General features: G+C 34.2%; 6 protein-coding genes, 1 long non-coding RNA gene and 2 other non-coding genes across 21 annotated transcripts; 3 read left to right on the forward strand and 6 right to left on the reverse strand.

Moving 5' to 3' along the window:
- Positions 1-4,336: 4,336 nt before the first annotated feature.
- LOC115267819 (uncharacterized) lies at positions 4,337-16,086 on the reverse strand. The gene is made up of 3 exons (XM_029875211.2): positions 15,698-16,086; positions 5,023-5,203; positions 4,337-4,960 (listed from the first exon to the last, which is right to left on the reverse strand). The coding sequence occupies exons 1-3, from the start codon at positions 15,837-15,839 to the stop codon at positions 4,360-4,362; spliced, it is 924 nt and encodes a 307-aa protein (XP_029731071.1). The 5' UTR covers positions 15,840-16,086; the 3' UTR covers positions 4,337-4,359.
- A 283-nt stretch (positions 16,087-16,369) lies between these two features.
- Trnae-uuc (transfer RNA glutamic acid (anticodon UUC)) lies at positions 16,370-16,441 on the reverse strand. The gene has a single exon. It is a non-coding gene; the product is annotated as a tRNA-Glu (tRNA).
- Positions 16,442-17,420: 979 nt separating this feature from the next.
- LOC134290951 (uncharacterized) lies at positions 17,421-18,898 on the forward strand. Its single transcript, XM_062858184.1, has 4 exons — positions 17,421-17,425; positions 18,014-18,132; positions 18,189-18,781; positions 18,839-18,898. The coding sequence occupies exons 1-4, from the start codon at positions 17,421-17,423 to the stop codon at positions 18,896-18,898; spliced, it is 777 nt and encodes a 258-aa protein (XP_062714168.1).
- A 13,961-nt stretch (positions 18,899-32,859) lies between these two features.
- LOC109409918 (sodium-dependent neutral amino acid transporter B(0)AT3) lies at positions 32,860-192,219 on the reverse strand. 13 transcript variants are annotated; one of them, XR_009998588.1, is made up of 13 exons: positions 191,951-192,219; positions 145,683-145,911; positions 130,813-131,291; positions 74,089-74,321; positions 72,814-73,388; positions 72,577-72,724; positions 60,152-60,353; positions 59,823-59,982; positions 59,587-59,749; positions 58,616-58,816; positions 49,934-50,005; positions 48,331-49,034; positions 33,481-33,621 (listed from the first exon to the last, which is right to left on the reverse strand). XR_009998588.1 is itself a non-coding variant. In XM_029875199.2 (12 exons), the coding sequence occupies exons 4-12, from the start codon at positions 131,096-131,098 to the stop codon at positions 33,361-33,363; spliced, it is 2,229 nt and encodes a 742-aa protein (XP_029731059.1). In that variant the 5' UTR covers positions 131,099-131,291; positions 145,683-145,911; positions 162,150-162,393; positions 173,267-173,692; the 3' UTR covers positions 32,860-33,360. The 13 variants fall into 13 exon arrangements, 12 of the variants coding, with proteins under 12 accessions (XP_029731059.1, XP_029731060.1, XP_029731058.1 ...); XM_029875199.2 differs by lacking the exons at positions 48,331-49,034; positions 49,934-50,005; positions 191,951-192,219 and adding exons at positions 162,150-162,393; positions 173,267-173,692 and having other exon boundaries at positions 32,860-33,621; XM_029875200.2 differs by lacking the exons at positions 48,331-49,034; positions 49,934-50,005; positions 191,951-192,219 and adding exons at positions 162,150-162,393; positions 173,029-173,144 and having other exon boundaries at positions 32,860-33,621.
- Trnav-uac (transfer RNA valine (anticodon UAC)) lies at positions 73,829-73,901 on the reverse strand. Its single transcript has one exon. It is a non-coding gene; the product is annotated as a tRNA-Val (tRNA).
- On the reverse strand, positions 94,740-96,447 carry LOC115267818 (uncharacterized). The gene is made up of 2 exons (XM_062860076.1): positions 95,871-96,447; positions 94,740-95,721 (listed from the first exon to the last, which is right to left on the reverse strand). Exons 1-2 carry the CDS (start codon positions 96,285-96,287, stop codon positions 94,852-94,854), a joined length of 1,287 nt encoding a protein of 428 aa, XP_062716060.1. The 5' UTR covers positions 96,288-96,447; the 3' UTR covers positions 94,740-94,851.
- A 66,999-nt stretch (positions 192,220-259,218) lies between the features above and the next one.
- LOC109409956 (galectin-8) lies at positions 259,219-278,722 on the reverse strand. Its single transcript, XM_019683472.3, has 4 exons — positions 278,597-278,722; positions 268,222-268,873; positions 268,079-268,158; positions 259,219-259,545 (listed from the first exon to the last, which is right to left on the reverse strand). The coding sequence occupies exons 1-4, from the start codon at positions 278,618-278,620 to the stop codon at positions 259,447-259,449; spliced, it is 855 nt and encodes a 284-aa protein (XP_019539017.3). The 5' UTR covers positions 278,621-278,722; the 3' UTR covers positions 259,219-259,446.
- Positions 269,489-271,383, forward strand: LOC109410778 (uncharacterized). Its single transcript, XR_009999300.1, has 2 exons — positions 269,489-269,863; positions 270,848-271,383. It is a non-coding gene; the product is annotated as an uncharacterized LOC109410778 (long non-coding RNA).
- Positions 278,723-282,068: 3,346 nt separating the features above from the next.
- LOC134290952 (uncharacterized protein K02A2.6-like) lies at positions 282,069-287,575 on the forward strand. The gene is made up of 4 exons (XM_062858185.1): positions 282,069-282,140; positions 283,402-285,354; positions 285,449-285,614; positions 285,669-287,575. The coding sequence occupies exons 1-4, from the start codon at positions 282,069-282,071 to the stop codon at positions 287,573-287,575; spliced, it is 4,098 nt and encodes a 1,365-aa protein (XP_062714169.1).
- Positions 287,576-288,358: the final 783 nt, after the last annotated feature.

Genomic DNA, 288,358 nt, shown 5'->3' on the forward strand with positions numbered 1-288,358 from the left:
AATTGTTTTCTTACATCTTACCATACCTAAGTTACAGTAAATAAAAAAAATGTATGAATCCTTGTGAAATGTTATTCGAGATTTTTTTACTGTTTTACAGTATGTATTTAAAAAAGATCAATCATTTGTGAATTTCCAGAGCGTCACATTTAACAAGGTTCACTTTTTTCGTTATGTTTTTATATTTTTGAATTTGCTATAACTTAAGTATGGTTGAATGTAGTAAAAAATACGCATATTTTTTCCATTGGACTTCTACGTAGAATCTTTTTTGATATGAAAAACAATCCCAAAAATTGTGTCTAGTTGAAAATTGATGAAAAATAAAAATTCGAGAAAAAACAGTTAGAAGTATTTGACCATCCATGACTTCATGGCAAATTTTGAGGCTGAAAGTCAGCTCTCTACAGAAAAATAATAAAAATCGAAGGGTAAGGATTTTGAATACTAGTCTCAATTTTTGTTATTTCTTAAGAAAATTTGTTTTTATTCATACGTTCTTTCAAAAGTTGTGCAGATGCGGAGGTATACACGGTCTCTTGTATCAACGGATGCCACACTAACATTTCTTCCCATCCCGATGACCGTAGGACGTGGGCGGCCCCGATACTGACAATATAAAGTTTTAAACCTTCTACATTGTTTCTAGAATGGAGGGGGGGATATTCAAAGAAGGTCCTTGGGAGTTGAAAAAGAGTTTCACGTGGGCTTCAAGGGGTTTCAAGGGCTATCAGAGGGATTCAGGGGTGTTTGAGTGAATTTCTGAGGTTTCAGGGGTGCTCCAGGGATGTTTAATAGGGTTTCAGGGCAAATCCAGGGGCGTTTCAGGGAGGTGTCTAGGGATTCAGAGGTCTCAGGATAGTTTAGGTGGATTCAGGAGGATTTTAGTGGATCTCAGGGAGCTTCGAGAGGATTTCGGAAGATTTGGGGAGGGGGTTTCATGGACGCTTCAGGGGTATTTCAGGAAGCTTAGGAAATTTCAGATACAACTCAAGGTGATTCAGAGAGTTTCAAGGCGTTCCGGGACGTTTATAGAGCTCTCAGTGTTGCTTCAAGGGGTCCCCGGAGCATTTGAGTGGGTCTAAATAATATACAGGAGGGTTACATGGGCATTTTAGGGTGTCTGGCGGAATTCAAAGGTCCCAGTCAACAAATTGGTTCACATTACTCAACTACAACTCTGCTAAGTGAACTCTTACTCGATTAATGCACAGATTTGCTCTATTCGCACAAATCTGGAGGCCATATACGTACATTTCTCTGAAATCATTCTGTCATATACAACTGCAGATAAATTGATCTGTCGCAATATATAACTTCGATTACAACTGTGTTTGGATATCAATATAATTTCCTTTTTACAAACAATAAAAAATAAAAAAAACGAAACCAAAGCGATTTGCGACTCTTGATATTTTGACCAATAGCTTCATATCGAGATACTCTACCACTGAGCCGTTCATTTGATGTTGTAGGGTGCAGAATTTTAGCAAATATAAGTATTTTATGGACTGGCCAGTAGACACTTAGTGCGGGCGATCTTAAAACATAAACACATGACCGAACCGAAATTGACTGGACGATGTCAATTGCGCTGCCGGTGAGAGGTGATGGAAATGTTGATGTTTACGACCGTCCGGGAGAAGAAAACCTTACCTTATATCAGCACTAATGGAATTCCACGATACGGACAGCACCGGTTCAGTGTCGAAGTAAAATGGAAACCCAGGTAGGAAAATGGAATAACACCTGAGTTCTCTTCGTTTTCAGGTTCAAATTTTTCAAACATCAAAACATTCACTTTCTACTGCCACCGCCTTTATGATTTCAGATTTACAAATATGAACTTATAAACAATCAAACTCTATAGATTGCACTATAATCACAACAACTGCAGAAGAGATTGTATAAGAATGCTAATTTGAAATTACGTTGATTTGAAGTTGAAATTTTACAAGACTTAGAACATAATCGGATGAAATTGCTGACTTCGTCAACGATTGCAGTTGATTAGTTATTGCATCTTTTATAATTTCAACTTGATCTGTACATAAAAACGATTTGAAGTAGACATTCTTATGTGATCTCTGGTTTGCTGGGGTTTTCCAGGAGGTCAAACGAAGATTCAAGGGGGTTTCAAGGAGTTATAGGAGATCTTAAGATTGTATCAAGAGATCTCAGCAGGTTTCAGGAGAGTTTCTCAGAGAGTTTAGGTCTCAGAAGAGTTCATGTGTACAGGGGTCTCAAGGGTATTTTAGGAGGACTGACGAGAATTCAGGGGACTTCCGAAGGTCTAAAGAGCGTTCAGGGGGTTCAGGAGGTCTCAGGTTCATACAAGAGATCTCAGAGGGTTTTAGAGGCCTAAGGAGGGTTCAGGTGGGTTTCAGGGATGTTTTAAATGGTCTCAAAAACGTTTCAAAGAGTCTCAGAATGATTATTCAAACGAATTTGAGGGTGTTTTAGCGGAGGGGAGTTCAGAGGAATTACATAGGAGTCTCAGGAAGGATCAAGAGGGTCTCAAGGGCATTTTACGGGGATGAAGAGCATACGAAAGGGTTTCAGGGGAATTTTAGGGGCATTTCAGGGAGTTTCAAGATTGTCTTTGAGAATCTGACGAGAATTAAGGGGGATTCAGGAGGTCTTACGAGGATTCATGGAGTTTTCAGGGAGTTTCAGGAGATCTCAGGGTCGTATCAGCGGATATTAAGGGGGTTTCAGGTCAGTTCTTCAGAAGATTGTATGGGTCTCAGAAAGATTCAGGTGGATTTCACGGATGATTAAAAAGGTCTCAGGTGCGTTTTTGTGAGGGTCTCAGCATGATGAATTTAAGGGGGTTTTAGCTGAATTTCGGGGAGTTTTAGAGGAGGATTTAGAGGCATTCGAGGGGGCTTCAAAGGGTCTCAGAAGATCTCAGAGGCGTTCCAGGTGTTTGGACGTGAAATGTAGGTATTTTTAATTCACGGAGGTCATTGGGAAACCAATCCAGATTACTCTGCAGGAATTATTCAGAATCTGTGGATGCAAGAGCTGATTGTGTAAATGTGTAACTGTTGCATATTTTTTGTGTGGTCGGGAATCTATGCATTTGTGAGTATGTCTTACACATTTTAAAACTGAGCGGTTTTAGCGTGCGGGAAACCCCCTTGGCTCCATCTCAAACATCCAGGAGAAAAGCCTGTTTTTGCGAAGTAAGTTCCCTCACTTAAATCAGTAACTTAATTTATGCACATTTTAAATGTATGCATCCCCAGTCCGTGGCATAAAAAAGGCTCCAGTCTATTGGCTACGCATATTAGTGGTAAAAATCCATGAGCAAAAGTTATAATTTAATGAGTATTCTGCTTAGAGGGTTCGAAAAGTACAAGAACAAAAGTTATACCTTATTACCTGTGTCCATTTTTTTCAACTATAGACTTTATTAGATATAGGTACCTTGTTTTCATCAGTGCTATAACTCAGGACATTGCGATCCCATGCGGATCACAGTTACCATATCCTCCAAACTACGCCACTGCCAGTATCGTCAACCTTCCATCTGACATTCTTATTTTGAACTAACAAATTAATTGGTTAAATTAAACACACTTGCAATCATAATATTACCTTGATTATCGCTCAGTCGATGAAGCAGAACAAGAATAAAAAATGGGGACAGTACCGTAATCCGGCGTGAAATTGATCACTTTAAACCAGCTTTTGCGGATAACATTAGTGGCAATTCAAATATTGCCAAAATAACTTTTGTAAACTCAGTACTTAGTGGATCTCCATGAAACCATGTAAAAGAATTTTGTTCAACAAATTCAAACTTTAAGTTAAATAACTCCAAAAGTCAAAAAATTGGAAATGCCACTTTGGGGCAAAATTGATCAACATACAATTAAGCATCGGTTAGAAAGGAAAATTTCCTTGTCCGCTTAATTTTGCTCTTTTAAAACTGAATAACGCGTATAAACTCTTACAACTAGTGATTTTGATACTTAAAATGCAAAATTAAATTTAGAAATTCCAAACCAACCCCCACCCCCCCCCCCCCCCCTAAACGCCAAAAGGTAGGCAATTTCATCTCTAGACATCTATGAACAAGGTTACGTAAAAAGTATAAGATCATTACGACGCTTAAGAGTTTCTTGTATGGAATCACAATGTAGTACTCGAATGATCAATTTCACCCCGCTGATCAATTTTACCCCGGTTTACGGTATCGATCAAAGACCTATATTTAATTTTGACTAGCATTGGAAGTCAGGCGATTTTGTGTGCTAATTCTTTCATTAATAATACAGCAAAATTATTTTTTAGGTACACATACAACAATTTCGTATATTTTTCCACCACCCATCCTAACAGAAAACAGATTCATTTTTTGGATTTCTTCTTATCCTTCACCTCATCGTCACTATCGCTACCGCTTTCGGACGACGAGGAATGTGCACGCTTCTTCGCCCCACTCTTTTCCAACTTGGCGCAGTACGTCTTAAGCTTATCAACGTTGGGACTGTACGCCCAGTAAATCATTTCCAGATGCACTTTAGTAGGCTTTCCTTCCGAATCAAACATTTTTTCACCACTCTCCTTAACCTTTTCTTTCAATTTTAGCAGCTTCTTATTGCGAACAATATCCCAACTGGTGCTGTCGTCATCTTCCGGGAACTTCGTACGCAGATGCTTGTAGTTTCCCTTGGCAACCTTATCGTAGCACTCGACAAACTCTGCAGCCAGTGCGCTGGGCGGCTTGTCTGGGAGGTTCTTGATCAGGTCCAACGGTAAGTAGGCCATGTTTTGTTTGGCCCGCTCTTCGCTATCGAAGGTTTCCAAAAAGTCTTCAAAGATCCCCATTGCCTCCTTGATGGATTTGATCTTGTCTTCGTTCTTCGTCGATGGAAGAACACGTTTGGCGCTGCCCAGCAGGCCCTTGATGGCAAGCTTTTGATAGTCAGGATCGCGACCCTCTAGGATTCTACGAAAAGGAAAGCGATTAGTGTTTGGTTCGCTAAACATAAAGTAACAATCAATTCATACTTCAGAGTCTTCTCGGCTGCGTCCTTGTCCTTGAACCCTAGACCGGGAACCGTTTCAACCTTTTCCTCCGACTCTTTCGGTTTGGCATTTTTCGTACTGGTGTTGGAGTTGCCCTCGATCCAGTTTTCGAACACCTCAATCGCTTCTTTGATGTTCTTGACCTTCTCCTCCGCTTTCGTTACTGAAATAGTATAGCAGAATGTTTGAGTTTAGTTTGACGGGAAAACCAGTTTCCGGTGCCTTGAACTTGAAAAGTGTGTACGTGCAGTTGGGATGAGCGCAGCAGCGGTTGCAAAGCAACGACTAACAAATTTTGTTCTGAAGATTCAAGCCCATGACCCACCACGTGCTTCCCAGCGATGCGACGGGCGCGAATGCTCTTTCTCAGCGCAGAGAAGAGCGTACCTCGAGAGAGACGCCTGTTTTGATTGGACGGAGATTGTAAACACAGCAAGCGGTGGACAAACCGCTAGTAGCCAGCCTGCTAATCGTTTGCATGCATGTAGTCGGTCGCGCGGCCTTCGCTGCGACACACGTAGGAGTTAATGAACCACATGCTTGGCCGAAATAAAGCCTAATATTTCACCCTGAAAACTTTGCAAGCGCTTTATTTTTATGAGATGTTGAACATAGCAATATGCTTCATAATCTAATCATATAATAAGTCAATATCAAACCGATTAATTTGAAATTTTGTAGAGAGTTAGGCACGTACACGTACACGTGAACAGTTGAAAAACGAGAAGAATGCAGCATGGGCGAGAATGCTGCAACACCGTACGAGAGCGAATGAGGCACGTTACAAACAGGCGCGGAACAGGCAGAACTCAGTCTTCCGGATGAAGAAGCGCCAGCAGGAAGAACGAGATCGCGAAGCGATGGAAGAGCTGTACCGCGCTAAGGACACACGAAAGTTCTACGAGAAGCTGAACCGCTCGCGCAGAGGCTTTGTGCCACAAGCCGACATGTGCCGAGATAATCACGGGAATATTCTCACGAGCGAGCGTGAGGTGGTCGAGAGGTGGCGGCAGCATTACGATGAGCACCTCAATGGCGACGTTGCAAGTACCGAAGGTGGCGTGGTAACAGATCTAGGAGTATGTGCACAGGACGAAAGACTTCCGGCCCCTGACCTTCAAGAGATTGAGGAGGAGGTTGACCGGTTGAAAAACAACAAAGCCGCTGGAGCAGATCAACTACCAAGCGAGCTTCTAAAATACGGTGGAGAAGCACTGGTGAGAGCACTACACTGGGTCATTACCAAGATTTGGGAGGAGGAAGTATTACCGGAGGAATGGATGGAAGGTATCGTTTGTCCCATCTACAAAAAGGGCGACAAGTTGGATTGCGGGAACTACCGCGCGATCACACTACTGAGCGCTGCCTACAAGATACTCTCTCAAATTTTATGCCGCCGTCTATCACCGATTGCAAGAGAGTTCGTGGGGCAATATCAGGCTGGATTCATGGGTGAACGCGCTACAACGGACCATATGTTCGCCATCCGCCAGGTGTTGCAGAAATGCCGCGAATACAACGTGCCCACACATCACTTGTTCATCGATTTCAAATCGGCGTATGATACAATCGATCGAGAACAGCTATGGCAGATTATGCACGAATACGGATTCCCGGATAAACTGATACGGTTGATCAAGGCGACGATGGATCGAGTGATGTGCGTAGTTCGAGTATCAGGGACACTCTCGAGTCCCTTCGAATCTCGCAGAGGGTTACGGCAAGGTGATGGTCTTTCGTGCTTGCTGTTCAACATTGCTTTGGAGGGTGTAATACGAAGAGCGGGGATAAACACGAGTGGGACGATTTTCACGAAATCCGTTCAGCTGCTTGGTTTCGCCGATGATGTTGATATTATTGCTCGTAAATTTGAGACGATGGCGGAAACGTACATCCGACTAAAGAGTGAAGCCAGGCGAATCGGATTAGTCATTAATGTGTCGAAGACAAAGTACATGATGGCAAAGGGCTCCAGGGAGGAATCACCGCGCCCGCCACCCCGAATTCATATCGACGGTGATGAAATCGAGGCGGTTGAAGAATTCGTGTACTTGGGCTCACTGGTGACCGACGACAACGACACCAGCAGAGAAATTCAGAGGCGCATTGTGGCAGGAAATCGTGCCTACTTTGGACTCCGCAGAACTCTACGATCGAATAAAGTTCGCCGTAACACGAAGTTAACCATCTACAAAACGTTGATTAGACCGGTCGTCCTCTATGGGCACGAAACATGGACCCTACGTGCAGAGGACCAACGCGCCCTTGGAGTTTTCGAACGGAAGGTGTTGCGTACCATCTACGGCGGAGTGCAGATGGAAGACGGAACTTGGAGAAGGCGAATGAACCACGAGCTGCATCAGCTGCTGGGAGAACCAACCATCGTCCATACCGCGAAAATCGGGAGGCTACGGTGGGCGGGTCACGTCATCAGGATGTCGGATAGCAACCCGACTAAAATGGTTCTCGAGAGTCATCCGACCGGTACAAGAAGACGTGGAGCGCAGCGAGCTAGGTGGGTCGACCAAGTAGAGGACGATCTGCGGACCCTACGCAGAGTGCGGAACTGGAGACAAACAGCCATGGACCGAGTGGAATGGAGGCGGCTACTATGTACAGCAGAGGCCACCCCGGCCTTAGCCTGACCGGTAAGGTAAGTAGGCACGTACAGTATCTAACTTTGTACAAAAATTCAAATCAATCGGTATGAAATTGACTTAGTTATAGCGGCAAGTGCCCAAAATAGGTACACCTGCCCAAATGGTACAATACCCTATTTCACACAACATTGTGCATAACAAGTCCAGCCCGGGTTCGCTGGTTCGGTCACGCAGTGCACCCCGATTAGCGAATCGTGTTTGTTCGTTGGGGCAACAGGACGCAATCAGTGAAGTACTAGATTGAAAGTGGTGAGCTGGATTTTTGTATGGTGAGATGATCAAATCTCCATTTCTGCAATGAAATGGTGCAAACAGCGTGGGTTATATGATTTCTTGGCTAATTTGATGCTGTTTGAGCAAAAGTTTGGTGTCTGTGTTGTTGAAGTTGCAAGAAATAAATAATACAACAACACAGTAACCCAAACTTTTGCTCAAACAGCATCAAATTAGTCAAGAAATCATATAACCCACGCTGTTTGCACCATTTCATTGCAGAAATGGAGATTTGATCATCTCACCATACAAAAATCCAGCTCACTACTTTCAATCTAGTACTTCACTGATTGCCTCCTACTGACAACTGACAATGATTTCACGTTTGCCTATCAGGAGGCTCCCATCCTTATCCCTGCACATTTGGACTTGCGACATGAATTCTTTGCGGGATGCGTTGAGATTCTGGTAGAACTTCCGTGTTTCTTGTGAAGAGACGGGTCTGATGCTTCCGCTTCTGTCTGTATCGCTCCATATTCTGTCGGGTTTCATGCTGCAGCATTACCGCCCGCGCTGTGTTCTTCTTCGAAATCACTCCGCACTCCTCGTCTGCACCAATCGTTCCCTCGGCTTCGTTCAACGTATTGTGGTGCACTCGGCTGCGTTGTTGAAGACTGCTTTTATTATGTTTCCGCTGCTTTTGCCTTGCGTTAAACACAATATCGGAAGTGGGGCGCTGTATTGTACACCTGGTGCTCTATACAGCGCCCCACTTCCGACATTGTGTTTAACGCAAGGCAAAAGCAGCGCAAGTCAAAGAAAAAATGTCGCTAATTCGGTTTTGAACTGGAAACATAATACTGTACTCCAGCAGTACTCCATAGGGATCACTGCCTGAGCAGATCCTCGTTCGGCAATGCTGCCTTGAGATTTTGCGCGAATGCGGCGGTAGCTACTTTGTAGATTAGTATCCTAACTACACAAATTATCCATAGCCTTTTTGGTATAATTTTCTGAATATTGTCCAAAATTTCCGTGGAAATGCTCAAAAATAACAACTTCAATTGGGTACCCAACTTACATTTCAAGCCTAACTTTTCAATCCGACGTAACTTGCTAATGTAAACAAATCCGGGTTTTCAGCTGCAAGTATGATTTTTAAAGCAAATTAAAGAATCCACATCAACGTTTGATCATTTATTGCTTTATTTGTTTAACTAAGCATATTTTTCGAAACGACGTATCTAACTTTTTTAATGTTTACAACTCTGCTGATAGATACACCGTTTTGATATATGAGAAAACCAAACGACGTAGATACCAAATCCAAAATCCAAAGTAACAGATACACCAAACTGGCACCATACAAAAGCGACGTATCTGGCATGGCGTATCTGTAACCAACCCGGTGTATGTGTATTAGACTGGGCCAACAAAGTCGATTTTTTGGAACAAAGCTTTTTCGATTCCTTTTAGCGTCCAAAACAACTGTGCAAAATTTGGGAGTGATTGGTTGCTTCCCCGTATTCCGCATTGCGATTGAAATTTGTATGGAATTTAGTATGGGAAAACGTGATTTTTTGCATTTTCTTCATAAATTGAAATTTTTCGTCTAAAACGATCTAACTAATGAAGTTGAAGTATAGCTTAGGATATGCCAAAAAACTTTGCCGACGACCGCAAAGTGATCCTACTCTTGTGAAAAAAGTTATAACGTACAGATTGCCCGGTGGTGCTTAACATTTAACATGTAAAGGAATAACATCAATAATAAAATCTCAATTTTTGACCTAAGTTACCAAGCGAATAACTTTTTTCACAAGCGTCGGATCACTTTGCGGTCTTCGGCAAAGTTTTTCGGCATACCCTAAGCTATACTTCAACTTCATTAGTTGGATCGTTTTAGACGAAAAATTTCAATTTATGAAGAAAATGCAAAAAATCACGTTTTCCCATACCAAATTCCATACAAATTTCAATCGCAATGCGGAATATGGGGACGCAACCAATCGCTCCCAAATTTTGCACAGTTGTTTTGGATGCAAATATAGATTAAAAAATCTTTGTTCCGGCTTGATACGATCAAATTTAAAGTTTCTCCATACAACGTTGACCCACTCTAATGTGTATTTTTGTCAAAATTAATTCTGAAAATGATATGGAGTGAGTAGATTTTGTTGCTTACCTAGTGCATGCTATATCCCTGGTGATGTAAAACACGAAAAAAACTTATGAAAAGTCTTGAATCTGGCGAACTTAATCAACATGTACACTCCCGTTCAAAAGTTTGGGGTCACCCCCTCAAAAACATGTCATTTTTTTAGGCCCATATCTCCGCCAATTTGCGTCCGATTTCAAAACCCTAGGTTTCATTCAAAAGATAATATGTCAAAGAAACTTTGAACATGATTTAAAAGAAACTTTTTCAAAAAAAATTGTATGTAAACTTAACCTAAAGTTGCCAAATTTTCTAAAAAATGAATATAAACTTACGGCAGTGTCGCTGGAAGTTGAGTCGACCAAATTTTAAGATGAGAGCGGTAATATGACCCATTTTCTATTAGCTTTCAACTGCTTTTTACAGATCTTAGCTAAAAAATCTAGAAAAAAAAGTTATTAAGTAAATTAATCCTTGATGTCATCGACCAAAAGTTTGGGGTCACCCCTCAATATGATGTATCGGCCAAAAGTTTGGGGTCACTTTCGTAAAACATGGAAAAGTGATTTGGTGATATCTTCGTCATCTATAGTTCAATTTTAATTATTTTTGGCTCATTTCAAAGATAATTAACTAAATTTACGTTTGATGTCTTCAACTTAACGTATTTAACGATTTTTGTATATAAAAATGTTATGTAAAGTTAGCACATTTTACCACGCTTCAAAAAATGAGGCAACTTTACGTTAAGTTTCAGTATGTGAATTTTAACAAATATGTGTGGTTCAATGTCTATGCAGTAAGTATCATTCATTTTGTTTCAAATAAGCCAAGAAGAATTAAAATTGAATGAAAGATGACAAAGATATCAACAAATCACTTTTTATTTATTTATTTATTAACTCATCTGACGCTACAGTGGTCTTAATGAATATAGAAACTACTACATATATAACTAACTATACCACGATATACACAACACAATTTAAAATTAACAATTAACAATTGTATCATTTTAACGTCTCTGCGACAACAGAAATTTAAAACTACTTGAAGACAAATTAAAATCAAAGAGATCAAACACTGCATTAAAAGAAGAACACATATATCGAATTGGGTCATGTTCACCGTATTGTACATTCCGTGTATCAAGCTGGAGGAATTCACGCTGTCGAAGTACTCTCTCAGGAGCGTACAGATTAATTTGTTCAAGAATCGCTGGAGAATCTATTTCGCCTTTCAATATCTTCGCAACAAAAACAGCTTGGGCATTGAAGCGCCTCTGTTCTAATGTATTTAGACCAAGAAGGCGACAGCGGTCTTCATAAGGAGGGAGATTCGAAGGATCGCGCCACGGAAGATTCCGGAGTGCATGTTTCACGAATTTCTTTTGAACTGCCTCAATACGTGCTATCCAATTAGCGTGATACGGGCACCATACGACAAGGCCAAACTCCAGAATAGAGCGAACAAGTGAACAAAACAGTGAACGTAAGCATGTTGGGTCATGAAAATCATCGGAAATTTTGAGCGTAAACCCAAGCTGTTTGTTGGCTTTGGTGATAATTTCGGTATAGTGGGCTTTGAACGTGAGTGCACTGTCTAAAGTAACGCCTAGGTCTCGAACTTGTTCAACTCGTTGCAGCAGTCCATGTTTTACGATAGTGACCCCAAACTTTTGGCCGATACAGCATTTTGAGGGGTGACCCCAAACTTTTGGTCGATGACATCAAGGATTAATTTACTTAATAACTTTTTTTTTAGATTTTTTAGCTAAGTTCTGTAAAAAGCAGTTGAAAGCTAATAGAAAATGGGTCATATTACCACTCTCATCTTAAAATTTGGTCGACCCAACTTCCAGCGACACTGCCGTAAGTTTATATTCATTTTTTAGAAAATGTGGCCACTTTGGGTTAAGTTTACATACATTTTTTTTTGAAAAAGTTTCTTTTAAATCATGTTCAAAGTTTCTTTGACTTATTATCTTTTGAATGAAACCTAGAGTTTTGAAATCGGACGCAAATTGGCGGAGATATGGGCCTAAAAAAATGACATGTTTTTGAGGGGGTGACCCCAAACTTTTGAACGGGAGTGTATATGCTGTGCGAGCAGTTTCTATGCCACCAAATTATAACTCTTTTCCCGGCTCCTATGTAACCACAAGTGTAACCACTAACTGAATAACATCTTCAGAAGGCGCTTTTCAGCCTTCTCACAGTTGTTAAATAATAGTTATACGGCCTCCCCGAATAAATCGATTAAAGATAATTAGGTTATGGATATCGTGACGCAATACATGTGGAACTATAATTATTGCTTTTAAAATTTAATAATTAAAGTAATTGCCACTACGGCGCTACTTGTAATCGAACTCCCGATCTTCGTATTCACTGGTCCCGATGATATCCTCGCTGCCACACTGCTATATAAAAATGGCATAGAAAAAAGGCTTTACTTTGTTTTACTCGATACAAGGTTTCATAATTGTACCACAAGAAACCTTACCCAACTTCATCTTGCTGCAAAAGCTTGTGAAACGCCAAACGCAATAATGTTTACATTGAACAAACTGTGTGGTTGCGCCAACAGGCTCATCGTTACAACTTTTAGCTGAAAAAGTGTTCTTTAAACAGCTACGAAGCGCTGCTGTTTTGTGTATTTGGCAAAACGTACTGCATAAAAGCAGCTACTTTATTGGCTGGGATTCTTATTCGAATTGCACATCTTCCGGCAAACCTTCCGGAGTTGGGTTAAAGTGTAAAGCAACCCATATAATTTCTCAACACAAAGATGGATAGCTGTAAAGTAGTTGTGTAGTAGCTATATATCCCGCTTAAAGTTTGTTTTGACAATAATGTTTATATCCGACAAGCAGTGTTGGTAAACCAATAGTTTTTTTTATTCCAGCTTCTAGCTGTTATAACAATGCATAACTGCCTTTAAAGCGCTGCTGGTTTGTGGATTTGTCAGTATATTGCGAAATATAGGGGAGACTGGGGAGACTTGATCCCTTTTTCTTAATTTGCCTGTAACATTAAGAAAAAACACAAAACTAGATCCATTCTTCGTACAGAATGGCAGGTAAACATCTATTGCAAGTTTATACACAACAGAAGGACTAAAAAATAATTCTTAAGGTTTTCAAAACTGTGTTTTTATGGAGGCATGTCTTATGATGTATTTTTCAAAAATGGGTCACAATTGATCCCCTTTTGAGCACATGTTTAATTTAAAGGGAAAATAACTCCAGAAGCTTCCTGTTCATTTTCTTTTCAAGTTTTCTTACATTTTTGATGAATATAGTGTAATTGAAATTATAACCTTTCCTTAAATTGTTAAGGATATGCCGTATTTTGAAAATGGGGAGACTTGATCCCCCTTTTAATGGTGTGTAATAAAAATAATTATCTGACACGTTTTATCATTGAATATACTAGAATTCCGAGTAAATAGAGGCTTCCAAATAGAATTATATTTTTTACATGTATAATGTGTGTGTAATCCTCGAGGGATCAAGTCACCCCATGTCACTGTTGTATACACTAAGCTACATTAATTGAAATATTTATATAACAACCTTATTTGGATAAATACGTTTGATAGTATTTTATTTATACTATGTGCTGTGAAATTTTGACACGATTTGGTTCAATTTTCCCAGAGTTATTGAGATTTTTCGGAATCGCCTAAAAGATTTCTGAAGGACTGAAAACAAACCATCAGCCATTAAAAAATAATGCAATACACAATTAAAATCAATTGTAGCCAAAACATTGTCGTGTGTCCAGATGTTGTTTTGGAAAAAATATGCTAGAAGAAAACTGTTTTTGATTCCGAGAAAATATGGGGGGAACAAGTCTCCCCAGGGATCAAGTCTCCTCAGTCTCCCCTACTGTATAGTGGCAGCTGTTTTGACAGAGGGGACTCCTATTCGATTTGTTCAAGTTTTCACATCTTCCGGGAGATCTCCCGGAGTTGGAATAGAGTGCAGTAAAGGCTGCCCCAGTGACAAGTGATTGATTTCCGAAGAACAAGTTTGATATCTGTATGGTGCTTGTTTTGCAGCCGTGTATTAGCTTATGGTTTATATTTGACTAGCTTCCCTTTTATTCAGCATTGACTGCTTCAATTCGATGGTTACACAACATAAAGCCAATGACTGAAGTTTATAGCGTTGAAAATGTTAGCTGGGTACGCTGCCCTTACTCGCATAACAAGTTTAAAAACTTGTTTCCATATAAAATTTTGAAAAATCGCAAAAATTTGAAAAATATTTCGATCATCTCGAAATTTTCACAGATATCTTTGCACATGAATATAAACTGTCAAAAATATTACAATCACTACAACGTTGTTCAGTTTTGTGTTACGTGACACAAAAATCCATGATGGGACTGTTATGCGGGTACTTTTGATATGGGACGCTCATGACTTGGTATTTTTTTCATATATTGACATAAAAATTTGTAATTTTTATTATTGGTTTTGGAAGTACATCGAAAATGATGACTATTCCTAACGTGACTCAAGAGTGATGAAAAGTTATGGAACTGTTATGCGAGTGAGGGCAGTACGATTCTAATCATTTATAAATATGATTCATTTTTGGACCGAAGACTTGTTTTTTGCATTTGGATTGAGAATTTCAGAAAAAGTTAACAGGTCTAGCATACACGGTTCATTTAAGATGGTACGGATTGTTCTTTGAATAGACGATAAAACCTATTTATTGGTGCAAGCATGAGTTGTAACATGTAATCAGAAATTACTGAAGCTAAGATATTTGTAATCAATCAAACAGCTACTGTTCATTATGCTATGTATTTAAATCTTATAGAATAAGCTTGTTAGTTTTTTTGCGTTAAAAATGTCGTCTAGAATACTGTAGGTAGTAGGTATTAATTTTTCCATTGCAAAGAAAAAAGCTTCGATAATCTTTAATGTAGATAAAAATTACACTTTAAATTAAAATATGCTTAGAGTAATACAATATATTAGAGGCATGCCGCAGCGGTTGAACATTTCGACTAATAATTTGAACCGGATACCCCTGTGTGGCAAGAGGACGGACGCGTCATCGAGTCTCGTTTGCAGCAGCTAATCGTCACAAACATCACCCCGCATCAAATAGGCGTTGTGGATGCGTGAGTTTAAAAATAGAAATTACTTCACTATACAACATAATATATTAATTATGCACAAAACCGGTTAGATTGTGACACAATTCAGTTGTGAGAATTTATTACACCTTTGGGCTATTTATGTGAACCATAATCAAATGATATGGAGATGGGTACACACAATCCCTTTTCGTAACCTTGTAACATACAGTTTAGGAAAAGGCTTTAGGTCACCTATTTTAGTTTATAATTGAAAAAAATCAGTTGTCGAACAGGGTCTAAGAAATTCTGTTGTCACGAGTGAGTAAGAACAACATTCTCAATGTTTTACTTCTGTATTGAAATTCACTATTCCTATCTGCACTGAAATATTCACAAATTTACCACAATTTACTAAACTCTCTATTCACATCTGATGATCTCTTCACACCCGCTTAGATCCGTCACAAAACGCAAACAGAAAAAGAAACCGAAAAAATATCAATCAAAAAAGCATAGGTACTTACGAGTCAGTACACGTTTGGCCCGTCCCAGAAGGCCCCGCACCGTCAGGACCTGGTACTTGTGGTCTTCGCTTTTCAGTAGCTCCAGCGACTCCTCGGCCTTGGCCTTGTCTTTGAAGCCGTATTTGGATTCTTCCTTGGACATTTTTTTTCTTAGGTGACAGTTACAATACAACCCAGTTGGTGGTAGCGATCCTTCGCCCAGTGCAGTTCACGATCAACTGAAACGGATTTTCGGTGAACTACCGGCGGTGGATGGCTGTTCCTCCAAGCAACGGTTGTTTTGGTTAGAGTTAGAGAGTACGCTATATCAACAGATTGCTGTGCGAGTTGAGTAGATGCAAATTTTTGTTTTTGTCGATTTCACTGAGCTCTGACTGAGTCGGAACCGGCTCGCCAAACGTTGAGTGGAGCAAGAGAGTAAAAGACAAGTTAAAAGAGAACATAGCGCGAAAGCTTTCTAGTGGAAACGTGATTTCTAGCCATGCTGAGAGCGATAGGCATTCCGACGAGTGATGTCACGGCTGGTTTTAGACAGATGTGACAACAATGTATTGGCGAAGAGGAATAAAAAATGTGTTGATTTCCAATCTGATAGTGGACAGGGCACCCTGATATAATTTATTCATCAATTCATCATCACGTACTTCGCTGAAAAGATCAGGCATAAAAAATTTCCCATACCGGGAATCGAACCCGGGCCTTCTGGGTGAAAGCCAGATATCCTAGCCACTAGACCATATGGGAGGTATGGTTATGAGGTAATACTTCGATTTTTGCTAATTTGAAAATTATTATATAAAAAAACAGTGATCGGTGTTACTTTGTCCCAGTGAACCAAAACTACTACATACCAAATATTTGTCCATCACAATATGAAAATGAAAAAAGTTCTCAATGTAGTTTCCTGAAACTGATTGTAGAAAATCTTCTATTTTTCTAAATATCGCATGGTAGCGAAATGTAATTGATAGTTTTTTTTTGGTAGAACACTTAGGAAACACTTACAAAAATACTTAAGTTCCATAAAATGCACAAACTGATAGAGTCCAAAACAGTGATATAGAGTACTTTTTCTAGAAATTTTAGTAGAATTTCGGAAGAAGTTCCTAAAAAAAACTAAATGAAAATGTATAATTGATGCAAGTTGAATTTCCTAATCCAGTGGTGCTCAGCGCTTTCCGCTTTTTTTGCACAAAATTTGGTTAGAAATCAATGAAAACTGAAAAGATACGTTACAAATTTATAATCCAAACCGACACGAATGCACCCTTCTGGTGTGAAGTGTCGTTAATAAATAATAATAATAATAATAATAATAATAATAATAATAATAATAATAATAATAATAATAATAATAATAATAATAATAATAATAATAATAATAATAATAATAATAATAATAATAATAATATAATCCAAAGCTTGGTGTTGTAGCTATGAAGAAAAACATCGATCATATTCGATAGAGTGCACACATTTTTGCCGAAATTTGTCTAATTACGGAAAGTTACGAAACTAATTTCAGTATGGTAACCTTGTACTACTAGCCTCAATAATAGCTTCAGTTTGAATACAAATTTGCTTGTCATTAAAGTGGTTCTCGATAAGAACTAAGCAATTTTGTTGATGATGCGTAAAGTGCTGAGCACCACTGTCCTGATCTATATTGATCAAAAACAAATATGGAAAACTTTTCCTCAGAGCTTTCGTTTGTAAAGTAGTTATGACGTATGTAATTTAGTTTTAAGAATTTTCCATGAGTTGGAGAATGCAATTCATGGAAAATTCTTCGATTGTTGCATGGAGTGTGTTACGTTTGCATTTAGTCGTATTTTATCGTATGCTATACTCTGGCTTGTGAAACTGTCCCTCTTTGTATACCATTACACTTTCTCAGACCCCCCTCCCCCCTGTTACCGAATGGCAACATTTGTTTTTTTATTTATTTGGTGTGGGAATTCAGGGAAGATATTTGTTAAGGTCGAAAGTAGGAAACCGTCAATTTAAATAAAGTGGGCGATGATGGAGTATTTGCGCACGAAATATTTCCATCGTTGCGTTGCGGGTGGTGATTGGAAAACTCCACCTGAAGTGAGCTGTGATGGATTGGCGGAAGGATTCGATCGCAAACACACACATCGGGTGATCGAAGGTGGTGAATGGAACCGAGCGAGCAACCGGGGTCATTCGATAGCCAACCTCGTTACGATCGACAAGGCCAAGAAAAAAAGCTAAATATAGTGTTCTTCGGGAAGTTCGCGCCGATTTCGACAATTCGCGAGTTTCCCAAGTGTTCCCTCTACTGCGTCACGGTAGTTTGTTTTCTAGAGGATATAAGTTGTGCGGAGCCGCGCAAGTGATCTGGGATCCACCGCCTACGGTCAGTGACCATCGTCTAGAACACGCGGTCACCGATCGCCATTGCGAAACCTCGAGTGAGTTGAGACTGCCAACAGCGTCACCGTTCCGAATACGGAACTTATTCCGGCAGCTGAAGTCCGCGGACCATACCATCGACGTTACTCCGATCCCGGAGGTGTTCCACCGCTACTGACCACGAGCAGCAATTTCTCCACGCCGGCCTCCCACTACCTGAGGCCGGCAATCACGGTTTTGAACGGCACGGCACGACACGTGCGTCGCCTAAGGACTCTCGCGGAGAGCCAACCTCCTTCACCGACCACCCACCGGCCGCCCATAGGCTGTCCGCCGGTATCTCCACGGCCACCCGTCGACCACTTTCCGGCTGCCCATCGGCTGCCTGCTAGTATCTCTAAGGCTGCCCGCGGCCACCCACCGGCTGCCCATAGGCTGTCCGCCGGTATCTCAACGGCCGCACGCCGGCCACCCACCGGCCTCCCATCGGCTGCCCGCCGGCCACCCACCGGCCGCCCGCCGGCCACCCACCGGCCGCCCGTCGGCCACCCACCAGCTGCCAATCGGCTGCCCGCCGGCCCCTCACCGGCCGCCCGTCGGCCAACCACTGGACGTCCGGCAATCGAGCCTGCTGCCACACCGCCATCACCACCTGCCCGGAATCCATCGCCCATCTTCTCAGGATCTGCCAATAAACAATATATCCAGGTAAATTTTCACTAATTTTCGTAGGATCCCCACCATCCGAAAACCTCCCCGACGCAGTTACGCCCTGGGACCCGGGACAAAAGAGGCCTTCTGTGCCCACCCCGGAAGCTGCCGTAGGTTGGACCAGCAGCTTGGGGTCTAGGCGAGTTCCCTTCAGGGCCTCAGCATACTCCCGGGGTCAACGAGTTTCACCCCTAAATGATGGACGTCATATTTGAACGACTTGTGTTGTTCACAACACAAACTATGAAAGCAACTATTACTGTGAACTAAAGGCAGCCAGCCACAAAAAATACGATTACAGGATTGACTGATGGACCAAGAACAATAATGAAACCTCGTCATCCTGGGATTGGACTTTGTTATCTATTTAGATAACTGGGCACAATTTATGTTATGTGTTGCATGGTTGTGTTTTGTGCATTTGTAATGTTCCATTTTATTTTTCGTATCCCACTACTTTCAAAATGTGGGAATCGATGCGAAAAATAAAATGCGCATTTGTAGGGTTCTGTCAGCAGTTGTCTACATTGTGGTACCGATCGGGAGCATAATGCATTTGTAGTGTTTTGCTAAACTTTTTTCCGTTACATTGGTGCCCAACGTGGGGCGCCAATGTAACAAATAGAAACCCCACAAATGCTTATTTTATTTTCCATATAAGGCCCCACGTTTGGGAACTAGAACGAAACACAAAATGGAGCATTACAAATGCACAAAACACAACCATGCAACACATAACGATGCGGAAAATAAAATGTGCATTTATAAGGTTCCAATGTACTATTTGTTACATTGGCGCCCAACAAAAACAACCCACGTTCATGTTATAGTTTATTGTTTCTTTGTTGATTCATCTGGTTTAGGTTAGGTAAACTTAGAGTAGATCAGATATGAGTGTCCGCAACAGTAAAGATAGATAAAGGCTAAGTGCCTGATTGATGGCAGTTCTTTGGCCATTGGTTAATGGCATTAGATCATACCCTTTGTCAGGATTCGCTGGCGTTATTGGTTTTAAGTTAGTCTGGTGGCAATTAGTTTAAGGTTAGCCTGGTGGCAATTTAACTCGCGGAATTATCTGGTAAGCGTTTGGCTTACGTAATTTAGTTAGTCTGGTGACACCAAATAAAATGACCATCGCTGCCATCAACCGACCACTTGAAAGGATGGTAAATGGGAGTGTTTTAGAATTTTTCAAGAATCGCGATTTCGATTCTAAAAAAAATTCTTCCGCTGTTGCTGGTGTTGTGTTACGTTTGTAATATAGTTGATACGTTGTAAAATAGATATAAGAATTCTCGATGAATTGCATTCTCCAATTCATGGAAAATTTTTCGATTGTTGCATGGAGTGTGTTACGTTTGTAAATTGTTGTGAACATTTTGTCAGTTTATTTTGTTTGTTATACTAAGGTTTTTACATCTGTCCCTGAAATTTAATGTGCATTTGTAGAGTTTCAAACATTTCAGGAGCGATCCAGTACAAAACATGCAAGCCGTCCCCTAACACAGACATCAAATTGTAGACGGTATTGTGTTGTTGCCCAAATCAAGATGCCCCCTTAGGATTAGACATTCCTAGACCAAAACAAGCTACACTGAGGATACTGTTCGTATGATTTTCATAATTTGCATCTTATGAATCAGGAATTTTTATTTTTTTCATCATTTCATAGTTCTCGTAGCTTTTCATACATTGAAAAGCGAAATCCATAAGACTTGTCGTATGAAAAATCTCATAAGAAGCATCGTATGAAAATCATAAGATGTGTTATGAAACACCATTGCTAAAAAACAACAAAACCTTTTATTGGCTTCTAACCACTTCTACTTCCGAAGCGTCGATGGGCGAATGAGTAAAGCACGCACTCGCTAACCTTGATGTTCCTGGTTCGATTCCAGGTTGCGTTTTTTTTTAATTTGTGCAAAATATTTCATAAAAGTATGTATGATAGTCATACGAAATAATTTCAGATTTTATACGTTATCGGTATGGTTTTCATACGTGAATGTTATGAAATTTATACAGTAACAGTATGACAATAATAGTTGGCGCTTTGAATCCAAAATCATAGTTCGTAACTATGATTTTCGCAAGAAATTCTTGTGGCAAAAAATCATAGTTGATTCGTATGATTTTCGGAGTTGCAGTATCCTCAGTGGCAGCAACAAATGCTGCGACTGATGGACCAAGAACAATTATGAAACCTCGTCATCCTGGGTTCGGACTTCGTTATCCATATGGATAACTGGGCACAAATTATTGTTATGTGTTGCATGTTTGTGTTTTGTGCATTTATAATGTTCTATTTTATTTTTCGTTCGCCCGATACGGAAAATAAAATGAGCATTCGTAAGGTTCCTACGCATTCTTTCTAGATTTTTTATGACTTCCTCACCGATAATCAGTGCTGAAAAATTCATTTCGTCATATCTGAATTCAATCACCTACAACTCATTTTAGAAGCTGAACCTGAGAATATGGTGTATGAATAACTTGTGCGGCTAGACCAGTTCTGCAAGAAAGTCACGAAAAAATCGGTATTTTTCGAATATTTAAGTTAAATGTCACGGACTACCTTCGAAAAATGCCAATGATATTCACGGTGAATATCATTTGGCATTTTTCGAAGGTAGTCCGTGACATTTACCTTAAATATTCGAAAAATAGCAGTTTTTCCGTGACTTTCTTGTAGAACTGGTCTAGCCGCACAAGTTTTTCATATACCATATTCTCAGGTTCAGCTTCTAAAATGAGCTGTAGGTGGTTGAATTTAGATTAGCATTAGCATTAGCATTAGCATTAAGCGAGTCGCACAAATTCGTAGGTGGTACAGTCCTAGACCGCTGTTATGAGGGTTACCTCCTTCCCGTCCGAACCAAAGCACAAAGATTTGGGACTAATCTCTGACTCTTAGACAAGACTGACGCAATCCTCCAATGGTCGAGCACTGTCCTGGCCACGTCCTTGCGACTGCTGAGGAATGGGAAAGGATGGTTAGTTTTGGACACCTATGAAAAATGTAGACAACTCTACGATCTCTCAGGCCTAGGTGTCACGGGAATTTGGGTGTTGTTAGAGGAAGGGTAAACTCCAAAGGATACGCTTGGTTAACGCTCAGGCACACCATCGTTAGACTGCTTCGAATTAGTTGTCTGCCCAATTCATCCTGGTTTCCTTGCATTTGGTTTGTTGGCATTTGGTTGAATAATTCTTCGGTTGATAATCTGAAATATAAAATAATATTAACATCGTACGTCAAATAAGCTCATAGTGATACGCTCGCCACAGTTACATATTTTTAAAATATGATTTATATCGTACGATACATTTACCTGAATCCTGCTGAAATAAAATGTTAATTAGCAGTACATTGAAACACAAATACTACAAAACACAAGGAAAAGAGCATCAAACTTTGATCTTGGAATATTTAAAAATACGCTAAATATCAAGATCAAAATTTGATTTGGTAGATCTTACACCGCAACGCACCATTCTAAGGTGATCTACCCACGTTACGGGGTAGGATAATCGAGTGCAATAATGTCCAGGAAAACATACCACAGCCGTTTCTAGCAGACATGACGAGGTGCATCATGTCGTAATAAAGGCCTGGTAAGCATCAACTGCTGTTCATAAAATTATATTTGCTAAGGAAACCCTTTTTCTTTGACAGAATCTTCCTCCGCTATCTATTGAATGTTCCGCCGCTGAATCTGCATCTGTAACTACGCCGCCTCCACCTCTGCCGGCTGTTGCTAATGTAACAAGAGGCAACTGTTGGGCAACTGCACCTCAGCAAAGAATAATCAAAAAATATAAAACTGAAAAATTCTAAAAACTTTTGTTGAGATTGCCTAGTTATGCAAAAATAGCAAATATTGTTTCCTAAAAGTCTTTCATTGGATTATCTGCTTTGATTGAATGCGATCTCATAACTAATGAGAGCATTCCGATCTTATGCTCTCAATATTTATTAGATCGCAATCAATCAAAGAAGATAATCACGGTGTGCCAAAATCCGTTATTATCAAATAAAAATGTCCACCAATTTGGCACCCGTCATTCGAAAGATATACTATCCTAGTTTCTACTCTAAAAATTTGAAAATCTTTCATCGAGGGAAATTGAAGTTTTTGCCATTTGAGCATATTGCGTTATTTCTATAGAATTTACATATATGAGTAAATATGCACATATCGTGGTTCTCCGGTCATTATGATTTCAACAAATATATGTACATTAGTTTTTCAAAAACTTATCTACATGTATGATATCGAAGCATAGTTTCTGAAAATTTGACAACATTTTGTTAGAGGAATCACAAGTTACAGTAATTTGAATAGTTTACTGTGATATTTCCCTAATATGTTACCTATAATTCAGTTACATACATACAAGTTTCAAACCCGTATACGACATCAAAACATTGTTTTAGCAATTTGTATTGAATATACGTGATTGTTGGGCATAATGTGATAAATTTTAAATTATTATATTGCTGGGTTTGATAGTCACGCTGGCTTAAGAGTTTAAGACATTTATAAAATAATTTGAAAAAGTGTTAGGAAGAAAATCTAACACATGTTTCAAATATTTTCTAGTCTATTATAAAAAAGTAAAAATGTGTCTTTAACATGGATAACCGATCTTTTTTAGAAATAAAGAAAAATATTTCATCAGATAATTGAAGTTATAGCTTATAGTATTGAGTATCAACTCCAATTTATCAAAAATTAAGTGAGATTATGAGATTATCATATTTACACCCTTAAACAACTGCCATGAGGTGTTTGAAATCGTTACAACAACAATATATATTAGCATGGGTAGAAATAGACATTTCACTCCTGCACACTTTTTGAGTTCCATTTTGGCCCCATATAAACTGTGAAAAATTTCAGCACAATCGGAGAAACTATATTTTAGCGCCAGCCGTTTTAAGTTTTCATACAATTTACTATGGGAAAAATCGACTTTTCAAAGAAAAATCGCCACAAATGGCTCCTTAATCCCTAAAAATGAGATTGATAAGTGATTTCTGTTGGAAATTTGACGAGAAATCAACCCTCCGAACACCGCAATTCGATCTAAGGCATGGGGGAAAAGATTTTGACTGAAAACCGAATAGCATGGCAACGCCGTTCAACATGTACACACTCAGTTGAGCTCGGCTAATTTTCATTCTTTTGCCGAGATCCGCACAGCCGACCGCTCGGCAATCGCATTTTAACTGAAATATCAGCAAAAATTAAAGTTTATTCATAGCAGCACTCATTGGTGCCGCTAAGCTGTAGGTGGTTGAATTTAGATGTGACGAAATGAAATTTTCAGCACTGCCGATAATTGTAAAATATTCCATATAATTTTGGAAGATGCCTTACACTATCTTGGCGTGTACTCCGCTTGTTTGAATTCCAAAATTTGTAGCAAATTTCATAAAAAAGGTCATTGTAACGCTTCGACAGATTACTGACAAGATGTGTAATAAACTAGGGGCAGGACAGATCTAACGAGAGCAAATCTGTGTTCGAGGTGTTGTTCAGATTTCCTCACAGTTCCTCAGAATTTCTCCCATTTATGCCAAAGTGTGATCTGGCACCAATGTCAAACCGCAAAGTGTTGCGTGTGCTGAATGAAAATTGCAGTTTTAGGGATGTCTTTCGACAAATTTCGTCGATCACAGATGAAAAGAGTAACTAAGAATCCCTCAGAGTAGCTCTCGTTTGCACAGTGTCTTGCCCCTAGGTGATAAATTATTCCTAGTTGTAAAATCAGAGCTAGTTAGTCAAGGATCTCAGCGCTCTTTCACTGGCAGATTCCCAAGGATAAATCCTAGGGGAATCTCTGAAGGTTTCGCTTGAGCAGTTCCTGGAGAAACTGCTGGAACAACTTCTGAATGAATCCCTGCTGCAATACTTGATATAATTCTAGGAATATTGAAGGTGTCTCTAAAGATATTTCCGAAAGTATCGCTGAAGAAATTTCGGAAGGAATAAAAAAATGTGAATAAAAATTTAAATGAATTTTTGAAAGCATCGTCATGAAAGGGATATAGTTGTGCGGAGTTGGGAGGGTGCATCAGGGCATAATTTAAGCTGTAACTGTACGACGGAGTGGTTGCCAGAGAGAAGTAACTGTGTATATATCACAATAGTAGCAATGAATTTGACGCGCCCTTCTTGCAACTAACGATCCCGTAGAAAACTAGACAAGTAATGTGAATTTAATTATTCAATTTGTTGGATCAAACGATTTGATACTTCACCACAAGACGGCGCTAGTGAGCATATAAATATTATATCTCATATATCTCAGGATACTGATTTCTTAGATAGCTGGTGTCTTTGAAGTTGTTCGGTATGGTAAACATTCACAATTGACTCTGCCATAAGGTGGCGCTGATGAGCATGTACAGTCTATATCTGTTATACATCGGGATGCTTATAATTTATAGAGATTTTTTTTATAGTAAATTTATAAGTGCACCAATAGATTATGACGACGCACAATCCAGACATAGCGATGCTAGTTAGCATTTAAATTTTATATGTTAGAGGAACCCCGGAAGCAATACCTGGAGGATTACCAGGGGAAATTTTTGCACCATGGGAGGAATTCCAGGAGGAATACCGGGAGAAATTCTGAGGGATTCTTCTGTGAATTTTTAGTTGACTCGCTGGTGGAGTTCCTGATAAAATCAGGAGGATATGTGGATCTCCTAGACCTAGACCTGGAGGAACCTTGGCAAGAATCACTGAAAGAATCACTGTGTTTATCTGCGAAAAAAAATCCCAGGAGGAGTTCCTTCAGAAATTCCGGAAGAAATTTTTGAAGGTATCCGTATGAGAATCGATGGAATTACTTGTGACAATTTCACCCGTTGTTGGTCCGGCTCTGCCTCGTTCGAAAAAATCACTCCCACTTGCAATTTACCGATCAATAATGCTATAAAATTGGAATACGAGATGGAAAACGCTCTGGAAACCCCCGCTAGTAATTAACTGACAGTTTATCTTTCATTTGGAGATGAACCAGCCTCGGGCTGAAAATCTCCCTAATAAAGCTAATAATAATTGTGACAATTTTGTAGAACCCCTGCCCTGATGCAATAACTAGAACATCATGAAGGCATCCATAAAGAATTCTTGAGAAATACTCGGATCCCTAAAGGAATTTGTAGAAAAATACCTGAAGAAACCTTGGAAGGCATCAAAATTATCAGTAACATATACCTCATTGCCACCCAGTCTACTTTCGTGCCAATACAGTCAACTTTCGTTCGTTGGGCTACGTTAGGTGGGCTAGAGCCCAGTTAGAACGAAGTCAAACGTCACTTTTTCTAACTGGGCTAAGAGCTTAGTGCAACGAGCGAAATTTGACTGTACTAACAATCACTAATAATTGCATCGCTCAGTATCGCTTAGTTAGACGAACATCTTTACAGAAAATACCAAAATTATACTTTTCGTTGGACTGAAATATCGGCAAAATTGATTTTACGGGAGCGCCATCTAGTGAGATGATTTCAAATCAAAGATTATTTAAATTGAAAAAAATACATTCATATAAATGAATATGCCGCAGTCATCAACTTAGAATATTTTCTCTAGATCGAGATATCAAGTACCTAACAAATGTATATTACATTTTTGAAATGTGATTCAAAAGTCTTATTCATATGCAATCTTTGAAGCTATACTTTCGCCACCTGGTAAGATAATTCTGAAGTATATCCAATCCATCCATCAAATAAGAAGTATTGGTATTGTTTGTCAATATATTGCATCAAGACATACACCTCAAAAGAAGTTGACTTTTTTGAGGACGTTTGTCGTTCAGGGTGTCTAGGAAGCTGAGCGAATATGTATGTATTAGCACCAGCTTGCAGAAAAACATTAGGATAATTTTTATTATCAAATAGATTTTGATGTATTAAAAACTTTTGCCGAAGACGCAAACATTCTATGCATTTAGAATATCAAGATATTCAAGCTTTCAATCCGTAATTTGAATACGCACTAGCGACATCTACTGGGCCAATTTCGATTCAATAAATTTATCATAAGATTGCTTTTTTTCTGCAGAACAATTTTGTCGAAGACAGCATGATAAAAAAAAAACAATCATTTGTGCCGTGGGGTCCAATGGACCCCAGGGGTACAAAATCGCCCGGTTCAACTTTGACATCGAGAATAATCCATTGTACACCATGGAACTTTTGGTATTTTTGCACAAATAACTCATCGCGGTGTAGTTTGATGGTACTATAAAAATGGGGCCGATATGTCAATCCAAACTTGTTTGCGACAACTTCAAAGTGGCTGTGGGGTCCAATGGATCCCAGGTATCCATTTGAGGGTTAAAGAGCCCTATTTTTTACTTTTAGAAGAAACATCAACAAAATTGATATTATTTGCTTCGTTAGAATGTTTACTATTAGAGCATGAAGAAACTATTTTTGATGTGCAGGGGATGGCCAAAATGTTTGGGATAGGCAACTTTTTTTCTCCCACAAAAAAATTCAACATGCTGTAACTTTTCATAGAGTGCATCAAAAAATCTCAAATTTTGACTGTTTGTCAACCTATTATATGAGTATCATTGGTAAGAACCATTCGGGTAAAACACTATTATTTAGACAACTAATTTTTTAATTGTCATGTCTCGGAAACCAGTGAACCGAATTGAATGAATTTTTTAACGTTTATCAACAATATATTGATACTTAATAAGACGTTATAAAATGTTGTTGGATACTTACCGCAGTGGATTGTATTGGGTTTGGGGATGGGGCTGGCTATTGGCCGGTTTGGCCTCACCGGATGTGCTGACGTCCCCGCAGAGACGGAGCCAGGTGGGAGCAGGAGTGTAGGGAACTCCTTCCCGGAATGCCCTCAGGCTGTGAAGTCCCTGTGACTTCACCTCGAAGAAACTGGTGGACTGGAACAGCCTCGGCTGTCAGCACCTCAACTCCTTAGGTGGATATGCTCGCGTCCCCGCAGAGACGGAGCCAGTTGGGAGCAGGAGCGGTAGGGAGCTCCTTCCCAGGGATGCCCGCAGGCTGTAAAGTCCCCGTGACCTTACTTGGATGGTGGTGGACTGGAACAGCCTCGACTGCCAGCACCTCTACTCCAACGGCGGACAGAACTCTGATCAGAGTCCTACTACCTCAATCCCAAGGGCAGGGAAAGGGAGAAATAAAGCCACGGAGAATTATTTCTGAATAACTAAATATATTTATTACTTGTCGAACGTTAGCCGGTTCGAATAAAAACTGTTCTTTTGCTGCGCTTGACGCTCATATTTATATTCGCCCCGGTGCGCTCTAGAATCACGTGGAACATTCTATGCGTACCGAACGGTGATGATGATGATGACGGTACTCGGTTGATGATAGCGCGGGCCAGGCACGCCGCATACGGTAGCTCTCCTGCTCTCGGTTGGTCGGGTCACTCACGCTCTCCGTGGGATCTCTCTCTCGACGTTCGTTGCAAGTGCTTCGTCATCGTCGCGGTCGTTGTTGTCGTCGTACGCTCTCTCTCGCTTGCCAGCCGGGTTGGAGGTAGCCATCTCGAACATTCCAAGGCGTGCACTCACAGTCGTTCGGGGGAAAGTGGGGCACAACGGACATACGACAGGGAAGTGGGGGTACAATGGACATATGTGTCGTAAATTCATCATTCAGTGCGCCTTGCGGACTGAACAATGTAATAGTTTCTCACGGCGAATTAAGTTCTACCGGGTTGAAATTTTTACCCATATAGAGGAAAATAAGTAAAAATTGCAATACCACACAAAATTAAATGTGTTCTTCCTTCAATCTTAATAGGCTCTAATATATCTGATTAGAGATAATTTGAGAACGGAAGTGGAAAATCTTTGGATATCATCACTAAAATTTATTGACATTGATGTAAAAAAAAATACATTTTTTCGAGAAAAATCCAAAAAGTGTCAATCCATGATAACTTTTATCAACGTTTAAAAAGTACTTATGTTTTTATAATTTGTGAAGCATTCACATATTGTTAGTGTACGTTCAAAATTTCATTCAATTCGGTTAACTGGTTTCAGAGATATGACAGCTCAAAAATGAGTAGTCTAAAAAATAGTGTTTTACTCGAACGGTTCTAACTTTGCGAAATATTAATCAATCGAGTCCAAATTTGTACCAATGATGCACATATAATAGGTTGACAAACAGTCAAAATTTGAGATTTTTTGATGTACTCAATAACAAGTTATAGCATGCTGAACTTTTTTTGAGAAAAAAAAAGTTGCTAATCCCAAACATTTTGGCCATCCCCTGTACTACTCAAATTGAAATGGCAGTCAATCTTTAGTATATTTATAATTTATAAAACATTCTTTAGCTTTGGTTGGTACGAGATGTCCCCGTTCTGTGGCTTCTAAGTATAATAAATGCATAAATTGATATCTACAGGGTTAATAGTCACACTGCTCAGGAGGCCTGGCGGTTCTAATGAATGTAATACATGTCCGATGTACTACAAGCATTAATAACAAGGGAAAAAAAGAGCATCTTTTGACTGCTATCCCATCGTTAACCGCGGCTAGCCGCTGGTTGCTTGATTAGCAACGCTATGAAATCGACGGAAAGCGAAACAGTGACATCCCCCTTGATTAATAGCAAGAAAAGTGAGAGACGTAAACGATTCCGTCATTTTCCAAGATTCTTTCACAGAATGGCTGTATTCCTATGTGCAGACTAGACTAGAGAGAAATTGGGGTGCCGATTGGACGGAATTAGAATAATTCCAATTCCCAGAGTAAATTGGTGGAAAGGAATTTCGGAGAAATAAAATCTCGTAACACCATCATCATGTTTCACCTTAACGATCTATGTTTTTCTTTGTCTCTGTTTATTCTGTGTGTTTGTCAATTTGAAGTAGTTTCCTTACATAATTACTTTTCAGTTTGTTTTTTTCTCTTCTTCTCTTTTATATGGATTTGCTCTTCAGTTTTCAGTTTATAATTTTCGTTTTCTTTTTCTTTTGTAATTTACACTATTTGCAACATATGTTTCAGAGTAGATACCAGGCGGTAGGACCAGGTTCTTATGTCATTTACGATGATTTTTTTTTCGCGGGGGAAATTAGCCTGATTGTGTTTGATCTCTTTTTGTTTTTGGTAAACAAAAATAAAGATATGAATCCAAAGTTGAGGAATACGTTTTTCTTCCACTGAGTGTGTATGTAGCGTTTGAGTGTTCGAAGCGCAATACAGGAGGCAGGGTGGGAACACGGATATTTTCGAGTTTACGTAGATTTGTTCTGACTGTCAGTTTCCAAAAGTACCGGTCATAGGTATATGTGTATGTAGATGTTCGGTTGCTACAATTAACTTCCAATAGTTTCACTTGTTTTTGAGTTTCCATTAGAAACGACGACACCGCTCTATAAAGCTGGGAGGTCTTTTACAAAGACCGTCAACACGTTAAATGTATCTTCATTTTATGTTTACCCTCTACACGGAAACGGTTACTTTTGATGGTATAATTTTCCTAATCTCAGTAGTGCTCTAAGGGGGGTGGTACAGTAGAACGGGGTTAGGAGAGATGGGAGGGGGACTAATAGCGTCTCAGAGTAGTATGGTACATGCTTCACAACGCGAAATATTTTCCAACCAAAGCTTCTCGCCCGACTAGATGGGGGAGAGATTAATGCTCGAACGTCTCAGTTAAACTTGGTTTCAACTCTCATTCTCTAAGATGAGTGCTATTATATAATAACATTTTTTTCGGTAGTATGTTTTTCACCCGGAGGTAAAATCTCTTTAGGTTTCCATCTTGAAAGATATTTTTTTTTCGTTAAGCCACAATTAGTTATGTTTACTCAATTTTGTGTTAAACTAAGGTTTCTAATGATAATTCTTCTAGGCGAAACCAATCGATTCGTAAACTTAGATAAAAATGCTCGTTTTACCTCAAACGTAAAAGGGTTGAACCTAACTGAATCACCCTGATGGGATGTAAGTGTTTTTGAATTTCAATCGTCATGGGTTTTAGAAAAGAACTGATTTGATGGTGATGAGAGCTGTTTTTTCTTCCTACTGAAGTCAATTGAAAGCATGAATGCCAAACAGGAGGAGGATTTATCTTATAACCAGAGTCGTCTATCGTAGTCTTGTGTACTGTTTTGCTGAAGCAATTGACGTAAAGAATTGGTTGTCTGCTATCTATTTCTAACGATTTTGTTGGTTGGTTGTGTAATTTAGTCCTGATTGGCAACGGGTGGTTGAATTTTGGATCGAATGATGCTCGCTTACTATTGTGTGAGTATTGGGTTCAAATTGCTTATTTTACATATTTTATATAGAATTCTACTTCTTTGAACATGTGTACTTCATTCTCAAGTGTTGAAACTAATGATAACATCGACGGGAACTAATTTGGCCTTAATGCTAGGTTCGCTCACAGTCATTTTGTTGATTTAAAACGTGTTTGATTTTGTGTGTTTTGGGGTAAAATTTGTTCTGGTAACCAATTACTGAATGCCAATGCACTGAAGATTTTCTCTGGTATTTTTATTACCAGAGAAAATCAACGGTTCATTGCTTATTTCACAAAGCTCATTTTGTAGCAGTGTACTGGAAGATTCACACATTTTGATCTCATAAGTATTGCTCTTAGTATAAATCAATTCTTGTTATAGAAATCAATGTAAATAGAGGAAAAATGAAAGTTATCGAAATTATGTGTGGATTTTTCTACGGAAAATAAAGTCTCTTCTAAACTGTTGTGAAAAAGCCTTTTAAAGTAAAAGTCTTGATATTACTAGACAATATTTTTTGAGAGCAGCGATAAATTTGCATCCATGATAACAAACCCAAAAGAAAAAACTACATGAAAACATTCAACAATTGCAAAGTTTAAACTTTGGATGAGCAAGAACTTTATTCACCTTACTTAATCATTCCCAGGTTAGGTTTTGTGTCAGTGTACAGGTCTGTTTGATGGCGGCCCCAAAATTGGAATTGCAACTTCTCGTCGTCGGTTCCGATGAGTGCTAATTTTGGGTGTGTTTCACATTCCCGATGCAATCAATGCTAGGTTGTTGTTGTTGTAGTAATTATGAACTAAGTTTTTCTTACTTTTTTCTGTTTTTAATTTTTTTACTTTGCTTAACTCTTACAACATTAAACTTACAAGCTACACGTTGTATTCTCATTAAATATAATGTTGATCACAATTTTTATTGTTTTTCATCTTTTCTCATATCATGTCAGCTGCTTGTTTTTTTTTCTTAATAAAACTAAATAGTCAGGTCGAACAACTTAGGAAGGAACATCATTCTATGTACAAATTGTTTTGGTTTTTGAATATTAGTTTTAAACTGTAATTGTGCATTAAGTGCAATTTTGGTAAACTTATTTCGAGTAGATGCGATAATCCTCCAAAGAGTACACAGTAGTGGCAACCAAACCAGACTGAATAGTTTCCTAAAGATTTATACCATCGAATAAGTCTCTCAAATGAACCAGTCTACTACGGTCTAGTGATATTTTTTTCGTTCAATCTTTTCTCCACTTAATATTAAATTTAACGTCTGTCATAAGTTGTTTGCTGGCAAAGTTCGATTTTGGTGAAACGACTTCCTTATCATCCAAATCATTCGGGGCAGAGCGTTGCTCTCTAAACATTCTAAAATCGTCAAATTGGCTGCTTATTGTTGTCCTGTTGTTTCTGCTACGTGTGGTTTCGCTACTTACAAATTATATCACTTACTAAAATACTCAGAAAAATTGAATACATCCGAATCGAGTGTCGAAAACTGCTCTTTTCCAAACTTATCCTTTTAAACCGTCTTTCGTTAAAACAAACTACATGCTTTCTGTTTCGAAATCCTACTGTTTTTTCACCATTCTGTATTTTGTATAAACTACCGTTGTTTTTTTGTTGTTGTATGCATTGAGTAATATCAAGTGTTTGCTTATTGTTTCCGTTCGTATTTGTTTATCGTGAAACGTAAGTGTAGGGGTTCATTTTGACGATTTATAACGATGATAACCGGAGCTTGCTTGAATTATTGGGTGATTCGTAATACTTCATCTCTCGAATTACAAAAACTTAAACTGAAAATAAAACGAAACATTTTTGGCTTCTCGTAAGTAGCTCACTAAATATTTTCTGGCACACTGTTTTGTATCCGATCATATTCCTCACACGGTTTATACTCTAGCATCTAGAGTAACTTGACTAACTTAGCGTAACAGTACGGTCAAATAGGGGCTGCTTTCTTTGGTTGTAACCTCAATACTAGGGACCTCTCACTATCGTACATATAGATAGATATATACAAACAACTTAGAAAGAAAAACGATGATGAAAAAAACAGAAAAAAATCTACACAAGATAAAATACCGACGAATATGCGAGTAATCTCTCAAACAAGTGTGTTTGTGTCTGGAACTCTGGAACATGTTTACAATCTAGCATTTAAAACACCTTTATATAAAAATACACGATAGCTGAGCTTGGTTGTTTTGTTCACAGCAGCGAGCACCGAACGCCGCCGCCCTCTGATCTAGATTCAGGAAAACCGGGAAAACCCTTAGAAATCCATCACCTCCATGCTGAAAGGTTTTTTCCGGCCGGGACTCGCAGCCAGCGGGTTCGGTGTCAGGTGGTGCTGGTTTTTTAACTGAAACGTCTGATGGGTGGCTGAGCCGGAGGAGGTGGTCGTCAACGGGGAGGACTTGTTCGACAGCATCTTGCCCATGGTGGGCGGTTCGTCCTCCTCGTCGTCGCTGTCGCTGCGGACGTTCACCGGGCCACCCAGGGCCGGCCCACTGAAATCATCGTCGTCATCGTCCTGAAGGAAATTTGGGGGAGAGATGCGGAAATGACAGGTTAGAGCGGGAATATTACATGTATGTATTTTGAGAAATGAGTTTCACTACAATCGTGCATATAACGGATTCTGGAATAAATTCGAACGGAAATCGTTGAAAAAATAACGATAACTGAGAGCAATCAAAAGTATATCTGGAAATATGCGTTGGAAATAATGAATCTAATCAGATCAACGATTGAATTGTTTACAAACATGCTGATAAAGGCAATGAATAAGTTTTATCAAGGACATGACCAAATTTTTAGGTTGGTACTAAACAGCTTTTCAGACATATTCAAGAGAAGAATTTGATGTTTAGAGTGATATTCCAAGTGAAGTGAAGATATAGAAGTTTAATATCAGCATAAACAATTATTTAAAGTAAAATACGTTTTGAGGAGGTTATTACTACCATAATAAAGTCATTTTTTTTTTAATTTTGTTTGATGGTGGCTCTAAAACATCCTTGAATCCATTTAACTTGAAAATGTCGCTTGAGAGAAATTCAATAGCAGAAGCTTTGTTTTGAATTCTAGAAAATAATGTTATTGCACGACTTTTTATAAAATTGTCTTTTTTCTTAAATGTGGCAATTCGAAACAATTGCAACAACAATAGACATACCACAGACAAACAGACGTTTCACTCACATGGGGTCCGAGGAGGTTTTAGAGGAATTTCGAAGGCATTTCAGGAAGCTTCAGAGGATTTTTGACGGGTTTGAGAGGCGCTACGCAAGAGTTTTCGGGGTTTTCGGATGGTCTCAAGAGGGTTACAGGGGGTTTTGAGGGGGTTTAAGGAAGCCTACAGTTTCTGAAAATACATTTTGGACGCCGACTGCTCTCAAGTGAGCTTCAGCGGCTTGTAGATCCGATGACCTGTATTCAAGGCCGAACTCTTAGAGATCCTTAAACAAACATTAAACTTCCCAGGTAACCAATAAGCAGTTAAAATGGCATTAATTCGGCACTATATGCGCCTTTACAGCAGGTCATTAAATGCTAATTTGCCGTATATGCGCCATAAGTGCTAATTAAATGCAGGTTTTGGCCCAATATACGACTGATTAAATGCTTATTTTTCCTATCCCCTAGATTGTCAAAAACAAAAACAAAAATATTTTCCCCTGCCCATTTTACGACATCTTTCTGTTCTGTTTTTGTCCTCACTCTCTTGTGCAACTTTTGCGGCTTGGGGGCACGTTTTGAATTACTGTTGTTGATTTTTTGCTGATTTCGACGAAATTGCGATTTGATCCCTCGATCCTTGGGTTGACGATGGTGATGAGCCGCGTTACAGGGTAAGCTATAGATGATTAGATAATGTGCGTTGGATTTTTGACCTATTTAAGTGTTGAAAAATACACCGGCAGTCGCTGCGTTATGCTATGGGCTCGGCATCTGCTGATAATGAAATCGAGCATAGAAGACTAACCATGGGATTTATTTGCCAAAGCGTGTTTTTTCATTGATTTTTTGTTGCTACCTATAAAAGACATGGCATGCAAATGATAATGGCTTCTACAGCCGAACAATTATTGGCGATTTAATTAATTAAACAATTCTGGAACATTACTTAGGAAGTGGAAATGTGTTGTGTCATCACTCATCTCAGTTAGCAGTTTTATAGCAACAAAGTAGCAGTTATGCTGCTTGTTAACCAAAATATACCGTGCATTTGAAATGCTACACAACTGCTGTCTGATTTTAAATAGCATTTCAATTGCTAATATAGGGCAGTTTAGCAGTCGAACTGCTATGACACGACAGTAAGCAGGTCGAATGCAGATATAAAACAGAAATACGGCTTATTCAAATGCTTATTGGTTACCTGGGTTATTACTTGTCTGTTCAGCACATGGTTGCATAAAGCTGTGCAAGTATGATTTTCATTCATTCATTCAAGCACACAAATTTTGCATGTAGATTGGATGACTTATATGTACTCAAGAAAAATGTTTAGGAACCTTAAACAGTCCCAACCTCTCCCCTCATCTCTCACCTTTGAACACTCCCTAAACTCCCCTTATCTCCACTCGCTACTTTTTCCTCGTAAACCAACCTTATCCCTAATACTACAATTGCTCTGAACACACTCAGATTCTATTTAGGTAACGTTATGGAGGTACCTGAAAAGATTTGACCTAAATGGATGATTTGGTGTACATGCTAGTCTAGCAGATCAATAATAGGTCGACCTCGATTATCCGGGATTTACGTAAAAAAATCTTGGTGTTCCTCTTCTTCCTTTTGGAGTATCCTGCAGATTTATCCGGGATTTCTATTCCATAATTTCATCTTTCGATTACCCCAAAAATTGCAAAATGATTCCTCCAGATTCCTTAAGGCGCTGTCAAAAACTACGTAGACTCAATTTTGGCCATCTCAGAACCCCCTCCCCCCTCGTAGACTTTTGTCCATACAACATTTCCAAAATTGGTATGAACCGTAGACTTTGCCCCCCCATCGTTCTCCCTCAGAGCCTACGTAGTTTATGGACAGGCCCTAGTGGATTTCTTCCTTTAGGCAGTTTAAGAGTTTAGTTTGTTAGGAATTGGTTCCTGTAGGGAACAAAAATTTAGTCCTGGAACTCCTGAAAGATTCCCAAAACAAAATCCCACAAGAAAGTCTTGGAGTATTTCTTGAAAAAACTCCTGCAAGAATTCTAGAAGGAACTTCTGCAGGGTTCTCACAAGGAATTCTTGAATTATTTTCAAAAGGCTCTTCCTGTGGACTCCCAGATATAACTCCTAGAAGATTACTGTGGGGAACGCCAGAAGGACTCTCAGAAGAAACTTTTGGAGATGTAACTCCTGGAGGATTGCCAAGCGCAACTCCTAGAAGCAACTCCTTCAGGATTCCTAGAATGAACTCCAGGAGGATTAACAGATGGAAGTGTTACGGGAAAAAATCCAGGAAAAAAATACGATGGTAGGAAGTATTCAAAATCAAAGTTCCAGAAGAAACTCCTGCTACACAAATATCAAAAAGAACTTCTGAAGAAATTTTCAGATGAGTCCCAGATGAATTTCCGAGAAAATACCAGAATAAACTCTTTGAATGATTCCAGAAATAACTCCTGATGAAATTTCAAAAAAACGTTTGAAAAAATCCCAGAAATGACTTCTGGGGGAACCTCAGAAGGAACTCCTGAATGAATATCAGAAAAAAATCTGGAGAGATTCCAGAAAATAATTTTACGTATACGTTCTAAAGAATCGGAAGAACTCCTGTAGAAAAGCAACTCTTGGGTGAATTTCAAGAGGATATCTTGGTTAAAACCCAGAGCGATTTTCCTAATGAGATTGCTGGTTGAAATCCTGAAGGAATTCTCGAAATACTCTAGAAAGAATTCAAAAAGGGGGCATCTGCGTTAATTTCATAGTTCCAGAGTTCAGAAACTCTTTCATTGTTGAAAATGCTTTGACATGACTCTTTCATCAAAAAAGAACACTCATCGAATTTGAAATGGAACGAGATAACCTATGTAATCAGAAAGTTAGGTAGAACTGATACTGCATCCGAAGCCCAACATTTTGGCAGTGAAGCTGCTGCTTTGGAACGGTTGTCTTCGTCGTACTCAAAACGAGAAAACATTCCAACGCGCAAGTGGAGTGAAATTTAAATGGGAAATTTCGCCTAATTATTCGATTTCCAGTGCTATAAGGGCTAGTCATTCCATCTGATGAGCCAAAGATAGTTGGAATATCTGTAATTATTGGGTATTTCCCGTTGAATAAAAAAAAAACCCTGCTGAGATTTCTGATTATTTTTTTTAGAAATCCCTTCAAAAATATTAGGACATTTTTAAAAGCTTCTCTGTGGGAATCTCTGAAAAAGTTCCCGGAAGAGCATCTAGATTTGGAGAAATTACAAAATAATGTCTTTAGTAATCACTGGAGGGAATAATTCTGAAAGAATTCCTGCAGGAAAGTCTAAGGGTGTTTCAGAAGGAATTTCTACAGAAATTTAAAAAGAAATTGAATAACATAACCTCTGGAGGATTTGTTGAAGCTAATTGGTGAAAGGTTCTGAAAGAAACCACAGATTTCCCTTCTAATAAAAAATAGCAGAAACAAAGCTCTGTAAAACACACAGCAAAAATGTTAATTGAGAATTTTCAAACAATTTGAAATTTTGGATTGGATTTTTTGGAAGATTGGAAGATTTTTTTAGAAATCTCTGAAAAATGGTGGAAGCTATGAAAGCTATTCTAAAGGATTCCCTGAAAGTATACCGGGTAGAACCTCTGGATCTGTAGAAATTATAAAAAGAATGTCTTTAGAAGTTTCTGGGGGGAAGAATTCCTAAAAGATTTCTGCAAGGAAGTCAAACATATTCCTGAATAATTTCTGCAGCAATTGCTACAGAAATTGCAGAGCAAAATTCCTGGTGGATTTATTGAAGGTATCCCTGAAGGAATGTCTAGAAGAACTACTGGAGCGGAGCTGGTGTGATCGTTTAAGCACGTGGCCTCACTCCGAGGTTCTGGCATCGAATCCCACTCTCAACTAAAGGTGAGTTATTCCTTCGTAAGGCAAGTGAAGTCATGCCTCCCGAGAAGAACGAGCCTCGATTTATTAAAAATAAACAACTCTACCTCTGGGGAATTCCGAGAGGGTTTTTGCCTTTCTCGTACACTAAGTGTACTGGAAAGGCTATATGTTCACTCCAAAAATGACTTTTTGATAGAAGGCCCGGAGGGTCGAGTCACATATACCAATCAACTCAGCTCGACGAATTGAGGTGATGTCTGTGTGTGTGTGTATGTATGTATGTGTGTGTGTATGTGTGTGTACAAAAAAACTCACATCACTTTTTGGCAGTAAACCTCAACCGATTTTAATGATCAACGGTTCATTCGACGCGGAATCTGGTCCCATTGTTTCCTATTGAAAATGGTTCGAATCGGTCCAGCCGTTCCGAAGTTATGGCCATTTAGGTGTTCCGGATCGGTACCCCAGGAAGGGGCCAGATATGAAAACGCTACAAACCCATTCATGCGACACATCAAACCACGGCACTTTCGAAAACATGATGAACGGTAAACAGGAAAATAGTCTCGGGCCATACCTGAACCGGTAGTGTTCCGGAACCGGTTCCGGGTGACCCGCCGGAAGTGGCCAAATATGAAAGTGAACCAAACCCTTCATGCGACACATCAAACAGCGAATTTTTCGATAACCTGATAAACAGTAGGCAGGAAAACATTTTCAGACCATATCTGAACCGGTAGTATTCCGGAACCGGTTCTGGGTGTTCCGCCGGAAGTGGCTAAATATGAAAGTGAACCAAACCCATGCATGCGATACATCAAACAGCGGCTTTTTCGATAGCCTGATGAACAGTAGGCAGGAAAATATTCTCGGACCATATCTGAACCGGTAGTGTTCCGGAACCGGTTCCGGGTGATCCGCTGGAAGTGGCCAAATATGAATGTGAACCAAAGCCATACATGCGACACATCAAACAGCGGATTTTTCGATAACCTGATAAACAGTAGGCAGGAAAACATTCTCAGACCATATATGAACCGGTAGTATTCCGGAACCGGTTCTGGGTGTTCCGCCGGAAGTGGCTAAATATGAAAGTGAACCAAACCCATGCATGCGATACAACAAACAGCGGCTTTTTCGATAGCCTGATGAACAGTGGGCAGGGAAATATTCTCAGACCATATCGGAACCGGTAGTGTTACTGAACCGGTTCCAGATGTCACGCCGGATGTAGCCAAGTATAAAAGTTAACCAACCCCTTACATGCGACGCATCAACTCGCAAGCTCTTCAGGCAACCTGATAAACGGTTAATAAAATAGAATAGTTTCAGATCATATTTGGATCAACCGATAGAGTTCCGGAACCGGTTTCGAGTGTCCCGCTGGAAGTGTTGAAATGTAGTAGATATCAGAACCCATGCCTGCGGCACATTAAACAGCGGCTTTTTAAATAACGTGATGAACGATTAGTCAGAAAATAGGCTCAGATCACAACAAAGATCTTTATAAAGGCTACCGATAGTGTTCCAGGCCGATCTAGGGTGTCCAGCCGGAAGTGGCCAAATGCAAAAAAGAACCAAACCTATGCATGCGACACATCGAACCGCGGTCTTTTTTTAACCATGAGGAACGATTAGCAAGAAAATAGGCTCAGATCACAATAGAGGCTACCGATAGTGATGCAAAACCGGCATTGGGTGCTTCCTAGGGTGCTTCGCAGGAACTTCAAAAATGAACAAAGTCAATGCAAGCGATATGTGTAAGAAAACAAAATCTTGACTGAACTAAGGCCACATACATACTGACGTCTTACTCTACTCACTCTCTATCGTCCTTGTTTTCAACGGTTGAAACAAATATCAATCGTTGTTGCTCGTTTGACGTCTACTCACTACCAACATCAAGCCGCAGTGAAACGCAACCTGATTAGCATTTGGCGATTATTTTTTCGTAACGATGAATATAATAGCAATATGTTACAAATGATATGTCTGTTTGTCTGTACTAAAGCAATCTCATCAAATCACTGAGGTGTAAAAATATACAGTAGGATAGGTCAACGTTATATGAGAAAATTATCGCATTAACCCCGGAGAAAGTTTTTTCAATCCTCTTTTCCAATTGGCAATTTCGCTTGCTTGCATTTTTTGTCAAATTTTACATGAATTTTGTTACCTATGATAATAAAATATAGCCTAAAGTGTGAAGAAAAAACTATGTCGAAGACCGTAAAGCAGGGCTGTCCAACATACGGCCCTCGGAATCGATGAATGAAACTTGGCCCAAGGATTGAAATATTTGAAGATATTTCATATTTAAATAAAATTTAATATTAAAAATAAACTCGAAATAGGTAGAGTGTTTTGTTAAAATTTTTCAAAGATTAAAAAATTTAAATACATAAATTTAAAAATTTTAAACTTGAAAGGTACAGCCAAATTTGAAGCAGAATTTCAGCAAAATTTACTGAATTTCAGAAAAACGTTGCTGCTGAACAGCAGAGTTTACTGCACGAATCAGGAAAGTTTGCTGAATTTCAGCAAATTGTTTGCTGCAACCTGCAGTTCGGCAAAATTCAGAAAAAAGTATTCAGCGTGATTTTTGCAAAAAATCAAGAATTCTTACTCACATTTTTATGACCCAAATGATGTCAGTGTTGTGATTTGCCGTGAGAACGGGTAATCGGATGTACACAATTTCACCGTTGCATTCGTGCTTTCGAAATTTGATGTCGAAATTTAATGTCAGGCCCGTCGACTGGTATGGAGTATCACTTGTGGCCCGCGGCCACGAAAGGTTGGGCAGGCCTACCGTAAAGTCATCTGTGATTGTGAAAGACGTTATATCCTAGCGTGTAATTATCGTCTTGATGTTGATCGGTCTTCAGTGATAGTGAAGGTGCTCAAGCAGTCAACTGAAAATTCTGATATTTTTCAGCCCAGTCTATACGTTTAACGTAACGTCGGAATATGTTCAATTAATAAATTTCCCAATTTTATTTAAATTATTGCTTTTCTAAATAAGGTATTCTCAGGATTCAGTAACAGTTCGCATTACGTCGACGGAAAGATCATGCTTCGGAATGATGGCCCTAGCACAGAAACTAGCTAAACAAACAATAGAAGAAGATTCCAAAAACCGGGACCGAATTCTAAACCACCCGATAGGTAGGAGATTGTCCACATCACGAGGGTTTCAAACCGAACGGACTCAATAAATACCAAAACTTACGTATGACATTTTTAAGTTAGGCAAGGCCATCTTAACTAGGAAACCTTGATCGATTGAACCCTTGAAAAGGCCCCATACAGATCGAAACGTCGGAAAAAATCATAAACTAGTGTTTTCGATTCCCCCAAAAGGCTGAACCAACATTCTGAAGCAAAATCCTCCCAGTCGTATCCCAACCAAGGAAAGATCATGAGTACATGTTCGACGAGAAAGGCACTATCACCACTAGGTGGATTAATCTGGGTTTTTTTAATAGGGGTTCCTGGATAAAAACCTCTGAAGTAATATTTGACGTAGCCCTCGAGAGAATTTTTGGAGGAACCCCTGCAGAAATTTCATGAAGAATTTCAGGAGGAATTTCTCTGAAGAAATTATTGGAAGATGTTCTGTGTACCGGAAAGAATGTCTGGAAGAATTCCTGGCATTCGTAGAAAATATGGTGAACGACTTTTTGAGGGATTTTTTGAGAAAATCACAGTAGGAATTCCTGAAGTATCTGGAGGAATTTATAAAAAATGGAAAAAAAAAATCAGAATAAATCGCTGTAGGAATTTAAACAGTAAACTTTGGAGGTAGGAACTTCTGAGGAAGCCCCATGAGGAATTTCTAGAATAATCTTTGGAGATTGGAGGAATCCCTGTCGGAGCTTTTGCAGAAATCCCCGGAGAAATCTCCGAAGGAATATTGCAAGGAATTCCTGCAAGAATATTCGAAGCAATTATTGTTAGACCTCTTCCTGCAGCAATCTTTACAGATATCACTAAAGAAAATCCGGGAGATATAGCTTTGAGAATTTTCAGAAGTAATCTCTAGAGTAATTCAAAAAAAAAATCTCCTGATGATTTCCTGTCGGTATTTCAAGACTTATCCCTTGATGAATCGCTGGAAGAACCCCTGAAAGAATCTCTGGCAAATTTGTTGAATGAATCCATGAGAATCAATGTAAAATTTCAATCGGAATCCTTCCAGAAATTTCAGTAAAAAACGCTGGAGCAATCCTTGAGGAAAGGCAGACTTTTTTTTAAAGAAATCTCTGGAAGATTTTAAGAAAAACCCTTAGAAGAATACCCGAAGAAAATCCTGAATATATATCTGGAGGAATTCTTAAAAAATGATGAATTTTTCAAAAATTCTGGAAGGAATTCTATGAAAAAACTTATGCAATATTCTCTGGAGCAATTCTTTCAGGGATTTTGAGGAATTTTTCCATGAATTTTTCGGATGAAACAATGGAAAAATCCCTGGCATGTCGATATATACAGGGGATAGACAAAATGATCGGGACAGGCAAAATTTTCACTTTTCAAAAAATATGCAACTAGCTGTTACTTTTTGGAAACTGCATCAAATATTCTCAAATTTTCACTCTAAATTGATTAACTAGTTGTGTATCAGTGGACAAAATTTGGAAATGATCGAGCTATTCTACACGAAGTTATAAAGATTTTAGAAAAAGGTATATATTATTCAATAGCCAACTTTGAGCTGCTATATCTCCGGATTCAATGAACCGAACCCAAAGAAATTTTGACCATTTATGACTTATAGAATGAGCTCTGAAAAACGTTTGACTCAACTTGAAATTATGAACAAGAGAGAAAGTTATAGTAACTTCATTTATTCTATGATTTGTTAGTACATTGGTCTATTTTAAATATGCATCCCATTACTTTTCCAATAAATTTCCGGCTATGTTGATATTTTTCTTCAAAACATATTTATATTCAAGACAATAAGGGGGAATTTAAATGAACTATAATTAGCATCTTGAATTTTGAAGCGATGTTGAAATTTAGGAAAATATGGCGTTTTATTAGAAAAATAATCTTATCATTATAATTTTTTGCCGTGTTAAGAATTTTAAGTTAAGTCAAAAGTTTTTCAAAGCTCATTATCTTAGTCATAAATGGTAAAAATTTCATTGGATTCGGTTCATTGAATCCGGAGATATAACAGTTCAAAGTTGGTTATCGGAATGTTATACGATTTTTCTAGAATCAGTTATACAGAATTGCCCGATCTTTTCCAAATTTTGTCCACTGATACACAACTAGTTGATATACTTACCGTGAAAATTTGAGAATATTCGATACACTTTTAAAAAATTACAGCCATTTTAAATTTTTTTGAGAAGGGAAAATTTTGCCTGTCCCGATGATTTTGTCTATCCCCTGTATATTGTTTATAGCCCCCCTGGTCACACCGTATTTACGCCAATAAACTCCTGTAGGAAACCTTGGAGGAATACTTGGAAGGAGGTATTTGTTCAAGAATTTCTTGAAAAAATTCTGGAGGGTTTCCTGATACCTATCTTGGAACCTGAAGAAATGCCAAATACTGGAGAAACTTTTGAAGGAAGAGAAGAAGAAAGTTGAGAGAAATTGTTGAAGGACTCCTAAAAGTTTTTTTTTAAATCCATGTAGAATAGGCTGAATAAATTCTGAGAGGACTTATGAGGAAATCCTTGGATGAATAACTTTGAAATTTTATAGAACTTCCAAGGAATAGTTGAGAGGAATTTACTTTTTCTCTAAACGGAAGTTTGAACTAACGTGTAAATCAAACTATAAATTTGGTTTGTGAATCATGAAATTTCGGTTAAAACAAACCAAAATGTGTTTTGTATACTCTAATCTCTTTTCTTCGTCTAGGTGAAATTCTTGAAAAATTTTGGAATTCTTTTTTAACCCTCGAGTAATCGCGCTGTTGTATTTTTTACAACACTTTGAAAAAAAAACTCGCTTTTTGTACTCCGCTTTAGTGTGGTGCTGACGTAGGTAGCCAACCGCGCGAGTTACGGAAGGTTAAGGAATTTCTGAAGGGATTACTTGAGAAATGCCAATGAAAATATATTGAATGAGTTTTTTACGGAATTGCTAAGAAAATTCCTGGAGTTATTTCTGAAGCTAAAAAACTAAAAACTAAAAAAATACAGAATAAAACCCAGCAGTAATTTATGCAGCAATCACTGAAGTGAGGAACCCCTGAAAAAGTTCCGTGAAAAATTTTTAGATGCATCTTCGGAGAATGTGTTTTTTTATCTGTATTAATGAGATTTTTAGCCCTTAGCTAGTTCATCTCGGAAAGGAATATTTGAAGAAATATATGGAGGAATACCTGGAGCAACTCCTGCAAGAATTTCAGAAGGAATTCTTGGAGAAATTCCTGCAAGAATCTCAGAAAAAATCTACCAATATTCTCTGTAGGTATTCCTGCATAAAAATCTGAAGCAATTCTTGAAAGACCCCTCGAAGGAACTTTTGCAGAAATCCTTACAGAATTCACTATTTAGATTCCTGGAGAAATGCCTTTAAGCATATCAGAAGGAATCTCAAGAGAAATTCGGGAATAAATCTTTCGATGATTTCCTGCAAATATTTCCCTGAAAAAAAAAAACTCTGGAGAATTTATTGAAAGAACCCCTGGTAGAATTTCTAAAATAGTCCCTGGAAATTTAGTAAGAAAAACCTATCGGAATCCCTGCAAAAATTTTGGTAAGAAACCCTGGAGGAATTCTTGAAAGAGCAAATAAATTTCTGAAGGATTGCCCGAAAGATTTTTTGAAAATATCTGATTCACAACGCGGCGGGCTGAGTTTAATTTAAAAGATCACTGGTTACTTCGGTTTTAACGCGGAAAGTCTATTTTTAACGATGACGAACTTTTATTAGAAATTGATTGCGGGGGAATATTGCAACGCGCGACAGGCAAGGTTCAGTTTTCAACTAACGTACATTTAGCTCTGGTGTATGGTCAGTGATGGTCATCTACACACAATTATTTTTCAGGCACACATGCTTATCGACATCAACAATGTTCGTAGTGGTATAAGCGCCTAACGACCGATAGCATCGTTCTAATGACAATATCTCTAAGAATCCTGAAGAAGAATGCCTGAAGAAACTATCGGAAATATATTTGGAGCAATTCTTAGAACGTTTTGATAAATATCTTGAAGAATTCTTGAAGGTATTTCACGGAAAAACTTCTAAGGGAACCTCTGGAGGAATTCTTGGAGGAATCCCTGGAGGAATTTCTGCAGAATTTTTGGATGAAGACTTTTTTAAAAAATTCTTGAAGGAAATTCCGAACTGCTGATGGATATTAAGGAGAATCTCTGGAGTAATTCATATTATGTTTTTTGAGAAATTTCTGATGATGAATTGCTGGAGACGTTCTTGATGCAATCTCTGAAGACATTTTTGAAGTAATTCATGACGGATTTTCTGCAGGAAACCCTGGAGGATTACTAGGAAGAACTCCTGGAGCAACTTCAGAAGGAATTCATAAAATAATTTCTTTAAAAAAAATCTGGACGAACTCCTGAAATAATTATGCCAAATACTGCATTTTGAAAAAAATCCTGAGAGGAATTGCCCCCGGAAACTTTTTGAAATAACCTCTGTAGAAAAGTCTGAATAAACCTAGGTATAATTTATGATGCAATCGCGGGAAGAATAGCTGAAAGAACTTTTGTTTTTGTTGGATGAATTCCTGCAGAAATTTCAAGGAATAGTTAAAAGGAGTTTACTTTTTTTGACTACGCAGTCATTAATCGAACAAACGACGTTCTTTATTTGCTCAACGATTTGACACGTGACACTTCCTCAGGGGGTAAATATTTGTGTCGTTATTTGACCTATGTTTCGTTTAACTTGTTTTAGGAACAACGAAACTTCTAATTATTCTCGCACTACTTGTACTTGCGATAGGGCTCTACAGTTCTTCTTTGAGTTATCTTTTGTTTCTCCTCTTCCCGCTAATAAATAAAAACAACAGCCCGCGACGGTCGTGATGAAGCACAGGTGATCTCGGTCTCTAGTAGCAGCGCACGTCATACTAACATTCCTTCCCTTCCTCATTCAGTATCATAGCTTATGAACTTATGCAACTGATATGAATTGCATAATGAAAAATAGTTGCATAATGTTCATTATGCAACTCATTTGAGTTGCATTATGAACATTATGCAACTCAAATGAGTTGTATAATGAAAAAATCATTGCATAAAATTTTGCATGGAACTCGTTGCAAAACTCGATTTTTTTAGCACTCTTCGTGTTTATCGAACTCGGCAAGCCTAGTTGGATAAATGTACGACTCGTGCTGAAAAAATCAACTTTTTGCAACTCGTTACATAAATAACTATTATGATAAAAACCTACTTGGATGACAGCAGAAATGTTTTTATTCGGTCGCTCTAATAGAAAAATCCATAAGAATTGTGCAGTAGCGTCCTCGCAAATTAAGTACGGCAAGTTGCTTTATTTGTTGATCCAGTGTGAAATTTCGATTGTGCTAGTAAACCACGGAGTACCGTAAAACGGGGTATCTTTGATAATGCGGGTAACTTTGATAGTGCGGCAGGCATTGTGTAATTTATCTTATAACTATGATTCCTTCAACCAGTTAAGAAAAAGGTAAACGTAAATCAATTCTATACATATGAAAGTTTATCTTCGACGAATTTTCATTAAAATCTAGTTTATATTCAACTTTTTGGGCAAAAAATAAAAATTGTTGATATTTTTGTCATTTATTAACCCCTTCAAACAATCTGCTATACGACTTCGTTAAAACTATTTTTTCAATGAATGGACTTTTGTTCTCAATAGACTCATCATAGTAGATTCCAAATCTGGCCTTGAATCTCTTAACGAAGTGTGTTTTTACGGAATGGAAGCAATTTTGTAAATTGGGATATTAATCTTCATACATTGATAAACGCCTAAAAGTATGCAATGCCCTTGTAATTTCATGTAGATAAATATGTGTTGTTCAAAATTTGTTAATAAAACATTGAAAAACTACCCAAAAAAGAAAACTAACCATGAATAGCATGAAATCATATGTTGATGTACCGTTAAGCATTTATTACTACAAAGATAATGATTTTTGATAGCTAAATTTATTATGTTTTGCACTCAATACTCCACAAACTCATTTTTATATGTAGAATTTAGTAAAAATCAATGTTTTGATATAAAAATTCTATCTAATATATTCCACAAGCCTTCTCTCATCATTTACATACTCCTAAGATTTCAATCTGTGATTATTTTTTTAGATTTGATGTGTTTTTAGGGCATTATCAAAGTTACCCCAAAATGAAAATCTGATTTTCGGTTATATGAAAAACTAAAAGTTATCCAAAATATTTGAGATTATCGAATCTTTCACTTGCAATTGATAACTGATACCCCAGTACTTGTTTTAAAAATATAAAACTCGGGGAAATACTATTGCATGTAAAAATATTGAGAAAATTCGCTGAAAAACTATCAAAGTTACCCCATTTTACGGTAGTAACTACACATTGTACGCTCACATCTGCTCGCTCGGTCTTGCTCAGACGGATCAGCAGGCCACTGTAATGCTGCCAACATTCATATAGGGTATCGCGCTACTTGGGCGGTGGCTTCTATATTCGTCTGTTTGCCATTATAACTCAGTCAATTGTGAACCAAAAGACTTGAAATGTTGTACACGGGTAGATACTATACCTATCTCACTGCATTCCAAAAATTGTGTCAATTGGTTCAAATTTGACTGAGTTATAGTGGCAAACAGACGAATATAGAAGCCACCGCCCAAGTGGCGCGATTCCCTACCTACGATTCTTTACACGAAACATTCTTGAGTTTAAAATAGAATATTCATGATATGAATAACGAATCTAGAATTCCAAGAATTATGTTTAATAAAAATAGATAAATAGGTAAATGAATAACGAAGCGCAATTTATTTTTCATGCGAAATATATTAGAAATAAAGTACATAATAATAAAAAAAATTATACAATTACATCAAACATGCATATTATGAACAAATCAAAGCACAACAAAGGCCAAGTTTGTGCGTGACGTTTATACTTGTGTTTTCAAGAAAAGAACAGAAACATCCACTACGCGCACTATTAGTATGGAATGTCGGTAGTGATCGGCTAGATCGGGGTAGTTACCATATTGTCAACAAATCGATCGTTATCGTCCTTTTCTTAAACTTAGAGCCTGACACTGACTGCGGTACTGTTGTAAGTCATTCCACCTATTGTTATTATGCATCAGAATCCTCGGTTTCGGGTTCAATCCGTACGTACAGTAAGTAGTAGTAGTAGTAGTGTGGGGGCTTACGGTCGTATCACGGTCGCTATTTGAATTGTTTGTTGCTGAGCTGTGTGTTGTTTCATCAGGCAGGCGATGACGATGGAGATGGGTGTTGGTGGTGGTGTCGATGAAGCATCCATCCATTGTAATGCAGTAGTACTCACAAAACATCTATTGGTGTACTAAGTAATTTGGAATTTTGTGTTCGATTATGTATGTGTGTGTGTTTTACTTCTGCTTATTGTGTTATTTTCAATTGTTTGTTCAGTATTTTGTTTTGCGTTAAACAGTTTCGTGTATGTGTTGAACGTTTGTTTACTGCTGTTTGCTTGAACAAACTGTGTTTGTTTCTTTTTTCGTTTATTCTGTCTGTGTGTGTTTACTTCCTAACGACGTTGCTTCGATTGCTGCCGGTGGTTGCAAGGATCGGTTTCAGCGCTGAAGTTGTCGTTGTCATTCGGGTGGTTGCCGCTGTGATCGCCATGGTTGACGGAAGCGCCGTAGTCGTTGAAGTTCTGCTGTTCACCACCGCCACGCCACTGTTGTCATCGGTTCTGGTCTATAACTTTCAAATAGGTAACGGGAATGAAGCCATGTTGAAGCGTTTTTACTTGGTTCGAGTTCAACATGAGACGTTTACACACATACTGAACTGAGTGGTTCTGGGTTTGAGTGGGCGGAATGAGCTTGATGGTCGAATTTTGAGTTTCAGATGGCGCTGAGCTGTTTGAATTTCGATTTTGCTACGCATACATTCAGATGATGATCACGACCAGTGGATGCTGCTACGCTATTACTACAATGCACCGCTACATCGTCTATTGGGTTGATGGGGGTGTTCTGAAGAGTTGTTAGGATCGGGGGATGAGAAACATTTTTGCGAATTTCCTCGCATGGAGTTTTGGAAGTGTGATTAGGAAAAAACTTATGATCGTATCTAAGGAAGAGGGTGGTGTTAGTCAAACAGGGAATGGAAAGTGAGACGAAAATGTTGATTAGTATCCGAATTTCATTATAGAGAGAATTGCGATGAGCATGGACAGAAAGTGAGATTTTTATACTTAAAGGTTCCTTGTTATCGTGATAGTTGTATGACATCAATATAAAATAAATTACACAAAACTTAGTTTGTTTCAAAACGAAATTGTTATTTCAGAAAAATGAATGAAATCTCCGAAAGCTTCGATGTCATAAAATGAAAATAAATGATTAAACTAGAATGTACAGGTTTAGATGTTAAATCGTTATGCACGTATGAAAGTTATGCACTTCAAACAAATAAAAAAATACTTAATCTCACTTTCTTTCCAAATAGATGCCTAGATGAAATGAGACACAAAGCCGATTGAATTTGATCGTGGATGAAAAAAATGGTGGCCGAAATGTCTCTTGTTGGATGATGATGATGATGAATGCTAGTATAGCGTGTGATGATAACTACAATGTGGCTCAACTTACATCAAAGTCTCCGATGGTGAAACGCGTTCCTGCCGCCAGTGACTGTTGTGGTGGTAAGTCCGGACTGACCACCTGTTGTTGTGGGTGGTGGACATTTTGCAAAACAGTGTGTGTAAATTGTGTGTGTGGTTTCATTACATGTAGCAAAGTGTGTTGTTGTGTGGTGGCACAAAGAACATTTAGTGATTGTTAGAGAAAAATAAACGGTGACAATCAGCGGCGCGTGTTTCGACAATTTGTTAACCATTGGAAGAATAAATATACAAAAAGAGAGAAGAGAACAACAATTGGCAAACTGTTAGTTTCTATTTGACTAATACATTTTATTGTAAAAATATATGCACGTTAGTATGTATGGCATTGAATTAAAACAAAAATAAACGAAATGAATAGAAATGAACCTAAACACTGTTGACGGCGAAAAGAAACTCTTTTGTCATCACAATGCAGTATCGTAGATAAGTTGATGTGTTTCCTACATGATTTTATATTTATTACAATAGAAGCCAATTTTTCAAACTGCAATTGGAGAATATAGGGTGGTTGGGGTATCAGAGAACTGTATTGATTTGTTATAAATAAATATTACATAGAGAAATTTGGATATTATTGATCATCAATAAGATTATTACTTACTAATCATTGATCAATGCACACCAAAAATCGATTGAGGGTTTAAGCAAAAATTTTGCTGAAATTCAGCAACAATTTGCTGATTTGTTCAGTAAACTTTGCTGATCACCAGTAACGTTTTGCTGAAATTCAGCAAACTTTGCCGAAAGTTCAGCAAAAAATGTTGCTGAACCCTTCAGCTCGGCAAAATTCAGCAAAATATTGCTGAAAGCGTTTGGTGTGTTCATTCCTATTTCTTTGTTATGAGTCATGTGTGTGACTAGAAGCAAATAAATATCAAAGCAACATACAAAAATAACGACATTGTCTCGATTTAAAATAGTTTGGACAATCTCACTGGTTTGTATACATTGCTCTTCACCCGAATAATATTCATCACCAGAAAATTACGATTTTTATATATTAGTTTGTTATTTTTTCACCATGAATTTTCCTCAGGATTCCTACCAGAATTCATCTTTTAATTCCTCCAGAGAATTGTATAGGGATTTATCCAGGAATTTCTTAAGGTATTCAACTCAGAATTCCTCATGGGATCCCTTTATGTATTTTTCCAAAAAAATCTCGAGGAATGCCTCCCGGGATTCTTTGGAAGAATCCTCCTAAATTCTTTCAGAGGATCCTCCTAGACATTCCATTACTCCTCCCAGATTTTTCCGGGATCGTCCCGGTTTTTCATCTAGGATTTCTTCATTGATTTCTCGCGGGATTTCTTTAGTTTTTTTTTTAATTTCACCGGGGCTCTCATCAGAGATTCCTCACGTAATTGCTTTTGAGATTCCCGAAATTTCTTAATCATGTTCTCCCGGAATTTTGTTCGATATTTTCCCGAGATTCCTTCAGGGATATGTTTCGACATTCCATGAGGGATTTCTACCGGGGTTCCTTCATTGATTCCTTAAGAATTTCTTCCGGGAGTCTTCTACGAATTATTTCCGAGACTGCATCAGAATTCTTCCGGGGTTTTCTCTCGGGATTCCTTCCATTGATTCTTCTCAGTTTTCCTTCAGATATTCCTCCCGAGATTCATTCAGGGATTCTTTCAAGGATTTTTCCTGGGTTTTCATTTGGGATTTATTTGTGGAATTCCTTCTGAGATTCCTTCCGGGATTTTTCCACGGATCATTCTTAAGAATCTATCAGGGACAGGGAAACGATTCTACCTAAGTTTTCTCCGGGGATTCCTTAATAAATTTCTTCCAGATATCCTTTAGGAATTTCTATCAGATTTTCTCCAATTATATTTACCTAAATTTCTATTGAGTTTCTTTTAGAGATTCCTCTTCTGGGGATTCAGTTAGGGATTTCTTCATAATATTCCTCCCGAGATTAATTTAGGAACTCCTCCTAAATTAATTTTTAAGTTATTTTAAGATATTTTAGGATATTGATTCCGGTGTTCCTTCATATGATTCCTTTAGGATTCCTTTAGGAATTTTTCTCTGGGTTTCTTTAACCCTTTGGAGCCTGATAGTTTCACCTCTGCTGCCGCAACCTCGCTGGCCTCGAATACGTTTGTTATGCTCTGTTTCATCGCCGGGGTCATATTGACCCCTCCGGCTCCAAAGGGTTAAGGGATAACGGGTTGTAAGTTCCTGCAGGAATACCTCTAGGAGTTTCTTCAGAATTTTTTTTAATCATTCCTGAAGGAAGTTGTCCAACAATTGCTACAAGAGTTACTTTAGAAAATTTTCCAACAGTTCGTCTAAAAATTCTTCCACGAATTGTTCTTCAATCCCAGAATCCCAATATCCCAGAATTAACTTCAGAAATCTGCCAAGTAAATTAGGCATGGATGTCTCCAGAAGTTCCTGCATAAATTCCTAACGGTGTTCGTAATCGAAATTCTGCAGGATTTTTCTTCTGGATTTTTTTCATGAATGCATTCTGGAATTTATCTAGATGTCCCTTGGGATATTTTACAAGAAGTTCACTTAACAAATTTCCGAGAAACTTCTTCAGGATTTTTTTTCTAGGAGTTCCTCATGCATTTATCAGGAGTTTCTGCTAAAGTTTTACCGGGAATTGCTTTCCATTGCTTCAGGGAAATCTTTTGGATGCTCTTATTTTTTTTTAAATTTCGTCATGTGTTTCTCATTTTGTTTTTTCTCAAGAAAGAATTCCTTGGCTGAATTTTCAGAAAATATTACCGGAGAAAGTTCCTTCAAGAATTTTTAAAGTAATTCTTGGAAAAATCTATGTAAAGAAACTTCTAAAGAAATTTCTCGGTAAACTGCTGGAGCAATTGATGAAAGAACTACTACTGCAGCAGAGAAGAATTCTAAAGGAAGGAAGGAGGAATTCTTAAGAAACTCCTTAAAGTATTCCCAGTTGAATAAGTGTTTCAAAAAATCTGAAAGCTTTAACGGCGCCTATTAGTTCAAGTCCTGAAGAAATACTTGCTAGAGGAAGTCGTGAAGGAAGAAAAGGTATTCCCAAAGAAAATTATGAAACGACATCTTGGAGAAATATAATTAATAACGTTTTTTAGAAAATTCAAGAAAAAAATCTGGATGAATCTCTGGTCTGGAAATCCGTGAGAAGCTCGAGAAAAAACATTTGTAGGAAACCTTACAAGTTGACTTAAAGGATTTGGAAGATTGGAAAGATTTCCTGAAGAGCAGGAAATTCGCGGAGAAACTCTTTAAGAAACTTTTGGAGAAACTCCTGAAGGAATAGTTCGGGAAACTTAGAAACTCCTGGATGAATAACGTGAGGAGTTCCTGGAAAAACGTTAGGACATTTTGGAGAAATTTTATAGAAATTCATTGAAGGTCAAGTCGATACTATTTCGAGGAAATTCTTGAGATGACGGGTTACTAATTTACAAATCCTTTCATAGATTCCTTGATATATGTTCATCTGAGATAATTTTTTGAATAATAGAATCATATGTCCTTACATCCTTACATCTGATGAAAATGAAGAGAACCTGGAGGAACTTCACGAGGAAACATCTTAAGGAAAATTGCGGAAGAAAATATTGCTTGATCCCTGAATGAATTGCTGAAAGTTTCTCATTCTTTTCTCAGGAGAATTTTTTGATGAATTCTCATTTCAGACTTTGGATCTTCTTTACAATCTTTAGCAAAAGAGCTCTCAGAGGGTTTCTGGAGAATCTCCGAATTCACATGAAGCCTTGAAAAACTTATGACAAATTTCTTAAAAATTCAATTCAGAATGAGTCAGAATCCAAGAGAACAAGTATATTTGAAGACACTATTTATTCTATGTCTGAGGGAGACCAGAAGCGATCATCAACGTTGGACCAGAAAAAAATCCTAGAAAATCTAGTTTTGAAACAGTTTTCTGAAACATCTGGAGCTTTTATGAGATACTATCAAATAAAAGATTCTTGGTAAAGACCTGGCTTTACGCAATTCTCATAAAAAAATCCGAAAAATTTAGTATATCATAAAAGGTGTCTAGAGGCGAATGACCCAAGTTAAAACCTCTTTAATAAATAATAATAATAATAGAAAGATTTATTGTTAATTTTCAATCCGTGTCAGAATTCTTTTGATCCAATCCAAAAAAACCTCAATTATTTTGTGAAAATTCTACCAAACTGGCACAAATTTACATAGTTTATAGCTTTGATATAATACTATCAAAATAATTTATCAAAATTGTCGGTGATAAATATTACGGGGAGCACGTAGAAACAGACGTCACACTCAGCTTGCTTCCATCGATCACCTTTTTAACGGTTGATTTTAATATAGGTGGTCGATAGATGGTCGATTGACAACTTGCAGCGCTGGCATCGCTTTTCCTCCTGCTTGACGTTTGCTCACTATCTCCTTCCACGAGGATGGCCTGGCCAAACACAAATCATTTAGCATTGGGCAATTACATTATAGTGACGATGTTTTTTTTTAATTTGTTCCACAAATAGACGTTCTGTTTATTTATTTATTTATTTATTTACGTCTTTCTTTACTTACTTCACTTAATTCACTTTTGACAGTTGATTCAAATTATCTGTAGTTCGCATCGCATCGCATCGCTTTTGCTCCTGTTTGACGTTTGCTCACTATCGCCACTCACTTAACGGTTTCTAATGCACAGTGTTATTAGCATTGATACGTCTGTTTGTCTGTGTTTGTTCTAAGTGTTACATCTGGTTTTCTGTGCGGAGAGACTTGATTCCTCGAGGATTGCACACATACTTTATGTATATGAAAAATAAACTCCATTCGTAAGTTTGTAATTTCTTAGAGATGCTGAAAGTCTCTTTAATAAAGACAAATCAATCAAATCAATTTCTTAGAGTTATAGATTGTAAATAATATGATGTGCTAGGCTAGATTATTTAAGTCTTAGTTTATATCATGAACAGGATCAAGTTTTCCCAATTTGCATTTTGACATTATTTATACATTTTGAAACACCCTGCTGTCATCAATGGCTTTTTCAGTCTCGACAAAATTCAAGTACTGCTATTTAATATTGTCCTACGTTTCGGTCGCATATGGGACCTTCATCAGGGGCTCTAAAAATTGTTATTTATTTTATTTATTGGGTTTTCAATAATATTCTTGTGAAAACCATCAAATAAAATAAATAACCAGTTTCAGAGTCCTGATCAAGGTCCTTTATACGACCGAAACGTTGGACAAGATTAAATAACGGTATTTGAATTTTGTCGAGACTGAAAAAGCCATTTTCAAGTTACATTCCATCACAGTTGCAACCAAATCTGAGGTTATCTTCTCTTTAAGGACAGACTAGTTGGAATCTCAAGATGGCCACCACAATGGCTGACTTTCGCACCTTCTCACGATTTCAAGCACACGATTCTCTTTAAAAATTAAACCAGCACTCCGTCTCTTTAAGCTTATTACGAGTGAGCAAGAACCAACTAAAAACTTCGCTATCATTAGAAGTTTACTTCTTGAGATTTGTGCTTCTGAGATTCTGGTGCAATATTGAGCTGGGATTAAGACGTTTGTCCTTAAATGAATCATGTGCCATCCCCTGGGACCAAGTGACACCCATTTTTGTAAAGTGCATCACAAGACCTCAAATAACCACCGTTTTGAAAATAATTACTTAATGTCCCGGTTTTTTTGTATGCAATAGAATAGATATTTACCGACTTTCTGTTTAAAAAACGAATCTAATTAAGTGTTTTTCTTAAAGTTACAAACACGTTACCTAAGTCTACCCAGTCTACCCTATATATGTTTGCCTTGATTCGTCTTTAAGTGCAGCAACGTTCAATGATTTTTTTTAAATTTCTAATTTTAGTTTTGTTTTTATTTACAGTACTGTAACCCGGGGTCAAATTGATCACTTTAAAACAATTTTTGCAAATAGCATTTGTAGCAATTCAAAAATTGACGAAATTTCTACAAAACCAGCTCCGAGTGGATCTTAATGGAACTACTGGACAGAATTTTAAAAAGTTTTTTTTTTTAAGTTTAAACATGTTGTTAGATAACATTAAAAAACCCGAAAAAAGAAAATGCCCCTTTGATGCAAAATGGATCAGCATACAATTGAACATCGGTTAGAATATATAATTACCTATTACCTTAATTAGTGAAAATATTGATATTTTGAACACGACAAACGCATCAACTTCTTACAACTAATGATTTCGGCTGATAAATGGTGAATTGAAATTGACCATTAAACACCTGAAGGTATGCAATTTCTTTCGAAGTAAACTGTTTCTACCACATTAAATCACTTTTTGAACTGGAACTGAAACTTTTGAAACTAAAATTCCCATGTCAAGAAAAATAGGTAATTTCCGATGTAAACAAAATGTTTCAACCAAACGGTTTGTTCAGAAAAAATGAGTGTTTTGTTAGACTGGTCCACTTTGCAGGAGAACATTTGGTCTTAATATTGAAGTTACGGAATTATTCCAAAATATTTCGATTTTTTGTCAAAATGAGTGGTTTGCTTGATCGAAATGAGAGGATAACTTGAAAAATCTGGCATAAAATAAACAATTTTTTAACAAGTTAATTTTCAAGTTATTAAGAGCGTACAGTTAAAATTTGAAATCAGGCTGTGCACTAGAAGCACTGAGATTCAGAGCGCCAAACTTGAGAATTTCTGTATGAAACTCGAACAATGCGTTTCAGCAATACCTTTCAGCATCCCAGGAGTCATCCATTTGGGAAATGTGCTAGAATTTATATCCGAATCTTTTTTTCTTTCCTCAGAATTTTAACCCAAAATATTGTTTAGTTTAGAATCTAAGGACTTAGATATTTAGATATTTAGATATTTAGATATTTAGATATTTAGATATTTAGATATTTAGATATTTAGATATTTAGATATTTAGATATTTAGATATTTAGATATTTAGATATTTAGATATTTAGATATTTAGATATTTAGATATTTAGATATTTAGATATTTAGATATTTAGATATTTAGATATTTAGATATTTAGATATTTAGATATTTAGATATTTAGATATTTAGATATTTAGATATTTAGATATTTAGATATTTAGATATTTAGATATTTAGATATTTAGATATTTAGATATTTAGATATTTAGATATTTAGATATTTAGATATTTAGATATTTAGATATTTAGATATTTAGATATTTAGATATTTAGATATTTAGATATTTAGATATTTAGATATTTAGATATTTAGATATTTAGATATTTAGATATTTAGATATTTAGATATTTAGATATTTAGATATTTAGATATTTAGATATTTAGATATTTAGATATTTAGATATTTAGATATTTAGATATTTAGATATTTAGATATTTAGATATTTAGATATTCTGTCCGGAATGCATTTTTCTGAAAACTCTGGGGAACATTTTATAAACATTTTTCCAGCAATACCTCCAGAACTTACACCAAAAATCTTGTACGGGATTGAGTTCAGACTTTCTCTAGCAACCCACCCGAAATCTTCAGGCCGAGTGTAATCTGGCTGAATGGGTCGTTTGGCCAAATGCCGTTCAGCCGAAATATGATGAAAATGATTCTGTAGTGTGGTCAAACTCTAGATTCCCTGCGATGTGCTCTAAAGTGATTTAAAAAAAAATAAGAAAATAGTTTTCCCTTGAACATATGTTGTTTTTTCTAGAAGAACATTTTGACATTGCTGATACAATCATCGGAAATGTTTCCTTCTTGTAACAGTGGGCTATACTTTCTAGTTTAGCTCATAAGATATTTGTTGTCATTGAAACTGATAATATTCATCAGACATTTTTCCTTCTGTTGTAGGGAACAGTAGCATGATCACTTGAGTTCATCAATCCTTTTTCGGCCAAACGGCAGTCGGTCAAATGGTGTTCGATATTCGGAATCATTACGTCAGATATGATTAACCCTAGTAGAATGTTGGGCTCGATATGACCCAGATAGGCACGCTGAACGTACATTACGCCATCGTGGTGTGAAAATCATCACAGGGTTAACATTGATACACCATCGACGCAAAAAGTCTGCAGGAATAAAAATAAACAATTACCACATTAATCCTCACATCCAACTCGTTAATGTTTTACTGCGGAAATCTATTACGACGCCATTATCACCTACTGCTCACGGTGCCACCGCGGTGGCATAAACTTTCCGAAACACTTTATCGAAATTGAATAAAACAGCAATAACCCACCGCAACAATGTCCCGTCATCAGCAATCACAAAAATAACTTCATACATGATTGACCACGCAAGAGAGAACTTGACAAAATAATCCTTAGGATTAATGCTTGTACTGGATGGTCGAGAAAGAAAATCCTATATGTAGAGCTATATAACCGTAGACCTATAAATGGAAAGAAAAATACGGAACAAATAAAACCGAAAACAACTTTCCGTCGAAATCAACCAAACAAATCCAAACAAGTATAGAAAGGAAACGAACTGATATTTGTGTGTATTGTGTACGAGTGACGTTGCAATCGCCTAGCTTCCAGGAAATGTTTGCCTCCCAGTTGACATCGGGAGGAAACTCTCCCCGGTAAGGAGCCAAGACGATTACCACCGTAAATGTCTTCCTCGAAAAAAAAAAATCACTACTTTGCCCTCCCTACTCACATCGTCCTCGTCAATCATCTCCTTGGTGGATGCCGTCGTTTCGTTTCGTCGAATCGAGCCCTGGTGGATGTCGAGATCCACTTTGAGGATCTGGAACCGTCGCAGCAGGAACACCAGCGGCATCGGAAGCACAGAGGCAACGATCATGGCCAGCGCGATGGCCATCACCCAGTCCGGGTAGGATTTGTTCTCGGTGATGCCCTGCGGAATGGAAAATTTTGAAAAATGGTTAACTTGAAATCCAGAAAAATCCAGACATTCTGAACTGTAACTCGAGTTGTATTAGATGGACATTGAAACTCTTAACAAACAATTTGAAACTTCACAACAGATCTGGTAAATTAATTAGATAAATTTGCAAAAATATCCAAAGCCACTCTGATAGAGAATGGATTTTTTTTATTAAAATATATATATAAAACAAAAAACAATAAAACAAAACATAACAAGATCAAGCAAAATGGAAAATATTTAAAAAATATAAAAAAAGATAATTAAAATGAAATGAAATTAAGGACAAGGTATTTGGAGTACATTGCTCAAAATTTTTAGAGCACCGTTTTTTAGAACCGTTGAACAGATTTGCATTAAAATGCATCACGCTGTTGACAACCACTGAACAATTAGCGTGATGCATTTTCATCCAAATCCGTTCAACGGTTCTAAAAAACGATGCTCCAGAAAGTTTGAGCTATGTACTCCAAATACCTAGTCCTTAATCAAACAAAGAAATTAATCGAACAAAGAAGAATCAGAACAAAGAAGTAGAAAGAAAAATACAATAAAATAAAATGAATAATATTTGACAATAAAAATAAATAAAATATATTGAAAAGACATGAAACAAAAATGCAATGATATAAAATGAACTGAAATACATATAATAAAGTATAATAAACAAAATCTAACAAAACAGTTTCAAATATCAGTAGTTCCAGCTTCAAAGTGGTTCACCATTAAAAGATTCTTACCAGTTCACCATTCCACGCCGAGTAGGTAGGGCTTTTCAGTACCATACTCAGCACCGAAGAGAGCAGGATTAAGAACATGATGACCGGTCCTATATACCTCCAGGTCAGCTGCCAATAGGGTCCAGGTCGGATTCCAGTCATTTGATAGATGTCCTCCGTGAATCTGCAAAATGAAAAAAAAAAAAACTTCATTCAATCAACTGCTCCAGCTATTTCACACATGCGATAATCCTTACTTCTTGTGTCCGTAGATGTAGATAACGGCAATAGTTTCCATGAGGGCCACCACAACCAGACCGATCGTTCCGGCGAACGAATCGAACATCTTGAGCCAATATTCTCCCGCTCCGGTGGTGAAAACTAATCCCACCGTGAAGCAAAATAGACACACGACTCCTATTTTCGGCAGCAGGTAGAGAAAGAGCAAAAAAGCAAACAAAAAAAAAAAAAAAAAAGAACACGTTACACACAGATCAGCGCCCTAATCCTCATGTTGTGTGGTAGGTAGGTTTGAGTCACCAACCGAACCGTTTTCAACATTGTTGTACCAAGTCCTAGTACCCACCTGTGACGTAAGGTTTTCTGATCCGCTTAAAGATATCGATGTCGAATATCGTACAGAGCATACCCTCGAGGATGCCAATTTGCGAACCCAGTCCCAGCGAGAGGAGCATCGTGAAGAACAGGACGGCCCAGAAGGGCGCTCCGGGCAGCTGGACGATGGCCTGGGTGAACACGATGAAGGCGAGACCGGTTCCCTCGGCGGCCTGTGGGATGAGATTTAGGATTAACAAATGATTATTAAAAAAATACAACATGTTTAGTAAGCATATAAGTTTTTATCACTCACAAGTAGCGTTTATTTCCAAAAATTATCTAAGTTTTATGAGTTATTCAGTATTTATTAAACATATTTAGGCCGTTCGCAATGCTGTTTTATTTTGTATGGCGAGTTTTAAAATTTTTAAAAAATAAAAACAAAATATTTCCCCTGCCCATTTTACGGCTTCCCTTTCTCTTCTTTTTTCTCACTTTTCGTGCATTTGAAATGTTACGAAACTGCTGTCAGATTTTAAGTAGCGTTTGAATTGTCAATATGGGGCAGTTTAGCAGTCAAACTGCCATGATACGGCATAGTAAGCAGGCCGAATGCAGATATTAAATGAAAATACGGCTTATTCAAATGCTTATTGTTTACCTGGGTATTCTAGAGATCCAACCGAAAAAAAAATTTCGCGTGTATTCCTTCCTATGTATTATTATTTTTTCGACAATTATTGCCAGAAATTCTTTTAGGGATTGTTTTGGGATTTATCGAAATGTTTCCAAAATTTTCAAATAAAGGATGATTATTGCAGGATTTTCTAGAACGATTTCAGCAAGAATTCATCTATAGATTCCTCCAGGCTAAGTGCATTCCTGCTCTTATTTATCTGTGGAAGTTTCTCCAGGGATTTTTCCAGAGATTCTTTCAGAATTTTTTTTAGGAATTTTACTTTGGTCTTTTTCGCGAGTTTCTCAATAAATTTCTCAAAAGGATTATCTTGAAACCAGTCCACGAGTTTCTTAAAAAAATCTTCAGGTATTCCTAGTGGGATTTCCTTAGGAATTTTGTAGGAAATTCCTTCAAAGATTGCTATAGAAGTTTGTGCATCTTCATGTATTTTTGTTTTCAAAAATTTCTAAAAAAAATCCTCTAGGGATATTATTTAAATTTCCTGAGTATTCTATGGACTTTCTCCAGAAATTTTTCAAGTAATTTCTCAAGAAATTCTTCAGAAATTCCTCCCAATATTTCTTTAAAATATGCAGATTTAAAAGAATTTACTTTACAGACATTCTGAGATTCTTTCTTGTTGGGATTCGTCAAAAAGTTCCATCACCTTCAGGTATGACTTGTAGGATTCGCTCAGGCATTTATTTAGAAATTTATCTAGACCATTCTGAAGCTATTCTTCTAAAAGTGTATCCAGGGGTTTCTCCAGAATTTCCTCCAGTGATTATTTAAGTTTTATTCAAATTTGTCCTCTGCGATTCTTTCAGATATTTTTCCGGAAATACTTCAGAAATGTCTCTCTCAGCTGTTCCTGCAGATATTACTCCAGAATTTACTCCATGGAATTTTTTCATGAAATTATACTACGCAAAATTCTCCAGTTTGGGGTATTTTTTCAAAAAATCCTCAAAAAGATTATTGATTGATTTCAGTAACAAATTTTGAAAACGACGTATAATCAATGCTACACCATTGATTATACGTCGTTTTCAAAATTTGTTACTGATTTGTCTTTATTAAAGAGACTTTCAGCCCTTGGCTGGTTCGTCTCTCCAAAACAGTGAAGAGAATTGTCAGACCAAAGAGGCACAAAACAAGCAACAAAGAAGGTGCGACGATTAGTCTTTATCCCTACTGGTAACAGATAATGACATAATCTCGAAATTTTTTGTTGCAGACAAAACGGAAGCTGAATTTGTTGCGTACTTTTCAACTCGTGAATAATCAATTATTACTAGCCCAAAGTCGAAACTGTTTGATGATAGAGCTTCACCAGAGTTGCAGTGTTTGTCGACTCGAAGCTACCGTTCGAAAATCGCAATGCAAGGCTTAAAAATCTCAAAACTCTTGGTGTACGATGTTAATCCCATTATTTTCAAGTTGGGACAAACTTATGTCACATGGATTGTTTTGTCGCAACAAATACAGGTTGCGACATTGTCATTATTGTTGCGCGATGGTTGAATTTTGATTCACTGCTCCAAAATGTTTTTTTTTTCAGAAATTTTTGCAGTACTTCTCTAAGAAATGCCTCCATGATTCGTTTTTATTTCTACAAGATTTACTTCAGAAATTTTCTGTTTTCTTGTTTGAGTTCTAATTCCTTCAGCAATTGCATGAGAATTTTTCTAAGAATTCCTAGGGACAAGGCAGATACACCAAGAGAAAAACTTTTTGCAGAATGATGCTCACGAATCATCTGAATTACTCTGGGTATTCTCAGTATTGTCTGGTACCAGAGAAAAACGAGCAGTCTTGCCCTATTTTCCGCATTTGATAGATGTTTCTGAATGGATTCGAGCAAAAAGAGTAACTCAGAATTGCTCCGGATTGCACAGTGTCTTGCCCCCAGAAAAACTCCACCAGAGGTATCTCATGGATTTCATCCAGGGATTACTTCAGAAAATACTCAAGGGATCCCTAAGAAATTTATTGAGAGATTTCTTCAATAATTTCACCAGTATTTTTGTTTGCAGTATCTGATGATATTTTAAAGATATTCCTTCAAGAGTTCCTCCATGAATTTCTTCAGGAATCCTTCCAGAAATTTCTTAAGCAAATTTTCATTGGAGTTATTTACAGATTTTCTACAGAAGTTTTCCATGTTGTTTTTTTTTTCTAGAAATTAAGATTGTATATTGAGAAAGTTCTTAGGTATTCTTCGAGACATTTCAGGCCAAACATGTCTAAAGGTCCTATCTGCAGAAGAGAGGCTCTCTTTGGTTTCCTTCTCTTTCATTAATATCTCAGCTGTTTATTTGTATTATGATTGTCTCCTTGCATTGAACGATGGTCAAAACAATCGTCTTTTGATGTTTACTGCAAAAATAGTTGAAAAGTGTACCATTACATTGCAATAATTGAAAGAGAAAGTGAACAAAGAGAGCCTCTCAAATGCAGATAGGACCTATTGAAATGTTTGGCCTGATTTATCAAACCATTCCTCTAGAGAAAACTCAGAAATTGCTTCAGGAATTTTTATCCAGGAATCCATCCAGATAATCCATTCTTCTATGAATCTCAAAAGGTATCACCAGGTGTTTTTCGAGGGATTCCTTCAGATAATCCTCAGGAATGTCTAAAAAAATCATCCGAGATTGATTCAAGAGGAATTCCAGTAATTTTTTGTGCAATTCTGGAAGAACTACAGACAAAAACCCAGATTAATCCACCTAGTGGTGATAGTGCCTTTCTCGTCGAACATGTACTCATGATCTTTCCTTGGTTGGGATACGACTGGGAGGATTTTGCTTCAGAATGTTGGTTCAGCCTTTTGGGGGAATCGAAAACACTAGTTTATGATTTTTTCCGACGTTTCGATCTGTATGGGGCCTTTTCAAGGGTTCAATCGATCAAGGTTTCCTAGTTAAGATGGCCTTGCCTAACTTAAAAATGTCATACGTAAGTTTTGGTATTTATTGAGTCCGTTCGGTTTGAAACCCTCGTGATGTGGACAATCTCCTACCTATCGGGTGGTTTAGAATTCGGTCCCGGTTTTTGGAATCTTCTTCTATTGTTTGTTTAGCTAGTTTCTGTGCTAGGGCCATCATTCCGAAGCATGATCTTTCCGTCGACGTAATGCGAACTGTTACTGAATCCTGAGAATACCTTATTTAGAAAAGCAATAATTTAAATAAAATTGGGAAATTTATTAATTGAACATATTCCGACGTTACGTTAAACGTATAGACTGGGCTGAAAAATATCAGAATTTTCAGTTGACTGCTTGAGCACCTTCACTATCACTGAAGACCGATCAACATCAAGACGATAATTACACGCTAGGATATAACGTCTTTCACAATCACAGATGACTTTACGGTAGGCCTGCCCAACCTTTCGTGGCCGCGGGCCACAAGTGATACTCCATACCAGTCGACGGGCCTGACATTAAATTTCGACATCAAATTTCGAAAGCACGAATGCAACGGTGAAATTGTGTACATCCGATTACCCGTTCTCACGGCAAATCACAACACTGACATCATTTGGGTCATAAAAATGTGAGTAAGAATTCTTGATTTTTTGCAAAAATCACGCTGAATACTTTTTTCTGAATTTTGCCGAACTGCAGGTTGCAGCAAACAATTTGCTGAAATTCAGCAAACTTTCCTGATTCGTGCAGTAAACTCTGCTGTTCAGCAGCAACGTTTTTCTGAAATTCAGTAAATTTTGCTGAAATTCTGCTTCAAATTTGGCTGTACCTTTCAAGTTTAAAATTTTTAAATTTATGTATTTAAATTTTTTAATCTTTGAAAAATTTTAACAAAACACTCTACCTATTTCGAGTTTATTTTTAATATTAAATTTTATTTAAATATGAAATATCTTCAAATATTTCAATCCTTGGGCCAAGTTTCATTCATCGATTCCGAGGGCCGTATGTTGGACAGCCCTGCTTTACGGTCTTCGACATAGTTTTTTCTTCACACTTTAGGCTATATTTTATTATCATAGGTAACAAAATTCATGTAAAATTTGACAAAAAATGCAAGCAAGCGAAATTGCCAATTGGAAAAGAGGATTGAAAAAACTTTCTCCGGGGTTAATGCGATAATTTTCTCATATAACGTTGACCTATCCTACTGTATATTTTTACACCTCAGTGATTTGATGAGATTGCTTTAGTACAGACAAACAGACATATCATTTGTAACATATTGCTATTATATTCATCGTTACGAAAAAATAATCGCCAAATGCTAATCAGGTTGCGTTTCACTGCGGCTTGATGTTGGTAGTGAGTAGACGTCAAACGAGCAACAACGATTGATATTTGTTTCAACCGTTGAAAACAAGGACGATAGAGAGTGAGTAGAGTAAGACGTCAGTATGTATGTGGCCTTAGTTCAGTCAAGATTTTGTTTTCTTACACATATCGCTTGCATTGACTTTGTTCATTTTTGAAGTTCCTGCGAAGCACCCTAGGAAGCACCCAATGCCGGTTTTGCATCACTATCGGTAGCCTCTATTGTGATCTGAGCCTATTTTCTTGCTAATCGTTCCTCATGGTTAAAAAAAGACCGCGGTTCGATGTGTCGCATGCATAGGTTTGGTTCTTTTTTGCATTTGGCCACTTCCGGCTGGACACCCTAGATCGGCCTGGAACACTATCGGTAGCCTTTATAAAGATCTTTGTTGTGATCTGAGCCTATTTTCTGACTAATCGTTCATCACGTTATTTAAAAAGCCGCTGTTTAATGTGCCGCAGGCATGGGTTCTGATATCTACTACATTTCAACACTTCCAGCGGGACACTCGAAACCGGTTCCGGAACTCTATCGGTTGATCCAAATATGATCTGAAACTATTCTATTTTATTAACCGTTTATCAGGTTGCCTGAAGAGCTTGCGAGTTGATGCGTCGCATGTAAGGGGTTGGTTAACTTTTATACTTGGCTACATCCGGCGTGACATCTGGAACCGGTTCAGTAACACTACCGGTTCCGATATGGTCTGAGAATATTTCCCTGCCCACCTTTCATCAGGCTATCGAAAAAGCCGCTGTTTGTTGTATCGCATGCATGGGTTTGGTTCACTTTCATATTTAGCCACTTCCGGCGGAACACCCAGAACCGGTTCCGGAATACTACCGGTTCATATATGGTCTGAGAATGTTTTCCTGCCTACTGTTTATCAGGTTATCGAAAAATCCGCTGTTTGATGTGTCGCATGTATGGCTTTGGTTCACATTCATATTTGGCCACTTCCAGCGGATCACCCGGAACCGGTTCCGGAACACTACCGGTTCAGATATGGTCCGAGAATATTTTCCTGCCTACTGTTCATCAGGCTATCGAAAAAGCCGCTGTTTGATGTATCGCATGCATGGGTTTGGTTCACTTTCATATTTAGCCACTTCCGGCGGAACACCCAGAACCGGTTCCGGAATACTACCGGTTCAGATATGGTCTGAAAATGTTTTCCTGCCTACTGTTTATCAGGTTATCGAAAAATTCGCTGTTTGATGTGTCGCATGAAGGGTTTGGTTCACTTTCATATTTGGCCACTTCCGGCGGGTCACCCGGAACCGGTTCCGGAACACTACCGGTTCAGGTATGGCCCGAGACTATTTTCCTGTTTACCGTTCATCATGTTTTCGAAAGTGCCGTGGTTTGATGTGTCGCATGAATGGGTTTGTAGCGTTTTCATATCTGGCCCCTTCCTGGGGTACCGATCCGGAACACCTAAATGGCCATAACTTCGGAACGGCTGGACCGATTCGAACCATTTTCAATAGGAAACAATGGGACCAGATTCCGCGTCGAATGAACCGTTGATCATTAAAATCGGTTGAGGTTTACTGCCAAAAAGTGATGTGAGTTTTTTTGTACACACACATACACACACACATACATACATACACACACACAGACATCACCTCAATTCGTCGAGCTGAGTTGATTGGTATATGTGACTCGACCCTCCGGGCCTTCTATCAAAAAGTCATTTTTGGAGTGAACATATAGCCTTTCCAGTACACTTAGTGTACGAGAAAGGCAAAAAACCTAGAGGAACATTTAAGACAATTCCTGCAGGAATCTCTAAAGGAATCCCAGGAGATATTTCTGGCGGAACTACAGAATCAATTTCTAAAAAAAATCCTTGTGGAAGTTTCTACGAATGTCGCTCAAGAAATTTTTGGAAGAATTTCCGAAGCCATCTCTGTAAGATTTTTAAAGATGTTTCAGAGGAATCTCAATGGAGATTTACGAAGAGATCCCTTAAGGAATTACTGAAAAAATATCCAGTATACTGAAGAATCCATAGTCTCAGAAAGTATTGTTGAAAGAATCTCCAGAAAAAAAATCTGAAGAAGTACCAGGGATATTCTTGAAAGAATACCAGGAGGAATTTTTGATGAACTTTCTGGAGAAATGCCTGGAGAAACCTCTCACAAACCCTTGGTGGAATTCCTAGAAAAGTTTCTTGAGAATTTCGAGCGTATTGCTGGAGCATTCTGTGGACGTATTTCTGAAGTAGTTACTGTGGGCGCAAGTAACACACTTGTCACGGAAGAGTCACGGCAGCGCAGATTTTAGTTGCGCAGAAGTCACTGTGACTTACTTCTAACAAATAAATACTTACTTGCTACAAGTAAGTCACAGTGACTTCAGCGCAACAAAAACCTGCACCACCGTGACTCTTCTGCGACAAGTGTGTTACTTGGGGGAATACCTCAAGAAACGCCTTGCTGAGCTTCTGTGAAGAACCTAGAAGAAACTTTAAAAATATTTCTGAAGAAGAAAATGTGGAGAAATTCTTAATTTTATCCATACCTTTGGATACCTTTGGAGGAAGAAGAAGATTTGTGGAGAAAAACATGGAGGAAATCCTGAAGAAATCTCTGAATGGACTCTAGCAGGAATCTCTGAGCGAATTCCAGCCTGAACCACTGAAAGTAATAATGCAAAAATCAGTGGAGGAATTCAAGCAGGATTTCTGAATGAACACCTGAAGAAATTTCTAGACACATTCCTGTGCGAATTTTTCAATGGAATCTCTATAGAAATTCCTGAACAAAACTCTAGTGAAATTTTCGAAGGATTTTCCAAACACATTTTTTAAACCTACTAGCTTTTATAACTAAACGCAACACGATGAAATTAAATATAATAACATTATGCAAATTCTTAAAGCATTAATTATAGTCCTTCAGCAGTTACACTGTTGTATTTTGTATAATATGTTGTGCTGGTAGCGGTGGCCAATTTGGGAAGATTTAGGATTTTTATGTACTCGTGCATTATGTCATCTGAAGCTACTAATATGTTTTTTTTGTTAATATATACAAAACTTTCGAAAGAAATCATTTTTTTTAGAAATTATGAACTCTTTACTATATTTGGAGAGATCCCGAGAGAAATTCCTTAAAGAATCTTTAGAGGAAATTCTGGAAGAGTCCTTGGAGACATTCCAGAAGGAATACCTGCAGTATTTCCTGGAGAAATTCCTGCAGAAATCCCTGAAGGAATTCCTGGAGGAAACCCTGGCAGAAACCCTGGAGGAATTCGTGGAAAAATCCTAAGAGGAATTTCTGGAGAAATCACTAGAGAAATTCCTGTATGAATTTCTGGAGCAATGCCTGGAAATATTTCTGGATTCATTCCTGGACGGATTCCTGGAGGAATCCCTAGAGGAAATTTCGGAAGAAATCTCTTGAGGGTTCCTGGAGGAATTTCTTTCTGGAGAAATCCTTGGATACATTTCTGGAGGAATTCCTGGAGGATTTTTTGGAGGAACTTTCTTAAAGAATTCCTGGAGAAATCCCTGAAGGAGTTCATGGAAGAATCCCTGAAGCTATTCCTAGAGGAATCCTGGAGGAGTTCCTAGAGAAATTCCTGAATAAATTCTTGGAAGAATTCCTGGAGGAATTCCCTGTAAGATTCCCTGGTAAACCCCCTAAGATTCCTAGAGGAATTCCTGGGGGAATATCTGGAAGAATTTTTCGAAGAATCACTGGAGCAATTGCAGCAAGAATCCCTTAAAAAATCCTGCGGGTGTCCTTGGAGGAATCCCGGGAGAATTTCTGGAGGAATTCCTGGAATGATGATGATTAACCTGGGCTTGTTAGGGGAATATCTGTAAATAAAAGAAAATCGGGTTAAGTACGGCTCCTTTGAATTCCATTAAGAATTTGCATCCTTTGACAGATACGTATTTCGACCTCAACTGTAAGGTCGTCTTCAGTGTCTTGTACTTGACTCGACTGAAGACGACCTTACAGTTGAGGTCGAAATACGTATCTGTCAAAGGATGCAAATTCTTAGTGGAATTCAAAGGAACCGTACTTAACCCGATTTTCTTTTATTCCTGGAATGCCTGTAGGAATTCCTGTAGAAACTCTAAAGGAGTTTCTGAAGGAATCGCTGAAGAAACTTCTAGAGGAATCTTTGGAGGAATTCCTAGAGGAATCCCTGCAGGAATACCTGGGAGAATCCCAGGAAGAATCCCTGGGGAAATCCCAGGAAGAATTCCTGCTGAAATCTCAGGAGGAATTCCTGAAAGAATCCTAGGAGGAGTTTTTGAAGAAATCCCAGGAGAAGTAAATCTGAAGAATTTGCAGGAATTCTTGGAAAAATTCTGAAGGAATCTAAAAACAATTCGTGGAGGAACTCAGGGAGGAATCCCAGTGGCAGCTCCTGAAGGAATCCCGAGAGGAATTCATGAAGAAACCGAAGGAAGAAAGGATTACAGATGGAACCCCTGGAGGAATCTCAAGAAGAGTTCCTGGAAGAATTATTGTAGGAATTAAAAAATATCCTAGAGCTGTTCATGAAAGATTCGCAGAAGGAGTTCCCGAGTGAATCCTTGGAGGAACTCTTGGTGGAATACCTGGAGAAGTTCCTGAAGAATCCACATGAGGAATTGCGAATGCAACCTCATGAGGAATTCCTTAGGAAGAGCTGAGTTTTTTTAAAGAATTAAAAAAAACCTGAAGGATTCAACTTTTAAATAATCTTTGGTTAAAATTTCTGAAAGAATTCCTGAAAAAAAAATCCTGCAGAAATACTTTGAAAAATTATCGATGGAATTATTGAAGCAAACTCTAGTGGAACTTCAATATTGATCCCTGAAGAAATCTCTGATATACTTGCAGAATATACTGGTAAAATTCCTTTGAGAATAGCTGGAGAAATCCCTGAAGTAAAAATCGGAAAAATCACTGCAACAATCACTGGAGGAAACTCTAAAGACACCTCAGGAGAAATTCCCGGAGGAATGTCTGGTAAAAACCCCTAGAGGAACTCTTGAAGGAATCTCTGGAGGAATCCATGATAAAATCACTGAAGAAAGCTATGGGAAAATTCCTGGAAAAACTCGTCGAAACATCCCTGCAGAAGTATCTGTAATAATCGGGGAAGGAATTCTTCGAACAAGCCCGGAAACAATCACTATCAGAACCTCACATTTTCTGGATGAAAATAGACGCCTTTTTCATGGAGGAATTGATGAAGAGGCAATTCCTGGAAGTCCTTTGAGAAATAAATGAAATTAAGTTCCTAAAGAAATATCGGGAGGAAGTTTTGAAGGTGACCCTGGTGAAACTCTTAAAGAAATCCCAGTTTTTTCGGACCAATTTAGAGTGCGGTGCTACGTATCAGATGTTGGCCGGGTCAGTTAATTCTAAATTTAATTCAACTAACTGATACAGAAGTTGAACAATAGGAAGTAAGCAGCTGCGCTTATGCTAAAGTGCCGGTAGTGGCGCTTTTCTGATAAATGCGGTAAACGTGATAACAGTGTAAACAAGCAGAAAAGTTTGCGCTATGGAATCAAAGATGGCGCTCGTGCTCCATGTGTTTTTCACATATACAGCGGCGCCGCCTGGCACCTATCCACTCGAAACATCATGCGCAACACGGGTGGAAAATGCCAGTCAGAAAAAAGAAGTAAACAACTTGAAATTTGTATGGTGATGTAATCAATTCTCTGTTACTGCAATGAATCCAGAAGAAACGCGTAGGGGTAATGATTTTGTTTCTAATTTGCCCCAAGGCACAAATCGCTGCGATGCGGAACGAGTGCAAGCAAACGATTTGCCCATACAAGAAAAATGATTTTACTTTTAATGTCGTGGCGCCATCTCTGAGAAAACTAAGCTTTGATTTCTTACTATTGTGTCGAAACAGAACTTCTATTTTGGATTTTCTGACAGAAATTCTGAAAATCGCCCAAAGATTTTAGGAAATCACGTACGCGAGATTATACCACATTCCATTGAGAAATCGATCGGAAGTAAATTTATAATGGCGCTCTTATGAGAATCTTCATTTCAATATCAGAGGTTTCATTGGGAATTTCTCCACGGATATCTGTGTAGTTACCACTTTACGGTTAGAGGTTCTTCAAAAATTACTAAAACAAACAATTCAGAAATACTTTTTATACTATTTTTTAAATCTATGAATTATTAAGCTATGTTTAATGTTTTTTTTTAACTACGAGATCACAACCAGTTTTTACATCTGGTTGTGATATTAATAAATTATCAAGGTGTAACTGTCTCATAACATATATTGTTGGACAATCTCATTTTGTTATAATCAAGCTATTGGTATACAATATATATCCACCGATAAATAATACTTCAATAATATGTTTTGTAAATAATTAGGGCTGAAAATCTCTATAATAAACTAATAATAATAATTCAGAAAAAAAACTCTTGGAAGTTCTGGCGGATAAATCCTGGAGAAACCTTCGAAAGAACTCCAGGCGCAATTCTCATAGAAATTTTAGAAGAGATCCTCTGAGACATTGTTGAAGTTCTTGGAAAAACTTCTGAAAAATGCCTGGAGAATACTTCGGAAGAACTCCTGGTAAAATCCTCGAAAATATTTTCAGAGGAATCTTAGGAAAAAAATATTACAGGAATTTCTCAAGTAAACCCTGGAGGAATTTAAAGCAGAATTCTGGAGGAATTTCTATGGGAATCTTCCCAAAACATCCCAAATTCGTGGATGAACTCTCAGAGAAATTTTGGCAAGATTTTTCGGGGTAATTTATTGGCAAATTTATGACAGAATCGTCAATTAAAATTTTCAGAAATCTGACGACGATTTTTTGAAAGAATTATCGAAAACAAAATTCTGTAAAAAAATCCTCGAAGAAACACGAAATGAATTCTCGGTGGAATCCTTAGAGGAATCAATGGAAGAATTTTGGAAAAAATAGTGCAGAAATTTTTGGTGGAGATTTTGTAGGAATCGTCAGAAGAAATTCCGGAGAAATTCTAGTATTTTTTTGAGAAATCTTTGTAGAATCCTGAATTTCTTGAATTGTAGTGAATCTAACTCATCTCATTGAAATGAAAGTTGTTTTCTTTGTGAGCTTTTGAGACATTCTCCTAAAATTTTGCAACATTTCTGAAAAATTATAGTGATTTTTTTTTTCAATGAGAGAAATACAGTTGGAAAATTGTTTCGCTTTGTACATCTATATAGTAAAAAAAAATAGCTCAATCGAATAATTAATTAAGGAACGTCCAAAAATTCGTCATGCTGGCCCTACTTTCTATGTCACACTTTTTGTATAAAATCTTTAATTTTTTTTGTATAGGTCATCACACTTTACTGGATATTCCCACCTCATTCAAAGCATAACGTAATTTATGGACGTTTTCTTACGGAGATTGAGATGCATGAAGTGAACAATTTCGTTTAAAAAGATAAAAGATAAGTTTGTTATAAAAAAATCTGAATTTCACTTACACTATCCAGCTGCTCCTCTAAACTGCAGTGCTCGAATGTCCAATTGGTCTTCGTCATGGGGTCCAGGCTGTTCATTTTCTCCTCATAGATTGCGTTATCCACATGTATCGATTCAATCAAACCGTGCTTAAACAAAATTCCTTTGTTCCTGTGTGTGCATGTTTGGATTTAAATTTAAAATACGATTTTCCATAAGCGATCATTATCCTCTTCAAAATGAATGAAAAAGTAACTTACACTGCAATACACCTATCCACGCCAACGGTGGCCTTGTACCCGAGAATGGCGAATATCACCACGCTGGCGTAGATGGCCGTTATGGCGTTGCACACCGACACCAGAATCACGTCCCGGACGCAATTGTTCTTCGGTGTGTTGTAGCTACCGAACGCTATCAGTGACCCGAAGGCCAACCCAAACGAGTAGAACACCTGGGTGGCCGCGTCCAACCATACGGTCGGTTCCAGCAGTTTCTCCACCTTGGGGGTGTACATGTGCATCAGTCCGGCGCCGGCCCCCTTCAGTGTGATGCCCCGGATGAAGAAGATCGTCAGTACGATGTACGGGAAGAGCGAGGTAAAGTACACGACCTTGCCCGAGCTCTGGATGCCCTTCATCACGATGAAGAACACCACCGTCCAGGACAGCAGCAGACAGAGCACGATCCACCACTTGAAGCCCTCCGGTTCCTCGATGCTGGGCGACGCGTCCAGCGTGGTCCGGTACCAGAAGTAGGCCGTTTCCGACGACCGTTCGCATTCGGGCACGTCGGTTCCGTTGAACTGCGGACAGCTTGCCCACGGTAGGGGGACCTGGAAGTACACGAGATAAGATGGAAAAAGATACGTTAGATAAGGATAGTCTGTATGGGATCAAACAGCCCTTGGAAACATTCAAATTACGCTGATAGATCTGAAGGCGTTTACTTCAAAGAATTCTTGGGATATTCCGAGAATACTCAATGCGTTGTTACATTTTTGATTGATGATAAATTATGCTTGTAGATCATAAGGTCTTCGTTTCAACAAGTCCTTGATGGATCTTGCAGATCAGCCAAATACAATATTCAAGACAGTTATTTGAGTCTGTACATGGATACGGGTATAAGCTGCATTGATAAACTAACAATACAAGATAAATAACGCTTGTAGATCTGGATGCCTTGCTTAAGATAACTATTGAGAGACTTAGTACGTCTATAGTGTAATTGAGGAAAAGAAATCAGAACATCATGAATGGCAAAAAGAACATTTGGTTCCATCCAGGATCGAACTGGAGACCTTCTGCGTGTAAAGCAGACGTGATAACCGCTACACTATGGAACCGCTGTGAGTGAACGCTTCGCACATCAAATCAAATAAAACACGTTTTGCCAAACGCATCGCACGATATGCTACCTCATCTAACAAAAAAGATAGTCTAACTTCAGGCGCAATGCAGTCTTGAAGGTAAGTTTGCGCAGCACGCGCATACATCAGCGCCCTACCAACCACCCGCGCGCGAAACACTTACCCGGAAGCTATTGAAGAAGTAGAAAAAGCACCAGGTGATGATCACATTGTAGTAGATCGCCACAAACAGCGTCACTATGCAGGACGAGATGCCGATGCCGCCGAGCCAGGGGTGTATCGTGTTCCACACCCCCAGAGCACCGAGCCGCATCTTTTGGCCCATCCCGAGCTCAATCAGGAACAGAGGGATACCCTCCAGGATTAACATTATCATGAACGGAATGAGGAAGGCACCTGTGGAAAGAAAGAGAATTGTAAATTTGTTAGAACCGTATGTCGATTTTTGAAACAGATGAGGGTATTCAAGTATACATATTTGATTCGCGTATTTTTGGGTTTGACACCATCAACGCGTAGCAGAGAGCGTGTGTGATTGCGTAGCGCAAAAGTGAAAGAAACACATTAGTGTCGTCATTGGTCGGTCAAGCGGTAGGTATAAGCGAATTCGCTCATTCAGTGTGATAGAGCAGAGTAGACGTTGAGGCGAAGAGGCCTAAACCTTCGCTTCGATGGTGAGCGTTCGGTAACGACGACGGCGACGTAGGAATGCATGGCGTTGATTGGATTATGGTTACGTTGTAATTATCGGGAAGCTTTGTGGATCAATAATTACGGATTTAGATATGATTGACAGGGGGTAAATATGCAGAAATGGTATACTAATAGAATGGTTGGTGGAGCATAGCAGGGTGTTCTGTGTAGTCTCACGGTGCTTCATTTACCTTCTTCTTCTTCTTCTTCTTGGCGTAACGTCCTCACTGGGACAAAGCCTGCTTCTCAGCTTAGTGTTCAATGAGCACTTCCACAGTTTTTAACTGAGAGCTTCCTCTGCCAATGACCATTTTGCATGTGTATATCGTGTGGCAGGCACGAAGATACTCTATGCCCAAGGAAGTCAAGGAAATTTCCTTTACGAAAAGATCCTGGACCGACCGGGAATCGAACCCGTCGCCCTCAGCATGGTCATGCTGAATACCCGTGCGTTTACCGCCTCGGCTATATGGGCCCGTTATTATCAAAAAAAAAAAAAAAAAAAAAAAATATACCATCAAAACCTGAAACGCCATTCTCTTTCTTTATCATTCCTACAACTCTGGACAACTTAAAAAAAAGTTAGACGAAATTTCGAGTTACGCCCTTTTAAAGACCCTAACCTCTAATAATTCAAGATTTCATCATCATATTTCATCATCATATTTGTTTACAGAAGCATGTTTCTGTCATCAAAACCTAAAACGCCATTCACTTGCTTTATCATTCCTACATCTCTGGACAAATTTTTAGAAAAATCAGCAGACAAAATTATGAGTTACACCCTTTTAAAGGGCCTAACCCCTAAAAAATCAGGGTTTCTATAGAAAACCATCACATTTCATAGCAGACAGAAACACAGACAAACAGACGTATCACTTGGAACAAAATGCGATAAAAATCATCGTCACAAAAACATAATCACCCATTGCTAATTACGCTGCAGTTCGCAAACCCACTGGGTAGATGGCGGTATTGAGCAAACGTCCAACAAAAGCAAAAACGATACGAGCGCCAGGAGCGAGAAATTTGCGAACTACAAAATATTTGAATAATCCGTTAAAAAGGGAAACGGTTGGAAGTGAGTAGAGTGTGTGAGACGTCTGTTTGTCTGTGGCAGAAGCATGCCTTGAAGTCCCAAATAATAAAAAGATCCTAGATAAAAAGTATCATAAATAATGCTTCAATTTGGTACTATGCGCTAATATTGACTGCATTTTGTATAAACATTAGCCATTACGCCAATATAAGAGAAGTACGGGGGGAGCGACACTGGTTTTGCCAAGCCGAAAAACCTCAAAAAAGCCAAAAAAGACCAAAAAAGTCGCTAAAACCAGCAAACGTTTTGCGGATTTTACCGGGTTTTCCGTCTTCCCTGATAAAAATTTCCAATAAAATCACCATAAACTACCATTGAATAATGATAAATTTGACTATTCAACAACAAATTATATTGTGTACGTATTTTCCTGCTGAAAATGATGTATTGGAACTACAGTACGTGTACAATAAAATCAATGGCACTAGAGATTTCAATAATAAAAACACCATAAGTTGAATGGTAGTTGACTTGATTTTTTTCCAGAAAATTTGGATTTTTTTATGGTAAAGATACATAACAACCCCCATTTTCTATTGTAAAAGTGACATTTACAATACATGCTATGGTGGAAAACCATAAGATCTGTTGTTACTCTATCGTTTTAAACAATTGAATTAATGGTTAGTACCATTCAATTCAGCGTGTTGTAACAATCCATTCTGTTGTATCTCTATGATCTTTTTTATCAGGGTTTTTTCGTTTTTTTTTTGGGGTTTTTTGTCTTGGCAAAACTAGTGTCGCCCACAGGGGGACATTAGTTTTGTATTTTTAAACATATAGAAAGCAATAATTTTTGTATCAATTGCCATTCATAGCGTGGGACGTTAGTTTTTTTGTTTTGCTATTTTATGGTCATATAAGGCCGTTACAAATATTTATTTCACTTTTTGTCCCACCACTCTTTGGCTGGTCGAGGGGGGGGGGGGAGGTATAAAAATAATTAAATATTTATTCTGAAAAATATTAAAAACTCATCGGATTTGTTAAAGAATTTTCAGCAAGACCCGATATTTTGATAAATATTTTTCATTTACCCCCTCAAAATGCGAAATCCAGTCAAAATTTTTTGAGGGGGGGGGGAGACAAAAAGTCAAAAATAAATTTGTATCAGCCTAAATCACTCCGGAAATACTTGAAAAAAAAATACTTACGTGTAAAAACTCTGTAGAACGTCTTCAGAAAATGAAATTCTTGGTAAAATTCACTATTCTTGGCTACGCAGCCTTGGTTAATCATCAAGAGGAAATCTAAGCGACCTGGAAGATTCTGGAGAGCATGTCCATTATCAAGGTATTCTTTATTACACCAACGAACCTAACCTCAAAATGACTGACAATTCATAGGTCATTTTGACAGATGTAACATGAGCATGAAAAAACCCTAATTAATCCACCTAGCGGTGATGGCGCCTTTCTCGTGCCTTCGAAACCCCATTTCAATAAAACTCAAGCGAAATGTTTATGTATATCGCACTTCCATACAATTAACAGAAATCCATTTCATGATACCAGAAATCATATCGTTGACCTGGCTTTTAATGTTTGAGCCTCAAACTCTTAAGAAAAAGACGCTATCTTGAATTTGGACCAACATCTTGGATATTCAAGTCGCAATTTTTGGAATCCAGAAATCCTCCCCATACCAAATATACCAAAAATGCATTGTTTCAGGCCCTAAAACTCCATTAAAGAAACGCGATTTTGAATTCGGAGCCGCCATCTTAAGTTTTAGATCGCCATTTTGGACTCTGGAAGTCTTCCCCATATCAAATATACATACCAATATTGCATGGTTTTAGAGCCTAAAACTTCATTAAACAACCGTTCGAGCCATCTTGGATTTTAGATCGCCATCTTGTACATTCTGGTCGCCATTTTTTGACTCCGGACATCTTTCCCATACCAAATATTGTATGGTTTTAGAGCCTTAAACTTCTTTAAACAGACGCCATATTGGATATTCAAGTCGCCATTTTAGGAGTCCAGACATCTACCACATATCAAATATTCCCATATAGCATGCTTTAAGAGCCTAAATCTCTATTAAACAGCCGCCATATTAAATTTTGAGCAGCCACCTTGAACATTTGGCTGCCATCTTGAATTTTGGGCCGACATCGTAGAGCTTCTGGTCTCCAGTGTTGATTTCCGCACAAAACTCGCCAACCATGCTAAAGGTTACAAAAATCGCCGCAGTTTGATGTATCGCATGATGGGGCTAGTTCAGTTTTATATACGGCCAGTTGTACCGGTGCTGGTCCGGATCACTGAAATGGCCATAACTTCGAATGCCTTGGCTGATCTAGACCATTTTTAATAGCAAACAATTCCAGTTAGATTCAAGACTCAAGATATAATCCGAAAAATCGGCCAATGGGGAGTGCCTTAAAAGTGAGTGAACTTATTTTACGCACATACATACATACATACACACATACAGACATAATCTTAATTCGTTGAACTGAGTTGATTGGTATATGCGACTTGATCCTCCGAGCCTTTTTCGAAAACTCGTTTTTTGAGTGAACATATAGTTTTTTAGTACACTAAGTGTACGAGAAAGGCAAAACACTACTTTCGAGCTGTTTAGCTTTAGTTATCTAACTAAACAAAAAGATTCCAAGATCTTTTTTGGTAGCAAATTTAATAATCTTTCCAATGAAATAGTTCAATTACTACGTAACGGTTGAGATTTGACCATATGCGTAAAACATTTTTTTCACCGGTCTGAACCTGTTTGCTTGCTAACGTTTATGAGGTTATCAAAAAATCCTAGCTTTGCTCTGTCGCATATTTTTAGCCGCTTTCGGAGGGACACCCGGAACTGGTTACGGCACTACCGGCTGTCCCTAATGTGGCCCTATCCTATTTCTTTGATAACCAGTGATCAGGTTATCAGAAAAGCCGTTATTTGTTGTATCGCATGCATGGGTTTGGTACTCTTTTATTTTTGGCTACTTCCGTCGAGACCCCCGGAACCGGTTCCGGACAACTACCGGTTCAGACATGGTCTGATACTGTTTTCCTGCTAACCGTTCATCAGGTTATCAAAAATGCCGCTGTTTGATGTGTCGCATGCATGGGTTTGGTTCACTTTTATATTTGGCCATCTCCGGTGGGACATCCGCGCGACACCCGGAACTGGTTCCGGAATACAACCGGCTGTCTCTAAATGTGGTCCTTACCTATTTTTTTGATAGCCAGTCATCAGGTTATCAGAAAAACCGTTATTTGTGTATCGCATGCATGGGTTAGGTATTTTTTTTATTTGGCCACATCTGTCGGGACCCCCGGAACCGGTTCCGGAACGCTACTGGTTCAGATATGGTCTAATATTATTTTCCTGCTAACCGTTCATCAGGTTATCGAAAATGCCGCTGTTTGATGTGTCGCATGCATGGGTTTGGTACTCTTTTATATTAGGCCATCTCCGGTGGGACATCCGGAAGCGGTTCCGGAACATTACCGGTTCGGATGTGGTCTGATACTGTTTTCCTGCTAACCGTTCATCAGATTATCGATAAAGCGGCTGTTTGATGTGTCGCATGCTTGAGTTATGATCAATTTGATATTTGGCCACTTCCGGCGGGACACTCAGAACCGGTTCCGGAACACTACCGGTTCAGATATGGTCTGAGAATATTTTACTGCTCACCGTTCATCAGATAATCGTAAATGCCGTGGTTTGATGGGTCGCATGCATGGGTTTGGTGCATGTTCATGTCTGGCCCCTTCCAGGGGTACCGATCCGGAACACCTAAATGGCCATAACTCCGGAACGGCTGGACCGATCCGAACCATTTTTAATAGGAAACAATGGGACCAGATTCTGCGTCGAATAAGCCATTTATCGTTAAAATCGGTTGATAATTACTATTCAAAAGTGAGGTGACCTTTTTTTGTACACATACACACACACATACATACACACACACACACATACATACACACACACACACACACACACACACACACACACACACATACACACACACAGACATCATCTCAACTCGTCGAGCTGAGTCGATTGGTATATGAAACTTGCCCCTCCGGGGGCTCTATCAAAATTTCATTTTTGGAGTGAACATATAGCCTTTCGGTACACCTTGGTGTACGAGAATAGCAAAAACGGCAACACGATCGATAAAGTAGATTATGTTATCCGTCTTTTTCGTGCATGTGTGTGGTCTGTCAAAATCACCTGTGAATTGTCAAACATTTTCATGGCTAGGTGGTGCAATGAAGAATACTGGAAAAAGTGATAATGAAGTACTTGAAGACGATCATATCAGCAGGAGGATTTTCAGTAGCATACATATTACAGTTCAGAGAACACCGGTAAGATATCAACCTGCCAAAATCAAATGTTGTTATGTTGTACGTAAGAATGTTTTGTAACCTTACTACTCGAGGACTTCCATAATGTGCGAACCTCAAAATTGTATAGGGGGGGGGGGGGGGCGGTTGTTTCTGAGGCTTGGTTTCTCTAGATAATGAAGGACTCCTGAACGGATTATTCCACGTAGAGGGGAAGGGGAGTCTTTGTAGTAGTAGGTATGGGGAAATATAGGATCATAGGAGAGACGTACTCCCCGCGACTGCTAGGGGAGATTCTGGCGGCCTGCCAAAAGTATTTTCCACAGAACTCCGATATCTAAGAGTAATACTAATTCAAAAAGCTGAAGAAATTACCCAAGTAACAATGAATGCTTAACAGTGAGAGTGTAAGTTGAACATTAGCTGGTTAAATGTGTCAGTGGCCGTATACAATGACAGCTGAATATTGGTCTGAAGTATGGCTTGTCCAACATATTTCATCAGCACAATAGATCGAGAGTCGTATTTACGAAGACAAAAATGTTTGTGCCTTAACCTTAAGATACAGATACAGGGGATGGCCAAAATGTTTGGGATAGGCAACTTTTTTTTCTCTCACAATAAAGTTCAACATGCTATAACTTTTCATAGAGTGCATCAAAAAATCTCAAATTTTGACTGTTTGTCAACCTACTATATGTGCATCATTAGTACAAATTTGGGCTCGATTGATTAATATTTCGCAAAGTTAGAACCGTTCGGGTAAAACACTATTTTTTAGGCAACTCATTTTTGAGCTGTCATATCTCGGAAACCAGTGAATCGAATTGAATGAAATTTTGAACGTACACTAACAATATGTAAATGCTTCACAAACTATTAAATCATAGGTACTTTTAAAACGTTGAACAAAGTTTATTAACACATTTAATAATTTTTGTGTGGTATTGTAAATTTGACTTATTTTCCTCTATATGGGTAAAAACTTCAACCCGGTATAACTTAATTCGTCGTGAGAAAATATTACATTTTATAACGTCGTATTAAGTATCAATATATTATTGATAAACGTTAAAAAATTCATTCAATTTGGTTCGCTGGTTTCCGAGATATGACAGTTCAGAAACTAGTTGTCTAAAAAATAGTATTTTACCCGAACGGTTCTAACTTTGCGAAAAATTATTCAATCGAGCCCAAATTTGTACCAATGATGCACATAGAATAGGGTGACAAACAGTCAAAATTTGAGATTTTTTGATGCACTCTATGAAAAGTTACAGCATGTTGAACTTTTTTGTGGGCGAAAAAAAGTTGCCTATCCCAAACATTTTGGCCATCCCCTGTACATGGTGTCTTTGGGAAAGTTTATCATATTTTTAGCCCTTTTTCTGATTATTGTAAAATTGTGGGGGGGGGGGGTGGTGGTAGGTCCATCTAGCTGATCCAAACATCTGCTTTTTAATAGTTTTATATACGTTCACAAAATGTTCTACAAAGTTGTTAAAGAACTTATTTGGAGCATGTTTGCCGAAGAAATAATTATTCAATCTCTTATAGTTCCTAGCTTATATTAAAAAATCATCTCGGGGTGATCAATGAAATTCAGTTTTTTTCCGAGATGAACCAGCCCAGGGCTGAAAATCTCGTAAATAAAGATAATAATAATAATAATAATAATAAATTCAGTTTTTTTTTGCAATAACTGTTTCATTCGTTTCTCGTGAAAACTTTGTTCCGAGCATTTTTAGAACTATCAATGATGCATATTTTTTCCAAACAGCTAAATCTTCCATCTCTCATAATTAAAAAAGATATTGGCTTTTTTCTTCGATTATTTTTTCTCAAAAAGTCTTATCATAGAAAAGAGCAAATGGATTTTCGCAACTGGAGGGATTACCCTAATTTTACAATAAGTGTACTTCAAAAGAACAGCCTAAATGTTTGAAAGAAGGGAAATTCTTTGATAATATTCATTCAGCAGCTGTGATGTTATAAGTATAAATGCATAATTGAACAGCAGAAAGAATTGTTTCTGTTTAAAAACAACAGCATATCTATACAAACAATCATTTTAACAGATTTCTTCTACTGGGCCATAACATAATTAGACCAAAGGACTTTAAGATGAACGATAATTAGACTGAATGGACATTAGGTCATGGTCATTAGTACAAATTGTCATTAGGCTGAATAGAAGTTGATCAATCGGGAGATAGGCCACGAAAGATCTGCGTTGATTTAGCAGTTGAGTCACCAAACAACACTACCCGCATAAACGATAACCATAAGATGTGCCTAACTACCTATTCGGGATACAGTTTGAACAGTATGCGGTATTGTTGAACAGTCTACATTACGGTCCGTGTATGGTGCTGGTTTATTAGGCTTCGTTTGGTTTTCGGGTCAGTGTTGAAAAATATATTTTATTTTCTGTTGGAAGTTTTTTTACGGACAATATCATTAGTATTAGTTTTCAATGAAATGGTATGTAACCGTTGCATTAAGTGATGGAAATAAACGGAATTCATTTAAATACTTATGGTTTTGATCCACGTATTCCACGATACCTAATAAAAATGGATTTCATTTTTTTGTTATGACTAATTCGTGCAAAGCAAACTTACGAAAAAAGCAGAATGATGCACACTGGAATTGATCCATATACCTACATCATGATCCCTGAGCTCGTTTTCAACCTACACGGCTATCAATATAAAATATTTTGTAAATCGGTATTGCGACAGGGATATCAATATTCATTCCAATTATTTTGTGTTACTCCATAAAGTTTTACTTATGAAATGGCGTTTTTATACAATATTTTTAAGAATTTATCCAAAAATTTTACGACAAGCTATTTTTTTTTATTTCTTTGAAGAGCTTTCCGCGATTAATTCTGTGAATATTTTCCCACACTACCTGTATAAACCTTACCGTTCGTTAACGATTATTTTAAGGACATTCTCGATGTAGAAAAGTAGTGAAAATATGTACATGAACTTTTACAGTTTTCTTTTTAAAGAGTTTGATATAGAATTGCCCAAAATTTCTGAAAGATCGTTCGTATATTTCATTTTCCAGGTATTTCCGCATGGCCCATAATATAAACAAAATGATTAAAGTACAGTTTAAATCAACTGTTACTTACATGACACGGTAACAAAGAAAATACGTTGAATGCTTTAAAATTCGTAGGGGCCTTTATTCGTCCGAAGTTCAGGACCGTTTTAAATTCCTGTGCACATATAATTTTATGGTTTAGGGCATGTTTTAGGTTAAGTTTTAGAAATACAAATATCTTAAGTTTAGTACATATATAGTAGGGGTACTCACGAAATAGATTAAATTGCTGCGTAAGCCATGATTTCTTGCTTATTTGAAATGTTTCACGATTTTGCGAATGGAATAATCAAAGATTGCCTGGGTGATCGCGATGTTTAATCAGTTTAATCAGTTTACGCTGTTTAGTGAATCCCCCTAGTGTCTTCTCTACGTCCTTCGGCACTAGGTTGCTGTGGCCTGCTGCCTTTAACAGGGTGTTCATAACTCAAAATAAAACTCCCTGAGTTTTCCAGGTTTTTTCAGGGTTCGAAAAGTCGGTACAAGAGGATTTCCAGATGAAATTTTGGAAGTGTATAATTTAAAAAAAAAAAACAAATTTTCTAGAAATTATAAAGGGTGACTTAGGGTATCAGCATCAGCAGGTTTGTTATCTTCGGCATGAGAGATTTATGTCGGCCAAATTGCCTTAAACTTGATCATATTCAGCTTGGTTGGGAAGGATTTGATGCCAACTATGAGTTCAACAGGTTTCAAAAAAAAAACGTTGCCGAACAAAACTGCCGAAAATACATAAGTTCCCCTACTCTTCAAACATTCTTTCAAGATTGCGAAATTCCTGGAATTTCTTCCTGGCTTTTCGCAGGGTTCTTTCACGAGGTATCTGTTTGAGTACGTCCCGATACATATTTCTTGCAAAGGTTTTCCGATATACTTCCAGAGATTCTCGCTGGATTCCTCCAGTAGATCCATCCAGAGTTTCTTCAAGAATGTCATTGGTTGAGCCTCGTAGCCATGCGGTTAGAGTTCGGATGGATGAGGGCTCGATTCCCGCTCCGAGCGATGAAATTTTTCACGAGAATAGCTTCTTATCCGTAGCCACTCCGTGTTAAGTTTCGTTCAATCGGTACAGCAGCCGTGAAGCCAGTGTCTATGTCTTTTTTAGTGGTTTTCCGGTATAGCTATCCAATAGTTTATGTCGGGATTTTAACTGACAGTTTTTCGATATTTCTCTTGTTTTCCTAGCGGAACTTCGTCCGTAGCTGCTTTCAGGATTCCAAGATGTTTTCAGAATTCCTCCTTGGATGTCCTTAATATTTCTTCTCGGGATTACTATTACCTAGAACTTTTTTCGAGATGCTTAATTTTTTTCAGGTTCTTCCTGAAGCTGCCGTTGGAAATATTCAATAACACTTTGCGGAGTTTCTCGTAAGATTTTATTTGAATTCCCTCGAATATTTCTCCAGGAATTTCCTATAAGGTAATACTATTTCGTAAGTAGACATTCTGAGGAAACCCGTAGAAGAATCCCTGCAATAACTTAGGGAGAAGTCCCTAAAGGAGAATCCAGAATCTCGGAACAATTTCTGGTAAAGATTCCGGGAAGAATTTTGGGAATAATGCAGAAAATATCTGTAAAAAATCTCAGGTGGATCACTGCAAGAAATCCGGTACAACTACAAGGAACAGCCTGGCTCTGAAAGAATGCAAGAGAAGAATTCAATGAGAAATATCAGCAATAACTCCTGTGGAAATCCCAGAAAGTCCAGGGTAAATTAAAAAATAACTGTGAGAGACATCAAATGTAAAACTTCAAAATAAACCTCGCGAAAACTTTCAAGAAATCCAATTATTTGAAGATATCACAGGAAAAAATGAAAGAAACCCCCAAGTAACCATAAGCACTATATTTCGCCTTTTATGACACAAGGCTATCAAGCGGCCAATATAGAGCGTGTCGGCCCCTTATTAGCATTATAATAGTTTTAAGGTGAGTTATATTTCTCGTGGTTACTTGGGTCTCTTGAGGAACTCTTGTGGTAAATCCGTGAAAACTGCTTCAGAAACCCTTGGAGAAACTTTAGTAGAAACCCCAGGAATAACCCCTTTAGCAACTCTGAAAGAAATTCTGGGAAGATCTTCTGGGGAAGTCCCAAGAGGAACACCAGAAGGAATCGCTTAAAATTTCCATGAGGAATGCCGAAAGAAATTCCACGATTTATCCCGACACAATTTGTATTTATTTGTCTTTATTCAAGAGGCTTTCAACCAAATGGTTGGTTCACCTCCGCTCCCGACACAAATTCTTATCGAGTTTTCGGGATAAATTGGGTTTTTAAATTAAGAACAATTCAATGATTTTTTATTTTTTAACGAAAGAGCACCTTTTTCTGAGCCGCTATGTTTTTCAGATTTTTAGAACTTTATTTTGGTATCTAAAATCAATTTCAAAGAGATTTTTTGAAATCACCTTTTGACAGCTGGGCAACTGCTTGAAAGCTCCACTCAGTACAAAATGCGACGAGGGGTGATTCGACAAATCGCTCCCATACAAATTTCAATTTGATTTTTAAATAGGTTCCCGGGCACCAAAATTGATGAAAATTTGGATTTCGACTCAGTTTGCGTGCAGATTTAGAATATGGAATTATCTCAACACCACTAAAGAAGCCAATTCTGGTAGAAATCCTACGAAGATTTCTTTGAGAAAAAAAAAACACTGGAGGAACTCTGGGAAGAAATAGCATCCCCGTGAAAAACTCCTGGAGAAATCGGTTGGAATTCAGGAATTCTACCTTTCCGAAAAAAAATCAAAAAGGAATACCAAGAAAAATAGCGTCAAAAATGCGGAAGGAATTTTATAAGAAATCCTGGGAGACATTCCAGGAGGTATTTCTAAAGAAGTTCCAGAAAGAAACCCTGATGGAATTTCTGGAAAAGATCCTTTTAGCGAAATTTATATATGGATTTTAACTACCAGATTTTTATTTATACGACCCAATGTTTTTTTTTTTATCGGAGTAAAATTTCCCTGAGTTTTCCCTGAGTATTCCAGGTTTTTCCCTGTTAAATAAAATTCCCTGAGGATTCCTGGTTTTCCAGGTTTTTCCAGGTAGTAGACACCCTGTTTAATCGTTTCTCAAGGGTTTATAGTTAAATTGCATGAAAAAAGCACTTTTGATAAGTTCCACAATTTCTCACCTGTTACTGGAAAAATTCCAATAACTAACCGTCTCCTCTGTACCGTACTATTAGGATATTCTGTATATAGTATCTAAGCATAATAGAAGCATCATTTTAGGCAAAATATATCAATCACTAGTTTAAATACCTTCGAGTTCACTTTGTTTGGACGTAAATTTTAATAATGAGAAATGATTTGCCAATTTTAGACTTCAATTACATGTCGTATTTCACTTGTTGATTGCACATGCATTTGTCCTTCTAGATTCATCTATGACTATGCCAAACTCTGACAATTTCCCATTTCCTTTCTTCTGTTGTCCACCGCTGTCACGCAGACAGCTCGGTCGGTCTGCAAGGTTATTGAAGAAGAGGTACTATCTTCACTAAGGGGCTTCGGTGACATCAACCTAGAGTTAGTCTAGTTAGAGTCTGGCGGACTGTCACTTTCGATCGGAGCCAATCGAGCATGACGTCACGGTGTAGCATTCATCGGTGAGGACACTATGACGTCATGCTCGATTGGCTCCGGTCGAAAGTGACAGTCCGCCAGACTCTAATTATAGGGACTCTACATCAACCATGTTAGCCGCAAAAGCTCAATAGAGATAAGTGACATTTCAACACATGAACACTAGCGTAAATTTTTCCTCACACAAAAGTGCACGCCGATTGAAATGCTACTCAGATTGCATATGCAAATATTACCCAATCGAATTGGGTAAAACGGGTAAATAATGATAAAACTAACGTCCGGGGCAAGAGTGCAAATATTTTCCTCACAGTTTCACAACTACATCTACAAAAAAGGCACGCATACATTTGAACGTGATTACCACTATGGGCTTATTGACTATTTAGGGGAAAGTGGGGTAAGCTGCCATTTTTCAAACATTCATCGTTTTCGATGCCTAACAAATGAGGCTATTTACTCATTTGTTAGGCTTTCAACATGGTAACAGCAACTAGACAATATTTGCAATAATATTCACTAAACTATTGCATTTTCAGCGATTCTAAAAACTGGTTCGTAAAACGGAAGTGGTGCAAAAAGACCATCTGCGCAGGGGTAAGATGCCACTTCATAAAAAATATTCAAAAATTACGTCCATCAGTTTTCGGGCATTTCCGACTGCCTTTCCCCCCTCTGTCCCGCTTTTTTCGTATACTCAATACATAGAGTGTCACCCCCTCCCGCTAAACAATGGTCGTCATATGTGAATGACCCCTAACATGGATAGCGTAGACATCAACAACCATGCACCTCCATGTGACCTTGGAAATACATTACTGGTAATAAAATCACCCGAAAACCTTTATTGCAAGAATATCAAAAGTTGCCAATTTTCCCAAATTTTCATTGGGAAATCATGGGTTTGATTTCATGTAAAAAATATAAGTAGAAGCACGCTAGCAAGGTGCAATGTAAAGTTACCGTATGCGTGATAATGTTTGCACCATCGTACAAATAAGGTACCCATATCATCTGCACACACAATGTCTTGGTTTTTATTGCATGCACGTAAGCTCTAACTCATATCACAGTAGGTTGCGGGTAAAAAAAAATCCGATTTCTTAAGTTTAAAATTTGCACCATGAAGGGGTAGCAGCGGTAGTCGGGACTTGTCCACGCGCAAATGTTAAAAAAAACATTTCAGGAGTGTTCAGGAGAACCTCAAAACAGTCTTAGACCGAAAAAAAGCAAGGGCAACTATTCCCGAAGGTAATAGTCCACTGGTCGTCCAAGGTTAACATGGATTAAGAAAGCTATAGCTGCCACCAAAAATAAGATTTGGGTGAATTATATGCGCTCAATGAGAAAAATGGCAAAGAAACGCGAAATCAGCGACTTAACGGCATGGCATATCGAAAAGGAAAATTACGGTGGCCTTTATGATCCTTCGACCATAGAAAAAAAACTTACATTATTACCAATGGCATCCAGGAGCTACGAGTAGCGCCATATAAGAAAGTCTTGAATTTGCCCGAACGCAACATCCGTTTTTTTCGATTTCCGAAAAACTATCGATCCGTACCAAATTCCAGAATCAATAGTTATTAAAACTTTTGTTTGTGTGTCAATGTCTACACCATTAGGCAATGTCAAAATAAAAAAATAAATTCAAAAAATGTTAATCTTGACTTTGACACTACCACGGATACTTTTAGACATTTGCGCGTGGACAAATCACGAGCTGGGTTGCCACTTAGTCATTATGCAAGTGTTAAACTAAGAAAATCAACACTTTTTATTCACAGCATACTATGATATGAGTTATAGCTTAAATGCCTGCAAATAAAACCAATACATTGTCTTCACAAGTAAAACTGGAATTTTATTTAACGATGGTGCAAACATTTTCACGCATACGGTATTAGAAGTGAGTTTGAATTATAATAGTTTTTTTTTCATTTTCAATTCTGCCGGGAAACCATTCTAGGGGATGCCAGATTGATTCTAAGTAGCTCGTAGCTATGACAATGCTGCATATTCTGGAAATGTTTTCAATTAGGGATTAGAGTATCTACTCTAAAAAGTGTTCGACTGATATGCAACTCTAATGTTACAACTACAACATGGGAACAACTTCATCAAGTTGTGTTGCGTGGGTAAAGTTTCAGTCCAGTTCTGGCATGCACGGTTCGTAAATAATGCGACTCAAAGTCCGTTTTGATCGATAAAACATGTGACATTACCGGTGGTGGAGTGGGCCACCACCATACAAACAACAGCTGACGGAAGCAAACATTCGTGTTTGATCGTTTCTTCGTTCTGTTCTGTACCGCCGCATGTCTCAAACCGCAAAAAAACTGTCACACACGAATACGTAAATCATTTCGTGCATAGGAAACAGTTTGCAATCGAATTTTGCGGTATGTTAGAGTTGCATCTTCTATGTAAACCTCAAAACACATAAAAGTAGGCAATTTCTTATTGAACTTCGACCTCTTTGGGGATTCTTAAGGTTCTAATTTGACGCCATAGACGGTTAAGGTAGTCAAAGTCAAGAAAGTTTCATTCTATAAGATGTTTAATTTATAAGAGAAAAATTCAGATAACCCAGTCTTGTATGATCCGTTCGGAAAGGGATATAGAAAATATTGGATTGATAGTTGATGAAATCAGTTTTGATCACAATTATTAAAAATCTCGAGTGTTTACTGTACGTCTCAATGTCACTGACGCTATAAAACGTCTGGTATAAATATAGTGCAATAAGTTCATCCCTTTCAGTGCCTAGCTAAACTGTACCATATGCATTTTTCACCTACTCTGTAATGATGCGCAATTACATTCACATCAAGCCGTTTTTTTTTTTTTTTCAATGAGTTCAGCATAGAAGCCGTCCATTATCGAATTCATTCGTACCTGCATCTATCTTTGTACACCTATGTATGTACATATGAATGACTACTATTTATACCAATGCAATTGGTTGAGTTTTCCAAATCAGGCATTATATTTTTAGCGACACATATTCACTCGACCGGAAAAACACAAACATTTGCATTCATCGGTTGACGGCGAAGCCGCGTCAGGGGATGTGTCTGATGCAAAATGCAACCAGCCAGCCATTAAACAAACTTGTAGGGCAGAATTGTGCAAACCGTACTCTTCAAGCTTTTCCGCTGGTTTTCCTGTAATGTCAGTTAAGCTTTAGACATATTTTGGATCAATTTAGCTTTTACAACTGCTTTAAAATCAAATTAATGCTCTAACACAAATGGTTGACCCTAGCCCCATTATGAACCATGCGGGGTCCATATTACCTCCATTCTCCCCTATCGAATTGGTGGTTGTGTGGCGCTCTCAACTTGATCTTGAAATAGGAGCGACAGCTCAAAGCTCTAATTTCAGCCGTGATTCAATCAATCAGCTGCTCGATGACAAACAGTGATTGGTAGCGGTAGCGCCACAGCACAGTCCGTTCACACACAAATTTATGTGTCAACGTTGCAAATTGGTTGCACTGCCGCCGCAGCGACGAACACCGCCGCTTTTCGCTGTCCTATCAATTAACCGATAGTAATTGGCGTTGATCTTGCACGTGTGCGGCGCATTCCTGTGACGGGGTGAATGGGCACTGGGCAGGCAAAAACAATCAGCGGCGAATGAGTGAATGATTAGGTGTCCGTTCAATGAGCTTTCATGATCAGCAAGTACTGATTGCACTCTTCCGCCGCCCACTTGTAAAATGCCATCAGTCAATCAACCCAAGGGCTGGGTGGAAAATAAGCTCGGCGCTGTTGGGTGATTCAGAACGGAATGGAAAGGTAATGGCTATGCATGTCCACTGGTTTTCCTTCACTGTGGGTGGGTATCGTTGATGAATGCTCACGCAATCTCCGAGTATATGTATATAAGGTACTGTGCAACAAGTGGAAACGTCAGATTACGGGATCACGAGTACGAACTAATGGGCAATGGACATAGACAATAAAATGTAGCAATTTTAGTGCTCGAAGTATTTCGATTACAGTTTGTATGAGAGAAATATTTAAACCTACATTACCTTAGCCAACAAGGTTTCCATGTTGACTCCAAAGTAACTTTACTCCAATGCAGAGCATTTAGTTAGTACAGCGCCACCTTCATCGGTCTTGGACAATGTTCCTTCAGTTTCCCCGAACGTGTAGGGATCCTAGAGGTATTCTTCAAGCGCGTGCAGCGTTCGCGACTGCCCATTAAGTATTCGACCTCTACCTTGTTCCCTGTTGAATATTTTTTCATTATTATTTTTTAGCCATTCGCACTACGTTTCCAACCTACCAAGGTCTGAATATTTGCTTCTTTGTACATTTAGTACAACTCGTGATTCACGAGCTTGCGCCACGCAACATGTTCTTGTTTCCCACGGAGATTACGGTACCTAAGCTCAATACGCAATCCGTGGAAGCAAGGTTGCGACCATTCATTTGCAAAGATTTACATTCATTTGCTATTATCTGGAGGCAGCTTTCGACTGAGGTATCGGGACACCTGGGAGGATTTTCGGCGTGGCAGTCGCAATTGCAATCAAACGATCAGATATTCTCCTTCATCCGACGTTTCGATGTGTATTACATCTTCTTCAGGGAATTAGGGGTGTTAATCGCTTTCGTTTTGAAAGGCTTTGTGGAAGCATAATCCGTCCGAAAAACTATTTAAAAAACGTTGGAATCGACTTCTTGAACACTAGTTATGTTTTTGCCGAATTCGGTTCGCACTTCTAACAACACTACTAACGGCCAATTAGTAGTGTTGTTAGAAGTGCGAACCGAATTCGGCAAAAACATAACTAGTGTTCAAGAAGTCGATTCCAACGTTTTTTAAATAGTTTTTCGGACGGATTATGCTTCCACAAAGCCTTTCAAAACGAAAGCGATTAACACCCCTAATTCCCTGAAGAAGATGTAATACACATCGAAACGTCGGATGAAGGAGAATATCTGATCGTTTGATTGCAATTGCGACTGCCACGCCGAAAATCCTCCCAGGTGTTTGCTATTATCTCAGTTTAGAAGCATGATATCGAAAAACAATGTATGGATGAATTTAACCTTGTAGTTTTATCTGAAAGTTTGCCGAATAACATTGGGGTCGCAAACGTATACCAAAGTCGTAAGCGAGCTGTGAAGGCAACTCTCCACGCGGTGAATGTAAATTTCATTCACGCTCATTCGGTTGCTTACCCAAGTAGCATTTCAAATTCCATTTGGTTTTGTTTAAATTTTATTGAGGTTTTGTAAGAACATTACAGAGTTCATTTGATTTTATCATTGCTTTTGACAAGTAGAACTAGCTTTTTATCATTGCCAGTTCTGAAGAGTAAATTAAGAATGCTTGTAGAAGAACCCAATAAAACTACTTATGCCAGAAGTGTAATTGATCTTATTAACAGTTTTGAGAGATTCTTCAGACCCTTTGAAAGATACCTATGTCAAACCGTTCATAAATCCGTAATGTAATTTTATGCATAATTTATGCCATTCTTCGGCAAGTTCAATATTTCCTCACAATTCAATCATAAAACTTCCTTAAAATCAGTTGGAATTAACGAAGAACAAGTTCACTTGAGCAAGAATTCTCTAATATAAACAAATCAAAATATCAAAATGGATGCCGCAAAGTGGAAAAAAGTAAAAGCGGGTGGCTCATTTAAACGAAAATTAAAGAAAAATCTGTCCGGTATACTGAAACTTTCATCCCAGCCAGTGCCGATTTCCCAACAAAGCAGGATTTGTGATGCACAGGACGTGACGCAGGGTATTTTTTGTACAACTGCTCCGAACGTCGCAACGACGGAATACGGTGTTGGTAAATGTCTTCAACAGCCAGATTTCTGCCAGAACGAGTGGACAGATGACGAGGCATGCCGGACACAGTTACCGTTTTCGGAGGACGAAGATGATGAGGATGACGAAGATTACAAAAATGAAGCTTTACTATCTGCAATCCGGAACTGGTCCATTTCCCACAACATCAAACAAAACGCATTGAAAGACCTCATCGCAATAATCAACGATCGACTCCCAAATGTCTTACCGAAAGATCCCAGAACCTTGCTACAAACTGCCAAAACGGTATCTCTTAAGCCAATCGGAGAAGGTCAATACTGGCACCATGGCCTACGAGAATGTATTGAAAACATTTTCGCAAACACAAACGAATCAACGACTATATCGATAAATATCAACTTGGACGGATTACCGGTATATAAGAGTTCTAAAGAGGAATTCTGGCCAATTCTTTTTAATATTCATGGGATGACTCACATCAAACCAATGGTGATTGGTATTTACTCTGGAAAGGGAAAACCAACTGATTTGAATGCTTTCCTTCATGATTTCGTTAATGAAATGAATGACGTTTTAACCAACGGAATTATTATTAACGATTTCAAAATATCAGTCAAACTCCGCTGTTTCATATGCGATTCACCGGCAAGGGCCTTTATTAAAGGTATAAGTATGCTACTTCCTGTTTGCTGCATTTTCATTATACTATGACAGTTATGAAGATGTAATTTTACTACGTATTTATGACGCCACTTCGTAACAAAAAGACATCCTGACATTAATTTTTGACTGTATGTAGCACACAACTTTTAAACGATCAACCGAACATAGACATACAGACAGACATCACATTTCATGGTAATTTGTTATTCAAAACATTCAATGATCGTCCGTTTGTCTGTGGTGTAACATTTCAATATTATCTGATTTGCTAATTGATATTCTCATTCCAGGTGTAGCGTATTTTAACGCTCAAAATGGTTGCCAGAAGTGCACAGCTAGTGGAGAATACTCGTACTTATCCCACACCAATTATTATCCTCTATCAAATAGTACAAGCAGATCAAATGCTGGATTTCGAAGCAAATCATATGGATCCCACCATAAATCCGACACACCATTACTTCGCCTACCAGTAGATATGATAGCTGACTTTCCAGTAGGCGATTCACTTCATTTGATTGACTTAGGTATAATGAAGAAATGTTTAATAGGATGGAGAGATGGTAAATTCGGAAACTACAGAACAAAATGGTCTGCGCAGCAGACTGCAGATATTACTAAATACTTGACGCAACTTAAACTACCTTCTGAAATACATAGAAAAGTCAGAGGTCTGGAATGCTTAAGCCATTGGAAGGGAACAGAGTTCCGTACATTTTTGTTCTATGTAGGGATAGTAATTCTCAAGCCTTTTTTGCCTGAAGACGTGTATGAACATTTTTTGACCTTTTTTTGTGCAATCACTATCTGTTCGGCTGATTGTTATAGCCATTTCACGGATTTAGCTGAATCATTACTCCAACATTACATTGAACGTTATGCAGATATTTACGGAGAAGATTACATTTCAAGCAACGTACATAATCTCACTCATGTTACAGAAGACGTGAAACGTTTCGGCGTTCTATCAAGCTTCAGTGCATATCCTTTCGAAAGTAAATTATACCAGATCAAAAATTTAATTCGAAGTGGACACAAGCCGTTGCATCAGGTAGCCAAAAGAATAAGCGAATTGAATCAGTTAGAAGGAAACTGCAGTAGCACGGAAGCGCAAAAAGTAGCTCCATTGTTGAAAAAACGCATTCCTGAATCATGTGAGCTGTACGAGAAAATTGATTTTGGAACGTTCTCACTATGTAACGATGCTGCCAATAAGTGGTTTTTAACCAAAAACAATGAGATAGTTTGCTTTAGCCACGCCAGTCAGCAAAATGGAAATGTTTGTATATCGGGAAGCGCGTTGGCAAATATCAGTAACTTTTTCCCAACTCCTTTTAAATCATGTCATTTAAATGTCTACTATTCTAGCTGCGAAAAAGCCACTGTTACTCATTACGCTCTTTCAAGTATAAAATGTAAAATGGTGGCAATGCCTATCCCCAAAAGTAATGTAGGTATGGCATTCATTCCTTTGTTGCACACAATGCGTTAGGATGAGAGCTACATTGCTATATAAATGTCATCAAGTTTTGTTCACAAATCTATCAAATAAAAAGCATCAAAATATTTATTTAAAAGTAATCACTTACCAATCATGTGGTACATTTCAATTACATGACATATTCGAAATCTACTCTTTGTTCATTTCAAATGAACCTGTGGTATTAACATTAGAAACATCCTCCTCTTCAATAATTGCATCAGCCCGAGCATCATCCCTAGCATCAGCCTGCACTGGTTCAGGTTCGACACTGGTTTTTTTATACTTCAGGTTGGTTGGTCTGTTCTTATGCTTCGATGTTAGCATCTTTGCATTGAGTCGTTGCTTGCTGTTCTTAAGGATCGTTTTGAAGAATTTTTCTCCGTCCAGCTCTGAAAAATCCTTGTCGGCCTGTCGAACCAGATTCACAAACAGTCTCCGTGTGTTTCCATAGAACTTCAATGGAATTTTTGGCTCCGCATCTACACTGGTTGATGGCTCCTGCTGTGTGTTCCCATCGGACTTTCGTACCATTCCTGTCCACGAGCACTGGGTAAGGAACATTCGCGTGAAGAAGTAGTCGATCAACTTATAGCAGCAATCGACACCCTGTGCCTTGCCTGTGGTACCGCAGATGAAACTCATTCCGCTCAAGAACGTTTGCATCTTTGTGCTGTCTTCCAGGGATTTTTCCAACGCTTTCAAATCATCAACGGAATCGACTGCAGAAAATGCAGGCTGCACATGCTGCTTGGTTGAACTTTCATCCAATCGTTGTGTACGGCAATGGCAATGCGTCATGGCGTAATCTTGCCCAGTTTGAATCTTTGCCAGAGCCTGCATTATTTTGGATTGGTTTTCCAAAATGACACGTTGATTTTCCAGAACCGGATCGATACCGTTGTTTTCGTCATCATTTGTCATGAAAAATATCGATGACTGCGGTGGTTGTTCTTCTTCTTTTTCGTCAGCTTCTTCCGTTACGTACACCATTTGTTGATCGTCCACAGGGCCAGCAATCTATCATCAAACATTATATTCAAGAGAGAAAACCAGTAAGGTTAGATGAAACAATTGAGTCATACACATCATATTTGAAAGCATAGGAATGAAATCTTGAAAAGTTTTTTTGTTATCATTCAGACTACTGCTGAGAAATTGCTACTTACACATAGATTCGTAGCCGGACTCAAGATTGAGTTTACTGCCACTTCCTGTTCGTGTGTAGGTCCAGATACGCTCTTCACAAGACTGTTAAAGTCCTTGGCCACAAATACTTTACTTGACTGGCCGTACCGTATACGTTTTCTTGGAGGCGGCATTTGAATTTCTTCCACTTCGGTATCAGATACTGTTTCCATCCGGTCGAGTTCGTCATCAGCTTCCTTCCGTGTGAGAAATTCCCTTTTCTTCACACAATTAATCTTCTCCCATTTGTCGTCTGGCATAGATGTTTCGATCTGCGATAATTTTCCAACCAGGTGTTTTTTCGGCCACCATAAGATCCCGTTACATTCCCAGCCACTGGGTACGACGCTGAGACAAACTTCCCCGGCTTCAATCGTTTGAATTATTTTAAAGGGCATCCTAGAAGCAAACGAGTTGTTGATACAATCAGTGAATGAGAGAAGATTAACATAATTACTTACACTACATACACTGTATTTCACGGAAAACTGTGTAATTTGCGATCAGTATCAGTGAAGCGAAAGTTCGCTGGATGCAATTTTCTCGACTGTAAACACTGACCTGTCAAACGAGTGCGGAATCCAGGCCCCTGACACGGCCTATATCAATGCATTGGAATCATGGTAGACAGGATGTCCTGGGCGCTAATAAATAGCGCCCACTGTCAAATGCGAAAACATCAACAATTTTTTGTTTAGCGTTTATTTTGGTTTGTTGATCAGTTTTTGGAATCATTTTTCCCACAGCTTATGATCACAAAACACTTCAAACTCGCTTCAATATTAATGTACGGTAAGAGGAGCATGCGGTTAGTTGAATAAAGCAACCCAACAAACACGCATTGTGAATGTGATTTCGTGTGTGGCTCACAACATCAAACAAAAGCTGCGTTTGTTGATTACACGCTTGTTCCAATTTGCACGAATATGAGTATAAGGCAGTTAGATGTTGGCTACGATAAATTTCATTCATGCCAGGGGCCTGGCGGAATCTCTTTCACGAAGGCAATTAACTTTTCAAAAGAGCCCATGCATAAACATGTTCACATGGAATATATAAAACTTTATTTTCTTTCTAAAGATTTTTTTTTTGAACTAAAGATGCATTTAAAAAAAATATATTTTATTATTGCAAACTGGATGTAGGTGAATGAGGTACAGTTACAGGTGGAGCAAATAAACATTGCACTTGTCTCTGCCGTTGATCTTATACAACTCAAATAGTGACGTCACTATTTTAGTTCCATAAGATCAGCGGTATAACAAAAGAGACAACTAGTGACACGCAATGGTCCACTGCACGAATATATGCTGGCCTTCTTACCCTCACAGAAAATTTGACGTTTGAGCGGTGCCGACACCTCTCAAACGTCAAATTTCGTGTGAGAGTTAGCACGTCAGTATAAATTCGTGCAGTGAACCATGTTTATTTGTGCTGCATGTAACTGTTTCTCATTTGATTTAGGTATACAATTGTGAACACTCGATGGCTTGCGGTTTTAAGAGGAATGTGCAGCCAACTTTTCCGCTACTCACCGCATTAAAACAAATGCACCACTGCGTATGCACTAAAACAATGACAGTAGTCAAGTTACGTCAAACGACCAGTTAGTTACGTTTTGTATACGGCCTGGGGCCGAACTATAGTTTTCCCATGCCAAAATATCCTAAAAAAAGCCGAAAAAACGGTAAAACCCGTAAAACTTTTGTCCCGTAACAAACATTTTTGCTGTACAAGAGTGGAACAAACCAATAATAATAATGAAAAATTAGTGCATTGAGGGAACCAGCTTAAATTAATGTAGCTGTCTGATTAAAGTGCGCAATACATGATATGCTTATGTTGTGTTTCCGCATCATCAAAAAAATTAAATTTTGCGTCAATAAATATTAAGTCACAATAATATGCAATTTATCTAAATCAAAATAACCACTTTTCAAATGTATGCAAAATGCATTCAGAAACGCTAGGTTTATGAAGCTCTCCGATAGAACGAACTTGTCTTATGGTGAGATCAACTAGTTTTGTTCAAGTGGAATGGAACTTTTTCAAGTAAATTAAAAATCCAGTAGAGTTTATCACATTCTTCAGAAAATCTAACGACCCTTGGTCAAGCAAGGTTTAGTTTAAAAGAATCTTATGACTGTGTTACATAAAACTTTTGCAATGTAATGGCGATTCTGGTAATATCAGCTCCCGCAGTATGGCAGACATTTTGCAATGAACAACACAAAATAATTCCGCATCCTGAGAAGTCACTGATTTTCAACATTTTCAGTTCAATAATTTCTTCTAAAATAAGATTACCATCAAGATTGCCGTGAATATTTGTTATTATAGTAGGTGAAAAGTACGGCTCCTACCATGTTCCGCAGTCAACGATTAATTTAATTCTCAAAATAAATTATTGTTTTGGCATTGTTAACGCGGCGCATTAATTCTACGGAAGTTTTGCCATCTATATCAACGACAAACCGATCTTGGTATGAAAAATCTTTTTATAATAAGTGACAAAAATGATAGTTCTTGTGATTATTTTGTAAAATCATTTGAACTCTGCCATTTTTAGAGATTGTTTGTGATTGTGTCACTTGAAGGTTCATTCAGAATAAAAATGCTATCGGCCAACAAAGACCATCATGCAGATATAAATAAACATATTTAAGCCTTAATTTATGATATACTTGAAGTATTCTTGAAGAAACGCATGATAAAACCTGTATGCCTAGAAGCATTCTTATCAAAGGTTTACAATGATCTTGAGAACTGCAATAAGTTAAAGTTTATCAGTTTTAAGAGAACTTAAAAACAGTTCTTCAACACCGCCTCAGGCATGGGCCTCCTTAGACTTATGGAAGGTTTATGCGTTATTTTTCGATGTAATGTAGAGCAGTTGAATTTATGCCTGGTTTTATTGATCTTGTGTTGAAGAACTCTTCTAGAACGTCATAAATTTAATTTTGCTACTTGGGTATTGACTTCTACCGAATAACTCGATTCATATGCTTCCCGATCATTATTTATGAAGCCAACTCCACGTTAAGCCTTATCACCTCCCCTGTAATAGACGAGGTAGGGGAACGAAACCCAAAGTGCTCACATTTTCATTCCAGCAAAGTGCTCTCATTTTCATTCTATCAAAAACAAAGCTTATTAACGCTATCTGTTAAGCTTTTGTATTTAGTTATATTTTTGTACTTTTTGTTAGGAATAAGCATGCATGATAACAAAAAAAAGGAAAACAATCAATGCTTAAATCGTCTGTTTTTGGAATAGGAGAACAGATCATAGGGACATGGACTGAAGAAGGGTACTCCTACTCTACTTGAATAAAGTGTTAGCAATGGGATCCACTGCTCGGAATTCACGTTCTCCAGCTCTGGGACAGCGTATCTCCTGGGTAGCTGCCACATTAACGCCGACATTCTGCAGTTCCGAATCAGGAGCCTTTAAAGTGCGGCTTCAATCAACGTATGATTTTCTCTATGATTGAAGGTTTTGAGCAGACTACCTTACCCGAGCAGAGGAGAATATCAAATTAATAACTACGAAATAACATAACCTGTTTTTATATCTTGTTTTGTTATTGTTAACTTATCAAAGCATTGCTTCTAAACAACATATGTTGTTGGACAATCTCATTTTGTTATGATCATTGTATCAGTATACGTTCATGAAATAATATCTGAATAATATATTTTGTTGGAAAACATGTTAAGTTATTATTTTATTATTATGATTGGTCAAATATTTGATCATCAATAGCACGACAATAGCAAGCTTTGATATCAAAACTGCATCATTCGAGATTTACGTTGTTTGCAGCATTTCGTGATGGAAAGCTTGTGTATATTTACTCATCAGTTTCTCTGCCTTTTCCTGGCATTACATCCCAACTGAAAATGAGTCAACATCTCAACTCAGTGTTTTATAATAATTTCGACAGTAACAGAAACTAGAGAAAAAAATGTGCGCCTTGATTGTTTGAGGGTTGAATCTCAGCTTCTTGGGTAGTGATCGATCTCAATTTTTGTCTGGATATTTATAATAATTTGAATTTGATCCGTGACAAATTTGTTCTGAGAAAAACTTTTTTAAATGTCGCAAAACGTTCATTTCCATAAAAATAGCAAAATTGTCATTTTCCAATTGTTTTGCCCATACGGATTATTCAGAAAAGTAGTGTGTTTCGTTAGTCTGATTAACTTTGCAGAAGAACTTGGTCATCATTTTAGAGTTATACCAAAATGATTTTTTTCGTTTTTTCTCGAAATAAGTGTATTGCGATAGCTATGAAAATCTCAAAAATCTTATTTCTTAACACTTTAAATTTCAGGTTATTAAAAGAGTCCAGTTAAATTTTGAAGTCAATATGTGCACTAGAAGCTGAGATTCAAAGATTCCAAACTTAAACATGCTGTATGAAATCGGTCAATGCGTTTTTTTTCTGTCCAGTACTGTATTACCTGTACATCATAACAAGTTTTGATTTTAGATTATTATTAATAACATTTCAAGTTCAAAATTTGTTATTGACACATTTTCCAAATTCACTATTATTATGTTGTTATTAAAACGAATAAAACATGTTATTTAGTTCGTCCGCCAGGAACATTTTTTTGTTATGGTATTTGTTATTTTGCCGCTTATGACACGCAAGTCTATAACATAATATGTTATGTTAACCCTAAAAGGGATACCTTCATGGCCTCAGTTTCGTCACCTCGCTGAGTGTGTTCCATCAAAGACGAGCTCTGAAAGGCGCCTGGGGTCCAAATGGACCCCAAGTATCCCTTTTAGGGTTAATAACATAAAAATAATAGATTCCTTTATGCAGTTATTTTGCTAAAATAACGCATTGTATTATGCTGTTGTTATTCCCTTCTGCTCGGGTACCGAGGCCACGTTGCCTACATCATGCTGAAGGGACTGCCTCCTTTGGGGTAGTTGACGTGATACAGCGTTTAATACTTAGCTGATGGATGACAAAACAAACGCACTTCCTTGGTGAACAGACGCTCATCGGCACGAACCTTCTCAACCTAGCTGCAGTCAGAAGAACAACAATGCCCAGGCTGTAATACCAGCTAAGCACACATCTTTTAACCGTCGATCTTTGTCATCAATTGACCCGAGGAAGCATGAAGTAGGAACTTGTGAGGAACAGAGCTATGTTGGACGCTCCTTGTCGACTCGTCATTTTGCAGCCCAAAACCTTGTATCTTCAGCAAAGCATTTTTTATATTTTGCAATCTGAGTTCTGCAGCCAAAAAAACAGTCAACAAGGCCACATGGGATTTTAAAGCCTATCAAGGATATTCAAGATGCTTTAAGGCGTTACAAGAATTTTGAGGGATTTTCAGGGGGCTTCAGTAGAGTTTCAGGAAAGTCTATGCAGACAGCGTTGCCAACCTTCCAGATTTATCTGGATTTATCCAAATTTTTGAGGTCTCATTTTACAAAAGTCTGGAAGATCCTGACATTTGTTTTCTAGATTTGTAAGGTTTTGATCGGAATTTGTAAGGTTTTGCCCGTAATTTGTAAGGTTTTTCACACGATCCAGACTTTTCCAGATAAAGCTTCATAAATTATCCAGATTTATCGAAAATTGACCTGGCACCCCTGTATGCAGGCCTCGGGGGGTTTTATGAGTGGTTAGAAGGTGTTTCAGATGTTTCAAGAGGTTTCAATAGGTTTCAGGTGTTTTCCGTAGATTTTAAGGTAAGTCTAAAGGGGTCACATGGGGTTTTCTGAGAGGTTTCAAGGCAGCGCAAGGCGGTCCAAATATTCCAGGATGCTTTTAGGGGCTTTCGTAGAGTTTGATTTAAGTTGATTTCAAGGGATTTTAGTGTAGAGAAGCAAACGGGAGTCTCAGAAAGGGTTTCAAAATATTTCAGCGGATTTCAAAACAGTTCATGGGGTGTCAGTAGAGTTCAAGGGAAATCTCTGGAGGTTTCAGGGGGCTTTCTGCGTTTCGGACGTTTAAAGAAGTTTCGATAGGTTTCAGGGGATTCCAGTAGAGTTTAGGAAAAGTCTAAAGGAGTCACATGAAGTTTCCTGAGAGATTTCAAGGCAGTTCAATGCGTTTCAAATAATTTTAAGGAGTTACAGTTACAGTACACAGTCAAATAATTTTAATAAATTGTACAGTTACAGTCAAATAATTTTAAGGAGTACAGTTTAATAGATGACTGCAGTGGGTAAGATTTTCTGATGAGTTTCAAGGCATTTCAGTGGATTTCAAGGAGTTTCAGTGAAGCGGGTCTAAGGGAGTTACAGAGAGGGTTTCTAAGCAGTGTTGGGAATACTCACTTGCAAGAGTTATACTCTTCACTTACTTCTATCTCAGTTCAGAATGCATGCTATCAGGAAACCGTGTATGAAGGACTTCTATATTGTAGTTTTATCACAAATTTTGCTTTATTCGCAAAAAGCGCACACGCATGCCAAAGTCGTGCGACAGCTGTGAGCACGAGATGAGTAAATTAGTGGAATTTATACTCACACCGTACTCACAAGCTCTCTCACAACTTTGGTGTGCGTGTGCAACTCTTACTTTTTTGGCATTTTTTTTCTTCATCTGTAGAGCCTTTTAACCACTGCGTCCATTATTTAGGAATATTGTGGTATGACCCATATTTAATTTGGTGCTAGTCAAATATCCTGTCACAATTGAGCTGTGATGGACAATGGTTGATGTAGTTTTTTCGGCATACTTGAAGATAAAACCACCACGTAAAAGTCCTTCAAATACAATTTTTTGATAGCAACTGTTATTATAGCAAGTGAGTAACCCTTTGCATGTAATATTTTCAACACTGTTTGGGTGTTTCATTGGATTTCAGGAGGTTTCAGGGGGCATTATTAAAGTTTAAGGGAAACCTACTGGAGTATCAGGGGATTTCTGAAGGGTTTCAGCGTGTTTCAAAGCCTGTCTATTGATTTCAATGGTGAGAACAAACCTTCTTCGTGAAATAACTAGAGACCCCTAGCTACTCTTGTGGATTCGATTATTTCGGGCATTACGCTTAATCTATTTTAGGTATCAAATTTTCAAGAAATTCACTTCAAAAATATTAAATGATCTGAACATTATTGCTTGTTGAAGTAACAATACTCAGTGTAGCAGTACAGACCTGGAGTTCTGATCATCAGGGCAGTTTTAAATATTGTAGTTTGGAGCAAAACAGCTACTGATTACTGTAGATGTCAAGAACATAATTCCAGGTACTATGGTGACCCAGAATACCCCAAAAATATATAACAAGCTTGTGTCTCAAAAGTAGACCCAGCATTCTGAACTCTAGTGTAATTTTAGAGAGAATATCAACAGTAATTTAGAATAACGCTTCAAAATCCTAGGTGACCATAGATTACAGTTGCTTGTGCTATGTTACATATCTACTGTAAAGACGGTATCAAGATCTCCCAAGAATGCATAATAATGCTTATTACTCTTTGAGGAGATTCGTTATTCATGTTTGGTTTTGCAACGTTATGTAGCAAAATTGGCTACTGCCACACGTGTTGACCGAAAGCTCTAACTAACATTCAGGGTTTGGCTGATGTAGAATACACCAAAAGAATCTCAGAATAATTCGTAGCATTGCAAGAGGTCCATAGTGTAGGGTAGTGCTGGTTATGTAGTCCTAAAAGCTACTGTAACAAATGACAAGGATTGCATACCAGGACAGTCTTGAAATCAAATCAAGAATGACTCAAAAAATGTAGAACAATTTCTATTCGTCTTCAGGGAAGTTCAGCAAACATGGCTTATAATGTATCGTTGATCAGTGTAGTGAAAATGACTTTCACGATTATACGGTTATAGAATAGGACCCATATAGCCGAGGCGGTAAACTCACGGGTATTCAGCATGACCATACTGAGGGTGACGGGTTCGATTCCCGGTCGGTCCAGGATCTTTTCGTAAAGGAAATTTCCTTGACTTTCTTGGGCATAGAGTATCTTCGTGCCTGCCACACGATATACGCATTAGTGCGGGACACGCTTGTATGAAAAAAAATAAATCCTCGCTCCAATCGACTTTTTAGATCCCATTCAGGCCCCATATGAACTGTACAAAATTTCAGCGCAATCGATGAAACTATAATTTAGCGCAAGCGGTTCAAAGTTTTCATAGGATTTACTATGGGAAAAGTTACACTTTCAAACAAAAAATCCCAGAGGTCGCCCTTTGTCTCCTTAGTTCAAATCGATCAATGTTTCTTGTAGAAATAACATTTACGAAACTTTCCTTCGAAGACCGCAAAACGATTGGATGCTTGTGGAAAAAGTTATTGATTTATTACCGATTAGTGATCCAACGAACGGCTTTTTGTTTTGTTTTATCAGCAGCACTGCTGCTGCCGTTGTTGCATGGGGTGGCGGGAGGCATCACCACCCCCAGATACAGCAGCAGCCAAGGCAGCAGCTACAGTGCTGCTAATAAAACAAAACAAACAGCCGTTTGTTCGATCACTAATCCGTAATAAATCAATAACTTTTTCCACAAGCATCCAATCGTTTTGCCGTCTTCGAAGAAAAGTTTCATAAATGATTTTTCTACAAGAAGCATTGATCGATTTGAATTAAGGGGACAAGGGGCGGCCTCTGGGATTTTTTATCTGAAAGTGTAACTTTTCCCATAGTAAATCCTATGAAAACTTTGAACCGCTTGCGCTAAATTATAGTTTCACCGATTGCGATGAAATTTTGTACAGTTCATATGGGATCTAAATGGAATCAAAAAAGTCGACTGGAGCGAGAATTTGATGTTTGTCCCACACTAATACGCATGCAAAATGGTCATTGGCAGAGGAAGATCTCAGTTAATAACTGTGGAAGTGCTCATAGAACACTAAGCTGAGAAGCAGGCTTTGTCCCAATGAGGACGTAACGCCAAGAGAGAGAGAGAGAGAGAGAGGTTATAGAATTGAAATTCTGAGCCGCGAATGTCGGAAGGTTATGGAATTCTTAAACATTCATGGCAAACTAACAACAATCTATTCTTAATAATAAATTTTGTTCCGTTTACGTCTCTTTGTCTATGGTGGCTATTTTGAGTCGCTCGTTCCACAATACGGTAGTAACGCAGTAGTAAAATCTATCAACCGACTAAATCGTTGATCAATTTTGCGAAATTGTCGTACCCCGTCCGTGCCCCTCCCTAGGGTACGATGTTAGGTTCATTCATAAATGTTGGACCGATGTAGAATGAATGACCGTTCCACGAAAGTGCCATTAAGTGTGGGTGGACATGGTTGATAGCGTTGTTGTGCCAAATGAATGAGCAGCTAATAGTAGATCAGACGATGCTGTAAATATTCGGTGTGTTTGTTGTAGGATTTTGTGATTAAAGAGTAGGTTCAACGTTTTTTTGGTGCATAAATTTGGAAGTTCAATAATGTCAAATTCGATTGTAGCAAAAAAGCACATCTATTGACAATATTAGATTACCCGTTTCGTAAAAACCATGGATTTGTAATTAACAACTTCATAATTTCAATTGGAAATATTGAGGCACTGAATATGGCAATGCACACCAAAAGACTTGAAAGATCGACTTATATAAACCGAGCACACCCAAATGTTTCAATTGTTATAATTAAAATCCTGTCCAGGGCAGTGCCTTCAATCGAAATACATTTTGCTGAATTTTACCAAGCTGAAGGTTTCAGCAAATAATTTACGGTAATTTAACAAAGTTAGCTGATTTATTTAGCAAAATCACCAGCAATGTTTTGCTGAAAATCTGCTAACTTTATCAAAAATTCAGCAAAAATTTTGCTAAACTCCCAAACATGATAAAAACAATAAAATATTGGAAAGAGCATATGGTGTGTTTGATTCATGTGTATCAATATTTATATGTTTAAGATATGTAATATTTTTGTGATACATGGTTCACAATGCTTTTATAAACGATTATGCACAAAGCTGGAAGTGAAAATCAACCTTTTAATCCAGAACAGCCAGTTCGGAAAAATATGCGAGATTTCCCATAAAATATTGCTCCATTAACCCCTTGATTCGTCAATTTCGTATTGCAAAAAAAAAATGCATGGAATCAGCTACTACGGTATACCAAACTCATGTAAATGAAATTATAGCTTTTTGATTACCCCCCACTTTTGTAAACATCACTCAATGAACGGTAACATTCTATAACTGCACGGTGCTGATGCAACGGTTGCAGCTTTGTGCATCGTTGATGATTCAGATGCAACACATTTTCCAATTCATTTACCAGTCAGCGAAAACAGACGCTGCGCCGTGCCCGGGGAGGAGACATTAGCATTTACAATCTACTAATGGCATTAGTGAACGATTTGCAGAACAAGAGTAGCGTTGCCTGGGTTACATAATTCGTCAAAAGTTGTACCGGGGGTTGCCCCCAGCAAAGCGAATTTTAATTATTCAAATTTTAATTTCGGAAATTGGTTGAGGGGAAATTTTAAAGAAGGAGAGTGGTTGGGGATAAGAGGCCCAAAGCAAATTTTGCTACGCTTTTCTCTTCGATGAGTATTTGCATTATTTGATTTTGAAGATGACAACGAAAACTGTTGGTTACTCCCGCATAGCTACTTACTTAAGTCTTACAAGGAGAAAATAGCTGTAGATCCAACTCAGGTGTGTAGCATCCAATTAAGAAGCCCTGTATGATTGGTTGTTGGTGTGTTGGTGGTTCATCGACTGTTTTCGGTAATAAAATGATTAAACTTCAGTTTTCCCGGTCGATTTTCTGGCCTTCAACCATCTACTGCGGATTTATCTTCTAGTCGTCTTTTTATAACCGGACGCAAAGTAATGGTCATCCGATAGTGAAAAGACGATAGAAGATTAGTCCGCAGAAGATGGTCGAAGGCCATGTAGAGATTCCAATGTATCTTTGAGGATCTCAAAGAACTCCCTTAAATATAGGTCTTCGGATGTGCAAGCGTAAACAGTCTGAAACGTCTTCAAGCTCTTCTGAAACCGGTCATGACACGCTTTGAAATGCCTCTGAAGGTCTCCTAAAATCCATCTGAAGCTCACATGAGAGTCAGTACCCCTAAAGCACCTTTAAAACCTTCTGCCACGCCCTGAAACACTTTGAAAAGCCCTGAAACGATAAATACTGAAACATTTCTGAAGCACCTTTGAAGCTCACATGAGAGCCTAAGAAGCCCCCTAAAACTGCTTTGAAACCTCTTCAAGGCTATGAAATGCCTTAAAACAACTCTGAAACTTTCTGAAACTGTTCTTATGTGCTCCTGAGAACCTATGAGGTCCCTAACATCCCTTTGAAACTTTCTAACGACATGTAATGCTCTGACATCTCCCTGAAATTTACCGGAGAGCCTTTGAAACCCCTTCTAATTTCTGAAATCTCATGAAAAGTCTTGAAACATCTTGAAACGCTTCGAAAAGCATTGGGGCTTCAAACCATCCTGAAGCTCGCTTGAGAGCCTATGAAGCGCCCTGAGACTCTTTTGAAATCTCTTGAAATGCCTTGAATTGCACTAAAGCCCTCTGAAACTCCTGTGAAGCCTGTGAAGTTCCCTACCATCTCTTTTAAACCTCTTGATACGCCCTGATACGCCTTGAAGGGTTGTGAAATGCTACCGAAACATCCCGGAAAACGTCCTGAAGCTCTGTTACTTTTAGAAAACTGTTTCTTTAGATAACACGCGTATAGATTTCTTGCAATAATATTAGACCAGATCTATGCTATTTCATTATACTTGAAGACTCTCTTTAACTGGAAGTCCTACAAATCCTTGCATATTGCATCATCCACACTCCCAATCGGTCATTAAGCCGCGTACAGACAAACACGCCTTGCAGTCAGCAGTGGATGCAACACATTTCCATTTTCCCTAGCAGCATTACTTCAAGGTCAGGCCTTCCCATCCTCCACTATCCAGCCAACCCGGTCTGAAACATGCAAGGCAGATCCGAAAGGGCAGCCACATTTGTCGTTCGTCGTCCGCCACCGCCCGTGTTCTATTTTTATCCAGAATTGCATCACATTAGCGCCTTGTCCCTCCGGGACACTACACCTACCCAATCGACAGACTAACACATTACTTCCTGTGTACATACCTATGTAGGTAACGTACAGCGAGCTGAATTGGCCGGCGGCGTCGTAAAGAAAGTTTCGTCTGCGGTTTTCCGGTTTTCCGTGCCTGCGTTCGGTCGGAATTCCTCCCTCACATTTACGATTTGTTCCAATCCGATAACCAATTATAGTTGCATTGCTGTTTGTTTGGCGGTCTCTCACCATCATCAACACCACAACTTATTCCTTTCGATTGGTACAGTATTTTCCATAATAACACGTTTTATAGGACACCCATAAGAAAGGCGACCGTTTGAAATGTGGAATCTTCCAATCGACCACCAGTCGCCTACACATTGCTATCCCAGAGCATTTTCCGATGCGTGTTACCTAAAAGAAATGAGTTCGAAATAAGTCCTCAAGCCGGCTTCATCGATGGCAGATCGACAACGGACCAGATCTTCACAGTACGCAAGCTCCCAAAGCGACTTGTGACAGCATCGAGTATGCTCAGAGCTTTGGGAAGTTATGGAGGAGAAAGACTTTCATGTACTTTAGATATGGCTAGACCAATTGCGACGGGCTTGGTGGTCTAGTGGCTACCGCTTCTGATTCGTATGCAGAAGGTCATGAGTTCAATCCCTGGCCCGTCCCTTTCATCATCCTACTTTGTATTATTCTATCCACTGACTCTCTCTCTTCTCTACATATATAACTCATGTGTATTCATATATGTTCATAGCCATCGCTAGAACCAGAAACGAATTGCAAAAACTCGTTTCCCTTCCTTACAACTTCCACAGCGAGTGTATATATAACGCCTACAAGTTATGCAACCAAAGCGAACTGTGCCGCTTGACCTTCATAGTATTCACCAAACAATCTATCACCTTACGAATACTATAAATATCCCCTATCCATGGATTGCATCACCGACCCAACGGTGACTCCCAGATCTCCCATCCGTTTAACAAGTCCGGAGTCCGTCCAAAACTTCCAACAATAATTTATCCAGAATTTAATGCAGGCATGGATTCCTTCATATTTTTCTGGGTATTCATAAATTTTCTGGGCTACAGAAATTCTTCCAGGAATTTGTTAGGAAAGCTTTCCTGGGATTTCTTAAGGAGCTCCTCATGGTATTGCTTTCGAGATTCCTCATAGGATTTCTTCAGGAACTCTTTCAAAAATTCCGCCAGTGATTCACCCGTGAATTTCTTCTGTGTTTCTTTCAGGAACAACTCTAGGGATTCTTTTAAGAACTCCTCCAAGAATTCCCCCAGGAACTTATTTTAGAATTTCTTCAGGAATTCCACTTGGAATTTTTTCAGGAACTCCTCAAGGAATTGATCCAGTACTTCCTCCAGGGACTGTTTAGGGATTCTTTTGGGAATGTCTATTGGAAATGTTCCAGGATTCCTCCTGGGGATTCTTAAGGAACTCCTGCAGAGATTCCTTCAGGAACTGCTACAGGAATTCCTCAAGGAGTTCTTCCACTAACTCTTCTTAGAATTCCTTCAGGATTTCTCCAAGAATTCCATCTGCGTTTTCTTCAGGCATTCTTCCAGGGATTCCTTCAGGAATTCCTCAAGGGATTCCTCCAGGAATTTCTCAATGGATTCCTCCAGGAATTCCTCAAGGGATTTCTCCACGAATTTCTTCGGGGATTCCTCTAAGAATTGCTGCAGGAATTCCTCTAAAAATACTCCAAGAATTTCTACAGAAATGCCTGAAGAGATTTCTCTAGGAATTCCTCCAGGAGTTTGTATAGAGATTCCTCCGGGAATCCCTACATGTATTCCTCTAGGATATCCTCCAGGGATTCCTCCAGGAAATCCTCCAGGAAATCCTCCAGGGGTTCATCCAAGAATTTCTCCAGGGCTTCACTCGGAAATTCCTTCTGTGTTTCTTTCAGGAACAACTCTAGGAATTATTTTAAGAACTCCTCCAAGGATTCCCCCAGGAACTCTTTTTAGAAATTCTTCAGGAATTCCACTTGGAATTCTTTCAGGAACTCCTCGAGGAATCAATCCAGTACTTCCTCCAGGGACTGTTTAGGGATTCCTTTAGGAATGTCTGTTGGAATTGTTCCAGGATTCCTCCTGGGGTTTCTTTAGGAACTCCAGCAGAGATTCCTTCATGAACTGCTACAGGAATTCCTCAAGGAGTTCTTCCACCAGCTCTTTTTAGAATTCCTTCCGGATTTTTCCAAGAATTCCATCTGCGTTTTCTTCAGGAATTCTTCCACAGATTTCTCCAGGAATTCCTCAAGGGATTCTTCCACGAATGTCTTCGGGGATGCCTCTGAGAATTGCTGCAGGAATTTCCCTTCAAAATTCCCCAAGGATTCCTACAGAAATGTCTCTAGAGATTCCTTTAGGAATTCCTCGAGGAGTTTCTCCAGGGATTCCTTCAGGAATTCCTCTAAGAATTTCTCCAGGGCTTCACTCGGAAATTCCTTCAAAGATTCCCCCAGAAACTCTTCATAGGATCCCTTCATTAATTCCTGCTTGTATTTTTAAGGAACTTCTCCAGGAATTAATTCAGTTCTTCCTCTAGGAACTGTTTAGAGAATCCCTTAGGAAATCCTATTGAAATTGTTTCAAGGATTCCTTCTGGAGTTCCTTCAGGAATTCATCTAGAGATTTGATCAGGAACTGCAACAGGGATTCCTCCATGAACTCTACTAAGGATTCCTTTAGAATTTCTCCAAAAATTCCAGCTACGAATTCTTCAGAAATTATTCCAGGTATTCCCCTACGGATTCCTTAGAAGATTTCATTAGAAGTTTCTCCAGGAATCATTCCAGGAATTCCACTGGGAATTCATGCACGGGTCCTGGAGCTCCTCCAGAGATTTCTCTAAAAATTCCACCAGAAATTCCACTAGGAATTCCTCTAGAGATTTCTCAAGGAGTTTCTCTGGAGATTCCTTCAGGAATTCTTACAGGCATTCCTCTATGATATCTTCCAGGCATCCTTTCAAGAATTTCTACAGGAATTCTTTCAGGATTTCGTCCAAGAATTCCTTGAGGGTTTCCTCCATGCATTCCTTCTGGACTTTCTCTAGGCATTCCTCCAGGCATTCCTCCAGAGATTGCTTCAGGGATTCCTCCGAGAATTCCACCAAATATCCACCTAGGAACTCCTACAGAAATTAATCCTGGAATTCTTTAAGGGATTCCTTCAAGGATTTTTCCAGAGACTCGTACAGGAGTTCCTGCAAATATTTCTCCAGAAATTACATCAGGGGTTCCTCCAAGAACTCCACCAAGAATTCTTCTAGGCATACTTGCAGGAATTAATCCAGGCATTCTTCTAGAGATTCTTCCAGGAATTTCTCCTTGAATTATTGTAGAGATTTCTCCAGGAACTCATGCAGCGATTCCTACAGTTATTTCTTCAGTAATTGCTTCAGGGACTCCTCCAGGAATTCCACAGGAGTTCTTCCTGGGGTTTCTCCTGGGATTGCTTCAGGAATTCTTCATGGGATTCCTCCAGGAATTCATGCAGGCATTCCTCCTGATTTCATCCATTAAGTTCTCCAGGGTCTTCTCGAGGACTTACCCCAGAAATTACTCTAGGAATTTCTTCAGGATCTCCACCAGGAATTGATCTACGAATTTCTTCATAAATTGTGTCAGCAATTCATCCAGGAATTTCTCCAGGAAATTCTTCAGGGATTCCTTTAGAAATTCTTCCAGGATTTTTTTTTTCTTGGAATATCTTCTGGAATTTTTGCAGGGGTTCTTCCAGGAATTCTTCCAGATTTTCCTCCTGGAATTGCTGAAAGGATTCTTCCAGGAATTCCGCTAAGAATTCCTCCAGGCACTTCTCCAGGGATTTCTCCACGGATTCCCCAAGAGATTCCATCAGAAATTGCTTCGAGGAATTCTCCAAGAATTCCTTCAGAAATTGCAGGGATTTTTTTCAGAATCTTCTCCAAGAGTTCCTCTATAGATTCCCCCAGAAATTCAACCAGTAATTTTTCCCAGAATTCCTCTAGAGGTTTTTTGAGCTGGTTCAGGAATATCCTTCAGAAATTATGTCAGTAAGTACTCCGAGAAATCCTCTAGGGAGCAAATTCTTCCAGGAAATTCTCCAGGAATACCTTTTGGAATTTTTCAGATATTCCTCCAGATATTCATCCAGGAACTGCTGCAGGGATTTCTCCCCGAAGCTCTCCAGGGATTTTCCCAGAGATTCCATCAGGAAATTCCTCCAGGTATTTCTCCAGGAAATCCTCCTGGAACTTCTCAAGGGATTTTTTCTTAAATTTCTTCAGAAATTCCCCCTGGAATTCTACCAGGAATTCTTCCCTGGATTGCTCCAAGAATTCATCCAGGAATTCCTTCAGAAATTCCTACCTTCAGGTCTCATCCTGGATTACACCAGGAATTTGTTCAGATGTTCCTCCAGGCTTTCCTTTTCCTACAAGATTCTCTGTAGAGATTTTTCCAGGAATTCACGGATTTCTCCAAGAATTTCTCCAAAGATTCCTACAGAAGTTTATCTTAAGGACAAGGTATTTGGAGTACATTGCTCAAAATTTCTAGAGCACCGTTTTTTTGAACCGTTGAACGGATTTGGATAAAAATGCATTACGCTGTTGACAACCACTGAACAATTAGCGTGATGCATTTTCATTCAAATCCGTTCAACAGTTCTAAAAAACGGTGCTCTAGAAATTTTGAGCAATGTACTCCAAATACCTTGTCCTTAAGTTTCCTCCCAGAATTCATCCCCAGAATTTCAAGTTGAAAATACCTATTTATTCGTGGTCTGGAAATCGCACAATTGGCACTGACAACTGTAGCCAGCGTTTTTTTTTTTATTGCAATCCAGCAAAGTTTATGGGAATAAAATTGTATAATGTTTTGCAGCATGAAGGAAAGTGTGGATGAGAAGTGTGTTGCATTATTTACCGATAAACGCGATCCAATCTGGTGAACTTGAACTTGTTTATCAACAACACAGCGGCCCTGAGTAACTGAGTGCGAAGTGAAGCCCGTTAACCAGTAGCAGAGCCAGGCCAGAATGGATGCCAGGCCAGGCAGGATCTGGGTCACACACGCGTCCGTTGTACCCACACCACACCCATCGCCAATCTGGGCGTCCCCGGGGGCGGAATGTGAATGTGGGTGCACAGGGAGTTACCCTGAGGATGAAAACTGATTGGATGGAAGTCAATCTACATGTATGGCATTCCATTCCAATTTCCAAGGAAAAGACCGGGTGATAGTTTAAAATTGTGGTCGATGTCGATACCGAGGGATGAGGTTGCGTGCAGCGAACTCTGGCTATGGTAGTGCGATGATGACGGTAATGGAAACCGGATGTGGAAGTACACTACATCGACCCTCGATCGGGTTTATTGGAGGTATTTATTCATGTGCGGCAGGAAATTGGATAACATCAGTGAATGCACTCTCCTATCGTGGAAAGTGATAGAGGTCGGTGTTTCCTGGAATGTCGGTTGTGACTAAATTTTTGCGGTCAAATCCGGATTTCTATCAATATTGCGAGATATAAAGAAAAACTGGAATATTCTCTCATTAAATTCTAGAGTCTGAGTATCTACAAAGTTCCTTTGACGCTCTTTAAAACGCTCTCTGAATCCCCTATAAGACACCTTAAAATGCTCCTGATCCACTCTTAAACGCCCTTGGAAGTCTTTGAAGCATCTTGCAACGTCCCTAATACCGACTGATAACCCATGGAAACCCTGAAATGTATTTAAGAATGTCTTGTAATCCCCTGAGGCACACAAAAACGTCTCTAAGCTCTCTGCACGTCATCTGAAACGCACTTAAACGCCACTGATACTCTCTGAAACTGCTTCGTAGGATCGCTAAGGTGGCCCTGCATCTATAGTGGATAACAAGGTGGATAATCTGTAAGCTCATGGCTTACCATAACACTTTGCCGAAGACATCTTCTCGCTACGTAATCAGGACCTTGATGTTCATCAGCATTAAAGCGCCATAAAATCACTCTAAAACGCTCGTGGAACCCTCCTAGAATTTCTTAAACACATAGCCCTACTGCTCCAATCGCCTGGCTAGGCCTTAGAAACCTAGCTGTAATACCGCTGCAACCCCCCCTTGAGATTGATTTGGTTGGCCCTTAAACTATCCTACTTTCTTCAACCCCAATGGCACTCTCTTTGTTGAATCAGCAGAAAAAAAGAAGAGTAAGGTCGTGTTCGCTTATGATTCTACTTATGCTGAAAGCAGAGATGCCAGGGGAAATTTTCAAATATCTTCTCAAGGCACGCTAAAATATCTTCACAAGTCTTTACACTCCATATTGTAGCTTTGATATAGAATTAATGTTAAACATAAACATTTATGCTATGTTGTCACTGCGCTCTATATCTATATATCTATATCTATATAATATAGCGTGATGACCTTGGTGATGACATTCTATTTCAAGATAGGCCAACATGATATAGCTTACCGTTTTTGTTAATGAACTAAAAAAAAACAATAAAACGTTGCACGTAAACTTATACACGCTAAAACCGCTCAGCACTAAAGTACATAACTTCCAGACTACACCAAAAATGTGTATCCCTTACACATTCACAAAATCAGCTTCTGCGTCCACAAAATCGTGAAATTCGCAAGAAAAAAACATGTACGGCAATCTAGCTAGGTTTACTAGTGATCTTCAGGTATCAGTAGGTCGGCTCTAGAGGCACGTTCTCCTCCATTTGGGAAATTTGTGCCAAGTGATCTTGGTGAACAAAACTTTCTGGAGTCTGGAATCCCTTCAATAGTTTCTTCTGGGACTCCTCCAAAGAATTTCCTCAATTCATCGAGAAATCCTCCTGAAGTTTCCCAAGAATTAGCCTAAGTACTCTTCGGATATTCCTCCAGGAGTACCTCGGGAATTGCTTCCGAAGTTTCCAGGTAAATTTATCCCAGAGTCTCCAAGAATTTTTCCAGGAATTTCCCGGGAATCCCTCCATGGCTCCCCCACAAATTCCACGGAAATTTCAGAAAATGCTTCCAAAGAATTCCTGCAGCATTTATGGCAGAATTTATCCAGGATTACCCATGGAATTTCTCCATGATTTGGCGGGGAATAATTGCATAAATTATCCGAAAATTTCCTCTTGCACTTACATGAAATTGACTTCAAGAGTTCCCCAAGTAGTTCTCCAGCAATAATGCATGGTTCTCTCGGGATTTCCCTCAAATTCTGGTGTATCTCGAAATTTCTGAATTTCTGGATTCATTTCCAAGAGTGCACGAAAAATCCGGGAATTCCTTCAGAAGATCCTCGAAAATCCATCCTGGAGTTCCTTAGAAGTTCGTCCAAAAGTTTCTCGGGAATTCGTGCAGAAGATAATCGGGAATTCCTACAGGAGGTTCTTGGAAATTTCTCCAGAAGTTCCTCGGGAATTCCTTCAGATCTCCTATTAAATTCCTTTAGGAGTTTCATGGAAATTTCTCCACGAGTCCCCGAAAGTTTCTCCTGGAATTTAACGGAAATCCCTCCATAGATTCTCCACGAATACCACGAGGACTCCCGTAGAAGCAAACGAAGAATTCCTGCAGTAATTGTGGAAGAATCCCTCCAGGATTTCCAAGGGAATTTCTCAATATTTTTTTTATTTTAACTACATAAATTATCCGGAAATTCCGTCCAGAATTTCTACTAAATTTACTTCAGATGTCTATTAAGAACTCCTCTAGCAATAATCCATTTTTCTTCGGATTTATTGCCAAGAGTTTCACAAAAAACCTAAAATTCCTTCAGAAGATCCTCGGGAATTCATCCTAGAGTTCCTAGGGAATTCCTCAAAAAGTTCTTCGCGAATTCCTCCAGAAGATAATCAGGAATTCCTACAGGGGGTTCACGGAAATTCCTCTAGGAGTTCCTTGGAAATTTCTCCAAGAACCCCTGAGAAATTTCTTCAGTAGTATCTCGGGAAATCTCTTGGAGATCGTCAAGAATTCCTGCTAGAGATCCTCAGTACAAACAATTTGTTGATTGTGCTAACGTAAGAACATTCACGATCACAAAATACGCGAACACGAGACGGAATACAACACTTATCGTTCTTACTAATTAAAAGGAACTTAAAAAATTACCTTTTTGCCTTTCTCGTACACCAAGGTGTACCGAAAGGCTATATGTTCACTCCAAAAACGAAAATTTGATAGAGCCCCCGGAGGGGTCAAGTGTTATATACCAATCGACTCAGCTCGACGAGTTGAGATGATGTCTGTGTGTATGTATGTGTGTGTGTATGTATGTGTGTGCGTGTGTATGTGTGTATGTGTACAAAAAGGTCACCTCATTTTTAGATAGTAAATATGAACCGATTTCAACGACCGATGGTTTATTCGACGGGGTACGTTGTCCCATTGTTTCCTATTGAAAATGGTTCAGATCGGTCCAGCCGTTCCGGAGTTATGGCCATTTAGGTGTTCCGGACCGGTACCCCAGGAAGGGGCCAGATATGAAAATGCAACAAACCCATACATGCGACCCATCAAACCACGACATTTTCGATTATCTGATGAACGAGATGAAGGAAAATAGTCTCTGACTATATCTGAACCGGTAGTGTTCCGGAACCGGTTCCGGGTGTCCCGCCGGATGTGGCCAAATAAGAAAGTGAACATAACCCATGTATGCGACACATCAAATAGCGGATTTTTCGATAACCAGTTGAATGGTAAGCAGGAAAATAGTTTCAGACCATGTTTGAACCGGTAGTATTCCGGAACCGGTTCCGGATGTCCTGCCGGAAGTGGCCAATTAAAAATGTGTACCAAACCCAGGCATGCGACACATCAAAGAGCGGCTTTTTCGATAACCAGATGAACGGTAAGCAGAAACATAGTTTCAAACCTAGTTTGAACCGGTAGTGTTCCAGAACCGGTTCCGGATGTCCTGCCGGAATTGGCCAATTAAAAAAGTGAACCAAACCCAGGCATGCGACGCATCAAACAGCGGCTTTTTCGATAACCAGATGAACGGTAAGCAGGAAAATAATTTCAGACCATGTTTGAACCAGTAGTATTCCGGAACCGGTTCCGGATGTCCTGCCGGAAGTGGTAAATTAAAAAAGTGAACCAAACCCAGGCATGCGACACATCAAAGAGAGGCTTTTTCGATAACCAGATGAGCGGTAAGCAGGAAAATAATTTCAGACCATGTTTGAACCAGTAGTATTCCGGAACCGGTTCCGGATGTCCTGCCGGAAGTGGTAAATTAAAAAAGTGAACCAAACCCAGGCATGCGACACATCAAAGAGAGGCTTTTTCGATAACCAGATGAGCGGTAAGCAGGAAAATAGTTTCAGACTATATCTGAACCGGTTGTGTTCCGGAACCGGTTCCAGCTGTCCCGCTGGAAGTGGTCAATTAAAAAAGTGAACCAAGCCCATGCATGTGACACATGGAAGAGCGGGGTTTTTCGATAACCAGATGAACGGTAAGCAAGAAAACAGTTTCATACCGTATCTAAACCAGTTGTGTTCCAGACCGGTTCCAGGTGTCCCGTCGGAAGTGACCAATTAAAAAACAAAACCAAACACATGCATGCGAAACATCAAATCATCAAAAATGTTCGTTAACCAGATACACGGGCAGCAAGAAAATAGTCTCTGACCACACTTAAGATTACCGGCAGTGTTGCAGAATCAGGGTTGGATCCATTGCTGAAATTACGCAGGTGAACAAAATCGATGCAAGCGATTAATATGTGTAAAAGAACAAAATCTTGATAAAAATTTAAGCGATCTTGTTAAATTACATCATTTTAGATTCCTGAGGCGTCATTTTACAGTAGGATGGATCAACGTTGTATGGAAAAAATTAAATTTTATAGCACCAATCCCCTTCTGCGTCTAAAATTACTGCGAACAATTTTGATGCAACTGGTTGAGTCATCGCGCTCTGTAACACGGTAGAAATTTGAATGGGCTTTAATAAGGGAAATTTCGATTGTTTGCACTTTTTTTGTCAAATTTTACATGAATCTTATAACTAATGATAATAAAATATAGGCTAAAGTGCGCAGAAAAAAAAATCCCGAAATGTCTTGATAATGATCGGCATCCAGTGCTAGTGAAGGTGGTCAGGCAGTCAACTGAGAGATTTGATATTTTTCAGCTCGGCCTATACGTTTAACATAGCGTCGGAATATGAGCCATCAATAAGTTTCCAAATTCAATTATGGCTTTGATAAAATTCTTGCTTTTCTGAATATGGCTGACACAAATTTGATTTTCTCTTAAGTCCAGAGGGGTCCCATTTTGGAAATTTTGGTCGGAATTCAACATCTTGAAGAAGTGCACAAATAAATAAACCAATAGATTTATCAATTTTAAAGTGAAATTAGAGTCTTCCAGAAGTTTTTTTTTTATCAAAACCGATGAGTTAAGGCGAAACTGGAAGCATTTTCTCATTTTTTGGATTTTGATGTACTATTAAATAACGAAGCAATATTTTCAAAATCGGTTTTCGTGCACATGTATAGTGTGGATCAGGGTATCTTCTGATTTTTTTACACGGTATAAAATGGTTATCGTTTTTACAGAAACCATGTTTGAACAAAATTTCACAAAAATGGTTTCTGCAAAAACGAAAAACATTTTATGCCGCGTAACATAATCAGAATATACCCTGATCCATACTCAACATGTGCACGAAAACCGATTTTGAAAATATTGCTTCGTTTTTTTATAAAAAATCAAAAACCAAAAAAATTAGGAAATGCTTCCAGTTTCGCCTTAAGCGGTTTTGCTTAATTTTTTAAGAATTTTTTCATCAAATACATTTATTATTTATCAACTCCACCCCTCATTGACGAGTCAACGAGCAATGTGACAAAAAAAGAAAATGAGATTTATTCCGTTCTAGAGTATTCTCAGGATTCAGGAACACTTCGGCTTATGGCCGGAAAAAATGTTGAGTACATATTCGACGAGAAAGGCACTATCACCACTAGGTGGATTAACCTGGGTTTTTTTATTTAAGACCGCACACTTGGGGCAGGATTGAAAATACACGGAAAAAACCTCTAGCTCGTCGAGATGTCGAGATCCACACTTGGTGTCTTCAGAGAAAATATTTCTTTGATCAAGGTAGATTTTCTGAACGGTAGCATATTTTTCTTACGTTATTCGCATAAAAGTCCTATAAGTCATTTTGGCCACCTTTCATTTTAGCGGTATGGTGTCTTCGGCAAAGTTGTTCGGTTATTTATGCTAAAAAATTTTGCCGAAGACGTCAAATTTTCAAAGCCTACTGTTCTTGAGATATTAACCGTTTTATAAAATACCTACTTAAAATCGAGTTTTTTTTTCATTAAATAACGTTTGTAAACGAATTTAATGTCCGTTTTCGAGTTATAATGATGAAAAATACTAAAATAAAACATATATCAAAGAAATTAGTTGGAAAAAAACAAAATATGCATTGATTTTTTAAGTTCCTGAAAATCACGCAAAATGTATATAGGACGTTCTTGCAGTCGGGCAAGTGTTTTCATCGGCGATCACCTAAAAAATGCATAAGCTTTCATGTAATGTTTTTCACCGACATGATATTTGATGATTTTTTAAAAATAGCTTTCAAAGTTTACTGATTTGTGTGAATTAGTTCAACATTTTTGCAGATATATTACCATGTTGCATGACGCCAAGTGAATCATGAGAAGTATAAATGCAATCTAGTCACAGATTTAGTTATTTTTGAGCTTCAAACAAATTGTAAAACACAAAAATGTAATAAACACGCAATTTAGCCTTGGTTTTATCATTATCTTATATAATCTTATTTAACAGAAATATTTTTTTGTGTGTTCAATGATCTAAAAACTCACTTTTATTGGCGTTTCGGACATTTTTGTGTTTAACAATTTGTTTGAAGCTTAAAAATAACTAAACCTGTGACTAGATTGCATTTATACTACTCATGGTTTACTTGGCATCATGCAACATGGTAATATATCTGCAAAAATGTTGAACTAATCACACAAAACAGTAAACTTTGAAAGCTATTTTAAAAAAATAATCAAATATCATGTCGCTGAAAAAAATTACATGAAAGCTTATGTATTTTTTAGGTGATCGCCGATGAAAACACTTGCCCGAACTTGCCCGACTGCAAGAACGTCCTATATACATTTTGCGTGATTTTCAGGAACTTAAAAAATCAATGCATATTTTGTTTTTTTCCAACTAATTTCTTTGATATATGTTTTATTTTAGTATTTTCCATTATTATAACTCGAAAACGGACATTAAATTTGTTTACAAACGTTATTTAATGAAAAAAACTCGATTTTAAGTAGGTATTTTATAAAACGGTTAATATCTCAAGAACAGTAGGCTTTGAAAATTTGACGTCTTCGGCAAAATTTTTTAGCATAAATAACCGAACAACTTTGCCGAAGACACCATACCGCTAAAATGAAAGGTGGCCAAAATGACTTATAGGACTTTTATGCGAATAACGTAAGAAAAATATGCTACCGTTCAGAATATCGACCTTGTTCATAGAAATATTTTCTCTGAAGACACCCAGTGTGGATCGCGACATCTCGACGAGCTAGAGGTTTTTTCCATGTATTTTCAATCCTGCCCCAGTGTGGACCGGTTTCGGGCTCGAAGTTGCCCATCTACGGGACGATGTCCGAGTCGGACATCGTCCTGTAGATGGGCAACTTCGAGCCGGAAACCGGTCGACCAAAAAGGTAATTTGTTAAGTTCCTTTTAATTAGTAAGAACGATAAGTGTTGTGTTCCGTCTCGTGTTCGCGTATTTTGTGAGATCCTCTGTGATTTCTACAGGAGATCCTCGGGGATTCCTCCATAAGTTCTTCTGGAATTCCTCCAGGAGATTCTGGAGTTCATCGGGAATTTCTATAAGGGATTCATGGTAATTCCTCTAAGAGGTCCTTATAAATTCCTCCATAAATTCTTCACGTATTCCTGCAGGAGTTTGCAGGAGTTTCCAGGCAATTTCTATAGAAGTCCACGAGAGTTTATGTTGGAGCTACCAGGAAATTCCTTTAGGAGTTTAATTGAAATTTCTCCAGATATTTCCCGGAAAGTTCCATCTAGAATTTCTTAGAAATTTACTTCAGAAGTTTACCAAGAATTCCTTTAATAATAAATGCATAGTTCTCTCCAGGTTTTCCCTAGTATTTTTCATGGTTTTCCTGCAAATTTCTAAAGAAGTTCCTCGTATTTATATCCACAAAAAATAACTTCTGCAGAAGTTCCACGGGTATCCTTCCCAGAGTTTCTCGGAAATTCCTACAGAAGATCCTCGGGAAGTCGTCCTGAACTTCATCAGGAATGGGGCACGTTCAGTGTAGTACTAGATTTGTAGTAATGAGCTGAATTTTAGTATGGTGAGAAGGTCAATTTTCCGTTTCTGCAATGAAATGGTGCAAAAAGCGTGGGTAGTATGATTCCTTGTCTAATTTGATGCTGTTTGAGCAAAACTTTGGATAACTATGTTGTTTATGGTGCAAGAAATGGAGAAAACAACAACACTGTTGCCCAAAGTTTTGCTCAAACAGCATCAAATTAGGCAAGGAATCATAATACCCACGCTTTTTGCACTATTTCATTACAGAAACGAAGAATTGACCTTCTCACCATACTAAAATTCAGCTCACTACTACAACACTAGTACTTTTACCGATCTGTCCTTTTCCTCCAGGAGTTCCTCTTGTAATCCTACAGAGGATCCTTGAGAATTCCTCCTGGAGATCGTCGGGAGATCCTCCAGGAGTTTTTCAGAAATTCCTTCAGAAATTACACGGGAACTCAAATTTTTAGAGGAATTCCTGATGAAATCCTGGAGCAATTCCTATGGAACTTCTGAAGGAATTCTCGAGGAACTACTGCAGAAATATTAACAAGCTTCCTTGGACAAATTTTTGAAAAATCAGCGGAAAATTCTGGAGGTAGCTCTGTTTGAAATTCAAACGAAGTACTGAAGTTTTTTTTTCCAAAAAAAAAACATCGTTGATACTTTTAGAAAGAACAGTTTATTGAGATTTGTGAAAAACTAGAGGAGAATATCCAGATGAATTCCTAGAGGAAACTCAAAAAAAAATCTCTAAAAACCTCCTTAAATGAAATTACAAATAATATTAAAAAATATTTGATTGTTTTGGATGATACCTTGAAGCATTCATTCTATGACACGAATGTCACAGTAATGATATAGTGTCGTTAATAAATAGTAATAATAATAATTGAAGCATTCATGGGCTGTGTTGTTTGTTTCCTGAATATTTTGATTTCTTTATATAATTGCTGATGTAAAATTAATTAAATAAATCGACATAAATCATAAAATTCAAAACAAATTGTTGTCGATATATTTGAATCGTATTTAAAAACTGCTCCAAAATTTCCACTAATATAAAGACCGAATAATTATCAATCTGTAAGTTTTTAGCATCAAAAATAGAAACGCATTTTATCTGAAATTGTTCCAAGATTTGAATTATTAGGTTGGATCAACAATAAAAATATTTTTTTTTAGCTTTCAAAAATCTTCACATAATTTGAAATGTCTTCAATATGTCTTCACAAAAATAAATGTCTTCACAGAAGTTCGAATGTCTTCAAATCGAAGACATGTCTTCAAATTGAAGACATGTCTTCACATCTGGTATCCCTGGCTGGAAGACGTGAAGTACAGAAAAAATGGGTGCACCTCTAAGTTTCCAAACAGAGATATTGTCAACGTTGTGTTATTTGTGAAAAAAGTTCTTCCCCTTGGTTCCCGATTTGTTGCACGTGAAAATTTCACGGTGGAACAATTCCACGAGCATTCTGCACCGTCACATAAGTTTAAGAATCCGTAAGTATGCCGAACATGCCCCTTGGTCAAAAATTGTCACAGGTTTTGCAGCGAATGTTCGCCCATATGAACTTGTCGCTTCGTTAAACATGTTTATTTTAGCTCTGCTACTAGCAGGGTAGGTACCCAAGTCATTCTACCACAACAACAAACGATGGACACGACATGGCATGAAAGATGAGCACAAAACTTGACCCATATTTTGCGTTTACATCGCTCGGCCACTGCGTGGCACTGTGGCAGACTGCACCGCCGCTGTATTCTAAGTGCATAAATTGGTGCACGGGACTCCCGACCCAACTCGACTATCCTCGTAGGTAGGTATACATCAACTCCGTGTTTGCACACTTCAGGGGGTTCGCAATTTCACGCAGTGTTTCTCCCGGCGGCGGACGTTGAGTCCGCCCAAGTGTAAATCAAGTCATACAAGTACATATCTCGTTGCTGTGTGGCACACACTTCTCAGAACTTGACTCCCTTTCACAAACAGAATCATCATAAAGGCATCATGGTGGCACCGCGGCAGTGTGTTTCTTGGTCAAGTTCAGTTCTGGCGAACTGGCTGGCGCCCATTGAGTACCATGCGTCTCCATGGAAGTTTACAAGCCGACCGCGACGTTGTTGATAAATAGTGCGCCGTAGCAACACTATTGATCGTTTTACAGCACTAATAGAAGTGCGATTGACTCTGATTGGAATTGATTGAAACTGATTCCTGGGCATCGCATCGATGTCGTTGGTATACTAGGTAAAGTCTGGGACACTATCGATTCGCGCGCTGACATTGATCAATTGGCGTGGCGAGTGAGTTGGTAGTAGGGGAGAGTAGGGGCAGATGAATTGACCATGGAGAAAATAAGGCATCAATGGAACAAATTTTCATTGCGATGTGGTCAAATTTTAAAACCATTTTCATACATATCCTTAGCTATTTTTGCAGATGTTTGCTTCATTATCATCTCCTTTACAGTACGTTTTTAAAACTTACGTCAATGTTGGCAAATAGTTAAAACATTGTTTGATGTCGATAACATATGTACATGATTCAAGATTATGAAGTAGCGTTTTAGTTCAGGCCATTCGATTCCTTTTCTCCCATGAAGATGGAGATGCTTGGATGCCCAGGTATCAATTTGATGCTGTACAAACGTTTCTCCAACTATTTTAAATCAGCCTTCATTTGAACAAAAGCTGAGCACAAGGGGTACAATCCTTTATACAGCTCCTAAACATCTAATTTTGGTGATTTTATTCAACCTTTAGCTGATTTGAGGGTCGTTGGAAGTCTGATTTAAGGCTTAATATGGGCTTAATCAGTAATCAATTAAATTTATTAATTGTGTAAAAATCAATAAGAACACTTTCGTGAGTCTATTTTTACCATTACCTGCGTCTATTTCCAGAAGAGATGTCTAGAAATGTGTAAATTACTCTGTGGGAAGACTGGGAATTGAACTCGGACCTCCTGATTTATAGTCACTCACCATAGCACCTACACCACACACAATTGTATACTTATCCTCGAAAACAAGAGCATTACTTGTTGTGTCTGAATAGTCAAGAACACAAGTTGAACTAAGTCTGTATAGAGGCTGAAGAAGCAATGTGGACCTCACGAAAACCGTGGTTGGGTCAGCTGTCAAAAATTATTTGATTAAAGGTCGAACAACAGATGATTAATTCTGCATGTTGCTGTATGTTTCTTAGTAGGGCGCATGAAACGAAATTTTCAAATTTTCAAATGTGGTTTGTTCGGAACCTAACTGTTAGAAAAATCATAACTGGTGCAATGGTGCATTCTTAAACACTCCACTCTAAAGGTACATACGGAGAATCGGTAACAAATTTCTCTTTGTTATTGAATGCGCTGCCGCCGGTCGGTAGTGGTGCACTGCATATTGCAATCTGGGCGGCAGGGTACATTGTGTTCTGCTGTATGCCGTGCGCTAGGACAATATGCAAAATCCCTAACTCTAATGTGAGTTATTACTGTAGTTTTTATGCTTTAGCCGTTTGCATCAATATGCTGTCAGTGACAGTTGTACTGCCTGGATTGGGATAGGGAGATAGCGTGATCCTCTAGCGAAAGGTATAATTTTCCAAAGAATATAGATGAAGAGTAGCTGTGGACACGCGAGAATTGAGCAAGACCATGCTGTGAGCATCTGAGTTTTTCCAGAATCTTTTCCTAATGTTTTTTTTTTTTACTTTTTTGAACAAAGTTGTTTGTTTGCTTGTTTGTGTATTTGTTTGATTATTTACGACACTTAAGAGATCCTCCTCAGTAGACAAAAGAGCTGTAAATTAGGTTAAGTGGTTGAAGAATAAAAAAAAATCCTTGAAAAATTTCAAGAAGATTCTTTGGAAGAATTTCTGAAGAAATTCCTGGAGGAATTCTGGGAGGAATCCCTAGAAGAAATCTGAAAAAATCTCTTGAGGAATTTGCATAGGAAATCTTAAAGAAAGGGAGGAATCCTAGGAGGAATCCTTGAGGAGGAATTCCTGGAAGAATCCCTGAATCAATTCCTGGAAAAATATCTAGAAAGAATCCTGGAAGAATGCCTGGAGAAACTTTTAATTCCTAGCGTAATCCCTAGAAGAATTCTGGGATGAGGGCCAGCAGGAATTCCTGAAGTAATCTCCAGAGGAGTTTTGGGAGGATTTCCTGGAGAAATTTCTGAAAAAATCTCTTGAGAAATTCCAGGAGGATTTCCTGGAAGAATCCTTGAAGGAATTTCTGAAGAATTTCCTGGAGGAATCCCTGGAGGAATCCCTGAAGGAATTCCTGGAGAAATTCCTGGAGGAATCCCTGAAAAATCCTGAAGGTATTCCTGGAGAATTTCCTGGAAATATTCCTGGATAAATTTCTGACATAGTTTTCGAAGATATTCCTAGATCAATTCCTGGTGAAATTCCTAAGGGAAACTCTCAAAAAATTCCTGATGTAATATCTGGAGAAATTCCGCGAGGAGACTCTGGAGAAATTCCTGAAGGAGTGTCTGCATGAATTCATGAATAAATGCTGGGAGAAACTTCTGGGGAATTCCTGGATGAATTCTGGGAGGAATCCCTAGAGAAGTTTCTAAATAAATCTTTTGAGGAATTCTTAGAATAACTCCTAGATAAATTTCAGGAGGATTCTTTGGGCGAATTTCTGAAGAAATTCCTGGAGCAATTCTGGGAGGAATTCCTAGAAAAAAAAATGTGAAGAAATCTCTTGAGGAATTTGAATTAGGGAATCTTAAAAAAAAATCTGTAGGAATCCTAGGAGGAATTCTCGAGAAGGAATTCCTAGAGGAATTCCTGAATCAATTCCTGTAAAAATATCTAGAAAGAATCCTGGAGGAATGCCTGGTGGAACTTCTAGACAAAACCCTTGCGTAATCCCTGGAGAAATCCTGGGATGAGGCCCAGCAGAAATTCCTGAAGTAATCTCTAGGGGAATTCTGGGAGGATTTCCTGGAAAAATTCCTGGATGAATTGCTGACAGGATTTTTCGAAGGTATCGGCAGGTAGATCAATTCCTGGAGGAATCCCTCAACAAATTCCTGCCCAGTCAACACACGATCGCATATGATGTTGAATAGGATGCAAATCTGGAGGAGATATACGGACACTTTACACGCAGTTAAATGGAAACATGTATGCATATGGCCTCCACTTTAGCATCCTATGCAACATCATATAAGACTTTGTGTTGGGGTAATTTCTGAAGAAATTCCACGAGGAGACCCTGGAGAAATTGCAGGAGGAATGTCTGCATGAATTCCTGAATAAATGCTGGGGGAAACTTCTGGAGGAGTTCTTTGGGAAATTCCTGGAGGAATTCCTTTAGGAATTCCTGAAGGATTCCCTGAAGCATTTCCTGGAGAAAGATCTGGAGGAATTCCTGGAGGAATCTCTGAAAGAATTCCTGGAGAAATCTCTGCAAGGAGGAATCCCTGGAAGAATGCCTGGATAAATAGCTAGAAGAATGCCTAGGAGGACTCCTGGTGGAATTCTTTTAGGAATCCCGGAAGTAATTCGTAGAGCAAACTCCTTAAGGAATTCGTATGAGGAATACCAGGATAATTTCCTGAAGAAATCGCAGAAGAAATTTTTGGAGAAATCCTCAAGGAATCCTTAAAAGTGTTCGTGGGGCAGTCTCTGTAGCAGTTCCTGAAGAAATCCATGGATGAATTCCTGAAGAAACTCCAGAAGGAATCGCGGAAGAAATTTCAAGAGAAATTCCTAAGGGAATCTCTAAACAGTTCCTAGAGGAAGTACTGGATTAATCCCTGGAGGAGTGCCTTAACCCTTTGGATATTGAATTTTCACCTTTCTGGATGCTGCCGCGCTGGTCTAGAACGCGTTGGTGATGATCGATTTTCTTGGCTGGGCACATATGATCCATCCGTCCCCAAAGGGTTAAAGAACACAAGGAGGAATTCCTGAAGGAATCCTAAGAAAAATTCCTGGGAGAATCTTAGGAGAAATTTTTAACATAAGTTGTTCATAAAAGAATCAAAAGAAATTTTCGAGTAAAGCCTTGGAATTTTTTTTAAAGGAATGCCAGAAAGAACTCCTGGGAAATCCCAGGAAGAATTCCTGGAGGAATCCCAGGATGAGTTTCTTAAGAAATCGCAAAGGAACTCCTTGAGGAGTCCCTGTAGCAGTTCCTGAAGGAATCCTTGCAGGAGTTCCTGAAGAAACTCCAGAAGGAATAACGGATGCAATTTTAAAAGACATTCCTAAGGGAATCCCTAAAAAGTCCCTGGAGGGAGTATTGGATTGATTCCTGGAGGAGTTCCTGAAAGAATTTCAAGAGAAACTTCTGAAGGAATTTTACCAAAAGTTTCTGGGGAAATCCTTGGAGGAATTTATAAAATAATCACTGGAGTTGTTACTGAGAGAATCACAAAAGAAATTCCCGGGGTATTCTTAAAGGAAAATCTGGAGGAATCCCTGAAGAAATCCCATGAGGAATCCCGGAAGCAATTCCATAAAAAAATCTTCAGGAAATCTCAGGAAAGCTTTCCTAACAAATCCCTGTAACAATTCCTTTGCATGGACTACCAAAAGATTGTTTAACACATCTTTTATTCAAAGCATTCATGTATAAGTTTTTAGATAATTTTCTTAAAGGATTTCTGGGAGACATCCCTGTTGAAACACTTCGAACTATTCCAGATTGAGTCATTGGAGCAATCTCTAGTGGAATTCTCGAAGGAGTATATGGAAAAATCCCTGAAGAAATCTCTGAAGAAACACTTGCAGAAATACCTAAAAGATTCTTTGTTGAAATTCCTATGAAAATCCCTGGAGGAATCCTCGAAAAAAGTGAAACCCCTATAGGAATTCTTGAAAAAAAAAAGAAAACTCTGGATCCATAATGGAATCACTCATAGAAGCTATGTAAAAAATCCTGGATCAATTCGTTGATGCATCCTTGCAGAAGTACCTGTAAAAATCTGAAGGAAAAAATTCCAGAAGCATTTCATAGAACAAACCCTGAAACAATCACTATCGGAACCCTGAAAAACGCCCATGCAGGAATTCACGAAAAGGAAATTCCTGGAGAATTCCCTTGAGGAATTCCTGAAACAATCCCTGGAGAAGTTCCTGAAGAAATACCTGAAGGAATTTCTGAATGTGTCCTTGAAAAAACTTATTAATCCCAGGTATTTTGCGTCACGCTCAGGCGTTTGTTTGAATTGAATAGTAGTGAAAATTCGTAAATTATGTGCTACTACACTTTATAGCAGCATATGGTTCTACAAAGTCCTTCTTTTCCCTACCGGAACCGGTTCTGGCATATCTGGAAATTTTGGCATGTTATCGAGTCAAGTACAAGACAGCGAAGACGATCTTACAGTTGAGGTCGAAATACGTATCTGTCAAAGGATGCAAATTCTTAGTGGAATTCAAAGGAACAGTACTTAACACGATTTTCGTTTTTACTTACAAATAATCCCCTAACAAGCCCAGGTTCATCATCTTTATGTTGTTTTTATATTCCATGAATAATTGTGATGTTTATATTTATCCATTCAAGCAAGGTTTTTATTTTTCAAGAATTGTATGATAAGATTAAAAAGATTCTTTTAAAGGAATACTTGATTTTCAAGTGAATAAGGTTTGATAATTATGGGTAAATCCCTAATTATTAGAATAGATTATTTCTTGAGATTTTTTCCTGGAGCTTTGAATTATTGATAATCTTTGAGTTGACTCGAATTAAAAAAAATCTGATGGCTAGGGGGGGGGGGGGCACGCTGATGTCAGCTATGCTATGCTATAAGCAGTAGTATAATAAAAAAAAAATGTTGAGATTAACTTTCACGTACCCGACCCCCGACAACTCATTTTCAAAATGCTGGCATTTCGTCAATTTTCATCCAATTTTTTCCAAATCGTCATCAATGGATCATCAATCGGTGTAAGTTTATTATACTCCAGTGGCCTGCAATATTTAGAATCATTCTGGGGATATCTCGGATTGTCCTGGGGTCAGGGGGGTTGCTAAAATGACTGAAAGTGATTATTTCATGTTGCAATTGTGTTCGCTCCATTAATTTTCAGCAAAAGCTTTGTTGCAAACAGTGAAACACAACTGCGGTAACCATATTTGAATAAGTTAACCCATCCGGATCACCGTTACAAGTTCCGTGGGGCCTCACTGGGGACACTTCTGGTTTTCAATATCAACATGCCGTGCGACATATCAATCTTCATGATTTCAAATGAATACGTCTGAAACGATAGACTGCCGGGGCCCGTGGTGCAGTGGTTACACGTTCGCTTCATAAGCGGATGGTCATGGATTCGATCCCAGCCCCGGCACTTCGTCAGTTGCTCTTCCCCCCGAGAGCGACTGGCACTTGACCCTCATCTGAGCTCTCATAGCTCAAACGGACCCGGATAATTGGATATCGGCGAACGGCAACCCATAATGGACACCTTCAATCGGACTGGAAAAGGGACAACAACCACACATTATTTCATCATCATGCTCATCATTCTACCAAGGACAGGGTAGAAAAGTGAAAGCAGCACAATGGCAAACCAGTTCCGATATAGTAGAATAAGAATATAATAGAATACATTTAGGCGCTGTACAAGTGTAAGTGCAGCCGCCAATTGGAATCGGTCACGTAGTGCCCTAGTGGACAAAAGAGCTGTAAAATAGGATAAGTGGTTACGAATAAAAAAAAGGAAACGATAGACTGAAGTCTGTATCAACTTAAATGGCCACCCGGAACATCCGGAACCCCGGTCATCATCGGGGACATTTCTGGTTTGCAACCAAAACATGCCTTGTGACGTATCAATCTTCATGATTTCAAGAGAATTGGGCAAAAATGATAGACTGAGGTCTGTATCAACAGATATTTCCGCTTCAAAGCGCCTGGAACAGGTTCCGTGGGGGCCTCCATTATGCAGTTATTAATCCAAAATAACATATTTTATTATGCTTGTGGTATTTATGTCTGCTCGGGTGGTATCGGTAAGGTAATTCCTACATGAAAGACGGTGAATGCACATTTTTCAGATATCGCAAAGAGCAGTCAACTGACAATATCAACGCTTACATTTTGGTACTTCTAGTATAATAATTCGTTATGTAATAAAAGGGGAGCTAGGTTTTCTCCTGGATTCAATTGTTGATGGCTACGAGCCAACGCGAATTGATGCTGTATGAGCGTAACCTATAAGGAACTTTCAATTAATTTGGCTTGGATAAATTCGCTTGCTTATTGGGGAAAGTCCCATTCCAGTGAGGGCGGCGAGAATGTGCACGAGAAAGTGAATTATTTGCCTTTATCCACGTGGCTTGCCAGCCTCCATCGTTTCAGCCTGCCAGCACAGGCTGACTAAAGAATGCTTTCAGTATATTCTTGCTCTTTAAGGAAATTTAGGTTATTCGTTCGTTCTGGAAGCATGGATGGCTCACTGCCAAATGTTACTCTCTGTTCTGCCATAGACCAGAGCGTCAAACCCAAACTTTCTACAACAACAAATATCGGTAACAGTGAATAATGACTTACCTCCACCGTTTTGCTGGCACAGGTACGGAAACCGCCAGATGTTGCCCAACCCGACGGAATAACCGATAATACTGAGGAAAAATTGCATCTTTCCGGACCAGGCGGCCCGGTCCGGGTCGCCATCGGGGAGACCAGCTCCCTCCCGGGACCCGACTGAGGATCGGTCCGGTGGCGACAGCATGATGGTCACACCGTGCGTGCCATCGCCCCGAGCCCGCGTATTGAGCGGGGCCATTTCGTGACCGTTGTTCCGAGGACCACCAGGGCCGTCCACCTTAGTGGTCATAGTTTGTACTAGTGCTGCCGAATGGGGACCGCCGGCGGGGGTGCGGTATCCGGTCTGCTGGACGTTGCTGCTGCCGTCGGGAATGTACCGCTGGCGACGGGGGGATCGACGGTTCTAGTTGTAACGGTGGTGGATCCGTTGCGTACCACGTGGCTGCTGCGGGCCCGTTTCTGTGCTCCAATGTCACGGTTTTCTGCGAACAAAGGTGAAAAACAGTTGTTATTAAAGTTTTTGTAAAGAATCGATTTTCTTACAAATATTGTAGAATTGATACAAAAAAGTCGAAAAGAGGTTGAGTTGTTAAAAAAAGTCAAAATAATATTTCCATCAGACTAATTCACACTAGATATTACTACTATTAAGCTATTAAACTATTTTCTGAACTACCAACGGATGATACTTATAGCCTAGGCACTCCAAATATATCATGTTTTGGTGTTCCAGGTAATTCTTAGAAACAAACATATGATTCATACGTCTTCCCTTAAATTGTGAAAGTGAAACACTTCATTGGGATCGAATCCCACTCCCGACAAACTCGCAAAATTTGAGTTCTTCTTTCGGAAGGGAAGTAAAGCGTGGGTCCCGAGATGAACTAGCCTAAGGCTAAAAATCTCGTTAATACAGATATAAAAAAAAAAAAACACTTCATGTTGGAATGAGTGCATTGATAAAGATGTTATTAGATTTCGTTTGGCTAGGATTCATTTGTTTTCAAATTTAAATTTAAAAAGGTACTTATTCCTGAATTATTAAATATCCCCAATCACCCTAACGCTTCAAACCCATGTTTTAGTTGATTGCTCTATGATGATCTAATACGGTGTCATGCGTAACAAGGAGAATTCCAGAAAACATATGATTATGCTTTCCTACTCCAATATTGATGCGAAATAGACCCACCCATTCCGAGGAAAAAAATGGCATGTTCAGGCGACTAGAACAAGCGAAGAAGAAAATGATCATAAACCATCTATGTATCGCATCGTCTATCGCATCATAGACCATCTCTGTCACGTCAACTTGCTTTTTTCCGAGAAGGTAGGTACTAACCTCTTGGGAGACCTTCTGCCGCTGACGCTCAAGTATCTCACCACTTTTTGGGTTTAGTTGGGTGCGATAATAAACCATCATGATTCAGTGTTTGCGTTCCATGTAGTCTAACTCTTGTGCAAATGTTTTTCCCAAGGGTAATCTAGAGTGGGGGTGGACCAAAAATATACCTAGATTTCTTTGAAGAGAAAAACTGGATCTACAAGGAATGGTGTGTAAATAAGCTGTAGATTGCTATTCTATTAACAAGAAACGAAATATTTTGGAAGAACTGAATTAAGTGGCGGAGACAAAAAAAAATAGATCATCAAGTTTGATTGATTTGTGTTTTTTGCATAATTAAATATTTAACCCTCGAGCAGTCGCGTCTTTGACTACCTGTAACGACGCCACGCTCACGCTATGTACCAAAAGCGTGTATTTTTCATGGTGCGTGTACTCAGTACACGACGCGACCGCTCCCGGGTTAACATTTTTCTCACCTACTTTTGGAATATGTTTGAAGAAAATGCAATTTTCTTCATCCAAAGATTATAACTCGGAAACAGCCTGTTGAATTGAAATGTTGTCTTCGGAGATGTTTCTGGATATTTAAGAACTTCTAAAAAAAAACACTGATAGAAAAATTCATAGCAAATTTCTTTTAGATGTCATAAATTTGAAATTTTGCAGTAATTATTTTTCTGCAGAAAGCTGAAGTACAACTAACGAATAATTGCAAGTGACGGGTAGAAAATGAACCCATAACCATCCGCTTATGAAGCGAATGTGTGACCACTGCACCACGGGCTTCATATGGTCCTTAGAAACATTTTTGTTCTTGATAAAAGCACTAATTTTTGAGCTTTTTTCATCAAAATTTGCCAAAAAAATACATGTACTTATTTTTAAAATTTCAATCATGAAAGTTTTACCCGATTTTAATATGGGTCATTTCTTAAAATAAAAGAAATAAAATATCTTGTTTGGAAGCTAAGATATTACGCTTTTAAAGAATTATCCTTGCGTATTAGACATTGAACAGTGGAAAAAAAATGAGTAAAATGTAAAAATAAATTCAATATCTTTGCTCGGAGTGGAAGGATTTGGATGAATTTGTGACACACAATGCAAAAATCTCTATAGTTTAAGATAAATGGGGTGTCATACGCCGCACGATGCTGGAAATAGTTGTATAAAGCTTGTTTTGCCCCACTCTCTCTAACATTTTTGGAATTTTCCTAATTCATTCCCGATTGGAGTGCAAAATAAATGGTGTATTTAACTCGTACTTGTGTAAAAACTTTCGTAGTATAAATTGAAGCTGGTTTGCTTCATCAAACGGCTTTGAATATTGCCTTTTTGTTTTCAAATAATCCCGATATTCCATATTTCTTCGAAACTTTCACATGCGTCTTTCCCCAGAGTAAAACGTAACCGATAAGAGCTTGACCAGCCTTATTTAAAATTACACGGAGTATTAAAACGAGCTTTTTGAACTACCGCGCAGCGTTCAAAACTGAAACATATCTGTTTTACCCCAATATACTCTATTTATTTGAAAATTTTCCTCGTATTTCTGCTAGGATTCTAATATTTTCGATATAGTAGGTCTTTTCGTAAGTGAAATTGCTCGGGGAGTCAAATGGAAGTGGTTCAGGTTGCCGCACGAATATTCCGAACTAATACCTTGCTTGTTTTGCCCCTATTCCGTGATTTGTTTGTATGTTTTGCACGTATTTCTGACAATTATAACCCAATTTCACTATAATCTTTGAATACTTAATTGATATCACTACTCGGAGTTGATACATGGTTGATGAAACCGGACTATCCTTATGTCAAATTACTCGAAGAATCGAATGAAAGTGATTTGGATTGCTGCAAGCTCTGTGAACTGATATGTTGCTTGGTTTACCCCAATTTCTCCTGTTTATTTAAATATAATTTGAAATTGTTGGGAGAATCGAATGGAAGCAGTTCGCATCGTCTCACGGTTCTCTGATTTAATACATTTCTTGTTTCACCCCAAATTCCACTATGTATTGGTATACTGCCCATCAGCATCGTGCGGCGTATGACACCCTTCTTATATGAAACTGTTTTTGAAGTTTGTGTCAAAAAGAAATCAAAATACTTCCACTCACTCTAAGATATTGAATTTATTCGCGGTTTATTCTATTTTTCCACTGTGCGTTGTGAAAAAATAATCCTTTTATAAGCACAAAAAAGGTTCTGCTGTCAATATAAACACAATATTTTAAAAACCAAATACCCTTCAATAATGCTTTACGGTTCATAAAAAATGCTCAAATTCTGGAAAAAATCAGAAGTTGCAAACATATTACAAAAAAAATGCCGCAAATATGTATATCTATCTTTGAAGGGTTGAGCACCTTTACTTTTCGAACAACGGTTTTATTTTTATGGGACTTACAAAAAAAAATACAAAAATCTTACTTTTATCCAACCGTTTTCAAGTTGCAGTGGATAAAAATAAATACCATCATATATGGGAACTTATAAAATGTTATTCGAGTTTTTTTTACTGTACAGTATGACCCATAAAAAATGGGAAAGTTTTTGAAGAAATTGTTCACATGATAAACCATGCATTTATCTAATGGATAATATAGTCGAGGCACTAGTTTAATAATGGCATAAAAACATTTAGTGATTTTAATCATACACCTTTGAAGAAAAATAATGTTGAACATAAGGATCTCAAAAACGTCCATGCGTTAGAGGTCGTTTTTAAGGCTGTAATTATCGTTAAATAGCTCTCAATCACATTCAATCAAATTTTATTTCGAGAACAGCACTTTCATAGCTAGACAAGGTCTTTAGGCGTCCGTTAGCGATTTGAACAAGTTAGAAGAAAATATTGTCTTTTAAATTATGGGACATTTACTAAAAATTGTAGTGTACGACAAATAAACATTTTCAGGAAATAATCACGGTGTGTCTAAAGCCGTTATTAACAAAATAAAATACCCATCTATGCGGTACCCACCATTCGAAAGATATAGTATCCAGGTATCATCTCTGAAATTTTTGGAAATGTTCCATCGAGGGATTTTTTTTTTGTCTTTATTAACGAGATAACGACAAAAAAAATCCACGATGGAACATTTCCAAAAATTTCATCCAGGGAATTGATATTTTGAGCGATTTGAAATACTAGGCGATTTTTAATGAAATTCTCTATGAACTATTAATATTCAATTGTGGTTGTATCACGATCGTGACCATCAACCTGTTTTTTTATAATGACGGTTCATACATCACGATGCATCAAACTATTTTTAACTACCACGTGTTTATGTCAATTATAAACGTGGGTTTATGAGCTAACATTTGCAAGAAATTATTTTTGCCTTTCTCGTACTCTTAGTGTACTGGATAGGCTATATGTTCACTCAAAAAACGATTTTCCGAAAAAAAGGCTCGAAGGGTCTAGTCACTTATACCAATCGACTCAGTTCGACGAATTGAGATGATGTCTGTATGTGTGTATGTATGTATGTCTGTATGTTCTGTTCACTCATTTCTAAGGCACTTCTAATTGGCCTATTTTACGGATTTTGGCACGAATCGAACCGGAATTTTACCGCATTGTTTGCTATTGAAAATGGTCCGGATCGGTCAAGGCGTTCCGGAGTTATGGCCATTTCGACCAGCACCGGTAGAACTGGCCGTATATAAAACTGAACCAAGCCCACATCAAACTACGGCGATTTTTGTAACATGGTTAACGAATTTTGTGCAAAAATCAACACTGGAGACCAGAAATTTCACGATGTCGGCCCAAAATTCAAGATAACGGCCTAATATTCAATATGGCGGCTCAAAACCCATGATGGAGGTTCAACATTCAAAATGGCGTCTATTTTGAAGGAGTTTTATGCTCTAAACCCATGCAATATGCGTATATTTGGTATGGGGAAGATGTCCGGAGTCCAAAAATGGTGACCAGAATATCCAAGTTGGTGGCCTAAAACCCAAAATTCAAGATGGCGGCTTCTGAGTTGGCCAAAGCAAACAGCAATCAGTTTGATAAAATGGATATAATAGAATAATAGAATACATTTAGGTGTTGCACAAAAAGTGTAAATGCAGCCAGTGATGGAAAACAGTGAGGAATGCAGCTGAGCAGACACAAACGCAAAGCTATCCTACTCGTGAACAACAGAAGCCAGAATATATTCGCACTTCCTTCACTCGCGAGCTAACGAAGCTGGTCGCACTCATGATTGATTCGCGAAGCAACTCTGAACATTTTTCAATTTTGTGAAAAAACGAATTTACACGGCCGACAGATTTACTTTTCAGGAACAATAAAGCACAAAACACTACTATCTGATGGATAATTACTTGTTTTGCTATTAAAATCGCACTAAAATGCAATTCCCGCATCTCCACTTGTTCTTCGCGAATAAAAATTCATGAGTGTTTTTGTTTTTGTTTTGCTTCATACTCGTGAAGCAAGCGGGTGCGAATAAACTCACACATGGCTTACTCTCGGCACCGTGAGTAAACCGTTTGCTGGTTTTACACTCGCGAGTTGATTCACGATGAGAGTGTTTCCATCTCTGAATGCAGCTGCCAAACGGAATCGCTCACGTAGTGCCCAAGTGGACAAAAAACTGTAAATAAGGTAAAGTGGTTAAGAATAAAAAGCAAGTATACAAGATAGCGGTCTAAAATTCTGGATGGCAGCTCCTAATTCAAAACGGTGGCTATTTGTAGGAGTTTTAAGTCCTAAAATCATGCAATATGGGTATAATTGGTATGACGACCAAAATTATCCAAGATGGTGGTCCAAAATCTAAGATGGTGACTCCAGACTCAAAATGGCGGTTGTTCAATGGAGTTTTCGGCCTTAAAACCTTGCAATATGGGTATTGGGTATATACAATATGGAGAGTAAGTCCGGAGTCTAAAAATGGCTGCCAGACTTTTCAAGATGGCGATCTTAATTCTCAGATGGCATCCCAAAACTCAAGATGGCGGCTATTCAATGGTGTTTTGGACTAATAAATCATACAATGAGGGTTATATGTATTTGATATAGGGAGGATTTCCGGAGTTCAAATATAGCAACTAGAATAACCAAGATGGCGGTCTAATATCCATGATGGCGGCTGTTTAATGGAGTTTCAGGCGCTAAAACCATTTAATATGGGTACATATAGTTTTGGGTATGGGTATGAGGAAGAAGTCTGGAGTCCAAAATTATGACAAGAATTTCCAAGATGGCGGACTTAAATCCAAAATGGTGGCTCAAAATTCAAAATTGCGGCTTTATTTTGAGAGTTTAAGGCACAAACATCAAAAGCCAGACAAAAGATACAATTTCTGGTGCCACGAAATTGATTTTTGTTAAACGTATGAAAGTGCGATATTCATCAAAATATCACTTGAGTTTTGTTGAAATAAGTTTTTCGAAGCCACGAGAAAGGCGCCATCTCCTCTGGGTGGATTAAATATATATTTCATTTTTTTTTAGTTTTTGGTTCCTATGCATCTGATGTTGTTTTCAACCAGTTTCCTAAGCGTGGGCGTTTTCAAGAGTACATATTTCTGCATGATTTCCATGTGTTTAACATTTTTTATGTCAATTCGTGAAACAAAGAGAATTTGTTGGCAATTAGGTGGCATCGCACATACGATTGTGTTGTTCTTTGCTGTGCATGCATCGCTCCTGTAAGGGAGAAGAACATTGATCAAGACAATTAGATGATCGGCATTGAACCACAAAAACCCCACAACAATTGGTGAGATCTTTCCAATATTATTTATATATAAATACTTCTATTTCAGTATATTTACTTTATAACTGCATATAAGTTGAAAATTCGCTATTTTCAACATCCTTTCATCTATTGGAAGATGCTTCAGTTCTGGGCTCTTTCTAAGTTAATGAAGGAATTTATAAATGCTTGCAAGGACTTGGCCAGGTGTGTGGAGCTGAGTGAATCTATGGCATTGTAGATAGTAGCGACATCAGCAATGTCAATGGAAATATTCAACTTTGCAACTCCATCCAAGATTTGTGCAAGTATTCTTGCTATGCTATGCTATGCTAATTAGGTGGCATCGCACATACGTAACCAATGGATATTTTAAAATAAATTCAAGTTATCCTGTATGATAACCACCTCCTTACACTCTTAGAAAAAATCATGTAAATTTAAGATGACTTGGATGCACATAAAAGGAGCGGCACGTTTGACATAAATTTACGTCTTCTATCACAAATAAACCCGAGCTAGCAATCGCTAGAGCCGAAGCGAGAGATAAAACATATGTAAGTAAAATAATAACTGAATTCGAACTCTGGTCCGCTGATTGAGAGACACGTACTTTACCTCTCGGCTGTATCACCGAGTTGCGAGACGAATGATAAATGTAAAACTGTTTCTACTTATCTGGTCAGATAGGTTTGTTGATATCTTGTGCAGCCAACTCGAACTTACATGATGGATGTAAAATTGAGACAAATTTTCCATTCAGTCATGAAATGTTTACGTACGTTGATGGTTTACGTCACGTGTAAATTTCCAATTTTTTAAGAGTGTAATTCATTAGGATTATTTCATTAAAAATCATCAAATACCGCAAAAAATGGAACGTCGCATTTTTTTATGGGTCATACTGTAGAACATTTATACTTGAATTATTAGTTAAAAATTTAAAACACTTCACTATTCACTTTTGCAAAAAAAACAAAAATGACTTTTGAACAAAGAGTAAAAAATTCGAAGATTGAAAGTGAAAACTGACATTCTCATTTTTTCATTCGCGTTTGGCTACAATCATTGTCAGCTGAATGCCTCTCTTATTTCATTCAATTCTCTGTCACGAATATTTTTTCGCACGTCGTAAAATGTTCAATTTCTGTTAACAGATGCACAGTCCGACTTAATGGAAGAATAGAGAAGATAATTATTTTTCTAATTAACTACTATACACAAGTTTTGAGGTGATTGGAAGTATAATCGGGAGTTACGGTCCAGTTTTATTTCTCAATGAAAATTGTCAGTGACAGAAAAATGAATGAATAGTTGAAAAAGTTCATTCAATAAAATGAATTTTATTTTGATCTCTCAGTTGAGAATTATCAAATTTCACGATGAATTTCACTCATTGAAAATAAAAATTTTAAACTCTGCTTTTGAAGAAAAACTAAAAAAGGACGGGCAAACTCCTTTTAATTCCACTACTTTGCTTATCTTAGGCCTATTTCTTCAAGTCGAGCACTCGACACTGAAAAAGTCTGTATGTCGCAGATGAAATAGGCCTATCTGCTTGCAAAGTAGTGGACTTTAAAGGAATTTGCTCATCCTTTTCTAGTTTTTCTTAAAATGTCATTTTTCTTTTTTTTTTGCCTTTCTCGTACACTAAGTGTACTGGAAAGGCTATATGTTCACTCCAAAAATGACTTTTTGATAGAAGGCCCGGAGGGTCGAGTCACATATACCAATCGACTCAGCTCGACGAATTGAGGTGATGTCTGTGTGTGTGTATGTGTGTGTGTATGTGTGTGCGTGTGTGTGTATGTGTGTATGTGTGTGTACAAAAAACTCACATCACTTTTTGGCAGTAAACCTCAACCGATTTTAATGACCGACGGTTCATTCGACGCGGCATATAGTCCCATTGTTTCCTATTGAAAATGGTTCAGATCGGTACAGCTGTTTCGGAGTTATGGCCATTTAGGTGTTCCGGTCCGCTACCCCTGGGAGCGGCCAGACATGAAAATGCAATAAACCCATGCATGCGACATTTCAAACCACGACAATTTCGATCATCTTATGAACGGTAAGCAGGAAAATAGTCTCAGACCATATCAGAACCGGTAGTGTTCCGGAACCGGTTCCGGATGTCCCGCCGGAAGTTTCCAAATATAAAAGAGAACCAAACCCATGCATGCGACACATCAAACCACGGCATTTTCGATAACCTGATGAACGGTTAGCAGGAAAACAGTATCAGATCATATCTGAACCGGTAGTGTTCCGGAACCGGTTCTGGCAAACCCGCCGGAAGTGGCCAAATATAAAATTGAACATAAAAAATTCATGCAACACATCAAACAGCGGCATTTACGATAACCTGATGAACGGTTAGCAGGAAAACAGTATCAGACCATATCTGAACCGGTAGTGCTCCGGAACCGGTTCTATATGTCCCGCCGGAAATGGCCAAATATGAAAGAGAACCAAACCCATGCATGCGACACATCAAACAGCAGCATTTTCGATAACCTGATGAACGGTTAGTAGGGAAACAGTGTCATACCATATCTGAACCGGTAGTTTTCTGGAACCGGTTCCAGGGGATCCCGATGGGTGAATGCAAACTTTTTAAGGAGTGATAGAGGATAATAAATGGTGAAAAAATGTGTACGCATATGTTCAAGTCTCAACCGTTACATAGTAATTGAACTTTACATGTTTTTGACTTTGCTTGCCTCAAACTGGATGTTACTTGAAAATGGTCAAACTTATCGCCGCTTTTTAACCCTCATTCGAAAGTTTATTAAATTTTCTATCAAAAAAGATCTTTCAATCTATTGGTTTAGTTAAATAACTTCTAAAGCAAATAAGCTCGAAAGTATTGCTTTGCCTTTCTCGTACACCGAAGTGTACTGAAAGGCTATATGTTCACTAAAAAAAAACAATTTTCGATAGAAAGCTGGGAGGGTCAAGTAACATATACCAATCAACTCAGTTCGACGAATTGAGATGATGTCTGTATGTGTGTATTAGAGTGGGTCAACGTTGTATGGAAAAAAATAATTTAATCGCATCAACCCGGAACAAAGTTTTTCAATCTGTATTGGCGTCCAAAACAACTGTGTAAAATTTGGCAGCGATTGGTTGCGTCCCCGTATTCCGCATTGCGATTGAAATTTGTATGGAATTTAGTATGAGAAAACGTACTTTTTTGCATTTTATTCATAATTTGAATTCCTTTGCCTAACACCATGTAACTAATGACGTTAAAGTATAGCCTAGGATAAGCCGGAAAACTATGCTGAAGACCGCAAAGTAATCCGACGCTTGTGAAAAAAGTTATTCCCTTGGTAACTTAGGTCAAAAGTTGAGATTTTGTTGATGTTATCCTTTACATGTTGAATGTTAAGCACCACTGGGCAATCTGCACGTTATAACTTTTTTCACTAGTGTTGGATCACTGTGCGCAATTCGAAAAAGTTGTTCAGCATATCCTAGGCTATACTTCAACGTCATTAGTTAGATCGTTTTAGACAAAAAAAAAATCAATTTAGGAGAAAATGCAAAAAAGCACGTTTTTCGATACAAATTTTAATCGCAATGCGGAATACGGGGACGCAACCAATCGCTCCCAAATTTTGCACAGTTGTTTTGGACGCCAAAAGGAATCGGAGAAGCTGTGTTCCAGAAAAACGACTTTGTTAACCCAGTCTATTGTGTATGTATGTATGTATGTGCGTAAAAAAAGTTCACTCATTTTTAAGGCACTTTCGGATTACAGCTTGAATCAAACCGGAATTTTACCGCATTGTTTGTTATTAAAAATGGTTCGGATAGGTCGAGGCGTTCCGGAGTTATGGCCATTTCAGTGATTCAGACCAGCACCGGCGGAACTGGCCGTATATAAAACTGAACCAAGCCCCATCGTGCGACTTATCAAACTGCGTCGATTTTTGTAACCTTTAGCATGGTTTACGAATTTTATGCGGAAATGAACACGGGAGACCAGAAATTCCACGATATCCGTCCAAAATTCAAGATGGCGGCTGTTTAATGGAGTTTCAGGCTCTAAAACCATGCAATATTTGGTATTGGAGAGATGTCTAGAGTCCAAAAATGACGATTAACATATCCAAGATAGCGACCAAAATATCCGAAATCGCGTCTCAAAATTCAAGCTGGCTACTGTTTAATGGAATTTTGGGACTTGAAACCATGCAATATGAGTATATTTTATATGTGGAAGAAATCTGAACTCCAAAAATGACAAACAGAGTATCTGGTGGTCTAAATTCCAAGATGGCAGCTCAAAACTCAAAATGACTTCTGTTTAATGGAGCTCTCCAAAACCATACAATATGGGTATATCTGGTATTGGTACGAAGTCTGGAGTCCAAAAATGACGATTAAAATATCCAAAATGGCGACCAAAATATCCAAGATGGCGTCTCAAAATTCAAGATGGCGGCATAAACTTCAAGATGACAGCTGTTTAATGAAGGTTTAGGCTCTAAAATCGTTCAATATGGGCATATTTGGTATGGGGAAGGCAACCGGAGTTCAAAAATAGCTACCAGAATATCCAAGAAGGCGTCTCAACATTCAAAATGGCGGCTGTTTAATGGAGTTTTGGGCTCTAAAACCATTCAATATGGGTGTATCTGGTATGGGGAAGAAGTTTGGAGTCCAAAAATAGCGACCACAATTTCCAAGCTGCCGGACTTTAATCCTAAACGGCTGCTCAAAATTCAATATTGCGGCTCAAAAATCAAAAACCAGATAAACGATATGATCCCTGATGCCATAAAATGGATTTCTGTTAACCCTTCAGCGCGCGCGCTGTTGTAAAAAAACCATCAAAAAACCTCGCTTTTCGTATACAGCGCAAGCGCGGTGCAGTGTCGGTTGCTTGATGGCGCGCGTCCTGAAAGGTTAAACGTATGAAAGTGCGATATTCATCAACATGTCACTTGAGTTGTATTGAAATTTGTTTTCGAAGGCACGAGAAAGGCGCCATCACCGCTAGGTGGATTAATTAGGGTTTTTTCTTTTTGTAAAAGTGAATAGTGAAGTCAAAACACTTTAAACTTGTAATTCAAGCATCTAAAGCTATTTACAAATAGGTGGAGTGGATCTGGTGTGATGGTTCTCTCTCTATCTCTTCTTGGCGTAACGTCCTCGTTGGGACAAAGCCTGCTTCTCAGCTTAGTGTTCTATGAGCACTTCCACAGTTATTAACTGAGAGCTTCCTCTGCCAATGACCATTTTACATACGTATATCGTGTGGCAGGCACGAAGATACTCTATGCCCAAGGAAGTCAAGGAAATTTACTTTACGAAAAGATCCTGGACCGACTGGGAATCGAACCCGTCACCCTCAGCATGGTCATGCTGAATACCCGTGCGTTTACCGCCTCGGCTATATGGGCCCCCAGGGTGTGATGGTTAGAACACTTGACTATCACGCCGAGGACCTGGGATCGAATCCCACTCCCGACAAACTCACAAAATGTGTGAGTTCTTCCTTCGGAAGGGAAGTAAAGCGTGGGTCCCGAGATGAACTAGCCTAGGGCTAAAAATCTCGTTATTACAGATAAAAAAAATATATTTACAAATTTTGAGGCTAGAAGTTAGAGAAGAACTTTGGATAATGTTTGGTATTATTGAAAATATGAATTAATACACCCCACAAAATAGAAATATGCACAAAAGGCAAATTTTTAAAGATTTTTCAGCGTTTCAATAATCTGCAGCAAATTAATATTGAACGGTTAAAAAAACTGGAAAATTCTGATTATTGTAGTTATTCAAATAATCAGAATTTTCCAGTTTTCTTTTTTTCGATAGTAGAACAATCCTCAAAATTAACAAAATTGTCAACCCTGAAAATCGTCTATTTTTTCTTAAGCGTTATAAAATTCCGTTCTTTGCTATAAGGCCGATGCAAATATTAAAAAAAAAACAAAAAAAACTATTAAAAAGTTAAAAGTTATACCCGCTATCGAAAAATTGTTGTTTGAAAACACTTTTTGTACTGAAAATGGAATCATGGCCCTCTTTTTTACACCCATACAATTTAGAAGAGTATGGAAGAAGGGATTATTCAAAAATGACATTTTTTAATTAAAAAAAATAATAATTTGTCTGTACCATAAACATTCTGGAAATGAATACATTGGCGCAAAAAAATAAATAAATAAAATTTTCGAACATTATCGTACATTTTTCGATTCCATTTCTTTTAGATGGTGTGCTGTGCACATTTTTAAAAACATGTGTCCAATAATCCATATCAATGTCCCAGTAATCATTTACACAGCGAAATATTTTTTTTTGTCTCAAACACGAACTTATATATCTCTGGCAGATTTGGGTCGCTGCATCCGAATCCGGGCTTAAATTTGCTCCAGCACGTCACAATTTTGAGCTATACCTCAATTCATGGGGCAAAATGTGTAATTTTGGGCTTTTTTGACGGCAAGCCATGAAGCATGGAAATTATTTTTCGAAGCAATCAAAGTGTTTATCGGTCAATTAACATTTATGCAAAATATTTCGTGTTACAAAATCAAATTTCCTAATTGACTGATACATGCTTTGATTGCTTTAAAAAATAATTTCCATGCTTAATGGCTTGGTAAAAATAACCGAAATCACACATGTTATCCTATAAATTGAGGTATAGCTCAATATTGTGCTGGACGTGCTGGAGAAAATCTGAGCTATGGTTCGGATTCAGCGACCCAAAATCTGTCAGAGATACATAAGTTTACTTTAAAGACAGAACAAAAGTTAATTTTTGTTTCGCAGTGTTATTTTAAGAAAATCTAGACTGCTTTTTCTTTTTTCAAGGCCTTCTCCAATAATAAAATTACTCAAAAGTTGAATCATACTGTTTGTTTGTTTGTTTGTTTATTTCCGACATTTTACATACTATTTTTCAGGCTGTTGTGAACATTTTCAACTACTTTACGATACGATCCAAAACAAATAACACGAAAATCATTTTTGGATAAAAGTTTATACATGAGCGAAACTAAATTGAATAAGCTCGTGGCTACGCGATTCGTGCGTTAGCTGGAAATGCTCTATTCTTTTATAATCGAGATATACTGCGATGAACCACCCCAACCAATTATCATTCAGTGTTTGCGTTACCCAGGGCCTTTTATCTAGTCTAACTCTTGTGCAAATTGTTTGTTCGAGGGTACTCTAGAGTGGCAGTTGAGCATAAACATACTATCCCCAGAAGTTTGAGCTTACTTCGACGATTGGGCTATTGGTCTATGGTGAATAAATGGTCCAAAAAGGAATAATGTGTAATTAATCTATATTGTTTATGGTTTTGGAAGATATTTCGAAGATTTAAAACTTCAGAAGTATTGAAAGCAAATATTGTAAGTAATTTGTTCTTGAATATTTTAAATTCTAAATTTAAATATTATCAGTATGATGAACTAGTGATTTTTTTTTTTTTTGATCTTGAAACCATAGGACTAGAATATAAGAGAAAATTGATATTATTATCGAAATTTGTGTTTTTTTTTTTTATTTTGATGCTCTACTATGTTGATGAATCATTATAATCTATACCTCGCTATCATTGATAGTTTCAAATTTAACTCTTTAAATTATCTTTACAATATCAACGACCGACAAGTCTAACCGCTGTCGAGCACCATCATCCAAACTTTTCCCAAGCTTGATAAGGACCCAGATTGGATGCCAATCACGACGACGGTGGGAAAACAGATTAAATGAGTTGACACTTTCCCAACTCCGCGGCCAGAAGGCTGGCCGAGATTTCTTACCTGTCACGTGCCGATCGCAAAAGCAACGATGCTATCCAGAGTGGTGGCAAGAGAGTGTGTGTACGAGTGGTGCAGCTTCTGTTGTTTCCCTCGAAGACGTTTTCCGCAAACTCTGCTCAACTTTTCCAATTAGTGGCTTCGATCACTTCTTGAGCTTAACCTTCTTCTCAAAAGTTCACCAAACTATCGATTGAACCAGCTGCTCGCGTGTTGAATTTTATATCACATGCTGCTCGAGAAAAAATAAATATGATGCACTAACTCCACAAATCACAGATCCGGTAATCAAACACTCGTAAAACCATGTGGTTTCTTCTTCCCAGCGAATATGGTGTGTTCACAGAATGGCACTAGTCGCCGCAGGCAGTATAGTGGTGTCTAAATTTGTTAGTCCGCAAATAACTGGGTCACTGATTTTCTTCTTTCGATCCGGTTCAACCCATCATCGTCGTACGTACATACATAGCTGGAAAAGTGGCATTTGGCATTCAACGGAGCGCCCCGGACAGACGTTCAGGCATCTCTTCGCGAGCGAAAGCTAACGAGCTGTTGGGGTAGGGATTCACCATCCAACTGGCACAGACAGTAATGATGGTGATAGCACGTTGACAACGACGAATACCCTTATTTTGTTTGTCCTTGGTAGTAACCACCCACTAATATTCGCATGTCGTAGTTGTACCAACCTCTGCAGTAACATGGTAATAGCAATTTTCAACAAACCAGCAAAGGAGTTGGAAGACCAACAACGGAAACATGAGAAACTACACAATGTGGTTTTGAATTCAATTTAGGGTTGACGTGAAAAGACGCTGGCGCTGATCGGTGTGTTTCGTTCCCAAACAAGAGCAACGGTAATGATGACGATGACTATGATGATGGATATTGTGGTTTAACGTTGCAAATGGGGTCAAAGGAAGATTCGATCCTGGCAGAAATTTGACCTTTTATACTTCGTTTTTCGCCAAATCGATATGCTTTTGGGGTGGTTTGCAGGATTGCTTCGAGGTTTCCACCAAAAAGATGAACGAACGATATAGAATTTCTGTGTCAAAGTTGTTTCAGAAACGATGTTTCAGAATTGAATACCTACAATTCTGAAATCTTTATTCGTTGGGTTCAATAAAACTTTAATGAGGCCTACTTATAATGTTGTTCTTAACCCTAAAAGGGATACCTTCATGGCCTCAGTTTCGTCACCTCGCTGAGTGTGTTCCATGAAAGACGAGCTCTGAAAGGTGCCTGGGGTCCAATGGACCCCAGGTATCCCTTTTAGGGTTAATCAATCACTACATTGCCGTAGGCAGACTTTTCTCATTCATTGTCCTTGATAAAAACGAGAAAGAGCGGGATGATAAAGAGGACAATTGCTCCTTCTTCCATCCATTAGGAGAGTGAGTAAGAAAAAAAGGAAATCCTCCCAGGATTTCGAAGCAAATCCTAAAAGAATTTCAAAGGAAATCCTCCCAGGATTTCAAAGGAAATCCTCCATGGATTTTGAAGGAAATCTTCCCAGGATTTATGTAGGAAATCTTTCCAGGATTTCAAAGAACATCCTCCCAAAATTTCGAGGGAAATCCTTTCAGGATTTCGAGGAAAATCCTTTCAGGATTTCGAGGGAAATCCTTTCAGGATTTCGAGGGAAATCCTTTCAGGATTTCGAGGGAAATCCTTTCAGGATTTCGAGGGAAATCCTTTCAGGTTTTCGAGGGAAATCCTTTCAGGATTTCGAGGGAAATCCTTTCAGGATTTCGAGGGAAATCCTTTCAGCATTTCGAGGGAAATCCTTTCAGGATTTCGAGGGAAATCCTTTCAGGATATCGAGGGAAATCCTTTCAGGATTTCGAGGGAAATCCTTTCAGGATTTCGAGGAAAATCCTTTCAGGATTTCGAGGGAAATCCTTTCAGGATTTCGAGGGAAATCCTTTCAGGATTTCGAGGGAAATCCTTTCAGGATTTCGAGGGAAATCCTTTCAGGATTTCGAGGGAAATCCTTTCAGGATTTCGAGGGAAATCCTTTCAGGATTTCGAGGGAAATCCTTTCAGGATTTCGAGGGAAATCCTTTCAGGATTTCGAGGGAAATCCTTTCAGAATTTCGAGGGAAATCCTTTCAGGATTTCGAGGGAAATCCTTTCAGGATTTCGAGGGAAATCCTTTCAGGATTTCGAGGGAAATCCTTTCAGGATTTCGAGGGAAATCCTTTCAGGATTTCGAGGGAAATCCTTTCAGGATTTCGAGGGAAATCCTTTCAGGATTTCGAGGGAAATCCTTTCAGGATTTCGAGGGAAATCCTTTCAGGATTTCGAGGGAAATCCTTTCAGGATTTCGAGGGAAATCCTTTCAGGATTTCGAGGGAAATCCTTTCAGGATTTCGAGGGAAATCCTTTCAGGATTTCGAGGGAAATCCTTTCAGGATTTCGAGGGAAATCCTTTCAGGATTTCGAGGGAAATCCTTTCAGGATTTCGAGGGAAATCCTTTCAGGATTTCGAGGGAAATCCTTTCAGGATTTCGAGGGAAATCCTTTCAGGATTTCGAGGGAAATCCTTTCAGGATTTCGAGGGAAATCCTTTCAGGATTTCGAGGGAAATCCTTTCAGGATTTCGAGGGAAATCCTTTCAGGATTTCGAGGGAAATCCTTTCAGGATTTCGAGGGAAATCCTTTCAGGATTTCGAGGGAAATCCTTTCAGGATTTCGAGGGAAATCCTTTCAGGATTTCGAGGAAAATCCTTTCAGGATTTCGAGGAAAATCCTTTCAGGATTTCGAGGAAAATCCTTTCAGGATTTCGAGGAAAATCCTTGCAGGATTTCGAGGGAAATCCTTTCAGGATTTCGAGGGAAATTCTTTCAGGATTTCGAGGGAAATCCTTTCAGGATTTTCTGTGAAATCCTTTCAGGATTTCGAGGGAAATCCTTTCAGGATTTCGAGGGAAATCCTTTCAGGATTTCGAGGGAAATCCTTTCAGGATTTCGAGGGAAATCCTTTCAGGATTTCGAGGGAAATCCTTTCAGGATTTCGAAGGAAATCCTTTCAGGATTTCGAGGGAAATCCTTTCAGGATTTCGAGGGAAATCCTTTCAGGATTTCGAGGGAAATCCTTTCAGGATTTCGAGGGAAATCCTTTCAGGATTTTGAGTTAAATCCATTTAGGGTTTCGAGGGAAATCCATTCAGGATTTCGAGGGAAATCCTTCCAGGAATTCGAGGGAAATCCTTCCAGGATTTCGAGGGAAATCCTTTCAGGATTTCTAAGGAAATCCTTTCAGGATTTCAAGGAAAATCCTTTAACGATTTCAAGAGAAATCCTTTCAGGATTTCGAGGAAAATCCTTTCAGGATTTCGAGGGAAATCCTTTCAGGATTTCGAGGGAAATTCTTTCAGGATTTCGAGGGAAATCCTTTCAGGATTTTCTGTGAAATCCTTTCAGGATTTCGAGGGAAATCCTTTCAGGATTTTGAGTTAAATCCATTTAGGGTTTCGAGGGAAATCCATTCAGGATTTCGAGGGAAATCCTTCCAGGAATTCGAGGGAAATCCTTCCAGGATTTCGAGGGAAATCCTTTCAGGATTTCTAAGGAAATCCTTTCAGGATTTCAAGGAAAATCCTTTAACGATTTCAAGAGAAATCCTTTCAGGATTTCGAGGAAAATCCTTTCAGGATTTCGAGGAAAATCCTTGCAGGATTTCGAGGGAAATCCTTTCAGGATTTCGAGGGAAATTCTTTCAGGATTTCGAGGGAAATCCTTTCAGGATTTTCTGTGAAATCCTTTCAGGATTTCGAGGGAAATCCTTTCAGGATTTCAAGGGAAATCCTTTCAGGATTTCGAGGGAAATCCTTTCAGGATTTCGAGGGAAATCCTTTCAGGATTTCGAGGGAAATCCTTTCAGGATTTCGAGGGAAATCCTTTCAGGATTTCGAGGGAAATCCTTTCAGGATTTCGAGGGAAATCCTTTCAGGATTTCGAGGGAAATCCTTTCAGGATTTCGAGGGAAATCCTTTCAGGATTTCGAGGGAAATCCTTTCAGGATTTCGAGGGAAATCCTTTCAGGATTTCGAGGGAAATCCTTTCAGGATTTCGAGGGAAATCCTTTCAGGATTTCGAGGGAAATCCTTTCAGGATTTCGTGGGAAATCCTTTCAGGATTTCGAGAGGGAAATTCTTTCAGGATTTCGAGGGAAATCCTTTCAGGATTTTCTGTGAAATCCTTTCAGGATTTCGAGGGAAATCCTTTCAGGATTTCAAGGGAAATCCTTTCAGGATTTCGAGGGAAATCCTTTCAGGATTTCGAGGGAAATCCTTTCAGGATTTCGAGGGAAATCCTTTCAGGATTTCGAGGGAAATCCTTTCAGGATTTCGAGGGAAATTCTTTCAGGATTTCGAGGGAAATCCTTTCAGGTTTTCGAGGGAAATCCTTTCGGAATTTCGAGGGAAATCCTTTCAGGATTTCGAGGGAAATTCTTTCAGAATTTCGAGGGAAATCCTTTCAGCATTTCGAGGGAAATCCTTTCAGCATTTCGAGGGAAATCCTTTCATGATTTCGAGGGAAATCCTTTCATGATTTCGAGGGAAATCCTTTCATGATTTCGAAGGAAATCCTTTCAGGATTTCGAGGGAAATCCTATCTGGATTTTGAGGAAAATCCTTTCAGGATTTCGAGGGAAATCCTTTCAGGATTTCGAGGGAAATCCTTTCAGGATTTCGAGGGAAATCCTTTCAGGATTTCGAGGGAAATCCTTTCAGGATTTCGAAGGAAATCCTTTCAGGATTTCGAGGGAAATCCTTTCAGGATTTCGAGGGAAATCCTTTCAGGATTTCGAGGGAAATCCTTTCAGGATTTCGAGGGAAATCCTTTCAGGATTTCGAGGGAAATCCTTTCAGGATTTCGAGAGAAATCCTTTCAGGATTTCGAGGGAAATCCTTTCAGGATTTCGAGGGAAATCCTTTCAGGATTTCGAGGGAAATCCTTTCAGGATTTCGAGGGAAATCCTTTCAAGATTTCGAGGGAAATCCTTTCAAGATTTCGAGGGAAACCCTTTCAAGATTTCGAGGGAAATCCTTTCAAGATTTCGAGGGAAATCCTTTCAGGATTTCGAGGGAAATCCTTTCAGGATTTCGAGGGAAATCCTTTCAGGATTTCGAGGGAAATCCTTTCAGGATTTCGAGGGAAATCCTTTCAGGATTTCGAGGGAAATCCTTTCAGGATTTCGAGGGAAATCCTTTCAGGATTTCGAGGGAAATCCTTTCAGGATTTCGAGGGAAATCCTTTCAGGATTTCGAGGGAAATGCTTTCAGGATTTCGAGGGAAATCCTTTCAGGATTTCGAGGGAAATCCTTTCAGGATTTCGAGGGAAATCCTTTCAGGATTTCGAGGGAAATCCTTTCAGGATTTCGAGGGAAATCCTTTCAGGATTTCGAGGGAAATCCTTTCAGGATTTCGAGGGAAATCCTTTCAGGATTTCGAGTGAAATCCTTTCTGGATTTCGAGGGAAATCCTTTCAGGATTTCGAGGGAAATCCTTTCAGGATTTCCAGGGAAATCCTTTCAGGATTTCCAGGGAAATCCTTTCAGGATTTCCAGGGAAATACTTTCAGGATTTCCAGGGAAATCCTTTTAGGATTGCGAGGGAAATCCTTTTAGGATTTCGAGGGAAATCCTTTTAGGATTTCGAGGGAAATCCTTTTAGGATTTCGAGGGAAATCCTTTCAGGATTTCGAGGGAAATCCTTTCAGGATTTCGAGGGAAATCCTTTCAGGATTTCGAGGGAAATCCTTTCAGGATTTCGAGGGAAATCCTCCCAGGGTTTCGAGGGAAATCCTCCCAGGATTTCAAAGGAAATCCTCCCAGGATTTCAAAGGAAATCCTCCCAGGATTTCGAGGGAAATCTTCCCAGGATTTCGTGGGAAATCCTTTCAGAATTTCGAGGGAAATCCTCCCAGGATTTCGAGGGAAATCCTCCCAGGAATTCAAAGGAAATCCTCCCAGGATTTCGAGGGAAATCCTCCCAGGATTTCGAGGGAAATCCTCCCATGATTTCAAAGGAAATCCTCCCAGGGTGTGGAGGGAAATCCTCCCAGGGTTTGGAGGGAAATCCTCCCAGGATTTTAAAGGAAATCCTCCCAGGATTTCGAGATATCCTCTCAGGATTTCGAGATATCCTCCCAAGATTTCGAGGGAAATCCTTCCAGGATTTCAAGGGAAATCCTACCAGGATTTCGAAAGGAATCCTCCCAGGATTTCGAGGGAAATCCTCCCAGGATTTCGAGGGAAATCCTCCCAGGATGTCGAGGGAAATCCTCCCAGGATTTCAAGGGAAATCCTACCAGGATTTCGAGAGGAATCCTCCCAGGATTTCAAGGGAAATCCTCCCAGGATTTCGAGGGAAATCCTCCCAGGATTTCGAGGGAAATCCTCCCAGGATTTCGAGGGAAATCCTCCCAGGATTTCGAGGGAAATCCTCCTACAATTTAGAGGGAAATCCTCCCAGGATTATGAGGGAAATCCTGCCAGGATTTCGAGGGAAATCCTCCCAGGATTTCGAGGGAAACCTCCCAGAATTTCAAGGGAAATCCTACCAGGATTTCGAGAGGAATCCTCCCAGGATTTCGGGGGAAATCCTCCCAGGATTTCGAGGGAAATCCTCCCAGGATTTCAAGGAAAATCTTACCAGGATTTCGAGAGGAATCCTCCCAGGATTTCGAGGGAAATCCTCCCAGGATTTCAAGGGAAATCCTTCCAGGATTTCGAGAGGAATCCTCCCAGGATTTCGAGGGAAATCCTCCCAGGATTTCGAGGGAAATCCTCCCAGGATTTCAAGGGAAATCGTCCCAGGATTTCGAGGGAAATCCTCCCAGAATTCCAAGGGAAATCGTCCCAGGATTTCGAGAGAAATCCTCCCAGGATTTCGAGGGAAATCCTCCCAGGATTTCGAGGGAAATTCTCCCAGGTTTTCGAAGGAAATCCTCCCAGGATTTCGGAGGAATTTATCCGTGGATTTCGAAAGAAATCCTCCCAGGATTTTTAAGGAAATCCTCCCAGGATTTCGAAAGAAATTCTCCCAGGATTTCGAAGGAAATCCATTTCGAAGGAAGTCCTTCCAGGATTTCGAAGGAAATCCTCCTAGGATTTCGAAGGAAATCCTCCCAGGATTTTGAAGGAAATCTTCCTAGGATTTCGAAGGAAATCCTCCAAGGATTTCAAAGGAAATCCTCCCAGGATTTCGAAGGAAATCCTCCTAGGAATATGAGCCGATGAGAGAAATTAAACATTCAAGAAATATAAAATTTGCATCAGCCTTATGTAAACTTAAGCAAAACCATAATGAAGGGAATATGATCAATTTTCTTCTACCTAAACTCGAAGATAGATGTCTTTCATCTGCCTTCTCATATCCAATTTGCCAACATCTTCTGTCCAATGATTATCAACCAACATCTTGTTTTTGGCACACACAAAAATCACCCAGCCAAGGGTGGCTGGCAGCACAACTATATGCCTAGTCTACATCTTAACAACCCATAGTTGAAGGGGGTCCTGAATAACGAGTAAAACGACCGTGCAACCCCTCTACTGCTCGAGAGCCAGCACAGCACATGAAACAAGACGATGATGACGGACTACCATGGCGCACGATTGTTTACTTTTATGTAAAAGAACAAGTTCTTGTCGAGAGCCAAACGGAGATGCCAAGCAAGCAAGCAAGACGGGCAAAGCAGAAGACAATAGCTGTAAGCTTTTCCAAACGCGCCTCAAGGACGCATGATTCCGCAAAGGATTCCGTAATGGATCGTTTCGTGCCTTTCTTCGCTTTTGTGTGCGCCGACGACATTGGAGAAGAATGGATTTTTTATGTTGTGTTTGAAAAGTTTTTTTTTCTGAATAGAATTATGCTGCGTTGGTGGTACCGCTATATTGCAAGCGATGTGACCCAAATAAGGCAATACTCAAACACACGCCAACGTTGCGACGTAGATCAGTCTCTCTACGTCCGTCCAGACTGACTGTAATCGCAGAAAAACTATCGCGACGAGCACCATGCAAATTATAATTGAAATGTCCGACGATTAAGGCAACGGGTTATTTTTCCTCGTTGTAGTTTCTACGTGGTTCCACTACGTCCATACACACTAAACGCTTTCAGCAATATTTTGCTGAATTTTTCCGAGCTGAAGGGTCCAGCAAAATTTTTTGCTGAACTTTCAGCGAAGTTTGCTGAATTTCAGCAAAACGTTACTGGTTATCAGCAGAGTTTACTAAACAAATCAGCAAAATTTTGCTGAATTTCAGCATAATTTTTGCTGAAGCCTTCAGCTCGGCAAAATTCAGCAAAATTTTGCTGAAACCCTCAATCGATTTTTGGTGTGTACATAGATGGCAAATGTCCAAGCGTGTAGGAAAATGTTTTATTTTTACCTAAAAATAGATCCAAGAAATGCCGTGCACTTTTTTATGGCTATATTGGCCGAACCGGATCGTGACTACATGTTTTCTATTTATTTCCTTTTCATTGGACATGAAGTGTTAAAGTATCGAATTGGACTTGAAATGTGTGAAATGCGGATATGTATCGAATTTTGGAACACGGAACATAAAGTGAAACATTATACACAAGAAAGAAACTTCAGTGACTCTCCAATAGTGGTAAGGGGGTTTCAGGGACGTTTTAAGGGGCTTTAAGGGCTATGCATGGAGGACTCAGGAGCCTTTAGAACGCTATGAAGGAGTTTCAGGGGCGTTTTAAAGCATTTTGAAGAGTTTCAGAAAATTCCAGGGACGTTTTAGTGTCATTCCGAAATGTCGTAGGCTTGTTTCATAGCATTTCAGGGGCACTCCAAGGGAATTTCAGGGTGCTTCTGGCGCCTTTTAAATGCGTCCTAAGGGGTTTCAGAGGCATGCCAAGTTGATTACGGGGATTTTAGGGGTGTTTCAGTAAATTTATTGAGGTGTTAGGGACGTTTCGAGGCATTTCTAGAGCGCCAAAAGGGGTTACAAGGACTTTTCAAACATATTAAGGAAATTTCAAGGACGTTTTAGTAGGATTGTGGAGGTTTCAGTGGCGTTTGAAGGCATATCAGGAGCATTTCAAGGAGTTTCAAGGGTGTTTTCTGGAGGGGTCTCAGGAGTTTGAGCGCGATCAGGGGTATTTCAAGGGACTTTGGGGATTCTATCTTGGATTCTATAGTATGAAGCACCCCAGAGACTCCGTGAACCCCCTGAAACGACCTTGAGAACTCCATTGAGACCAGAGTTGATGTACACGTGCTGTAGTTTCATGTACGGGAGCCACATTGCAAGCAAGCTCCCAGGAGCTCTGTACTTTTTGAAACTGAAAGTTGTGCGCCTCATTTTCTTCAAGATGTGTCTCATGAGCTTCGTCTAATGCGCTGATTAAATTAGAAAATTTCACGACAAAAACTTCCTAAACGAACGAGATTTGAAACCTTAACCTTTGCATTGAGTGTCCCTAGACTTATCGCATAGACCAACCAGACACTTGAGTTGTGTATGGAAAAAAGTTGTTGAGGTTCTTCGTTACCAAGAAGTTGTTTTTCACCTTAGATACCAACAGCTCACGGAGCGCATGAGACGAGCTCCTCGGTAGCTATGTGCCCAGCTCGCACCCTCCAGATTTTCTCGAGCCTCCTAGCAGTGCAGCACACTGCGATTTTGAAGAGCTGGGAGACAATTTGGTGGGAGGCTCGCTGTCACATTTATGTACACATGAGCAATGGGAAACTCTGATTGAGACCACCTGAACAGCTCCTGAGACCACCAGGTACCCCCCTGAGACTACATAAAACGCCGCTGAGACCTCCAGGAACGCCCTTGAGACCTCCTGAAATGCCCCTGAGACACCCTGGAGCCCCCCTGAATTCCTCTGTAATTCCCTGAAACGCCCCTGAGGTCTCTAGAGACGCTTTAAAGCACTCCTGATCATTGATTTTTCTCGGAACCGCCGTCAGACCCCCAGAAATGCCTCTAAAGCGCACCTGAAGTTTCCTGAAACCCCATAGACGCCCTGAGACTCTTTTAAACGTATCTGAGACCGCCCCGAAACTCCCTGGGGTGCCTTGGAAATCCCTGAAATCCCTTGGGACCCCCTTGAACTGTTCCTGAGATATTTTGGTACTTCCAGAAGCTCCTTGGGATCCCTTGGAACACACATGTAACCTCTTTTAACTATCCCCTATAAACGCCTCTTGACCGCTGTTTCCATGCGTCCGTGATGATCCTTAAAGCGCAGTTGAAACGTACCGTGGAACAGCCGTCAGATCCTGAGAAACGCCCCCAAAACGCCCCAGAGACCTTCTTGAGTCCCCTAGAACTCACTGAGACCCCTTTAGATGCGCCTGAGACCACCCAGTACCACTTGGAACCACCCTTAGGCTACCTTAAATGCCTCTTAGGCCCACTGAGGTACAACTAAGACCCCCTGGAGCCCCCTGGAACTCTCTGAAATCCCTTGGGACCCCCTTGAAATGCTCCTGAGCTCTCCTGGTACCCTCTGAAACCTCTTGAAATGTGAATAGCTCTCCCTTGTTTTATGCAGGGCAATGAAGCAAAATCGCATAAAAGGGTGTATACATTGAAAGTGCATCAGCATAACCTGCATAAAAAAAGGTTTCAGAGTATTAAGGGTTCAATCAAACATTACGTAACGTTAAATTAAACCATTTTAGACCCCTCCCTCCTCCACGTAACAATTTTTGTATGGGAAATTTGTTTTTTTTTTGGTATGAAGCGTAACACAACGTTAGACCCCCACCATCCCCCTTTACGTTACGTAATATTTGAACGAACCCTAACTATCAAAACGAAATTATTTACTAATACAGTACAATTTAGAGGAACTGCTCATCAATCCTAGAAGGAATGATCACAAAGCATAAGTTAGTAGTGGTATGTCAATGAATACTTAAATTGAATAAGGTTTGTATTAAAATTGTCAATAATTAATTCAGCAACAAAACTTGAAAGAAAAGTCTATTAATTGAAAAGGGAAAAAAATCCTGACAAAAATTTAATTCTATTGCCATTGAGAAAACACAAAACAACAGCCAACAGATCAACAGAAGGAAAAGTTTTCTTTTTTTTTAATGCTAGCGCATGATTGCAAATAATTTCTACAACACCATTACATTGTTTCTCTTTAAGGTAATGATACCAAACAAAGAACTGTTCTGATTAGCGACACATCCCCTGGCAACATGGTCTATTACAATATTTTCGACCATTTGTTCATTCGACTTTTTCGATCTTTTTTCCTTCAACCTTCTGAAACCATTTGAAATTTTCGTGAAGCTTCCTTTGGAATTCTCCTGAAGCCCTCTGAAACTCCCTGAAGCCCTTGTTCATATCCTCTAAAGCTATCACCCTCCTATAAGCCCTTCAAACACCTCTATTCTGTTCCTCGTTTGTTTAAATTCTTCCTCAGATATCCTTTTCACTCTCCCCTAAAAAAAAACCCTAGGCGTGACTTCCATAGATCATTTTCTTGTTTATGCATAATTGGAATCTGAAGAAAAAAAATGAACTACGATAACGTTAACGCTAACGCTAACGCTAACGGAATCTGATAAAAAAAATGTTAAATTGATAGAGGTTTGAGATACACAGCAAAAATTACTGAAAATTGCACCCGACGTAAAAAAATACGATCCAAATTTCTATTCTATTACTCTGAATTTTACATTGAAGAATTTCTTGTATGACATGTTGAATACGAGATTCATACTGAGAGCAAGCCCTAAATTCTTAAACTGTTGGAAAAAGGACGGAGTCCTTTTGTTACAGGTTATATGATGTAAACTTGTTTATAACTGTGTACAGGGTGCAACAAGAAAAATATAATGATTTTATGGCACTGTTATTGAATTAATTAGGCAAATAAATTTCTGATTTATATGTCAGTTGATTTTTTTTAAAATCCCGTGAAATCCCGTCATGTAAGTTTCATTTTTCTCAAGTAAACTTGTTACAAACTTGTAAGATTGTTACTTAACAGGTTGTATACACTGCATGGTCAGAAAATTCATTCGTTTCGGAGCTAAAGTGGGACAACTCAAAAATGAGTAAATTTTATTTCCAGCGATAGCGCTGGCCCAAGTGCGAAAATCTCATCAGTTTAAGTTGTATAATATTCTTGCTGATGTGAAGAATATTATACGGCTTAAACCAGATGGATTTTTGCACTTGGGCCAGCGCTATCGCTGGAAATGCAATTTACTCATTTTTTGAGCTGTTCCAGTTTAGCTCAGTTTTGTGTGAATCTTACTCATTTCAGAGTAACTTTTTCTTAGCGTGTGCAGCATGCAGCTTGCTTACAACTTTGCGTGCAAGATACTCTTTTATGTAAAATCGAATGAAGTTAAATGGAAATTTTAAACGTTGTAATATTACCGCCACGTGTGGTTTTGAGAATTTCTTTCTGTGTATCTGAGTCATACTGAGTGCCATGACATATACCCGAAAACCACATGACATGTCATGAAATTTGCATGCCATGTTATGTAAACGTCTGGTAAATCTTACTGCGTGTCCAAAATTTATACTTAAAAGGGTACAAACAGTTAAAACTGATGCTACAGAAAACAGTTATTTTCATCAAATTTTCATCCAGAAATTACCTTGTGGGCATTTTTAACGAACAGAGGAGTTTTATTCGAGCATACTATCTTGATCATCATGTGTAACTCCCTCTTAATTTGTTTGATTTTGATTTATATTCAAACAAGTGTCCTCTAGGGGTTCAAAATTGGACCTTTACAGTAAATGGCCATTGTTCTATATGGATCATCACCGTTGTTGATTATGTTGCGGGTTTGTTCATCGGCTTTTTTCGGTGAAAATGATTAAAATTCAGCATTTCCAGAACGTTTCGACCTACTACTGTTTTCGGTCATCCTCAGCGGTTCCTTAAATGTTTATTTAATTAGTAATTTATATAAAATATTATCAAAAACTTACATGCTATGGGGCAGAACTATAACCATTGCCCATTTGTTTACTTCTGTTTTCTGTTCATTCGTCAATTTTGAGCTGTGCATATCAAATAATTCATTCAAGCTTTTTGGATCTTTTTACCCTTCTTACACCCATAAGAAGGGTATAAATACCGCTTGGAAAACCGACTTTCGATCCGAGGCCCGCAGGGCCGAGTCACATATACCAATCAACTCAGCTCGACGAATTGAGCAAATGTCTGTATGTGTGTGTGTGTGTATGTATGTTACAAAAAAATGTCACTCACGGTTCTCAGCCGTCTGTTGGCCGATTTGATTTCTCTTGGAAGCAAATGAAAGCTACTACTTCCTAGTAGAACGCTATTGAATTTTATTTTGATTGGACGTTCGGTTACCGAGATATCTTTCAAAGAGTGCTAGGGAGTAGTACAACTTAATTATTTTAGATATTTTTGACAAAGTGTATCACCATAAATTTCTCAGCCGTCTATCAACCGATTTGGGTTCTTAAGGCCCCAAACGAAAGCTACTGCATCCTAGTAGAACGCTATTGAATTTTATTTTGATTGGACGTTCGGTTACCGCGATATCTTTCAAAGAGTGCTAGGGAGTAGTACAACTTAATTATTTTAGATATTTTTGACAAAGTGTATCACCATAAATTTCTCAGCCGTCTATCAACCGATTTGGGTTCTTAAGGCCCCAAACGAAAGCTACTACATCCTAGTAGAACGCTATTGATTTTTTTTTTGATTGGACGTTCGGTTACCGAGATATCTTTCAAAGAGTGCTAGGGAGTAGTACAACTTAATTATTTTAGATATTTTTGACAAAGTGTATCATTATAAATTTCTCAGCCGTCTATCAACCGATTCGGGTTCTTAAGGCCCCAAACGAAAGCTACTACATCCTAGTAGAACGCTATTGAATTTTTTTTTGATTGGACGTTCGGTTACCGCGATATCTTTCAAAGAGTGCTAGGGAGTAGTACAACTTAATTATTTTAGATATTTTTGACAAAGTGTATCACCATAAATTTCTCAGCCGTCTATCAACCGATTTGGGTTCTTAAGGCCCCAAACGAAAGCTACTACATCCTAGTAGAACGCTATTGAATTTTATTTTGATTGGACGTTCGGTTACCGAGATATCTTTCAAAGCGTGCTAGGGAGTAGTACAACTTAATTATTTTAGATATTTTTGACAAAGTGTATCACCATAAATTTCTCAGCCGTCTATCAACCGATTCGGGTTCTTAAGGCCCGAAACGAAAGCTACTGCACCCTAGAAGAACGCTTTTGAATTTTATTCCGATTGGACATTTTGTAACCGAGATATCTTTCGGGGAGTACTTTGGAGTAATACAACTTAACTTTTTAAGAGGTCTTTGACAAAATGCTTCATAATAAATGAATCAGCCGTGTGTCAATCGATTTGAGTTCTCTCAGCATCAAATGAAAGCTACAGCATCCAAGTAGTATGCTATTAAATTTCAAGCCGTTTGGACATTTTGTTTCCGAGATATCTTTCCACGAGTACTAAGGAGTGATGAAATTTGCGCTTTTGAGAGATTTTTGATAAAATGTATCATAATACATTTCTCAGCCGTTTGTCAACAGATTTTTTATGATCATATTTGGTTACACAAGTTAGTTATACATGAAAATGCAATTGCATCAAATACATAAAAGCTACTATCTCTTTGTAATATTTGAGCTTAATAAACAGTAGCAAACATATCACGGAATGTATGTAGGAAAAGCCTTTTTACCCTTCTTACACCCATAAGAAGGGTGTAAATACCGCTTGGAAAACCGACTTTCGATCCGAGGCCCGCAGGGCCGAGTCACATATACCAATCAACTTAGCTCGACGAATTGAGCAAATGTCTGTATGTGCGTGTGTGTGTGTGTGTGTGTGTGTGTGTGTGTGTGTGTGTGTGTGTGTGTGTGTGTGTGTGTGTGTGTGTGTGTGTGTGTGTGTGTGTGTGTGTGTGTGTGTGTGTGTGTGTGTGTGTGTGTGTGTGTGTGTGTGTGTGTGTGTGTGTGTGTATGTATGTTACAAAAAAATGTCACTCACGGTTCTCAGCCGTCTGTTGACTGATTTGATTTCTCTTGGAAGCAAATGAAAGCTACTACATCCTAGTAGAACGCTATTGAATTTTATTTTGATTGGACGTTCGGTTACCGAGATATCTTTCAAAGAGTGCTAGGGAGTAGTACAACTTAATTATTTTAGATATTTTTGACAAAGTGTATCACCATAAATTTCTCAGCCGTCTATCAACCGATTCGGGTTCTTAAGGCCCCAAACGATAGCTACTGCATCCTAGAAGAACGCTTTTGAATTTCATTCCGACTGGACATTTTGTAACCGAGATATCTTTCGGGGAGTACTTTGGAGTAATACAACTTAACTTTTTAAGAGGTCTTTGACAAAATGCTTCATAATAAATGAATCAGCCGTGTGTCAATCGAATTGAGTTCTCTCAGCACCAAATGAAAGCTACAGTATCCTAGTAGTATGCTATTAAATTTCATGCCGTTTGGACATTTTGTTTCCGAGATAGCTTTCCAGTAAATTTACGCTTTTGAGACAAAAAAATCTGGTAGTTGAGCCCATGGTCGATGATTCTATTTTGGAAAGAAATCAACTACAATATTTTCTAGAATGACCAAAAATCACAATCATACATACGAATAATACAACAATAATTTTAATAAGTGTAAGAAGGGTTCTGTTCACCATAGGTGGATTAATTTAGGTTTTTATGACTAATTCTACGATAATTACGAAAAGTTACAATAAATAGGAGAAAATTGGTTTCATTTTGAAACTCCATACAAAATGGGATGAAAAATTGATTGAAAACTTTAGGCCGCATTTACTCGAAAGTGGGGTTTTGTCACTTACACCCCTTTGTTTCTAACCCCCTCATTTGTAATAATTTATATGCAACGACAGAGTACCTTACAAACATATGTCTTTATATATTGCAATGCATGCTGATCACTGATTGTCCTTTTCCATCAATTATCGCTCCATCTTAGAATTCTGCGCAATTATCAATCATCCTTGCTTCCTGTACTCGGGCGTATGCAATTTCCTTCACATGTCATTTCTCTGTCACCATCAACCGTGTTCACCCAGTTTCGAATGGCCATCGCTTAATTTTCCACCGATCAAAACACTATCAAAGACCCACTTTCCACCACACCGTAACTATTCCCGCACACAGAATCCATTTCGTTCGTTCCCCGCCCGCGGTAATCAATCTCAATTCATTCCAATCAATGAAGCACACTATCGACACTTCTATCGACGCGGTAGCGACGGCACTTTGATTTCGTCCGGCACTTGCATCTTGCTTCCTCGCGATTTCGCGCGTTCATATTGATTGATGAACTTCGATTTCTCACTGACGACGATATCGAGGATGACGACGACCTAGGTTGCACCGGAAATCTCACCACACATCAATTTTCCCACATATAGGTACCGGTACATACACTTTCCCAACATTTTGCGCCACACTTTCTCAGGGTTGAAAAAATCGATATCTGCCTGCCGTCGTGTCTGGTTCCGACCAGTTGGATGGTGGAGCTCACATGGAATCCACCCACTGCTGCTGGCTACTGCTGCCACTGCTGCTGCCTGACACTGCAACTTTGGCTGCCCCGGTTCGGTGGGTGGGAACAAAGTGCGGCCGGTCGGATGGGTGGCACGCACACTAGTGCGGCTCCCCGGTTCTTCCTTTACGATTTGAGAACAGTTTATTAGGGTGCGACTTGGTTAAAAGAATTTCACAAAACCTGATTTTGCTCAAGACCCGGGTAGACGTTAATATCATAATCATATCTCAAAACAATCAAATTTTGATGTCATATCTTAATATGATATTGGTGAGATATTCAAAAAGTTGCCAAATATCTGCTCAATATCTCATCGTGATATGATTTCAAAATTAGTACTTAATTTGATCTTCAGAAAGCCTTGTGCAACCCGCTGTATAAATGTCGAAATTTCCCAACATAACGCATGAAAACTAACTTTCGTGTATATTTTCATTATGCACCGTCCCCAAATTATGTATCGCTTCAGGGGATAGGGAATTAATAAATTACGTAACGCTTCAGGGGAATAGGGAACAGAGCCTAGCGATACGATCCATACAAACAAGTTGGAGGTTTCATAAAAAAACGCATGAACCAACCACTGTCAACCACCGTGTTCAAAATGCTTAAGTTGCAAGAAATGGTGTAAATAATACCCAAAATTTTGCTCAAACAGCATTAAATTAGGCAAGAAATCATGATAGCCATGCTTTTTGTATCATTTCATTGCAAAAATGGAGAATTTACCTTCTCATTATACAAAAAAAAATCAGCCCATTACTACATTCCAGTACTTCACTGATTGCGTCCTAATGGTGGAAATTTGTCCTGCTTTGGGCGCAAAATAAACCAAACATGTTTCTACACATGTCGTTTTTGAAGTTGGGATCACTGCCTTTGTAACAATTCGTAGCATGAGCATAAAATGTGTAATAATCTAGAAAATACTCCTTAAGATCAAAGCTAATCTCTTCACATTCCCATGTGCAACATCCAGAAATCGAAAGATCTGAAAATTACTGCTCAAGATCAAAATCAGTTCTTTCACACATTCATCTTGTTTGATTATCAGAGTAGGTTCTTTTAGTGATCTAGTTCTTCTGTTTATAAGTTGGTGCACATAACTGATTTTTTGTTCAAGACTCGTAGCGATTTATTCACTAGATCAATCACTATATTGGTTGCCGTAATTTGCACTTATACTAGATTTATTTCTTAACATTAAACATTAACTACACAATAATTGGATACGATACATGCACTAAAATGACGAATTGACGATGAACAAAACAAAGCGACGACGCCAGGTCATCCTCTTATGACGGTTGATGGATCTGCACTGATCATATTCCGCATGCTGTTCTCATCCCTATGCCTTCATTATAGACGATGTTGATATGGATGCGGCGGAGATCGGGTTATCTCACACAGTTAAGGTGTTCAGCACGATCGATGTATAGGATGCTAGATCAGGGTCTAATTGAGGTCCCATTGAAGAGAGACGATATTGGTGATCGCTGTATTAGCCACGTATAAAGAGAGAGACGTTTCGCAGTCATCGAACACATCTATAACATTCGAAAATTGTAATATCTGAAAACTACTATTCAAGATCAAAATTAGTTCTTTCAAACACTCATCTACAATATGGCGCGACCCAACTAACACAACTACCATTAGCCGCAAACACCTTGGAAAACGTAGAACTTGATGCTCTTGTTACCGCACGGTGTCAAAATTTCGATTATTATCGAACTTTCATGTACCTCGGATTTTTCTTCATAGAATGTTAGAATTTCGGCTATAATGTATAAATGCAAAATTTGAAAATATTCTATCGGGGAAAATTTGAGTTAGATGAGTTTTTGGCTATTTTCCATACTAAAAATCAATAATTACTATTTTAGCCCAAAAAACATCCCATACAAAATGTATGGAAAAATTTTTGCCGATGAAATATTTTCTAGTTTTCGGATTATGAATATATAGCCCAAATACAAATCATTTTCGAAGAAAAATCCGAGGTACATGAATGTTCGATAATAATCAAAATTTTGACACCGTGTACCGTCAAGGCGCCATTCACCGTGGGGGCTCCATTCACCGTGTGCCTTCGAATATTTTTTCATTATTTCCATATTATGATTGAATGATATGACAATGTAGTAGAATGATGTAATGATAATGATGATGTAGAATGATAAACTAAATGTAGTAACGTTTTTATTCCACTAAGAAGCAATTAAAATCACATATCAGATAAGTATTTTGCATTACCGAAGTAAGTTTAACAAGAAAGTACGGTTCCTCGTACTTTTTAATTGAAACAAAAAGGCACGGTAAATGGGTACCCTAAAAATCAATGGTCTCCATTCACCGTGCCCCATATTGTCCCATATATCTAGAAAAAATCAAAAATTTGAACATTCGTTTTTCTAATAAAATCTTGCTTGTTATTACTTGAAATGAATTTAAACGAAGAAAATTCCCTTGGCTGAGTTGTTTTGATTATCTTTAAACAAAGTAGAATAAAATTTCTCATACACGGTGAATGGATCCCTACTACCACGGTGAATGGTGACCTACCACGGAATTAGGCGACCCTACTACCCTTTACTAATTGTACTATATCACCAAATTTTGTGAAAAATTTTCTACTTCTGTGGATATTGCTTTAATTTTAACCTATAATGAAGGCAATTAAAAGCGGCACCAACAATGTTTATAAGACTGGTGTCAAATGACAGCCCTTATTTGCCCCGAATCCTCTTAGACCCACGGTGAATGGTGCCTTGACGGTACCTTCTTTTTTTCAGATATGATTCGTAGTGCAGTGGTAATGTCACTGATCATAAACCACAATGTCATAAGTACGACTCTGATCGCGGCCATATTTCTTTTTTTACTCTAATCCATCTGTCAGATCATTTTTTGATATTGGCTTATAATATCTAAATGAGATATTATTATGTTCTACCCCATACTAATTTTTGATCTTTTATCTTTTATGTCAAACAAATCAATAGCTAATTATGATCTTGAGTACTTCACTTAGTAATATCTAATGATGATATTAATTTGATATTTTCTTCTACTCGGGATAGCTTATGAAATTCCCTTCCAAAAATATATGAAAAAAATTGAGGTATTTTGTTCCAGGGAAATTGGCGAAAAAACTGGTTGTTGGCGGTGGTAAGGGAAATTTCAAATTTTATATTTGAAAAATGAACCCAAATTAAAAAAAAAATACATACTTTTAAAATAATACAGAAATATACTCAAAATTAGGTACTAATTTTAAGAGAAAAGGCCCACGAAATTCTACCATATCTCTGCATTCTTCCAAGAACTTATTTGGTAAAAGTCCTTCAAAAATAACAGAAATCTGTCAGGGAGTATTTCTAGATTTCTGCTCGAGTAATTTTGGGTCAAAAAAAATCTTATTTTATCGAAAAACGTCTACAAGAAAGAAAAGACACCAAAACCAGGAAAAATCATTCAGAAATCCAAGTAATAAGCAATAAAATTTGAAAACAAGAGGTTTCAGTTCTGATTGATTTCGATCTTTTTGTTCACATGTACACCAAATTCACGAATAAGAAACAGAAAATAAAAACGTTGGAAAGAATTCATAAAGAAAACCAGGGAGAACTTCTGAAGGAGTTTTTTTTAAGAAATCGCAGCAAAAATATGTAAAGAAAGAACCAGTTGAAGGATTTTTGAATAAATTACAGAAGGATTTTCAAAAGCAATCTATGGAGGTATTACTAAGAAAATCTATGCAAGGGTTCATCAATGAATCCTTGGATAAATCTTTGGAGAAATCTCTAGGATTTTTTTTTGAAAATGAAAAAACACTAATGAAATTTTAAGAAAACATATTATAATTGCTATTTATGAGCAACTCGTGGAAAATTTTCCAAACTATTTTTTCGATTTCTGAAGTAACCCCTGAAGAAATTTCTGAAAGAATCCTTGAAAAATCCTTACAACATTTTTAAAGCGATCCCTTTAAGATTTTCTGTATGAATCACTAGTGGAAAATCTTAGAAAACCGTGGAAAATTTTGCAATGAAATACTTCTATCAATTTCTGGAGGCATCTACGAACTTATTTCTAAAAAAACCTGGAAAACTAGTTCAAAGCTTCTCTAGAAGAAAAAAAATTCTGAAGAAATTTATGGAATGATATCTTAAGAAATCATTTGAGAAAACATTTCTAAACAAATTTAGAAGAAGCTTTCAAATAAATTTCTGAAGGAATCCATGCTGACATTTCCGTGCTAAATTTCCAGATGCATCCCTGGAAGATTTTCAATTTCAGGAAACAATGAGCAAAGTTGTAATGAAGAAATTTCTGAGAGCATTCATAGACTAATGTATGAAACAAAAACCCTGGAAAACTTGTTTCCAGGGTTTTTCTCTTGATAAATATTTGAGCAAATATTTCGGAATGTTCTAATGAAATCCATTGAGAAGTTCCTGCAGAAATTTATGAAGGGTTTACTAAAGCTAATTAAATGATTCCTTGTGGTTTTTTTTTATTGAATCCATGAAGGAATTCCTGAAGAACCCCTTGTAGAAATTTCTGAAGAAATTCTGAAAACCAATGGAAAAATTACAGAAGAAATCTCTGAAGGATTTTCTGTAGTCATTTCTGGAGAAATTTCTAAAAAAAAATTAATGGAAATATAAAGAAACCCATCACAGGACGAATTTATGATAAAATTACTAGAAAAATGCTGAAGAATTGTTTGGAAAAAAAAATCGGAGGAATCGATTCAAGAGGAGTGCGAAGAAATGGGATTGATGTGCCGTTTTCATGAAACACGGAAGTCTTTCCAGAGGCTCGACGCATCCCGCAACAGCCGATTAGGCAGGAATAAGAAGAGGGGGCACGGTGTCTATGGTTGAAGAATATTATTAGTTAAAATGCAGTGTCGTTAAGTCACCTACCAAATGTAAGCTTAAGGGTCTATTATTTCATTTGGTGCAAAGAGTTAAAAGTTCTATCGAGTTTATTTTTCTATACAAATTTTGGGTGAGTACCCAAAAAATAAGTGATTCTCGTAATTTTGTTCTAAAAAAAAAATAAAATTGTTCTAGAGTTGTACATCGACTTCGAAGCTACATACGACAGTATTGACCGCACAGTGCTATAGAAAATCATGGAAGAAAATGGCTTTCTTGGGAAGCTGATTGGACTGATTAAAGCAACGATGGACGGTGTGAAAAATTACGTAAGGGTTTTGGATGAATTGTTCAATTCATTTGTATCTTGCCGGGGACTGCGACAAGTTGACGGACTTTCATATCTACTCTTCAACATAGCTATGGAAGGTGTAATGCGACGAGTCGGGCTCAACAGCCGAAATACGATTTGCACAAAATCCGGTCACTTTGTGTGCTTTGCGGACGACATGTACATTATAGCAAATATAATAAATTATATGAAAATCTGTTTTTACTCAATATAATTTTATGTGTTGATTTTTTCACAATACTTTGTTCTGGGAACTTTTAAAGCACCCAAAAACTCACAATTTTGTCGAAGACGCCAAGTTTGTTTCTCATCGATTTTCAAAGTTACAACTGCTTTTCCATGAAAAAAAGTCGTATTTTCAAAATTCAAAAAAAAGCTTTAAACAAAAAAGGTACCTGCAGTTTTTTCACCATAAATAGAACAGAGTACGATCTTTCCAATGCATCCGAGAGATTGAAAATCCGTTTGCTCCTTTTTGAGATATGACTTTTTGAAAAAAAGTGATTTTTCGAAGAAAAATGCCAATATCTTTTTAACTATGAGAGTTAGAACTTTGAGCTCTTTGGAAAAAATATGCGTCGTTGATAGTTCTAAAAGTGCTCGGAACAAAGTATTTAGGAGAAACGAACGAATTAAAAGTTATTTCAAGAAATCTGAAATTGATGGATCACCCTAACATGAATCTTTTAAAAAAATATAAGTTGGGAACCATAAGAGATAGAATAATGGTTTCTCCGGCAAACTTGCTCCAAATAAGTTCTTTCACAACTTTGTAGAACATTTTGTGAACGTACATAAAACTATTAAAAAGCAGATGTTTGGATCAGCGAAACTAGAGGGACCACCCTAATTTTACAATAATGAGAAAAAAGGTCAAAAAATAAGAAGAAACTTTCTCAAAGACACCATGTAACTAAAACTTATGGTTTAGGCACAAACATTTTTGTCTTCGTAAATACGGCTCTGGACCCATTGTGCAATGTCAGTCGTGCAATTAGAACGCGCATCATCAGTTAAAGTCATGCCTACACCCACGCACCATGTATCAAATGCTAATATGACCGGTTGTCCTCTACGGTCATGAGACATGGACCATATTTGAGAAGGACCTGCAAATACTGAACCACAAGCTTGCTGCATTCTACGGCGAGCCCAGAATTCCTGACGGTGGTCGAAGCTGGAAGGATACGGTGGGCAGGGCATGTTGCAAGAGTGCCGGACAACAACCCTACAAAGTTGGTGTTTGCTGCTGATTCGGTTGGCACAAGAAGACGTCGAGCGCAAAGAGCGAGATGGGCGGGAGCAGTGGCCGAGGATCGAGAGCAGCAGCCACAAATCGAGAATTTTGGTGTACTATTTATTGTTGGTTATATGTGCTCTTAACCCTTTGAAGTCAGAATTTTTCCAAGCGTTCTTATGGAGTTTTTTCTAAGTTTTTCTGTAGTTTTGGTGGTCAATAGCATCAAAACGGTAGAATATTATGAAGAATTTTTTTTTCTGGATATCCTATGTTATCCAAACTATTCTTGAGTTTAGATCCTTAAGTCTATGGGTGTAACGGTAACTTCTTTCATTATACATAGCTACGATTTGTAATCTATCATGTCCAGTAAGTCTCCTGAAAGTTCAACAGACATTATCAGATCAATTGGGATATCCTAGGTCATCCAAACTGTTCTTGAGTTCAGATCCTAAAATCTACGGGTGTAATGGTAACTTCTTTCATCATACAAAGCTACGATTTGTAATCTATCATGTCCAGTAGGTCTTCTGAAAGGTTAATAGACAATATCAGATCAGTCTTGATATCCTAGGTCATCCAAACTGATTTTGAGTTTACATCCAGAAGACAACGGGTGTAACGATTACTTCTTTCATTATACAAAGCTACGATTTGTAATCTATCATGTCCAATAGGTCTTCTGAAAGGTTAATAGACAATATCAGATCAGTCGGGATATCCTAGGTCATCCAAACTGTTCGTGAGTTTACATCCTGAAGACTACGGGTGTAACGATAACTTCTTTCATTATACAAAGCTACGATTTGTAATCTATCATGACCAGTAAGTCTTCTGAAAAGTTTATAGAGGTCATCAGATCAGGCAAGATATCCTAGGTCATCCAAACTGTACTTGAGTGTAGATCCTAAAGTCTGCGGGGATAACGGTAACTTCTTTCATTATACAAAGCTACGATTTGTAATCTATCATGTCCAGTTGCTTTTCTGAAAGGGCAATAGGCAATATCATATCAGTCGGGATATCCCAGGTCATCCAAACTGTTCTTGAGTTCAGATTCTAAAGTCTGCGGGTGTAACGATAACTTCTTTCATTATACAAAGCTACGATTTGTAATCTATCATGACCAGTATGTCTTCTAAAAGGATAATAGACAATATCAGATCAGTAGAGATATCCCAGGTCATCCAAACTGTTCTTGAGTTCAGGGATGGGAACACTCACTTGCAGAGAGTTACACTCACTTGATGTTTTCTCAGCTCTGAAGCGTGCAATCGAGAAATGGTGTATGGTGACTTTTGCCTTGTGGTTTTGTCTAAAAGTTTGCCGAATGGAGTAGGTGTCGCACACGCATATCAAAGTCGTTGCAGAGCTGTGAAAGCGATTCTCCACGAGGTGAGCGTAATTTACATTCATCTCGTGGAGAGTTGCCTTCGCAGCTCCTTCGCGACTTCGGTACGCGTGTGCGACCCCAACTCTATTAGGCAAACTTTTAGATAAAACCACAAGGCAAAAGTCGTCCATACACCAATATCTCAACACTATCTTGAAATGACTCATGATATGCCAGGGGGGTTACAGATTACAGTTTAAAGTTCTTTGTGAGAATAACTACTGTTACTATGAAGAGCTAAGCTTCAGGGTAGTTTGGATGACCCTCAATGTCCCAAAGGTTCATAATAATATATAGTGAACTTCAGATTGGTCCTGTCACCGCGATTGATTATGAAACGTAACTCAGTATGTCAGATATAACTGATATTACGAGTGTAGACCTGAATTTCTGAACTCAAAAATAGTTTGGATGACCTGGAACATTTCCATAGTGTCTCTAAATGACATTTGAGGTTTCAAGAGTTTCACGGATCTCAGCAGACTATGCTATGCAATTATTTATGGCGAAACACATAAAGTTATTCTTGTAAATTTGAAGGACTTTTTTATAGAACAGTTTGGACGACCCTGAATGTCCTAAAGGTTTATAAAAAGCTAGTAGATTTTAGATTGCTCCAGTTACTGCGGTTAGTTATGCAGCGGTACTCAGTATAACAGATATTGATACTGTTACGAGTGTAGACCTGAAGTCCTGAACTCCAAGGTAGTTTGGTTGACCTGGAATATCTTTGTAGTGTCTCTAAATGACATTCGAGATTTCAAGAGCTTAGCGGATCCCCGCAGATTATACAATATTATTAGTTATGGTGAAAACACATATAGTTATTCTTGTAGATTTAGAACTTCATTATGAAACTATGGACTTCATTATAGAACAGTTTGGACGGCCCTGAATGTCCCAAAGGTTTATAGTAAGTTAGTAAGCTTCAGATTGCTCCAGTAACTGCGGTTGATTACGCAACGTCACTCAGTAAAACAGATATGGCTACTGTTACGAGTGTAGGCCTGAAGTTCTGAACTCCAAGGTAGTTTGGCTGACCTGGAATATACCTATAGTATCTATAAATGACATTGTAGATGTCAGGAGCTTCACGGATCCCAGTAGGTTATGCAATGCTATTATTTGTGGCGAAAATACATATAATTACTCATGTAGATTTGAAGGACTTCCCTATAGGACAGTTTGGAACACCTAGAACATCGCAGAATATAAAACACCTTTGGATATTCTTGACGAAGGCTAAATGAATACATATAAACGTAACCCACATCCAAGTTCAGCTTTTAGAACAACTGATATGTCAATTATTTCGTTGTTCCAAATTTTACGGTGTTCAGGATGTTCTAGGTTATCAATGAAGTCCCAAATACAAATATTCTCATTTTTCCCTAGTAAAGGACTCAATTTTCAACAACTTCGCCGAAGACAGTATTCTGTTTTATCGAATGGGTGAATTTATACAGGGGCTGTTCATAAACCACGTAGACCAAATTTTGGCCATCTCAGACTCCCCCCCCCCCTCCCCCCTCGTAGACTTTCGTCCATACAAAAATTTGAAAATTTATATGGAGCGTAGACTCTGGCCAGAACCCCCCCCCTCCCCCCAAAAAGTCTACGTGGTTTATGAACGGCCTCACAGCCATTTCTATGTTGGGGTCATATATGACCCCTCCGGCTCCAAAGGGTTAAATGTTATGTTGAGCGAATAAATTAATTTGTCAAGAAATTTACATAACATTTGCACCATAGATTCTGGATCACATGCTTGAAAGGCAATAGGGCAACTTTTGATAGTATAGGCAGGTTTGTTCTCTTCGTCATGATGGGTTTTTGTCGGCCAAATTGTCTGTAACTTGGTCGTAGGATTCAGCTTGATTGGGAAACATTTGAGGACAACTTTGATTTCAACATGTTTAAAAAAAAATACCGTGGCGAAGAGAGAACAAAACTCTCGAACATACATAAGTTCACCTATTTTACCTGCAATTACACCAAAAGATTCAATCATAGAATTTTTCCAAAAACAGCCCCCAGCACTGCAATAAAATGTGCTCAATTAATGATGCCTAATTGTTAAAAACATATTTTGATCAGCTGTTGGACGTATTCTTTCAAATAGTTTAACGAAGGTAAGGTGAGGATCTAACAAGAACGACTGGTAACATGTAACTTCTATTGTATTTCCTCAGAATCCTTCCTCAAAATCAAAATAAATCAAATAAAATAAAAAATAAATCAAATTTTCATCCATGTTGATGTCCATGTTCATCATGTTTTGACAATGAATTCCGTCAGAGAAAGTATCAAACATCTAGTATGGATCTTGTACCGACTTTTCGAACTCTCTAAGCAGAATACCCTCTTCGAATGAGTGTAATCAGTTTCGTACCTTTCAATTTCGCCCTATTTTGCTTATCTTTTGACAGATACGCGTATTTCGACTACCACTTGTAATCACTGACACTGAGGAAGATTACAAGTGGTAGCCGAAATACGCGTATCTGTCAAAGAATAAGTAAAATGGGGCGGAATTAAAAGGTACGAAACTGATTACACTGGAATCGAGTATGGAATTAAGCGTAAAAGGTTTCACGAGAGTGAGGCTTTGTAGTATTGAATATTACACGCATGGTTTGTAAGCGAATATTTATAGGTTCGATGCCTAGCCCTACCTTTAACAAATGTTAACAAGCTTTCACACATCATTGATCTACACAAGCGCTGCTGTGACAGCGCATTGTAATGTCCGTCGCTCACGTTCGGCCTTCGCCGACAAATAAGCTACCTATAACAATGAGTCAATATCCTCAACCATCCTAATTCAATACGTTGGGAAAAGTTCGCTGACATAATGCACGGTTTGAGTCAAAAATTACCATGATGCACAAGGAGGGATAACGAAGGTTCCATGATAAACGTAGATCTACATTCAAGAAGCTCGCACAACTTCAAGAACCATAGGGATTCCCTCAAACTGAAAATCGATTTTAGGACACATCGAACAACAAGTCGCACCCTAGTGTTTATCTTGTTCTGCAAGCCCACTACTCCCCAACGGTCACCGTCAATTACTGGGTAATGACCCAAAACAATTCCGATACAAAATTCACGCACTCGACAGATTTTCCTCGACGACCTCGAACTGAAGCGCGAGACGTAGGAGCAACACGCGGCGCACGCGGTGGGGTATGCAACGCAATGAAAACAAAACCACTTTACTGCACTGGCACGTTTTTGAACGGACCGAAACGATCGAAGGTTGACTACGGAATGAAGAAGACATCCCCGATGAGCTTTGGTCGGCTTGAATCGGTCGCTTGGTGTGGTGGTATCAACCCTTTGGACGGATCTACCAGCGATGAATTGGTGGGGTTCACCCCGAAATCAGTCAGGATTCGGCTTCAGAGATGGTAAACCACGGAAGAGCAGACTGAGCCAAGTTCATCCTAGCCTTCGCTTTCCCATCCCCATCGTGCATTAGTGTTGGTGTGCAATCTAAATTTCTGAGAGGAAGAAAACGGCGCGGCGGCGCCACCGGGCGCCACCCACCACCACCCACGGTGGGAAGTAGAAGAGCACCACATTTTCCGAATGCTTTTTTTCTGTTCGCTCGACGACGATGTCGATGGCATTTGGTCGCCACAAGCACAGCTGCTAACTGCTGCAACAAAAAACGACAGCATGTGCAAGCCCACGCTGCAATGTGATCTGTCGCTTGCGCTGGCTCTGTCGTCATTATTGTTGTCGGCGAATGACGTCGATGTCAAGTGCAGCAATTTTAGTTCTTTGGTCGGTCGCTCGGTAGGAATGTCCTGCGATGTATGCAGAATGGAATGACAATAGAGTTTTAGTGGGAATATGAGCACAATAATGGTAGGGGTAGAGTGGATGCATCCTTTATTCTCTGAATGTAATAGTTTTCAGAGACTTTTCATTTTTGTAAACTACGCTAATGAATAGGGAATGTTAGTCAGTCCCAACGTTCATATTTTGATGTTGAAACAATCCTCCCACACCTTACCATGCGACATATCAAACCATGTGATTTTAGATGATATGTGAATTTGTTGCGGTTTATTTTCGTTCAGAATACAGCTGGCCATTTCATGGTTGATAATGGATTTTCAAAAGTGATTCAAGACCCTCAGCTTAGGGGCTGTCCATTAATTACGTAAGGGTTTATGGGGGGAGGGGGGGGTTTGAGAAATCTTACGCGCCATACAAAAATATTTGGATTCTCATACAAAAAATCTTACAAGGGGGGGTGGGGGTGTCGAAAAATCGTAACATTTCCCTTACGTAATTAATGGACAGCCCCTTAATGGCTGTAGAAGGTCTGCTATTCCATGATTTGATTCTACCCTCAACCCCAAAAACTGGCTTCAGCGTGAGTCACCTGACCTCTCGCAGTACTATTGATAAGCTTTATAGTCGAATAAGCTCTATGTTTTATCTAGCTATGTTTTATTTAGCTATGAGATCGATGGCTGTCCAAGAGTGTCCGAGGACTCCCTGGAGTGGGTCTACAAGCGTAAGCAGTGATCTTTTGGAGAATTATGAATGGAAGGTGGTGAGTGCAATGTTTGTTTGAGGTTAGTGAAACTCTTTTAAGTATTGGTCATACGATCTTTCAACGAAACTAGACGTCTCTTAAATCTTTATGATAAACCCCCTTCACTCACCTGAAGACATGTTAAGCCCCAAAATATCCCTCTGGCACTCAGGCGTCATTCACAAATAACATAACGCTCTAGAGGGAGGGGGAGCCGAGTGTTACAGCCCAAAAATTTTCGGTATTTCATACAAAAAATACGTTACGGGGGGAGGGGGGTCAATTTTAGCGTTACGTAATAAATGGACGCTGCCTCACTGATACGCCATAACACGTTTTTAAAAGCCTCTGATGGACGTCTTGAAATCTCACCACCTAAAACTCCCTGGAACTCGTTCAAACCAGCTAAAACGCTATGAATCGCCTTGAAACACCTTAAAACACTTTTGAAACCCCAGGAGATCCCTCTGAAAACCCACTGAAGCTCACCTAAAAGCCTGTGAAGCTACCTGAAACCTCTCTGGAACTGCCCTGAAATACCTTAAAAACGTTGAAAGGACTCTGAAACACCTCTGAAACTGAAACACTTTTGAAGCTCACCCAAAAGTATGTAAAACGCCTAAAAACCCTCGGGCATCCTTTTCAAACACGCTGACATGGCTTGAAACGCTTCGGAAACGCCTTAAAAGCCGCCTGGAGCTCACCAGAACACCTCTGAAACCCCAAGAAAAGTCCTGTAACGTACTGAAACGCAATAAAACACCTATGAAGATCATCCAAAAGCCTGTGAAGTCCCTTTAAATTCCTCTGAAACGCCCTAAAACTGCTCTAAAATCACGTTGGATCTTTTCTGAAGCTCGCCTGAAAGCATCTGAACCTCTTGAGACTTACGAAAACGCCTTGGATGGAACGATTCTGAAACACTTCAAAACTTCCTTGATGTTCATCCGTAAGGTTGTGAAGCCCCCCAAAAGTTACGAGAACCTGGAACCATCCTGAAACGCCATAACACGTTTTCAAATGCCTCTGAACGTCCTGAAATCTCTCTTGGGCTCACTTGAAAGCATATGAGCCACCTAAAACGCTCTGGAACTCATTTAAAATCAGCTGAAACGCTATGAAACGCTTTGAGAAACCTTGAAACACTTCTGAAACCCCAGGAAACTCGCCTGAAAACCTACTGAAGCTCATCTGAAAGCCTGTGAGGTTCCGCAATTTGGCCGAATGCCGATTGGCTGAACGCCATTTGGCCGAAAGGGTCATTTGACCGAATGTCATTTGACCGAATGCCGTTTGGCCGTAAAATGAATGATGAACGTAAGTGACCATGCCATTGTGTTCCGCATCAATATGACTCGAAAGAACAGCCAATGATTCAAAGAAGGAAAAATTTGATAAAATTTTAACAGTTTCAACGCCAATTATTCCCAAAATTTTAAAACTAGAAAGAATAGCCTATGATTATAATAAGGAAATATTTGTGATGATCATAATGGTAGCTAGACTGTCAAAAACTTCCTCTGAATTCTTTTGATCATAATTCTGCCAAACGGCATTCGGCCAGATGGCATTCGGCCAAATGGCGTTCGGTTAAACGGCATTCGGCTAAACGGCGTTCGGCCAAATGGCGTTCGGCCAAATGGCCGGACACCGACCAAAAGCATGTGAAATGCCCTGATACCGCTCTGAAACTCGCTAAACGTCTATAAACGCCTATATGCTTTGAAACGCCTCTACCCAAGTAACCAGTAAGCATTTAAAATAGCATTCCTTCAGCATTATAGTAGCCTTTACGACAAGGCGTTTAATGCTAATTAGCCGTATATGCGCCTGTAGTGCTACCTCACAGCAGGTTTTGGCAAAATAACGGGCTGTCTTAGTGCTATCCCTTCAGGAACGTCGTGATGAAATGTCAAAGAAGCGTAACGCCTTGTCGAGCAAAAAAAAAAAACAAAAATAGATTGACGTCTGCTTCTCGTTCTCTCAGCCTGCTTCCCCGCTTCATCGTCCTTCCATATTCCAGCCGGTGCTAGGTGGCACTTTTTTGCTGATTTTTGTAGTGATGTAGGTTTGAACTTACGATCCGGAGATTGATTAATCATATCTGCTTCGGATTCTGTTGCTCCTGATCCACGATGCTAAAGCTGTCCCGGTGGCGTGCGTTGATTTAATCGCCAATATAAAGAATGATTCGATAACAGCTTCAACATCCAAAACTTGTTTTCATTGAGATATTTCGTTGTGGTAGAGCATTACGATCCCTTCTTTTAAATATCTGTGGAATATGATTGTTTCTTCCCTCTTTCAAACAATCCTATGATCCACCAAAGCATCCACCTATTCGGCACATATTTTCCGACGAAATGATAAATAATTGCAGTAATGTTTTCTTTGGTGCTTTTGGATGAGCAGGGGAAAATGAAGAAACAAATAAGATGCACAAATTTGTAAACAGAAGCATAGGCTCTGTAAGAGAGAGACAAAATGTGTTGCCAAATGCGTAACATATCTCCCAACCTTTTTGCTCCTAGCATTTAAAGAGCAGTTGAAAAGCATTCTGTATGCTCCCAAGTGAAACCACTTCAAGCAGTTGAAATGCTAATTAACAGCCGAAAGCTTTTGAGCAGCACAGCTTATGCTAACTCAAGGCAGCTATGCATTTGAACTGCTTATGTAGGGCAGCAAGCAGTTTAAATGCGTAATACGGGCTGATACACGGCTTATTCAAATGCTTAGTGGTTACCTGGGTAGTTTACTTTAAAGTCTATGAACCGCCCGGAAACGTCTGTGAAGCAATCACTCGAAAGCTTGTAAAGCCCCTTAAATCCAAAAGAACCTCTTTTAAACCCCCAGCAATCTCCCTGAACCGCAATGTAACTGCTGTAAAATCCCTCTGAAAGACTTTGAGCCCCTTGAAATCTATGGAAGTCGTGAAACATCTCTGAAACTGTGTAATTCCCCTAGATCTCACTAGGACACCTGTGAAGTCCTCCAAAGCTTCCGGGACCCCCAGAAGTCTCCTGAATCTCCATGAATGCCTGCAACGCTTTGAAATTCTTTCGAAACCCCTCTGAAACTCCTCCAAAGTTCCTTCGAAATGAATTCCCGCTAAAACTCCTTAGATAGGCTCCTAAAACCCGTTTAATCACCCAGCGATTCAGGGTTCCTTATGTCCACCAGAAATCATTACTAACATTGGAAGCGTTTGGCTACATCGTTCTCGACTCGTTTGAGCTAAGAAGAGTGAATATGAAGATGAGTGAATGAGACAAATATACGTACCCCTGCCTTCAGAACCACCCTAAAACGACTAGAAGCGCTTGAAACATTTTGAAACGCATCTGAATGTCCTGACCTCCCACTGAGGCTCACCTGAAGGCGCGAAGCCTCCTAAAACTCACGGAAACCCGTTTGAAAGCAGCTAAAAGGCTCTACAACCCCTGTGAAATGTATTGAGATACCTCTGAAACCGCCTGAGACTCCCCTGAAACTCCATTGAAGCTCAACGGATAGCCTGTGAAGTCCTCTTCAACTCTTCTTAAAGGGAAATGGGAGCGCGTCCATGTGTATTTTTGACTCGCGTTTTCAAGAGCAACGGTTTTGTTAGCTATAAAATGCTCGATGTTTGAAATGCTACTCGATGTTTATTAAGAGTGAGCAAGCATTGAGGTACATAGCAATATTATCTCTGAGGGTTATTCGGATGACGAGATTCGTGCTTTCGATATTTGCAGCGTAGTAATTGCGACAGCCATCTTTGGATTCGCTCGTCTTTAAACGTCACGAAACGCCTTCACACGCTTGAAACGTCTTAGAAACACCTCTGAAGCCCCTCTGAAAACCACTAAAACGCATTGAAACGCTTCTAAAACATTTATAAAAGCCCCCTGAAGCTCACCCAAAAGCATTGAAGTGCCCTAAAACTCTTCTGAAACTCACTGAAACGCTTGAAATAACTTGGAACGTCTCTGAAACCTTGACAGCCAATTAATCCCCCTGAAACTTTTGAAACAGTTCTGAACACCTTAAAAGCTCAGTTGAAAGCGTGTAAAGCCTCCTAATATCCGAGAGAGCCACTCTAAAACCCCCAGAAAACTCCTTGGAACGCCATAAAACCGCTCTCCCACCCCTATGACCCTTCTGGATCTCTTCAGAAAGCCTCTGAACCGCTTGAAACCTACGAAAACGCCATGAAACGGCTTGAAACCATTCTAAAACCCCGCGAACACAGACAACAGACGTAAGACTTGCGAAATTTTCATCGACCACGCTTTTAACGATAATTTTAAGTCTTACTAGGGGTAAGTCTTAATAGTTGTGGCTTTCACAACCAGAGGCACGCGCATCGTTTTTTCGCGTTTGACGTTTCACACTAGCGCCACAGACAAACAAACGTAAGACTTGCGAAATTCCCATACGCTTTCAACGATCATTTTAAATTTTCATAGTTGTGGCACAGACAAACAGACGTAACACCTAAAACAATTTTCGTGAAAATCCATCGCCCAGCTCACACTACCATCACCTGGGGGAAATGTTTCACGATGCACTCAGCCACAGACAAACAGACGTAACACTTGAGAAATTTCCATCGACCACGCTTTTAACGATCATTTTAAATTTTCATAGTTGTGGCTTTCACATCCAGAGGCGCGCGCATCGTTTTTCTATGCGTTTGACGCTTAACACTAGCGCCTTCTGTTGACGATATTGCAAAACACAGTGATTCGTGCAACTTTTCCACCAGGTGGTGGTAGTGTGAACTGGGCGATGGATTTCCATGAAAATAGTTCAAGGGGTCTCCATTTAGCCTAGTGGTTAAGGCTATGGATCGCCAATCCCCACCGTCTCCGTTCGATTCCCGTTCCGTTCGAGAAAATTTTCTCGACTCCCTGGGCATAGTGTATCATTTTACTTACCTCACAATATAAAAATTCATGCAATGGCAGGCAAAGAAAGCCCTTCAATTAAAAACTGTGGAAGTGCTCTAGGAACACTAAGTTGAAGAGAGGCCAAGTTCCATTACGAACGTCGAGCTACAAAGAAGAAGAAGAAGCTCAAGGTGTTACGTCTGTTTGTCTGTGCCCTGAAGTTCCCTCTGGAGCTCAATAAGAAGCCTGTGAATTCCCATAAATGCCAGTGAATCCCCTGAAGCCTCATAAATCTTCCTGAAACTCCTCTGAGAACGCCCATTTTAACACTGAAATCGCTTTGAAACTCCTCTTAAACTCTTCTGAAGCTCCTCCAAAACGCCTCTGAATTCCCCCTAAAACTCCCTGCATAACTTCATTTTAAAATCTTTAGGCCACATTCGTTCTCTATAAACTCTATTGCAACAGTTGTGAGAGATGAAAACGATTCTCCCAGAATTGTGAGATGGATTTCCCTACAATCCAGAATCCTGTTGAGCAGGTTTCTCCCAGAATCCTGAGAGGGACTCTCTAACAATCATGTCAAGCATTCCCACATAATCATAAGAGAGATGGCTCAATAATCTTGAGAGATTTCCATTGAATTCTGAGATAGATTTTCATCGGATCCTGAGAGGGATTCTCTCAGATTCCTGGGAGAGATTATCAATCAAAAAGATTACCCCTGAATCCTGAAATGGATTTCACCCACAACTGAGATGGGTTCTCCTAGAATCCTGAGAACAATCATCCCAGAAATATCAATGGCATTACTCCAAAATTCTTTGAGGATTTTTTTTAGAATACTGAGAGGGATTCCTCCAAATGTCAGAGAGAAATTCTTCTAAATCCCTGGGAGGAATTCTCCAAGATTCCTAAGAGAGATTCCTTTGAGCCTATATAAGGACTCCATAACATTATTAGTCAGATTCTCTTAAAATATTTGAGATTGCACAAGAGTTTCGAGAAAGATTCTCACAGAATTCTGAGATGGATTTCGAAAGTATTATGAGGGGAATTCTAACAAAATCCTGGGTGGAATTCCCTTCAAATACTGCGAGAAATTTCCCCAGACTCCTGCCCAAGCAGCACACAAGTCACAAAGGAGTGTCGACAGCGCAGGTTTTAGGTTGAACACGAGTAATTTTCAAGTTATTCTGCCTTTGAGTTGGAATTACATGAATATAGCTCCTGTCCAACCAAAAACCTACGCTGTCGACACTCCTTTGTCACGTGCGTGCTGCTTGGGTGAGAGGGATTCTTCCAGAATCAGGACGTGGATTTCCCCAGAACCATCCAAAGATATTTTACCTTGAACCCTGCCGATTCTCTCATAATAGGGTACACATTTCCTCAGAATGTCATGAAAAATTATCGATAAAATACTGAAGGAACTCCTAAAAAATCCTGGAGGAATTATCACAGGAACTACTGAATAAATTTCTGAGTAAATTGCTGGAATTATTCCTGATTTTTTTTTTCAAATTCCTGTCTGAATTCTAAAACAAATTCCTGGAGGAATTCCTGATTCTGATCATGTAGAAATTCCTGTAAAAAATATCCTTTGAAAACATTGAAGAAGTAATTCCTGAAAAAAATCCTGAAGACATTGATGAAGTAATTCCTAGAGGACATTTTGTAAAAATCCTGAAGGGATTCCTGAAAAACAAAGTTCTATGGGAATATCCTGGAATAATTCCTGAAGGAATTTATGGAAGAATTCTTTAAAAAATCCTCTAAAAAATCCTGGAAAAAAATAATTTTCAAGAAATTCCTGTAGGTATTCCTGAAAAAAGAAAACAATCCAAGAAGAATTCCCAAAAAAAAAATCTCCAAAGAATTTCTAAAGAATTCCCAAAAAAAATCTCCAAAGAATTTCTAAAAACAATGTTAAAGAAAACTCTGAAGGAATCCCTGAAAACTTTAATTGAGTATTTTCTGAAGGAATTCCTGAAAAATCCTGATGAAATTCCTGAAAAAAAATATAGCGGGATTCTTAAAAAAAAATCCTGGAAGAAATTTTTAGAAACATTTATGAAGAAATTTCTGAACAAATTCCTGAAGGAAATTGTGGAGAAATTCCTAAAAAATCTTGGAAATTCCTGAATGATTTCCTAAAAAAGTCCTAAAGGAAACGTGCAGCCTGAGTGGCCCAAGTACAATCAATCGATAAACGATCAAAAACGATCAAATCTGACTATACATGTCAATGGTTGCTACTCCGTGATTGATCTGAGCTGGTACCAATTGCACTGAGATCCAAATGCATAAGGGCTGGGACACTTCACTTATTCTCATTGTGCAATTCTAGCAGCTCATACATTTTGGATCAATAACGGCGCCGGCCACGTCCTTATAGTCAGTTGGGAAGGGAGCGGAATGTTAGAGTGTGCTGGTTATTGCTTCTAAAGACCGAGATCACCTCTGCATCCCCACAACCAGCACGGACTGGGGTATTTGTTAGACGGAAAGGATGGGAGATCTGGGAGTCACCGTTGGGTCGGTGATGCGATCCATGGATAGGGGGTTATTTATAGTGTTCGTAAGGTGATAGATTGTGTGGTGAAATGAGATGAATAAGGTCAAGCGGCAAAGCACGCTTTGGTTGCATAACTTGTAGGCGTTATATACACTGTGCTGTGAGTGGAAATTGGAAGGGAGGGAAACGACTTTTTTTCCAATTCGTTTCTGGTTCTAGCGATGGCTATTGAACATATGAATATACATGAGTTGTATATGTAGAGAAGAGAGAGAGAGGAAGTGGATGGAAAGATACAAAGTAGGATGAAAGGGACGGGCCAGGGATTGAACCCATGACCTTCTGCATACGAATCAGAAGCGGTAGCCACTAGACCACCAAGCACGTCTGTGAGTGGCCCAAGTACAATCAATCATTTAGAAATTGCTCGGTTTTAAGTTTTTTTCTACTTTTTTGCAATCGTTACAGAGCGCTCTGTGATACTTTACATACACAGATAAAAATAATGAGATTTACACGTCATGTAAACTTCATTTTTGTCATGTAAACTTAGTGTTATTATGATTTACATGATATATCCAAATTTGTGTTATATATCATGTAAACACACAGAGTCATGCTGAATTACATGACATATAATGGAAGTTTACATGCTGTTTTATTACTTTTACACGACATGTCATGTAAACTTCTGTGATATCCCACGCTTCAATCATGTGCATCATATGTCACAGAATTTTACACTCTTTTTTGTATCTGTGTAGTTAAATATTCTTAATGCCCAAAAATAAGTTTACCAAGTTTTTAGAGATTGCACAATAACTCCCTATGTAGGCCAAAATACCTACCCAAGAGCGAAAAAATCGCAATAGACTAACACTGAAGTATTGACTCGCACCGATACAGTAAAAATCAATGTCTGGAAACAGCAAGAATATAATAGCGGAATATAGTCTTAAGAATAGAAGGCAAAGAAAAACAAGTTTCTTCTTTTTATCGAAAACTGTTTATAAAAAAACCAATATTTATGTAGCTCTCTCTCAATTTAAACTAGTTGATTTTTGTAAATCAATTTCTAATTTAAAAATTTTAAATGAGCGAAAGAATAGCTGCTCACCTTGAACCGTTTATTCCTACGTTTTATATTTTCCTGCAAATCTCCTTTTTATTTTTACACTGACTGACCCTCCATTAACTTCCTCCTTCAGTACCACACCGTGTCGTAACAAACCATATCAGCTAAGCCCTCGTGTCGTGCATCAAAGCACACAACGCAAATTCGCCACCTGCCAGAGATAACGATCTAGTGCAAACCACCCACGCGAGAGTAAACTCCCATTCAGTCCTTTTTATTGGGACGCCTCCCCACACACGTTTCGCAACAACATTTGCCGCTTGCCTGACTCTCCCCAACCAACTGTGTCGCCACTCACCCTCTTAAGCATTTTTCTAATGACTCACACAGGGCTAAGTTGTTTGGTTCAATGTATTGGTAAGTCCCTTTTTCACCGGTAGAAACACGTGAGCGAACGAACAAACCTGTGTTCGCCTTTCGCCCCACAATGACCATCAGCATCGGGACACCCCTCGGCCTCTCTGCATGTTTGTCAGAGAGCCATTGTTGGGGTGAATGGCGTGCAAGGTTGGAATTTTCCAACGAAATGGGGGGTTTGGTTTCACTTACACTTACAGTGATGGGCGCCAGCCAGCAGCCAGCGCAGCGGTCGGTGAACACTTTGATTCTCGGGCCCCGCAGGATCCGTGTATCCCGATGACACGCACACAACGGCCGGCTCGGGAGGTTGATACCCAGTTGAGTTCGGTGAACGCAGTGGTTCAGAAAGAGAGTAGGGGTCCAAAATTCACCATGGTTCATAGAGGTTTGACGTAACTAGAATTCAAATAGTAGGGAAACCGTCGCTACAGTGCTTCCATTTTAATCATACTCAAAGTATAGGGTTTTAGTGCTTTTTTGTATTGTTTCTTTTTTTTTGTTGCCGAAAATTCGGCAAACTATTCTAATAATTGTCACGTGAGATTTTTCCATAAAACACTGTACATAATTGGAATAGAAATTTTTCGAAAGATTTTGAAAGGAACTTCCATTAGTTTAATTAAATTCCTTCGCAAAAATCCCGACTTCGTTTTCAATGGTCCGGATGGTTCTAAATACAGAAATTTCAGACAAAAGAAATTCGCCAACAGTTTTCCAACATTTTGAACATTTATTTTCAGTTATCGGTGTTATGCCTCCTGCAGTAATTTTGCAATTCATATCAATTATTCAACAATCCTTTTTATTAATAAAAATAGAATGGTGGTCAATTTGTAAGTATACCAAAACACCAAAGTTGTGATATCTTTCCGTGATGTTACACTCAATCTCTATGGTTTCACCACTTTCGCCATTAATTATTATATATCTAACGAAAGTTAAAATATATCATAAGGCTGATACAAATTTTATTTTGACTTTTTGTCTCCCCCCCCTTCACAAATTTTTGGCTGGATTTTGCATTTTGAGGGGGCAAGTAAAAAAATATTTATCAAAATATCGGGTCTTACCGAAATATCTTTAACAAATCCGATGAGTTTTTAATATTTTTCAGATTAAATGCTTTATTATTTTTATCCCCCCCCTCGACCAGCCAAAGAGTGGTGGGACAAAAAGTAAAATAAATATTTGTAACGGCCTAATTTACTGGTGGTCTAAAAAATTGAAATAGTTTTGATATAGGGTAACGAAGGGTATTATCGGCAAGTTTATTCTATTCGTCATGGGGGTCTTTGTGGATTGAATTGCCTGAAATTTGGGCATATAATTCAGCTTGGTTGGGAAGGATTTGAGGCCAACTTTGAGACCAACAGGTTTCAAAAAACCCCCCCATGACGAAGAGAACAAAACTGCCGAAAATACGTAAGTTCCCCTATACAAAATTAAAATTCAAAAAGAATGTCCGGATTCGCTTTTTGAATTTTGTTATTCCGTGAATTCATGAGGTTCACTTATAGTTATACATCAGTGAATTTAATACACTAAAATCTCTTTTATGCAGATTATTTTATGCACTTTTAATGTATTCACCTTTTTTTATGCCCTGCGTTAAGAAAGACAGAGCTACTAACAACCAACATTGTGCATAATAGAATGTAATTATGACGGTAACTATGGCAACGGTGACCAGAGGGTGTTAACAGATAGAGCAATAATGGGAGGCTGCAGAGGCGTTTCAGGGGATCCCAAGGGGTTTCAACGGGGTACCATGAGACCTCAGGGGCGTTTCAAGGGCGCCCTAAGGGGTTTTAGGGGGTACTTCTATGGCCGGCCAAAAATATTGATGCCTCTACTAGAAAAAATATTTTCGAAATAAATTGTTTATTGTGATTTAGAGGAAATGTTTTTTTGAGCCAAATTTATGATTAATGCTGCAGTTATCACAATTAAAGCTCTGAAGTTCTAAAATGTATAGTTATATTTTTTTTTGGACTCAGTTGATGTGATTAGTATTATTTTTTATAGCTTAAGTCAATAAAAGGGCTAAATTATTTGAATCATTGAAAAAATGTAATATGATCTAAACATAAACTATGCAAATAGTGTAGCAAAGCCAAGCCAAAATCTCTTCACGAACTTTTAGCAGACATATGAAAGTACATATGCTTTAAAACTTACTAGCATGGGACAACAATAATTTTCACCATTTTATATTTTCAGTGTAGCTGTTACATTTTCCCACTTTAAAACACATATTTATCATACTAGAAAAACTTGTTATTAGAAGGCACAGAATGTTGCTATTTGACGGATTGGTCAGTGTTAAGTCAGACCGGACCATCTGTTTTTCAATGGTTTCGAGAAAATGCCTTGCAAGCAAATGAAATTTCAAATCTCTGTCATTATTTTCAGATATACTATTATTCTTTTATGTTATGACACATCTGCATCAAAATTACGTCAAAAAGTTCAGGCTTAACGAATTCCTCAGCTTATCTTTACCTGCCCGAAAAATTGCGTAGACCACTCTGACTGAACGCCGACCAATAGAGAAATAAAATTTGCAAAAAAAAATCGGATTCTGGTGGGATTTGAATCCACGACTCCGTATTAGCTAGACTGGCGCTATAACTAACTAAGCCACAGAACATGTTACGAATCTGCGGAATGGAAAGCCAAACTGACTCTGAAGCCACACCATGAACACTTCTTTTTTTTCACAAATCCATCTCGCTTTCGGCTTTGATGTCAATCTAAGCAAATCTTGATATCAAAACAAAAATATAGTTGCCAAATTTCACTGAGCAAGGTGGTGTAGGGTGACCAGTTTATCGAATTAAAAGTTTCAGGGATTTATTCTGCAATTCTTCAAGAGATTTCTACTGAAATTGCAAGGAACTCCTTCAGGGATTTCATTTAGGATTCTTTGTGGGATATTCCTGGCATTCCAAGAAGGGTTTCTTCATAAACTTTTTCAGGAATTACTCAGTATTTTCTGTCGTAATTGTTCCAGAAATTTTGCGGGAATTCATTCAAGAATTCCATCACGGTTTTTCTTGGAATTACTCGAAGGATTTCTCCTGGAATTGCTGGAGAGATTTCTTTAGGAACTCTTATGAGAATTTTTCTCAAATTCCTTCAAGGATTTCCTCAGGAATTCCATCAGGAATTTCTCCGGGATCCCTGCAGGAGCTCCTTCTGGGGGCAATTCTTTCATGATTTTCTTGAGATTTTTTTCTTGGAATTCCTCCACAAATTTTTCCCTTTAAGAAGATTTTGCCTGGAGTTCCCTGAGGATTTTTTCTGTAATTTCTTGAAAGGCTCCTCCAGGAATTCCATCAGGGATTTCTACAAGAATTCTTCGAGGAGTTCCTTCAGAGGTCCCTCATCAAAATCATCTGAATCGCTGGATGAACTTTCTTTTGTGAATGCTCTAGAAGATCCGCTAGGGATTCCTCCAGCAGTTTATGCTGTGATTTCTCCATGAATTTCTTATATGGTTTCTCCTGTAATTCCTTCAGTGATTCCTCCAGGAGCTTTTCCAGAGAGGTCCTCAGGAACTCCTTCAGAGATTCCCTCAGAAGTTTCTTCAGGAGTTCCTCCAGGAGCATTTTTCAGAGATTCTTGCAGAAGATCCTTCAGGAATTCCTTCAACGGTTCCTCCTCGACTACGCTCAGGGATTCCTCTAGGAGTCCCTTCGGGGACTCCTCTAGAAGTTCCTTCAGGAATTCTTTCAGCGTAAATTGCATTGGTTCCGAATTTCTCGATGCATGTGCCAATACCTGTCCGCGAATTGCATTTCATCGCCACTGGAATGAAAAAAAAATCGAACAGAACACGTGAGGAACTTCCTTGGGCATAGAGTATCTCGAAGTCCGAGCAACTGTTGAGAAATTAATGTTTAAAGATCAATATATAGCACTACCGAAAATTTGCCTCTCAACGTGCTATGTTTACCAACCACCAGTGGGGAGATAAAATAGTATTTTACCAACGCTGATGTGAACGACTTACCGACTTACTACGCACTGGTGGGGATAGTCTCAGGAACCATAGTATATAATGCACTGATATTTTGAGAAAATCTTAGTAGGTGTGTTGGTTGTTGAATGACTATGAAGAAATATCAATCAGAGCAAATCACTTTTCTGACATTTGGGCATTTCAGGGGATCCTATGGGGTTCCAGGGGAGTTACAGCGAGTCTCAGGCGCTTTTCAGGGAATTTCACGTCTCAGGGTACCACGAGGTACCAGGAGGTCTCAATGACATTTCAAGTGGTTTTAAGGGGTTCTATGGGGCTCCATGGGGTCTCAGAGTTGCTTCAAGAGGTCTTGGGGGCTCCAGGTGATTCGAGGGGGCCCAGAGGCATGGTCGGCGGGTCTTAAATGCGTAACGGGGGCAATTTCGGGGGTTTCAGAGGGTCTCAAGTCCGTTACATGGGGTCCGAAGGGGTCTTAGGAGGTTTTCGGAGGTATTTTTGGAATTTTCAGACGCATTTTTGGCGGATTTCAGAGACGTAACAGAGGCGTTTTTTAGGGTTTCAGAGGGTCTAATGTGCGGTGTGTTGTATACGAGGGGGTTTTAAGGGGGATTTCCTTTCATTTAAGGACCTGAAACCCTCTTGACTTGGAATGCCTCGAAACGCCCCTGAAACCTCAGTAATTTCATTGAATCGCCCTTAAAATTGGGCTTCGTGGCCGTGCGGTTAGCGGCGTCAGTCGTCTAGGCGTTTCGTAAGCCTCGGAGTGCGGGTTCGATTCCCGCTCCAGTCGGGGAAAACTTTTCGTCAAACGAAAAATTCTCCTGGGTGTTATGTGTGTTGTCCGTTGTCTCGTGTTGGTGTAATGTTCAGTCTGTGCAACCTCTGGCTGAAGACGGTGTAGTGTGTTTTTTTTTAAATCATCATAATCAATTAGAAATGCCACCGAAAACACTTGAACCGCTTTCAAAAGGCTCCAGACACTCTCTGAGACGCATTTGAAATCTCCTTGGGATGCCCCTGAAATGCTATCAATTGTTCCTAACACCTCTAGGAACGCCCTTGAAACGTTCCTGAAACCTGAATTTCTCTGAAATGCCTCTGAAATGTCTTGATACGCCCCTGAAACCCCTTGTATTGTTCTTTAAAGGCTCCTGAGCCCCTCCACGGTATCGTCCTTGAAGTCCCTTGAAATATCCCTGAAACTCTCTTAATAATATTGAAGCACTCCGGAACGTTTTTAAAAGACTCTTGAAATCTCCTGAAACAATCGCTTGATGTGTTGTTGTTAATTTTGGAAGATTTCGGCTATCTTTTCAGTTACTGTTTAATTTTTAAACTTTTTTCAATTTGGAAGACTTTTCAGAATTTCAGGGTTGGATTTTACTTAGCGACATACGCGTCAACTAGTGATGTTGTTTAACCCTTTAAAGCCGGATTTTTTCTATGGGTTATTACAGATTTTTTCCTACGTATGTCTGTGTTTTTGGTACTCAATAGCATTGAAAGGGTAGAATACGATGCAAAATATTTTTTCTGGTTATCCTAGGTCATTCAAATTGTTCTTGAGTTTAGATCCTAAAATGTACGCGTGTAACGGTAGGTTCTTTCATTATACAAAGCTACGATTTGCAATCTATCATGTCCAGTAAGTCTTCGGATTGTTCAAAAGACAGTATCAGATCAGTCGGGATATTCTTGGCCATACAAATTGTTTTTGAGTTTTAAGATTCAAACTACGGATGTCTACGAGTGTAACGGTTATTTCTTTCATTATACAAAGATACGATTTGTAATCTACCATGTCCAGTAAGTCTTCTGAAAGATCAATAGACCGTATCAGATCAGACGGGATATCCTAGGTCATCCAAACTCTTCTTGAGTTTAGATCCTAAAGTCTACACGTGTAACGGTAACTTGTATTATTATACAAAGCTACGATATGTAATTTATCATGTCCAGTAAATGTTCTGAATGCTCAATGGACATCATCAGATCGGCTGGGGTCATTCAAACTATTATGATCTTAGAAATCTAGCATGTACAGCAATTGAAGTTTCTGTAGTAATGATTGTATCTATTTCATTTATTTAGCGTTAATAACAATTATAATAAAACTGAATCAACAATTCGTCACCACAACATTTGATTCGTGGCTGCAGTCCTTATCCTTGGCCCTTGGTCTTATGATTTATGCTCTAGATGTGGCTTCATCATATCTTCATCTTAATTAGATTCTTAGTTGGAGTGATGTTTAGTAATTCTGAAATATCTCAAAGGTATTTTGGAATGGCTCTGAGTTTCACAGCAGTTCACGGATCTGGGTGGGTTTGACCAGGTATCGTAACTTTTTATTGCACAAATAATGACTGCAATGAATGCAGATGTCAAAATATGAGTTGTATAAAAGTTTGAACAACCTTAGATGTTTCAAAAGTACAAAATAATGCCTACTAGTCCTTGAAGAACATTAGTGAATATGGTTCATTATGTATTATTATGTGTAGCAAGATAGCATCACAAGAGAAGATATAAAGCTGTGTACTCCATAAAATATTGGATAGCCAAAATTATCACAAATCTATCATGACCCTTGAGAATTAAGAGGTTCATGGAGCCAATACTTATTGTTCCTTGGACTACTTTGGTAAATACAGTGGTTGTAACACTACTTAACGTACTGGCAAAAGCTATTACATATCACAAGTGTATACCTGAAGCTATGGTCTCCAAAGTAGTTTGATTGATTTGGAATATTTCAAAATTATCTTGAAATGACTCATGCAATGCCGCCAGGAGGATTACAAATAACAATTGGATCGGTAATGTTTCATTGTAAGAATTACTACTGTAACTATCAAGAGATAAACTTCAATACAGTTTGGACGCCCCTTGATGACCCAAAGGTTCATAACAACGTATTAGACTTCAGGTTGATCCAGTAACCGCGATTGATTATGCAACCTTACTCAACATATCAGATATGGCTGCTGTTACGAGTGTAGATCTGAAGTTCTGAACTCCAAGGTAATTTGGCTGATCTGGAATATACATATAGTGTCTCACCTAATGACATTTGAGATTCCAAGAGCTTCACGGATCCCAGCAGATTATGCAGTACTATTATTTATGGCGAAAAGACTCAAAATTATTCTTGTAGATTCGAAGGACTTTATTATAGGACAGTTTAGATGACCCTGAATGTCCCAAAGGTTAATAATAATTTCTAGTAGATTTCGGGTTGATTCAGTAGCCACAGTTGATTATCCAACGTTACTCAGTATAGCAGATATGGCAGCTGTTACGAGTGTAGAACTTAAGTTCTAAACTCCAAGGTAGTTTGGCTGACCTGGAATATCCCGATAGAACAGCTTTTTCCGTTTCCGAGTTATAAAATAGATTGCTCATCATGATCTTAAGTTTTTCAGGGTAAAACTGAAGTGTTTATTTTTTTTAAGGTTATGGCGATCTGTAACTTTCAGGGTTTTAAAAACGTTGGTACATCAATAACTAGGATGAGAGTCTAAAATATAAAACTGGTTCCGTTACTATTTTTGAGCACTTTTAATCTTTCTATTTGTTTGATTTCAAGTAAGGTATATAAAGACTCGAAGCGTGTTCGTGAAAGAATCCCTTTCAATCTCACGCCCACCGAAACAATAATCAACCAAAACAACCACCTGCCCGAACCACTGTGCATCACCGAAGGTAGGCTATGTGCTTTCCCACCCCGACCGAACCCGGAAAATCCTTGTATGCGAAGCAAATTTTTTTCTCCAAACTAGTTCCATCAGACGTCATCAAGGTTTTTAGGCAGGCGAAAAAAATATTTCGACGAAAATTTCAGGATGTTATGCAATTAAGCCAACGTAAATATTATGACTGGGTTCCAATTTTAGGTTTGCGAACGAATTCACCATTAACGCATTGATTCCACAATCACCAGCAAGGATTCCAGTTATGTAACGCGCGCGCGATATTTCCGTCTCGAGACAACAATGACGACGATGATGAGTCGCAAATCCCGAATTTCATCAGCGCAATTTCCGCTTCCAATTAAGGGGGTAGTTTTTCCGTATCCGCCTGTCGTCCACTACAAATTCCAGCACCACCAGACGCGTAATCCAATTGCCATGCTTAGCGATTTTTCCACACCATCCACACTGGGAGAATTCCGAAATTTTCACTGACACCGATTGGCATTGATTTTTATCCAGAGCAGCCCGAGCGCTCGGCACGGCACACACAGCTTCCGTCGTCGCAGAAATGGATGGAAGCCAACTTACACCGGGCACTAATGGTTAGCACAGCCAGCGCTCCCGAACTGCTCGTTTGCCAATATGCATGCATAGAACGGTGGAAAAATGATGATGTAGGTACCGATTAAACACCCTGTGCCACCCACCACACTATTCTGCGAACCCCTTCTGCTGGTTGATGAGCGCGAAAGGGGGGGACGTTGAGGCAGAGGACGACGATGCACAAGGGTGGAAGAAAAATCGACGTTTCCAAAACTGCTGACTGGTTTTTCGATTTTCCACGACCGCACGGTTTGAACTCACGAAGGAAACTGATCGGTGACCACGCGCCGAACATTGAATGAATCCCGGAGAGCGCGATTCGCGATGGGTGGCAGAGCGTCAGAGCATATGCGCCTCGCAATTTTCCCTATAGGTATTTTTTTTTTTTTTTTTTTTCTTCTAAACCATAGGGGGATAATCTGCTCAACAGACACCCTACCTATAGGTATAGGTAGGTAGCAAGGTACTAACTATACGGGTCTACGAGCTGTAGGGTGTGTAATGGCCAAGTAGCGCTGTGGAACACTGTGACATGTTTGGGGAGCGGTATGTAATAATCTTCTGGGGGAAGCAGGAAACTTCCCGATCGGTTACCTATTATGAAAAAGGTGGTGTGTGCGATATGACTAAGGGCTTATTAGGGATGCTCATGTAAAGTTGGGGATGGGTAAAGTTGGACGAACGTTCAAAGGAATTGTTTGTTTATTCAAAACTTTTCCAACATTCTACATTGCCTTGAAATCCACAAAAGCGCCACTGAAATGCTTTTGAAGACCCTTTAAACCCATTTTGAAACTTCACTGGTGATTCAAGCATCTATTTAAACTTCCTAAAACTCCTGGAAACCCCCTGAAAGCCCTCTTAGGCCTCTTCTCGTTGAAAGCCCTGAAACCTCATTGGTATCCTTTGGTATAACCTGAGTCTTTTGAAGCGCCTCTGAAACCAATTCAATTCCCCTGTAAGCTCCCGACTTTATTTTAAAATCCTCTTAAAGTCCCTTAAAATACTCCCGGAACACATTTCAAATGACTTTTCATTGCTCTACAGTTAGAAGTTTTGGATTATTCAATGAGCCCATTTTCCTCTCCTTTCCCTAGAATTTTTGCTTTCCTCTTTAACCCTTAACCAGGATAAACTTTTTTATTTTTAATTCTCTGATACTCAGGAACTGTAGAATATAAAAAAGCGGTTTTCACTATGATCGATGGGAGGAGTTGTACTTCATGCAGGGGTAATGGGTGACAAAACGTCGAATGCCAAAACGTCGAATGCCAGAACGTCGAATGCCAAAAAGTCGAAAGGACAAAACGTCGAAGGGACAAAACGTCGAAGGGACAAAACGTCGAAAGGACAAAACGTCGAAAATTGTGTTTTTTTTTTAATTTTGTGTGAATTTAAATCGATCCTGTTGGTAGCCTGAGAAGGGTGGTGATACGGTAGATCCGCCAAGATGGATGACGAACTGATTAACGGGGACACACGAACATTGTCTCGTTATCTGGGGTCACTGTCCGAAAGCTGAAGGTCAGTGACTCATTTTGCACTCTATAATGCTTCAGTTGAAACCACTACCTGAGATAAGATTACAGTCAGGTTTTTTTTTTATGCGGTTTTCATTTACGCGGCCGCGTAGATGAAAACTCCATACAAAAAAAATTTCATCGTCTTATTTTTGCATGATTCGTCGAGAAATGGTGAGACTTTTTTTACGCGGTTTTTTGGATTTTGAACTGAGTTTTTTTTTACGCGGTACGTATCCCCCGCGTAAAAAAACCTGACTGTATTGCGAGGATACTTAGCATTGTTGTACTAGTACCATATTCTGTGAATACCGGATGAATTGCGGAGAAGGACAGCTAGTCAAAACCCCGCTATTTCAAGTAGAACTCCGGTTCTGAATGAGGAAGATATTCCCTCCCACCCCTTACGTTGGGATAGAAAGTACCGGCAAGTCATGCCGTAAACCAAACCAGACGCCCTTGAAGGAACAATGCACCTGATGATCGCCATCGCCACCCTAAAGGTGCCAGAGATCCGGCAGACGATAGCTAGAGGCTACGATCGAAGCTACCCTGAAGGAAGCTGTGACGTAATGCTGAAAATTTGTGGAAGGAAATTTGTGACAGTGTGCCACTCGCAGAGTTGCATTTGAACGTGATCAATTTGCGTTGAAGTTCAAAAACGGCACGCTGCGATCAAACATTTTTGAACATTGTTCAGTTAAAAATTTGATCAAGAACGCACCCGCAAAAACATGGCACCCTGGTACCTGGTAAACTTAAATGGTCATGTGTCTACGATTTTTTCACAAATTCTAACAATCTTGGGTTGATTCGATTCAGAAAGTCACCCTCTATTGATAGGGGAACCAGTTCGGTCACCGTGGATTACCGGAAAATCCGGATTTCGGTGCAGAATCATAATGCCCGATGCCAAAATGTCCCATTTCATTGTGGCGTATATATTCGCGCAACAACGCATGTATGCAGATGCGTCACAAAGTCCTAGGGCAGCCCCTTGGCAAGGACACACATAAGATTTGATGACACATCCAAGCTCAGTTCCTTTTTGGCTCGCGTTTAGTTCAAATGCAACACTGGGTGCCAGTAGAAGGGGCCTCAAAGAAGTAAGAGAAGAAAAGTCGGGAAAGTTCGGGAATAAATAATTTTACACTTAACGTGACGTGATCTGAGTTTTTTATATACCACAGTGCGAATATTCCCTACCCACGAAGAACTGGTCAATGAACATACCGACCCTGAGGTGTTGTTTCAGGGAGCCTCAGGAAGGCTTCCCTCTGAACTAGTTGGCAGATACAAGTGAAAGAATGAGTATCCTTGAAAAGAATAAAGAATTCACTATTTGCTTAGATTACTCGTTTTCGACGTTTTCGACGTTTTGTCCTTTCGACGTTTTGTCCCTTTCGACGTTTTGGCATTCGACCTTTTGGCATTCGACGTTTTGGCATTCGACGTTTTGGCATTCGACGTTTTGTCTTTCGACGTTTTGTCTTTCGACGTTTTGTCTTTCGACGTTTTGTCCCTAAGCCGTCATACCATTAGTTCGTGTTCGAACTTGTTTTGGCACCGGACATAAGTGTTTCTTTCCGTGGTCATCAGTGTTAAAGTGTTAAATGTGTACATTTACTCGAACTCGTTAGAGCACACGTGGTCGCACCCATTCAACCACCTCGAGGCACGATGGTAAAACTGATGAAAATGATCATATTCCAGAATATTTTTGTCATTGCAGGGAATGTTGTATGCAACTCGTTGGGTAAATGCATTTACAACTCGTACTGTAATCATCGTTTTGCAACTCGTTGCATAAAAAAACTATTATTATATTGACGTTTTCAGAGAAAATACAACAACACAACAATTTTGTAGAATATTAGGAACATTTTGAAAAGTTTTAAAAGATGTTACAACGATAAATTGATTTCAAAGAATCTTTATCAAAGAATGACTCATAAACATATCTAAGCATTGAAAAGATAGAACAACAGATACATCGGAAAGTTTTCTTACCATGGCACTACAACTTTACTAAATACATTTAGTAATCTTCACTTATGGAGAAAAAACAGATCGAATTTATATCTCACTCCTAGGTAGATTGTTCACCCTATTGATCAATTCAAAAGAAGGGCTCCAGTATGCATAACAATTTATGCGTAGACACAAAACATCTAAAATCATGTTTTTAGGCCCAAAATGATTATGTTCAAGAATGGGTCTGAGGAAACAGTGAGCCTAGAATCCTACAGGAAGTACACATCTGGGACCGAATTTCAGGTGCAATGCATGCTAGAAAATAACCTCAGGATTATATTTTTGCGATGATATACCATTTCAAGTTGTAAATGAATTCAGAATTCTTATAAAATGCCAGAGTTATAGCCCAAGTGACATTTTAAGTTTTAAAATGCTCTATAAGCAATTTTCATCGCAAATTTCATGAAACTGCTAATAAAGCTAACTATTCCATTACAACCTTCTGACAAGTCGGGGCCCGTGGCGTAGTTGGTCACACGTTCGCTTTATATGCGGATGGTCATGGGTTTGATTCCCAGCCCCGGCACATGCAATTTTTCGTCAGTTGCTTTTCACCGAGAGCGGCTGACACTGACCCTCTTCTGAGCCCCATGGCTCAAACGGACCCGGATACCTGGATATCGGCGAACTGCTACTCATAATGGACCCCCAATCGGACTGGAAAGGAACAACGGCCATCCATCATCCTTGTGCTCATCATTCTACCATGTATAGAGTAGAAAAGTGAAAGCAGCAGAAGGGCAACCAGTTCGATAAAGTATAATAGAACACATTTAGGCGCTGTACAATACTGTAGATGCAGCTGTCAATTGAAATTGCTCACGTAGTGCCCTAGTGGACAATAGAGCTGTAAATTAGGTTAAGTGATTAAGAATAAAAAAAACCTTCTGACAACCGCTATAGGAACGCCTTTCGACCAAGTGGACCACACTTATTGAAGATTTCAAGGAAACATTATTGTGAATACCGGGCAACTAACTGGAACAATCCGTTCCCAGCCATCTTAGCAAACTGCAGTAGAATCACTTGGCATAATACGGAACCTCACGGTGATGGCGTCTTGCTCCGCCAACAGTCCACTCGTCAATGAGGCAGCATCACACTGACGACGACCCCGTCATGGTGCTGGCTGTCACTGATGCTTGCTAGGGGAAATACACGCATGGGAAATGCTACTCAGCTTTGTTCATACCCCACATTCTCCCTCTTCTCCGAAAAAAAAAGTTTTCGACTAGCAGGCTTGTTATTTTTACGCTCAAACCCTCAATTTCGTTCTCTTCATCGTTATGGCACCAATGCAACAAGATACACTTCAAGATACAAGAATTAAGACGAATGGCCTTATTTACTTTTTTGTTTAGTAAACGCACTTTTGTTAATATCGAGTCTATATCATTTGATTGATAACTTGCAATGCTAACCAATCATCTATGGGGTTTTGCCGAGCTCCAATAAAAATAACTACAACACACGCAGTTGGGTGCTGCGTCTTCTCTCCTTCAAGCGCACGTCTCGTTATGTAGCCGGCCCTGTTTTTCTCTCACTCAAATCAATCGTTATTCACGATTGCGAAAATTCGACGCATTCAACGAAAACGAACATATTTTGTAAGAATTATTTGTCAAAAAAAGAAAAAAAACAAGAGATTAACGAATTTGAGATTTATCAGACTAAAGATTCCGTATATCATACAACTCCATTTTCAATGCTTCAATGTGATGGTACAGGTGGACCATATATAACACACAAATGTCCTTCATTATACGAAAATAGATTCTACAAAACGAGTTCAAAAGAGGTTCTACAACATATTTTCAGTAGATATGTTTTCATTGCGTACTTCGAATTTTAAACTGTTTTACGATATGCAATTTTTATGGGCGGTTTTCATTACACGTCCCTGCATTTTCCTCACGCACAGCTTTCGGCAGTTATCATGCAACGCCATTTCCTTAGACGGGTTTCTTTACACATCGCTGCATTTTCCTGATGCAAACAATTTTCGGCAGTTTTTCAATAACATTTCCTTGGACGGATTTCATTTCACGTCCCTCCCTAATAAAAATGTATTATACACTGGCGATTGGGTGAATGATTGTATCATTCCGTGTATGATCAAGATGATAGCCCGAACGGGTTGTTAAGCACGTTGTATCATATTTTTCTATTAGGGCTGTATTTTCCTTATGCAGAAAAAAATTTTCGGCGGTTATCCAACAACGCCTTTATCTTGGACGGTTTTCACTACACGTCCCTGCATTTTCTTTATGCAGAATAATTTTCGGCAGTTATCCAAAAATGCCGTTTCCTTGGACGGTTTTCATTACACGTCCCTGCATTTTCCTTATGCAGAAAAATTGTCGGCGGTTATCCAACAACGCCTTTACCTTGGACGGTTTTCATTACACGTCCCTGCATTTTCTTTATGCAGAATAATTTTTGGCGGTTATCCAAAAATGCCGTTTCCTTGGACGGTTTTCATTACACGTCCCTGCATTTTCCTTATGCAGAAAAATTGTCGGCGGTTATCCAACAACGCCATTACCTTGGACGGTTTTCATTACACGTCCCTGCATTTTCTTTATGCAGAATAATTTTCGGCGGTTATCCAAAAAATGCCGTTTCCTTGGACGGTTTTCATTACACGTCCCTGCATTTTCCTTATGCAGAAAAATTTTCGGCGGTTCGAAACGCCATTAATATGCCCAACCAAAAACCCGAGCAAAAACCAACCCAACCAACCAACGCCGCGAGAATTTTACGGCAACATTCACAATAGTCAAACACCTCTACCATCATGCACATCAACCTGTTTGCATTTACCGTTCAACCGAGCGACAACACGAGCATGTACGATGTGTACGATCCGAGGAATCAACGAAAGCGCGACCATCCATGCCGAGCAAGAACATGAAGAAACATGCATGCAATCATCGACCGACCACCTATCCACAGCGTGCTACCAGCCGACAACAAAAATCAACCACGTCACCGCGCCTTTGTTCATGTGTTTGTGCTAGAACCAAGGCTAAAACAGAACGCGGTTGGCATGACAAAAACTTTCCGCGCTCTAGCTTTCGTCAGGAACCGCAGAATTGCAACACCCACTTCACTGTGTTTGCAGCACCACCACACACTTCACACAAAAAAACGATTTGTTTTCTCTCACTGTTTTTATGCCAAGTGATTCTACCTATTTTATGATTAACTTGTTATTGATTATGATGCACTCCTGGCAGGATCGCCAATGTGAATACCGGGCAACTAACTGGAACAATCCGTTCCCAGCCATCTTAGCAAACTGCAGTAGAATCACTTGGCATAATACGGAACCTCACGGTGATGGCGTCTTGCTCCGCCAACAGTCCACTCGTCAATGAGGCAGCATCACACTGACGACGACCCCGTCATGGTGCTGGCTGTCACTGATGCTTGCTAGGGGAAATACACGCATGGGAAATGCTACTCAGCTTTGTTCATACCCCACAATTATAAGCAACAATAAGAACGCAACAAAATCAACTTGGTGTTTATTTTCGTTCGAACAACTTTGACTTTCAGCATTCATTCAATTGTACAAGAAAAGGTAAACAAACTAGCGTTCTCATCGAAACCATCATGGAATCGATGTTTCACAATAATTCTAAGCTGATATTCGTAATGATAAGTGACTCTGGTGGCGGTTTCCGTAGTAAAAAAGTGTGTGCGAAACGAGTTTTACCGTGAAAGTTGTAAAAATTGGTTCAAAAAACCAGCGCGCCTTAAAAATAGTTATTTTTTGGCAGAAAATGTTCATTCAAGAAAAACGAGAAATATTTTTTTTTATTCACCCGATCCCCCGTAAACGGCCTTCCCGATTGTGCCTTCATTTAGCCTGCAGTTATATGGATGAAATTATCAATCAGAAGGCCGGCTCCAGAGGCACGTTATCCTCCATTTGGGACATTTGTGCCATCGCCATACATATGAGCCTATTTCATCATTTACCTGAGGGAGAATGGGACAAGGGATGGGAATTGGGAAAGGGAAAGGTGATGAAGTAGGAAGGGGTGCCCTAGAAGAGGGAATGAGCGCATAAGCGCAACGAGAGCTCATAGCTCATACCACAACGGGGTTAATCAGTGCCCTGAAAAGGACACTGTAAAACGCATAAGCGTAAAAAGAGCCTATAGCTCATTGGAGGTAGCTTGCGACGTCATGCGACTTTCAATATGACATAGAAAGGCACGTCATCAAAAGCATCCTCAATATTCAAGAAATCACCCAAGCAAAAACTACGTTTGAGCGAGTGCTTTCTTGAAAACGTATACAACTTTATGTAAAAGAGTCACTGTGGACATCCCAAATTGGGAGACATGTGAGTTCACATGAACAGGCATGTTAGCTAGACGAACATCACAGATGTGATAATCGACAATGCGTTTCGAGCATTTCAGAAAGAACGACGTAACCAGATAAATCTGGAAGTTTTTCCTTCTTTTTACAACGCACGCACCCTTTCGGGATAAAACTACAGAGTAATTTCATGCCATGAAAATACCCAATAGAAAACTACAAGAGTTCAAAACATGTTTGAAAAACTCAAATCCCTCTGGAGAAAAATAGGATAAAGCCCCATTTGCTCCAGGAGATTTGAAGAAAGCAGAGCTTTTTAGTGCTCACTAAATCGATTCTATAGCTACAATCCTCGGGGTAGAAGCTAAAGATTCGTAGCTATACAAAAGACTGGTTTATTCGAAGATATTTAGAACTTGAACAGGTTCGAGTTTCATTCAGGAATACCTCTTGCGGTCCGCACAGACCGCAGAGGACAAGCTTCTTTCAAAGCAGTAGCTATGGTATATCACAATGAAGGGCGTTGTAATAACAAAACCATAATGAAACTCTCTTGGAGTAGCAATGGAAGCGAGTTATCCATAAAATGTGATCGCAACCAATTATTACAGGTTCCCTAGCTTATTGAGCAGGGACGCCTGAATACGCAAAGTTTGCGAAGGAACACTCCAAAGTGCAAAAAATGGAGAGTCCTCATCTGACACATGCCAATCAGTCAACTCATGACAAATTCTGCTGATGCAGAGTTGGGTTAGGTGAAATTCTATGTTAAGTTAGCCATGAACTGTACTACCTAAGTATTCCATCAAACTGAAGCATCTCAAAACAATGTTTGAGCTACTTCAGATGCCAAATATCAGCAAAAAGATGCTGAAAACAAGAGCTTGCTTGAAGGCATCCATAAAAAAAGGTTGAAACATAAGGAATGTTCAATTTATAAAACGGACAACTTTACAAGGCTATAAAAAAAAGACGCCTTGTTCAAATTTAACCACCCTTGCTTCGTTTTTCAGTACATCATCTGTCATTATGGTAATCATTTTTGAATCGAATAAAAATAGTTTTATTTTATGGAAAATCGACCAGGTGTAAAATGAGGTGAAATTTTTGATTGCTGAAAATTTAAAAAATAAATAAAATTACTGTTCACATATGGTATATCGTTTTTAATATCAGAAAACTAAGTGCCATGCTGCAGCAGCATGAGTAATAAACATTCTGGCGAAATTTAAACTCAATTGGAAAATTAGTTGTTGAGATATCAAAGTCTCAAGTCAGGTTCAATTTTTTTAATAAAATTCAATTGTTAAGCAAAAAGGGCATGAAAATATTAAATAAACAATTATTTTATGCATTCAGTCGAAAGTAGGAATAATGTGGTTTCAAATGCAGATAACCGCAAATTAATAGCATTGCTGGTTTGGATACTGTGCGCCATTGCAGGTACAGTATTAAAAACAGTTTCGTTCTTTGAAGGTTCTTCCAAATAACAATGCAACCTTATGTAAAATTTAGCATAACAATGATGTTGGAAATGAAAACTTTACATCTAATTATTATAAAATAAGGCGTACAATAGCATAGGACCAACTTTGTTGAAAATAAATAATAACAAGATTCGCTAGAGTCGAAAAACTGCATCAATGGAGCAAAAAGTATGCAGTTTTTTTACTATGACCATCTTTATGGATTAAATTTTTGATGAAGAATACAATTTAAAGTAATTTTTTCTTCTGTATCATTCAGAAAGCAATATTCTACTACTCTGGACAAATTTTCAGCCGAATCCGTTGTGCTTTTGCAACACAGGACTTAAATAAATATTTTTTAATAATTATTATGAAAACAAAGCAACTCACTATATCAAGCTGGAGGCTGTCTTGTGCATTATCACTGACCAACTATTGAGTTTTACCTTAAGTAGAATAGTATGAGATTGCAATACATTGAAAACTTCATGAAAATGTGCATGTTAAATATGTGGAAAGTTATGTCGAATTTTGAGAAATGGGTTTTTATTGATGTTTTACAAAACCGCTTCAGTTACACAATAAAGAACATTTTACTCAGTGTTATATTTTTCCTACATTTGAAAATAGCTATAGAAAGTTATGCAAAAAACTGATAATGATTTTATTAAAAAATAAAAAAGATATCGCACAAGCAAGTTGTCCGTTTTATAAATTGAACAGTCGTTACTGTTAACGTTATTCTAAAAAAGAGCATGCTCGAGGCACGACAGTTCATCTATAATGAAAAAAGCAAAGCTGGGTTCACAAGGTAACCTAAACAGAAGTTACCCTACGAAAATGAACACTTGGGCTACATACGCTTTTTACGCTGAAAATTGATCTGAGGTTTCCTTGCCGTAGCCACTACCCAAACTAGACAGGATTACACTCTTCACAGTCACAGCACAAAAAGGAAACATCAACGACGAACCAAATCGTGGTCAATTGAAAAACGCCAATGGCGAAAACGCATTAAGCGAACCCATATAGGCAGTAATGTAAGCTAATTAACAACATTTGAATAACCCCGCCCTTATTTAGCCTCAAATTTGAGACTTAAGAAGGGCAACTGATTATCTCGGAGAAACGCAAGGTCCACTGCACCATTGCTCCGGTTAGCGCAGTAAGGGCGTAATACTGTGGAGGACGCCCTAATTCTCCACAGACTCCGTTTGTGGTTAGGTTTTTTATTAGACCTCCCTAACCATTCATTATTTGGCACGGTAAGCATAAAGCCGCATAACACCATGATTTAGGGGTCACCTGTTTAGTGGACTCTTACCACTGGATCAGGCGGTCCGTAGTGTTATTCTTAGCCAATTGAGACAACCGATACCGACACTACACAGCTATCTAGGCTGATCGGGAAAAGAAGTTAACATTGATGGTCAACTTCCAAACGAGCTCGAACAGCCCGAAAAATACAATAGCCAACATATTGTACCAGGGAACAAACCCGGCGCCAAAGGAGGGGTTTTACCTAATTTTGGCAAAAGGCGGAGGGGCACTTAGTGTATGGAACATCGATAATGATACCCCCTAAGTCCTCCCCCCGCCCCCCATAACCGATGATCTATACACTAGGCGCTCGTAGACTTTTGTCCATACAAAAATTTTAAAATTTGTATGGAGCGTAGACTTTGGCCAGACTCCCTTCTACGTGGTCTACTTGGTGAATGGACGGCCCTAAGGCCCTAAGTGCCCCTGAATCCCTCTGAAATTCCCCTAAAAACTGCCAGCTATACTTCTTCACCTGTTCTGAATCTCTCCAGTAACTTCCATGAAAGCCCCCTGAAACGGCACGAAATCCTCTAAAACGCTCTGAATTGCCCGTAAACATTCTCCTGAAACTCCCTCAATCTCATTGAGACCACCTTGAACGCCTCTGAAAAGTCCATGAAATCCCATAGAATCTCCTTAAATCTGTTGCAACGCCCTTCAAATTCCTTATGAGTATGGATACGGAAAATTCGCCGCAAAGTTTCATAAATATCACGGCCCCATATGTTTTACAGTATTGTGGAAAAAAAAAAACTTCAATTTTGCATGCCATTTGCAAGTAACAAATTTGGTAATAATTCTACAGTAATCATAAATTTGAATTGCAAACACTTTTAATTGTGAGTACAGAATCCCATGAAACTTTGGTTATTCCCTTGGAAATATTTTTGGAAAAATATTTGAGAATTGATTCGTTTATTTATCTAAAACATCCTGTGTTTTCTCTTTGGAAATTTCTTCAGCAAGTTTTTGTAATTGCTGCGAAAAATGTTTGTAAACTCCTTTGGGACTTTCCTAAAAAAATATGTGTAGAAACTTTTTCAGCAATCCATTTAGAACTCTTTTGTCAATTTCTTCAGGAATATTTTGGTTATTCATTTCCATTTGCTAAGACAACTTCTTCAAGAATTTATTTGGCAAATCGCATGTTTGTCATAACTCGATTTCTCTTAGGCTATCAGAGCCAAGTAGAAATTACAATGTTTTAATGTCTAAGCATTCATGAGCATAACAGAAGCACGTGTTTGATAAAGAAATTGAGATTTGAATTGCGAAAAGAAATCCACGTACTTCGGTGCGAATCTAACCCACGATTCCCATTTCGCTAGACGGGAGCTTATTTTCGCCAAGCCGCTTGACCATCTCCGTCCCCAAAGGCGCCGAATTGGTCTCGATTCCACTAATGCACATGATTTGTTCCTTTTTATAATCCAAATCTCCTTCAAATAAAATTAGATGGACATCTACACGTCTCTGTTGTATGCAATGTGTTGTGTATGAATGTTAGAGCGGGAGAGGTACTTATTCATATTCTTGAAAATTTCCTCAGCGATTTCTTTGGTTTCTTTCTTAATTTCTTTGAGAATTCCTTCGTAAATGTTAGTTTCTTCGTTAGTTTGTTAGTTTTGTAAACTCTTATGGCAATTCCTTTGGAAAATTTGTGAAAATGTGAAAATTTCATAGGAAGCTTTTTGACGGCATTTCATTCTATCTTCGCACATTCATTGGGAAATTTTCAGGCAATTATTTTGATTTTTTTTCTTTTATTTTCTGTATTAACAAGATGTTTAGCCCTAAGCTAGTTCATCTCGGGACCCACGCCTTACTTCCCTTCCGAAGGTAGAACTCACATTTAATGAGTTTGTTGGGAGTGGGATTCGATCCCAGGTCCTCGGCGTGATAATCAAGTGTTCTAACCATCACACCAGGTCCGCTCCGAAATTTATTTTACATATTTTACAGCATAAGGACTGTATCGGAAATTTACTATAAACATTCAAAATGCTCTATCTCGAAGCACGGTTGGTCTTTTCATTCCGACTCTTCTATAAAATCTTAGCAATATTATTAAGTTTAGAACAGCTTGAAGACATTTGGAAAATGTTTAGTATTATTGATAATATAATTATATGAGTATACCACACAAAATAACAATCTGTACAAACTGCATTTTTTTTTTAATTTTTTTAACGTTTCAATAATTTGTAGCGAAAAAAAATGTACGGGAAAAAATCTGGGAAATAATGATTATTACTAGCAGTTATGTACACATAACATATCACTCAATACCGACTTTTAAAATTCTTATTTTGGATAGAAAAACCTCCAACATTTAGAATATGGTATATCCCAAAAAAAAACACCTACTTTTTGGTCGAACTTTGACGCTCTGTTTTAAATATCTTCAGAAGTAATAAAATTCCGTTCTTTGGTAAACTACCTCTTCAATAGATTTAAATAAAATTTTCAACTTTATGTATTTTTTATTTGCGTAATCGTTCTTTGAAGACGCATAAAAAAAGAGTTCCTCGAAAAATGTTTTTTTTTTTCAATTTTAAGAATTGCCTTAAACTGCGGAGGGAATTTTTATTGATAAAAATAATTTTCCTATATCATGAGCATTCTGGAAAAGAATATATTTGCGCAAAAATAAGAGAAAAAAATCGAATATTATTCCAAAGTTTTCGCAATTTCAAATTTTTAGGAGTTGTCCAACATTTTAAAAACATATGTGCAACCTTTGCGATAAAAGTCCAAGTTAAATGATTATTTTTTGAAAATCAGAGCTGCCATTCTTTATTTAAAGATTTTTATAGTATCTCTAAATAAAAAGTTATGTTTATTTCGAACAGATTATTTTTTAGGCAATTGTGAACGTTTATAGTTAATTTCCGATACAGTCCTTAGTCTGCCGAATCAGTTTTCAAAGGAATTCGTAATGAATTTGACGAACAAAATTCAGAACAACTGTCTGTGGAATGCCTAAAATATCGCCCGATGATTTTCCATATAAGTTGTCCATGAATTTCGCTATGAAATTTCCAAAAGATTTGCAGTAAGAATTTCCAAAGAAATCGCCCAAGTTCCTGTAAGATTGCCAAAGAGATTTCTTGAGATATTGCGAAATCGTTTTCAAAATAATTGGCCATATCAATTCTTAAAAAAAATGCCGGAAAAGATTCCGAAGCAGTTTTACTATTTGCAACAATTGCATAACCCAAACTGCAGCTCTTTCGTTCTCTAGGGCACTCTAGGGCACGTGAGTGATATTACACTTTGCATTTCGCAATTTGCATTTTACACTTTGTACAGCGTCGGTATGTATTTTCTTCTGCAACTTATATCGAATTGGTTTGCTTTCCAACTTTTTTCACTTTCTACTCCATGTTAAATGATGGCCACGAGGATGCCGATGTGTAGCTATTGTTTCTTTTTCTACTCCGATTTAGGGTCAATTATGAATTGCCGTACGCCAAAGTCCAAGTATCTGGGACTATGAGAGATAAGGGCTCAGGAGAGGATCAGTGTCAGTCGCTCTCGGAAGATAAATAATTGAACAAAAAATTGCAAGTGTCTGGGCTGGGAATCAAGCCCATGATCATTCGCTTTGGAAACGAGCGTATGGCCAACTACGCCAAATTCTATAAATTTTCTAATAAATTTATAAAAAAAAGTCCCAGCTTCAATTATCTTCCGAGCCACTACCAAAATATTACACTAGTTTACAGCATTTTTTAACTCGGTAAGCTGATGATCATTTTTGGTGTAGAATCATGTCCTGAGTTCGAAAACGCGAAAGAAAAAAAATACAGTAGAGCGAAAATGTTTTCGACTTTCCATACAAGGTTGATGATTTGAAATCGTTTTTTGTTCTATTTTTAAGCAAAGTCGCTCACTTCAAACATCTGATTCTCCGTAATTAATGGTCCGATTGAGCTGAAATTTTCACTGTAACTCGCCTACATATGATATGTCAAATATACGTCGAGAAATAATTTTTAAGTTGATTTTTTTCTTATTGAAAAAAATAAATTCCTTCAAAAAAATTTGGGAATTTTGCTAAAATTTAAGAAGATCGTCCCTACACACCAAATTTTTTGAAATGCTTCCAGCACGCCAAAAATCAGCAAAAGAAATTGCTGAATTTCAGCAACATTTTTGCTGAATTTCAGCACAACTTTGCTGATCAACTGTCAAAATTGCTGGATGATTCAGCAAGTTGAAAAATAATTGCTGATACTCAGTAATTTGTATTGCTGAATACAATCAGCACGCCAAAAATCAGCAAAGTTTGCTGATTACCAGCAAAAATATTTTGCAGAGTAAAGCACGCCAATATTTTGAATTTCATCAATCTGACACAAAACCTGTATTCAGATGATCGAATGGTATTATATTCAGCTTTTAATTTATGGTAAAAGATTTAAAATTGGCTGAACAAAACGCAATATATTTGAATTTTAGTAAATTACATATTTTGAAAAGTTGCAAAACTCGATATTGAGCTAAAACTCAAAAACTGTTCTACTTTAAATTTTTTGAAGGTCGGTTTCGAAATCAGCACTAAATTGTGCTTCAAAAATTTTGGTCGTTGACAGAAGTTCACGACTTTCGTTTTATTTTGTAAACTTGTGTTATTTAAGGCATTACCGAAGACTGTTCTGGCTGAAATTTTGAATTCAACTCAGTTCGTGTTTTCTTCAAAAAAATATAGAAATTTTACCAGAATGTCAACCTCAATTTGTCAAACAGTACAAATTTCCCAGAAACTATGATGAGAACATTTTCATCTTCAAAAAATTAACGGAAAGCTCTATTATATTTATTTTCTCCTACAATTCCATAAAATAATCATGAGATTTTGCTACGAATCTGGTCAGAAAGTAAAATGAATATTAGTTAGGGAATTTTTAAAACCCTCAACATCCGTGTTGTCCACTGATACATGCTATGTTTCACTGACGTATTGCAACGTGACGCATCTAAAACTTTTAGACGTTATTGCGCAAAAAAAAAACGCGAATTTACGTCCGGGACACTATGGCCTCAGACATTGTGATCCAGCTCCATTGCAGCAGTACAATACAGTCAGGTCTTTTTTTACACGGTTTTCATTTACGCGGCCGCGTAAATTAAAACTCCATACAAAAAAAAATATCGTCTTATTTTTGCATGATTCGTCGAGAAATGGTGAGACTTTTTTTACGCGGTTTTTCGAATTTTGAACTGAGCTTTTAAACGCGGTACGTATCCCTCGCGTAAAAAAAACTGACTATATTGGCACAAATAGTACAAATTCGGATTCCATCGATCTTACTTTTCTTCAATATAATGATAATAGCACACATAGAGTAAAGTTTGACACCCCTAGCTACATGTCTAATCTCAAAGTACAAACAGTATTGTTTCAACCGGCAATAAAATTTGGAACGCGCGCAATGAGTTTGCGTTGACACTTTCATAACATTTACAACCACTATCATCGCATTTTAGTTGCGACTACCTACTGCCACCGTTATATTTACAGTGAAGACCCAACAATTCGGTTTCCTCATAGAATGGCCCTACGTCGTCGTCGATCGGCCTGCCAAGAAATCGGTTCATGCCAACCCAACACTAGAAATGAACCGTTTGGTGGCACTAGCTACGCTGCTGGCAACCTGCGAATGGAGCAGCATGCTCGCTGGCACTAAAATCTGGGACGATCCGGTATTTACCTTGAACGCAAACACCGTTTGTCGTGAAATATAAACATAGAGCAGTCCGTCGCAAAAATCACCAGTACCTTTGAACATTGTCCGCGGCACATCATTCATAAATACGCCGGCGAGGTACATATGCACTGATTCGCGAACCCCTTTCCCCCATAGAGTCTATTCCACCAAGCCTGGCATAACCGCGTTGTTCGCCAATTTTACAGTGAGAAAGGATTGCCATTATGTGCTCTCCCCTCGTTTGACCCACACCGCTCGGCACGCTTTCTTCGGTGGTAGAGAGTGGCGATACCGAGCGAGGGTTTAGTTTGTATTTGTGCCGCGGCGATACGGAAAGGATAAATTTAGTCCTTGTCATAATTCAAACCAAACACGCGGTTTCCATGTGGTTTTGATTGATGCGCAGCTCGTATATTTTGTGCATGATAAATCGAGATGCTCAAAAATATTATACATAGATTAATTTAGTTATCGTAAAATGAGGTAACTTTGATAGTTTTTCTGCCAATCTCCCATGCAATTTCCTTAATATTTTTCATGTTACAGTATTTTCCTTAGTTTTATGATTTTAACCTTTATGTGGCCGACAGGGTACCCGGGTAGTTACATCGGACACATAACGGTTAAAACTAGTACTGGTGTCTACGACAGTACTCTCATTGCATTTGAAAGATCGATAATTTTAATTTTTTTTGGTAACCAATAACTTTTCATATGAGCGAGAATTATATTTTCATTTTAGGGGGGGGGGGGGTTGTGTAACTTTGATAGTAGTATGAAAAACACATCAAATCCTATTACAGTTTACCATCATAGAAGAATCTACATGATAAGAGAAGCCTTATGACACATATCAGATTGATTTGTTTTTTCAAACTAAACCTGGATTTTTTTTCAAAATTCTACATATCAAAGTAAGTTTGTAGAGTACTGAGTGAAATACTCAGTGAATTCAGCTATTACACAAATCATTGTCTGTGTAAAAATATGTTTGTTTACGGTATGGTTGTATGGCACGCATAATAAATTCTATTTGTTTTAGTTTTTTTTAAATATTTTAAAAGTATTTAGAAAACAACAGGGGGTCGTGCACAAATTACGTCACGCTTTAAGGGGGAGGGGGGGGGGGGGGGGGGGGTGGTTGGTTGTAGAGCGTGACGACCCATACAAAAAATATTGTGGCCCCATACAAAAAGTGTTACATAGGGGGGAGGGGGGTTGACAAATGTCGATTTTTGCGTGACGTAATTTGTGTATTACCCCAGTTTATGTTTAACACTCCAAATACCGTGATAAGAAAAATTTTACGTAGAATGCCGTCCCGGGTAGAGGCAAAGAACAAACCAAGGACTAAATATAAGACATTTTGCCATCATATCTCATTTAAACATTCTTATGTTAGTTCTGAATAACATTGAATAACTCGCTATGAACAAAACAAGATATTATTTCCAAATTTGTTATTTCTGAGTTGTTATTGAATAACAATAAACAACGGAATAATAAAAAAAAATATGCAATCACAGCAAGATGTGTTCTTCTGAGCATCCTAAGTAAAATAACATCCGAATCATGCCCGTCCACAAAAGAGGGGTTTTGGGGGATAAATCCCTCCCATTGACGATATTCCGTATACTAGACGCCTCACCGCCTTTTTCGGATATTAGGAAAACCCCTCCCTTGCACGTTTTCAGGGTTGTTACGAGAAGCGTGGAAAAAAATCCGCGCCAAATCCGCGCGAGACAAATTTGAATCCGCGCCAAATCCGCGCGATCGTGAAATTAAATTCGCGCCAAATCCGCGAGAGTGCGAAAGTAAAGTTTCATTACGTATATATTAAACATAAAATTTGAATAGTCTACAATAGTGTATGAAGAAAAGGCACTTTCTACTTGAGTGGACTATTTGAGAGCTGGGTGGGAGCTGAACTGTTGATTCGTAAATTAACGCAGCTCATCTTCTAAGCTTTCTACAGTTCGAAGACGTTTAGCCACAACTCTATGTCATGTTTTTCAGCAATATTCCTTCAAGAATTTTTAGTAAATTCGCGAGTAAAATCTACAGAGTGCTTTTGGAGAAATCGGTCAGAACCCGTCGTTCAGGAAAATATACCACAAGATTTGTGAAAAAATTGCGTGAATTTCTAGCAAACAAAAAAATCATGGAGGTATCTCTAACAAATCCTTGAAAAACCTGAATGAAACGGAAATAATTTTTGAAGTTTTTGTTTGCAGAACCTGATTTTTCAAAGAATTTTTAAAATAATTAGCTTGAATTTGAGTAGGATATTGTGAGGGTGATTCTTAGAAATTGACTCTGAGATTTTTTTTAGTAATGTTTGGAGAACTCCAGTAAGACATTCTAGAAAGAAACTTAAACATTAGATAAGTTCTCCAGGCAGAATGCTTTAGAGCCCGTTAATGAACTATGTAGACCCTTAGAGGGCGGAGGGTGGTCTGGTCAAAATCTAAGGCTTCATCCTAATTTCGAAAATTTGGTATAGACAAAGTCTATGAGGCTAGCTGTCATTCAGCTATTCATTTTTACTGGCAAAATTTGATCTTCCTTAGTTGTTTTCTTCTACCCGGGGTGCTCAGAAAAAAGTGGGCAGCTCAGAAAAATGTGAGCAGCTCGTTCTCAGCCGCCTGTGAACCGTTTTTCAATTTTCTTTAAAGGATCTTTGAACCTTTCAATTTATACAAAATTCATGTTATCCCGAATAGGTGAGAAAATCTAACGAATACTACATTCAGTTACATATTAATAGTTGAATTACTAAAGAGCAAAAACTGATATTGGTTTAATTGAGATAAGAGGTAAAACATCAGAAATACTATCAAAATCTGGCATGGAGAAGTACTCAATAATAGCTCGTTAAGATATTACAAGATCAAAACAATAGCAGACAAGATTTGTCGACCTTTTTCTTGAAAAAATGATAAAAAATGCCAACATCCAGCATCGAACCTACAACCTTAGGATTCACAGGCTGCGATGCTTACCACTCAACTGCGGCTCACTGTTGTAAATATCATGGCATGTGGTTTTTCGTTTCCCCAGCTCAGAAAGGGGCACATGGCATTTCTCTAACATTGAGCCATCTCTATGGGTTCCATTTCGTGCAGAAGAGCTGAATTTGTTCTTATGTAGAAATTTTCAGATATTTTGACAAGAACAAAAACTGATATGATATCACTTTGAGTTATTGGTGCGATATTCTTCAAATTTTGAATAACACATCAAAATCACATCTAGCTATGACAGCAAATAATGTTCGATTTGAGATTTAATTTAGATACTCACGTCTGCTCGGGATGGGTGTTGCTTATTTTTCCTCCAGAATAACATAAGCAACTTTAAAAAAAATGACATATATTTTGTTTGCATGCCAAATTCAAGCCGTGACAACATAAAATGACTGCAAAACGTGATTTCAGTAACAAATTTTGAAAACGACGTTTAATCAATGCTACACCATTGATTATACGTCGTTTTCAAAATTTGTTACTGATTTCTGCTAGTCATAGTGCAGAAACAATACAAAATGTTCGCAACAATCTTGAACATCCTTAGATCACTTGCGGATCTCGACGGACAAGCGCTCCAGTGCTCTTGCCAAGCATCCTAGATGTTTAGGGTCTTCAGCAAATTTATCTAGGGTATCGCGCCACTTGGGCGGTGGCTTCTATATTCGTCTGTTTTCCACTATAACTCAGTCAATTTTGAACCAATTGACTTGAAATGTTGTACACGGGTAGATACTTTACCTATCTCACCACATTCCAAAAGTTGTGTCAATTGGTTCAAATTTGACTGAGTTATAGTGGAAAACAGACGAATATAGAAGTCACCGCCCAAGTGGCGCGATTCCCTAGATTGATTGGCGCTACACTTTAATGTCTTTGGTTTTGATCTAGATCTGCTGAAACTGATCTAGATTAGTTTTATCTTTCAATGCGACGCTCTATTGTTTTCGATATGCATCCTAGAGAGTTGAAGTTTTCGACAAACTGCTTTGGATTGATTGATACTACATTCTTACGTCTTCGGTTTTGATCTTGATCGATCTTAAGTGATTTAGATCAGTTTTATCTTACTCTAGAGCTCTGGATATGCATCTTGGAGGGTTGATGTCTTTAGAAAAGTGCTTTGTATTGGTTGTTACTACATTTCTACGTCTTCGTTGTTAGTGTAGAACAACTACAACTATGCCTACATAAGTTTTATATTTCGATACCCGGGTAGAGTAATAACAAATACGTTCCTCACTCACGCTATTCTGGAGGAAAAATTAGAATTCCTAAAAAAACATGAATTTTGTAAATATAAAAGTTGAAAAGTTGGGTCGAAGGTCCCTGAAAGAAAATTTAAAATCGGTTCAAAGGCGGCCGAGAACCAGTGAGGCAAGTTCGGAGAAGTACTAGATTTGTAGTAATGAGCTAAATTTTAGTATGGTGAGAAGGTAAAATGAGAAGAATTTTTGGTAACTGTGTTGTTGTTTTCTCCATTTCTGGCCTCTTTAAACACAGTAACCCAACGTTTTGCTCAAACACCATTAAATTAGGAAAGGAATCATACTATCCACGCTGTTTGCATAATTTCGTTGCAGAAACGAAGAATTTATCTTCTCACCATACTAGATTCAGCTCATTACTACAAATCTAGTACTTGACCGATCGTGTCCTGTGGCTCAAACTGCTAGTTCCCATTTTTTTTCCTATCACGTTATTTCTCATGAAATGACAAGGCATACTTTTAGGCATTTGTCGTTGTATGGAGATTTCTGTTCCAATTTACAAAATTCATTCCAATTCGTAAATACGCTTTGTTGAGAGCTTCAATATCAGATTTAAAATCTACTATGATCGATCTACCGAAAGTAAGTGACCATTCCTTGATAAATTAGTCGAAACATTGTTGTAGAGTAGATAGTTTCAGGTTGAAGGATTCGTCATTGACTTAATCGTCATCATTGAAAATACGAAAGCAGTTTTCTCGCTCAAAACAAGAATGATTGCATTGAAAAAGTATTCACTGTCCCAGTACGGAGGGTTAGCCTAACATTAGCCTAATGTGAGACTAACTGGCCAGCATGTTAGGCTAACTTTTTGTCTCACTTTTGGCTAATGTTAGTGTAAAATTAGACAGATATGACACACTTTGTTAGACATGTTGCAAATTCGAAACATGTTTGTTAGTCTAACATTAGACTAACGTTAGACATGTTTACTATGGGCTGTTAGACAAATGTTAGGCATAAATTTTATGCTGCTTGTTTTCATTCCAGCTGTCATCCGAGCAAGAAGTATGATTGTAGTAGTGAACTTTTGTCGACGTTCACTACTACAACCGTACTCTTGCCTCGAATGAAAGCTGGACGAAACAAATTCAATAAAAAAAACTCGGAGCCTGTTCAATTTCAATTTTAATTTTAACTTTAATTTTAATTTCAATTTTAACTTTAATTTAAACTTGAATTTAAATTTGAATTAAATAAAAATTAAATTAAATTAAATTTATATTAAAACTAAATTAAAATTCAATTAAAATTAAATAAAAATTAAATAAAAATGAAATTAAAATTAAATTAAAATTGAATTAAAATTAAATTAAAATTAAATTAAAATTAAATTAAAATTAAATTAAAATTAAATTAAAATTAAATTAAAATTAAATTAAAATTAAATTAAAATTAAATTAAAATTAAATTAAAATTAAATTAAAATTAAATTAAAATTAAATTAAAATTAAATTAAAATTAAATTAAAATTAAATTAAAATTAAATTAAAATTAAATTAAAATTAAATTAAAATTAAATTAAAATTAAATTAAAATTAAATTAAAATTAAATTAAAATTAAATTAAAATTAAATTAAAATTAAATTAAAATTAAATTAAAATTAAATTAAAATTAAATTAAAATTAAATTAAAATTAAATTAAAATTAAATTAAAATTAAATTAAAATTAAATTAAAATTAAATTAAAATTAAATTAAAATTAAATTAAAATTAAATTAAAATTAAATTAAAATTAAATTAAAATTAAATTAAAATTAAATTAAAATTAAATTAAAATTAAATTAAAATTAAATTAAAATTAAATTAAAATTAAATTAAAATTAAATTAAAATTAAATTAAAATTAAATTAAAATTAAATTAAAATTAAATTAAAATTAAATTAAAATTAAATTAAAATTAAATTAAAATTAAATTAAAATTAAATTAAAATTAAATTAAAATTAAATTAAAATTAAATTAAAATTAAATTAAAATTAAATTAAAATTAAATTAAAATTAAATTAAAATTAAATTAAAATTAAATTAAAATTAAATTAAAATTAAATTAAAATTAAATTAAAATTAAATTAAAATTAAATAAAAATTAAATTAAAATTAAATTAAAATTAAATTAAAATTAAATAAAAATTAAATTAAAATTAAATTAAAATTAAATTAAAATTAAATTAAAATTAAATTAAAATTAAATTAAAATTAAATTAAAATTAAATTAAAATTAAATTAAAATTAAATTAAAATTAAATTAAAATTAAATTAAAATTAAATTAAAATTAAATTAAAATTAAATTAAAATTAAATTAAAATTAAATTAAAATTAAATTAAAATTAAATTAAAATTAAATTATAATTAAATTAAAATTAAATTAAAATTAAATTAAAATTAAATTAAAATTAAATTAAAATTAAATTAAAATTAAATTAAAATTAAATTAAAATTAAATTAAAATTAAATTAAAATTAAATTAAAATTAAATTAAAATTAAATTAAAATTAAATTAAAATTAAATTAAAATTAAATTAAAATTAAATTAAAATTAAATTAAAATTAAATTAAAATTAAATTAAAATTAAATTAAAATTAAATTAAAATTAAATTAAAATTAAATTAAAATTAAATTAAAATTAAATTAAAATTAAATTAAAATTAAATTAAAATTAAATTAAAATTAAATTAAAATTAAATTAAAATTAAATTAAAATTAAATTAAAATTAAATTAAAATTAAATTAAAATTAAATTAAAATTAAATTAAAATTAAATTAAAATTAAATTAAAATTAAATTAAAATTAAATTAAAATTAAATTAAAATTAAATTAAAATTAAATTAAAATTAAATTAAAATTAAATTAAAATTAAATTAAAATTAAATTAAAATTAAATTAAAATTAAATTAAAATTAAATTAAAATTAAATTAAAATTAAATTAAAATTAAATTAAAATTAAATTAAAATTAAATTAAAATTAAATTAAAATTAAATTAAAATTAAATTAAAATTAAATTAAAATTAAATTAAAATTAAATTAAAATTAAATTAAAATTAAATTAAAATTAAATTAAAATTAAATTAAAATTAAATTAAAATTAAATTAAAATTAAATTAAAATTAAATTAAAATTAAATTAAAATTAAATTAAAATTAAATTAAAATTAAATTAAAATTAAATTTAAATTAAATTAAAATTAAATTTAAATTAAATTTAAATTAAATTTAAATTAAATTTAAATTAAATTTAAATTAAATTAAAATTAAATTAAAATTAAATTAAAATTAAATTAAAATTAAATTAAAATTAAATTAAAATTAAATTAAAATTAAATTAAAATTAAATTAAAATTAAATTAAAATTAAATTAAAATTAAATTAAAATTAAATTAAAATTAAATTAAAATTAAATTAAAATTAAATTAAAATTAAATTAAAATTAAATTAAAATTAAATTAAAATTAAATTAAAATTAAATTAAAATTAAATTAAAATTAAATTAAAATTAAATTAAAATTAAATTAAAATTAAATTAAAATTAAATTAAAATTAAATTAAAATTAAATTAAAATTAAATTAAAATTAAATTAAAATTAAATTAAAATTAAATTAAAATTAAATTAAAATTAAATTAAAATTAAATTAAAATTAAATTAAAATTAAATTAAAATTAAATTAAAATTAAATTAAAATTAAATTAAAATTAAATTAAAATTAAATTAAAATTAAATTAAAATTAAATTAAAATTAAATTAAAATTAAATTAAAATTAAATTAAAATTAAATTAAAATTAAATTAAAATTAAATTAAAATTAAATTAAAATTAAATTAAAATTAAATTAAAATTAAATTAAAATTAAATTAAAATTAAATTAAAATTAAATTAAAATTAAATTAAAATTAAATTAAAATTAAATTAAAATTAAATTAAAATTAAATTAAAATTAAATTAAAATTAAATTAAAATTAAATTAAAATTAAATTAAAATTAAATTAAAATTAAATTAAAATTAAATTAAAATTAAATTAAAATTAAATTAAAATTAAATTAAAATTAAATTAAAATTAAATTAAAATTAAATTAAAATTAAATTAAAATTAAATTAAAATTAAATTAAAATTAAATTAAAATTAAATTAAAATGAAATTAAAATTAAATTAAAATTAAAATAAAATTAAATTAAAATTAAATTAAAATTAAATTAAAATTAAATTAAAATTAAATTAAAATTAAATTAAAATTAAATTAAAATTAAATTAAAATTAAATTAAAATTAAATTAAAATTAAATTAAAATCAAATTAAAATCAAATTAAAATTAAATTAAAATTAAATTAAAATTAAATTAAAATTAAATTAAAATTAAATTAAAATTAAATTAAAATTAAATTAAAATTAAATTAAAATTAAATTAAAATTAAATTAAAATTAAATTAAAATTAAATTAAAATTAAATTAAAATTAAATTAAAATTAAATTAAAATTAAATTAAAATTAAATTAAAATTAAATTAAAATTAAATTAAAATTAAATTAAAATTAAATTAAAATTAAATTAAAATTAAATTAAAATTAAATTAAAATTAAATTAAAATTAAATTAAAATTAAAATTAAATTAAAATTAAATTAAAATTAGATTAAAATTAAATTAAAATTAAATTAAAATTAAATTAAAATTAAATTAAAATTAAATTAAAATTAAATTAAAATTAAATTAAAATTAAATTAAAATTAAATTAAAATTAAATTAAAATTAAATTAAAATTAAATTAAAATTAAATTAAAATTAAATTAAAATTAAATTAAAATTAAATTAAAATTAAATTAAAATTAAATTAAAATTAAATTAAAATTAAATTAAAATTAAATTAAAATTAAATTAAAATTAAATTAAAATTAAATTAAAATTAAATTAAAATTAAATTAAAATTAAATTAAAATTAAATTAAAATTAAATTAAAATTAAATTAAAATTAAATTAAAATTAAATTAAAATTAAATTAAAATTAAATTAAAATTAAATTAAAATTAAATTAAAATTAAATTAAAATTAAATTAAAATTAAATTAAAATTAAATTAAAATTAAATTAAAATTAAATTAAAATTAAATTAAAATTAAATTAAAATTAAATTAAAATTAAATTAAAATTAAATTAAAATTAAATTAAAATTAAATTAAAATTAAATTAAAATTAAATTAAAATTAAATTAAAATTAAATTAAAATTAAATTAAAATTAAATTAAAATTAAATTAAAATTAAATTAAAATTAAATTAAAATTAAATTAAAATTAAATTAAAATTAAATTAAAATTAAATTAAAATTAAATTAAAATTAAATTAAAATTAAATTAAAATTAAATTAAAATTAAATTAAAATTAAAATTAAATTAAAATTAAATTAAAATTAGATTAAAATTAAATTAAAATTAAATTAAAATTAAATTAAAATTAAATTAAAATTAAATTAAAATTAAATTAAAATTAAATTAAAATTAAATTAAAATTAAATTAAAATTAAATTAAAATTAAATTAAAATTAAATTAAAATTAAATTAAAATTAAATTAAAATTAAATTAAAATTAAATTAAAATTAAATTAAAATTAAATTAAAATTAAATTAAAATTAAATTAAAATTAAATTAAAATTAAATTAAAATTAAATTAAAATTAAATTAAAATTAAATTAAAATTAAATTAAAATTAAATTAAAATTAAATTAAAATTAAATTAAAATTAAATTAAAATTAAATTAAAATTAAATTAAAATTAAATTAAAATTAAATTAAAATTAAATTAAAATTAAATTAAAATTAAATTAAAATTAAATTAAAATCAAATTAAAATTAAATTAAAATTAAATTAAAATTAAATTAAAATTAAATTAAAATTAAATTAAAATTAAATTAAAATTAAATTAAAATGAAATTAAAATTTTTTTTTTTTTTTTTTTTTTTCATAGTGATTACGGCGGTAGCACACTGTGCTTATGTTCTAACACCGCACCCTTTCCCTACGTTTGCTTCTATGAGCCTCTATTTTTGTTTCAACACACAGAAGTACGTAGGCATATCGTGGCCCAAGTCGACACTGTTTTGGCCTGCGTTGAACAAAAATAGTTTTAATAAAAGTTTCCCATTGTTGCCGTTTCACTATGTGTTTTTGTATGCCGAACCGCGCTGAGAAGCTAATCGAGAGTACATATTGTGTTTCACTATCAATTTGTGTACTGTATTGTATTGTATTGGGTTGCTCCCTGCTGTACCTGTATCGCTCCTGTATGTGGTGAGCATCGTAGCATAATCAATCGCGTTCGCCATTGCTTCGCGCGGAAAAAAAAAACAGACAATAGATGCGCGGGTGTTAAGTTTATTATCGTGTTGTACTTTGCTGTGCATGCATCGCTTCTATATGGGGTAACTATCGTACAGCATTATCAATCGCGTTCGCCTTTATAACGCACGGAACTACTACACAAGATGCGCGGGACAAAACAAATCGCTATTGTAATAGAGACCGCGACGCGTATTTCCCGTATATCCCCGCGAGACAGCTGTGGGTACGCCGTAGACTCTACGGCTTCCAGTAGCAATGGTTGCCGAACCAACACTTTCTTCCCCTACCGCCGACCACAAGGACGCTGTTATCGACTTCCAAATATCCCAAGCCTCTTATTCACTGGTAGCAAACCCCGACTACGACTACTCCGGTCAATCACGGAGCAGCAACCACGATGTGTACGGTCAGTTTTGCTTTGCTTTGCAGACAGCGCTGAGAACCTAATCGATCTATCACCCCAAAAACCTTTTCGTGCTGTTTTGTGTTGTTTGACTTACCCACTTGAAGAGTGCTTATTGTTTTATACTCAACCTATGTCGTCCGTTTTCGAAGATAATTCTGCGCTCATCCGGTTAGATCCTCGGCGTACCATGATCAGAAAGGGAAGAAAGAGAGTTAAGAATGCAATATTAGAGATTATTCATGCAGATTATGTGTGCTAACTTCTGGTTCCATGTTTTTTTGTAACATTTATAAGGATAAGATTACCGTTGTTGGTCAACAACTAGCTAATAAGGTTATTCATATAGGTACAACAAAGTAGCAAAGATTAAAAGTGTTTTGGAATCTACTTTTATTAGTTTTTTTACCTTCACCAACAAGCCTCTTGAGAGAATAGCATTCAACATCTAACGCGAATTTGTTATCACCCTGCCCTGTCTAAACTAAACTAGAAGATACATATCGTGACATCACCCAACCCCAATCACTCCCCCTCGGCTCCCAATTCCGCTCACCCCATTTCTTTGGATGGCGTGAACGGAACTAGGAACCGGAAAAAAAGTGCCGGAATTAGGTGATGTCACGGTATGTGTAATGCAGTTATACCTCCCACACTCACTCTTGCATTAAATAATAAAGTTGGATCCTTCTCCAATCAATGTCGTCATGCTATCCACTCCTGAGTTTATGCTTAGTTAAAATAAAAATAATTTCAGGGAAATGAAATAGAATAGCACAAATCTACTTGTTAGTATTAACTACTATGTACTACTACTTCTACTACTACTGGTACTTACTATAACACCTACTTATGATTAACTACAGCAGATCACAGCCGCTAAAATTGTGACTGCCACTGTTTAAATTAAACAGTGCAATGAGTGATTGTTAGCTTCCCAGCCTTGTTAGTAAGTAGAGGGTTAGTATAGGCTGGTAGTGAGCCCTGTCGGCTCCCCCAGCACTGCGCGTAGTCAACTGTTGTTAGATCATGCGACAGCGACTAAACGTATGCTGGAGGCACGGCAAATCAAGCGTATAAATATAATGCAATAGGCAATGGTATGATAACTAGGATTTGATTTTAGTTTACTTTAATAAAATTATGCGTTAACTCTAAACCGAAATATTTTTAAACACTATTCAATTAACTATTTTACTAATTTGCATTGCTATATTTAATCTATCTTACTTATCAAGAACTATAAAGACAAAAAAAAAAATGCAAAACCTGTGAACGAATTAAGTAAGTAATTAAGTAATTAAGTAAATATTGAAATCGGTTTCCACTATCTGACGACGCTTGATAAGCCATCGTCAATCCCATCACTCTTAGACAGGGAAATTAAAATGAAATTAAATTAAATTAAAATTAAATTAAAATTAAATTAAAATTAGATTAAAATTAAATTAAAATTAAATTAAAATTAAATTAAAATTAAATTAAAATTAAATTAAAATTAAATTAAAATTAAATTAAAATTAAATTAAAATTAAATTAAAATTAAATTAAAATTAAATTAAAATTAAATTAAAATTAAATTAAAATTAAATTAAAATTAAATTAAAATTAAATTAAAATTAAATTAAAATTAAATTAAAATTAAATTAAAATTAAATTAAAATTAAATTAAAATTAAATTAAAATTAAATTAAAATTAAATTAAAATTAAATTAAAATTAAATTAAAATTAAATTAAAATTAAATTAAAATTAAATTAAAATTAAATTAAAATTAAATTAAAATTAAATTAAAATTAAATTAAAATTAAATTAAAATTAAATTAAAATTAAATTAAAATTAAATTAAAATTAAATTAAAATTAAATTAAAATTAAATTAAAATTAAATTAAAATTAAATTAAAATTAAATTAAAATTAAATTAAAATTAAATTAAAATTAAATTAAAATTAAATTAAAATTAAATTAAAATTAAATTAAAATTAAATTAAAATTAAATTAAAATTAAATTAAAATTAAATTAAAATTAAATTAAAATTAAATTAAAATTAAATTAAAATTAAATTAAAATTAAATTAAAATTAAATTAAAATTAAATTAAAATTAAATTAAAATTAAATTAAAATTAAATTAAAATTAAATTAAAATTAAATTAAAATTAAATTAAAATTAAATTAAAATTAAATTAAAATTAAATTAAAATTAAAAAATTAAATTAAAATTAAATTAAAATTAAATTAAAATTAAATTAAAATTAAATTAAAATTAAATTAAAATTAAATTAAAATTAAATTAAAATTAAATTAAAATTAAATTAAAATTAAATTAAAATTAAATTAAATTAAATTAAAATTAAATTAAAATTAAATTAAAATTAAATTAAAATTAAATTAAAATTAAATTAAAATTAAATTAAAATTAAATTAAAATTAAATTAAAATTAAATTAAAATTAAATTAAAATTAAATTAAAATTAAATTAAAATTAAATTAAAATTAAATTAAAATTAAATTAAAATTAAATTAAAATTAAATTAAAATTAAATTAAAATTAAATTAAAATTAAATTAAAATTAAATTAAAATTAAATTAAAATTAAATTAAAATTAAATTAAAATTAAATTAAAATTAAATTAAAATTAAATTAAAATTAAATTAAATTAAATTAAAATTAAATTAAAATTAAATTAAAATTAAATTAAAATTAAATTAAAATTAAATTAAAATTAAATTAAAATTAAATTAAAATTAAATTAAAATTAAATTAAAATTAAATTAAAATTAAATTAAAAATTAAATTAAAATTAAATTAAAATTAAATTAAAATTAAATTAAAATTAAATTAAAATTAAATTAAAATTAAATTAAAATTAAATTAAAATTAAATTAAAATTAAATTAAAATTAAATTAAAATTAAATTAAATTAAATTAAAATTAAAATTAAATTAAAATTAAATTAAAATTAATTAAAATTAAATTAAAATTAAATTAAAATTAAATTAAAATTAAATTAAAATTAAATTAAAATTAAATTAAAATTAAATTAAAATTAAATTAAAATTAAATTAAAATTAAATTAAAATTAAATTAAAATTAAATTAAAATTAAATTAAAATTAAATTAAAATTAAATTAAATTAAATTAAAATTAAATTAAAATTAAATTAAAATTAAATTAAAATTAAATTAAAATTAATTAAAATTAAATTAAAATTAAATTAAAATTAAATTAAAATTAAATTAAAATTAAATTAAAATTAAATTAAAATTAAATTAAAATTAAATTAAAATTAAATTAAAATTAAATTAAAATTAAATTAAAATTAAATTAAAATTAAATTAAAATTAAATTAAAATTAAATTAAAATTAAATTAAAATTAAATTAAAATTAAATTAAAATTAAATTAAAATTAAATTAAAATTAAATTAAAATTAAATTAAAATTAAATTAAAATTAAATTAAAATTAAATTAAAATTAAATTAAAATTAAATTAAAATTAAATTAAAATTAAATTAAAATTAAATTAAAATTAAATTAAAATTAAATTAAAATTAAATTAAAATTAAATTAAAATTAAATTAAAATTAAATTAAAATTAAATTAAAATTAAATTAAAATTAAATTAAAATTAAATTAAAATTAAATTAAAATTAAATTAAAATTAAATTAAAATTAAATTAAAATTAAATTAAAATTAAATTAAAATTAAATTAAATTAAATTAAAATTAAATTAAAATTAAATTAAAATTAAATTAAAATTAAATTAAAATTAAATTAAAATTAAATTAAAATTAAATTAAAATTAAATTAAAATTAAATTAAAATTAAATTAAAATTAAATTAAATTAAATTAAAATTAAATTAAAATTAAATTAAATTAAATTAAAATTAAATTAAATTAAATTAAAATTAAATTAAAATTAAATTAAAATTAAATTAAAATTAAATTAAAATTAAATTAAAATTAAATTAAAATTAAATTAAAATTAAATTAAAATAAATTAAAATTAAATTAAAATTAAATTAAAATTAAATTAAAATTAAATTAAAATTAAATTAAAATTAAATTAAAATTAAATTAAAATTAAATTAAAATTAAATTAAAATTAAATTAAAATTAAATTAAAATTAAATTAAAATTAAATTAAAATTAAATTAAAATTAAATTAAAATTAAATTAAAATTAAATTAAAATTAAATTAAAATTAAATTAAATTAAATTAAATTAAATTAAATTAAAATTAAATTAAAATTAATTAAAATTAAATTAAAATTAAATTAAAATTAAATTAAAATTAAATTAAAATTAAATTAAAATTAAATTAAAATTAAATTAAAATTAAATTAAAATTAAATTAAAATTAAATTAAAATTAAATTAAAATTAAATTAAAATTAAATTAAAATTAAATTAAAATTAAATTAAAATTAAATTAAAATTAAATTAAAATTAAATTAAAATTAAATTAAAATTAAATTAAAATTAAATTAAAATTAAATTAAAATTAAATTAAAATTAAATTAAAATTAAATTAAAATTAAATTAAAATTAAATTAAAATTAAATTAAAATTAAATTAAAATTAAATTAAAATTAAATTAAAATTAAATTAAAATTAAATTAAAATTAAATTAAAATTAAATTAAAATTAAATTAAAATTAAATTAAAATTAAATTAAAATTAAATTAAAATTAAATTAAAATTAAATTAAAATTAAATTAAAATTAAATTAAAATTAAATTAAAATTAAATTAAAATTAAATTAAAATTAAATTAAAATTAAATTAAAATTAAATTAAAATTAAATTAAAATTAAATTAAAATTAAATTAAAATTAAATTAAAATTAAATTAAAATTAAATTAAAATTAAATTAAAATTAAATTAAAATTAAATTAAAATTAAATTAAAATTAAATTAAAATTAAATTAAAATTAAATTAAAATTAAATTAAAATTAAATTAAAATTAAATTAAAATTAAATTAAAATTAAATTAAAATTAAATTAAAATTAAATTAAAATTAAATTAAAATTAAATTAAAATTAAATTAAAATTAAATTAAAATTAAATTAAAATTAAATTAAAATTAAATTAAAATTAAATTAAAATTAAATTAAAATTAAATTAAAATTAAATTAAAATTAAATTAAAATTAAATTAAAATTAAATTAAAATTAAATTAAAATTAAATTAAAATTAAATTAAAATTAAATTAAAATTAAATTAAAATTAAATTAAAATTAAATTAAAATTAAATTAAAATTAAATTAAAATTAAATTAAAATTAAATTAAAATTAAATTAAAATTAAATTAAAATTAAATTAAAATTAAATTAAAATTAAATTAAAATTAAATTAAAATTAAATTAAAATTAAATTAAAATTAAATTAAAATTAAATTAAAATTAAATTAAAATTAAATTAAAATTAAATTAAAATTAAATTAAAATTAAATTAAAATTAAATTAAAATTAAATTAAAATTAAATTAAAATTAAATTAAAATTAAATTAAAATTAAAATTAAATTAAATTAAATTAAAATTAAATTAAAATTAAATTAAAATTAAATTAAAATTAAATTAAAATTAAATTAAAATTAAATTAAAATTAAATTAAAATTAAATTAAAATTAAATTAAAATTAAATTAAAATTAAATTAAAATTAAATTAAAATTAAATTAAAATTAAATTAAAATTAAATTAAAATTAAATTAAAATTAAATTAAAATTAAATTAAAATTAAATTAAAATTAAATTAAAATTAAATTAAAATTAAATTAAAATTAAATTAAAATTAAATTAAAATTAAATTAAAATTAAATTAAAATTAAATTAAAATTAAATTAAAATTAAATTAAAATTAAATTAAAATTAAATTAAAATTAAATTAAAATTAAATTAAAATTAAATTAAAATTAAATTAAAATTAAATTAAAATTAAATTAAAATTAAATTAAAATTAAATTAAAATTAAATTAAAATTAAATTAAAATTAAATTAAAATTAAATTAAAATTAAATTAAAATTAAATTAAAATTAAATTAAAATTAAATTAAAATTAAATTAAAATTAAATTAAAATTAAATTAAAATTAAATTAAAATTAAATTAAAATTAAATTAAATTAAATTAAAATTAAATTTAAATTAAATTAAAATTAAATTAAAATTAAATTAAAATTAAATTAAAATTAAATTAAAATTAAATTAAAATTAAATTAAAATTAAATTAAAATTAAATTAAAATTAAATTAAAATTAAATTAAAATTAAATTAAAATTAAATTAAAATTAAATTAAAATTAAATTAAAATTAAATTAAAATTAAATTAAAATTAAATTAAAATTAAATTAAAATTAAATTAAAATTAAATTAAAATTAAATTAAAATTAAATTAAAATTAAATTAAAATTAAATTAAAATTAAATTAAAATTAAATTAAAATTAAATTAAAATTAAATTAAAATTAAATTAAAATTAAATTAAAATTAAATTAAAATTAAATTAAAATTAAATTAAAATTAAATTAAAATTAAATTAAAATTAAATTAAAATTAAATTAAAATTAAATTAAAATTAAATTAAAATTAAATTAAAATTAAATTAAAATTAAATTAAAATTAAATTAAAATTAAATTAAAATTAAATTAAAATTAAATTAAAATTAAATTAAAATTAAATTAAAATTAAATTAAAATTAAATTAAAATTAAATTAAAATTAAATTAAAATTAAATTAAAATTAAATTAAAATTAAATTAAAATTAAATTAAAATTAAATTAAAATTAAATTAAAATTAAATTAAAATTAAATTAAAATTAAATTAAAATTAAATTAAAATTAAATTAAAATTAAATTAAAATTAAATTAAAATTAAATTAAAATTAAATTAAAATTAAATTAAAATTAAATTAAAATTAAATTAAAATTAAATTAAAATTAAATTAAAATTAAATTAAAATTAAATTAAAATTAAATTAAAATTAAATTAAAATTAAATTAAAATTAAATTAAAATTAAATTAAAATTAAATTAAAATTAAATTAAAATTAAATTAAAATTAAATTAAAATTAAATTAAAATTAAATTAAAATTAAATTAAAATTAAATTAAAATTAAATTAAAATTAAATTAAAATTAAATTAAAATTAAATTAAAATTAAATTAAAATTAAATTAAAATTAAATTAAAATTAAATTAAAATTAAATTAAAATTAAATTAAAATTAAATTAAAATTAAATTAAAATTAAATTAAAATTAAATTAAAATTAAATTAAAATTAAATTAAAATTAAATTAAAATTAAATTAAAATTAAATTAAAATTAAATTAAAATTAAATTAAAATTAAATTAAAATTAAATTAAAATTAAATTAAAATTAAATTAAAATTAAATTAAAATTAAATTAAAATTAAATTAAAATTAAATTAAAATTAAATTAAAATTAAATTAAAATTAAATTAAAATTAAATTAAAATTAAATTAAAATTAAATTAAAATTAAATTAAAATTAAATTAAAATTAAATTAAAATTAAATTAAAATTAAATTAAAATTAAATTAAAATTAAATTAAAATTAAATTAAAATTAAATTAAAATTAAATTAAAATTAAATTAAAATTAAATTAAAATTAAATTAAAATTAAATTAAAATTAAATTAAAATTAAATTAAAATTAAATTAAAATTAAATTAAAATTAAATTAAAATTAAATTAAAATTAAATTAAAATTAAATTAAAATTAAATTAAAATTAAATTAAAATTAAATTAAAATTAAATTAAAATTAAATTAAAATTAAATTAAAATTAAATTAAAATTAAATTAAAATTAAATTAAAATTAAATTAAAATTAAATTAAAATTAAATTAAAATTAAATTAAAATTAAATTAAAATTAAATTAAAATTAAATTAAAATTAAATTAAAATTAAATTAAAATTAAATTAAAATTAAATTAAAATTAAATTAAAATTAAATTAAAATTAAATTAAAATTAAATTAAAATTAAATTAAAATTAAATTAAAATTAAATTAAAATTAAATTAAAATTAAATTAAAATTAAATTAAAATTAAATTAAAATTAAATTAAAATTAAATTAAAATTAAATTAAAATTAAATTAAAATTAAATTAAAATTAAATTAAAATTAAATTAAAATTAAATTAAAATTAAATTAAAATTAAATTAAAATTAAATTAAAATTAAATTAAAATTAAATTAAAATTAAATTAAAATTAAATTAAAATTAAATTAAAATTAAATTAAAATTAAATTAAAATTAAATTAAAATTAAATTAAAATTAAATTAAAATTAAATTAAAATTAAATTAAAATTAAATTAAAATTAAATTAAAATTAAATTAAAATTAAATTAAAATTAAATTAAAATTAAATTAAAATTAAATTAAAATTAAATTAAAATTAAATTAAAATTAAATTAAAATTAAATTAAAATTAAATTAAAATTAAATTAAAATTAAATTAAAATTAAATTAAAATTAAATTAAAATTAAATTAAAATTAAATTAAAATTAAATTAAAATTAAATTAAAATTAAATTAAAATTAAATTAAAATTAAATTAAAATTAAATTAAAATTAAATTAAAATTAAATTAAAATTAAATTAAAATTAAATTAAAATTAAATTAAAATTAAATTAAAATTAAATTAAAATTAAATTAAAATTAAATTAAAATTAAATTAAAATTAAATTAAAATTAAATTAAAATTAAATTAAAATTAAATTAAAATTAAATTAAAATTAAATTAAAATTAAATTAAAATTAAATTAAAATTAAATTAAAATTAAATTAAAATTAAATTAAAATTAAATTAAAATTAAATTAAAATTAAATTAAAATTAAATTAAAATTAAATTAAAATTAAATTAAAATTAAATTAAAATTAAATTAAAATTAAATTAAAATTAAATTAAAATTAAATTAAAATTAAATTAAAATTAAATTAAAATTAAATTAAAATTAAATTAAAATTAAATTAAAATTAAATTAAAATTAAATTAAAATTAAATTAAAATTAAATTAAAATTAAATTAAAATTAAATTAAAATTAAATTAAAATTAAATTAAAATTAAATTAAAATTAAATTAAAATTAAATTAAAATTAAATTAAAATTAAATTAAAATTAAATTAAAATTAAATTAAAATTAAATTAAAATTAAATTAAAATTAAATTAAAATTAAATTAAAATTAAATTAAAATTAAATTAAAATTAAATTAAAATTAAATTAAAATTAAATTAAAATTAAATTAAAATTAAATTAAAATTAAATTAAAATTAAATTAAAATTAAATTAAAATTAAATTAAAATTAAATTAAAATTAAATTAAAATTAAATTAAAATTAAATTAAAATTAAATTAAAATTAAATTAAAATTAAATTAAAATTAAATTAAAATTAAATTAAAATTAAATTAAAATTAAATTAAAATTAAATTAAAATTAAATTAAAATTAAATTAAAATTAAATTAAAATTAAATTAAAATTAAATTAAAATTAAATTAAAATTAAATTAAAATTAAATTAAAATTAAATTAAAATTAAATTAAAATTAAATTAAAATTAAATTAAAATTAAATTAAAATTAAATTAAAATTAAATTAAAATTAAATTAAAATTAAATTAAAATTAAATTAAAATTAAATTAAAATTAAATTAAAATTAAATTAAAATTAAATTAAAATTAAATTAAAATTAAATTAAAATTAAATTAAAATTAAATTAAAATTAAATTAAAATTAAATTAAAATTAAATTAAAATTAAATTAAAATTAAATTAAAATTAAATTAAAATTAAATTAAAATTAAATTAAAATTAAATTAAAATTAAATTAAAATTAAATTAAAATTAAATTAAAATTAAATTAAAATTAAATTAAAATTAAATTAAAATTAAATTAAAATTAAATTAAAATTAAATTAAAATTAAATTAAAATTAAATTAAATTAAATTAAAATTAAATTAAAATTAAATTAAAATTAAATTAAAATTAAATTAAAATTAAATTAAAATTAAATTAAAATTAAATTAAAATTAAATTAAAATTAAATTAAAATTAAATTAAAATTAAATTAAAATTAAATTAAAATTAAATTAAAATTAAATTAAAATTAAATTAAAATTAAATTAAAATTAAATTAAAATTAAATTAAAATTAAATTAAAATTAAATTAAAATTAAATTAAAATTAAATTAAAATTAAATTAAAATTAAATTAAAATTAAATTAAAATTAAATTAAAATTAAATTAAAATTAAATTAAAATTAAATTAAAATTAAATTAAAATTAAATTAAAATTAAATTAAAATTAAATTAAAATTAAATTAAAATTAAATTAAAATTAAATTAAAATTAAATTAAAATTAAATTAAAATTAAATTAAAATTAAATTAAAATTAAATTAAAATTAAATTAAAATTAAATTAAAATTAAATTAAAATTAAATTAAAATTAAATTAAAATTAAATTAAAATTAAATTAAAATTAAATTAAAATTAAATTAAAATTAAATTAAAATTAAATTAAAATTAAATTAAAATTAAATTAAAATTAAATTAAAATTAAATTAAAATTAAATTAAAATTAAATTAAAATTAAATTAAAATTAAATTAAAATTAAATTAAAATTAAATTAAAATTAAATTAAAATTAAATTAAAATTAAATTAAAATTAAATTAAAATTAAATTAAAATTAAATTAAAATTAAATTAAAATTAAATTAAAATTAAATTAAAATTAAATTAAAATTAAATTAAAATTAAATTAAAATTAAATTAAAATTAAATTAAAATTAAATTAAAATTAAATTAAAATTAAATTAAAATTAAATTAAAATTAAATTAAAATTAAATTAAAATTAAATTAAAATTAAATTAAAATTAAATTAAAATTAAATTAAAATTAAATTAAAATTAAATTAAAATTAAATTAAAATTAAATTAAAATTAAATTAAAATTAAATTAAAATTAAATTAAAATTAAATTAAAATTAAATTAAAATTAAATTAAAATTAAATTAAAATTAAATTAAAATTAAATTAAAATTAAATTAAAATTAAATTAAAATTAAATTAAAATTAAATTAAAATTAAATTAAAATTAAATTAAAATTAAATTAAAATTAAATTAAAATTAAATTAAAATTAAATTAAAATTAAATTAAAATTAAATTAAAATTAAATTAAAATTAAATTAAAATTAAATTAAAATTAAATTAAAATTAAATTAAAATTAAATTAAAATTAAATTAAAATTAAATTAAAATTAAATTAAAATTAAATTAAAATTAAATTAAAATTAAATTAAAATTAAATTAAAATTAAATTAAAATTAAATTAAAATTAAATTAAAATTAAATTAAAATTAAATTAAAATTAAATTAAAATTAAATTAAAATTAAATTAAAATTAAATTAAAATTAAATTAAAATTAAATTAAAATTAAATTAAAATTAAATTAAAATTAAATTAAAATTAAATTAAAATTAAATTAAAATTAAATTAAAATTAAATTAAAATTAAATTAAAATTAAATTAAAATTAAATTAAAATTAAATTAAAATTAAATTAAAATTAAATTAAAATTAAATTAAAATTAAATTAAAATTAAATTAAAATTAAATTAAAATTAAATTAAATTAAAATTAAATTAAAATTAAATTAAAATTAAATTAAAATTAAATTAAAATTAAATTAAAATTAAATTAAAATTAAATTAAAATTAAATTAAAATTAAATTAAAATTAAATTAAAATTAAATTAAAATTAAATTAAAATTAAATTAAAATTAAATTAAAATTAAATTAAAATTAAATTAAAATTAAATTAAAATTAAATTAAAATTAAATTAAAATTAAATTAAAATTAAATTAAAATTAAATTAAAATTAAATTAAAATTAAATTAAAATTAAATTAAAATTAAATTAAAATTAAATTAAAATTAAATTAAAATTAAATTAAAATTAAATTAAAATTAAATTAAAATTAAATTAAAATTAAATTAAAATTAAATTAAAATTAAATTAAAATTAAATTAAAATTAAATTAAAATTAAATTAAAATTAAATTAAAATTAAATTAAAATTAAATTAAAATTAAATTAAAATTAAATTAAAATTAAATTAAAATTAAATTAAAATTAAATTAAAATTAAATTAAAATTAAATTAAAATTAAATTAAAATTAAATTAAAATTAAATTAAAATTAAATTAAAATTAAATTAAAATTAAATTAAAATTAAATTAAAATTAAATTAAAATTAAATTAAAATTAAATTAAAATTAAATTAAAATTAAATTAAAATTAAATTAAAATTAAATTAAAATTAAATTAAAATTAAATTAAAATTAAATTAAAATTAAATTAAAATTAAATTAAAATTAAATTAAAATTAAATTAAAATTAAATTAAAATTAAATTAAAATTAAATTAAAATTAAATTAAAATTAAATTAAAATTAAATTAAAATTAAATTAAAATTAAATTAAAATTAAATTAAAATTAAATTAAAATTAAATTAAAATTAAATTAAAATTAAATTAAAATTAAATTAAAATTAAATTAAAATTAAATTAAAATTAAATTAAAATTAAATTAAAATTAAATTAAAATTAAATTAAAATTAAATTAAAATTAAATTAAAATTAAATTAAAATTAAATTAAAATTAAATTAAAATTAAATTAAAATTAAATTAAAATTAAATTAAAATTAAATTAAAATTAAATTAAAATTAAATTAAAATTAAATTAAAATTAAATTAAAATTAAATTAAAATTAAATTAAAATTAAATTAAAATTAAATTAAAATTAAATTAAAATTAAATTAAAATTAAATTAAAATTAAATTAAAATTAAATTAAAATTAAATTAAAATTAAATTAAAATTAAATTAAAATTAAATTAAAATTAAATTAAAATTAAATTAAAATTAAATTAAAATTAAATTAAAATTAAATTAAAATTAAATTAAAATTAAATTAAAATTAAATTAAAATTAAATTAAAATTAAATTAAAATTAAATTAAAATTAAATTAAAATTAAATTAAAATTAAATTAAAATTAAATTAAAATTAAATTAAAATTAAATTAAAATTAAATTAAAATTAAATTAAAATTAAATTAAAATTAAATTAAAATTAAATTAAAATTAAATTAAAATTAAATTAAAATTAAATTAAAATTAAATTAAAATTAAATTAAAATTAAATTAAAATTAAATTAAAATTAAATTAAAATTAAATTAAAATTAAATTAAAATTAAATTAAAATTAAATTAAAATTAAATTAAAATTAAATTAAAATTAAATTAAAATTAAATTAAAATTAAATTAAAATTAAATTAAAATTAAATTAAAATTAAATTAAAATTAAATTAAAATTAAATTAAAATTAAATTAAAATTAAATTAAAATTAAATTAAAATTAAATTAAAATTAAATTAAAATTAAATTAAAATTAAATTAAAATTAAATTAAAATTAAATTAAAATTAAATTAAAATTAAATTAAAATTAAATTAAAATTAAATTAAAATTAAATTAAAATTAAATTAAAATTAAATTAAAATTAAATTAAAATTAAATTAAAATTAAATTAAAATTAAATTAAAATTAAATTAAAATTAAATTAAAATTAAATTAAAATTAAATTAAAATTAAATTAAAATTAAATTAAAATTAAATTAAAATTAAATTAAAATTAAATTAAAATTAAATTAAAATTAAATTAAAATTAAATTAAAATTAAATTAAAATTAAATTAAAATTAAATTAAAATTAAATTAAAATTAAATTAAAATTAAATTAAAATTAAATTAAAATTAAATTAAAATTAAATTAAAATTAAATTAAAATTAAATTAAAATTAAATTAAAATTAAATTAAAATTAAATTAAAATTAAATTAAAATTAAATTAAAATTAAATTAAAATTAAATTAAAATTAAATTAAAATTAAATTAAAATTAAATTAAAATTAAATTAAAATTAAATTAAAATTAAATTTTTTTTTATAAACACATTTATTGGTACTTTATTCAAACGAGACGCTCACACATTACAGATTTAAACACAATTTAAAACAAAATCTAGCGCTTCCACCGAAAAATCGTGGTTGGCATCTAAAACAAAATTTACGTAATTAATAAATAACTTTAGTGCCTCTGATTTTCTTCCTCTGGAAACGTTTTGCAGTTCTGGTATCCGAAGATCGTTGAAGGTTATCCTCCTACCAAGGGTTGCTTCCAACCGTGGTTGAAGATGTCTCCATAATGCGAATGTTCGACGGCAACCGGTAAATTTGTGCTCCAGATCTTCCTCGATGTTAGGGCACTGATGGCACGATGGACTATCTGCCCGATTCTGTCTGTACAGGAGTGCAGCATGTTGAATTTTTCCATTCACAAGCAGATAATACAAGGATTGTTCCATTGATGTTAATCCTTTGGATCTGATGTTCTTCCAAATTCTGGTCCAGTTTTTCCCGGGATTCTCTTCCACAACTTTTGGTGTATTTAGTTTATCACGATTGTAGTTATGAATAGCTGCTGTTGCGGGATTTTCTTGGAGATTCCTAGGAACGTAGGCAAGTATCTTGGCGAGGTTCTTCAAACATGGGTACAGGACTGGAATTGCAGTAACGTTTGGTGGGTTCTGAAGCTGGTGATTGAAAGAACTAGCAAAAGGAGTGTATTGCAGATCTTTAATAAATCTCGTGATCAGTAAGGCCTTGCATTTATGCATCGGTAGATGCAGGTTGAGACCACCCCTGTTGTACGGTAGGGTGAGCTGCTCAATCGGGACTCTGAATGAGTATCGTTCCCAAATAAAGGTTCCTATGTGCGATGTAAGACGAGCGACTGCATGATTTGGGATACTCATTACTGATGCTAGGAACCACAGCTTCGATGTAACAAATGTGTTTAGTACCACGACCTTTTGCTTCAGGGTTAGATTTCTTGGTTTGAACAACCACATCAACCGGGACGTGTTTCTAATGACTTCGCCCCAGTTGTGATCAATCATTTGCCTTTGAGAGTTAAAGAATGTAACTCCTAGAATTTTCACTGATTCGTGTACCTGTGGCCAAACAGTATTTCTTGCTCCACTTTGAGTCCCTATGTTCACAGCAAACGTTTTATCGAAATTCAGGAGAGATCCTGAACATCGACCGAAGTCCAGAAAAGCTTGTTTGATGAGATTTAGTTTCCGCATATCCGTTATCACGATTGATATATCATCTGCATACGCTACTATCAAGTCCAGTGGATGGTTACAGATGGTGTGCAGCTTTTCCAGGAGGGGATGGAGGTAAAGGACGAATAAGTGCATACTCATAGGATCTCCTTGTCGAACGGAGCGTTGGATTGGGAATTTGGGAGTGAGATTTCCGTTTATGAGCAAGCGAGAGCTTGAGGCGGACATAATCTTCCCTAAGAGCTCAATGAAATTGGGGTTCACATGAAAGTTCCGCATCACAACCATCAAAAAGTTCTTACTAACCCGATCAAAAGCATGATCTAGGTCAAAAGAAATCAGTTTTCCAGATAAACGACGGCAATTGAGCTCTGCAATTCGATCTTTGACTGAATGGATTGCTTCAAAAATAGTTCGATCAGAATTTGAGCATTTTTGACTGACCGTGAGAAGATTATTTTCGATCATTACGTTTTCCAGACGCTGTTTAAGAATTCTTGAAAGGAGTTTGTAGTCATAGTTCAAGAGACTTATTGGTCTATATCCTTTCAATGTTTGATCATTTGTTTTCTTTTTACATAGTACTATGACCCCTTCAACAAACTCATCAGGAATGTTTTGTCTTAAAGCCTCGTTAATAATCAAATTGAGCTGTGGGTGGATGACATCGAAAGCCTTCAAGTAAAATTCCTTGGGGATTCCATCGTTCCCAGGGGATTTTCTCGAGGCGCTTTCCTTAATTGCAAAAAAGATTTCCGCAGTCGTGATTTCGTTCATCATGGCGTTATTTGAGTCTGAATCTAGAGGGATTACTCGATTGGTTGGAAAATGTTCGCTACTATTGAGTTCTTGCTCAGTATACAAGTTTTTGAAAAAATCGTATACATGATTTTCTATCTCAGAAACGTCTGTCAGATGGCGTTCTTGATGGCGTATGGAACTGATCATAGTTTTTTTTCCGGCAGCGTTCACCTATCTGAAAAGCCGATATTTTTTCTCCGCATACAAATCGATCATTGAGGCGTTCATATGCCTTTGAAAAATGACTTTGCACTTGAAGCATCCTCGCTTTGATTTCGTTAACTTTCGTGATTCCATCAGGGTTTTGATACAGTTCATCATAGGCCTCTCTTAACTTACGGTACAACAACTCGTTAGTAGCATGAAATTCACGGAACGATTCGTTAGTCTTCCATCTGAAAAAACTACGAATTTTTGGTTTGGCAAATTGTATCCACCACGACATCCAACTGTCGTAGTTTCGACGAACTCGCAACCAACGATTCCACTTTTGCTCAAATTCTTCCAAATTTTCTTCGTTCAGGACGTGCGCACGAATAGACCAATAGCCACGACCGTGTGGTTTACCCAGGTTCGGCAGACAGCAGCGAATCTTGTATGCCTTATGGTCTGAAAAAGATGTGGCGAACAACTCCGAAGTGCGAAGATGCGGAACAAGCGACCTAGAAATGTAAATTCGATCCAGACGAGAGGCAGAATTCGGGCGAATAAAACTATATGCGATCATATTTCTGTGAAGGCAATTCCACGTATCAGAAAGATGTACATTGTCTACTATTTGTTTGAAAGACAGACTGAAGTTACTCGAACCAGTGGCATCTTTTGCATCTATGACACTGTTAAAATCACCTCCTAGTATAATGTGTTCAGCGGAATTTTGAAGATAAAACGGCAATTGTTCTCTGAAAAGTTTTTCTCGTGAGGAATAGTTTTGGGTTCCGGAATGTGCGTAAATGTTGCAGATTGTAACAGTGTTCGAGACCTTAACCGTTAGAATACGACTGTCCAAACTTCTTTGGACATTTGAATAGGGTATATGGGATTTGAGGGCGATTGCAGTACCTCTTTTGGCCTCATCTATATTGAAAACGATGTTATATCCAGGGATACAAAGGCTTGCAGATTGAACCTCTTGCAGGAGAATGATGTCCAAATCAATCAGACGAACAAATGAGCGGAGTGCAGCAATTTTAGTATCGTTTGAGATGGCGTTAATATTAATTGAACCAATATTATAACTAATAGTTGCTAGATGATTCATTTTATCTGGTTATGAGACGGGGAGCCGAACATACTCGCGGCTGACTCGAGGTTAATAATTGGGATTGGAATCGGGTACATATTAATAGAGTAGGATTGTCGGATAGCTTTCAGATCGTCGCTAGTTTTGTTAGGCAGAATCGGCCAAAATTGATGAAGGCGCGTCCAGCTTCTGTTTTTTTGGACGTCCTCTTCCACGCTTGACCTTCGTGAATGGTCCACTCTCAGTGGACGACTCGTTGCTTTCGCTTTCGGAAATCTCCATGGAAAAAGATTTGGATGGGATGGGATTTGAGGGAATTTTGAAGGCACTCACATGGCCAGGCACAGTCACGTTGGCATCTGGTCGATCCTTTGTCGGCTTCTGGGTGGATTGATCTTCCGACGAACGGCACACATTTTTAGCAGCAGCAGCAGCAACAGCAGTCGGGGCGACGACGACGGCGGCGGCGGCGGAGGCGGCGGCGGCGGAGGCGGCGGCGGAGGCGGTGGCGGCGGTAACAGCGACGGTGGCGGTGGAGTGGATGGCGTGGTCGTTGGCGGGAGCGGCGGCGGCGGGGTCGTCGATAGCAGGGACATCATCAACAGCAACAACAGCAGCAGCCACAGCAGCGGGAATCACGGTGTTATCTATTCCTTCGTTCTCGTCCATTCGTTCGTCGTATTTCGACGGCGCGGGGACGTTTGCGCAGGAGGAGGTAGCTTCATCAGCTACTGTTTGTGCACGAGATGTGCGAGCGGCATCGTTGAGCTGATTCAAATTGGTGCCTACGAACTCTGGCATCAGTGAGGCTACGTTTGAAGGCTGGTTCAACACGCTGGCATAGCTCGATTTGTTTTGCACTGCTTTTAGTCTGTTGTTGAGGTCGACCTTTTGTCCCAACAACTTTTTATTTTCTACGCATGTGTTCCCTGGATGGGACGGGTTTGTGCAATGCTTGCACCATTGTGGTTGGTTTCGGTAAGACACTAGTGTCTCTTCACCACAAATCGAGACAAACGACTTGATGTGCCTGCGCAGAATAACTTTGGCCACTCGAACTCCGGATGACACGCCTTTGAAAACGAAATTTTCTCCCCATACTTGTTCCTTAATTGAAACTACGTCTCCGAACTGCTTCAAGTAGGCGGCAATGTCCTCATTCCTCACATTCTCGGACAGGTCGTGGATTTTTATCTCCACACCCCCGTCATCCATCGCCAAACGGACTCTGAACTTGGTTCTGTTGACCTCGAGCTCATGACGGTTGTCATGCCTGTCCACCGCATCCTGGGCAGTCTTAAGATCACGGCACTTCACATGCGCGCAATTTTGCGCGTGGTTCATCTGCAAACGCAGCACTTGGTCGACGGTGAGACCAATCGTCTCATGGATGAAGCCATGGATTTCTTCAAACGACGGGCGTTTGGGAAAGTTTGACAAATCTACCTTAAAGGTATTTTCTCGAGCACGCACGGTGGTCATGGTTGCTAACGCGTTGGATAGAACAGATTTCTATTGTCGCCAGGAAATCTGACGCGAAATACGTTCTCCTCACAGCAGTGGGAGACTGAAAGCGAGACCGAAAATAGCAATACAAAGCGCGGTTGAAAAACACGTCTGGTCGCAGCGAGAGCTTGAACCTAACTTAAATTAAAATTAAATTAAAATTAAATTAAAATTAAATTAAAATTAAATTAAAATTAAATTAAAATTAAATTAAAATTAAATTAAAATTAAATTAAAATTAAATTAAAATTAAATTAAAATTAAATTAAAATTAAATTAAAATTAAATTAAAATTAAATTAAAATTAAATTAAAATTAAATTAAAATTAAATTAAAATTAAATTAAAATTAAATTAAAATTAAATTAAAATTAAATTAAAATTAAATTAAAATTAAATTAAAATTAAATTAAAATTAAATTAAAAATTAAATTAAAATTAAATTAAAATTAAATTAAAATTAAATTAAAATTAAATTAAAATTAAATTAAAATTAAATTAAAATTAAATTAAAATTAAATTAAAATTAAATTAAAATTAAATTAAAATTAAATTAAAATTAAATTAAAATTAAATTAAAATTAAATTAAAATTAAATTAAAATTAAATTAAAATTAAATTAAAATTAAATTAAAATTAAATTAAAATTAAATTAAAATTAAATTAAAATTAAATTAAAATTAAATTAAAATTAAATTAAAATTAAATTAAAATTAAATTAAAATTAAATTAAAATTAAATTAAAATTAAATTAAAATTAAATTAAAATTAAATTAAAATTAAATTAAAATTAAATTAAAATTAAATTAAAATTAAATTAAAATTAAATTAAAATTAAATTAAAATTAAATTAAAATTAAATTAAAATTAAATTAAAATTAAATTAAAATTAAATTAAAATTAAATTAAAATTAAATTAAAATTAAATTAAAATTAAATTAAAATTAAATTAAAATTAAATTAAAATTAAATTAAAATTAAATTAAAATTAAATTAAAATTAAATTAAAATTAAATTAAAATTAAATTAAAATTAAATTAAAATTAAATTAAAATTAAATTAAAATTAAATTAAAATTAAATTAAAATTAAATTAAAATTAAATTAAAATTAAATTAAAATTAAATTAAAATTAAATTAAAATTAAATTAAAATTAAATTAAAATTAAATTAAAATTAAATTAAAATTAAATTAAAATTAAATTAAAATTAAATTAAAATTAAATTAAAATTAAATTAAAATTAAATTAAAATTAAATTAAAATTAAATTAAAATTAAATTAAAATTAAATTAAAATTAAATTAAAATTAAATTAAAATTAAATTAAAATTAAATTAAAATTAAATTAAAATTAAATTAAAATTAAATTAAAATTAATTAAAATTAAATTAAAATTAAATTAAAATTAAATTAAAATTAAATTAAAATTAAATTAAAATTAAATTAAAATTAAATTAAAATTAAATTAAAATTAAATTAAAATTAAATTAAAATTAAATTAAAATTAAATTAAAATTAAATTAAAATTAATTAAAATTAAATTAAAATTAAATTAAAATTAAATTAAAATTAAATTAAAATTAAATTAAAATTAAATTAAAATTAAATTAAAATTAAATTAAAATTAAATTAAAATTAAATTAAAATTAAATTAAAATTAAATAAAATTAAATTAAAATTAAATTAAAATTAAATTAAAATTAAATTAAAATTAAATTAAAAATTAAATTAAAATTAAATTAAAATTAAATTAAAATTAAATTAAAATTAAATTAAAATTAAATTAAAATTAAATTAAAATTAAATTAAAATTAAATTAAAATTAAATTAAAATTAAATTAAAATTAAATTAAAATTAAATTAAAATTAAATTAAATTAAATTAAAATTAAATTAAAATTAAATTAAAATTAAATTAAAATTAAATTAAAATTAAAATAAAAATTAAATTAAAATTAAATTAAAATTAAATTAAAATTAAATTAAAATTAAATTAAAATTAAATTAAAATTAAATTAAAATTAAATTAAAATTAAATTAAAATTAAATTAAAATTAAATTAAAATTAAATTAAAATTAAATTAAAATTAAATTAAAATTAAATTAAAATTAAATTAAAATTAAATTAAAATTAAATTAAAATTAAATTAAAATTAAATTAAAATTAAATTAAAATTAAATTAAAATTAAATTAAAATTAAATTAAAATTAAATTAAAATTAAATTAAAATTAAATTAAAATTAAATTAAAATTAAATTAAAATTAAATTAAAATTAAATTAAAATTAAATTAAAATTAAATTAAAATTAAATTAAAATTAAATTAAAATTAAATTAAAATTAAATTAAAATTAAATTAAAATTAAATTAAAATTAAATTAAAATTAAATTAAAATTAAATTAAAATTAAATTAAAATTAAATTAAAATTAAATTAAAATTAAATTAAAATTAAATTAAAATTAAATTAAAATTAAATTAAAATTAAATTAAAATTAAATTAAAATTAAATTAAAATTAAATTAAAATTAAATTAAAATTAAATTAAAATTAAATTAAAATTAAATTAAAATTAAATTAAAATTAAATTAAAATTAAATTAAAATTAAATTAAAATTAAATTAAAATTAAATTAAAATTAAATTAAAATTAAATTAAAATTAAATTAAAATTAAATTAAAATTAAATTAAAATTAAATTAAAATTAAATTAAAATTAAATTAAAATTAAATTAAAATTAAATTAAAATTAAATTAAAATTAAATTAAAATTAAATTAAAATTAAATTAAAATTAAATTAAAATTAAATTAAAATTAAATTAAAATTAAATTAAAATTAAATTAAAATTAAATTAAAATTAAATTAAAATTAAATTAAAATTAAATTAAAATTAAATTAAAATTAAATTAAAATTAAATTAAAATTAAATTAAAATTAAATTAAAATTAAATTAAAATTAAATTAAAATTAAATTAAAATTAAATTAAAATTAAATTAAAATTAAATTAAAATTAAATTAAAATTAAATTAAAATTAAATTAAAATTAAATTAAAATTAAATTAAAATTAAATTAAAATTAAATTAAAATTAAATTAAAATTAAATTAAAATTAAATTAAAATTAAATTAAAATTAAATTAAAATTAAATTAAAATTAAATTAAAATTAAATTAAAATTAAATTAAAATTAAATTAAAATTAAATTAAAATTAAATTAAAATTAAATTAAAATTAAATTAAAATTAAATTAAAATTAAATTAAAATTAAATTAAAATTAAATTAAAATTAAATTAAAATTAAATTAAAATTAAATTAAAATTAAATTAAAATTAAATTAAAATTAAATTAAAATTAAATTAAATTAAATAAAATTAATTAAAATAAATTAAAATTAAATTAAAATTAAATTAAAATTAAATTAAAATTAAATTAAAATTAAATTAAAATTAAATTAAAATTAAATTAAAATTAAATTAAAATTAAATTAAAATTAAATTAAAATTAAATTAAAATTAAATTAAAATTAAATTAAAATTAAATTAAAATAAATTAAAATTAAATTAAAATTAAATTAAAATTAAATTAAAATTAAATTAAAATTAAATTAAAATTAAATTAAAATTAAATTAAAATTAAATTAAAATTAAATTAAAATTAAATTAAAATTAAATTAAAATTAAATTAAAATTAAATTAAAATTAAATTAAAATTAAATTAAAATTAAATTAAAATTAAATTAAAATTAAATTAAAATTAAATTAAAATTAAATTAAAATTAAATTAAAATTAAATTAAAATTAAATTAAAATTAAATTAAAATTAAATTAAAATTAAATTAAAATTAAATTAAAATTAAATTAAAATTAAATTAAAATTAAATTAAAATTAAATTAAAATTAAATTAAAATTAAATTAAAATTAAATTAAAATTAAATTAAATTAAATTAAAATTAAATTAAAATTAAATTAAAATTAAATTAAAATTAAATTAAAATTAAATTAAAATTAAATTAAAATTAAATTAAAATTAAATTAAAATTAAATTAAAATTAAATAAAATTAAATTAAAATTAAATTAAAATTAAATTAAAATTAAATTAAAATTAAATTAAAATTAAATTAAAATTAAATTAAAATTAAATTAAAATTAAATTAAAATTAAATTAAAATTAAATTAAAATTAAATTAAAATTAAATTAAAATTAAATTAAAATTAAATTAAAATTAAATTAAAATTAAATTAAAATTAAATTAAAATTAAATTAAAATTAATTAAAATTAAATTAAAATTAAATTAAAATTAAATTAAAATTAAATTAAAATTAAATTAAAATTAAATTAAAATTAAATTAAAATTAAATTAAAATTAAATTAAAATTAAATTAAAATTAAATTAAAATTAAATTAAAATTAAATTAAAATTAAATTAAAATTAAATTAAAATTAAATTAAAATTAAATTAAAATTAAATTAAAATTAAATTAAAATTAAATTAAAATTAAATTAAAATTAAATTAAAATTAATTAAAATTAAATTAAAATTAAATTAAAATTAAATTAAAATTAAATTAAAATTAAATTAAAATTAAATTAAAATTAAATTAAAATTAAATTAAAATTAAATTAAAATTAAATTAAAATTAAATTAAAATTAAATTAAAATTAAATTAAAATTAAATTAAAATTAAATTAAAATTAAATTAAAATTAAATTAAAATTAAATTAAAATTAAATTAAAATTAAATTAAAATTAAATTAAAATTAAATTAAAATTAAATTAAAATTAAATTAAAATTAAATTAAAATTAAATTAAAATTAAATTAAAATTAAATTAAAATTAAATTAAAATTAAATTAAAATTAAATTAAAATTAAATTAAAATTAAATTAAAATTAAATTAAAATTAAATTAAAATTAAATTAAAATTAAATTAAAATTAATTAAAATTAAATTAAAATTAAATTAAAATTAAATTAAAATTAAATTAAAATTAAATTAAAATTAAATTAAAATTAAATTAAAATTAAATTAAAATTAAATTAAAATTAAATTAAAATTAAATTAAAATTAAATTAAAATTAAATTAAAATTAAATTAAAATTAAATTAAAATTAAATTAAAATTAAATTAAAATTAAATTAAAATTAAATTAAAATTAAATTAAAATTAAATTAAAATTAAAATTAAATTAAAATTAAATTAAAATTAAATTAAAATTAAATTAAAATTAAATTAAAATTAAATTAAAATTAAATTAAAATTAAATTAAAATTAAATTAAAATTAAATTAAAATTAAATTAAAATTAAATTAAAATTAAATTAAAATTAAATTAAAATTAAATTAAAATTAAATTAAAATTAAATTAAAATTAAATTAAAATTAAATTAAAATTAAATTAAAATTAAATTAAAATTAAATTAAAATTAAATTAAAATTAAATTAAAATTAAATTAAAATTAAATTAAAATTAAATTAAAATTAAATTAAAATTAAATTAAAATTAAATTAAAATTAAATTAAAATTAAATTAAAATTAAATTAAAATTAAATTAAAATTAAATTAAAATTAAATTAAAATTAAATTAAAATTAAATTAAAATTAAATTAAAATTAAATTAAAATTAAATTAAAATTAAATTAAAATTAAATTAAAATTAAATTAAAATTAAATTAAAATTAAATTAAAATTAAATTAAAATTAAATTAAAATTAAATTAAAATTAAATTAAAATTAAATTAAAATTAAATTAAAATTAAATTAAAATTAAATTAAAATTAAATTAAAATTAAATTAAAATTAAATTAAAATTAAATTAAAATTAAATTAAAATTAAATTAAAATTAAATTAAAATTAAATTAAAATTAAATTAAAATTAAATTAAAATTAATTAAAATTAAATTAAAATTAAATTAAAATTAAATTAAAATTAAATTAAAATTAAATTAAAATTAAATTAAAATTAAATTAAAATTAAATTAAAATTAAATTAAAATTAAATTAAAATTAAATTAAAATTAAATTAAAATTAAATTAAAATTAAATTAAATTAAATTAAAATTAAATTAAAATTAAATTAAAATTAAATTAAAATTAAATTAAAATTAAATTAAAATTAAATTAAAATTAAATTAAAATTAAATTAAAATTAAATTAAAATTAAATTAAAATTAAATTAAAATTAAATTAAAATTAAATTAAAATTAAATTAAAATTAAATTAAAATTAAATTAAAATTAAATTAAAATTAAATTAAAATTAAATTAAAATTAAATTAAAATTAAATTAAAATTAAATTAAAATTAAATTAAAATTAAATTAAAATTAAATTAAAATTAAATTAAAATTAAATTAAAATTAAATTAAAATTAAATTAAAATTAAATTAAAATTAAATTAAAATTAAATTAAAATTAAATTAAAATTAAATTAAAATTAAATTAAAATTAAATTAAAATTAAATTAAAATTAAATTAAAATTAAATTAAAATTAAATTAAAATTAAATTAAAATTAAATTAAAATTAAATTAAAATTAAATTAAAATTAAATTAAAATTAAATTAAAATTAAATTAAAATTAAATTAAAATTAAATTAAAATTAAATTAAAATTAAATTAAAATTAAATTAAAATTAAATTAAAATTAAATTAAAATTAAATTAAAATTAAATTAAAATTAAATTAAAATTAAATTAAAATTAAATTAAAATTAAATTAAAATTAAATTAAAATTAAATTAAAATTAAATTAAAATTAAATTAAAATTAAATTAAAATTAAATTAAAATTAAATTAAAATTAAATTAAAATTAAATTAAAATTAAATTAAAATTAAATTAAAATTAAATTAAAATTAAATTAAAATTAAATTAAAATTAAATTAAAATTAAATTAAAATTAAATTAAAATTAAATTAAAATTAAATTAAAATTAAATTAAAATTAAATTAAAATTAAATTAAAATTAAATTAAAATTAAATTAAATTAAATTAAAATTAAATTAAAATTAAATTAAAATTAAATTAAAATTAAATTAAAATTAAATTAAAATTAAATTAAAATTAAATTAAAATTAAATTAAAATTAAATTAAAATTAAATTAAAATTAAATTAAAATTAAATTAAAATTAAATTAAAATTAAATTAAAATTAAATTAAAATTAAATTAAAATTAAATTAAAATTAAATTTAAATTAAATTAAAATTAAATTAAAATTAAATTAAAATTAAATTAAAATTAAATTAAAATTAAATTAAAATTAAATTAAAATTAAATTAAAATTAAATTAAAATTAAATTAAAATTAAATTAAAATTAAATTAAAATTAAATTAAAATTAAATTAAAATTAAATTAAAATTAAATTAAAATTAAATTAAAATTAAATTAAAATTAAATTAAAATTAAATTAAAATTAAATTAAAATTAAATTAAAATTAAATTAAAATTAAATTAAAATTAAATTAAAATTAAATTAAAATTAAATTAAAATTAAATTAAAATTAAATTAAAATTAAATTAAAATTAAATTAAAATTAAATTAAAATTAAATTAAAATTAAATTAAAATTAAATTAAAATTAAATTAAAATTAAATTAAAATTAAATTAAAATTAAATTAAAATTAAATTAAAATTAAATTAAAATTAAATTAAAATTAAATTAAAATTAAATTAAAATTAAATTAAAATTAAATTAAAATTAAATTAAAATTAAATTAAAATTAAATTAAAATTAAATTAAAATTAAATTAAAATTAAATTAAAATAAAATTAAAATAAAATTAAAATTAAATTAAAATTAAATTAAAATTAAATTAAAATTAAATTAAAATTAAATTAAAATTAAATTAAAATTAAATTAAAATTAAATTAAAATTAAATTAAAATTAAATTAAAATTAAATTAAAATTAAAATTAAATTAAAATTAGATTAAAATTAAATTAAAATTAAATTAAAATTAAATTAAAATTAAATTAAAATTAAATTAAAATTAAATTAAAATTAAATTAAAATTAAATTAAAATTAAATTAAAATTAAATTAAAATTAAATTAAAATTAAATTAAAATTAGATTAAAATTAAATTAAAATTAAATTAAAATTAAATTAAAATTAAATTAAAATTAAATTAAAATTAAATTAAAATTAAATTAAAATTAAATTAAAATTAAATTAAAATTAAATTAAAATTAAATTAAAATTAAATTAAAATTAAATTAAAATTAAATTAAAATTAAATTAAAATTAAATTAAAATTAAATTAAAATTAAATTAAAATTAAATTAAAATTAAATTAAAATTAAATTAAAATTAAATTAAAATTAAATTAAAATTAAATTAAAATTAAATTAAAATTAAATTAAAATTAAATTAAAATTAAATTAAAATTAAATTAAAATTAAATTAAATTAAATTAAAATTAAATTAAAATTAAATTAAAATTAAATTAAAATTAAATTAAAATTAAATTAAAATTAAATTAAAATTAAATTAAAATTAAATTAAAATTAAATTAAAATTAAATTAAAATTAAATTAAAATTAAATTAAAATTAAATTAAAATTAAATTAAAATTAAATTAAAATTAAATTAAAATTAAATTAAATTAAATTAAAATTAAATTAAAATTAAATTAAAATTAAATTAAAATTAAATTAAAATTAAATTAAAATTAAATTAAAATTAAATTAAAATTAAATTAAAATTAAATTAAAATTAAATTAAAATTAAATTAAAATTAAATTAAAATTAAATTAAAATTAAATTAAAATTAAATTAAAATTAAATTAAAATTAAATTAAAATTAAATTAAAATTAAATTAAAATTAAATTAAAATTAAATTAAAATTAAATTAAAATTAAATTAAAATTAAATTAAAATTAAATTAAAATTAAATTAAAATTAAATTAAAATTAAATTAAAATTAAATTAAAATTAAATTAAAATTAAATTAAAATTAAATTAAAATTAAATTAAAATTAAATTAAAATTAAATTAAAATTAAATTAAAATTAAATTAAAATTAAATTAAAATTAAATTAAAATTAAATTAAAATTAAATTAAAATTAAATTAAAATTAAATTAAAATTAAATTAAAATTAAATTAAAATTAAATTAAAATTAAATTAAAATTAAATTAAAATTAAATTAAAATTAAATTAAAATTAAATTAAAATTAAATTAAAATTAAATTAAAATTAAATTAAAATTAAATTAAAATTAAATTAAAATTAAATTAAAATTAAATTAAAATTAAATTAAAATTAAATTAAAATTAAATTAAAATTAAATTAAAATTAAATTAAAATTAAATTAAAATTAAATTAAAATTAAATTAAAATTAAATTAAAATTAAATTAAAATTAAATTAAAATTAAATTAAAATTAAATTAAAATTAAATTAAAATTAAATTAAAATTAAATTAAAATTAAATTAAAATTAAATTAAAATTAAATTAAAATTAAATTAAAATTAAATTAAAATTAAATTAAAATTAAATTAAAATTAAATTAAAATTAAATTAAAATTAAATTAAAATTAAATTAAAATTAAATTAAAATTAAATTAAAATTAAATTAAAATTAAATTAAAATTAAATTAAAATTAAATTAAAATTAAATTAAAATTAAATTAAAATTAAATTAAAATTAAATTAAAATTAAATTAAAATTAAATTAAAATTAAATTAAAATTAAAATTAAATTAAAATTAGATTAAAATTAAATTAAAATTAAATTAAAATTAAATTAAAATTAAATTAAAATTAAATTAAAATTAAATTAAAATTAAATTAAAATTAAATTAAAATTAAATTAAAATTAAATTAAAATTAAATTAAAATTAAATTAAAATTAAATTAAAATTAAATTAAAATTAAATTAAAATTAAATTAAAATTAAATTAAAATTAAATTAAAATTAAATTAAAATTAAATTAAAATTAAATTAAAATTAAATTAAAATTAAATTAAAATTAAATTAAAATTAAATTAAAATTAAATTAAAATTAAATTAAAATTAAATTAAAATTAAATTAAAATTAAATTAAAATTAAATTAAAATTAAATTAAAATTAAATTAAAATTAAATTAAAATTAAATTAAAATTAAATTAAAATTAAATTAAAATTAAATTAAAATTAAATTAAAATTAAATTAAAATTAAATTAAAATTAAATTAAAATTAAATTAAAATTAAATTAAAATTAAATTAAAATTAAATTAAAATTAAATTAAAATTAAATTAAAATTAAATTAAATTAAATTAAAATTAAATTAAAATTAAATTAAAATTAAATTAAAATTAAATTAAAATTAAATTAAAATTAAATTAAAATTAAATTAAATTAAATTAAAATTAAATTAAAATTAAATTAAAATTAAATTAAAATTAAATTAAAATTAAATTAAAATTAAATTAAAATTAAATTAAAATTAAATTAAAATTAAATTAAAATTAAATTAAAATTAAATTAAAATTAAATTAAAATTAAATTAAAATTAAATTAAAATTAAATTAAAATTAAATTAAAATTAAATTAAAATTAAATTAATTAAATTAAAATTAAATTAAAATTAAATTAAAATTAAATTAAAATTAAATTAAAATTAAATTAAAATTAAATTAAAATTAAATTAAAATTAAATTAAAATTAAATTAAAATTAAATTAAAATTAAATTAAAATTAAATTAAAATTAAATTAAAATTAAATTAAAATTAAATTAAAATTAAATTAAAATTAAATTAAAATTAAATTAAAATTAAATTAAAATTCAATTAAAATTAAATTAAAATTAAATTAAAATTAAATTAAAATTAAATTAAAATTAAATTAAAATTAAATTAAAATTAAATTAAAATTAAATTAAAATTAAATTAAAATTAAATTAAAATTAAATTAAAATTAAATTAAAATTAAATTAAAATTAAATTAAAATTAAATTAAAATTAAATTAAAATTAAATTAAAATTAAATTAAAATTAAATTAAAATTAAATTAAAATTAAATTAAAATTAAATTAAAATTAAATTAAAATTAAATTAAAATTAAATTAAAATTAAATTAAAATTAAATTAAAATTAAATTAAAATTAAATTAAAATTAAATTAAAATTAAATTAAAATTAAATTAAAATTAAATTAAAATTAAATTAAAATTAAATTAAAATTAAATTAAAATTAAATTAAAATTAAATTAAAATTAAATTAAAATTAAATTAAAATTAAATTAAAATTAAATTAAAATTAAATTAAAATTAAATTAAAATTAAATTAAAATTAAATTAAAATTAAATTAAAATTAAATTAAAATTAAATTAAAATTAAATTAAAATTAAATTAAAATTAAATTAAAATTAAATTAAAATTAAATTAAAATTAAATTAAAATTAAATTAAAATTAAATTAAAATTAAATTAAAATTAAATTAAAATTAAATTAAAATTAAATTAAAATTAAATTAAAATTAAATTAAAATTAAATTAAAATTAAATTAAAATTAAATTAAAATTAAATTAAAATTAAATTAAAATTAAATTAAAATTAAATTAAAATTAAATTAAAATTAAATTAAAATTAAATTAAAATTAAATTAAAATTAAATTAAAATTAAATTAAAATTAAATTAAAATTAAATTAAAATTAAATTAAAATTAAATTAAAATTAAATTAAAATTAAATTAAAATTAAATTAAAATTAAATTAAAATTAAATTAAAATTAAATTAAAATTAAATTAAAATTAAATTAAAATTAAATTAAAATTAAATTAAAATTAAATTAAAATTAAATTAAAATTAAATTAAAATTAAATTAAAATTAAATTAAAATTAAATTAAAATTAAATTAAAATTAAATTAAAATTAAATTAAAATTAAATTAAAATTAAATTAAAATTAAATTAAAATTAAATTAAAATTAAATTAAAATTAAATTAAAATTAAATTAAAATTAAATTAAAATTAAATTAAAATTAAATTAAAATTAAATTAAAATTAAATTAAAATTAAATTAAAATTAAATTAAAATTAAATTAAAATTAAATTAAAATTAAATTAAAATTAAATTAAAATTAAATTAAAATTAAATTAAAATTAAATTAAAATTAAATTAAAATTAAATTAAAATTAAATTAAAATTAAATTAAAATTAAATTAAAATTAAATTAAAATTAAATTAAAATTAAATTAAAATTAAATTAAAATTAAATTAAAATTAAATTAAAATTAAATTAAAATTAAATTAAAATTAAATTAAAATTAAATTAAAATTAAATTAAAATTAAATTAAAATTAAATTAAAATTAAATTAAAATTAAATTAAAATTAAATTAAAATTAAATTAAAATTAAATTAAAATTAAATTAAAATTAAATTAAAATTAAATTAAAATTAAATTAAAATTAAATTAAAATTAAATTAAAATTAAATTAAAATTAAATTAAAATTAAATTAAAATTAAATTAAAATTAAATTAAAATTAAATTAAAATTAAATTAAAATTAAATTAAAATTAAATTAAAATTAAATTAAAATTAAATTAAAATTAAATTAAAATTAAATTAAAATTAAATTAAAATTAAATTAAAATTAAATTAAAATTAAATTAAAATTAAATTAAAATTAAATTAAAATTAAATTAAAATTAAATTAAAATTAAATTAAAATTAAATTAAAATTAAATTAAAATTAAATTAAAATTAAATTAAAATTAAATTAAAATTAAATTAAAATTAAATTAAAATTAAATTAAAATTAAATTAAAATTAAATTAAAATTAAATTAAAATTAAATTAAAATTAAATTAAAATTAAATTAAAATTAAATTAAAATTAAATTAAAATTAAATTAAAATTAAATTAAAATTAAATTAAAATTAAATTAAAATTAAATTAAAATTAAATTAAAATTAAATTAAAATTAAATTAAAATTAAATTAAAATTAAATTAAAATTAAATTAAAATTAAATTAAAATTAAATTAAAATTAAATTAAAATTAAATTAAAATTAAATTAAAATTAAATTAAAATTAAATTAAAATTAAATTAAAATTAAATTAAAATTAAATTAAAATTAAATTAAAATTAAATTAAAATTAAATTAAAATTAAATTAAAATTAAATTAAAATTAAATTAAAATTAAATTAAAATTAAATTAAAATTAAATTAAAATTAAATTAAAATTAAATTAAAATTAAATTAAAATTAAATTAAAATTAAATTAAAATTAAATTAAAATTAAATTAAAATTAAATTAAAATTAAATTAAAATTAAATTAAAATTAAATTAAAATTAAATTAAAATTAAATTAAAATTAAATTAAAATTAAATTAAAATTAAATTAAAATTAAATTAAAATTAAATTAAAATTAAATTAAAATTAAATTAAAATTAAATTAAAATTAAATTAAAATTAAATTAAAATTAAATTAAAATTAAATTAAAATTAAATTAAAATTAAATTAAAATTAAATTAAAATTAAATTAAAATTAAATTAAAATTAAATTAAAATTAAATTAAAATTAAATTAAAATTAAATTAAAATTAAATTAAAATTAAATTAAAATTAAATTAAAATTAAATTAAAATTAAATTAAAATTAAATTAAAATTAAATTAAAATTAAATTAAAATTAAATTAAAATTAAATTAAAATTAAATTAAAATTAAATTAAAATTAAATTAAAATTAAATTAAAATTAAATTAAAATTAAATTAAAATTAAATTAAAATTAAATTAAAATTAAATTAAAATTAAATTAAAATTAAATTAAAATTAAATTAAAATTAAATTAAAATTAAATTAAAATTAAATTAAAATTAAATTAAAATTAAATTAAAATTAAATTAAAATTAAATTAAAATTAAATTAAAATTAAATTAAAATTAAATTAAAATTAAATTAAAATTAAATTAAAATTAAATTAAAATTAAATTAAAATTAAATTAAAATTAAATTAAAATTAAATTAAAATTAAATTAAAATTAAATTAAAATTAAATTAAAATTAAATTAAAATTAAATTAAAATTAAATTAAAATTAAATTAAAATTAAATTAAAATTAAATTAAAATTAAATTAAAATTAAATTAAAATTAAATTAAAATTAAATTAAAATTAAATTAAAATTAAATTAAAATTAAATTAAAATTAAATTAAAATTAAATTAAAATTAAATTAAAATTAAATTAAAATTAAATTAAAATTAAATTAAAATTAAATTAAAATTAAATTAAAATTAAATTAAAATTAAATTAAAATTAAATTAAAATTAAATTAAAATTAAATTAAAATTAAATTAAAATTAAATTAAAATTAAATTAAAATTAAATTAAAATTAAATTAAAATTAAATTAAAATTAAATTAAAATTAAATTAAAATTAAATTAAAATTAAATTAAAATTAAATTAAAATTAAATTAAAATTAAATTAAAATTAAATTAAAATTAAATTAAAATTAAATTAAAATTAAATTAAAATTAAATTAAAATTAAATTAAAATTAAATTAAAATTAAATTAAAATTAAATTAAAATTAAATTAAAATTAAATTAAAATTAAATTAAAATTAAATTAAAATTAAATTAAAATTAAATTAAAATTAAATTAAAATTAAATTAAAATTAAATTAAAATTAAATTAAAATTAAATTAAAATTAAATTAAAATTAAATTAAAATTAAATTAAAATTAAATTAAAATTAAATTAAAATTAAATTAAAATTAAATTAAAATTAAATTAAAATTAAATTAAAATTAAATTAAAATTAAATTAAAATTAAATTAAAATTAAATTAAAATTAAATTAAAATTAAATTAAAATTAAATTAAAATTAAATTAAAATTAAATTAAAATTAAATTAAAATTAAATTAAAATTAAATTAAAATTAAATTAAAATTAAATTAAAATTAAATTAAAATTAAATTAAAATTAAATTAAAATTAAATTAAAATTAAATTAAAATTAAATTAAAATTAAATTAAAATTAAATTAAAATTAAATTAAAATTAAATTAAAATTAAATTAAAATTAAATTAAAATTAAATTAAAATTAAATTAAAATTAAATTAAAATTAAATTAAAATTAAATTAAAATTAAATTAAAATTAAATTAAAATTAAATTAAAATTAAATTAAAATTAAATTAAAATTAAATTAAAATTAAATTAAAATTAAATTAAAATTAAATTAAAATTAAATTAAAATTAAATTAAAATTAAATTAAAATTAAATTAAAATTAAATTAAAATTAAATTAAAATTAAATTAAAATTAAATTAAAATTAAATTAAAATTAAATTAAAATTAAATTAAAATTAAATTAAAATTAAATTAAAATTAAATTAAAATTAAATTAAAATTAAATTAAAATTAAATTAAAATTAAATTAAAATTAAATTAAAATTAAATTAAAATTAAATTAAAATTAAATTAAAATTAAATTAAAATTAAATTAAAATTAAATTAAAATTAAATTAAAATTAAATTAAAATTAAATTAAAATTAAATTAAAATTAAATTAAAATTAAATTAAAATTAAATTAAAATTAAATTAAAATTAAATTAAAATTAAATTAAAATTAAATTAAAATTAAATTAAAATTAAATTAAAATTAAATTAAAATTAAATTAAAATTAAATTAAAATTAAATTAAAATTAAATTAAAATTAAATTAAAATTAAATTAAAATTAAATTAAAATTAAATTAAAATTAAATTAAAATTAAATTAAAATTAAATTAAAATTAAATTAAAATTAAATTAAAATTAAATTAAAATTAAATTAAAATTAAATTAAAATTAAATTAAAATTAAATTAAAATTAAATTAAAATTAAATTAAAATTAAATTAAAATTAAATTAAAATTAAATTAAAATTAAATTAAAATTAAATTAAAATTAAATTAAAATTAAATTAAAATTAAATTAAAATTAAATTAAAATTAAATTAAAATTAAATTAAAATTAAATTAAAATTAAATTAAAATTAAATTAAAATTAAATTAAAATTAAATTAAAATTAAATTAAAATTAAATTAAAATTAAATTAAAATTAAATTAAAATTAAATTAAAATTAAATTAAAATTAAATTAAAATTAAATTAAAATTAAATTAAAATTAAATTAAAATTAAATTAAAATTAAATTAAAATTAAATTAAAATTAAATTAAAATTAAATTAAAATTAAATTAAAATTAAATTAAAATTAAATTAAAATTAAATTAAAATTAAATTAAAATTAAATTAAAATTAAATTAAAATTAAATTAAAATTAAATTAAAATTAAATTAAAATTAAATTAAAATTAAATTAAAATTAAATTAAAATTAAATTAAAATTAAATTAAAATTAAATTAAAATTAAATTAAAATTAAATTAAAATTAAATTAAAATTAAATTAAAATTAAATTAAAATTAAATTAAAATTAAATTAAAATTAAATTAAAATTAAATTAAAATTTAATCAACGTTTAATTAAAATTAAATTAAAATTTAATCAACGTTTAATTAAAATTTAATTAAAATTTAATTAAAATTTAATTAAAATTTAATTAAAATTTAATTAAAATTTTATTGAAATTGGATTAAAATTGAATTAAAATTAAATCAAATTTTTTTTTCAAATTTTATTAATTTTTTTTTTAAATTTAATTAAAATTTAATTAAAATTAAATTTATTAAAATTTTATTAAAATTAAATTAAAAGTAAATTAATTTTTTTTAAATTTTATTAAAATTTTATTAAAATTTTATAAAATTTTTATTAGAATTTTTTTTTAAGTTTTATTAAAATTTTATTCAAATTTAAAAAAATAAATTGAAAATTTAATTAAAATTTAATTGAAGTTTAATTAATATTTTATTAAAATTTTATTTAAATTTTATTAAAGTTTTATTAAAATTTTATTAAAATTTTGTTAAAATTTTAATAAAATTTAATGAAAATTTAATTAAAATTTTATTAAAATTTGATTAAAATTTATTTAAAATTAAATAAAAATTAAATGAAAAATAAATCAAATTATAATTAAAATGACTCACCGACACGATGAGGGCAAACTTAACGGAATCAGACACTGTTTTGGAGATGACTGGTTCCGGCAACGGTACGACGAGAACGAACCGGACTTATTGGCCAGTAGCAGCGGCGAGGAGCTGACGGGTCGGACGACGGAACGACTGAAATGGTTCTTACCAGGTTGTTACGGTTTTAACTAATTGAAACGCGCAATTTTTATCATTTTCCCGACCGACGAACGCTGCCACAATCAACAATGTTATTTTTTAACTGCCGTTCAGGCAACTGTCAACAATGCGCGAAAGAATCGAACACTGAGCATAATTTCGGGGTTATGATTTATGCTCTCAGAAATTTTCGATGAGCAACATATCTAACAAATGCCTAACAGTGTCGAACGCCTAACTTCCTCCGTGCTGGGGTACTCCATTCTGCACCCGCAATACAGTGAATACATTTTCCCTGCGGGAATTTCAGCTTTGAACGAGAAAACTGCTTTCAAATTTTCAATGATGACGATTATGTCAATGACGAATCCTTCAACTTTAAAGGCGTTGACGAATGATGAAAATATCGACAATTTTTATTTGATTCCCAGAAAAAAATATAAGCTTAGATATAATGAAAATATCTCTGAAGTGGACATTCATATGTATAGTATCAATCCACGTTTACCACCTTAGGGGCTGTCCATTAATTACGTAAGGGAATTACAGCGATTTTTCGACACCCCCTCCCCCCCTTGTAAGATTTTTTGTATGAGAACCCAAAAAAATTTGTATGGCGCGTAAGATTTTTCAAACCCCCCCCCCCCCCCTCCCCCCATAAACCCTTACGTAATTAATGGACAGCCCCTTAAGGGAAGGTGAAACATCAACAAATCCCATTGCAATTCTGCATACAAATTTTAGAAGCACAAATCTGACGGACGAGGCCTCGAACCAAGCCGCACTTGTTTATCCTGGCTTTGCACACTTGCAAAAAGAGGCAGCTTTTCCAAATCGAGCGCATTTGTTTACGAATTTTCAAGATTGGTGCTCTTGAAAACGTGAGTAGGGGTCCAAATCGGCCATTGTGGCAGCCATATTGGTATTCTCTGAAGTTTCTCCTTAACTGATTAAATGAGTCATAGTTACAAGATAAAATATACATTGCCTGCCGTACTATCACGGTTACCCGCATTATAAAAGGTTCCCCGTTTTACGGTTAGCAACTAGGGGTAAGAAATGTCATAAAAATGTCATTTTGTAGTTAGTTAATTTCTCTGTAAAAATACCTAGTAAAAATATTTATCGGTGACAACATCATTTTTCCAAAACTTACCTGTAGCGGTGATGTAAGCGGACGGAAATTAATACCGAAAGTAGTGGAAATTGAAAAATGTCATGACATTTTTTTCCTGACATTTCCCATCCTTCATAGCAATTGATCATTCTAAGCTACTTGGCAAATTCTGAGGCTGGAAATCAGGTTTCTACAGAAAAAAGATCGTAGTGTAAGTTTTTTGGATTTTTTTTATATTATATGACATCTGGCATAAATCTGCAATGAATATTACTCTCAGTGTTTTTTTTTAAAGTTATTCAAACTTCATCAAACATCATCGAAGACATAAAATGATGTCCAACAAACCGTTTTCGAATTATGATTATTAGAAGAAGAATATAAGTTTTTTACATACGCCCTTTTCAAACTTAGGGGAAACATATTGAAAAAATAAAAACATGAAAAACATCTTCAGATAGAACAAGCTGAAGTCCTGTTTTCGCAATTCGTGAGTTGAGCTGGAAAATATTTAAAGTTAATTTAAAGAGATCGTATGTACAAAATGATCGGGACATGTATAATTTTCACTTTTCTAAAAACTCTAGCTGCAACTTTTCGAAAAGTGTATCAAATATTCTCAAATTTTCACTGTAAGCTGTTCAACTAGTTGTGTATCAGTGGTCAAAATTTGGTTATTCTACACGAAGTTAGTAAGAGTCTAGAGAAAGATGTGATTATCTGATAGCCAACTTTGAGCTGTCATAGCTCCGGATTCAATGAACCGAATACAATGAAATTTTGAGCATTTATGATTATGTTATCAGCTTTTAAAAACTTTTGAATTAATTTGAAATTATTTTTTAGAAAAAAAGTAGCGACTTCATATGATCTACGGGTTTTTTTTAGTAAATTAGTCTATTTTTAATATACTTTTCTCAATTTATTGTCGACTTTTTTATTACTTTTCTTTAAAACAAATTTATACTCAAGTCAATTTGAGGGAATTTAAATGAACTATAATTACCATCTCAAATTTTGAAACGATGTTGAAATTTTGGATAATTTTCTAAATAATATAATAGTTATAATTTTCTTCCAAGTTTTTCGAAGCTAATTACATAAGTCATTAATGCTCAAAATTTGATTGCATTTGGTTCATTGAATCCGGAGATATAACTGCTCAAAGTTGGCTATCAAATAATCACACCGTTTTCTAGAATCTTTCTAACTTCGTGTAGAATAGTTCGATTTTTTCAAATGTTGACCACTGATACACAACTAGTTGATCAGCTTACAGTGAAAATTTGAGATTTTGATACACTTTTCAAGAAGTTACAGTTACATTTTGAATGTCCCAATCATTTTGTCTATCCCCTGTAGATAGTTATACAGAAGCAAATGTTATAGACGTGCGTTGACTTTTAACAATAAGTGTGCGCACCACTGACTAAATTCGCCTTATTATATGAATTCAATTCATGCAATCTTCAGATAGAAAAGACATATTCAAACTATGACTAAACATTATGTCTTCTAATTATAATCGATCATTAGCGTGGCGCCCTTGATCTCATATAGATAGCTCACCTCATCCTTGACCCATCTTCCTACGCATCCAGTACACCCCATTCAGACCAAGTATCGAAATTGATCCATGCAAGTCCATCGTTGAACTTCCCCATTCATACACTCACACTCACACGACTATTCGCTCACATCCTGGGCAAGGACGATTACGGGCAGATTTCGCCTTGAACATGCCATAACGACGCAATTCATCCTACGCTAATGGCGAAATGGTTCTAAGAAACACCAGAATAAAAAAACGCGAAGGATATCTCACACTGCCACCTATACATGGTAGCTCATCTATAGCAATCCACCAGGGATAATATACCTAGCATAACTCTACTAGTTAGTATGAATCGACATAGGAAACAGTACCCACAGAAAAAAAAATGTCAATGAATCCTCGTGTTTCAATGTTATACCGCGCACATTAAAAGAGGCGGGTACGCGACGATGTGGTGGTGAACTTCTAAAAATAGCCCGAGCACTCCCATATCGAATGACGACGACGACGACGACAACAACATCGATGATGATGCGACGCGACGGTGGTATCGGAAACGGAAGAACGGAAGCCAGACGAGGTGATTTTGGAGCATTCCCATCCTTTTGATGGACGCGAAGGACGCGTGTTTGGTTTCGGAGGAGTGCACATCCATATCTTAGGGGACGTGGGGATAAAAAGCCCAACTTTATGTATTGGAAACCTTAAATTGAACCTTACATGATTTATATATTTTTTTTTCCGATAGTAAGAAAATTATCAATTAAAACTACGACTATAGTTTTGTTCTACTACTTGTCGTTTAATTGTTGAGTAGGAATCTTGAAAATTGTGATATTATTCAAATAAAAACATCACAATTTAACATATTGTTTGTTAATTTTTCTATTAACTCAATACTTTGGGATTTCTTTCCAATAAATGATCTTTGTTCTATGTTTGGTAAATTAGAAGAAAATAACTTTTATTGCACTCATGCATCTCATTATATACAACTGGAATCTATTTACGTAAAGCTATAAGAATCTGTACAAACTTCATAATTACAGTCGAACCTCCATGAGTCGATGTTCCTTGACTCGATATCGACTCATGGAGGTAAATTTTTCCATACTAAAAAGTAATTTCTGGGTTACTATGATGGTCCCCCCAAAATGCTTCCCAAAGGATTATTGTTCCACTACTCGATATTTCCTTGAGTCGATGGTCCCTTCAATATCGACTCATGGAGGTTTTACTGTACAAAGAATAACATTATATTACCTACCTACCAGGAGAAGACCGACTGAATATTAAAGAAATTGGATATTCTGCGTTGGTAATAAACGGCGAAAACTTCATATCGAAGCGGTGAGCATAGCAGATGTACTTGGTAAAGGATTAATTAAAATTGATTTATTTATGGTACATACGTAGAAAATGATTGGTATGGCCTCGTAGCTGGTGCTGATGATCACAAAAACTGTAGATTCTGCCTGCCTTAGGTAGAATCGGGTGTCTTTTCATCAACTACAGGCGAAGTCTTTTCGACACTATATACATACCGATACCGCCCAGTACCGCAACAAGGATGAACTTCAGAACTTTGAAGAGTATGCAGCAAATTTTCTGTGAAATTATAGGTAGACCGACAATTGAATTTATTAGAAACTTAAAGATTTTCATTCACCCATCTGAAACTCTAATTACTATTAAAACATGTTGTATAATTTTTATGATTGTACATTTTTTAAGATATAGGATAAGCGTACTAATTATACATAAATCAAAATAATATAAACAATTTTCGCACTCTATTTCGCCATAGGGTACCAGTTGTGACTAATCCCATAAAAATGCATGCAAATTAGGCTATCCTTAAAACAAAAACAATGTTTAAAAAGAGCATTTCTATGGAAATTTCCAGCTCAAATCACGAATCGTGTAGACGATACCTTTTTCAATTCAAACGAAATTTTGTTTGTGTATGAACTTCTATCTGTTTTTTTATGTTATTTGTTTTGCAATGTTATTCACCTAAATATTGAAAATAACCTAAATTTTCGTTTTATAAAAAATATAACTTGAAAACGGGTTGTTGGGTTGATATGGTATCCGCGTAGATGTTTAAAGAAATTAAAAATTACACTCATAGTAATATACAACGCGGATCTATGTAAGATGTCATAATATTCAAACATTCCTAAAACCTTTCCCTTCGATTTTTTTAAATTGTTTTTCAAAAGTCTGTTGACTTCCGGCCTCAGAATTTGCCAATAAGCCTCTCAAATTTTAATTTTTCATTAATTTTTGAAATATTTAGATGGTTTTTTTTAAATTTTCGATATCAAAAATAGATTCCAAACGAAATACTTTACATATTTTTTTCCTACATTCAATCATACGTTAGTTACAACGAATTCAAATAAATATTCAGAAAAAATAATCAAATGTGGTCTGGAATTTTACAAATCTGAGAAATAATTGACCCTTGTTCGGTAAAAACTGTAAAACAGTAAAAACATATTTAAAAAAATACATTTCAACAAGATCTCATATATTTTCTTTTTTTTTGTTTGTCAAATTTATTGTAACTTTAATATGATTAGATGTGAGGATAAATTAATGTATAGTTTTTCAATTGAAACTTTTACGTAATTTTTTTTATATCAAAATTTCTAGAAAATTTTTTTGCTTGTTTTAAAAATCGAAGGAATTTCTCGAGGAATTTCTGGAAGCGTTCCGAAAGTAGCTCCTTCAGGATTTTCTGGAGGAATCCGTGGAGGGGTGGAAATCTTGGAGGTATTCTGACACAAATTTCTAGAAAATTTTCTGGATGAACCCCTGTGGGAATTCCTGGAGCAATCCCTGGAGGAATTCCTGGAAGTACTTCTGGAGGAACTCCTGAAGGAATTTCTCCTGTAACCCTTCCAGGAATTACTTCAGGAATTCCCCTAGTAATTCCTCCAAAACCTCCTTCAGGAATTTTTAAAGGAATTCCTCCATAAACTCCTCCAAAAGTTCCTTCAGAAATTCCTGCAGAAATACAATCAGGAACTTCTCCAGGGATTCCTCCAGAAAGTTTTCTAAAAAACCCGATTTAATCCATCTATGGTGAACAGAACCCTTCTTACACTTATTAAAACTATAGGCTAATCCAGATTACTCCCAATTGTAGAGGCGCTTGGTGAGATGAGGAGAAAATCGTTTGTTTACATAAAAAGGTAAATTTTTTGTCGTCAAATTTTACTCATTCTTGGCTCTAGAAGTTGCTATTTTCCATTTGCAATGGCTTCTAATATCATCATTCTCTATGCCCATTCCAACAGACACCGGATTGGCCAGCTAACAAAAAATCCGGAAGATTGCCCGCCGGAGGCATAGCAAGAGCTCCTCAAATTAATCACATAAATTGTTCGTAAGTACCTACCGGATCTAAGCGCATCTGAAAGAGAATCAAATTTTCTTTCCGAAAAGTGCTCGTTTGTTTCTCTACGATACGGGATTCGATACGAAAAAGTGAAAAAAAGTGCACTTTTCCTATGCTGCGCCATGGAACATTTTAGCGGAGCCACGTTTTTCATAGGGTTCTCATTCCTGCCACCAGATGCGGAAGGATCGTTAGCTTCCGTTGGATTTACCTATTGTTGTATTGTTTGTATTTAACATATTTATTTTGTGTGATGGACCAAAAGTTCTAGAAAATATTGTGGATATGGCATCTAGTGAATTGGTTTTCAAAATAGCATCATGGACGATGGACTAAACTACCAGAAATGCCAGACACCTTCTAGAATCTTGTGTGAAATTTTACAAAAATAGCTTACATATTCTGGAATATTGTATCTTTTGTTAACTGCCAAAAGATCTTGAATCGATTAACAAATGGATAAGAAAATCAACGAGATATACAGGGATAGACAAAATGATCGGGACAGGCAAATTTCTCCCTTCTCAAAAATTTTTCAAACAGCTGTAACTTTTCGAAAAGTCCATCAAATATTCTGATATTTTCACTGTAAATTGATCAACTAGTTGTGTATCAGTGGACAAAATTTGGTAACAATCGGGCTATTTTGCTCGAAGTTATAAAGATTCCAGAAAAAGGTATAATTATCCGATAGCTAACTTTGAACTGTTATATTTCCGGATTCAATGAACCGAATGCAATGAAATTTTGACCATTTATGACTTATATAATGAGCTTTGAAAAACCTTTGACTTAACTTAAAATTTTTAACACGGAAGAAAATTATTACGATTAGATTATTTTTCTAATAAAATAACAAATTTTCTTAACTTTCAATATCGTTTCAAAATTCAAGATGCTAATTACAGTTCATTTAAATTTCCCCTAATTGTCTTAAATATGAATATGTTTTGAAAGAAAGTAACAACATAGCCGGAAATTCATTGAAAAAGTAATGGGATGCATATTAAAAATAGACAAATTTACTAAAAAATCATAAAATAAATGAAATCGTTATAACTTTTTCTCTTGTTAATAATTTCAAGTTGAGTCAAACTTTTTTCAGAGCTCATTATATAAGTCATAAATGGTCAAAATTTCATTGCATTCGGGTCATTGAATCTGGAGATATAACAGCTCAAAGTTGGCTATCGGATAATTCTACCTTTTTCTAAAATGCTTATAACTTCCTGCAAAATAGCCCGATCTTTTCCAAATTTGATCCACTGATACACAACTAGTTGATTAAGTTACAGTAATAATTGAGAATATTTGATGCACTTTATTAAAAGTTACAGCGAATTGAACATTTTTCGAAAAGTGACAATTTAGCCTGTCCCGATCATTTTGTCTATCCCCTGTACTTTGTCTAATATATCTTAATCAGTCGATTAAATTAGCTACGAAGTACTTGATATTCATGGTTATGGTGCAAAAAGGACAAAAATGATATATCTACTAAGTTAATCAGTTTTGGCATTAGCTAGTTATTTTCGCTGTCCGGTTCTTGCATTTTCCCACAATATATAAATTCAAAGCTTTCATTTAACATATTGTTAGTTTTCATAAAATTCCTGTGTATTTGTAATTTGTTATTTATAATTTTATTGAAAACAACAATACACTTTGTCAGCATTATTTATTGAAAAATAATTTCCCATAGACTGGTCTAAAACCAAAGCAAGATAACCAGTAAGTGAATAGATTGATAAAAAAAAAAATTATTGAAATACTCTTCGTAAGATATCTCAGTAATCAAATGTCGAATCGAAATAAAATTTCAGGGCCTTATACAAGGATATTGTAGCTTTCATTTGGTGCTTAGAGAACCCAAATCGGTTGACAGATGGCTGAGATATTTATTATGGTACCCTTGGTCAAAAATCATTCAAAAAGTTAACCTGTATTACTCCCAAGTACTCTTTGAAAGATATCTCGATAACCAAATGTCCAATCCTAATAAAATTCTATAGGGTTCTACGAGGATGTTATAACTTTCATTTGGTGCCAGGAGAACCGAAATCGGTTGACAGACGGTTGAGATATTTATTATGATACACTATGTCAAAGATCTCAAAAAAATTAGTTGAATAGATCCTAAGTACACTTCGAAAGATATCTCTGTAATGTCCAACCCTAATAAAATTTCTGAGCAATCTACTAGGATGTTGTAGCTTTCATTTGCTGCCAAGAGAACTCAAATCGGTTGACAGACGGCTGAGATATTCATCAATATGCTAAATGTCAAAAATCTCTCAAAAAGCTAACCTATACTACTTTAAAGTACTCTTCGAAAGATATCTCGGTAACCAAATGTCCGATCGTAATAATATTCAATAGTGTTCTACTAGGATGTTGTAGCTTTCATTTGCAACTAAGAGAATCCAAATCGGATATCAGACGGCTGAGAAACGGGCGTGACTTTTTTTTGTAACATACGCACACACACACATACACACACACACAGACATTTGCTCAGTTCGTCGAGCTGAGTTGATTGGTATATGCGACTCGGCCCTGCGGGCCTCGGATAGAAAGTCGGTTTTTCGAGCGGTATTTATACCCTTCTTATGGGTGTAAGAAGGGTAAAAAATCATCCAGTAATTTCTTTGGTATCCTCCTTAAACCCCTCCAAAAGTTCCTTCAGAAATTCCTCCTGGAATTCCTCCAGGGATTGCTCCAGGGATTCATCCAGAAAACCCTGAAGGAGCTTCTCCCGGAACTCTTCCAGGATTTCCTCGAGATTTTTCTCCTGGGATTCCTCCAGGAATTACTCCAGGAATTTCTTCAGGAATTCCTCCAGGGATTCATCCATTATTTTCTTCAGAAATTCCTCCGCAAATTCCTCCAGGAATTCCTTCAGAAATTCCTCGAGGAATTTCTCCAGATATTCCTCCAAGAATTCTTCTAGGAAGCCTCAATAGATGCCTCCAGGAATTCCTCCCGTACTTCCTCCCGTAACTCCTCCAGGATTTTATACAGGGATTCCTCCATAACTTTCTCCAGGGATTCTTCCAGGTATTTCTCCAGGAAATCCTCTAGGAATTTCTGCCACAATTTCTCCCAGATTTCCTTTTCTTCAAAAATTCTGCGAGGACTTCCTCCAGACATTTCTCCGGAAATTCATCAACGAATCAGAATTTCCTCTAGGAATTCCTCCAAATGTTGCTTCAGGAATTGCTCCAGAAATACCTCCAGGAATTTTTCCAGGGATTGCTCCATGAATTACTTCAAGGATTCCAACGGAAAATCCTCTAGGAATTTCTGCCTGAATGCCTCCAAAATATCCTTTAGGAGAGATTTCTCCAGGAATTCCTCCACGGATTCCTCCAAAAATCCTAGAGGGATTTCTCCCGGAACTCTTCCAGGAATCCCTCGAGGAATTCCAACAGGGACTCCTTCATGGATTCCTTTAGGAATATCCCCAGGAATTTCTTCAGGAATTCCTCCATTGATTCATTCATGAATTTTTCCAGAAATTCCTTAAAAAAGGTACAGAAATTCTTGCAGAAATTCCTTCAGAAATTCCTCAAGGAGTTTCTCCAGGAAACCTCAAATATTTCTCCAGAAATTGTTTAAGGAATTCATTCAGAATAATTCATATAATTCTCCAGAAAATCCTATAGGAATTTCTGCCGACATACCTCCAAGATTTCTTCTATGGATTACTCCAGAAAATCCTAAAAAAAATCTCCCGGAAGTCTTCTAGGAAATCCTCCTGGAATTCTTCGAGAAATTCTTCGAGGCATTTCTCCAGGAATTTCTACAGGATTTTTTCCAGGAATTTCTTCAGGAATTCCTCCATGGATTCATCCATAAACATCTTCAGAAATTCCTCATCAATTTCTCCAGAAATTCATCCAGATGGGATTCTTTTAGAATCGAAAAATGGTTATTTGTACCGGAGATTCCAAAGTCCCCAGAACCTGTTCCGAGGTCACCGGTTGACCAGAATCGATCAAAATATGTTTTCTTTTTGTTTTACTGGATTACGCGCGGCATTCTGCAAAATTTGAGGTGTCGCACGATGGGATTCTTTTAGAATCGAAAAATGGCCATTTCTACCGAAGATTCCAAGGTTTCCAGAACCTGTTCCGAGGTCACTGGATGACCAGAACCGATCAAAATCGTTTTTCTTTGTTTCAAAATTCCTCTTAACAAAAATTCTTTCCTGTTAACAAACTTGGAAATGCAGCGATTCTCGGTCTCTATAACAACGTTTGTTTTACTAACATTCCTTCCCTTCCCTTGATGACCGTAAGGACGTGGCCGACGCCGTTATTGACTTTATTATAGTTAAGAGTTTTCCAACTATGCACATTGAGAATGCTGGGCTAATCCCAAGCCCCATTCGTTGGTTCTCTTTGCAATTTCGATTGTTCTGGTCAATCATTGAGTAGCAACTACGAATTGTGCGGTCATATTGCTCATACTCAATATCAATCGGCGTTATTGAAGATTATCCGTGACATTTACCTTAAATGTTCAAAATTGAACGGGTTTTCCATGACATTCTTGTAGAACTGGTCTAGCCACACAAGGTTTTCATATACCATATTCTAAGGTTCAGCTTCTAAAATGAGCTGTAGGTGGTTGAATTAAGATATGACATAATGACATTTTCAGCCCTGTCCCCTGTACATTGCATAGTGGTCCACGAACCAGATTTACGAGGAAAGATGGTTAAGATGCATGCAGTGCCTTCAAATGATTTTTTAGACAAAATATGGTCTTCTACAAAGTTGTTCTTCATAACAAGGCACTCTTTCCAATGTATATGAAAATTAGGGTGATCCATATTTTCTTAGAAATTGGAAACCTAACTTTTTTATTTGCAAGAATAGCTAATATACATTTTTCGGAAAAGTTGTAGATCTATCAATTTTGAGCAAGTTTGCTGAAGACAGTTTTTATGTAGCTTTTGAATTGACCGATATAGAGATATATTTCTGAATTAGCTTAGGGTGATTCAAGAAAACCCGGTTTTCTGGCTTTAACTTTTTCAGTTTCAATTTCTCATCAAAGTCGCCCAAGAAACCCTTGTAGAGCATTTGAAAACGCGTCGTTTCGTGCGCTGAGACGATCATTATCTCGTTCAAAAGTTATGAGCGTTTTTCTTCAAAAATCATAGTTTATTCAATAGGCGATATTACGGGTTGGGGCAAAGATAAAAAATATGTTTTCCAGCATTGAAAAGAAGAAATATTGTTGTAAAACATTTCAAAAAATTAGAGAGGTGTTATTTTTGTAACTCAAGAAAAAACTAGTAGAAAAGTGCCTATTTTTTTCTAGAAAAACATCGATATCTTTTGAACGGCATGACGTAGCAACATTCTCAGTGCACAAAATGTGCGTTTTTGAAAGCTCTAAAAGTGGTTCTTTGACGACTTTGATGAGAAAATTGAAACGAAAAAGTTAGAGTGATAAAACGATTTGTTCTAGCGTTCCCCTATGAAAACTATGGGAAAATGCTTAAAATTTGGGCAAAACAGCTTTTTTGCTTTATCTTTTTAATTTTAATTTTCTCATAAAAGTCGTCAAAAAACCACATTTAGAGCTTTCAAAAACACACATTTTTGTGCGCTGAGAATGTTGCTACGTCATTCTGTTCAAAAGAAATTAACGATTTTCTAGAAAAAATAGGCACTTTTCTACTATTTTTTTCTTAAGTTACAAAAATAACACCTCTCTAATTTTTTGATATGATTTATAACAATATTTCTTCTATTCAATACTGAAAAAAGATATTTTTATCTTTGTCCCAACCTGTAATATTACCTTTTGAATTACCGATGTTTTTTGAAGGAAAACGCTCATAACTTTTGAACCAATCGAGATAACGATCGTCTCAGCGCACGAAACGACACGTTATCAAATGCTCTACAAGTGTTTCTTGGGCAACTTTGATGAGAAATAGAAACTGAAAAAGTTAAAGCCGGAAAACCGGTTTTTCATGAATCACCCTAAGCTAATTTAGAAATATATCTCTAGATCGGTCAATTTTAAAGCTAAACAAAAACGGTCCAGCAAACTTGCTTAAAATTGATAGGTCTCCAACTTTTCCGAAGAATGTATATAATTATTCTTGCAAATATAAAAGTTTGGTTTCCAATTTCTAAGGAAAAATGGACCACCCTAATTTTCATGAACATTGGAAAGAAGGCCTTATTATTAGAAACAACTTTGTAGAAGACCATATTTGTCTAAAAATCATTTGAAGGCACTGCATGCATCTTTCCTCGTAAATCTGGTCCGTGGACCATCGTGCATTGTACATTGTACAAAGTAGGTGGTAAGCGATGGGCCAGGGATTGCAGACATCTTCATATTACCAAATCAGAAACCAGTGCCGGATGTAAGGGGGGGCAAGGCTCCGGGCCCCAAATTTCAAAGGCTCCCACAAAAATCATTTTTGCTTTGCAAATAGCTCAAGTACTGTTCGAAAACATAGAAAAATTTTTTTGCTCATCGCAATTGTACCTCAGAGGGGCCTCCACATCTGCTCCGGCCCCGGGCCTCACAATCCTTAATTCGGGCCTGTTAGAAACAGCAAGCTCGTTAGAATTTAGATTAGGGGTAAAGAAACTTTGGTAAAAGAGTAAAAATTAAATGGAGACATTTAGTGGCTACGCTCTAAAAGTCTCCAGTTAAAGTAACAATCGTTCCCTTAAAAGCAGTAAAAATTAAACTTACCCATAAAACCGTTACCATCAGCTTGTATTGCACACTTGGGCCATTTTCCAAATTCTTCTGCATTTCATTCGGAAAGGTCACTGAAAATAATTTAATCATTATTTGGAGTTTATCTTTTATACAACTCATTATGAATTACGCACTAATCAACGGATGCTGCAGTAACATGGCAGGATTGAAGACAGGATGTTGCGCGTGAGGTTGATGGTGGTACATTGGAGCCGCCGCTGGCATTCCGAAGTGCTGAAAATTGCCATGAGGCCACGATGGTATTTGGAATGGCACCGGAATCGGCGGTGACGAAGGTGCTGGGTTGAGAACGGGGGCACTCGGATGCACATTAATCAACGGTGGCGCAGCCTCCGCCGCCGCAATGGTGTTCCAATTCTCGAACATTACAGCTCGTATTACACATCCACCCGTTATGAACAAGAATCGCACTGTCTGCACTGGAAGTCGGTGGTTGAAACTGGTAAACTGGTGGCTGTTGATCTCGATGGTGTATCCTCCCGAGTCGGCTCCGATAACGAGGTCGAAGTCTTCATCGAAATTTATCGGACTGTTTGCGGCACGTTCTTCTTGTCCCCATTGGCCAGCGGCGTAACTGTTCCGGAGAACTTCCCTCGTGGCCGGAAGAAGGTTCAAATGTAATGGCACATCATCCATCGGATCGAAACGGTCTCCGCTTTGAAGATGAATCCGGCAGTCTCCAGCGGGTCTGCTTACCAATCCTCGTATCCTGATGCGACATCCAGGTTGCATCTCGCTGGGGAGTCTACGCATGAAGGGTAGAACCTAATAGAAGCATAAACATTATACGATTGTGAATGTATGTCAAGCACAACATATTTCGCAACATCACCCATTGAATGGCAGCCTGTGCAATGCACCGATAAAATACACAATAAGGCGCTACATAACAAAAGTAAAAGAAATATTATGTTTTCAGTTCAAAACCGAATTAGCGACATTTTTTCTTCGACTTCCGCTGCTTTTGCCTTGCGTTAAACACAATGTCGGAAGTAGCGCGCTGTATTGTACACCTGGAAATCTATACAGCGCACTACTTCCGACACTGTGTTTAACGCAAGGCAAAAGCAGCGGAAGTCGAAGAAAAAATGTCGCTAATTCGGTTTTGAACTGAAAACATAATAGTTATTTCAGGCCAAACATTTCAATAGGTCCTATCTGCATTTGAGAGGCTCTCTTTGTTCACTTTCTCTTTCAATTATTGCAATGTAATGATACACTTTTCAACTATTTTTGCTGTACAAATTAAAAGACGATTGTTCTGACCATCGTTCAATGCAAGGAGACAATAATAATACAAATAAACAGCTGAGATATTAACGAAAGAGAGGGAAACCAAAGAGAGCCTCTCTTATGCAGATAGGACCTTTAGACTGTAGTGATCTCAGAATGTTCGGGACATTCGGTCATATTGTATAGTGTTCGATAAATGTCGACTCACTAACACCATAGTATACGGACTCCAAAACAGCTTTAAATAAATGTAGACATTCAGTTTATACTGACACTCCAAGCTAAATAGATCGTTTTTATCTCACTTCAAATCACATTATTCTATCTCTACCTAATCAGTGTACCCAAGTCCCTAAAATACACCAGAGGACATAAAAGTGTCGGCGAGGCGGATTTTATTTTACCCACCGCGTGCAATTTGTTCGATGTGATCGGCTAGCGACGGTTTTGTGCAAAAAAAAAAACACGGGGAAAGAAATTATTCTTGGATAGGTCATTTCCTGTGGTGTGATTCTGGTTGAGGTATTATATTTTGGCCTTTAATTTGAAATCTGCTTTGTGCTTTGGAACAATAGTGTCGGATATATTGAAGTGATTCAATAAAAAACAAAGCCACTGTGCACACTGAAATTGCCAGATGCTGTAGGGCTGGCGCAAAACAATTAACGAACTGCATTTCAACAAGGCTGATTGTAGATTTGGTTTAATCTTTTGTACTTGCTTTAGCAAATGACTTCTAATGAGAGAGAGCATTTTTTCAATTTCAATTGAATTTAATAAATATGTTCTGCCTTTTTTGTGATTCGACCAGGGATTCGACTCATGTTAACTAGTATTTGGCTTGACATGATTATCTATAGAAATCAAAATTTAACAAAGAATTCAAATGAAAATGTTCTATTCATTGTTGCCAGCGATGTTGCTGTGAACAAGTTTAAAAAAGAATCTAACCAGGTGTTGCAACGACTGTTGGTTTGGAAAGATAGCAAAAATGTCTTTAAATGTGTTTTGGTAGAGTTAGTGAAGGCTAAAAAATATGTGTATAACGTGGACCGTACTAAAAGGGAAAAACAAATGCTTTATTGTGTTAGAAGGTTCAATAATAAGGAAGTGCAGTTTCTAAACTTTAAGATGGTGTTGCTAAATAATTTTATTCTGGACAATGACCTTCTCAAACCGAAACGTACGTGGATAATGAACACTTTAAATTTCTATTCAACTGGACAAGAAGAACAATTAGTCAAGGTGCTAAATTTATTAAAATTACTAAAAGAAAAAAATAATACGAGTTTGACCGATGGGTTGCTCATAAAAAGAGTTATAATTGGGAAAAGTGGTAACCTTGAAATAACTGAATGTTTGTTTATTAGAAGAAAGCTAAAAACAAGTATATTATTACACTATCACTTAGAAACTTGGGTTAAATTTCATGTTACTGTTCTAAGTGGGATAATCCACCGGTTTAATAATGCCAAATTCTCTATGTATTTTATCGGTACTTTTCAGATCGGCCAAATAAACTTGGGCGCAATGGCGCAGCCAACTAGGCCCAACTGCAGCATAGTGACCAAAGGGTCGACACAACACGACACTAAGGATTGTGCTCAGCGTATTCCGAGGACATCATTCGCCGTAGATGTACAAGTGAAAGGAGCTCCGATTGGAACAGATGATACAGATGATGAAAATTAATGACTCGAGAGACAGTCTTCTGAAGTTTGGAACACCACATCGTTTGAAGAGATACAGTCGTGATAAGTATCACAAGTTGTTGATAGAATTCTTAATGTTATTATACGTCCGTGTTATATTTATGTATTTAATTGATTGTAATTATGTGGTGCATAATTGGCAAATGCCAAGTTCTGAATGTTGTATTATTAATTTTGAAAAGGGGAAGAATTGTAGTGATCTCAGAATGTTCGGGACATTCGGTCATATTGTATAGTGTTCGATAAATGTCGACTCACTAACACCATAGTATACGGACTCCAAAAGAGCTTTAAATAAATGTAGACATTCAGTTTATACTGACACTCCAAGCTAAATAGATCGTTTTTATCTCACTTCAAATCACATTATTCTATCTCTACCTAATCAGTGTACCCAAGTCCCTAAAATACACCAGAGGACATAAAATAGACATGTTTGGCCTGATTTATGTAACGAGTTGCGAAAAGTTGATTATTTCAGCACTAGTCGTACATTTATCCAACGAGGCTTGCCCTGAGAGAAATCCAAAAGTCTCCTCTGGGTGAATTCCTGAAAGCGCATGGGAGTACTTATACACTCCCGATCAAAAGTTTGGGGTCACCCCCTCAAAAACTTTATTTTTTAGGCTCATATCTCCGCCAATTTACGTCCGATTTCAAAAACCTAGATCTCATTCAAAAGATAATGAGTCAAAGTAACTTTGAACGTGATTTAGATGAAACTTTTACAAAAATATTTGTATGTAAACTCAACCCAAAGTTGCCAATTTTTCTAAAAAATGAATATAAACTTACGGTAGTGTCGCTGGAAATTGGGTCGATCAAATTTTGAGATGAGAGCGATAAGATATCCTATTTTCTATAAGCTTTCGACTGCTTTTTACCAAACTTGGCTAAAAAATCTAGGAAAAAGTTATTAAGTAAATTGACTCTTGATGTCATCGACCAAAAGGTTGGGGTCACCTTCGTAAAACATGGAAAAGTGATTTGATGATATCTTCGTCATCTATAGTTCTATTTTAATTCTTTTTGGCTCGTTTGGAAGATAATTAACTAAATTTACGTTTGATGTCTTTAATTTAACGTATTCAACGATTTTTATATATAAAATTGACATGTAAAGTTAACACATTTCATCACATGTCAAAAAATGAGGTAATTTACCGTTAAGTTTTAGTATGTAAATTTTAGCAAATATGTGTGGTTAAATGTCTATGCACTAAGCACCATACATTATGTTTCTAATAAGCCAAGAAGAATTAAAATTGAATGAAAGTTGACAAATATATCCACAAACCACTTTTCCATTTTTTACGACGGTGACCCCAAACTTTTGGTCGATGTAATAAATAATCAATTTACTTAATAACTTTTTTCCTAGATTTTTTAGCCAAGTTCGGTAAAAAGCAGTCGAAAGCTTATAGAAAATAGGTTATATTACCGCTCTCATCTTAAAATTTGATCGACCCAATTTCCAGCGACAAGTTTGCCGTAAGTTTGTATTCATTTTTTAGAAAATTTGGCAACTTTGGCTTGAGTTTACATACAAATATTTTTGTAAAAGTTTCATGTAAATCGCGTTCAAAGTTACTTTGACTTATTATCTTTTGAATGAGACCTAGGGTTTTTTTTTTTTATCTGTATTAACGAGATTTTTAGCCCTAGGCTAGTTCACCTCGGGACCCACGCTTTACTTCCCTTCCGAAGGAAGAACTCACATTTTGCGAGTTTGTCGGGAGTGGGATTCGATCCCAGGTCCTCGGCGTGATAGTCAAGTGTTCTAACCATCACACCAGATCCGCTCCACACCTAGGGTTTTGAAATCGGAAGTAAATTGGCGGAGATATGGGCCTGAAAATGATGTTTTAAGGGGGTGACCCCAAACTTTTGATCGGAAGTGTATGTTTAAAGTATGTCACAGTGAGTGTGCAAGAATCACAGAATATATTCCTAGAAACTCCATCACAAGAGCTGCACGGGGTGTTTTTGAAGGAATACCTGAATAAATTTGTGGATGAACTTCTTAAAGATTTCTCGGAGAATTCTTGGATTCTCTATGTTCCAATTCCTCTAGAAATTCTTCGAGTAATTCAAAAAAAAATGTCAGGTAATTCTGGACAAACTCTTGTGTGAATCCCTGGAAAAGATTATTGACGGAATTATGAAATTTGTGACCGGGCCCCTGAATAAATATTTGAAAAGATCTCGAGAGTAATTTCGGAAAGAATTACAACAGGAATTTCTAGAGCAATCCCTAGAGCAATCTCTTAAAGAACTTCTGGAGCAATCCCTGGAGGAATTCCTGCAGGTATACCTGGATCAAATACTGAAGGACTCGCTGGAGGAATTACTGGATGAACTCCTGGAGGAATCCTTAGAGAAATAATGGAAAGTATTCCTGGAGAAATGTCTAAAGAAATCTCTTCATTTCTTGGAATTTCTGAAGGAATTCCTAGACAAATTTCTGGAGAAATCCTTGGAGGAATTTCTGGACGAATTCCTGAAGGAATCTCTAGATGAACTATTAGAGAAATCCCTGGAGGAATTCCTGAAGAAACCCCCGAAGCAATTCCCAAAGGAATCTCTGGAACAGAGATGCCAGATATACAGATTTTTCTGTATTATAGCGATTTTTGACCTTCCATACAGACAAGAGACAGAGTACAGAAAAAAACAGATTTTTAAAATGTGATACAGATTTCTCCAGAAAGCATAAAATTTGAAGTTATTTTCAATAAATTTAATGAAAACTTTATAAATTGCAGCTTAAACTTCAAAAAAAATTATGAGAATTTGTACATTTTCACACATGTTTTAGAAAAATAAATACCAGTAAAAATCAAAAACCGTCAAAAAGTAGTACATTTTTGTAAGTTTCTGTTAAAATCTAGGACTGTCGGTGTCTGCTATACCCTCAAATACGGCGATACAGAAAAATCTCTATTGATACAGATTTTTTGATAAAATAATCTGGCATCTCTGCTCTGGATGAAATCCTGGAGGAACTTCTGGAAAAATTTCTGGCGGAATCCCTTAAGAGATTCCTGGAGGAATATCTGAAAGTGTACCTGAAGAAGTTCCTAGAGAAATCACTAGAGGAATCCTTGTAGGGATCCCTGTAGGAATTTCTGAAAGTATATATACGCTGAAAAAGAGTTTATAATGTGATGATAAATAACTGATGGTTTGAGCAGCTGCACAACCGAGGTATGATCGTTGAATAAACATAAATGTCATGACCGATTGTAGTTGAATAGATTCTTATTTTTGGGTGAACATAAGTTTAAGTGCAGTTTTATTCTAACTAAATCAAATAAAATTCAACTTATAGCTTAACAACGCGGCTTTGAAAAACATCCCTTTAATCAATAATTGTTTCTTAGGTACCTGGAGGAATTACTGGATGAAATCCTTGGAAAAAATATGGGATGAATATCTGGAAAAATTTCTAAAGAAATCTCTTTATTTCATTGAATTCCTGGAGGAATTCCTAGACGAATTTCTGTAGAAATTCTTGGAGGAATTTCTTGACGGAGGACTCTCTAGAGAAATTCTTGGAAGATTCACGGAAAAAATCTTAGACGAAAGCCTGGAGCAACCTCAGGACGAATGTAGGAACTTTTGGACAAATTACTGAAGGAATACCAAGAGGAACTGCTGGAGAAATCCCTAGAGGAATTTTTGGGGAAATTCTATCTATTCCTGGAAAAATTGCTATCTTTGGAAAAATTACTGGAGGAACCCAACTAACATTTTCAGCGCTATAAGTGTTGCTATAAGCTTCAGTAATTTGCTTCCTGTAGTGTAACAATCGAACTGAAGCAGTCAACGCTGAATAAAAGGGAAGCTAGTCAAACATAAACCATAAGCTAATACACGGCTGCAAAACAAGCACCATACAACTAACAAACTCGGTTTTCAAAAATCAATCACTTGCCACTGGGACTGCCTTTACTGCACTCTATTCCAACTCCGGAAGATTTCCCGTATGATGAGAAAACTTGAACAAATTGAATAGGAGTCCCCACTAACAAAACAGCTGCTACTATACAGTACAATTCATAATACTGACAAAACCACAATCCAGCAGCGCTTTGAAGATCGTTATGCGATATCTTTACAGCTAGTAGCTGTAATAAAGAAACTGTGTCGGATGTAAACCATATTGTCAAAACGAACTTTAAGCAGGATATATAGCTACTACACAAATACTTTACGGCTATCCATCTCTGTGCTGTGAAATTATTTGGATTGCTTTTATTGCACTTTATTCCAACTCCGGATGATTTTCTGGAAGATGTGCAAATCGAATTAGAGTCCCAACCAATGGAACAGCTGCCTTTATTCAGTACGTTTTGTAATGTTGCCAAATACACAAAACAGAAGCGCTTCGTAGCTGTTTAATAAACATTGTTTCAGCTACAGTAGACGTTCGCTCGGTGCAAACGCTTTAACTGCAATGCTTTTTAACTGCAAGTCCGCTAAGTGCAACAACTTTGCAGTTATCGCACCGGTATCCGTCAAAATGAAATGTCAACAAAGATGCGATGTTTTTTGCTTGCACTTTTGTTGCAATGCGATGTTTTACGAATGCACATTGGTTGCATTCTGCAGCTTCTGGCAGTTATGTGACGTCTGTCAGTTGTTGCAGTTATCGAATTTCTTTCGGTAAGTGAAACGTAAACATGTTGCACTTATCGAACGTCTACTGTAGTAGGTGTGACGAAGAACCTGTTGGCGCAACCACACAGCTTGAATGTAAATATTATTACGTTTGACGTTTCACAAGCTATTGCAGCAAGATGAAGCATGCACGGAAAAATATTATAACCCAAAGAATAAGTTTTAAAAACTCAAACTTGACTAAACTGCTTAAAGTTTTAACTCAAAGTTGGGTTGTTTTGTCCCTCGCCCCACCGCAATGTTTTCGAAAACAAAGAGAGAAGCACCGACGCATCCGCTGCTCTTCCGTGGAAGAAGCCAAATTTGGGTTTTCTTGAGTTAACCCAAATTTGCGTCAATTGAGGCCTCCGTTGGGTGAAAACAACTTACCACTGGGTTAATTTTTTTGCCGCTCTCAAACGAGAACTACTCACTCGCCACTATCGCTGTTTGACGCAAATTTGAGTAATTCCACGGAAGACCGGGATTGCGTCAAAACAACTTAAATTTGGGTCCATTTGTAGTTCCGTGTGGTAAGGTTTCTTATGGCACAATTATAAAGCCTTGTCTGGAGTAAAACAAAACTGGCTATTTTTTATGCTATTTATATACAACAGTGTGGCAGCGAGGACATCACCGGGACCAGTGGATACGGAGATCGGGAGTTCGATTCCAAGTAGCGGCAAGTACTTTAACTATTAAATTTTAAAAGCGATGGTTCCAGTTCCAAATGTATTGCGCCACGGTATTCTATAACCTAATTATATTTAATCGACTAATTTGAGGATGCCGTATAACTATTATTTAACAACTGTGAAAAGGCTGAAAAAGCGCCTTCTCAAGATGGTATACAGCTCGTGGTTACATAGGTGCCGAGAAAAGAGCTATAACTTGGTGGCATAGAAGCTGCTCGCACAGCAGAGCGTTCATGATTAACAAAATTTTTAATCATGATTAATCATTGATGATTAAAATTCTAATTTCGGTGATTATTGATTATGATTAATGATTAATTTGATTTTTAGGATGATTAAAGATTATGAATAATGATTAAAATTGGTTTTATCTGTGATTATTGATTATGATTATTGATTAAAAACGGATCATTGATTAAAAATCATGACTAATCATGATTAATCAATCACAAAAACTGGAAATGATTAAAAGGTTTTTGCTGTTTAAAATATTTTTGAAGTTTCAAAAGTAAAAGTTATTTTGTCTGGGAGATTTTTGAAATAAAGAATCACACTTAGAACAGCATTTGAACCAATTCAAGTTGGATAATATATTTTATATGGTGAATCTTTTTTGGTAATGAATGATTAATGATTGATTAATTCTTTTTCCTTATGATTATGATTACTGATTAATGATTAAATTGCAAAATCAGTGTGATTGAGATTAATGATTAATGATTAAATAAGAAATTTTAGTGATTATGATTAATGATTTTTGATTAATCTTAATCATTAATCATTAATCATGATTAGATTTATGATTAATCGTTAACGCTCTGTCGCACAGCATATACATGTGGATTAAGTTCGCCAGATTCATTGGTATAGGGCTTGTATAGAAGCTTCCGTCCATATGTACAACACAGTAACTCAGCATCAAGCCGTATTGAGGACGCTTTGTTGACGTTTACATTCACAATAAATGTTAGTTGGGAATCCCTGAATTCCTGGAGGATTCTCAGAGGAATTCTAAGGAATCCCTGGAGACATGTCTGTAAGAATTCCTGGAGGAATCTGTAGAGAAATTCCTTAGAAAATTTAATGGAGGAATATCTGCTTTGCATGAATTCCATGAGGAATCCCCGAAAGATTCAATAGAAAATCCCTGGAGGATTTCTTTGAAGAATCACTGGAGCACTTTCAGGAGGAACGCGCGGAGAAATCCCTGGAGAAATTTCCGAAGAAACCACTTGAGGAATTCTTAAAGAAATTTCTGGAGAAATTCTTGGAAAAATCCCTGGAGGAATTCCTGGAGGATTCCCCGAAGCAATTTCTGGAAAAAAAAACCTCAGAACGAATGGAGGAACTTCTGGACAAACTCCTGATGGAAACCCAGGAGGAATTACTGGAGAAGCCCCTAGAGAAATTCTGGAAGGAATCGCTGAAGAAATTTCTGTAGAAATTCCTAGAGAAATTTCTAGAAGAATTCTCAGAAGAAGTTCTGGAGGAATTGCAGGAGGAAATTCTGGAGGAAGGATTGATTTCATTAATTGAATAGTTGTTGCTTGGGTTGGTTCAACAAGTGAATCTGGCGAAGTGAAAATTAAACGGTGATGAAGAGCATTTCGGCTAGCTGCTGCTTTGGTGTGGTTGCCTTCGTCGACCGCAAAACGGGAAAAATTGTCAACTCGTAAGTGGAGTGAAAATGAAACGTAAAATTTAGTTTAATAATTCTATTTCCAGTGCTAAAGAGGCTGGTCTACATCTCTTTGCCTCCATCCAATGAAGCGTTGACAAAGTTAATGATTGGCTGCTTTCACTCTGATGTGACGAGAAACAGCGCCTATGACGAAATAAATGTTTACCCTATTCCTTTTCATCATCAACTTCTTCTGTCAGCTCATGTTCACCGTCTATGCTCAAGAAGTAAAAAAAAATTTCCGTCACGAAAAGTTCCTGGATTGACCGAGAATAGCACCAGCCACTCTCAGCATGGCCTAGTAAAATACCAGCACGTTTACCACTTCGGCTATATGGGCCCTCATGTTCCGAACACACAACCTGCCTAAAAAACTATCCACTTTTTCCTCACTTTCAACGGAAATCGCCCTTAATTTTCTGTGAAGCCCATATTGTCAATTTGTTATGATCTCACCCTTTCGATGATCGCAAAAACCCCTTACCCCTCGGAAAAGGCCACTTACCGGGGAGGTGATCTGGTGCGGCATCTTCGAGCGGCCGAGCTTCTAGAATAAACACGCGCGCGCGTTGCTCACTGATTGAAGTCACACGTTGTAATGATCGGTCGGTGTGTACCTGCGCGGTAAACTGTCGAGTCGACTGCTGGTTGGTTGGGTTGAGAATTCTTTCGACCCAAACTGAGCGTCGTCGTGCGCACGGCAATCTCAATCTGCAGCGTGCAAGAACGGCAACTAGCTTGGTAGCTAGGTACCTAACCAGCCAACATGTTTGCAAAAACTGGATTTCCGAAAGTGTGGCATTGAAAACAACATTTTGTTGTAATTCTCGCATCGGGAGGATTGAGCACCATCAAAACAGAGATTGGGGGAAGTGCAGTGAAATGCTTCATCCGTAACTGTGAAATACTATTCTTGTGATTTCTTTCCACTATTTTCAGTAAATCCTGAAGCTGTAATTGAGCCTTTATACAAACAGGCGCATTTTACCCCCGTGTCCCTCACCACGCCGCATTGATCGCGCGCACAGGTTACAAACTCTGCAAACCAACCTATGCAGGCCGGTGCATGGGGCATCATGCATGTATGGCATCGGGTTTGCAGCGAGCGAGTGGCAAGGCAGAGCAGAGCGGTATCAATGGGTTCGCGCGCGTAGTTGATATGCTCGTTTACTGCAGCAATAAGCAGCAGCAACCAGTCATCATCAGTGGTCGCGGTGTCGCGCGCGCGTTAGTTTAGCTACCGTACTAAATAAGTATGGTATCGTAGGTCGATCATCTGGTGGAGGGAGTACCTAAAGAGTGTTTAAGTGCGCATAAACACAAGCTCAGACGAGCTTGAAGTTCATGTTCAGAGTCAGAGATCGATGGGTGGCTAGTATTGTCCACTAGAAGGTGTGTTATTATTTCATCTCGTTCAATCAGACCAGCATCAGCGGTTGGCCTTGGAAACTGCAAACCATTGGATTTTTGAGGTCAATCGGGACTACTTTCGACTTGATTTTGGGGTGTTTTTTACTTTTTTCGGATGTAAGCAGTTATTGTTAATATGGACAGGCCAAGATCAGTGGGTCCTGTTGTGTGGGTGAATGTCATGAACATACTCCAAGAGAATGGTTGTAATTAGTCTTCAGTGAAAGGAAAAGGAAAATTTGAGGTGAAATAAAAACAATATCCTTGTGCTTTACAAGGATAACAATAGTCTATACAAATAATCTTAAGTAGGTCAGTATACATCATTGTAAGCAATTGAATTTATTTACTTACTTTCAGTCTTCCTTAGCACCCACGGTGGTGCATAGGGCCGATCTCCATTCTGGGCGATTGCCCGCCATCGCCTTGACGGCCTTGACCTGTGGTCAGATCAAATTTTTGTCGACTTGCTTGATTTCGTTGTTGAGGCTGCGCCTGCAGCATGAGTCTCTGGGTCTGCCTCTGCTGCGATGTCCTTACTTACCTTACCAGTCAGCTGAGTCGCCTCTGCTGTACATAGTGGCCGCCTCCATTCTACTCGGTCCATGGCTGTGTGCCTCCAGTTCCGCACTCTGCGACGGATGCGCAGATCGTCCTCTATTTGATCGACTCATATAGCTCGCTGCGAACCACGTCTTCTTGTACCGGTCGGATGACTCTCGCGAACTACTTTAGTCGGGTTGCTATCCAACATTCCAACCTCCTTGTAGGATTCAGATAGACGATTCCTGTTCGTTAGGTGGTAAAATGAGCATTTAGTGAGTGGTAGAATGGAGCGTACGTGATCTGTACTACTGCCGCATATAATCATTTCTACGTTAGTCCAACGAGTCTAAAAACCTCCATGTGCAGTTAAATCAGTAAACCCACCCACGAAGAATCTATTGATTGTGTTATCGGTGTGCAATCTTTATGGGTGTGGTGGATGAGATATGCACAATGAGAATTATTATAAAAATGTGCCATTAGTTTTCTCCGTGTACCATATTGGCACAATCGAGATCGCTCAACCCTATGAGGGCGGCGAGCTTTACATTTGACGTTTGTGCTTGCTGACCTCCGACGCCGTTCAGTGGCGGCGTATAATTGTATTGGTGAAGGCGAGAATGGAAAGTGCGCTTCAACGGAGCGCTGCTTTGCCGTGGTCGATGAACGGACGGCGAGAAAATGAATGAGGATGAATAAGATTGGCGCCGAGATTGGCGCAAGACCGAGTTTGTATATGTATGCGTGTGAGAAGAGGGAAAACGTGATCGGTAGAGAAACGGTTTTGAAAAAACAGCCTTCAGTCTAGATTCTACTTTTGCGGCATAAAGATGCCAGAATTTTGATGTTCGCGTGTGGAATTCAGAATCAAGATTTCGGTTACCACAATGGGCTTAGCTAAAAAGTGATGTAAATTGTGTCAAGTTTATCTATATGCTACAAATCGGGAGCTGTAGCCATCATATCGGCGTCACATACGTTTTGACATTCGAGGTGTAAGTTACCAAATCCAGCCTTGAGATGGATTCCAGTAAAACAACGAAGAAGCTTCGGTGTACCTCTGCAAACAAATCCACAAGCCGAAGCAATTCCGAGAGCGAGATGACAATCTCTGATTTGGCTAATTTACTTCAAACTCAGCTTTGCTCATTCCAACAATCTACGAGGGATGACATAAACCAGATGAGAGAGCCTCTCGTATCAGAAATGAGCAAAATGAAAGCTGATATTGCTGCCGAAATAAACAATCTCCGGGAAGAGAACGCGAAAACATTTGCTGGCCTTTCTGCATCTATTGAAAATGTCAGGTCTAGCACTTCACAGACCATGGAAAGAATGGCACGATCCAATGACCTGATTGCAAGCGGAATTCCTTTCGTCGTCGGTGAAGATCTATCGGCCTATTTCCGAACCTGGTGTGTTATACTAGGGTACGATGAGAAGCAGCTACCTTCTGTGGATATTCGTCGGCTGTCCAGAGGACCGTTGACTGCTGGATCGGTCTATATGGTTTTCATCCAGAAACGTGTTTTCATCAATGAAAACTCGTCACCTATGGCGAGGGAGCTGCGAACGAAGGCTTTGAAACTCAAGAAAGACGGCAAGATTCACACAGTTACGACGAAGAATGGAAATTGTCTTCATCAAGCGCGACTAGAATGGTGGTCAGGAGATTGCTGTGTCTAAACCTTTTCCTAAATAGTTTTTGTTTACTCCTCGCACTCCTGTCCTTTTTTCCCATGCTTCCTCTCCTAAAAGTCTGTTCGGGACATCGTTGCTGCTGTTGTTGTTGCTGTTGGTTGTTGTTAGTCCGGAGATCGGCGTAGATGTTCGATAATATTGGTAGATGATCTTAATAGCATGCTGTTGCTGCTACATTTGTAATGACTATTTATATGACTAAGTTGTATGATTTATTTTGATTCGAGATAGATAGGTATTTGTAAAGAAGTTTGTCAGAAAATTTAAAATTGATGTGCTCTACCTGTTTCTTTTGAATGTTATGGTATCAAACTCGTCTAATGGTTATCGATTCAAACCACCACGATCCTACGAATTGGTGTATACCTGGTATTGTGTTAAAGTCCGCTCTGGTAAGAGATAAGTTGTCTGTTTATTGCGTAAATAGCCAAAGCATGTGTGTGTAGAGTCTGAAGATAAACTGTAACAATCTTGTGCATTTATTGACCTTGGCAAACTGCACGAACGACGACGACGACGACGGCCGCCGACTGCGGTCGGCGTTCGGTCGAGTAAGGAGTTGAGACAGAAGTTGTGTGACCATCGATACAGACGGACGGTGCGTGAGCGTGGTGTTGGAAAAGTAGTAAGTGTTTTAGTGCGCAGAATCTTCTCTCCCGGAACTCCCGGCAAAACCCCCCGGAAATCCTCCAGAAACCCCCAGACCACCCCAAGGCAAAACCCTACATTTGGCGACGAGAGAAAAGGTATTTATTTGTAATTTTGAAGTGTTTATCGTTAGTTTTGATGATGAGAAAATGATTAAATTTTTGCTTGGAAAATCCAAGATGGCTGATTTTCCACGTGCAGTGATTGCGTCATATTTTCGAGCCGGTTCATATTGCAAGTCGGCCATTTTGAAGAAAGTTCAGAATTGTGAAAATGAAAAATGCTCTTCGATCGGCGAATGCTTTAATTTGATTTTAATTCTACCGTAATCTGATACAGTGTTTAATGAGCACTTGCTTTTGCAGTGATAGTGCACACACGAAATTAAATTTTCTGTACAAATTGATTGCCCTTGAATTTGTTGGCTGTGCATGTTGGAGCTCAATGAGATGTGCGAAGAATTTTCGGATGAGAAGTTATTGAAAATGGGTGCATGATTGTAGGTTAGGTTGGTGCCATTGTGGACTATACTCGGTGTATGAAAATGCTAGTAAATATAGTCGATAGCTGTGGTAGGGTGCCCAGCTAAAGTCTCTAGTATGTTGTGTCATGAAGGTGTATGCCGTGGTAGGGTGCCCGATAAACAAAGCTAGTGCCAGGGGGGCCTAGTAGGAAGTGAACTGTGGAAGGGTTCCCAGTTCTATCTGTTTGGATTGATGAATATGAGAAGTCAATCGAAGCAGGGTGCTCGATTGGGGTTGCTAGTGTCAGGGGGCATAGTAGGAAGTAAACTGTGGAAGGGTTCCCAGTTCGATCGGAAGCCTAGAAAAGGAATTTTTAACTGGAATTATATTTGAGAAACTTGAAGATGCGAATTTTAAATCGTTGGGTTTTTGAAATGTGTTAATAACGTATGTTTAATTATGAGATCTATAAATTTCTGATTGTCAGAGTTTGGATCTCAAGGATAATGTGGTTTTCGCGTTTTCTTTTATCTTTTTCTAGATGGAAGAAAGCCGACCGATTCCGATGTTCAGATGTGAACAAATCGAAAGCGGTAAACTTGCCAAAGAGTGGCAGGAGTGGAAGAGCTCATTAGAGTATTATTTTGAAGCAAGCCAAGTTCATGATCAGAAAATGAGGCGTTCCAAGATGTTGCATCTGGGCGGGCCACAGCTGCAACGGGTTTTTAATACGCTGGAGGGAACTGAAGATTTTCCGCTGGTGTTGCTAGAAAAGCGTTGGTATGATGTCGCAGTGGAACGTTTGGATGCATTCTTCAAACCGCGCAAGCAGGATGTCCTCGAACGACACCGGCTACGAAGCATGAAGCAGGGGCCGAACGAACGTTTTTCACATTATGTCCTACGTTTGCGCCAGCAACTGAAGAACTGCGGGCTGGAGAAATATTCCCAGGAGGTGAAGAACGTCATGGAAGAAATTATGTTGGTTGATGTAATAGTTGAGGGCTGTAACTCCAATGAGCTACGACGAAAAATTCTCGAGAAAGATCAGTCGTTGGGTGATATCGAGGCACTGGGAGAGTCAATAGAGAGCGTTCGCGTACAAGAACAGGAACTAAAGATCGAGAAAAGGGGCATTGAATCAACAGAAGTTTGCAAGGTGCAGAGCTCCGTGAAAACGAGAAAAGAGCGTAGGGAAGAAAAGGTCATCAACCGATTTCCAACCGTTTCATCGACCTACAAAGATTCAAGGATTTGTTTCGCCTGCGGTCGACAGGGGCACATGTCAAAATCCCCTATGTGCCCCGCGAAGGATCAGATCTGCCGGCGGTGCAAGAAACCCGGACATTTTGAAAATGTCTGCCGCAAGCATCCTTCTGATTTTCGACACCCGGCGCCCCCAAAGAAAGTGCAAATAGTTGAAGATATTGCCGACCATGCTTCTGAAACTCTGCATCAGGAGTTGCAACCCGAGCCCCAACCAGCATCTCAATCGAGGCCTTATCGCACTGCAGCCGAACGAAAAGTGTACTACACCTTCTATACCGGAAGTGATACGAATGTTTTCGCCTGTACTATCGGCGGAGTGAAGACTGAGGTATTCATTGATTCTGGATCAGATGTCAATTTGATCACATCGGATACCTGGGAGAAACTGAAGGCGCAGCAGATCGTTGTATCGAAATGCCAAAAGGGTAGCTGCAAGGTTCTGAAAGCGTACGCATCAAGCAAGCCACTGACTATTCTGGGGACTTTTCAAGCAGTCATCGAAATCGGAAAGCGATCTGTGGAAGCGGAATTCATGGTGGTGCAAAACGGGCAGCGGAATTTATTGGGCGATACGTCTTCGAAGCAGTTAGGAATCCTGAAGATTGGTTTGGAGACGAACCAAGTGTCAAACGTGGAAGGAAATGATTCTCCGTTCTCCAAGATAACCGGGATGAAAGTTCGACTTTCTATGGACCCAAAGATCACTCCAGTGTTCCAACCGTTACGGCGAATCCCAATTCCTTTGGAAGCAGCAGTTAATGAAAAGCTGGATGAACTGCTACGCAGAGAAATCATCGAACCGAAACAAGGTCCGGCTACTTGGGTATCGCCGTTGGTGGTTGCCAACAAGACGAACGGTACTATTCGACTTTGTGTTGACTTACGCCGAGTCAACCAAGCTGTGATTCGTGAGAGGCACCCTATGCCTATTATCGACGACGTGCTGGCAAAAATCGGAAGAGGAAAGGTTTGGAGCGTCCTTGACATCAAAGATGCATTCTTCCTACTGGAGCTAGAAGAGGAATCAAGAGACATCGTGACATTCATCACACATCGAGGGCTTTACCGTTTCACACGGCTACCGTTTGGCCTCGTGTCGGCCCCAGAAATATTTCAACGAAAGATGGACGAAATTCTGGCCGACTGCGAGGGCACATACTGGTATTTGGACGATGTCGGCGTAGAAGGGAGCAGTGTTGAAGAACACGATTTGAGATTGAAGAAGGTATACAATTGATGGTCTGAAGAAATAAACTGAATTGTTGAACTAATTATTTTTATTTGTTTCCATTATCTTATTTCCTGTTATACAATTTTAGGTTCTAGAAAGATTTGAAGAAAAAGGCGTAATTCTTAATTGGGAAAAGTGCAAGATACGGGTAACGGATTTCGAATTCCTTGGATATAATATCAATCCGCAAGGAATTTTGCCTTCGGATTCGAAACGAGATGCGATTATGTCGTTTCGCCAGCCACTGAATGAAAGTGAGGTCAGAAGTTTTCTTGGGCTCGCTAATTATATGGGGAAATTCATCCCAGATTTGGCTTCTCAGGACGAACCTCTTCGCCGACTAACCCAGAAAGGTGTGAAGTTCCAGTGGGGCGAAAAAGAAGAATCTGCATTTCATGCGGTAAAGCAGAGCTTGGTGAATGCGCAAAGGTTAGGTTTCTACAAGCATGAAGATAGAACATCTGTCATTGCCGATGCAAGCCCTTATGCTTTAGGCGGAGTACTCATCCAAACTGATACAAATGGGAATTCGCGTGTCATCTGCTATGCTTCCAAGTCACTGACGGACACTGAGAGAAGGTACTGTCAGACCGAGAAGGAAGCACTAGCACTTGTTTGGAGTGTAGAAAGATTCCAGGTCTATTTAATTGGCAAGGAATTTAACCTATTGACTGATTGCAAAGCGTTGATTTTTCTCTTCACTCCTGCGTCTCGTCCATGTGCACGCATCGAACGTTGGGTACTCCGACTCCAGAGCTTTCAATACAATATCGTGCACATCTCAGGACAAACCAACATTGCCGATGTTCTATCTCGCCTGTCAACATTTGTTCCAACGCCGTTTGATGAAACAGAGGAGATGGTAGTATACGAGGTTGTCACAGCCGCTGCAAAGATGGTTGCCCTCAAATGGGAGGAGATAGAGAACAAAAGTCGTGATGATCCTGAGATTTTGGAGGTTAGCGATGCGTTAAAATCAGGTGCTCTCGACGATCTACCGTTGGCGTATAGAGTTATTTCGTCAGAGCTGTGTATGGTGAGCGATGTGCTATTACGGGGCGATAAGATAGTGATTCCCAAAATTCTACGCGAAAGAGTCTTAAGGCTGGGCCACGAAGGCCACCCGGGTATTAGGATCATGAAAGCGAACCTACGAGGGAATGTTTGGTGGCCGAAAATAGATCAGGATGTTGAGAGATTCGTGAAGGCATGTCGAGGATGTTCATTAGTCTCAGCACCAAATGTTCCAGAACCGATGATGAGGAAGGAGCTCCCATCAAGAGTATGGGAACAAATTGCTGTGGATTTTCTTGGTCCGCTACCAAACGGGGAAAATTTGCTGGTTTGTGTGGACTACTACAGCAGATATATGGAAGTGGTTGAAATGCTGGAAATATCCGCATCATCTACCATCAGAGAGCTACTGACGATATTTTCACGTTATGGAGTACCTGATATCCTTCGAGCTGACAACGGACCACAGTTTGCTTCAGAAGAGTTTCGAGATTTTTGCGATGAGTTTGGTATCCACCTGGAGAGAACTATACCTTACTGGCCACAGATGAATGGAGAGGTGGAGCGGCAAAATCGATCGATTTTGAAGCGCTTACGCATAGCCCAAGAGCTTGGCCAGGACTGGAAACAAGAGCTACGCAGGTATCTGATGATGTACCACTCATCTAATCACACGACAACCGGGAAAACTCCTGCAGAGCTGATGTTTGGCCGCAATTTGCGAACAAAATTACCTTATGTTCCAGCAACAACGATCGACACCGAAGGAGTTAGGGATAGGGACAAATTGGAAAAAGAAAAGGGAAGGGTGTATGCGGATAGCAAACGAAGAGCCAGACCAAGTTCTATTAAAGTGGGTGATCATGTACTAGCTAAACGGATGAGAAAGGACAATAAACTAAGCTCAGACTTTGGTCCGGAAGAATTCAAGGTAGTTCAGAAGAAGGGTACGGAAGTAGTGATTCGTTCGACTGATTCAGGCAAAGAGTATAGGCGGAGTGCTGCTCATCTGAAAACGATATCAGCTCCATTACACGAGAAGGTAGGTCAAAGTCCTGAAATATATGTTCAGCCCAATGAACAAGTTGAAAGGGCCATGGATCAATTTGAAGAACCAGGAGATGTTCCATCAGAGGTAGCTAGGACTTCTAAGAGAGTAAGAAAGGAATCGAAGTTGCTTAAGGACTATGTAACGTACTGATGTCATTCATTCATTTTGTAAAAATAAAGAAGAGGTGGGATGTAGAGTCTGAAGATAAACTGTAACAATCTTGTGCATTTATTGACCTTGGCAAACTGCACGAACGACGACGACGACGACGGCCGCCGACTGCGGTCGGCGTTCGGTCGAGTAAGGAGTTGAGACAGAAGTTGTGTGACCATCGATACAGACGGACGGTGCGTGAGCGTGGTGTTGGAAAAGTAGTAAGTGTTTTAGTGCGCAGAATCTTCTCTCCCGGAACTCCCGGCAAAACCCCCCGGAAATCCTCCAGAAACCCCCAGACCACCCCAAGGCAAAACCCTACAGTGTGCGCGTAAGATGTGTAAGCTGGATGAGTTGAGGCAGATAATGTGTTGATGATTAACCTGGGCTTGTTAGGGGAATATCTGTAAAAAAAAGAAAATCGGGTTAAGTACGGTTCCTTTGAATTCCACTAAGAATTTGCATCCTTTGACAGATACGTATTTCGACCTCAACTGTAAGGTCGTCTTCAGTGTCTTGTACTTGTCGAGTCAAGTACAAGACACTGAAGACGACCTTACAGTTGAGGTCGAAATACGTATCTGTCAAAGGATGCAAATTCTTAGTGGAATTCAAAGGAACCGTACTTAACCCGATTTTCTTTTTTTTTTTTTAGATAATGTGTGTTAGTAATGTTGATATTGTTTGTGTGACCGAAAGTTGGCTTAATGAGAAGAATCATAGTTCTATAGGGCACCGCATGAAATTCTCTCCTTCTCTTTCACTCTTACAGAAATTTTG

This window comes from Aedes albopictus, chromosome 3 (genome assembly GCF_035046485.1).
Source record: "Aedes albopictus strain Foshan chromosome 3, AalbF5, whole genome shotgun sequence".
In the NCBI taxonomy this organism is placed as follows: domain Eukaryota; kingdom Metazoa; phylum Arthropoda; class Insecta; order Diptera; family Culicidae; genus Aedes; species Aedes albopictus.

Bases quoted from the DNA above. Each gene is read 5' to 3' on its own strand.
- LOC115267819 (XM_029875211.2), bottom strand. From the start codon at position 15,839: ATGTCCAAGGAAGAATCCAAATACGGCTTCAAAGACAAGGCCAAGGCC. The intron at 5,204-15,697 runs GTAAGTACCTAT...ATACTATTTCAG, and splicing joins GGCCAAACGTGTACTGACTC to TAACGAAAGCGGAGGAGAAG. The intron at 4,961-5,022 runs GTATGAATTGAT...TCCTTTTCGTAG, and splicing joins GCAGCCGAGAAGACTCTGAA to AATCCTAGAGGGTCGCGATC.
- LOC134290951 (XM_062858184.1), top strand. The intron at 18,133-18,188 runs GTGAGTTGAGAC...TTATTCCGGCAG, and splicing joins TCGCCATTGCGAAACCTCGA to CTGAAGTCCGCGGACCATAC. The intron at 18,782-18,838 runs GTAAATTTTCAC...TCCCCGACGCAG, and splicing joins CCAATAAACAATATATCCAG to TTACGCCCTGGGACCCGGGA.
- LOC115267818 (XM_062860076.1), bottom strand. From the start codon at position 96,287: ATGCCCTTTAAAATAATTCAAACGATTGAAGCCGGGGAAGTTTGTCTC. The intron at 95,722-95,870 runs GTAAGTAGCAAT...GTTTGATGATAG, and splicing joins GTCCGGCTACGAATCTATGT to ATTGCTGGCCCTGTGGACGA.
- LOC109409918 (XM_029875198.2), bottom strand. From the start codon at position 131,098: ATGACCACTAAGGTGGACGGCCCTGGTGGTCCTCGGAACAACGGTCAC. The intron at 74,322-130,812 runs GTAAGTCATTAT...TTCTTTCCACAG, and splicing joins GTGCCAGCAAAACGGTGGAG to GTGCCTTCCTCATTCCGTTC. The intron at 73,389-74,088 runs GTAAGTGTTTCG...GTGTACTTCCAG, and splicing joins ACTTCTTCAATAGCTTCCGG to GTCCCCCTACCGTGGGCAAG.
- LOC109409956 (XM_019683472.3), bottom strand. From the start codon at position 278,620: ATGCCGCACCAGATCACCTCCCCG. The intron at 268,874-278,596 runs GTAAGTGGCCTT...TGCTTCTATTAG, and splicing joins CGCACCAGATCACCTCCCCG to GTTCTACCCTTCATGCGTAG. The intron at 268,159-268,221 runs GTGCGTAATTCA...AATTATTTTCAG, and splicing joins ACTGCAGCATCCGTTGATTA to TGACCTTTCCGAATGAAATG.
- LOC134290952 (XM_062858185.1), top strand. From the start codon at position 282,069: ATGGTTATCGATTCAAACCACCACGATCCTACGAATTGGTGTATACCT. The intron at 282,141-283,401 runs GTAAGAGATAAG...ATCTTTTTCTAG, and splicing joins TTGTGTTAAAGTCCGCTCTG to ATGGAAGAAAGCCGACCGAT. The intron at 285,615-285,668 runs GTGAGGTCAGAA...AATTCATCCCAG, and splicing joins TCGCCAGCCACTGAATGAAA to ATTTGGCTTCTCAGGACGAA.